The sequence below is a fragment of the Lissotriton vulgaris genome, chromosome 11 (assembly GCF_964263255.1).
Source record: "Lissotriton vulgaris chromosome 11, aLisVul1.2, whole genome shotgun sequence".
Classification (NCBI taxonomy): Eukaryota; Metazoa; Chordata; class Amphibia; order Caudata; family Salamandridae; genus Lissotriton; species Lissotriton vulgaris.
In genome coordinates this window covers 546,788,087-547,076,444 of record NC_141699.1, presented here as the reverse complement: position 1 = coordinate 547,076,444, position 288,358 = coordinate 546,788,087, and the positions used below count along the sequence as shown (strand labels likewise).

At 46.8% G+C, this 288,358-nt stretch overlaps 1 protein-coding gene and 1 long non-coding RNA gene across 5 annotated transcripts; both read left to right on the top strand.

The window, feature by feature from the left end:
* Window positions 1–91,908: 91,908 nt before the first annotated feature.
* On the top strand, window positions 91,909–204,493 carry CHMP7 (charged multivesicular body protein 7). Of its 4 annotated transcripts, none has more exons than XM_086943606.1 (11): window positions 91,909–92,007; window positions 99,889–100,175; window positions 105,010–105,181; window positions 115,564–115,749; window positions 117,874–118,007; window positions 159,362–159,410; window positions 163,246–163,365; window positions 168,297–168,395; window positions 168,709–168,769; window positions 170,019–170,204; window positions 202,026–204,493. In XM_086943606.1, the coding sequence occupies exons 2-11, from the start codon at window positions 99,919–99,921 to the stop codon at window positions 202,085–202,087; spliced, it is 1,326 nt and encodes a 441-aa protein (XP_086799732.1). In that variant the 5' UTR covers window positions 91,909–92,007; window positions 99,889–99,918; the 3' UTR covers window positions 202,088–204,493. The 4 variants fall into 4 exon arrangements, with proteins under 4 accessions (XP_086799732.1, XP_086799731.1, XP_086799733.1 ...); XM_086943605.1 differs by having other exon boundaries at window positions 99,861–100,175; XM_086943607.1 differs by having other exon boundaries at window positions 170,019–170,159; window positions 202,026–202,921.
* A 4,360-nt stretch (window positions 204,494–208,853) lies between these two features.
* Window positions 208,854–210,360, top strand: LOC147683124 (uncharacterized). The gene is made up of 2 exons (XR_015300926.1): window positions 208,854–210,137; window positions 210,272–210,360. It is a non-coding gene; the product is annotated as an uncharacterized LOC147683124 (long non-coding RNA).
* The last annotated feature ends 77,998 nt before the right edge of the window (window positions 210,361–288,358 follow it).

Genomic DNA, 288,358 nt, shown 5'->3' with positions numbered 1-288,358 from the left:
GCTGCACAGACTGAGAAGTAGGGATTTGAAGGGGCCATGCTGAGTGGGGAGAGAGACGTTCGACTGGACATGACCAGGAGCACCGGATTTTAAGCAATTCCAATAGATAGGTGCAAAAACAATGCCTGGGAGGTATCAATCATAACCTCTGACCCAGCAGAAAACTGAGCTCATTGCAGCCTGTCCAAGGTGTGGAGAGGAACATAAATTGTGTTAGTGTAGAGGCTGAATTCCTGTGACCGCTGATAGCTTGAACATATATTGGCCACTTCTACGTGCACACAATCAGCCTTCAGCTCTTGATATTTTGCATTTTATTCTAAAACATTTACCAGTGCTAAAAAAGTGGTTACATTTCTTAAATATGCACACAGCTAGTACAAAATCAAAACATGTACTTTCAGGGGCCTATAGGCAGGAAAAGCGTACCGTAGGGTTGAAATGCAGGTGCATGCTCAGTGAGGATAGTGACTGCGTAGCTCTTCCGCTCGCTGCAGTTTTTACCACCATCCGAAGCAGGTCTCCTGATAGTACGTATCCTTTTATAACTCTATTCAAGTCTTGTGGGTCGTGGCCATCCTGCATTGCTCATGAATTGAAACGGTGCCTGAATCATAAAACAAACCTGCAAGGAAGGTCAGGTGCGGCCTGGGATCATGCACATCCGAGCTGCAGCTCGAGGACGACCATGAGGCCCGAGAGTGTCAGTGTCTCTCAGCCACGGCCACGACGGGTCTCCGACATCAGGTGCAATCACGGGGATCAATGAGAGGCACTGGTGCCCATTTGCAGAGGCAGGATTTAAGTTACTAGTGGGCAAGCAGGCGGCAGTTATGTTTGCCAGCCCGCCTCTGCTCGCACCTCGGCAAATACATGTTCCTGTCACGTGAGGCCAAGTCGCTATCATGCCGCCACGATGCTGAAATCACCGAGCGCAGCTGAGCCCAGACCTTCATTTGAAGATTTCATGTAAACTTTGTCCTTAAACGAGCTCGGGTCTACAGCTGTCGGGAGGCGGGGCCAAAGGTCTCCTTGAAGGTGGGACATATGAAGGAAAGGTAAGAGAGCAGATCCATGGGATTGCCACTTTCAGCCTCCGCCCAGCCGCGCGCAGTCAATCTGTGCGACGCCACAGGCCTACGCAAGGTGGTGGTGGTGTGCGTGCTTGCACACTGCAGGCAGCAGCTGCAAGCAGCAGGTGGCGGTGCGCTTGCACTGCAAACGGGGACGCGCGCAGCACTGGTGGCCCTTTGCTGCGGCCTGTATAATTTATTTCGAGACACTGACACTACTGTAATGACTGACAGTAGTGTCAGTGAGTGTCCCCAAATAAATTATAAAGGCCGCCGCAACGGGCCACCAGTGCCGAGCATCCGCCGCCCCAAAAATAGTGCCGCCTTCGGCCGACCGCCCCCACCTAGCTACGCCCCTGAACCTGCCCCATCTCAGTGTTTATATTAGGGGATTGTGATCCAAAAGATCTTCCCTAAGTACTAGGCTCCTATAATGCAGCGTTGAATGCCTTGTGTGCAATAGATTCTGTCCAGTCGAACATGAACATCATAAACCCACAAGTAGAAGTCTTTTGCGTTTGGATGTAGTGGCTGCCAAGAGTCAACTAGATTGCAATGTAATATCCAGGTTGCAAATACTTGCGCTGCTCTTTTTGTCATGGCCCCTGAGAGTAAAGGGTGCGATTGATCCAGAGTGATGCTAAGGATACTATTAAAATTCCCATCGGACCAGAGGTGTTAAGGCTTGGCTTGATTTCATACATTCACTACCTAATATTACATCAGACCGTCCTGGCATCTGCTGCGCCAATGCATAACGACCCTCTGAATCTACGCAGGTTTCATATTTCTTGAGTGGATACAGTTCCTAACCAATATTAATGCTTCCCTGGCATTGGATAAATATCCGTAGCTATGATTTGCCCTCCTGACCTGCACTGAAGTTTAAGTAGTTCATGCTTCTTAAGGTTGGTCTCTTGAAGAAATGTGTGCGGCTCTATTTTTTATAAAATAGTGTATTTTATAGAAGGTGCTTAGCGCTAGTGCTCATTCCTCTGTTTCAGGTAGTCAAAGTGTATTCGTTAAGTTGTGGCATTCAAGTTTAGTGGATTTGAAGTCAATGTTCCATTTTATTTGAGGTTCCTGCGTTCCCTTTGTAGACCCTCCCGAGTCCTGGTTTTAATCTTGGTCTTCACCCACCTCTGTGCAGGTCTGCAGCCCGTACCATGTTTGTAGTTGTGATACTATTAACTATAACCCCAATTTCTATTCCCCAAAACAGTGATAATAAAACTTCACACCCAGTAAACAACAGTCAACTTTTGTAATGGAAGTTCATTTGCACCTGTACTGCAAGAACTTTAGGGGGCAACTTTGTTCATGTCATGCCCCTGCTTCATAGTATCAAAGTATCTTTTGTGCTGTTATAGTTGCAGATGAGAAGTATTCAAAGTCATCCAGTCAATTTTTAAGAAACCAATTATATCATCCTCTGATGTGCATAGCTGCTGGTCAAACATAGCGCTTTTGGTTGTCTCATTAGTCGCCTGCCATTCTCGGAGTGTACGTCTGTAGGCCTTTACCTACACTCAGTGAATGTTCCATACGATTAGCAAATCAAAAGGAAGAGAGAGGACTGGGTAAGCCAGTCCGGATCCCCTGGTTAATATGTAATTATCAATAAAGGACTAGCTTCGTTGTGTTTTTAGGGAGACTCAGTACGTACGTATGATGGCAAACCACTTGGTTTGGTTGTTAAGCCCTCACCCACCAACCTAGTTGGTGGCATGCTTCATCATCGGGCCCACCACAGTGACACCGAATGTGTCCCGGGTGTGCTTCGACTCCAGATTACTGAGGAGCTGGTATACTTCTCTGAGTGTGCTGTGAGGGGTGTGTGTAAGAAAGTGATTTAAAAGCTATGCAATGGGTCCCAGTTCCCGAGGGTAAATAGGTAACTTTAATATCTGGGCTCACGCTAGCGAATAAAAAGGCAGTCGGACGCAATGGAGTGAATTATGAGCTCCCACGTCCTATGTGGTCTACATGTTTCAGCCAGGCCTTTTATATTTACATCTGGCTTTCCCCAGGACCAATGAGTGTGTGGGTGAAAAAACTATAAATTATATAAAGTGATATGTGTTGTTAAAAAGTGTCGCACACGCTAAGGTGCTATACGTGTATGGAGGGGGATTCCCTCCGCTTTACTGTACACATAACATAAAGACACAAACAGACGTACAGGGTAGAGTCAATAAGTATGGTATACTTAATAACACAACATAGTGCCGGCAGTTTAAGGTGGTGGACGACCTTTACCGGCGGATGGAACGTGGCCATGAGAGTTTCATGGCGGTTGTGACTATAAGGCGGTTTAAAAACGGGGTGTAAGTGGTGGGCTAAACAGCGAGATAGACAGAGGGTGAGAAACAGGCAAGAAAATTTCTTTTTCCTCACACTTGCTATTTGCTGTTAAAGCCTCCTGGGTCACCTGGCAGGGGGAGAGGACCCTAGGTATTGTAGAAGGCAAAGATTAGAGCCGGTCCTGTTGGGAGAGAAAGCTGCTGCTTACCTAGGCAGTCGCAGTGAGGTTGTCTCTATACTCACGAAATTGTCGGTCTGAGAGCTCCATGAACCTGTAGTCCTGCTGCGGTGTCCCGAATGACTGAGTGGTTTTCACGGTCGGGTATTTATAGCCCTTCGGAGTAGCAGCACCTGTGGAGGGTTGTGGAGCAGTGGGCGCGGCCAAATAGAATGCGCCTATTCGTTTAGTCTACTGCGCATGTATGCGTGATTAGAGAAAGTACAGCGTCACATTGTGCACAGTGTGTTTCTGGAAAGAGCATGCGCATTAGTGCTGGTAGCGCATTATGGTTTCGCAAGCTGTTTTCTAATTTACAGGTTTAAAATAAAGAGTTAAAATATGAAGCCATAGCACTTATGGGAGGTACAGACTGGGATCAGGCCACAAGTCCAAACGGGGGAAGGGATTCAAGCGAAATGAGATCAGTTTTTCTGGCTGACTAGATAGTCAGTGAGTTCCATGGTATGGAATCGTTGAGTCCCGTTAAGTGAGTGGAAAGGCGGTTAATCCACCGTTGTTCCCTTGTGAGAAGGGTTTTCTCATCACAATTTTCGAATTGTTCAATCACAGTCCATGTGAAATCGTTAGGAGTGTGATTGTGGGTCAGAAAATGTTCTGTCAGTTTACTTATGTTTTTGCCACATCGCATGGTGCTCCTGTGCTCGGTCATTCTAGTTCTTACTTTCCTGGTGGTCATGCCGATATATCTGAGGCCGCAACGGCATGTGATCAAATATACCAGGTTGGAGGAGTTACAATTTGTAAACTGACGTTGTGTCCAGGTTTTTCCATTTTCCAGATTCAGTGTCTTTGAGGGGGAGGTAAGATGGCAGACACTGCAATTGTTGCATGGTTGGTGTCCAGTGAGTTTAGGTAGACCCCATGCGTTAAGGTTAGTATTGTCTGTGGGTCGAGGGTTTGTTCTTGGCCTTGTAGACACCAGTTGATCTTTCAAGTTTTTTGCTCTTTTGTAGGCAAAACGTGGAAGCTCCCACTTTCTCGATCCTGAATTGATAATCTTCCAGTTTTTTCTGATTATGTTGGACACCTGATTAGATGCAGTATTATAAGTTGTTACGCAAGTCATAATGGGTGACTCAGATGGTTTAGTAACGGTGTCAAGGAGTGCCTCTCTGTTCTGATTGCGTGCCCTTTTGCAGGTCTTGGAGATGATTCTGGTTGGGTAACCGCGCTCCTCGAGCTTGTGAACCAGTGCTTTTGACTGTGATTTGTAGTCTTGAATCTTACTGCAATTCCTTCTTATGCGTAAGAACTGGCCAAAGGGAAGATTTTCCCTAAGAGGCCTAGGATGGAAACTGTCAAAGTGCAACAAGGAGTTACGTGCGGTAGGTTTGTAGTGTGTAGTGGTAATCAAACCGTTTCGTTCTGCTTTAATGTTGAGGTCCAGAAATGCTAGTTCTGTTGGGCTGCTCGTACAGGTGAACCGGAGATAGGTGTCACGGTCATTAATCCATGTCAGGAATTGTTTCAGAGTGTCCTCGTTACCCTCCCAGATAATGAAGATGTCGTCGATATAACGACGCCAGGTTATGATGTTGACTGAGTAGGGGTTAGTGGGGGCCTCGATGTGAGTACGTTCAAAATGATGAACGTACAACCCAGCCACGCTCGGGGCGAAAACACTCCCCATCGATGTTCCATTTGTCTGGAGGTAGAATTTTCCCTCGTACTCAAAGTAGTTATCTTTCAGCGCTAAGGCAGCACAGTCAAGGATGAAGTGTTGAGGGGTTCGATGTTGCCAAGTGTTTTCCATCAGTACATCGTGTAGTACACGTAGGGTTGCATCCTGAGGTAGGCTTGTATATAAGCTCTCTATGTCTAATCCGACAAGGAGTTGTGTCTCAGGGTTGAAGCTGATGTCTTTAATGATGTTCAACAGGTGTTTCGTGTCCTGAATGTAGGACGATGTCTTCTGCACTAGCGGGTTCATGAAGAAATCACAGAAGCGTGAAAGTGGTTCAAGCAGAGATTGGATGCCCGACACGATGGGTCTTCCTGGTGATGGAGTTATTCCTTTATGCACCTTGGGCAATGTGTAAAAGTAAGGTACTTTCGCATTTTGTGTGCAGAGGTAGTCAGCCTCCTGTTTGGAGATATATTCTGCATCACTGGCCTCCTTGACGAGACGGTTTATTCTCAGTTGGAGTTCTTCAGTTGGATCTCTTTTCAGAAGTTTGTAATTGCGAGTGTCGCTCAGCAGTCGGCGACATTCCTTGTCATAATCGCATTTGTTCATAACCACGATACCTCCTCCTTTGTCCGCAGGTTTTATAATGCGGGTAGGGTCATTCTGTAAGCGTTTGATGATTTCCCGGTCCTGGTAGGAAAGGTTGTTGAATGTGTTTTTGGGTTGCAGTTTTTCGATTTCCGAGTACACTGCAATCTCAAATGTGGTGATTTCCACTGGTACGCTAGCTGGCGGGGGAGTGAAATTGGACTTCAGTTTCAATCCAGTTTCATTGGTGTTTTCTCGGTTGTCATCAGATTTCTCCTGTTTTTCAAAAAAAGCTTTTAATTTCAGTTTTCTGAAGAACTCAGCGAGTTCCACATGGAGTTTGAATGTGTCTAATCTGGTGGTAGGGACGAAGGAAAGGACTTTGTTGAGGACTGCAGTTTCTTCGTTGGTTAAGGGCACATCTGAAATATTGAATACCAAGGGGTTGTCAGTATGTGGTGTTGCTATTTGCTGGGCCCTGCTTGTTCCCGAGTCTTGTTCCGTGTGTTGGAACTCACAGGATCCTCTTCTGTTTCCCAGTGTACTCGTTGAGCGGGATTTCTTCTCTTGCCACGTGATCTGCGGCCTTGGCCTAAAAAAAGATATCGCTGGTTCTGGTTATTTTGGTAGTACGGCATCTGTCCTGGGGCATATAGTGGAGGGTATCCGAAGTATGGTGGCGGTATTGGGCCAAAGGGCGGAGGGCCAAAGTTGTGGTGTTGTGGGGGCCCTTGCCAGGGTTGTTGCCAGTGTTGGCCTCTGCGTCCCCTCCCTCTTGTGTTGGTAGAGCCTTTACTGCACCCGCTTGAAACAGAGCTGCTATCCTCTGAGTTGTCTTGGCCTTTTGCCGGTGCCGTATAGTCATCATCGGCATACGGGTACGTTTTGGAGTAACTGAATTTTTTGAGGTCCTTCTCTAATTTTTTTATTTTGGTTTGTGTGAGGTATTCATTGTATTCAGCCATCTCACGGTTCTGGTCCTCTAGTTTCTTCTTGTAGCCTGTGAGTGTGGTCTTAAAATGGGTCTCTGACACCTGAATTTCTATGACTATGGCATCGGAGAGACGTTTGGCTGTCTTAATAATGAGTACCAGCCAATCTCTGGTACAGTGCCAGGCTATTTGTGCCCAGTCCTTTCTGAAGGTGACATCATCAAGAAAGATCCTGGGAGCGTTGGTGACCAGGAGTCCATTGGGGGCTGTATTGGTGCGGAGGTATTGTGCGAGGACGAAACCATGTAAGATCGTTCGAATCCTGTTCCGTTTTTTCTCAGTGAGAGTGTCCCAATCTGTAGTCTGTGCTATGGTCGATGCTGTGTTGAAATCTGCCAGGAGAGAGGGGTCAGCGAGGATTTCACTGACATCATCCTCTGTGAAAGTTAGGCCAAAGTTTTGCGCCATGTTGCAAGGTGTATGTATATCTCTCACAGCTGCACGCTGCCAAGTATTAGCAAATCAAAAGGGAGAGAGAGGACTGGGTAAGCCAGTCCGGATCCCCTGGTTAATATGTAATTATCAATAACGGACTAGCTTCGTTGTGTTTTTAGGGAGACTCAGTACGTACGTATGATGGCAAACCACTTGGTTTGGTTGTTAAGCCCTCACCCACCAACCTAGTTGGTGGCATGCTTCATCATCGGGCCCACCACAGTGACACCGAATGTGTCCCGGGTGTGCTTCGACTCCAGATTACTGAGGAGCTGGTATACTTCTTTAAGTGTGCTGTGAGGGGGGTGTGTAAGAAAGTGATTTAAAAGCTATGCAATGGGTCCCAGTTCCCGAGGGTAAATAGGTAACTTTAATATCTGGGCCCACGCTAGCGAATAAAAAGGCAGTCGGACGCAGTGGAGTGAATTATGAGCTCCCACGTCCTATGTGGTCTACATGTTTCAGCCAGGCCTTTTATATTTACATCTGGCTTTCCTCAGGACCAATGAGTGTGTGGGTGAAAAAACTATAAATTATATAAAGTGATATGTGTTGTTAAAAAGTGTCGCACATGCTAAGGTGCTATACGTGTATGGAGGGGGATTCCCTCCGCTTTACTGTACACATAACATAAAGACACAACCAGACGTACAGGGTAGAGTCAATAAGTATGGTATACTTGATAACACAACATAGTGCCGGCAGTTTAAGGTGGTGGACGACCTTTACCGGCAGATGGAACGTGGCCATGAGAGTTGCATGGCGGTTGTGAGTATAAGGCGGTTTAAAAACAGGGTGTAAGTGGTGGGCTAAACAGCGAGATAGACAGAGGGTGAGAAACAGGCAAGAAAATTTCTTTTTCCTCACACTTGCTATTTGCTGTTAAAGCCTCCTGGGTCACCTGGCAGGGGGAGAGGACCCTAGGTATTGTAGAAGGCAAAGATTAGAGCCGGTCCTGTTGGGAGAGAAAGCTGCTGCTTACCTAGGCAGTCGCGGTGAGGTTGTCTCTATACTCACGAAATTGTCGGTCTGAGAGCTCCATGAACCTGTAGTCCTGCTGCGGTGTCCCGAGTGACTGAGTGGTTTTCACGGTCGGGTATTTATAGCCCTTCGGAGTAGCAGCACCTGTGGAGGGGTGTGGAGCAGTGGGCGCGGCCAAATAGAATGCGCCTATTCGTTTAGTCTACTGCGCATGTATGCGTGATTAGAGAAAGTACAGCGTCACATTGTGCACAGTATGTTTCTGGAAAGAGCATGCGCATTAGTGCTGGTAGCGCATTATGGTTTCGCAAGCTGTTTTCTAATTTACAGGTTTAAAATAAAGAGTTAAAATATGAAGCCATAGCACTTATGGGAGGTACAGACTGGGATCAGGCCACGAGTCCAAACGGGGGAAGGGATTCAAGCGAAAGGAGATCAGTTTTTCTGGCTGACTAGATAGTCAGTGAGTTCCATGGTATGGAATCGTTGAGTCCCGTTAAGTGAGTGGAAAGGCGGTAAATCCACCGTTGTTCCCTTGTGAGAAGGGTTTTCTCATCACAATTTTCGAATTGTTCAATCACAGTCCATGTGAAATCGTTAGGAGTGTGATTGTGGGTCAGAAAATGTTCTGTCAGTTTACTTATGTTTTTGCCACATCGCATGGTGCTCCTGTGCTCGGTCATTCTAGTTCTTACTTTCCTGGTGTCCATGCCGATATATCTGAGGCCGCAACGGCATGTGATCAAATATACCAGGTTGGAGGAGTTACAATTTGTAAACTGACGTTGTGTCCAGGTTTTTCCATTTTCCAGATTCAGTGTCTTTGAGGGGGAGGTAAGATGTCAGACACTGCAATTGTTGCATGGTTGGTGTCCAGTGAGTTAGGTAGACCCCATGCGTTAAGGATAGTATTGTCTGTGGGTCGAGGGTTTGTTCTTGGCCTTGTAGACACCAGTTGATCTTTCAAGTTTTTTGCTCTTTTGTAGGCAAAACGTGGAAGCTCCCACTTTCTCGATCCTGAATTGATAATCTTCCAGTTTTTTCTGATTATGTTGGACACCTGATTAGATGCAGTGTTATAGGTTCTAAACAAGGATTGGTAACGGCTATCAGGAGCGCACAGCTAATGTCAAGGTATATGTAACAGGTCAAATTATCAAATAGGTGCTCTGGAAGAGGTGGGGGGCTGGTTACCACAGTCCCCAAGGCAAACCTAGGTCCAAACAGTATTTATGGTCCTCCGAGCACTCAATATTATCACAAAAGAGAGTCTTTATGCAATTTTCTTTCTTTTAATGTTCACTTTGCATCCATATCAAATCCAATTCTTCATCAAACGATTGCCTGCAGCCAACGCGCGTTTCGTCAAGTCCGTGTAGGACAATTTGACTTCCTCAGCCCTGAGGAAGTCAAATTGTCCTACACGGACTTGACGAAACGCGCGTTGGCTGCAGGCAATCGTTTGATGAAGAATTGGATTTGATATGGATGCAAAGTGAACATTAAAAGAAAGAAAATTGCATAAAGACTCTCTTTTGTGATAATATTGAGTGCTCGGAGGACCATAAATACAGTGTTATAGGTTGTTACGCAAGTCATAATGGGTGACTCAGATGGTTTAGTAACGGTGTCAAGGAGTGCCTCTCTGTTCTGATTGCGTGCCCTTTTGCAGGTCTTGGAGATGATTCTGGTTGGGTAACCGCGCTCCTCGAGCTTGTGAACCAGTGCTTTTGAATGTGATTTGTAGTCTTGAATCTTACTGCAATTCCTTCTTATGCGTAAGAACTGGCCAAAGGGAAGATTTTCCTTAAGAGGCCTAGGATGGAAACTGTCAAAGCGCAACAAGGAGTTACGTGCGGTAGGTTTGTAGTGTGTAGTGGTAATCAAACCGTTTCGTTCTGCTTTAATGTTGAGGTCCAGAAATGCTAGTTCTGTTGGGCTGCTCGTACAGGTGAACCGGAGATAGGTGTCAGGGTCATTAATCCATGTCAGGAATTGTTTCAGAGTGTCCTCGTTACCCTCCCAGATAATGAAGATGTCGTCGATATAACGACGCCAGGTTATGATGTTGACCGAGTAGGGGTTAGTGGGGGCTTCGATGTGAGTACGTTCAAAATGATGAACGTACAACCCAGCCTCGGGAACTGGGACCCATTGCATAGCTTTTAAATCACTTTCTTACACACCCCCTCACAGCACACTCAGAGAAGTATACCAGCTCCTCAGTAATCTGGAGTCGAAGCACACCCGGGGACACATTCGGTGTCACTGTGGTGGGCCCGATGAAGAAGCATGCCACCAACTAGGTTGGTGGGTGAGGGCTTAACAACCAAACCAAGTGGTTTGCCATCATACGTGCGTACTATGTTTCATACGATTGCCAGTTCCAGGGGAGTTGGATGCCAGAGCCTCTGGGCTTCGGTGCTGCCGTTCCTAGGTGTGGGTGCTCATTGAGCAGATTGGTGCTTCTCTCTGTTTCTCGGCTGAACATCTGAAGGGGTAAGTCTTGGCTAGTTTTGTTTTAGTTTTTCCATTGTAGTACATTGACAAGGTCTTCAGTAGTTCTCTCCATAGGATCCTGAACCATTTCTTTTAATCGGTCTCTTTCTTTTGAAGGCTCAGTAAAGAATAACTATTTGCCATCTCTGATTACTTGTAGTTTTGTTGGAAAGAACCGCATATACCATGAGTTCTGGAATCTGAGACGCTTCTTGACTTCCATGAAGGATTCTCATCTTTGTTGCACAACTACTGTGCCGTCAGGATATATATCCATAGTTCTGTCTTCAAACGTCAGGAGACCATGCTCACTTGCTTTTTGAAGGGCTGTTTTTCTGTCCCTGTAGTGCAGGAATCTTGAAGCTACCTGTCTAGGTGGTTCACCCACAAGCGGCCTCCCCGCTGTGACTCTACATGCTCTGTGTAATACATAATACTTTATCAGTGCCTGTGGTGCCACCTCTCTCTCCCCAGCCAAGTTTGAAAAAAGGTCACCATGTTTCTGCCCTCCACAACCTCCACAATGCCAATTATTCTGATGTTTATTCCTCCTGGATCTTCCTTCAGCATCTTCATTTTACCCCTGCAGTTATAACACACATTCAGTGTTAATATTTATCTTTTACTTTATATTGTAAAAATGTATATAAATTTGCACATCTAGATTTGGATGGAAATATCCCAGCTTTCCTAAAAAACATAAACATACTGTGAAGAGTATGGGTCACGCCCTCAAGGGAATGCTTACACACGCTCTAATATCTAATATGACATTAGTAGAATATAGGGTCGAAAGACTGCTTTTCCTTTCATTTTATTACTTTTGCCATTGTGCTGTGTCCTTCATTTCATTCTGTGCTCTCTGTGCCAGGACGTTGCCCACTTGGTCTTTATTGGGTTTCTGTCTCTCCACATTGAGTACGTTAGGGAAGCTTGAGATACACTGAATGGCTATATGGGCTCCAATGTGATCTGGCTAGCTTCTAGCAGAGAACTAGAGTTCTTGGCCTGCCGTCAGTGGTAAGCACTCTTCACATTTCTTAGATGCCTGAGCTGCTAAGAGTGTGATTTTTTTCACCATGAATTTGGGCGCAGCTTTGAACTCTGTTAGATACAATTAAAATTCTTGATCATATCTTCAGTAAAAGTAATTATGCCCAATGATTGCCACGCGCATTCACAGGAGGAGTCCACAAAGCTTTTTTGACCTTTTACCTTTGCAAAGTACTGTGGTGTTTATGTTGTGAGTCTGTGGATTTGGCTTCCGTAGGACCCCACTTATAATGCCACGGGTGCTGCATGCTGCAACCACTTACATGCCTGAGTTTTGAGGCTTGTCTCCATCTCTACTACATCCTTTCTAAAGAGTGCATAACACACCCTTGCAGCCTAAAAAAACAGCAACACAGGGTAAACGAAGCAATGTTTTTTAATTCCTAGAGTTATCCATTTTTTTTTACGAACTTGTTGCTACTGCAAAGATCATACAGGAAGAAAGGAGAACAAGAGGGGACTGAAGATGTTCCCGTAGGAAGCATTGATGCTTCGAAACATGTTGACATATCTAGGAGTATCAGCACATAAAAGGCGTGATATGTCCGAACTATCTTTCTTTTTTAACAGTACCAGCCTATGACCGAATAAAATTCCTTTACTCTATAAAGCCAGGTACTTTTTAAGCCACACATCTCATCCACCCCTGACCCTTTCTCTCACTACATATACACCACACATAGCACTACAATAACAGTGCTCCAGGGTAGTCGCTAGTCGTAGCACGCCCCGTCCCGCAGCAGGCGGGAAGACTCCTATGATGAAGCATGACACCAAGGGCCCTATTAGTGTGTGAGGGGTATTTTACCAAACACAGTGTATGCCCTTCCAAGTTTCTGGGCACACTTTCCTTTCGACCTCTTTGAGGTGGATCCTTTTGTTTCTTAAAAAAAGGATGATGGGGGTGTGCCCAAGATGGCGGACGAGTAGGACGTTTCTGCTCGCCGCTCCTGCCCGTGACCGAGGCCTTCCCTGCATAGCACTGCATAGGGAGCCCCTTTCAGCAGATATTGCCTCAAGACTACCTCGCAATTCCTACCTGGTCCCTGGAACTACTGGCAGACGAGTGGACGCCTGGTTTTGGCGCCCGAGTTCCGAGGCGGCCACGCTGAGGCTGTCCGGGTGCTTCTGGCGGTGAGGAGTGACTGTCACAGCGTTTGGCGGCGGACGGGAGCGGAAGGCACCACAGCGGCTCCTGGCTGCCCTTGTGAGCTGTGGCGCGGGTGCCGGTTCTTGGCTGCGGAGACCTCCAGGTGGGGATCTTGCCGCATCGGTGAGCCGACAGAGGGTCCTGGCGGCCGAGACAAAATGGCTGCCGCGGCCCGCGCCTGAAGACCTGCGGAGTCGGATAAGGCAGACAGTGGAGGGCTGCGGGAGGCAGCAGGCGCTGCCGAGATCGACGCTGGTCCCGGTGTGTCTCGGTGGTCCGGAGAGGGTCGCCGCTGCCTGAGGTCGGAGCCCGAGCTGCCGAGGGGACGAGCACCCGGTTCCACTAAAATGGCAGCCTGACTGTGACCTGCTGGAGCACTGAGGTGCCTGCTTGAAGCCAGCGCGAGTGGGACGTGCCGGTCTTCTGCTGAGCTGCGAGGGTTGCTGCTAATGCTCTGAATTGAGTGATCCGACGGAGTGCGGGAGACGGACCCGGCCTGCCCAAGGAGGTGGGTGGAGGAGCGGAAGGCCTGAAGCAACCGGAGCGGAGGGGGAAGTCTGGTGGTGACTGAGTGGCCTGTCATCATGGGAGCGGCCCATCTGTGGCACTAGGTGGCCTTTGCAAGACTCGTCTGCCGTAGCCACTAGGCACAGCAACAAGGTGAAAGCGCTCCCACGTGACAGGCCTGGCTTGTGGCTACAGGAGGCGGCGAGGACGGGTGTGGAGTGCCTAGCGGAGGTGTGAAGAGCCGGGTGAGACCTATAACGAAGATCCGCGGCGCGGGAGGGGCAGAGCGTCGACCCCACATCCTTCCAAGGGGGCCGGCTGGCTTCTCATCCTGCCTGATAGCACAACTGACTTGTGGCAGAACAGCTGGAGTGACGGTGCCGAGCGGGGAGCTTTCCTGGGCCGGGGGTTGAGGTACGACTGGTGAGGACACAGCAGGCTTCTGGCTGCCCTTCTTGAGCACCCAAGATGGATTTTTGAGCCCCTGACACTGGACTGGGGTCCTAGCTGCATCCCGGCCGGCAGGTATTGGCTCGGGCTGTATGTCCTGCACCCTCAGCTTGCTCTGTGACTTGCCAACACTGGGAGAGCTCCTTTTTTGTCTTCTGGGGACTGCCACCAAGAACGGCGACACGGCTGGCCATCGGTGCGTAGGCGAGAACACAGGTACTCTTTCCAAGACTTTGGCTTAGTACGGTGCTGGGGTAGCGGCCACGTGTGCCTGGAGCTACTCTGTCCCCTGTCGGCTGTTGCTCCCGCATGGCGACCTCCAGGAATCGGAAGGACAGAACTGTCAAAGACTTATTTCTTAAATCTGGCATGGGAGGTGCAGACGCCCTGCCGCGGTCTGGCGAAGTAACTGACAAGGAGGCTCCGACGGAGACTGAAGGCCCTGTCACGTTTTCTGTCTTGGAGTCACTCTTCGCAGGCCTCTCCAAGGAGTTCCATACCATGAAAAGGGACGTAAAGTCTGAGATCCGAGAGATGCGCAGGGATCTGGATTCTGTGGGTGGAAGGGTGGACGACCTAGAGAACCAGACCGCAGCCAGGGATGAAGAACTATCCCAGCTTCAGCAAGAGGTGCTGCGCCTCCGTGAGCAACACCTAGATCTTCAGACCCACACAGACGACCTAGAGAACCGCTCACGTCGAAACAACATCAGGATCCGAGCGGTCCCGCAGGGTCTGGAAGCTCCGGACATAGAAGCTTTTGTGATAGACCTGTTTCGACATGTTCTGGGAGGTCCTCCCGACTTGGAAATACGGCTGGATAGCACGCACTGAGTGGGCCTCAGGAGGTCGGCGACGGCACCCCCACCTGATATCCTGACATACGTTCATGACTTTAAGCTTAAGGAAAGTATCCTGCGAGAGGCGAGGACAAAGCATCCTATTGAGTTCTGCTCCTGTAAACCGCTCCTCTATCAAGACCTGGCTGCCTCCACACTTCAGAAGAGACGCGACTTCCGGCCTGTCACCGCATTTCTCCGCTCCTAAGACGTTGCCTACTCCTGGGGGCACCTATTTAGGCTCATTTTCAAATGGGAGGGTAAGCTCCATCAAGTCTGCACTGTGGAAGAAGCATCTTTGCTCCTTCGCATCCCGGGGTCGACCGGTGGTAATACTGAGAAGCCCGTAAGCCCTGCTCCACGGGAGGACAGTGGCCGCTGGCGGAAAGTGGAAAGCTCGAGGCCGATACTTCGCCCGGATACCGAGACTATGGCAAGGAACGATCATCGGTTCTTCGCTCCTTGTCGGAGGACTCTACACTTACTTCGCTGACTGATACAGATGGGCTCTACTGTCCTGCCGCCCACCTATACCTTCTTAGTTTAAATTAAGTGAGGCTGCTCTAGCACCTTGGGATGGGCCCGGGTTTGGGGTGAGCGGCGGGCACCCCTGCTATCCATCTCGCGTCTCACCACAGGCGGTTGCCTGGGACTTTTGTCAAATCCACACATGATTGTTCTTCTGCGTTTGTTGGTTTTGGGTAGTTTCTTAATGGGGTTTTTTCCTTTTTCTTTATGGGATACTCTCCTCCTCTGTTGCCACGCCATACTCCTAGCTTGGGGCCCTGTCCCTGCCCGGGTACCTCCGCTGAGGGGGATTCACTGCTATGGTCGTACCCTGCCATCCTTATGGTTTTTGAGGTTCGTATTTTGTCCTTGAATGTGAAAGGCCTTAACAGCCCCACTAAACGGAGAATGCTGCTGTCTTATTTGGAGAATACTGATGCCCATATATGCTTACTTCAAGAGACACACCTCCTCTCGGCTGATACCCATCGTCTTAGATCACGGGCGTTCCCGATTCAATTGTTCTTATCAGCTACAACCAAAACTGCAGGGGTGGCCCTCTTGGTCTCCTCCCGTTTCCCGGGCCGGGTGGGGGGCAAGCAAGCTGAAATAAAGAGGAGGCTCCTGGCCCATGCTTTTACACTAGACACTCACACGTTTGTGCTGGCCTCAGTTTACTCCCCCAACACTGGTCAGGAGAGTTTTCTTAAAACGGTCATACAGGACATTGCAGGGCTGCCAGACCGGACTGTCTTGCTGGGAGGGGACATTAACTTGGTCTTAGATGGGGACATGGACCGCTCGGGTCAGCACTGGGGTCAAAGGGGGACGTTATCCAATGCTGGGAAACGCCTTCTGACTAACGCCAGACTCACTGACCTTTGGAGACATAAACATCCAAACACAAGGGCCTACACATTTTATTCGCACCCTCACAAAACAGAACCGCATTGACTACATTTTTACCTCTGACTTACTCACACAGGGCGCTCGCGAGATTGAGATTCTTCCCTGCCTATTATCCGACCATTCCGCGCTGCGACTCTCTCTGTCCTTTCCCCCTAGGCGAGCTAATCGACGATTTTGGCGCTTGCGGGAGAGCATTCTCCAGCGCTCCTCAGTGGTGTCACAGATTGAGGAGAACATAGCAGATTACCTGACTTTGAATGATACGCTGGACGTTTCTACGACGACCCTCTTGGAGGCGATGATGGCGGTCCTTGGAGGGGTCTTTATTGGCATTGCTTCTGCGGACAATAAAGACAGGAGGGAGAAACGCGCACACTTGACAGCCAAAGTAGAGGAGTTAGAGCGCATTCACCAGCGCACGGGAGCGCCGAGAGTATGCCGACATTTGAAAGCCGCTCGAGCATAACTTGATGGGCTAGATATTGACCGGGCGGATTATGCCACTTTACGCCTTAAGCATTCTTTATATGTTGGGGGCGATTAATGTGGTCGTCTACTTGCCAACCGACTCCGTGCCCAGAGACAAGCACAAAAGGTGACATTGATACAAGATGCTGGAGGGCTGGAATGTAAGGAGGACGAGACGATTGTCGAAGCATTTCGACAATTCTATGCATCATTGTATTCGGCTCAAGCGTTGCCTGACGCTGCCCCGTCTCAGTATCTCCAGAAAGCGACCACCTCCGCGTTACTGCCGTCCCAGGCGGAGGAATTGGGAGCCCCAGTCCGAGTGGAGGAGGTTATCTCCGCGATTGCCCGTCTTAAGCATAACAAATCTCCTGGCCCGATGCGTTCTCTTCTGGTTTTTATAAGAAATTTTGTGGGAAACTGGCTCCTATTCTCGCGTGTGTTTTTAATTCTATTTGGGGGACTGAGTCTTCTCCCCTCCCTTCCTCTAATCTGGAAGCTTTAATAAGTGTTATACCCAAGCTGGGTAAAGATCCCCGTCTTTGTGGCTCATACCGCCCTATTTCGTTTCTCAATGTGGACTTAAAGATTTTTACAAGCATCTTGGCGTCGCTGCTCTCTAAATACCTTCCTGGTTTGATAGACCCAGACCAATCCGGTTTTGTCCCCGGGCGGCAGTGCTCGGATAATACTAAACGCCTTCTCCATCTTATTGACCATTCCGAGAGATTCCCAGCTGAACCCATGGTCCTCTCTGTCGACGCCGAGAAGGCGTTCGATCGGGTTCATTGGTCGTATCTCTGAGCAACTCTGATTCATTTTGGCCTTCCAGAGCGTTTCATAGCCTGGATCTTCCAGTGCTATGCGAATCCCACAGCCACAGTGCGGGTGAATGGGGTGGCGTCAGCGTTCTTTCCGATACGAAGGGGGACTAGGCAAGGGTGTCCGCTGTCGCCACTACTTTTTGCCTTGTACATGGAGCCCTTGGCACAACGGATCCGAGATGACCCATCGATCCGAGGCATATTCTTCGGGAGGTCTAAGCATAAACTGTGTCTTTATGCTGATGATGTGGTGGCAACCCTGGAGCGTCCTCGTGATTCCCTCCTGGCTTTTTTGGACGAATTAGCTCACTTCGCCCTAGCCTCGGGTTTTCAGATCAACGTGCATAAGTCACAAGCTCTTAGCCTATCCCTGGAGCCTGAGACGCTGGCGTTCCTCCGACAGAACTTTCGGGTTCAGTGGGCCCAGGATACCATTTCATACTTGGGGCTCCGAGTGGAACACACAGTTTCTCTTACCGACAAGTGAACTACTCGTTCCTACTGAGACAAGTAAGCACTTCACTCCGTGAGTGGAGGCCTCACTCCCTCTCATGAATTGGCCGCATAGCGACGGTGAAGATGGTGTTGTTGCCTCAAATTCTTTACCTTTTTCATACTCTTCCGCTGATGTCCCCCGCCGGGGTTCTGCAGGCCTTGCAAAGGGATATAGAGCAATTTATCTGGCGGGACCAAAGATCCAGGATGCACCGCGTTCTCACCTATAGGGCTCCATTGGAAGGAGGACTAGGTATCCCAGATCTTTAGACATATTAGCGGGCGGCTCAGTTGCGGGCTTTGATGGAGTGAGCCCGGCCAGAGTCCAAGAAGCATTGGTTGTTTATGGATAGGGCCCTTGCAGCTCGCACTCTTTGGGGAGTCCCCTTTTTGCCCCGTCATCATCGCCATCGTAGTCTATATTTATCTGAAGTGACCCGTCTCATTATGGAAGCTTGGGATCGGACTGCATTTGCGAGAGGGCTAACAGCGCTCCCTTCCCCCATTACGCCTATTGTGAAGAACCCGGACTTCACACCCGGCCTTGACTATAGAGAATTCCAACAGTGGACGACCGAGGCTACCCGCTCCATCGGGCATTTATTTGATCTTCCTGGCTTGCGCCCGTTTGAGGAATTTCGTAATGATCTCGGGCTTCCAGAAACAGAGCGGTTCCATTATTTTCAAATCAGACATTCGGTGCTCCAAGAGGTAGTGCGGGAGGGGGCGGGGTGGTTGCTAACGCCATTTGAGAAGTGGCTGATTACGAGACATAGTGATGCACGCCTGACGTCGGACTAATTCCTGAGGGTTCCCCCCGGACACTGCAAAGACTGCGGGGCAATTGCGGTGGGAGGGTGAGCTGGGATGGGGACTTTCCCTAAAAGAGTGGAAGGACATTCACTATCGGGCCCGCCGCACGGCTCGTACTGTGGCATCTATTGAAACGGCCACTAAATTGACCACCTACTGGTACTTGACGCCTGTAAGGCTCCATAGAAGTAAACCCTTGCGCAGCCCACTGTGCTGGAGAGGTTGCGGCGCGCAAGGCACTCTCACTCACTTACTCTGGGATTGCCCCTCCTTAGGGACATACTGGTCACAAATACTGGATGAGATCGATTCCTATTTTGAGACTCAGATCCCGAGATTCCCAGCTCATATCCTTCTTGGTCTTCCCAACGCCATCACCTTCCCGCTTCATTCTCGGAGAGGTAAACAGATCGCACTGACGGTGGGATCAGCAGTACAGAGCGTCCTGACTCACTGGGGGTCTGCGGTACTTCCTACTAGGTTGGGCTGGCTCCACAAACTGTGGTTTATTTTAGGGATGGAAAAAATGTCTCTTTCTTTGACTAACCCCGAGGCTTCCTTTCATGAACTCTGGGCCCCTCTGGTAACGTTGCTGACGTCTGAATTCACTGAGCTTACATGTCCCAAATATCTCAGGCTACTGCACTTGGCGCATACTCCTGCCACATCTGCTCCTTAGCTGGTTGGGCCTCCTTGCTGGTTTACACTATCTCTACTGCGTGATTTTCTTTTTCTTTGGAGGAGGAGAGGGGAGAGGGAGGGGGGCTCTGTTTTTGTATTTGCATTTACTGTTCCTTTGCCAGATGCATAATCCCACTATGCCGGTTTTGTTCCCGATGTTTGTGGAGCACACAGGCTCTTGTTTCTCTTGTGAAAACTAATAAAGATATCTTAAACAAAAAAAGGATGATGATCCCCAGCAGTACTGGTCAGCTGTCTATATGGCCTACACAATTTCGCAGCATGATCAGCTAAAATCTAAGCTGTCCTCTCCCTTGCTAGTGTCAATAGAGAAAGAGTATGTAGCACAGCAACCAATTGGGTTTGATTACTTCAGAAAGCACACCATGATGAATGTCAATAAACTGTCTAATAAAACACCACACAAGAGAAGCCTATAGCAACAAATACACACACTCTCAGAGTGCTAATGCCTCCTCGTAGAGGATGACTTGCTTTCCAGCGCAAGTAGTTCTGTCACCATTGGTGGCAATGGACCCTGGTAGGAACTACACTGGCAACAGTAAAGAATAAAATGATACAGGATAGGTGTAGCCACTAAAGCAATGTATGTGTTTTGGTGCCAAGGATAGGCCTTTACATAAATGAGCCACATCTCTAATTTTACCAGCTTCCCAAAGAGAGCCACATGTACCATTTTGTTGGCTTTCAACCGAGGACCACCAGATCTTCGATTTTAATGGCTCAACATCGGTGGACAGAAAATAAACTTTTAAAGGCTGCTCCCGGGGCGTGATCAAGATGGCGGCGTGAGTGGACGTGTTGCTCCCGAGCTCCCGCCGACGGCCTTGTATAGCGCTGGCCTAGAGCCTGTTTTAGCTCTGTCGGCTCCTGTTTGGGGATCGGAAGGGTCCCAGCAGCATTTGGGCTCGATTTAGGCTCAATCCTGGTGGTGACTGTGCTCGTAGGAGCAAGAACGCGAGATCTGCAATGGGGTCGAAAGAGCCGGACGGTGCCGCCTGGGAACTGCGGACGACGCCAGGCTGACCCGTAGCCAAGGCCCCGATTTGCCCGGAGGGAGTTGTGACTCACGTGGCAGGCCCGGCGTGCCGGCCCAAGCGAGAGGGAGACGACGTGAAGAGGCCGCTGCAGTGCAGGACCGGTGGGACTCGACCCTCGTGTGGCCTGCGCGGATGCCTGGTCATCGGGCCCGAGCGGAAGCTGCTGTAGACCCGCCAGCGTTTGTGGTCGCTCCCCCGCTGGGCGGCTGAGGGGAGAGTGCGGCAGCCTTGCGGACCCTAACGGAGCCGTACGAGGAGGAGGGAGCCCGCTTGGAAGATATTGAGGCGTGGTGGGGCCGCGGCGGAGTGCCATCGGAGTGGAGCAGGATGTGCAGCCTGGCCCGCGGACATCTACAGGACTGGGCCCGCGAGTAGGCGGTTGCGGGCCCACCAGCGGCTTTTGACTTTCTGCTGCCGACCGGCAGCCGGGGGGAGAGTACGGCAGGACCAGTGACAGCAGCAGATTGGGCCTCGTGTGGCCTTGGACAGGGCGTGGTGCCCCCTTTTCCCCCTCGATCAGACTTTGTATGGACAGCATGGACCGGGGGGGCCCAGAGCAGACCGGGCCTAGCACCGCGCCAGAGAGCCTGAGGTGCAAGGGTCCCCATAGAGACAACCTGCTGAGACGCTGCTGGCGGTTCTCTGGAGCGAAACCTGAGGGGGCTGGAACCAGGAGCTCATGAGACTAGACGGTCAGGTAAGCCGGCTCTTTGGCTGGTACAGGGGACCCTGGCGACCTTGGCTGGCACCACAGGGGAGGTATCGGGCACGCCACGTCGCGGGGAACCATCACGCCCGCAGGGCCCGGAGAGGAGGGGCCCAACCGCCATTTTGAGACAGGGATCTGGCAGTTTTCAGGCCTGAGGCCAGCAGTGGTAGTGGCGCCCCCTACAGATGAGCGCTGGACAAGGTACAGACCTGAGAGCTGAGTGTGGGAGCAAGAGTGTGGCGGAGCAGTCTGGGGACACGGCGGTGCGGAGGTGGAAGCTCAGGCTTGATGGGGCCACCGCAAGAGTGAAAGACTGCACTGCAACAGTACTAGTGAGTGGCCTCCCTGGGGTATTGGCCTACTAGGCTCATCAGCGCCCCCTTCGAGGACTGACCCTAGAGGGGCATGAGCATAAGCTGACTGGAGACACAGTGGTTGGCATAGCTTTGAGGAGCCCGGGAGCTGAGTGGCCCACGCCGGACGGTAGTGCGGGTTCTGGTGGCGAGGGCCCCCCGACATTCCAGAGTGCGAGCGTGAGGCCCCTTGGACTAAATGGATTGCTGGAGCCCTAATCGATACCCCTGGGACTGTTCACTCAATTGGAATCATTGGGAGGAAACGCGCCCCATCTGCGAATCCTGTGGTGTCTGGTACGCGCAATGTCCACCTCCAGGAGGCGTAAGGACAAGACTTTGAAGGACTTGTTTGGAGAGGCAGTCGAGTCAACAACTCGACTCCATGGCTACGGGTGTTACCCAACCCACCTCTGGTCGGGAGGATGGATCGGAACCCATCACCAAGTCCTTCTTGGAGTCACTGTTTAACAACCCTGTGAGAAGATATCCATACATTGAAACGGGAATTCACAGAGGAGATCAAAGAGGTTCGCAGAGACATAGACGGCATTGGAGAGCGTGTGGCAGACCTCGAGGGCAAAAGCGAGGGAAAGGACACCGAAATAAAGGCACTGCAGCAGGAAATTATACGGATCCATGACCAACAAGTAGATCTACAGACCCACCTGGAGAATCGCTCCCGGTGGCATAACCTTAGGATCCGGGGAGTGAAGTTGACTGAAGACACGAAGGATCTGTTCCGCTTTGCACGAGAACTCTTCAACCACATACTGGGGCTCCCTCTGGATGCGGAGCTTCGCCGGGACAGGGCGCACCGGGTGGGTCCCCCGCGCTCTGCCTCGGCCCCACCCCCGGACATCTTAGTTTGTGTGCAGGACTACCGAACCAAAGAGGAGATCCTTCAAAAGGCCCGCCAGATGCACCCCCTCTCCTGTAGAGATCTGTCACCAGTCCTGTTCCAGGATCTGTCTGCCCTCACTCTGCAGAAACACAGAACCTTTAAACCAGTTACGACATTCCTGCAACAACGCAACATCTCCTACAGTTGGGGCCATCCATTCCGCCTGGTGTTCAAGTGGGACAATAAACTCTATCACCTACGCTCCCTGTCAGAAGCCTACCGGTTACTGGGCATTGACCCACCAGCCGAAGAGAGTGACTCGACCAGCCAAGCCATGGAATGAGACGATTCTAGGCCTCAGTGGCGCCAACAGAGGTGGCGACGTCGAGTGAAAAAGCCTCCTGTAGCGGAGGGCCAGCGTGCTGCAGTGGAGGCGGTTGCATCGGATTTAGCTTCGACCCAACCTGGCTGACTTTTCTAATTTTTTATAGCCAATAGTTTGCTTGTTTTCGGCCTTGGGCTGTTGGCGGGAGGGAGTGCATCGGAAATCAACGAATTACCTGTTTTGTTGTATCACCAAGCATCTGCGGATGATGGACAATAGGTTTGAATGTATTTTTCTTATTTTTCTGGGGCTCTTTGGGGTGGGGTTTGAATTGGGAGGGAGTTTAATGTTCTTTGTCCACCAAGCGCTTAAGATTGCGTCGGGCACCCGAGGATGGCAATCTTTGGGGAATGGCACTAATTGGGCTCTTAGATCCTTTCCTGTTAGCATACTTTGACAAATGCTCACACACACCATAGGTTAGATGCCGGTTACGGAGCTTAAAATACTCACACTTAATGTGAGAGGGTTAAATAACCCAGTTAAGCGCAGGGCCGTACTGTTATGCTTAGAACAAGCCCACGCCGACATCTGCCTCCTACAGGAGACGCATCTTTTACAACGAGACTGCCATCGTCTCAGATCTCGGAAATTTCCCCTCCAGTTTTTTTCTTCTAGCTCCACCAAGACGGCGGGGGTCGCTATACTTGTGTCCCAGAGATTCAAGGGTAAAGTCCTACACAAGTCGGCGGAGATTAAGGGTAGATTGTTGACCTATAGGTTTTCTTTAGGCTCCACTATGTTTACCATTGGCTCCATCTATGCACCCAATGAGGGTCAGGAGAGGCTCTTTCACACTGTGCTTACAGAGGCCACATCTACACCAGACCGCCACAAAATGCTAGGGGGTGACCTCAATTTGGTTTTCGACAACATTTTGGATAGGGCGTGTCAGCGCACCACCCAAGCAGGAGCCCTCTCTGCAGAGGGATTGTCTCGTTTGAGCGAGTTAGGATTCAGGGACCTATGGCACAGCTTCCACCCCCAGGAGAGGGAATATTCTTATTATTCTAATGGGCATAAAACATATGCTCGTCTAGATTATCTGCTCGCGACCTCGCCTACACATGCACTAGCTACTAAGGTGGAGATAGGAGTTGCCTCCCTTTCTGACCATGCCCCAGTGACTATTGTCCTTTCCCTCCCCCCGGCTCAGCGTGCGCAGCGGACATGGCGCCTTAGAGAGACATTATTGCATCGCAAGGAAGGGGTCACACGAATACAGCGCGCTATCACAGACTATCTTTCCCACAATAGTAACACAGATACCACGATCGCGACACAGTGGGCAGCCTTGAAGGTCGTTATAAGGAGAGAGTTTATAGCGATCTCTGCCGCAGATAATGCTGAAAGGCATCGCAAGTAAGATGACCTCACCCAGCAAGCCAGGGAGCTGGAACAAATGCATCAGAGAACGGGGCGCCTAGGGTCTGGAGGCAGCTGAACGTGGTTAGGCAGCAGTTAGCGGCTATCGATCAAGATAGGGCGGAGTTTGCAGCCTTGCGACAACGCCACGCATATTATACTGGAGGGGATAGATGCGAGCGGTTATTAGCACACAAATTGCGTGAAGCTAGACAACAGCAGACAGTACAGGAAATCGCTAGGGGAGACGGTCAGCGTGTCACGGAGGATCATAATATTGCCGAAGCCTTCAGAGATTTTTATTCCGGTGATACCACTGACGACCTAGAGGAGGATGCGTTTTTAGACTCCATTCCCCTTCCAACCCTTTCTAAAGATCTGGCGGACCATCGAGAGCGTGACATCCGACCGGAGGAGGTCATTGCTGCCATCTCCCGCCTAAAAGTGGCAAAGACTCCGGGGCCTGACGGTTTCCCTGTGAGTTTTTATAAAACATTCTGCGCGCAGATCGCCCCTCTTCTCGTATTCCTTTTTAACTCCTTCTCGGCGCCAGGAGCGATTCCGAGTGATCTCTTGGAGGCCTCCATTGCGGTCATACTGAAGCCGGGAAAGGACCGGTCACAGTGCGGGGCGTACCGCCCTATTTCTCTTCTCAATGTCGACCTCAAATTATACATGGGAATTTCGGCTGCCCAGCTTGGTCCTCACATGGGAGGCTTAATTGACCCGGACCAGGCGGGCTTCATCCCGGAACGCCAAACCTCTGACAATACTAAACTGGGCCCTACATCTTATTGAGAAAGCAACACGAACAGCTGGGGAGTACATAATATTGGCTATCGACGCCGAGAAGGTGTTCAATAGGGTCCATTGGCCTTATTTACCGAAAGTACTTGAGAAGGCAGGACTGGGCCCGAGGTTCTGTACTTATGTCCTGAACTGTTATAAATTCCCGGCGGCCACGCTACGAGTCAACGGCTATACATTTCCTCGGTTTGCCATCGGGAGGGGAACGAGGCAGGGGTGCCCATTGTCGCCCCTCCTTTACGCCCTTTACATGGAGCCGCTAGCGCAGAATTTGAGACTTAATCAAGGAGTAATAGGGATCGAGTTTGGGGGCTATGTCCACATGATTAGCTTATATGCGGACAATGTCCTAATCTCATTGTCCCACCCGAAGGAAGCATTGCCTGCGTGTCTTGAAGACCTGGAGGTGTTTGGTCGGATTTCCTGGTTCAAGGTCAATATGGGTAAGTCAGTGGCCCTTGACCTGTCTTTAGAGAAACCCACCCGGGATCTGTTGAAAGGCTTGTTCCCCATTCAGTGTGCGACAGAGGCTGTTCCCTATCTGGGGATTCGGTTGACCCCCTCCCTGAGGGACAAAGTTAATATCAACTACGCTCTGCTGAGAACTAAGATTCGAAGGGAGTTGGGGCGATGGAAACACTACCCATTGTCTTGGTTAGGCAAAGTCGCGGCAATCAAGATGACTGTCCCCCCTCAGATCTTATATTTATTTTGCACTATTCCTCTACGGCCCCCTCTAGGTTGGATAAAGCAAACACAGTCGGAGTTGGCTCAGTTCATATGGAACGATCGAAAACTGCACCAGAAGCTACAACTAGCGATGCTCCCACCGGAGGGAGGAGGAATTGGGCTTCCAGATTTTACGTTCTACTTTCAGGCGGCTCAGCTACGTCTTTTGGTGGAGTGGAGAAGATGGGGAGAAGATGGGGAGTCTGAAAAGCACTGGCTGTTCCAGGACCAGGCAGTGCAAGAAATTCCTTTCCTTCGTAAACAGCACAGACCCCCCAAACCTCTATGCCTCATATATTACCAGGGTTCCACTAGAAGTCTGGGATCAGACAAACGTTATGGTTGCAACAAGGGGGGTACTGGACTGTTCCTGAGCGTGACTAGAGGGAAGATTAGTTGGCGTGACCAAAGGTGTGGATTTGACACCCAAGGGCATCCATTTTGTTGGATGGATTGGCCTCACACACCCCGAAGGATGTCATGCTTCATCATCGGCGGTTGCTCCTCGTCGGGGAGGCGGTGCAATCCCCGACGGGCTCACCTCAAAGAGGGGCTCTTTGGCGGAGATCTTTTTCCAACTGCCTTATGGTGAGGTGCGGGTGTGTGGGCAGGGTGGTGTGTGGTAGTGAAAAAGGGATATTAAAATGTAGCTAAGGGTACCTGGAACGAACTTTATTCAGGGGGTCCCTCGCTGCAGTTAAAAACAGGGGGCTAGCTCACTAGGAGTCAACGAGTAAATTCAGGTGAACCTAGATGGGGCTAGTAGTGTACAACGGTCGACATGTTTCTCGCGGTGGGCTGTAGTAACCCGCGATTCATCAGGACCTAAAAAAGGTGATTAAACCACATGCTAGTGTCATGTGTGGGTTTGTGTTTGTATTACCTCTGTGTTGGTTGTCCTATGCCTAAGTATAGAAGGGAGATAAAACAACAATAGTTAAAACAATATGCGTCATTTATACAATATGGTCACGCCAATGGGAAAGAAAAGTGAGCAAGCGTGGCATGCTATAGGTGTACTTGTGTTCAAAGTCACAGTCGACACATGCCTGAGTGGTTAAGTATGCCACCTATCTATAGTATGGCGTTCTCAACAACCGCAAAGTGAGTGAAGTGGGTATTTCTGTGAAGTATGAGGAAGTGAATTTAAAACAAGGGATTTGTAATATACAAATGAGTCACATGCAGTAGCTAGCCAGGCTCTATAGTGTAACTGGGTTCATACCCATGATGATTATAACCTTAGCAAATGCACTGCCCCTACAACTTTAATGGATTCAAAGTTCAACAGACATTCCCTTTATCTACTCACCTAATAGTTAAGAACTAACTGCCACATGAGGGGTCGGCGGGGTGAGGCATCAGGGATGAGTCAAATAGTCAAAACTGGGTTTTGGATTAAAACACAACAGAACAAAACAGCCAGGAGAGCGTTAGTTAACTAGCTAGCAGTGTACACTACTGCGAGTGGTTCCCATTATCAGTGAAGCCTTTCGTCACCTATGAGCACTCACCTCCAGTCTCCTGCGCCCCAGCTGCTTGACCTACCCTTCACCGCCGAGCTCGAGTAGATGTGGGAGCTCGGCGGGAAGGGTTATTTACATTACTTGCAGCGAATCACTACGGAGCGAGTGTCCCCGCCCATTAACGGGTCAGACAAACGTTAGCCATGAACTTACCACCTTCCCGTCCCCCCTTACCCCTACCATGGATAATCCCGATTTCACTACGAGTTTGGATTCAGTGGTATATGCGAAATGGAGGCCAGCAGGATGCTGGTCCCTCTATCATATGTACACGACGGAGGGGATAATTCCCTTCTTTCATTTTAGGCAGGAATACGGGCTGCCAGAAGAGGAGAGGCTTCGATACCTACAGGCTCGGCATTGGGCGCTTAGTGAGCAAGTGCGCTCCGGGGCAGATAGACGTCTTACACCCTACGAGTATTGGTTGCTCACATGCAAGACAGATAAAAATGTAATATCCGATCTATACAAGATGCTACAAGTTAAATACACACACGTTTATAGCACCGGTAGGGTGCGCTGGGAGAGGGAATTAGGCAGGACAATTAGTCGTAAGGAGTGAGAGGGTATTTATTATAGAGCGCAACACTCTGCATACCACATGGGGCTCATGGACACCCTTACTAAAATTACGATTTACTGGTATTACACCCCCAAACGTCTCCATGAAATGGATCATAATAGGGATGCATTGTGCTGGCGGGCTGTTGGTGGGTGGGTACACTAGGGCATTTGCTTTGGGACTGCACGCAACTCCAGAGGTACTAGAAGCAGATTCTAGACGAGGTAGATGCGCACTTTGATACAGAGATTCCCCGTCTCCCATCATACGTTCTCCTGGGACTGGCAAACTCCTTGACGTACCCGCTGCACTCCCGCAGAGGTTGCCTGATTGCGATCGCGCTGGACTCAGCGATGCAAAACATTCTCACACACTGGCAGACTGTGCATGTTCCTACACTTAACGGGTGGCTCCACAGCCTCTGGCTAGTGCTTGGCATGGAAAAGCTTTCGCTGATAGTAGCTGGGGAGGGAGCCAAATATGCAGAGCTGTGGCAGCTCTTCTTGTCCTTGCTGTCTTCGAAGTTCCGTGAGGTCACCTGTCCCCGATACCTTAGGTTACTGCGTCTCTCGGAGACAGAGGGTTGAGGGCCCAGTTAGGTGCGATGTGGACCTGGGTGCAATAGGCAGTGGACATTGAACATGGGTGGTGGGTGGGTTGGGTAGGGTAGTGGATTAGAGGAGAGGGGTTAGTTATGTGTTCTTTTCTCTGTTTTTTCTTATTACGGGATTGCATGCCTTAGCTCTCTTTGCCAGTCTACTTTCACACTAGCATGGTTGGACTCATTGACACCTTGATTCTTAAATTCTCGTTACACCAACTAATGTAATGGCTATACTAGTCAATGTATGATCATTTGTGTGGCAATCCTTCAATAAAAATGATTTAATACTAAAGGCTGCTCCCATAGTGGTGAGTCACACTCCCATAGTTACTAAATACTTCAGATGGGAGAGGCACACCTCTGGATTTTACTAGCTCTCCAGCAGAGGACAGCCAGTGTCCTATAGGTTTCTCTGTGTACCCGATGAAACAAAATGCAGGATGCTCTCATTGTTCACACAATACGGATCTTCGCTTGCTGGCATAACGTAGCCCTGGGAATTTCCTCTTGCATCCAGCCCAATACACTGGCGGCTATACTTTGGATTTTTAACACACAAGTGTTGAGCTTTCGTGTTACTAAGCCCTGATGATGTTCTCCATGTGAGAACGAAACGCGTTGGCTGAGCTGTATGTTCTATTAAAACGATGAAGTTGAAACAAAGGCGTTTGATACTAGAAACGTGACTTGGACTTCATTGCCTGGTGCACCCCCGCTTGTAGCTGCAGTCACTTTCAAGTCTGAAATTAGTACCTTCATGTACCGGGACTCATTGTACATCTATATCAAATCCTGCCAAGCGGTACATAGAAGCACCCTGCAATAACATCACATCCAATAGGAAGGTTTTCCTGACACCAAACTCATATATGTTCAGACCAATTGAAATTGCTTTCCAATGACCCCTTTTTGTCACTAAGGTTTTGAGGAACATGGAGAAAGACTCTAGAAACTAGGTGGGGCTGTTCCATGGAGTGAACAGGACTTGCTTAGAGCAGGAGGAAGGCTCACCGATCACAGTGGATAGAATGGCACTGTCCCCACTGTCAAATCTGGCAGCAAGTGACGTCAGTATGCAGAGCCCAGAAGGAGAAGATGGCAGAGAATAGAGGCTTGCTGGACATTCGGCAAGTGCCCTATTGTGTCCCTCTGGGCACGTCTCCCCTCTCAGGCAAACTCTCTGCCTATTCTTGTAGCCAGCAACAATCCCAAAAAAAAGTCAAATGAATCTTTCCTGTCTGCCTGCAGCAGCTCCCTATCCAGATAGTCCAGGAAGGGCAGTCGGTGGCCTCACAGGTGTGGGGAGGCAGCGTGAATGGGCAAATGGACTTTGTATCTTCAAAACCTGTGAAGTCAGGGAACTGCTGTTTCATGTAGGTCCAGATTTCTCAACTTTGCAAGTCCTCACACACAAAGTAAAAATGCTCCCACCCTTAATAGTGTTACATAGTGGCGATTGTATGGAGATGTGAACAGCATAGGACTACGCCTTTCCTCTTATCTAATTTTTCCTTTCTTTTATGTCTTGATTATGCTTTTGCAACCCAAATAGTGAGTCAGTACACATTACACCTTTGACAACAGGATCCTGATATACATCACTCATGTTATTTACCCAAGTAGGGCGTGCTCACATACCGCACACATGCTTATACGTATTTACAGTGAGGGAGGAAAGACAAGGACAAACTGAAGGGAAAAAAAAACAGATATAAACAACGTATGAAGAACAGGCAAGCCCCGAGCCTCCCATGGCGACAAGCACCCAAAAACATTTCAACTGTACAGAGAATAGTGAGAGCGACACTTAAACTGTAAGATCCTTAACTATAAACCGACCAACAGTGTGTCTGGCCATTAGTGTCATATTGGAGTTCTCAAATGGGAAATGGCTCGCTCCCGGGTAGACCTGTGCCTACCACGGGAAATATTGTGTCTACAATTCCAAGTTCACTGGGGCCTCATTTCATTTTTGGCTCCCACTCTCACCTATGTATCTCACACCATGGTGTTCACCTCTCCGCCAGCCCTTCCTCTGTCCAGTGTGAGCCGTTCACCTTCAGCTAAAGCCCATTTGTTCAAGACATTTAACCACTGTCAAATATCAGGGCAGACATAGCCGCCCATGACATTGCCATACAGCGTTTAAACAGTATAAGTGCTAAGTCTACAAACGTACACATATATTTAGTGTTTTCTGTGCTTTTTATTATGCCCAATAGGCAGAAACCTGGTGTTGGCAACAAATCCTGTCCCGTTAACTCAGCCACCATTTCAAACACCCCACGTCCGCTGTATCACCAGGTACTTCCGCCCCATGTGGTACAACTCAGCATCCTCCTGTTTACATATGGGGTTTGATGGAGGATGCACTTGTGAACATCTGAGACACATGTCTAGGTGCAAGGTAGGTCTGGTGGAGGTAGTTAACCTGGCTGTAATTGAATCTGAGATTTCTGGACCCTCTCTTGACAAACTCTAGGGCAGTCCCCTTCGTTTCCTGTGTCTCTCACCCACCTGCTCCTGTCTTCAAGGCCCTGGCTATTGTGTTGTATAAACAATGCATTGTATAGTGTGCTGAGTGCTCTCTTTCCATCTCCCTGCAACAGTGGGCACTGTGGAGGGCCAGAGACTCTTGATTCCGAACTCACCGGCCCCATCTCTGAAGAAGGTGAGCGCTTTATAAATGAATAATAACATAACATAACATAACATAAGGTGGCATACTAGACCTGTGTACGGAAGAAATAGTCTCGTTTTTATTAAATGTGTAGTCTGCTCTTCTAATTTCCCTTTCTCTCAATCAATACTTTATTCAATTTTTGTTAAAATCATAAAAGTAAAATCACAGAAAAAACATCAAAAACAAAAATACATATTCCTGAGTAAAAATGGTACCTACCACATAATTAAAAGAAAGAGGTAATCGGTTGAGACAGTGCATACAGTACTAGATGCATGATCAGCAGTAAGCAAAATATAATGAGCCAACATATCCTCACACCATTACAATAAGCACATCAAATGGCCTTCTGAGTCTTGGAAAGGAAGAATAAGGCTTTATATGATGAAAGAACCACCTGTAGATATATACAGGGGAGGTCTCAGAAGAAGAAATTAGGGTATTGCAATCAGATGCTCCTTAATTCAGACAATATTTTTTAATCTAAACAGCCAGTGGCTGAGGACAGGGTAAAACAAACTATATACATTGAATCGTTAAGAGCTATCGTCATATAAAATCGTATAAGATCACAATGGATAAGAACAAGAATTAAGCCTAGCAGCCCTTTCTCTCATCTGCCAATGCCCACCATGACCCTCAGTTCTGTCCCAACCCACTCTGTTGTCATGGAAAGCCTCTCCTATCACTCCTTATATCTCCCATCTGTGGCCCCTCCCCCTTCTCATCACTACTACTCTTCACTGTCCACCAGCCAGCGTCCGGTTGATAACACGGCTCCTATGTTTTGTTTCCTGATTGTTATTAGTGTGTATACTCGTATGCGATTGCTACCCTACCTTGCAACCCTCTCACTACCGAATATTATAATGTCTCCAAGAGTTTGTCTACCCCACCTCCTGTTTCTGTAAAGCGCTCTGATATCTCCAAGGATCTTGTTCGCGCTATATAAAACTTTAAAAATAAATAAATAAATAAATGCGGGCATTTGAGCAATGCCCTAGGGGCCGGTATCCTAATTCCAGCTGTGGGCTGCTTTTTTAGCAGCCTGGGGGGTCGATTTGGGCGGTTTCTGCGTTGTTCGATGCCGCCAGCGGCCCAGTGGGTGCCTGAGTGGCCTTTCTGGAGGCAAATGGGCGTTCATTTTCTCCCTTTTATCAACGGCAGAGGTGTCCCTTTCTATCGCTGGGCCAGACCATTAATTTATGCATATTGAGGGGTGGGGCAGGGGGCCTTAGCGAAAGTGGCCTCACTTATTTTCAGGTGTGTTTCACCAGAGTGCACTAATCTGGGCACTTTTTTAAACACCCCCACCCCCTCGTTTATAAAATTTTGCCGAAGCAGTGTTTTGTGGAAAGGCAATATGCAAATGTGGGCCACTTTTTTTAGTGTGCCTGGGCCGATTTTTAACCCCAATCCAACCCTGCCACCAGCCACACAGCCAACCTATAGTATCTGCTCCCTGATCTCATCATTACACTGCTTTGGTGTCAGTGCCCCTTCTCTCAACACTGCCTCCCTCCCTGTCTCTGTCCCTCTTTCAAGGGCCAAGTCTCTCGACATTGGCCGCCTCAGCTGTCGCTATCCACCTCTTCCTTCTCTTGTGTCTACCTCGGTCACCACTGGCCCTCTTGCACATACATCACTTCTTCTTACAAACCTGTGCCATCCCTGCCTCTCTGCAGTGACCAAACTCCTCTCCCATCAATGCATTTTTTCTTAACCATTGGTGCCCACCTCCCCCGTATAGGTCCATCTCTCTCAGCAATGTCCATTTCTCTCATCAATGCCTCACACCCAAGCACTGCCCTATTTTTGTGATTGTCTACCTCATCAGCTGTCACTCCCCACTCTCCTGTCACTGTTCTCTGCTCCAGTGAGAGCCTACCTCTACCTCTGCTACATCTTTCTCCAGTGACTGGTCCCTTCTCCCATCCCTGCCTAAAGGAGAAAGATTATGTTGCCTCACGCAAACTAGAAGGAGCAAGGGTCTCTGGTATCAAAACAAAGATTTGGCCTTGCATGGATGGGTGGAAACAGGGTGGGTAGCACATAGCAATTTGGTCTCTTTTTGCCGAGGAGTAGGTGAAATCTGGGCCTATGAAGGTTATGTAGTTTCAAGTAAGGAAGACAACTTTTACTGTTCTTCCAATGGTTATGTCGCTGCTGAGGTGCACATGTACTGGTGTAGGCACTATATCTGCTTTTAAATAGATACATGGGTTTTGCTCATGTCGCAAACTTTGATAGCTGTCCCGACCTTAATTTTGCTCATCTGGCATCATATTAAGGATTTGGGTGTATCCCTGACTTGAGTAGGCAACCTTCTAGATTACTAGGCCTTCTGCAATTACCCCAATTTTCGACGTAAAGGCACAGAGCGCCTCTCTGCCCAAATAGGAGTGTGCTGTGTAGATGGCTATATATTTTCTCTCCAGTCCACATGGCTCACCGTATACAGCAGATCTTAACAGGCAGAATATCTGGACAATCGGTATCAGCAACCAAAAAGAAACTGAAGACAGAACACCTCTCACACATGCAACATCCTGTTCTTACTGGCAGGGCTGAACAAGACTTCCTACCTTAAAACGTTGATTGAAAACATGTTGCAGGATATGTATATACAACTGTAAAGGTGGGCAGGGTAGGACCATGTTGTTTGACCTTTCTAAAAATGTCAAAGGTCGGCCCAAAGCCATAGTTCTTAGATGAAAAGTGCCCAAGGATGCAGACCTAGGGTCATTTACAGTATTCTTACATTCCCTAGTAGTTTAACTGGACTGCAACTCACTCCTGGGTAGATCCCACATGGTATATATCCTAATAATGTGTATATATATATATATATATATATATTCAAAGCTCTAACTTGCCCTCTGGCACGGCAGCACCCCCCAACAACAACTCCGGGTACAAGCTTACTGCTCACTTTGTCCTTTCAGTCCTCATGTCGACACTTATTTGCCTGACGCGTTTCTGGGCATCCGCCCTCATCAGAGGCTTCGATGTAGAGATTGTGCTCAGTTAACACACCCACGTTTTTTTGTATAAATACACGCCCATGAATGTCTTGCTCAGGTGAGTGAAACGCATTGCATTCTGGATTTTGTGGTGCGTAACTGCATTAATCCCATGATGGTTGCACAAATTTCGACTTGTCAAGGGTCTTTGATGGGCCCCCAAAGTGTTCATGAGCTTTCAATCCCTGTTGTTGGTCCGTATGAGGCCCAGAGGTATTCTGGTCCCGTGGCCCCTCTTTTTTTTCGATTTGCGCGGGGGAGCGCCCGGTACGCGTACCGGGGAGCGTACCATGGGGGAAAAAGAATGACAGAGTTTTTAAAAAATGTAGCCTTTTTTATAAATTGGAGGTAGTTCTAAAAAAACTGTTTTTTTTCTTGTTTTTGTTGTTTTATATTTTTTAAAATGTTTTTTGAACATTTTGTACTTTTTTGGCTTTTATGAACAATTTTATATTTTTTTGTTATTTTTATGGGGAGAAACAAAAAACAGGGAATTGTAAACGGCTCAACTGGAGCAAAAAAAAATCAGGGAAAAATTATTGTTTTTTGGTGCAATTGTGGTTGTCACCAGCACAGTTGATGAGCTTTATGCTTTGCTCACCATAGGTGATGGTCTTACCACAAAATATACAAGTGATCTTGTATTGCCCAAACTGGGGTTGTATGTTTGGGACCATCTCCCTTGTCTCTGGTCCCGATGGCGTGGGTTGCTTTCTTTTGAAGGTGCTGGGTGAAGATTCGGGAGGGTTTGTGGCCAGTTCACGGACCTCTGCCGCAGCATAGTTGTTGGGATGCCTGCGCTGCATGTGGCGAATCATGGTGTTATTGCCAAATGAGTATTTCTTGTTAGGGTTCCCCCTTGAAAGTTCAGTGCCACAGATGAGGCAAGTCACCTTTGGCGCATTCACCTTTTTGAGGCCACTTGGGATGGAAAAAAACTCCCATACAATGTGCTGCTTTGGCCTATATGTGGTATTGTCTTCTGGCAGGAATGTCCTCCTTCCCTCCTCCTCCTCCTCCTCCTCCTCCTCCTCTTCTTCATCTCCACCACTGTGGTGTTGTGGTGGTCCTCTTGGTGGTGGTGGTGGCTGAGATGCTCCTGCTGCTGCTGCTACTGAAGCCATTTTTCAGTCCAAAAAAGTACAGAGAGGTCTTTCAACAGGTCTTCTTCACTCAAAGTACAAAGTGAGAATGAGGAAAAAGGTGGGGGCTTTCATCATTAGGAAAAAAAACATTCCTGAACCAATGAAAAGTGTTAATTTCAGGTCACATGACCAGGGCTTTCATCATTTGGAAACCAAAACTGTCCTGCACCAATAAAAAGTGTTATTTTTAGGTCACATGACCCGACGCTCTTACGCTATGTTGCGCGATCATATGCGCTTGAGTGCTTCCGGGTGCGTTACGCGATACGTCACAATGATATTTTCGTTCGCGGCAAAAGCGCTAATGGGACGCTAACGGGACGCTCACCGGTAAGCGCCCTAGGGCGGGCCGCAAGACTGCGCTTTCCGGTGCGCTCACCGGGACGCGCACCGGGAGCGCTCCAGGGCAAAAAACCATGAACAATATACATTAAAAAAATAGTATTACATAAATATACATTATAGGATTCATTATAAAAAATATTACATTTCATAGCTATAGAAATTTGCTATTAAAAAACCTTTGAAATGCACTGAAAAAACCAAAGGTTTCACACCAGTTATAGTTAGGAATTAGCATTTAAAAATCTATGAAATTGGAGGAGGATCTTCGCGGGCAAGCAAGATGGCCGCGTAAGCTCGGAGCTCCGCAGACCCTCCGACCCTCCGCACATATCCTGGAAGAAATCCTGATCCACGGTGGTGGATTCCAATTGGCGAGTAGTCATAGACACGGGATCCGCTTTTCGTTCCCGAATCCGACATTCCTTGGCGAAGTTATGTCGTGTTGAACTTTGTGCCAGGGATGCACCATTGTCCCAGAGATGGCCGACGGTCGAGACGACGCAGAGCATGATTGATATGCTGAGTGAGCTCCTTCTGATCCTGCTGGCGGAGGGAACGTTGCAGCGGAGTTGCCGGCTGTTGACTAGACATTCGGGGAGGCTCCGCTCCGCGCCCGTTTGAGTGCTTACAGCGACATCGGACTGCTACCCTTTGTTCTGCCCGGACCCAACATGGCTGGCAGGGGCGATCCCGACAGGACGGCGAACCGGGCCAGCAGGAAGACGGTCCAGCCCCAGACCAACAAGATCGACCGGTACGCCGAGCAAAGGACCTCGCCCACTGTTGTCGCTCAATCTAAGGACTCCCTACGGGCGGGCTCGCCCGAAGGGTCGGAGCCCACTCTCCGCGACATCATGGGGGCTATCGCTGGCATCAGGACTGAGATGCACAAACAACACGAGGTCCTGGCACATAAGGTGGACACCCTGGCTATCGATCTCAATTTGATCAGGGCCGACCTGGGCAAAACGAACGATCGAGTGAAATCTCTTGATATCAAAACTTCCAGCCTCACGACCGATGTCTCGGACCTGCAAGCGGAGGTCCATAACTTGCGGTCGGTTAATGACCTGTTCTCGAGGCGGCTGGAGGATTTCGAGGGACGTGCCAGGCGGCAGAATGTGCGCATTATTGGTGTACCGGAGGGTGCGGAGGAAGCGGCTGTTGACCTCTTTGTCGAGGACTTGGTTAAGACTCATCTGGCTCCGGCAGGCCTCAGCCACTTCTTCTCGGTTGAGCGGGCCAATAGACTACCGGGCGGCCCTCCGAAGACTGGCGTAGCACCGAGACCCATCATCGCCCGTTTATTCAACTTCAGAGATCGAGATGTGATCCTTCAGGCTTCGAGGCGTCATGGGCCTTTCAAGTTCCAAAACGCAGATGTGAACTTCTACCCGGACTTCACCAGGGCTGTTCAGAGACAGCGCCTAAGTTTTGCGGGGTTGAAGCGGCGCCTCAGAGACTTGGGGCTGAAATACTCTATGTTGTTCCCCGCTAAACTGCGCATTGAACGCGATGGCCGTGCCCTGTTTTTTGATATGCCTGAGTCTGCGAGTGACTGGCTGGACACTTTGCCGCACCGGCGCGAGGAGCAGGAGGAACAATCTGAAGGTGCCTCTGGTGGCCCTGATCCTCAGGAATAGTACTTCTTGCACTACCCTTGTCGGTTGGTGTGACCGTTGACTATGACCTATAATGCCAAGCTGTTGCACTTTACTGGGTATATCCTATTCTCTCATGGAGGGTGGCAGGGGGGGACTGCGAGGGTTCCTTACTTCTCTAGGGTCTTTTTGTAGCTTAGTTTATGGGGCGACAGGCACACTGCTGGTTGGGGGGGGCTTTTTAGTCTGCTGCAGGGGTGCAGGGTGGGGGGTGGTGTGGGGGTTGGTTCTGTGTGTTTTCTTTGTTTCCTTCTTCTTTCTCTTAGGCAATGGGTCGTATGCTTTGCTTTGTTTCATGCATCGGTGGGGCCGGGCGAAGGTTTGGGATACGACGATGGGGGGTAGGAAATTGAAAGTTCTTTGTTGGAATGTCAATGGCTTGGGTGATCGTATTAAGAGAGGGGTGGTATTGCAACTGTTCAAAAGACATATGCCTGATGTTATTCTTTTGCAGGAGACACACTTGGTGGGGAATACGTGCCGAGCGCTCAACAGGAAGGGTTTCAAGATGGTGGCACATTCGGGGTTTTCTTCGGGGTCCCGGGGGGCGGGTGTTATGGTGCGCACATCTCTCCCTTTTGAGATTGACTCCACTATGGTGGACGAGAGGGGGCGGTATGCAGCCGTCGCAGGGCGGTGGGAAGGGCGTGTTTTGACTCTGGTTTCGGTTTATGTTCCCCCGGGGCTGCAAAACAACACTTTTCAGGACCTTGGAAGCGCCATTTTGAATCTGCCAGCTGGGTTGCTTATTGTAGGGGGTGACTTTAATTCGGTTTGCTCCGGGTCCTTGGACAGACATCCGCCTAGAGACCTCCGTAGCTCGCAATTGTGGCTGCCCACTTTCCTTGACACTATGGGGTTGGTCGACTGCTGGAGACTCCTACATCCCACCCAAAGCCAATACTCTTTTCATTCTGGCGCACATGGTAGCCTCTCGAGGATTGATTATGTTCTTGCCTTGGCTGCTCATGCACCGGCGATCTCTGAGGCCCGCTACTTGGCGAGGGGCACTCGGACCACTCCCCGTTGTGGGTTTCATTCGATTTTAACATTGTTGTTACGGAACGACCGGTGGTGGTCAATCCGTGGTATTTTCGAAACCCAAAGACGCGTGGTCTCTTGGCCAAGGCTATCGAGCTCTATTTTACCGAGAATGTGGGATCGGTTGCATCGTCTGCCACCTTATGGGAGGCGTTTAAAACGGTCTTGCGGGGTGAGGCATTTGCCCTCATAGCGGAAGCTCGCAGGGACAGAGACGCCGACATGGTGCGCATTGAGGCGGAGATTATGGAGTTGGACTCTCAATTGGGGGCGGGCCCCGTGCCCGAGCTGATACATAATCTCTCCCTTAAGCAATCGGAGTATCGAGACCTTGCCACCGACGCTGCTCTTGTTATGGGTAGGGAACAGCAGGGTCGGATTTACGACGTTGGTGACAAGGCGGGCAAGCTATTAGCTTGGCTCGATAAGAAAGAGAGGGCCAGCCGAGTCGTCCCGGAGATACTGGGAGACGACGGTTTGTTGGTTACTGACCCGAGCGCAATCGCTGAGTCATTCTCGGAATACTTTCAGGGCCTTTACTCCTCTGTCTCGGACCGATCTGAGGCCGACTCGGGCGCTCTCCTGTCGGAGATCGATCTCCCGTGCCTGTCGGAGGCGGATCGAGATGATCTGGACAGGGACATAACTGCGGACGAGGTTGCGCTCGCAATTCGCTCTCTGAGGTCTGGCCCTAACGGTATTCCGGTAGAGCTGTACAAAATCAAACCGGACGTGGTTTCCCCGCACCTGCGGAGCATGTTCTTGGAGGCGCGGGAGGCTGGCATGCTTCACCACGACCAGAGGTTGGCCACCATTGTGGTTATCCATAAGGAAGGGAAGCCAAGAGATTTGTGCCGATCATATCGCCCCATTTCTCTGTTAAACGCGGAGCCTAAGATTCTAGCCAAAATGCTCGCTAATCGTCTGATTGGCGTCATCGGCGACTTAGTGCACCTGGACCAGTCGGGCTTTATTCCACACCGCAACACTGCCCTTAACCTTCGTAGACTTCACGGTGCCCTGGCCAGGGCCCATACACTTGAGGAGCCGGCTGTCCTGGCATCGTTGGACACCACAATGGCTTTCGACTCCCTTGGGTGGAGTTACCTGTGTGCAGTGTTGGCGAAACTTGTTTTTGGCCCGGAATTTGTAGGGTGGGTCAAACTCCTATATGCTGGCCCACTGGCTAACGAGGCGGTCAATGGTCGAGTTTCAGCACCCTTTGTTCTTCAGAGGGGCACCAGGCAGGGCTGCCCTTTGTTGCCCCTCCTGTTTGCACTTGCGCTCGAACCGTTGGCGGCCTGGTTACGCAGCCACCCCGACCTACATGGTATCCGGTGGTCCCCTGACTTCGAGGACGGAGTGTCACTGTATGCAGATGACATTCTTTTGTACCTCACTTCCCCTGCAAGTCCCTCATTGTGGCCTGCGACGTGTTGCGAATTTTTGGTCAGTACTCCGGCCTAGTTATTAACTGGTGCAAGTTACATTTGTATATCCTAAAAGGGGGAACGCCTCGCCTTCCGAGAGGTTGCGGCATACAGGTGGCGAGCCAAGGGTTCAAATATTTAGGGATCTACATCTCCACTAACTCCAAAGTGCGCTATGAGCATAACTTGCTTCCCCCTCTTCTCCGCCTTCGGCGAGATGTGGAGGGGTGGCGTAAACTCCTGCTCTCTCTGCTCGGGCGCGCGGCGTTATTCAAAATGATGTCCTTGCCCAGGTTACTTTACGCCCTACAAAACACTCAAGACCCAGTCCCAGCCCGATACTTCGGTGAGATCGAGAGCCTACAACGCGCCCTACTTTGGGATGGTCGCCCTCGCATCGCTATCACGAAGCTTACGCTACCGTGGTACGATGGGGGGATAGCGTTACCTGATGTGCGGAGGTATTACTGGGCCTCCCAGTTAGCAGCTATTAATCATGGCCTCTATGGTCCAGTGGACAATCCGGGGTATGCCATGTATCGGTGGCTTCTGGGTGGCAGGAAATATCATAGGGCACTCTACACGAGGTCTCTCGACAAGCAGATGTCTGGTCCAACGAAAACCGCTGTACATATTTGGAGGGCTATTACAAAGGCACAGGGATGGAAAGGTAGGCTAACGAAGGTGACCCCACTTTATGACTCGGACATACTGGGTAGACTGTGGCATACTAAAGGCTTTGATAAGTGGGACCTGATTGGCATCTCTAGGGTGGAGGACATGTTGCTGCGTGGCGAGGTAAAATCTTTCGCCCAGTTACAGGTAGAGTTTTAGCTGGGTGGAACGGAATTTTTCCGGTATGCTCAGCTGAGACACGCACTATTGTCCGTCATGCCGGAGGGTGAGGCGATTCCCGACAGTTCTCCCTTAGAGGACAGGGTACTGGACGGCCACATGCTAGACAGTGCCATTTCATTGACATATAAGAAGCTTATCAATGCCCGTACAGACCTCCTCCTGGGAGTGAGGGATCAGTGGGTGCGGGACGGGATAGAGATTGATGACGAGGATTGGCAGAGTGCGGTTTCTTCCCCTATGGAGGTCGCTATCTCTTCCCGTCTTCGGCTGGTGCAGCTAAAAAATCTTGCACAGAGTCTACGTCACTGGCCCCAGACTTGTACATATGGGACACTCTGTTGATGGCCTCTGTAGGCGCGGCTGTGGTGCCCTCGCCACGTTTATGCATATTATATGGGAATGTGCTGCAATAGCTTCTTACTGGCAACACGTGCACTCGATTATGAGCGAGGTGACTGGGGTGGAAGTGCATGCAGAGGCCAGAAGATGCCTCCTGAATATATGGGGTCCGACAGACCATAACGTGGCCCAGACCCACTGGGTGACCCTGGGTAATATGGTTGCGAAACGGGACATCGCACAGATGTGGGGAGCCACGACGGCTCCGACGGTTGTGCAGTGGAAGGCCAACATGGATTGGTGTATGTTCCGGGAAAAGACTGTGTATGTTGCCAGGGGTAAGCCTAAAAAGTGGCAGAAAATGTGGGGGGCTTGGAACGAATATAGGGGTGACATTTGCGTACCTCCAGAATCTGCTCCACAGGAAGAACACTTGTCACCATAGCCTATGGTCCCAACTGGAGACTTTATACTCTGCTATCCTGTGTTTCCCTCCCCCTGCATTCCTAGTATCCCTATTATACTGGTTATTACTGTGTTCACTGTGCTTGACCGCCCCCCTCATTACGCCTCACTGTACCTTAAATTTCATTGCCTTCTTCATTGCGCCAGTTTCGGCACTCCTTTCTTTTCCTTTTTAGGTCTCGCTATTCGATGCGCATGCGCATCGAGCTTGCGAGGATATAGGGCTTTAACCAGAGTTAAACTAACTGGGCGATTTGGTGCTGTGCCCGTGGCTTTTAGGTCAATGCGCAAGCGCATTGACCTAAAATGCGCGTGCACAGCACCAAATCGCCAGCCATCTGTTCCCCAGCTTGGATCTCCTGGCTTCTCCTCCCCTAATTATCCGCACATCAAAGGCTGCTCCCGCCCCCTGCTTCACACTTCAAACGAATGCTACCGAGAGCATTTCCCGCCCGGCCGCTTTTAATTTCATTTCGCAAGCAGTTCCCCCTCCTCCCTCTCCTCCCTCTCCTGACTTTCTCCTGCCTTCCACACCAATCCAAACTGAGGCGCTGCTGCTCCAGTCCCTGTATTACTCCTACTCATCTATGATTAGGAATAAAAGACTGTCGGTTAAAAACAGTTTCAAGATAAAAATGGTTTCCCATTACTTTTGCAGAATGTTCTGCATTTCCTTAACCACCTCCAACTCTCCGACTTTCACATGCACATACCACTTTGCTGATACTGACCGAGACATGCGCTTTATAAGCAGGAAATAGAATTCTACAGGAAACAATACTACCGAAGACCATTCGAGGGTGTGAGCTCAATGCCACCGAAGAGTACGTACAATTATTATACTTAAAGTTCAGTCAACTACCCTTGATGCACGGACAACCTTTGAAGAAAGTGAAAAGCATGTACCCTCACCCTCACCCTCACTCACCCTCAACCCCTCACCCTCAACCCCTCACCCTCACTCACCCTCACCCTCACTCACCTCAACCCCTCACCCTCACCCTCACTCACCCTCACCCTCACTCACCCTCACCCTCACTCACCCTCATCCTCACTCACCCTCACTCACCCTCAACCCCTCATCCTCACTCACCCTCACTCACCCTCAACCCCTCACCCTCACCCACCCTCACCCTCACCCTCACTCACCCTCAACCCCTCACTCACCCTCACTTTCACTCACCCTCAACCCCTCACCCTCACCCTCACTCACCCTCGCCCTCATTCACCCTCAACCCCTCACCCTCACTCACCCTCAACCCCTCACCCTCACTCACCCTCAACCCCTCACCCTCACTCACCCTCAACCCCTCACCCTCACTCACCCTCAACCCCTCACCCTCACTCACCCTCACCCACCCTCAACCCCTCAACCTCACTCACCCTCACCCTCACTCACCCCCTCACTCACCCTCAACCCCTCACCCTCACTCACCCTCACTCACCCTCACCCTCACTCACCCTCACTCACTCACCCTCACTCACCCTCAACCCCTCACCCTCACTCACCCTCACTCACCCTCACTCACCCTCACTCACCCTCACTCACCCTCAACCCCTCACCCTCACTCACCCTCAACCCCTCACTCACCCTCAACCCCTCACCCTCAACCCCTCACTCACCCTCACCCTCACTCACCCTCACTCACCCTCAACCCCTCACCCTCACTCACCCTCAACCCCTCACCCTCACTCACCCTCAACCCCTCACCCTCACTCACCCTCAACCCCTCACCCTCAACCCCTCACCCTCACTCACCCTCAACCACTCACCCTAACTCACCCTCACTCACCCTCAACCCCTCACCCTCAAACCCTCACCCTCACTCACCCTCACTCACCCTCAACCCCTCACCCTCACCCCCTCACCCTCACTCACCCTCACCCTCACTCACCCTCACCCTCACTCACCCTCAACCCCTCACCCTCACTCACCCTCAACCCCTCACTCACCCTCACCCGTACTCACCCTCAACCCCTCACCCTCACTCACCCTCAACCCCTCACCCTCACTCACCCTCAACCCCTCACCCTCACTCACCCTCACTCCCTCACTCACCCTCACCCTCAACCCCTGACCCTCACTCACCCTCACCCTCACTCACCCTCAACCCCTCACCCTCACTCACCCTCACTCACCCTCACTCACCCTCAACCCCTCACCCTCACTCACCCTCACCCTCACTCACCCTCACCCTCACTCACCCTCATCCCCCTCACCCTCACTCACCCTCACTCACCCTCACCCTCACTCACCCTCACTCACCCTCAACCCCTCACCCCCTCACTCACCCTCACTCTCACTCATCCTCACTCACCCTCAACCCCTCACCCTCACTCACCCTCACCCACCCTCAACCCCTCACCCTAACTCACCCTCACCCTCACTCACCCTCAACCCCTCACCCTCACTCACCCTCACCCTCAACCCCTCACCCTCACTCACCCTCAACCCCTCACCCTCACCCTCACTCACCCTCACTCACACTCACCCTCACTCACCCTCACCCTCACCCTCACTCACCCTCACCCACCCTCACCCACCCTCAACCCCTCATCCTCACTCACCCTCACCCAACCTCAACCCCTCACCCTCACTCACCCTCAACCCCTCACCCTCAACCCCTCACCCTCAATCCCTCACCCTCACTCACCCTCAACCCCTCACCCCCTCACCCTCACTCACCCTCACCCACCCTCACTCTCACTCACCCTCAACCCCTCACCCTCACTCACCCTCACTCGCCCTCACTTGCCCTCAACCCCTCACTCACCCTCACCCTCACTCACCCTCACCCTCACTCGCCCTCACTCACCCTCACCCTCACTCACCCTCACTCACCCTCACCCTCACTCACCCTCAACCCCTCACCCTCAACCCCTCACCCTCACTCACCCTCAACCCCTCACTCACCCTCACTCACCCTCAACCCCTCACCCTCGTCCCCTCCCCCTCAACCCCTCACCCTCACTCACCCTCACTCACCCTCACTCACCCTCAACCCCTCACCCTCACTCACCCTCAACCCCTCACCCTCACTCACCCTCACAACACATATTGTGTTACAATAGGTGTCACATTTGCGAAAGATGAAACTATTGGCATTGTAAATAACAAAGCTATTAATTTGCTATTTTCAAAACAAGCACATAAATAAAAAATGTGTCCTTTACAATACCAATAGCTCAAACTTTCCTAATGCGAGACCTATTGCATTGCTGTGCTTCTCTCCCCTGCTGCACTCTCCTGCTCTCTAGAGATGTGGCCTAACGACCAGAGCTGCCATCTAAGTCACGTAAATACAAAACATGTTGCATTCCAAATGCTATAGGTGTCACATTCGCGAAAGTTATAACTATTGGCATTGTAAATGACAAAGCCATCAATTTAGCAATTTTAAAAACCAACAAATAAATAAAATATGTCATTTACAAGACCAATAACTCCAACTTTTCTAATGCGAGACCTATTGCATTTCCAATGCTTGTTCTCTTTCTTACATTTGTTATAAAAATTTGAAAAATTAACCTTCATTCGTTCTGAAGTACTGATTCTTGCACTTTGATCTACTGTGGTCCGCTCTGCTGCCTCGCCTCCGGGATGTAAGGCTGAATAGCTGTGTGCCCTGTTTTAAAATAAAGGTTTTAAAAATTAAAAAAAAAAAAAATCTATGAAATTCACTGAAAAAAACATAGGTTTCACACCAGTTATAGTTAGGAATTAGCATTTAAAAAACCTATTAAATTCACTGAAAAAACCATAGGTTTCTCACCTGTTTTAGTTAGCTGGAAATTTTACTGACATAAAACCATTGAAATTCCCACGTTAGTGTTAGTTGAACTCACTATAACTTGCGCGCCTGCAATGCACTGCTGATGACGTCACATATTACATCACTCATGACATGACCAGTGACATCACTCATGTCTTTAATTACTCAAAACAGCTCCAGTGGCGGCGAATGCATTTCGGCTTTCGCCTTCTTCAGCACCCAACACCAGAATGGAAAAATTGCTGTGATGGATCCTTGTGACACACTGACAGACCTCCTTTCAGTGTAATGTAACTCTTGAAACACATATTCTAAAATAGAAACTAACATTTTCAAAAAAATGGAGACACCCATACCAGTTACAACAACCAATTCAGTAATTCCACCATCTATATACACATCTACTCATTGAGCAACAGTTCTATATAGTCACTCACAAATATACTCACTCATCATATGTAGTGATACACATATACATCCTGTTACACACCGACAGTCTTCCAAAAGTTACTCACACACATACTCACACATGCAAATAAACTATTGAACATCCATTTATTTGCATATACAGCTATACACACACTACCACCTTACTTCTAAGGAAACGTACATATACGTACTCTCTTAAACAATCACTTATAGAAACACATACTTATTTAAACAGGAACTCTTTCAATCTCTCAATCTCACATATACTTACTTATATACATCAATACTCACATTTACTAGATTAAAACATATGTGGTTACTCATAAAGACACTAGTGAGGCAGGCATTCACTCACTAACACACATATATACACATTCATCCACCCATACAGTCCTGCAAATATGCTGTCTTCAAAACACATACAAACAGTGAGTCAGTCACTAACCCATGCAGCAACTTATACACAAAGTGAAACACTGATACATATATTTAAATATTTAAAAATTACTCACTAATATATGTATTCACTAAGATACACTTAATAAGCCAGTTAACCAATCAATATTTTATTTAAAAAACATCCATTTACACACTTATTTAAACATTTATTCTTCCATCGACCTTTACAAATACATATATAAAACTTATTTATTTTTCAGAAAGACACACATTCACTAGATGGTGTCATCAGTGATGTCATGAGTGATGTCACTGACCATGTCATGAGTGATGTAATATGTGACGTCATCAGCAGTGCATTGCAGGCGCGCAGGTTATAGTGAGTCCAACTAACTATAACATGGGAATTTCAATGGTTTTATGTCAGTAAAATTTCCAGCTAACTAGAACTGGTGTGAAACCTATGGTTTTTTCAGTGAATATATATATATATATATATATATATATATATATATATATATATATATATATATATATATATATATATATATATATATATATATATATATATATATATACAGTTTGTTGAACAGTGTATCCAGGGTTTATGGTATCTATGCATGTGCTCTCCTCTCTATGATGGTCTTAGCCTTAGAATAATAAGTACTTCAAGGGATAGCAGTACATATTCTCATACTGGCAACATGTGAAACACATCTTTGAACCTCACTCAGCACCTCCCATATGGGTCAAACTACATCCAAGAATCATTCAAGCATGGACTCTGAAAGGGTGCGAGGAATCCGATACAAATCAGAGCGCTTCGTGGAACGGTCAGGAGTATAAGGTGTTAAACAAAAAATATTGGTGACACATCTGTTTCCATCTATGCTACTTTATAATGGAACTCTCTTTCAGCAAGAATACGCGCCACTGTCTACAGCTTGAATTCAGGAGGAGGTTGAAGACTTGGGGCCTAATTACGACTTTGGCGGTGTGGGAGCAAGCCGACACGCCAGCGCCCCACTCCCACACTGCCAAAGCTGTACTGACACCGCCCACCAGATCACAAATGTCCTTGTGTCTGGCAAGCGGTGCTTTGGCAGTCCCAAGGTGGAGCCCTTTAAAAAGGCACTACAATGGGAGCGCCAAAGGCCGTTCCTGCACGGCATTGACTGTACAGTCCATGTGGTGCAGGTAAGGGGGTGCCCCCTACATGCACCCCATGGCCCTGAGAAACGTTGTTTTCGCACCACCACAGTTTTCATGGTCCCACCGCCGTAATGGTAATATGGCGGGTGGACCGCCAGTCTGGCAGTTCAGGGTCTGCCGAACTCGTAATTACCCCCTTGGTTTTTATACACCTGAATCTACTGAAGACAGCAGCCCACTAATGCTTTCCTACCCCATCTTCAAGATCGGCAACGCAGAATACTAATAACTACAAGGAATTTATCCAACATGTACAGCTGAGTCCAAATGATAACCCTAAAGCATAAAACACACAAGACAAAAAAGGACGTCATTCCCAATGTCAATACTAACCACAGAAACAACTGAAATAACTCTAATTATTCAATAATAAAAACAAGTAAATAAGAAAAGTATATTCATTCATCATTCAGGAGTTTGATACTGTTCAATTCCAATAAAAAGTTCTTATAACTATCTAAAAAAAAATTAAATCAATATTGCATAATTTTAAACTCTGTACGTCAGCTGTAAATGAGGTGTAGCTAGAATAAACTTGAACTACAAAATATGCATTCATGTTTTTTCCCTAATCACGAAATTGCTGTACAGCCAAATTCAATTTTTATTACAGCTTTAAATGCCCATACTCATCAGACTAAAATTACATTATATATAACAAATCCTAATGAAAAAATAATGGCAAGAAAATACATTGTCATGCCTTACATGCACAGGTTATCTATATGTAAATACACAGAATTTCTTTTTCTGACCTACTTCACCCTGCGCCTTTCTTCTCAACCCAAGGACACCACACATCCAACTGGTATACACATTAATTACAAAGTGGAGGTGCGTAACCTGCACACCAGATCTATACTATATATACTATAGTATTCAATCAAGTTAACAATACGTAAACTAAAGTTATGCAATGGTGCTGCCCTTGGTAGAGCCTGCCTAGCCCGTGCCAGGAAACAGAAAATGCAACAGATGTCAAACAGAACCTGTTTGAGCCCAGGGGCGCACTGTTCACTATTCCTATAAGGTATAAATGTGATTTGACACGCGTATACAATGAACAATAATCAAATGAAGTGAATCAATTGTCTCCACCCAACATATTTATCAAAATTGTTTTGATATTTTAACAATATGTATAAATTATACAGGAATCCATATAAATCATAACTGAACATTTAAATCCATAAACAACGATATGAACAGTTCCAGGCACTGTTTCCAGATTTATTTTCTTTTTAGACTTTCATTTCTTGTTGCGCCACAAAAATGGTAATTCACACTTCCCAATGCATTTCGGTGCGAACACCTTCGTCAGGGGAATACTGCAAAAAACATACATACAAGGCATATATTTGTAATGCACTCATACTTTCACTTGTTCCAAATAAAAGTAAATGCAAATTAAAAAATGGACAAAGATATTTCAAATCACTGGCGATCTACAGCCCAAAGCCACTAGTCAAGTGCATATGAAACTTTTAAATAATGAACTTTTAAATGATAACAGCTGTGCTCATAGGAATGCTGTGTGCATTGTTAAATCTCATAATGTGCACAAGTGTACAAAACACGCAAAGATAAACGGTGTGACATCACCCTGTGCAACACCAAAGCAACTCAAAAAGAAATTCCGAAAGAGATTGCACCCAGAGACTCAGCACTGGCTCACCTATGGAAACATTGTGCACCGAGTAAAGATGTCTACTGAGGTGTACCCAAATGACGAGTACACGTTGCTGCAAAGAAAATAAATATTGACAAACTATCGTGAGTGTTACTTTGCCCCTCGCAAAAAGATACCCCTGCCCAGACCAACAATCAATCATGGTCTCATACCTCTGAATTCTAAGCGGTGCATCTGTTGTTTACGTGAAACCCAAGTCTTCAAGTACGTACAACAGGCTGTGAACGAAAATGTAAAATTAACAGGTCCGCAAATGATTTCAAACATATTACGATGTGCTCTTAAAAAAGCAAAACATTAATTATACATAATTTTTTTTCTTAGGAAAATTAAATTATTACTCGTACCCAGAACTATCAATACTAATACAATATTTTCTTCAGTTATCAGAAATAAATGTATGTATACAACTTTCAACTGAATTTCGTAGGTTGACAGTCTACATTGTTTTACTGTCTTGAATATGCTCTTCATTTGAAATTAAATAAAGAAACATTCATCATCAGTACAACTACCTTACTATTACAATGATGTTTTGTTTTTCCTGATCAGCTGCAGACAGTTACAGCCAACATGTTTTGCGTTTAAACCACTTATTTAAGGCTTGTGATCTAGGCAAGTGTCTCCCAAAGTGTGGGTCAGGACCCACTGCTGGGTTGTGAGCCGATTTGTTGTGGGTCACTAAAGTCCAGGCAATAAATTAGGATGCATTTAAATTCTGTATTTATTATATCACATTTGCTGTGCATCAAAGACAGAGAACAAATGTCAGGCTATGTCTTCTGCTGCTTGTTTTTTTAACTGGGAGACTGGTGTTTACCAGCTCCTCTCACTTTGCAGGGAGAAAGAAAAATTAAGTGAATTATGTGACAGTCCTGCTGGGATTCATGAAGTGCAAACGGAAATCTGGAACGTCATTTTTCCTAACACACAACAGAATGCAAATACCTGTAAATGAACTGTACGCATAGTATTGTAAATCCTCAGGCAACTATATTCTTTACTATAGACATAATAATTCAAACGTATCCACAATTCATTAACGATTTAAACATACAAAAGGACAGTAAAACAATTATATTCCAGATCTTGTTCCTGTTTTGTGCTTTGTTTGTACACAGTTCATCCTAAACATAAAGCATTACTTGTGAAAATATACATTTTATCAATGATATTCCAAAGTTAATCTAAAGACACAATATTAAACAGATTCAATGATCCAAAAACATGTAAATATCCGTTAGCTCAAGTGTTTACAACACTCCAATACTCTCTACGCACGTTTTGGCACTAGGCTTTTCTCAGGAGAGTCATGCTGCTTTAGGACGGGAGATGCATAATATTTGATACCGAATAATCGATGCAACCCATCCGGCTGTGATGTAAAAAGTATATATCCTCAATATATACAAATTTCGTATAAAGCAGGGGGTGGGCGTGCACTGGGGAATGAAGTCCAGAGAATGATAGTAAATTTTCCAAAAAGTCTATGTTCTCATCTCAGGTCAGAATGAGGGTAATAACCTGCACTCCTGTAGTGATTACTTGTGTTATCCTAAGGTGCTAATATAAACAATTGATTCAAAGTGTGCTGTTGAGTGCTTAAGGTCCAGCCTAAAGACATGTTACAAAATTATGAGAATGAGGTGCGGAGAAAGTCTGAGCCTATCACTCAACTCACTGTTGTAGAGTCCCTAAGGTTTCTACCTGATTATGTTTCAGTATAAACAGTAAACAAAAACATGTTTTCCCTTATTTAATCCCAATCAAAAACATTTAGTAAATCATATCATTTGATGAATAACATATTCATTATTCAATATCACTATATATGTTGATACATCCAAGATTAAACTGAATGCAATACATATATGAAATGTATCAAATGCAGTTCATTTTTTTAAAACGGATTTTATTGAAGGTTTATTAGCATACAGCATCATTATGAAACACAACACCCTCATTCGCCAAAAATATCTTCATTTATACCACAACATATACAAGTACTTTCCCCCCACGCTCTCCAAATGGTGCGGGCATGTAACGACCAAGAGGATGCATCGTATAATGTGCAGTTGTCAGTGACGGGTGCTCAACATAGTGTAAACTCTAGCTATTATTTGTGCATTTCCAGTGCTCTAGCTTCCCTCATCTGTCCGTAGGTCTGACAAGGCCTGTACTAAGGTTTCCCATGCTCTTGCGTGTTCCAGGGCCTTTTCCTGTTGGGAGCGTTGGGCCTGTCGCAGCCGAATGGTGCTCTCGCTCCTTGACCATTTACAAAGCTCTGCCCTCCAGCGCTTATAAGATGGCCCTTCCTTTGATTTCCAGTGCAGGGTGATTTCCCTCTTCGCTAATATGAGCCCTAAATATATACATTTACTCGTTACTTTTGTTTTGGGTGTATGGGGGAGCCAAAGCAGCACACATGTGGCCATATCATAGGTCAGATCTCTGCTCGTGACTTCATTCAAAAGTGCTCCCACTTCTAACCAATAGTTCCCTATTCTTGGGCAGTCCCAAAGCATGTGCTCCAGTTCCGCTCCTCACTCCAAACATCTGGGGCACGCAGCATCTTGTGCCTGGAAGTACTTCCAAATCTTCCCCGGCGTCAAATAAGCCCGGTGTACTATGAAAAACTGTATCAGTTGAAGTCTCGCATTGCGAGTGCCCTTACACGCCCTTCTGAGGACATGCCCCCATGTTGTGTCTAGTATCGGCCGACCTATCCCTGCCTCCCATTTGGATTTCAGATCAGCCAATGGTTGCAACCCTTTGTGTAGCATCCCGGAGTGAAGGCACGTAACCGCTTTAAAGGTCCCCGCTACCATTACCACGTACTGGCACGCCATTGTAGTCTTAGGTTCTGCCTGCCCTTCTTTCCAATGCCTCCGAATCGCTGCCACCACCGCAGCATGGATCAAGAAATCACCTTTCGGGAGGTCATATCTCTCCTGTAATGCCTGAAAAGACAGTAATTTTCCCTCCTCGTATAGGTCACCTACCATCTGGATTCCCATTTGCTTCCACCCCTCGAGAGCGGACCAGTCGCTCCCACGAGGAAGTGCCGTCAGCATCCCTAACTGGATCTCTGGAGCATAGGGATTCAGGACTCCCGCCCTACGCTGGCTATGATTCCAACATGACCTCAGAGTGCTCTCCTCTAGTAACAAATCCCTGGGGAGAAGTGCCTGTAGTTGGACTATATATGTGAGGATATGCCTTTGCATCCCTGTACCTCTCATATGGTCAGGGCCCAGAAACTCTACTACAATCGCCTGTGTGAGTACCTGTAGCTGTGCCGCTAAATAATAAAGTTCAAAGTCCGGAACTGCCAGTCCCCCTTCCAGCTTTGGGCGCATCAGTTTGTCCAATGCTATTCGCTTCCTACCAGTTCCCCACAAAAAGCCGATAACCATTGTCCTTAGTTCCTTGAACATCCCCGGCGGGATCCAAACAGGGAGCGTCCGGAAGTAATAAAGCAGGCTCGGCAATGCCACCATTTTAAGTAAGGCTATCCTCCCCATTACTGATAACGGGAGCGTGGACCAGAATGCCAGGCTCCCCTTCAAGGCCCTTATACAGCGCCCTATGTTCCCTTCCAGGACGTCCGTGGCGTCGTGATAAATTCAGACCCCGAGATAAGTGAGGCACCTCGGTTCCCATTTTATCTCCTGGGGAAGGGCTGGAGCCACCTCGCATGGTCGTACTGGAAGCAAGCATGTCTTACTCCAGTTCACTCTGAGTCCTGACAAATCTCCAAATCTAGTCAACAAAGTGACTGCCCCCCGCAGTGCCCTTTCCGTATTCTCTAGGTATAAGAGTAGGTCATCTGCATACAACGATATACGGTGTAGTATCGCATTCTGCCATAGCACGTCAAAACTCAATCCTAGTCTTGCCTGCACAGCTAGGGGTTCTATTGCCAGTGCAAACAGCAGTGGGGACAGGGAACATCCATGTCTCGTTCCTCTCAGCACCGGGTATTGGGTGGATATCAGTTTCCCTAGTCTCACTCTCGCTACTGCCGAAGAGTATAAAACTTTGACCCAGTTCCCAAATAGCGAACCCAGAGAAAACCGCTCCATGTACTTTATAGAGGTACGTCCATTCTAGGCTATCAAAAGCTTTTTCTATGTCCACTGAAAGAACCGCCGGCGCGCCGAGATCACGATGATCAGTCCCCATGATCCGTCGTATATTTGAGGAAGTGTTTCTAGTTGGAGTAAATTGTAGAAGCAAACAAGGACCCCCTGAGTGGGATAAGATATCTGGGTCAGGGTAAAGCAATATAAAGCAAAGGTAAAAACCCAGGCAAATTATAATAAGATATCTGGAAAAGTAAGATACAATAGGAGAAAAAACACAAGGAGAAAAGACCCGAAACTAGTCTGCATAGCCAAACATTCTACCCTAGATGCCACCATCCGACAGGTAATTAACTCCTATTGGCATCTCCTTAATGTAAATCAGACTCAAAATAAACTTGCTAAACCTATGTTTGCTCACCGCCGAAACAAAAACCTAAAAGATCTCATAGTACGACCACGCTTTACTAAGCCTACAAACAATCCCCCATATGTGCAGAAATCCATTGATGGCACTAATTGGGTCAGAGGCACTTCTCGCTGTGGTTCTTGCCAATCCTGTAATCAGATCATCACTGGCGAGACAATGGTATTTAACAACAGCACCATTCATGCGAAGGAACTCTGGACCTGCAATACGCGGAATGTGGTATACCTTATCGTATGCCCCTGCAATCTGGGCTACGTAGGGGAAACTTCACGAGCAATGAAGACCCGCATGACAGAGCATAGGTCTGCAATTAAAACAATGAAACATACAGCTCCTCTGGTGAGCCACTTTGTAGAACATAAACACTCCCCTACAGATGCAAAAGGGCGCATTTTGGAAACAATCCACACACCCAACGATAAAGGGGAAGAAAAGATTAGAAAGAAAAAGGAAGTTTATTGGATATTTACCCTTGGCACTTTCAATCGGGGGTTAAATAATGAACTCCCGTGGGAAAATGCAATCATATAAAATCCCCCCAGAAGTAGATCTCAATGACCCGTTTGACAACTTTGTTTAGCCTGTTCTACCTCTTTCGCAGACATTGTATCATTTAGGATTACATAGCGACAATTACTGAGGTTTATACATGCATGTGGTCCAGACCTCTATTTTCTCATTGTCTGCAATGCCAAAGAAAAACATGATCGTCTTTGGTGTAACTACCGCTGGCGTCATTAGTTTTTCAAATTCCTGTTAGAACCATCCGTAGTGGACGACTGCCTTTCCCTTTAAGAGAGGGAGTTCCCACATCTGTCAGCCATTTGGGAGGCCACATAGATAAATAAATCTGGTTCGAGTTTACGAACCTTTCTGCACAGACGAGCTACCGGACGCCAGATACATCGCCATCGTATAGCTTCGAAAAGGTACGTGCGCTATGAACGAACCCGATATCCCCCGAAAACACTCTGCCATTAGAGCAACTCTTAAAAACCCTATTATTATCTTTTGGCAGATTAAGGAAAACGCACATGTGTGTGGAATCTTGCTGAACCTTTTTAATAAAACAACGTAAAGCCTTGAGCGGACAGCGTATTCAATCTGCCTCGCTATCAGGTAAAATTTTGCTGTTTTTCGTTAGATGTTAGCATGGCCTGTACCTTTATCTTTGCCATGTAATATCTGATAATTGTTACCTCTTAGGTCAACAGAAGCACGGACTCTGTTCCCTGACCTGCCTTATATGGTGAAGGTAGCCAGGAGCCGTATTGTGTTTTTCGAATGTGTGGCTCTCATTTGCAGGTAATATTCTTCACTTTGACAGTAACACATAGCTAGCCTCGTCATGTCGACGAATATTGATATACGATATCTTTTTTATGCATTTCCTTTCAGATTGCTGTAAGTGAGATGTGTTTTTAAGGGCTAAATATAACTTGTAAAGATCTCCGCATCACAAAGGGGACGCCACGAACGCTTTTCTTGGACTAAAGGTAAATCTCGCGATAATATGTAGACGCCCAAACAGGGAACTTGTATTGACATTGCAAACCATTTATGATACTACTATCTCCCTCACAACAGAGTTCAAGACTGCAAGCCGCTCTATCTGGAAGGTGTCCCTTACAGATACTTCATGTTTTAAAAGACGCGCCATGAAGCATACGTAAGACAAGAGCAGGTACGCCTTAATATATGAACCGCTAAAGTGAAACGAAGTAGGTCATACATTTACAGAATTTTCTGATGATAAATCTTGTTATTAACAGGACTTTGTACGAGTTTTTGAATGTTCGTGACGCCACAATCTCCTCTCTAGCGCGCAGACCTACTTTTGCTTTTTATAATCAAGGTAATTACAGCAAGGAAATAGAATGAAATGTTTAAACCGAATGTTTTTTAACATCGTGGTTCTGTTTGGGGCCTGATAAACACGCATATGCAAAGATATCTAGGAGTAATCCCCCAAGATATAGATGACATAAATAAACAGCCATGTTGGCTTTCAACAAGAGAATATTATGATGATATTCCCGTTCCCACGCACAAATATAATTATTGCTTTTGTTTCTGTATCCCCTGTTTTATTTTGTAGCTATAAAGGCAAATCCCACATCCATGAATATGAATTTTAAATCCCCGAAAACCTTTTTTCAAGTCTAAGGTAAGCGATTTCGCCCTCGACAGTATTTTGCTTGTAATTAAGTAATAAGATCCCAGTATGACCTGAGACAACCATTAGATGGTGCTACCCAGGAACTCTTCAACTGGCAGCATCCTAACATATGTAATGTGGAATCTACATAAGAAATTAGAAGCTTGGTCCAAAAATTAGCCAGGATAATAGCACCAGTAACCTCCTATCTTAATTCTTTTCATTCTTGTTTCTATTTTAAATCTTATCTTTTCTCACTTTATGAGTTCCTGAATATTCTATATCGGTTTACAGAATGTATATGATCATTTTGTCTAGTGTAAATATTTCATTAAATCACAACATATGTCCCTTTCTAGCGGTGTATCATGTTGAATTATCAATTATCTGGCAATAGATTATAACACCATTATGATGAACTATAATGACTGTATTGTACTCAACACAAGGATAGCTCTCTAAAACACTATTTGTTTAAATTTTAGAACTTTTCTGAAATTGTCCTGATAAAGACACATTGTATGTGTCGAAACGCGTTGACAGACATCAGCTTCTTCTACCAATTCTGGCAACTACCAATGCTTTAACATTTCCCTGAATATTGTACATCAATTTGACTGAACAATTGTTCTTTTTTTAAAGAATTTTAGAAAAATCTGTATCATTGAATATGTTCATATCAATTTTTATAAGTATAATTAAATTCCTCATGCTATCATAGTACGTTGTGTTTCTTCTCCTTGTGTTTTTTCTCCTATTGTATCTTACTTTGCCAGATATCTTATTATAATTTGCCTGGGTTTTTACCTTTGCTTCATCTAGTTGGAATAAATCCAGCCTGGTCGGGGTGCACTAAGGTGGTCATGTGAGGTAATAATCGAGTTGCCAGTATCCTACTCAGGATCTTATAATCCGTCGTCAACATGGATAACAGTCTATAGGATGTTACCTCCTCCCCATTCCGACCCGGTTTCAAAAGGGGAATAATCAACGCCTCACGCATGGAAGACGGCAACTGGCCCAACTCCCTGGCCTCCTTGTATACTTCGAGGAGACGAGGAGCCAGCAGATCAATATATTGTGCATAGAATTCAACCGGTAAGCCGTCTACTCCTGGAGTTTTGTTCCTAGCCCTGTGCTTGATTGCGCTTCGGATCTCATCTAACGTGACATCTCGTCCCAATATTTTAGCCTGTTCCTCTTGAATGAAATGAAAAGATAATTTATAAAGCGCGATGGCTACCCTGGGGCGTCCCAGCGCTGCAGAGGTTGGGCTAGGCGGAGTACGCTAGACTTAAATGAATTATTGAGATGATTTATTAAAAACATGATTTATTAAAAAGCCAGGTTTTAAGGAGCTTTCGGAAGGTGAGTAGTTTAGGTTCTGATCTGATTGAGAGGGGGAGAGTGTTCCAGATCTTGGCTAGGTTGTAGGAGAGCGACCGGCCTCCACACCTGGCTCTCTTGATTCGGGGCACTGGCGTGAGATAAGATGTCCCGGATCTGAGGAGACGATTGGGATGATAGGCAGTTACCAGGGGGCGGTTGATAGCAGGGCCTGTTCCCCAGTAGGAGCGATGGGCAATACACATGGCCTTGAATTCAATCCTTGATTTCACAGGAAGCCAGTGGACATCTTTCAGTCGAGCTTTGACTGAGACTCGTCGCGGGATATCGAGGAGGGTCCTGGCGGCACAGTTTTGGACAATCTGAAGTCTATTGAGCGTGGACTGTGGGGCCCCAAGGTATAGGGCATTTCCGCAGTCAAGGCGTGATAGAATCAGCCCTTCGACCATGATCCGTCTTGAGTGGAACGGGAGAAGGGGGAGGATTTTGCGAAGTAGCCTCAGGAGCCCGAAACATGTGGCAGCAAGCTTAGTTGCCTGGTAGTTAAAATTGAGTGTTCTACCTGGTTCGGGGGGACAGCCTAGGCAAAGGGGCCAGATGGAGTCGATAGATTTGGTGATGGTATTTCCCAAGAGCATAATCTCTGTTTTCTACCCGTTTACTTTTAAGCAAGGGCCGACATCCAGGCGGCGACTGCTTCCAAACATTTGTATAGGCTATGGTGGGAATTGAGAGGGGGGTCCATCGCCACCACCAGCTGTGTGTTGTCCGCATAGGTGGTAATTTTCACTCCAAAGGGGCGGACAACATCAGCCAAAGGGCTAAGGTAAACATTAAAAAGGGTGGGGCTCAGGGAGGAGCCCTGGGGCACCCCACAGTTCAGGGGTTTGCTGGAGGAGGTGAAATCTTTCGCAAATACCTGAAAAGATCGATCTGTGAGAAAGGATCTCAGCCAGGTGAGCGCCGTTCCCGAGATTCCTATCCTACTGAGACGGTGGAGAAGAATGTTGTGGTTTACAGTATCGAAGGCGGCACTAAGGTCGAGTAGAACGATGGCCGATGACCCACCGCTGTCTAAGATCCTTCTTGCCTCCTCCGTCACTGCGACCAAGGCTGTTTCGGTTCCGTGAAGGGGCCGAAAGCCCGTCTGTGAGGAATCAAGTATGTCGTTTGATTCCAAGAAGTGTGTCAGGACTGAGTTGACATATTTCTCTAGTAGTTTGCTGAGCCAGGGTAGCAGAGAGATAGCTCTATAGTTGGAGGGATTGTTTTGATCAAGGCTAGGTTTCTTTAATAAAGCCTTGACCATTGCTCTCTTCCATAAAGGCGGGACGATGCCAGCGTGGAAAGAGGAGTTAAGCAGGTCCCAAATGGTGGGTGATATCTGACTGGTGATCTGGGTGAGAACTCGCAGAGGGGCCGGGTCAGTAGGTGATCCTGATTTGACCTGTTGCATAATACTCCCTAAATGGCTGAAATCTAAGGGCGGGATATATGTGAGGGAGACGGGTGGTGCTGCCGCAGAACCTGGGTCTACAAGGCAGCTGGGCAGATGGATATTTTGAGAGAAAAAGGAATTAATGATTTCTATTTTGCGGTAAAAGAAGTCCGCTAGCTCATCACAGTGGGCGTGGGTGTTGATGTGCTCCTTTGGTGTCTCGTGTAGTTGAGGAGGGATTTTGCTATCCGATAGATCTCCTTGGGCTTGGAGGCTGCCTTGTCAATTTTTTCCTCAAAATATTTTGCCTGCGCTAGTTTGATGCTGGATGTGTAGCTTTTGATAGCTGCTTTGTAAGCTGTTTTGTCCGTTGGTAAGTAATCGAGACGCCATTTTCTCTCAATTCTTTTACAGTTACGTTTTGCGTCTCCGAGGTCAGTAGTGTACCACGGGGCGGTCGGGTTCCCCCGCTTGGGGTGGGTACGTTTAAATGGAAGTACCAGATCTAGAGAATTGGTAATCCAGATGTTGTAGTTCTCGTTGCCCTCTATAGGGTTGGAAGTTTTGGTGGGTACGGTTAGATCAAAGTTCTCCCGCCATTCTGGCTGGGGAAGTTTGGACCAATTACGTGACTTTTGGACAGTCATAGGTTTAGGTAAGGGGTGGTTGGGGAGGGTCCATGTGAAAGGGATAAGGAAGTGATCAGTCGAGGGAATGGGGGGAAGGGTTTCCAATTTGTAGGTTCGGGCAGTTGCTGAATATGGGGTCCAAGAGATGGCCCTTTAGGTGAGTGGGCCCGAGGACTAGTTGCTGTAGTTCGAGGGCACCTAGACTGGAGGATAGTTCTCTGGCGTTTGAGTCGTTAGGGTCATCAAGGTGAGTGTTGAGGTCACCCAGGAGCGTGAAGTTAGCGGAGCTAAGTGCGAGGTTTGCAGCCGTTGGGGCAACGGCCCCAACGGCCGTTGCCCCAAGTGTGGAAGCTGGAGTCCCTCCAAATAGTCATCTATTGCCTCCTCCTCTACCCCCAAGCCACATCTGTATAATAGCCAAGCCACATCTGTATAATAGCTCATAGTAGCCCAAGAACCGTGCCATGATCTCGTATTGGGTGTACACTATGGTGCCTGTACTTGTTCCCATAGCTAGAACTGGGCAACCTCTCGGCGCCGGATCGGCCAGCCACGCCAGCAGCGATCCAGCCCTATCCCCCTCCTCATGTACCCTTGCCGTATAATTCTTGTAATCGAAGCTGCGCAATCTCTCTACCTCTGTCGCTGCTGGTTCCTTTGCCTCTAGTAGTTGCGTGTGTAAAGCTGGCTGCTCTGGCCGCTGTTGCTCTAGCCCCCTCAGTTTCTCCTCAGCTTTATCTACATCAGTTAACAACACTTTCCTCATTCCTGTATAGTTACTGATACATAGCCCACGTACCACCACCTTGAAGGCGTCCCACTCCACTGCTCTAGAAGATGCCGTTCCCTAATTTTCTGCGAAATATTGTTCTATACCTTCCTTTATCGCTGTCTGGTAGACCTGGTCTTCCAGCGTTTCCGGGCGTAAGCGCCACGTAGGAATGGACGATCTAGCCATCTCCCAATTAATAGACATCAACAACGGGTTGTGATCAGATATAGTCATGGCCAAATATTCCGATCGTCTCACCATTCAGGCCATCGACCATGAGCACAGAATCGCATCCATTCGAACGTGGAGTTCATGCAGGGCTGAAAAAAAGGAGTAGTCTCTATCCCTCTGGTGTTGAGTACGCCAGATATCTACCAAGCCCCATCTTTCCTGCCAGTTCAATCTACTCTGTGTTAGCCGGCGCACCGGTGAGTCCGCCAGCGGAGGGTGTGACCTATCCAGCTCAATATCCGTAAGTGAATTAAAATCTCCCCCTGCTAGTATCAGATTAGTCAAATAATGTGCTAGGGCACCCGACATGTGCTCGAAGAAGTGTGCCTGATCTGTGTTAGGGGCAAATATATTGCAGAGAGTGATGTCCCTCCCATGTAATCGTCCCTCAACCGCCACATACCTGCCCCCTGGATCCACCACATGTTGTGTAGCTTGAAAAGGAACCCCAGCCCTCACCCAAATCAGTGCACCTCTAGCAAATGCAGAGTACGACGTACAGAATACCTGACCCCTCCATCTACGCTGCAATGCTTGTCCCTCTGCTTTAGTGAGATGAGTCTCCTGTAGGAAGGCTATCTGGACTCCCCTCCTGACTAAATACGCATGGACTTTGTGACGTCTTGTCATTGTGTGTAGGCCTCACACGTTCCAGGAAATGCAAATCAATTCAGGTAACGTTCCCATCGTTAACGAGCCACCTCCCCCTGACTGTTTCCAAGCATCTGCCCACACCAAAGGAGCCCGACTTCAGAACAACATCCCCAACTTTCTTCCCCATCCACCCCCCCAGAACAGGACCCAATATCAGTCTATCAGCCCCCATCCAAACTCAAAAGAAACAGCCAAAACACTCAACTATATCCCGCAGTAGTCGCTGCAGGTTCGCCTTATGGGCTAGTGGGTTGTGACTCTGGCCCGGCAGGCAGCTACGCCAGCCCACAGCCCCTGTGCGCCACAATCCTGTGTAGGAAGACCTCAACATTCGGACCCTTCGCGGATAATCATAAGGTCACCATTTCCCTGCTCTTTTTAGCTTCAATGACCCATCAGCCATTGCACCCTCCCCCGCTTCATGCATCTAATACTCCATCAGCAGTCCCCGGTGTGATCTTCAGGCCTCGAAAGCTGACCATTTCTGACAATTCAGTTTCTGAGCATGTTTTATGACCTTCCGATTCAGTTCCTAGTGTCGATTGATTTTTTTGCGTCCCGGAGAGCGCCAACACCGCCTGTAGGGCCGCCTGCCGCTCCTCGCCTGTCTGAGATGACGATGGTTTCTGCGACCCCTGTCGCCTCCGATGTATTCGCTGAGATTTACGCACTTGGGGAGCCCTTTGAAGAACTGACTCGCGGCGCTCTTTGCGGTCTGTGCCCACTCTATAGGTTTCCAGCCATGCCCAGGTCTCATCAGGCGTATTGAAGAACTGCGTAGTGCCATCTACTACGACCCTCAGCTTTATTTTAATTTAATTGCGGGTTTCTAACGTGCTAGAATCGACTCCCGAAGAAGTATCTCTGTGCAATAGACCGCTGGAGAACCCGTCCTGGCTTTCCCTGTGAGATGGTCCCTACTGGGTATCTCCAAGGTGAAACCAGGCATCCCCGGCGCATGTGGGGGGCCGTTGTGGAGATGAGGCAAGCTAATGCCCAGAGTTGCAGAGTTGCCAGGAAAAGCAAGGAGTACTGAATTCCTCCGGCCCGGAGTTTCCGCTTGACCGATAGAAAAGATGCTCGGAGCCTCTGGGTCTCAAACGTGTAATCCGGGAATAAAGTCACCTTGCTATTATCTACTGAGAAAGGCCCAGCGTGGTTTTTGGAGTAACAAATCCCTGTCTTTATAATGGAGTAGCCTTGCAACCACTGGTCTCGGCGGGCGGCCTGGCTGCGGGGGGCGTGCCGGGACACGATGCGCCCGTTCGAGCGTGAAGAACGTGGATAGGCCCTCCGGGGCCACTGTCGTTTGTAACCAGGACTCAAGATATCCGATCATATCCACCCCCTCAACTTTCTCCGGGAAACCTACGACGCGTATATTATTGCACCTGTTTCTGCCTTCGGGATCTTCGGCTCTCTTTTCTAGGACTTGTATGCGTTTCAGAGCATTCGCCATCTTACCTTAAAGGCCCGCGTGGGCCGGAGTCAGTTCTTGGAGCGTGTCTTCAGTTGTCTTCACTCTGTCTGTCAGCTTGGAGTGATCTGCACGTAGAAATCCTAGTCACGTCGCCACCTGAGCAATGTCCTGTTGTAGGGCCTCGCGCGTCGCCGCAATAGCCTCCAGAATGCGGTCCAACTGCTGCTGTAAGTCTGCGGTACCCTGCTTCATCAGGTCCTGCGCATCCGAATCCATGGCCCCTTACGTTTTCCCCTTGGGTTTAACCATACTCAAGAAGTCGCTATTATGTCCCAGCCAGGGCTATGAGTTCCCGCACAGGCAGTAGCGTGTAAGGTACGTTCTGTTATACTGGTCGTAAATTGGAGGCCCACGAATCATGCACCAATGCGTGTCAGGTAAGCAGATCTCCGTTACTGCCAAAGCATGTCCACTGCAGTCGCTCCATCCTTGACAGTCAGCCTCATGCGCTTAATTTGTCAAGCCACTTTCCAGCACCGCGGCTCATTAGTTTAAACTCCAGCCCTCTCCAATCAGTGCGCCGTAAATACACAGAGCCCTGTTAGGGCCAGAGCAACTCCTTTGTGGCCCCCTCCGCTCTCACAGTTATACGCACAAGTTCGGGTCCATCAGTAGTGTCTCGCTAGCCCCCTCCGTTCATTCACACAGCCAGGGAAGTAGCATCTTTTATATTTCCCTTCCCAGCAGCCTGCTCTGCTCCCGGGTCAGTTCGGCCTCTCTTGGTGCCTTGTTTTCCCTGGTGACACAATACAGAAGCACCTGCCCAAGTTCACTCTGTTGTTTAAAGGCTAGTAGCAAAAGTCACCGCCCCAGATGCACTCTGCTGTCGAGGCGCTCTGCCAGCTCCTCCGCCGGCCTTGCCCCTCCTCAAACTGACACTAATTACACCACTGTTATTAAGGGGCCCTCAGTTGACCCTCGCCAGCACTGCCTTTCTCCGCCGTGGGCCTGGTTATGTTTTATGCGGCCTCCTAACCGCTGGGTAGCATTCCCTCATAACATCACTACTCCTGGTCCCAGTGCAAGTGTCTCACGCTGTCCCCAGCTCGCAGGACGCAACTAGCCTGCGCCCCGCTACTACCTCCGCAGTGTACCAGGTCCCAGGCTCACCGCGCCTCACATACCTGGGTTCCTGTCGTTAAGCAATGCAGCAATCGTCTCCGCTGTGCTACGATCACCTCCTCCGCTTCGCCCCCAATGTGTCAGCGGCGCTCTGGGACTCGGGTGCCTTGCGGTGCCAATTTCGAAGTCTCTTCCTCTTGCCGCTAGTCGCCCATGCACAGCTCATCCAGGGGTCGTCACGCTCCTCCTCCGCCGACTCAGGCAGCGTTCTCCAGGATTAAGCAATGCGCGCCTCTCACCCGAGTGATAGCTCTCCTCCGCACCAGGTCGTCTCGCTCTTTGCTGCTTGTCCGCCTATACTGTGGATCCGCCGCCATTTTGATGTCGCAGCACCTGCTACTGTTGGCGAGCTCAGGTCCGGTAGGGGCAGCCCCCCCTCTGCCAGCCACAGCACCACCGGCCGAGCACACCTTTCCTCAGCTGCGGTTGCGCTCTATGGAATGCAGCTCCCACAGTGTCTCCTTTCCGTAATCGCGACCCTGCATCTTCGGGGAGCCAGGGATGGTCGCCATTTTCGCTCGCCTCACTGCGGGAATTCCGTCGTGCTTTATGTGCTGCTGCACAGCTCGGGGAAGGTCTGCGGCCGCTCACAGGTCTACCGCCTCCTTCCCCTACTATTCCGACGTCTAGTTAGTCGGATCGTCGGGTCCGATCGTCGGTGTTTTACAGGATAATAGAGGGATCAAGCGCGGAGCTCCGAGCTCACGCCGCCATTCCCATCGGCGCCCAAGCCACGCCCCTCAAATGCAGTTCATATGCTCTCTTAAGTCATAACATAAATGAAAGCCCAATGCATTTCAGGTGTGACCCTTCCTCAGGGGAATGATTTTCCTTTTTATTTTTTTTTTCAAAACATAGTTTATCGGTTTTTGCACACAAAAACATGCTTGATTATTACAAAACACGCATTCCTTTCATCTCCTAGAGGCATATCATGAAATACAGCAATTCTGACATTCAGCATTCTATTGAAACAAAGTTTCGATTATTATCCCCCAACACATTTCTAACTAAAATCTACCCTCCTCCCCTCATCCCGAAGCCCGTCACAGACGCCTGCAGATGAATTGTGCCCTCCACACAGGTGTGCGCAGGAAAATATATGAGTTCTCACTCTTGATGCCCCGTCATGGTTTAGGGTCATACCTCATACTATGATCTAAGTCACGTTCTCATCTTGCGTCTCATGTTCCCCTAAAGCCTGAACTAGCGCTTCCCATGCTGTCGCTGTTTCTAGCATTTTATCATTCTTGAGCCTGCGCGCCTGTTGATACTTTAGTGTGCTTTCGCTACTGGCCCACTTGAGAAATTCGTTCTTCCACCTATGTCTGCTGGGACCTACTGTTGCTTTCCAGTGTCTTGTAATCTCATGCTTTGCCAGTATGAGTCCCATGTCTACAAATTTGCTAGTGTTCTTATTCTTAGGTGTGTGAGGCAATCAGTGTAGGATACTGACGGCCATGTCAAACTCAAGCCGCCTTTCTGTTATCGCGTTTAGTGTGTCACCCACCTCCTTCCAGTATTTATTCACTGCGGGGCAGGACCATAGCATGTGTGCCAATTCCATTTCCGGTCTCATACATCTGGGGCATGCTGCGTCTTCCACTTTAAAGAATTTCTTCACCCTCCCTGGTGTTAAGTACGCTCTGTGCAGGATATAGAAGTGCACTAGTTGAAACCTAGCGTTTCTTGTGCTTTTCCAGGCCCTTCGCACTATCTGCACACATGTCGCTTCAGGGATGGCTTTCTCCAAGTCCTCCTCCCACTTCCCCTTCAAAGTGTCTAATGGTAATATCGTTTCATTAAGCATTCTAGAATATAAGCAAGTAACCGCCTTGAAGGTACAGGCTGCCATCATAACATATTGGCAAGCCCTCGTTGTACCAGGTTCCCTTAGCCCTTCTCGCCAGTGTGCCTGTATCGCTCTTATCACTGCTGTGTGCAGCAGAAAGTCACCTCTGGGATATTCAAAATCTGTCTTGAAGTGTTTGATAGGGCAGCACTATTCCATCTTCGAATAAGTCTCTCAGCATTTGGATTCCTGCTTCCTCCCAATCTTGTAAGTGTGACCAGTCGGCTCCGTGTGGCAATGCCGTCACCATTCGTAGGGGAATTTCGGGCGCATATGGATGAAGCACCCCTGCCCTACGTTGAGATTGATTCCAGCACAGTCTGAGTGGGTTCTCTTCTACTGTCAAGTCCCTGAGGTTCAGTCTCTGTTGTAGAGCTATAAATGACTAGCAGCCCGTCCCGACGTTGTCCGGGAGCAATTAGGCTTCAGGGCCCCTGCCCGCCCCGACGTTGTCCGTTGGTCCCCCGGAGCCTTCCTCCATATATTGCAGTTTTATACCTCTATGTTTACTTTGTACGCTTTTGTAACCTGCACACGTAACTTTTTCCTCCTGTATTGCACCGTTTGGCTCACTTTTTTAATGCTCTGTTTGCTTCCTCTTGCTACCTGCACATGTCACTTTTTACTCCTATACCTCTATGTTTACTTTCTACGCTTTTGTAACCTGCACACGTAACTTTGTCCTCATGTAATGCACCACTTGGCTCACTTTTTTAATGCTCCGTTTGCTTCCTCTTGCTACCTGCACATGTCACTTTTTTCTCCTATACCTCTATGTTTACTTTCTGCGCTTTTGTAACCTGCACACGTAACTTTTTCCTACTATAATGCACCGTTTGGCTCACTTTTGTAATGCTCCGTTTGCTTCCTCTTGCTCACGATGTACGCTTTTGTAACCTGCACACGTAACTTTTTCCTCCTGTAATGCACCGCTTGGCTCACTTTTGAAATGCTCCGTTTGCTTCCTCTTGCTCACGATTTTCATTTTTGCTCATTTTTCACCGCTCCTAAATAAATAAATAAATACCCTACCTCATCCGCCGCTCAACGCTCCTCCCCGTCTGTCCACCGCTCCTCACCGCCTGTCCGCCGCACCTCACTGCTCCTCCCCGCACCATGTCCGCCGGTCCTCCTCGCGCTCCTGGACGCCGCTCCTCCCCACGCTCCTCATGTCGGGCATGCACGTCGCGGCCGGCGCTTCTTCCAAGGGACTACTTTTTTTTCGGTAAATTTTTTAAATAACGTATATTTATTACGTTTATATAGCCTATGTCCATCTGCACACCCTGACGATTACAACGATGTATCGGGTGTGTGGATTGGCGCTGTGGTTCCTGAGCTTACCCGCCTCAAAGTTTCAAAGTTCTTCCTTTATAATAGTAGTATAGATAAAACATGGCATGGGGTTCCACCCCCCTCGCTTGTGTTCTGGCTCCCTGAACACTCTTGCTACCTCTTGTGTAAAAACCTGCAGTTGGGCCGCCAAGTAGTATATTTCAAAATCTGGGACCGCTAGTCCTCCCTCTGCCTTAGGTCTCATGAGCGTTGAGTGCGCTACTCTACGTCTCCCCGAGCCCCATAGAAAGGATACTACCATAGATTTCAACAGCCTAAAGATAGAGTTAGGTATCCACACTGGCAGTGTTCTGAATTAATATAGAAACGTGGGAAGCGCTATCATTTTTAACTGCGATATACGGCCTGTCATTGATAATGGGAGAGTGGACCAGAAGGACATGCTGCTTTTCAAGGCCCTTACTTCTCGTCCTATATTTCCTTCCAGCAGGCCCGCCGCCTCGTGGTATATGTGTACCCCCAGGTATTTCAGGCAGTTAGGTTCCCATCGCACCGCCCGTGGTGTGTTGGGCCGTTGCTCCCCCTGCCGCATTGGGAACAAACATGTTTTGGACCAGTTAACTCTCAGTCCCGAAAGTTCCCCAAAGTTAGAAAGCAATCGTTCAGCTCCTGCCATCGCCTCACCAGCATCTTCGAGGAAAAGTAACAGATCGTCTGCGTATAGAGATATATACTGCTGTCCGTTTTTACTACTCAGTCCCTTGTAGTGGTCCCCCGTTCCGATCGTGATCGCCAGCGGCTCTACTGCTGAGGCGAATAGTAACGGGGACAACAAGCACCCCTGTCTCGTCCCTCTTTCTACTGGATACTGTGAGGACACTAGCGCTCCCACCTTTACTCTTGCCATCGCAGATGTGTATAGTACTTTTGTCCATTGTAAATACCCGTCTTCCAGGCCGAATCGTCCCAACACCTTGTATAAATATTCCCATTCCAAACTGTCGACGGCCTTTTCAATATCTACCGACAATATCATCGGTTGCTGCGCCTCCGGGCAATCGTCTCCCAGTAGGCGTACCAATCGCCTGACATTCGCAGTTGTATTTCGCGTCAGTATGAAACCTGCCTGGTCCTCGTGCACTAGTGTGGTCATATGTGGTAGCAACCGGGTCGCTGGGATACTACTCAAGATTTTGTAATCAGTAGTTAACATTGATAGCGGTCTGTAAGAGGCTGTGTTCTTACGTTCCCTCTCTGGTTTCAGTAGCGGTATTACTAGCGCTTCTCGCATCGAGTGCGGCAATCGCCCTAACGTCTTCGCCTCTTTGTAGACTTCGTGGAGTCTGGGTGCGAGTAGGTCTACATATTTCGCGTAAAATTCAATGGGCAGGCCGTCCAGTCCCGGGGTTTTATCGCGGGCCATATATTTTATGGTGCTTCGTATCTCCCCATTTCAATATCTTTCCCCAGCTCCTCTGCCTGTTCCTGTTCTAATTCTGGCAGTTGTAGGTCTCTGAGGAATATATCTACGGACGGGTCTCCAGTCTCTAACCTACTTTTGTAAAGATTTCCATAATAGTGCTCGAAGCATTGCAGTATTTTGTTTTGGGTGTGGACTTCCGGTCCTTCTGCCGTATCTATAGATACAATAGTGGAGCTCCTTTTCATAGGATTGGCCAGCCATGCCAACAGAGTTCCTGCTTTGTCACCCTCTGCATGGGTCCTCGCTGTATATGCTTTGTAGTCAAAACTACGTAAGCGTTCTACTTCCACTGCCACTGCTTCTCTTGCCATTCCAACTTGCTCTTGTAGCTCCGGTCGGCCAGGTTGTAGGAGCTCTATCTTCCGAAGCGCACTATCAGCCCTGTCCAAATCTCCCAGCAGAGTCTTCCTCATTCCGCATACTTCCCTATGCAAAATGCCCCGATAACTACATTGAAGGCATCCCATTGTAACGCCCGCGTCTCAGTTGTCTCAGCGTTCTCTGCAAAGGACTGAGTAATCCCTACTTCTAGTGCGGCCTGAAAGAGCAGGTCTTCCAGTGTCTCAGGGTGTAATTTCCAGGTGGGGACGCATGTGACGCCAGGCACCCATTGCATTGTGATCAGTAAAGGGTTATGATCCGATATTATTCTGGTGAGGTATTCAGAGTGGGCTACAGTGGACAACACTCCTGGGGAGCATAAAACTGCGTCCAGGTGCATGTGAAGTTCATGCATGCCCGAGAAGTAAGAGTAATCTCGGTCTGTGGATGTTGTGCACGCCAGGCATCAATCAGTCCCCATCGCGTCTGCCAGTCCAATCGCCCTTTTGTTAAGCTGTGTATCGGGGAATCAGCTAAGGGTGGGTGTGATCTATCTAATGAGATGTCCGTTACAGAGTTAAAGTTGCCTCCCATCACCAATGGGCCTGCTAAATAGCGTGACAGTGACCCCGACATCCTTGTCAGAAAGCTCAGTTGATCAGTGTTAGGTGCATACATGCTGCAGAAGGCAATCTCCCTACCCCTTAGTCTCCCCTCAATGGCCACAAACCTGCCGGCTGGGTCTATTGTCTGCTTAATTAGCTGGAAAGGGACCCCTGCTGTTACTGTTGTTGTTGTTCCCTTGAGCCCGCCACGCCTCCCAGCTGAGCCGCCCTCCCACTAACAATATAGAGCGCCCTCTGACCTCTCTACGACGTGATCCACTCCTTGCTCCTGCCTCGAGTGGTCGCTCCCCTGCCTGCTTGCTGCTGAAAGGCGGTATTGTGCTGCAAAGCTGAGTGATTCATTTATTTTAATAGCGCCATATCGTTTCAGCGTTTCAGAGTTGCTTTACTTTCTATTTGCATAGCGCAAAGATTCTATAGCGTGTGAGCATTTAATTATTTATTTAAACAGCGCCAGGACTCATTAGCATTTCCCACCGCCTGGTCACTGCTTCACCGGATGCTTGCTTGGTCGCTCCATTACTTTCCTGCATTGTGTAATTGACATCGTGTGTTATCGGCGCCCTGCTCTGCCCTCCCCTCCATTTTGGCTCTGTTACTGTTGTTGTTGTTCCCTTGAGCCCGCCACGCCTCCCAGCTGAGCCGCCCTCCCACTAACAATATAGAGCGCCCTCTGACCTCTCTACGACGTGATCCACTCCTTGCTCCTGCCTCGAGTGGTCGCTCCCCTGCCTGCTTGCTGCTGAAAGGCGGTATTGTGCTGCAAAGCTGAGTGATTCATTTATTTTAATAGCGCCATATCGTTTCAGCGTTTCAGAGTTGCTTTACTTTCTATTTGCATAGCGCAAAGATTCTATAGCGTGTGAGCATTTAATTATTTATTTAAACAGCGTCAGGACTCATTAGCATTTCCCACCTTGCTTGGTCGCTCCATTACTTTCCTGCATTGTGTAATTGACATCGTGTGTTATCGGCGCCCTGCTCTGCCCTCCCCTCCATTTTGGCTCTGTTACTGTTGTTGTTGTTCCCTTGAGCCCGCCACGCCTCCCAGCTGAGCCGCCCTCCCACTAACAATATAGAGCGCCCTCTGACCTCTCTACGACGTGATCCACTCCTTGCTCCTGCCTCGAGTGGTCGCTCCCCTGCCTGCTTGCTGCTGAAAGGCGGTATTGTGCTGCAAAGCTGAGTGATTCATTTATTTTAATAGCGCCATATCGTTTCAGCGTTTCAGAGTTGCTTTACTTTCTATTTGCATAGCGCAAAGATTCTATAGCGTGTGAGCATTTAATTATTTATTTAAACAGCGCCAGGACTCATTAGCATTTCCCACCGCCTGGTCACTGCTTCACCGGATGCTTGCTTGGACGCTCCATTACTTTCCTGCATTGTGTAATTGACATCGTGTGTTATCGGCGCCCTGCTCTGCCCTCCCCTCCATTTTGGCTCTGTTACTGTTGTTGTTGTTCCCTTGAGCCCGCCACGCCTCCCAGCTGAGCCGCCCTCGCCCCTCCCCCCCTCCACTACCCATATATGACAGTAGTTCCCGCGCGCAGCGTTCACGCGCAGCGACCGCGCCCAATCCGCGCCGAAGGTGCGCCAAAGGTAAGCCCGTCTACGCCCGTCCGCGCCTGGACCGCGCCCAGCGCCAGACCCCCTGCCCCTCGCGCTGCCCATCCCTCCCGCATTACCTACGATGCTGCCACCCTCCTAGCCCTTAACCCCGGTCGCGCCCCCAACTGCGTCCAAGCCGCTCCTGGACGCTCCCATGGCCCGTTCTCCTGCCTCTCCTGCAGATTCATCGGCACCAACAACATCTCCGCTGCGACCACAACACTGACTCCCGACCCCAACCACCTAGAATGCATCCTTCTCAACACCCGCTCGGTCCACAGGCACGCCATTGACCTTTGGAACCTACTAGACACCATCTCCCCTGACGTCGCCTTCCTAACGGAAACATGGATGAACGCTTCCTCCGCCCCTGACATCGCCATTGCCATACCTGATGGCTATAAGATCACACACAAGGACCGCACTGACCATACAGGAGGTGGAATCGCTATCGTCCATAAGAAATCAATCCGCATCTCAACCAGCTCTGACGCCAACCTCGCCAACTCCGAACACCTTCACTTCCAGATCCACATCGACCCCAAGACCACACTCAGAGGCACCCTCCTCTACAGACCACCAGGACCCCGCGCAAAATTCAGTGAAGACATCACGGACTTCATCACCCCACACGCGCTCCCCTCCAAAGACTACATCCTTCTGGGAGACCTCAACTTCCACCTTGAAAAGAGCAACGACCGCAACACCGCCACCCTCCTGGACAACCTAGCCAACCTCGGACTTAAACAATTGGTCACTTCCCCCACCCACATCGCAGGTCACACACTCGACCCTATCTTCAGCTCCAGCAATCATGTCTCCTTCAGCCACACTACGGATCTCCTCTGGACCGACCACAGCTGCGTTCACTTCACCTACAACAAACCGAAACCCATCGTCCACCTCCAACCAACTCTACAAAGAAACTGGAACAAAATCACCACGGAGCAGATCTCCACATCGCTCCTTCAAACCTCCCCAGCCCTCTCTTCTAACGCCAACGAAGCCGCATCTAACCTCACCCTCTGGCTATCCAACACCGCCGACACCTTAGCACCCATGAAAAAACGTCAACACACACTTGGCATCAAGAAGGCCTCATGGTTCAACGATGACCTCAAGAAGTCCAAGAAACTGTGCCGCTCCCTTGAAAAGGCCTGGAAAAAAGACCCATCCACCAGCAACAAGGACGCCTTCAAAAGAGCCATCCGTACTCACCACCAACTGATCCGAAAAGCCAAGAAAACAGCATTCAAAGATCGACTTGACAACAACGCCCACAACAGCAAGGAACTTTTCAACATCGTCAAGGAATTTTCCAACCCCTCGGCCAACGCCAACGACATCTCCCCCTCTCAAACCCTCTGCGATTCCCTAGCCTCTTTCTTCCACAACAAGATTGCTGACATCCACAACAGCTTTGACAACCAACCCGGAAGCCAACCCACCCTACCTTCAGCTGACCATCTTCCCCCCGTTAACACCCTTAACGCCTGGAACCCTATCTCCACTGAGGACACCATCCGCCTGATGAATTCCATCCACTCTGGATCCCCCACAGACCCATGCCCTCACCACATCTTCAACAAAGCAGACTCCGTCATAGCTCCTCACCTCCGAGACGTCATCAATTGCTCCTTCAACTCCGCTACCTTCCCAGAAAACTGGAAACACGCTGAACTCACCGCCCTTCTGAAAAAACCAACAGCAGACCCCACCGAACTCAAAAACTACCGCCCCATCTCGCTTCTTCCGTTCCCGGCCAAAGTCATCGAGAAAGCTGTCAACAACCAGCTCGCCGCCTTCCTCGAAGCCAACAATTCACTCGACCCCTCACAATCTGGCTTCCGAGCCAAACACAGTACTGAGACCGCCCTCATCGCAGCAACAGACGACATCCGAACTCTACTGGACAATGGAGACACAGTCGCCCTCATCCTCCTCGACCTTTCTGCAGCCTTCGACACAGTCTGCCACAGCACCCTTCTACACCGCCTCAGAAACATCGGAATCCAAGGAAAGGCACTGGAATGGATCACCTCGTTCCTCACCGGAAGAACCCAGAGAGTCCGCCTCCCACCATTCAAGTCCGAGGCCTCTGAAATCATCTGCGGCGTACCACAAGGATCCTCACTCAGTCCCACCCTCTTCAACGTATACATGAGCCCCCTCGCGGCCATCGCCCGCCAACACAACCTCAACATCATCTCTTACGCGGATGACACTCAACTGATCCTATCTCTCACCAACCGCCAAAACTAACCTTCACGAAGGAATGAAAGAAGTCGCCGAATGGATGAAACAAAGCCGACTGAAACTGAATTCAGACAAAACAGAAGTCCTCATCTTAGGTAAATCCCCCTCTGCATGGGACAACTCCTGGTGGCCGGAAGCCCTCGGAAATGTACCCATCCCGACAGACCATGCACGGAACCTTGGCGTCATCCTGGATGCCTCACTATCAATGAACAGACAAGTCAGCGCCGTATCCTCTTCCTGCTTTAACATTCTTCGCATGCTCAGAAAAACATTTCGCTGGATCCCCACCGAAACAAGGAAAACAGTCACCCATGCTCTGGTCACGAGCCGACTGGACTACGGAAACACCCTCTACGCAGGTACCACCGCTAAACTCCAGAAGAAACTACAACGAATCCAAAACGCCTCAGCCAGGCTCATATTAGACATCCCACGCAACGAACACATCTCTGGTCACCTTAAAGACCTCCACTGGCTACCCGTCAATAAGAGGATCACTTTCCGACTGCTCACCCACGCACACAAATCACTCTACGACATCGGACCAGATTGCCTCAACTCTCGACTGTCCTTCTACTCCCCCTCCCGCCAACTCCGCTCTTCCAGCCAAGCCCTCGCCACTGTACCTCGCATCAACAAGACCACCATGGGAGGCAGATCCTTCTCTTACCTGGCTGCCAAAACATGGAACTCACTCCCCGCCTACCTTCGCCTAACCCAGAATCACCTAGCGTTCAGAAAGCAGCTTAAAACGTGGATATTTGACAAATAATCCTCCTCCCCTTCCTAAGCGCCTTGAAACCCTCTGGGTATGTAGTGCGCTATATAAATTTCATGACTTGACTTGACTTGACTCTGATCCATATCAGCGCACCCCTAGCATACGCCGAATACGTGGTATTATAAACATGGCCTCTCCACCTACGCTGCAGCGCTGTCCCTTCTGACTTCGTTAAGTGTGTTTCCTGTAGCATTGCAATATGCACTACCCTCCTAACCAAATAGGCATGAACTTTGTGTCTTCTTGTCATGGTGTGTAGACCCCCCACATTCCAGATTATGCATCTTAAGTTGGTAAAATCACCCATAGTCCCACAGTTTCCCGAGCCATTCTCCTAGCATCTCTCCGAATCTCTTCTGTGTACCAGCATCAGTGACAATCCCTCTCGCCCCCTTACTCGACCTAGCAACAAACAACTAGTACCCATCCAAACTATCACAACCTTCAACAAATCACTAAGCCCGTCAGTGGCGACTGCGGGCATGCCTTAAGGGCAAGGAGAGAGAGCCAGCAGCCGCCCGGTGGACACACGCCCCAAGAGATCACTCCGGCCCGAGCCCTATTGAGAAATACTCCCCTGTATTCACTCCCCTACCCCACCAATGCTCAGCAAACAACCAGCCCCCGTCAATAAGCCATCATTGGAAGTCCTCACAGGTTTGAGTTCACAGCTCTGAGTTCACAGCTGAGTAGCTTCCCTCTTCCGCCTATCCCTCATCTAGCATACCTTCTGCCGTCTCTGCCTGTTTTGAAGTCATCCAGGCGCAGGCACCATCCAGGGTGTCAAAGAACCAAGTCTTGCAGTCAACGATAACCCTCAGTTTGGCCAGGAATTAGAGTGAGTACTGCAGACCCTCGTTACGCAGCTCTCTCTTTACCGTTAAAAAGGAAGTCCGGCGGCGCTGGGTTTCGTACGTGTAGTCAGGGAAAATATTGACCTTACTACTCTCCACCTGAAAGGGGCCGTCCACTCTCGCTTTCTGAAGGAGCAGGTCCCGGTCACGGAAATGCAGCAATCGGTCCACCACCGGTCTCGGGGGCCGGCCCTGTTGGGGCGGTCGGGCCGGTACTCCGTGCGCCCGCTCCAGCATGTAAAACGTTGACAAACACTCCGGCGCTACCACGGTTTGGAGCCAGGTTTCTAGGTAGCCTACCATATCCGTTCCCTCAATTTTCTCCGGTAGGCCTACCACCCGAATGTTGTTCCGTCTATTGCGGCCTTCGGTATCCTCAGCTCTTTTTTCCAGGGCCCCTACTCGTTCTAATACGTTGTCCAGGGCGGCTCTAAGGCTCTGTTGTGCCGGCGCTATGGTCTGGAGCGTGCTCTCCACCTCTGTTACTCTGTCGGTCAGTTTTCCGTGGTCGGCACGGAGCAATCCCAATCCCGTGGCCACTTGCACTATATCCTGTTGGAGCGCTGCGCAAGAGTCTGATATTGCTAATAGGTGTTTGTCCAACTGTTGTTGCAATTGGGGATCCCGCTCCGGTTCGCCCTCTCCCTGGTCTTCTCTGTCAGGCGGCTCATCATCCGCTGGTTGTTGCGATCCGCTCTTCGAACCTTTTAATTTCCCCATCTTCGAAAGACCCCGTAGTGGCCTGGGTCTCTCCACTCGGCTTAATGGGTTCCGCAAAGGAAGGTTCTTAGTAGTCCCACTTTAAGTTTTTCCCCCCTCAAGCCTCCAGTCCAAAGGCAGTCCCCCTCTTTCTCTCCCTTGCGGCAGGCCCCCTTTGCGTGGGATCCCCAAGTCTGCCCAGGCTCCAACGGGGTCTCCAGACTTCCCAGGGCCGACCCCAGCCTACTTCAAGAGCTGCTTGTCCCCGCCATAGCAGTCACAGCTCAGTTACACCACTGAATTTAATTAGTGCAGATGACGACTCCCATAGCTCTCCAGATCTTCCCAGCAATTCTCGCCATGTGCCAGTTCATTAGTCCCACTAATAGGTCTTGGGGTGTTTCTAAGCCGACCACGTCGTTCTCTCTCTTATGGGGGGAAGAAAGAAGAGGGTGCCCCAGGAGCATCCACCAATCTGCGCCCCCGCGGCCTTACCGCCGCCCCCCGGTTCTCAATACGCTCGTGGGCATCAGGGAATCACTGCGGGGGTTTCCGTAGTTTACAGCCGTGCACGCCTCGGGCGATGTTATGTGCGGGATAAGGGAGGTGTTTCGGGCCTCCTCTAGACCATCCGTCATTTTCAGCCTGGCCGGGCGCCCCACCGTCACACACCGCAGCCCGCCGTGTCCTCGACACTGGTTTCAGCCTCCGCTTCTTAATTTGGTGCTCCGGACGCTCCCCGTATGCTATCATCGCTCCGACAGTGGCGCAGACCGTTCACTGCTCGCGCCGCCAGACATGGCTCACCTCCGCTGTGCGGTCTCGTTCCGCTGATGGTGGCGCACCGCAGGTCCCTGGCACACCGAGCCCGGCGACCTCCTGTAGACAAGCCGTCCGCTTGTGTCGCCTCCGCGCTTCCCCTACGTTCCTTTCAGGATCGGGATGATCCGTCCTCTCAGCGAAGTGAAGAAATAGGTGAAAAAAAACGTTCACATCCTGCCAGCTAACTTAACTAATACCAATGTAAAGCATCAACAATGTGGAGAAAATGTGAAGAAGACGAGTGTCAAACCACAGTTACAATCAAGGCTGTTGCAACAACGTGCCAAACCGAGTCATGTGGTGAAACTCTATGAAGAATCCTACCTCGTGTAATTACACTGAGATAGCACGTTGTAAATGTATTCTCCTGAGGGCGTGTTCGAGCCTGATTAAATGCAAACAGTGTTTTTCTGTTCAAAAGACCTATCTTAACTCGTGCTGAAAGGGTAGAACAATCTGAAAAAGTGACTCCCAGTTACCTGTGCCGCTATTACTGCCATGATTTTTACTGAAGACAACCAAAATGAGCAACAATGTAATCTGTAGCAATAAATGCCAGCCATCAAAAAATGACCCAGAATGAAACAGAAAGCTAAAATTACAGCAAAATGTGTGATTCACGCTTACCAAAAGAACAGGCAGCTCAGAGTCAATGTTTTTCTAAACAAGCTTGAAAGTCGAGTTTGATCTGGAGATAAAAAGATTCTATGTAAAGAATATGCCAACCACAAACTGCAATAATCCAACTCTGTAAATCTACAACTATGCCTCACTTACAGGTAATCAAAGGTTCTCCGATCCTGAGCGCTGAACATCCGTGTAGCCGTATACATTAACGCTGAGAAGCCATTTATTTAAGTGCGCGTGTTCCGTTGCCGCGCGTCTCATATTTGTGACGCTTATCCTTTGGGAAAAAACTTTATTGACTTCCATGCTAACGCTCAAAATGGTTCTCAAGTCTAAATGCGTGTCTTCAGTTATATGGACCACAGCCTAATAACATAGTCTTAATTGATCCCCTGCTGGGAATGTTAACTAGGATCCACCATTTATAGAAAACTAATGCTATTAGTCCGAAAATAGTACATCTCTAATGCAGAAAGAATTTACTCGCTCATACAGGAAGCAAGAACATTCCGTACCTTCCCTGGAACAGTTCAACAATTGTTACGGCAATTGGAGTACACCATGCGGAAAGAAATCAACGCTTACACGCCACAACACTGATAGAATATCATAAAGTTAAAAGGATACCCAGGGGACTTCGAATCGCCCTTAAACCAATGCTTTTCAAATGTAACAAATCATTCATAGCACGCTGGTATGCTATTTTGAACAAGTGTTCATTGGATCTCATCCTTTTAATCATAGAGGAGCTGTCAACCATTTTGGGAGAATTATCTACAGAGATTGAAACTCTCCAAGAAGAAATTTCAAAACAAATGATTACTGAAGATTGGACTAAAACCCTCAATGACATTGAGGGAACTTGATCAGCGTGCGAAGGAGGTACATGACCACAAGTTACGTAAATTTAAGCGTGATACCATCGATTACAAACTCGATGAGGTATACACGTGGGCAGAAGCATACGCCCAAAAGAGATTCTTCAGAAAACCAGGGGTAACCTCCTCGGAAGAAAGTATTGCTAATGACCAGGACTTATCTCTTCAGAGACCTCCTGCACCTGATACGCAATCAAAATCGAAACTCATGCCTAGCTGCACATTGGATTGATAGGAGACACAGCATACCACAACTTAGATTTACCATTTCGAAGCACATCACACATATTGGCAGCATTGATATAACCACGAGGTTAGCTCAAAGAGAACCTTTTTGAACACCATCTTTCCCAAAGGTTTAAATGATCATTATGAGATGTTTGCTTTTTGTAATTTGGGGATGTTTACACTGTTAAGGCAGTCAGTTCTGTGATATTCTATTGTGACTTTGTGGCCTTTCTTCCGTTTATATTGTAAGTTTGTACTTGTGCCCACTATCATCTCTATTTATTTTCCTTCCATTCTATAGACTTCGGCACGTTTTGTTTTCTAGCTCGTTTTCCCCACTTCATCACGCCCATGTTTCACTGGTTTTATCTCGTATTCGAGATGTACTATTTTCGGACTAATAGCATTAGTTTTCTAGAATTGTGGATCCTAGTTAACATTCCCAGCAGGGGATCAATTAAGACTATGTTATTAGGCTGTGGGCCATATAACTGGAGACAAGCATTTGGACTTGAGAACAATTTTGAGCATTAGCATGGAAGTCAATAAAGTTTTTCCCAAAGGATATGCGTCACACACATGAGACGCGCGGCGACGGAACACGCGCATTTAAATAATTAGCTTCTCGGCGTTCATGTATTCAGCTACACAGATGTTCAGTGCTCAGGATCGGAGAACCTTTGATTACCCGTAAGTGAGGCACAGTTGCAGATTTACAGAGTTGGATTATTGCAGTTCTTGGTTGGCATATTCTTTGCGTAGAATCTTTTTATCTCCAGATCAAACGCGACTTTCAAGAGTGGTGATCTGGCTGCATTACATCATTACTCCCTGTCATTGGAATCTAGAATGTTTCATGTGATTGCTGTTATTGGGGGTTCTATGTTTCACAGTTACTTGGGACTGCTACAGCTGTGACCAATAAATCTCAATCCTGAAGTATACATGTCTTGTGATTTCATACCTCATTACAATTTGGCGATGTCTTGGTCACAGCAAAGAATCCACGCATCAAAAAGTGGATTTCTAACTGTCAAGCAACAATTTTCACAGAAGAAAATTATCTTATTTGAACAAAACCTGGAACAAGCTTGTTTAGAAAAACATCGACTCTGAGCTGCCTGCTCTTTTGATAAGCGTGAATCACGAATTGTGCCGTAATTTTATCTTTCTATTACATTCTGGGTCGTTTTTTTATGGCTGGCATTTATTGTTACAGATTACGTTGTTGCTCGTTTTGGTTGTCTTCAGTAAAAATCACGGTAGTAATAGCGGCACAGGTAATTGGGAGTCACTTTTTCAGATTGGTCTACCCTTTCAGCACGAGTTAAGATGGTTCTTTTGAACAGAGTTATCACTGTTTGCATTTAATCAGGCTCGACACGCCGCCCTCAGGAGAATACTTAAAAATTTGCAAACATTCGTGACAAGAATTTTCAATTCTATTAAGGACTAGGAGGCGAGGATTATGCTTTTCTCATTTCTTTAATGAAATGCTCAGCAGCCAATAAATTAACAAAAAACTACATCTCCCATGAACACCAGGGAGTAACCATAGAGTACAGCGTATAAAAGGTCCACACACTAGTCTGTCTTCCTCTTTCTTTGTGGGAAAATGTCCAAGTTAAAGTAAAACCCTAAATACAACAGGAACAACAATTCCAAACAGGCCGCTGTCATCCAGAGGAACTTGAAAAAGGCAGCCGAAGAACCATGGGTCCAGAAACCAGGAGGAGCAACAGATTCCGCCGAGGAACAAACATCATCACTTCTGGTCTGAACCTGGAAAGAAGATACGAAGCCATAATATCCAAAGTAATATTACTGAACAACAAGTCAGGGAGGGAGAACAAGGAATGAAATATTTGTAACTGCGTATATACAGTCATAATACATTAGCATACAAATATGAAACACGGGTGGGATAATCCTCGCCTCCTAGTCCTTAATAGAATTGAAAATTCTTGTCACGAATGTTTGCAAATTTTTAATTCTATGTCAGGACAGGAGGCTCTGATTATGCTTTTTTAAAGCTGATCCACCACCACAGAAGCAACACTATCGATAGGCTTAAAGTAAAAAGTCTTAAACACAGAAGCAGATGACCAATCTGCAGCCTTCATGATATCAAACAGAGTAACACCCATGGAATAAGCTTTGGACGCCATCGCTCCACGTGCAGAGTGTGCGCCAAACACAGAAACATCAATTCCAGCTTCAGACATAAGCCCCCGCACCCAGCGCGCCAAGGTAGCTGGAGAGACAGGGCGAAAAGGCTTTTGTAATGCAATCAGCAGCTGACCCTGCATGTCTGAGCGCAAAGAAGCTGTACTCACCTCATAATCCTTCAGGCATTGAACCACACAAAGGTTGGGGTGAGAAGGAAAAGAAGGATAAGAAATAGAAGGCGTATTAGATTTGGTACGTCTGGAGAGACGAAAGGAAACTCCTTCAGGAGTGAAGCTGCGACCCGCCAGATCCAAAGCGTGTACGTCCGACACGCGCTTACATGAGACCAAACATAGCAACATAGTCAGTTTTGCAGATAGTTGCTTGCGAGATAAGGAAGCATTGGAAGGCCAGGCCTCCAAAAATCTGAGGACAACTGAAACATCCCACAAGGTAACATACTTGGGAGTGGGAGGTTTTGCAAAACGAACTCCTTTAAGTAACCTGGAAACAAAAGGATGTTCACCCGCGGGTTTCCCATCTATGTGGGCATGACCCGCCGAGATAGCCGACCGGAAACCGTTGATAGTCGAATAAGCCAGACCAGAGGTGGCTAAGGAGGCCAAGAAATTAACAATCATGCTGATATCTGCTGAAACGGGATCAACTTGTTGTTGTGAACACCAATCACACCAACGCTTCCAAGACCCCTTATACCGTTTGTGAGTATTGGGAGCCCATGCTTCACTAAGGAGTTTGGAAGCGTCGCTTGAAAGGCCTGGGAGCGACCAGCGATCCCCGAGATCCTCCACGCGAGAAGGGGGAGGGAGCCTGAGAGGATCAGGGGATGAGGATCTCCGAGCGGGTCCAACAGGAGATTCCACAATGGGGGAAGGAGAAACGGTGGAGCCGAACACATTTCTAGAAGGACCGGAAACCACGCTTGAGCCCTCCAGAGAGGGGCAATCAGAATCAGATCCGTCTGAAATCGTTTGGAGTAGGCCAATACCCTGGGAATCATTAGAAATGGAGGGAAGGCATAGCAGAGGGTCGATGGCCACTGCTGGAGAAAGGCATCCGTGGCCAGAGCCTGAGGGTCCGGCCTCCAACTGTAAAAATGCGGAAGTTGCGCATTGAGGCGTGAGGCAAAGAGATCTAGTTGACAAGGACCCCAACGCCGATGGAGAGCACGGAAGACCCGAGGATGCAGCCTCCAATCGCTGTAATCCCGGAGATGCCTGGAGTGCCAGTCCGCTATCTGATTGTGGCATCCCGGAAGGTATTCCGCAATAACAGTGATCTTCTTCTGCAGACAGAAGTGCCAAAAATCTTTGGCTATCTCCGCCAGGATTCTGGACCTGGTCCCGCCTAGTTTGTTTACATAGCGGACTGCTGATATATTGTCCATCCGGAGAAGGACACAACAACTGGTCTGCAGGGGGGAAAAACATTTGATTGCAAAGGAACCCGTCAGAAGTTCCAGACAGTTGATATGTAGTGTCAATTCCTGAGGGGACCAACGACCCCCGGTCGAGACCGAGCCGCAACGGGCTCCCCAGCCCCACCGACTGGCATCGGATTCTATCACCAGATCCGGAGACACACCGAAGAGGGCTCGGCCGTTCCAGGCCTCCATGTGGTCCAACCACCACTGCATCTCCCACCGGACCTCCTCCGTAAGAGGAATCTGATCGGAATATCCGAGGCCTTTCCGGAGATGAAGAATTTTCAGGCGTTGCATTGCCCTGTAATGCAGGGGACCCGGAAAAATCGCCTGAATGGAAGACGCCAGCAGACCGACTACACGTGCCAACGACCTCAACGACACAGTCGGTCTGGAAATAACAGATGTCAACTCTCTCTTGATATAACGCATCTTTTGGTTGGGCAAGAGAAGTTGACAAGTTACCGAGTCGATCTGGAAGCCCAGGAAATCGATACGCTGGGCTGGAATCAAAACCGATTTCTGAACATTGATTAGAAAACCCAGAGACTGTAAAAGAGTGATGGACAATTCCAGATGTTGAAGAAGTTTGAGTGGACAATCCGCCATAAGGAGAATATCGTCCAGATAAATAATCAACCTGACACCCAGAGACCGAAGATGTTCCACAACTGGTCTCAACAGCTTCGTGAAGCACCATGGTGCCGACGAAAGACCGAACGGGAGAACCTGATACTCGTACCAGACTCCCTGCCAGAGAAACTGGAGAAAACGGCGATGTGGTTTGTAAATCGGAACCGAGAGATATGCATCTTTGAGGTCCAGCCTGACCATCCAATCCCCTTCTCGAAGGAGATCCCTCAAGAGATGGATTCCCTCCATCTTGAAATGTCGATAGACGACTCCGCCGTTGAAGTCTTTCAGGTTGAGAACAAGGCGAGCACCGCCCCCTTTTTTCTCGACCAGAAAGACAGAACTGGCAAACCCCTTTGGATGACGGGTGGTTGGAATCACCGCCCCCTTCTTGAGAAGAGAGTCTATCTCCTCGGAGAGACAAACCTGATCTTGAAGAGAAAAACGCAGACAAGGAGGGGGACAAGTCTGATGCATCGGGTGATAGAATTCTATTCTGAACCCCTGAACAGTTTGTAGCACCCAAGCATCGCCGGAGAGCATGCGCCAATTCTGCAGGAAAAACTGAATGCGACCCCCCAACATCACATCGCATGCATGAATCAGGCTCACCTGCAGAGTGGGAATCCTGGTATTGTCCCTGATGACCACCGGAACGTCCTTTGCCGTACTGGCCTTTTCCTTTTCTGGAAGGATAAAAGTTGGCTCTCGATGAATAACCTGCGTCGTAGGAGCCTCTGTGCTGAGAGGAATTGCCTCTCTGGGACTGATTGGCAGAACCACGGCCGAACGAGCGTCCCCTACCTCGTCCGGCCTTTCCAAAAACCGGACGCATGGCTCGCCGCAAGGAGGCCTGCGCCTTGTCGATGCCACTGAAGGTGGATACAAAGCGCGTGAGTTCCTTAAGGAATGGCTGACCAAACAGGAGGCCGTCCGCCTCAGGGCCCGACTCAGAAGTGGCTAATTCAGAGAGTCTAGGGTCAAGCTTTAACAAGATGGACCTGCGACGTTCCGCAGACATTGCACAATTCGCATTACCCAATTGGCAAATCGCCCGTTGCGCCCATTCGATCATCTCCTTTGGGTTCACAAGGGCAGAAGCTTCCTGTGCTCTGTAACCTAGGTCCAAAATCTTAGTGAGAGGCCCAAGCAGGTCCAACATCTTATCCTGACAGGACCGCCAAGATCTATCCAGGCCCTTCTTGGGGTCCTTGGCATATTTTTTCAAATACGTGACCATCATGGGGTCAACGTCTGGGGTCTCAGCCAAATGGGCAGACAAATCAGGCCTCGGACATTCTGAGCGCAACCGGGCACGAACCGAAGCCTCAAATGGCTGACGGATATGTGCCTCAATGTAGGCAGCTACAGCCGGAGAAGGCACCCATGAAGAAGAGTTCGGATGAACGATGTCTGCAGGCTCGAAATTGAGCACCGGAGGACGCTCGGGAGCGTCAACAAAATGCTCCTTACAGACCCGTTTTTTAGGTGGAGGAGAAACATGGTCTGAAGATGCGGAAGATAACACATTGTCCGAATCAGCCTCGTGAAGACAAGCAGTTGAGGATGGCGCAGATGCTAAACTTTTCGCCAGACGCTGAAAGTCAGTTTTGTGAGGGTTAACAGGCGACTTCGCCGTTTTCTTGGCAGCAGGCAACCAGCCCTGCTGCTGTGCATAAAGATTGAGATGACGCTTCAAAGGATTAATAGCACGTACAAGTGCTTTGTTAACGGACTGTTGAACACCCTTGTCCAACTGTTCAACCAAATCCTGTTCCAAGGAGCCTTCCTCCTCATCAGCATAATAATAATAGTCGTCTTCAGCGTCATCATAATAATCAGCCATTCTACAGCAAAGTAGAGGTAAGTGCCCACAAGACGACTTGAACAATATGGAGTGTTGACAAAAAACACAAGTCAAGGGGGAGTGTTGAGACCCCAAAGCAGGCTTGGAAGAAGCAGGAATAAACCGGACTCGAAAAAGTATTAGAATGTGGAGGGAGCCAAAGCCTGCACCAAATAGAACACTCTAGGCAGAGCCTATGCCACGAAATAAACAACCAAAGCCCTCAAAAGACCTCGGTGTCTGACGGGGTTAACTCCGGTGACAGGCCGTGGGCAAAACGTCAATACGCCGTCACTCAACCAGCTGAGGAAACACCAACAACCGGAAATGGGACAGCGCGCATGCGCGACTGTCGCCTGCCCCCGAAGACCGTCGCAAGAGCGCTCGCGCTCCAAAGCAAAACGGAACCCCTGCTCCCGCTCCACTAACAGCGCGCGAGCAGCTAGAAAGCGCTCGTGCAAGGATAAACGGAGGTGAGGCACACGCTCCGACAACAAAGGAAACTGCACGCCGGCAGCGGAAACAACACGCGCGAAGAGTGAACGGAGACAAAGCCCCAGACGCGCGACCACAAAGCGCAAAGGCAAGCACAAAGCAGATAGCAAGTAACAATGCGCAAAGTCAATAAACAGTAAGAGAGTAAATATAATGCACTTAACTGGCTGCGGAGCAGCAAAGAAAGAGGAAGACAGACTAGTGTGTGGACCTTTTATACGCTGTACTCTATGGTTACTCCCTGGTGTTCATGGGAGATGTAGTTTTTTGTTCATTTATTGGCTGCTGAGCATTTCATTAAAGAAATGAGAAAAGCATAATCAGAGCCTCCTGTCCTGACATAGAATTTTACAATGTGCTATCCCAGCGTAATAACACGAGGTAGGATTCTTCATAGCGTTTCACCACGTGACTCGGTTTGGCACGTTGTTGCAACAGCCTTGATTGTAACTGTGGTTTGACCCTCGACTTCTTCACATTTTCTTCACATTGTTTATGCTTTACATTGGCATTAGTTAAGTTAGCTGGCAGGATGCCTTCACTGTGTCTACTTTTTGTCACCTATTTCTTCACTTTTCAAACACCTTGGGTTCTACAGTTTTTTCACAATTGCATGCTTTCTTTTGCTGTATAAAAAATGTTATTTGCATCTAGAGTCTGCTTGGGGTTTAAGGTTTATTGTCACCTACTATTGATAGTGGCTGCAAGCACAAATATTGCATTAGCTTGTATTTACACACATTGCGTTGCTTTTTATTCATATCCCGTATCCATTTTTTCTTTGTTGTTCCAGTTGGTGGTTACAAGGATTTCAAACAAGTATTATGAAAATCATTTCCCTGAGGAAGGGTCACACCCGAAATGCATTGGGCTTTCATTTATGTTATGACTTTAAATAATTCAAAAAATTGAGCATATCAACTGCATATGATACATTTCATATATGCATTGCATTCAGTTTAATCTTGGATGTATTATCATATATAGTGATATTGGATAATGATAATGTTATTCATCAAATGATATGATTTACTAAATGTTTTTCATTGTGATTAAATAAGGAAAACAATGTTTTTGTTTACTGTTTATACTGAAACATAATCAGGTAGAAACCTTAGGGACTCTACAACAGTGCGTTGAGTGATAGGCTCAGACTTTCTCCTCACCTCATTCTCATAATCTCATCTCATGTCAACCATGTTTAACTTGCGACAGAAAGGTGACGATTCATCCAAACCATATTGTGTCCCATTAATTCTCTGGGAGTACAAGAGTTACTGAGATTTTTATCAGCGACTCCATGTATAGTTACAACCTCATAAGTTCCCAGGCACGTGTCAGCCGCTAAAGGTTTTTAGAGGTCTTAGAACGTCAGAGTCCGCCAGATTACATCGATCTGTACGCATTCAGCAGTTCGGAAAACAAAATGAAGAACATTTTGGGCAATTATGAAGTGTGAAGGAAACAAAGATTTTAGTAGGGTCAGAACAAATCAAGACACTTCACTTTGTGATGCACAATTAATAAATATTCATTGATAACTGATTTCCAAACATTACTTGTGTGCTATGTAGATTTATCATAAAACTGTAAGTCGGTGCAAAAATAGTGACCATTTTAATGGAAAATGAGCTGTCTGCAAAAAACAATGCGCTACACCTGCCTCCTGTACATTAAAGCTAGGCGGATCACAAACGTTTGTCGCACTAAAAAGTGGGTCGTGGTCCTGAAAAGTTTAGGAAACACTGATCTAGACTTCTGGTCATGCGCTAAATGCGGGTACCAAAACCATTTAAACTTGGGACAATAAAATATCTACTTCATCCCAGTCTCTGTCCACCTCTACATCACTCCTCCTTTCTCCTGTCAATGTACCACTTTTATTACTAACAATCCCTGCACCTGAGAAGGGGTCATCGGCACGATATATTACTGCCTTCTCCTGCACGACTGCACTTTCAAAGGCTTGACCAGGATTAACGCCTCTCTGTGGTGTGCGCTCTAGCCTATCGGCGCATACGGGATGACGCGTGCGCCGTAGGCTAGAGCGTCATTGGCGCGCACGCGCAGGAAAGAGAAAGAAACGGCGCGAAGCGAGGAAAACGGGAGCTGGCGACCGGAGCAGTCGGATGTTAGACGCTCGGCGCCCTTAGCTTGTACCTTGATGTTATAACTAAATAAACGTGGACCTGTTCACCCACTACCAGTGTCAGAGCATCGTGTTGGGAAATTTGCATACATTACAGTGGCGACGAGGCTGGGACCCGGACTCCATCGGGCACAAGACGACAGCAAGGGAATTAACCCCCACACCCACGAGCCAGTAAAGGCACAGGAACGACAAGGAGAGCAAGGGCGTGGCAGCAGCGCAACAGCACGACCAGAGTCAAGCCAAAAAAAAAAAAAAAAAAAAAAAAAAAACAGGTCAGTGTGGCCCAAGACTCCAAAAGCCCCCAGGCAGCAACCTGGCAACCAAGGGAGATACCCCCGAGCCAGAGGAAGGGGGGAGGACTGCGCAGACAGCGCACTCTTCGAGGGACAATACCCCAGGTAGCCCAAGGGGCCAAGGAGACACGGCAGGCAGCGCAGGAGTGCCCGGGGTACCCACCAATAGGACCCAGGAAGAAGGTGTAGCCAGAATGGCAAATCAGGCATCGGCCCTAATGGCACCAGTCCCATTCCTAACCAGGCCAGGGGAACCCCAACTAAAATGGGAAGACTGGAAGGAATATTTCCTAAACTACATCGAAGCCCTAGAAGACGAGAGTGAAGGGGAATACAAGCCGGAAAGGAAGAAGAGGCTTCTGCTCCACAACTTAGGCCCAGAGGGGGTCAGAGTGTTCAAGAACCTAGTGCCCAAAGAGAGGGGCGCGGAGGAGACGGACGTCTTTGTGAACGCATTGGACGACCTGGACAGCCATTACCGCCCAGCAGTCTGCGTCTCAATAGACCGCTATAACTTCCAACAGAGGAAACAAGAGGCGGGAGAATCCATCGACGACTATGTAGCAGCCCTCCGCAGGTTGGCCATCACGTGTAGATATGGAAATCTACAGGATGAATACATAAAAGACCAAATAGTGATGCACACCACCAGCAGAGCAGTCCAAGATAAGCTATGGGCAATGAATGAAACCACATTGAAAGAAGTAGTGGCGATGGTCAAAAAGGCGGAAATGTCGAAGAGAGGCGCGGACGCGGCGAAAAGAGAAAGCGGGCCCAGACAGATGATCAACAAGATAGATGAAGCGCCGCAATCCAGTAAACCCAAAAGCACGCACGGAGATTCGAAGAAGGACACAAGAGGACAGGTGAAGCAGATGCCTCGCCCCAGCCCGGGAGCGAAATTTGCGTGCTACAGATGCGGCAGTGCAGCGCACGCTGCCCAGGATAGGCGCTGCCCTGCGTTTCGCGCCAGGTGCTCATTCTGCGGGTTGACTGGGCACTTTGAGAAGGTCTGTCGAAAGAAAGGATCGAAATCCACGGTCAAGTGCATCGACTCGGCCACGGCCAACGTCAGTGAAGAGGATGAGCAGGAAGAGGATGACCTAGTGTTATGCATTGAGGATCAAGTGCTGGACGTATCCGGGAAGCGCAGGGACAAACCCCGCACCCACATGCACATAGGAGGCATCAAGGTATATGTGGCTGTAGATTCGGGATCCCCATGGACCATAATACAAAGATCGATATGGGAAGAGGACTTCGCGCCAGTGCTAGGTCCCGACCTGGAGCCGCCGGACATCAGACCCATCTCGTACACGGAAAATTCCATTCCATTGGTAGGATGCAAGGACTTGGTGTTTGAATTTAGAGGACGGTCAGCCACATGCACCCTGTACGTAGCGGAAAAGGGCCCATCCGTGCTAGGATTTAGAGACGCAGGTGCCCTAGGCATCGTTCTCAACCCCGGAGGGAAAGAACAGATCCTGCTGACAGACGAATGGCCCCTCTCGAGGGAGGAGGATTGGAAAGCAGCATACCCTAAGGTATTTGAGGGTACGGTTGGAAAACTGGATAAATTCGTGCATAAGATGATCCTGAAGGAGGGAGCAGTTCCGGTAGTACACAAAGTACGGAACATACCGATCTCCACAAGTGAGGCAGTGCGCCAGGAACTACAGAAGCTAGAAGAGCTGGAGATCATCGAGCCAGTCGACAGTGCGGAATGGCTATCGCCCTTGGTGGTAGTTAAAAAGCCTAATGGGAAGGTCCGGCTCTGTGTGGACCTGAGGGAGCTCAACAAAAACCTCATAGTGGAGAGGTTCCCGCTCCCCAGAATTGAAGAGATGCTAGCCAGGACAAAAGGCATTACTCACTTTTCCACCATAGACCTCACGTCTGCATACTACCAGATAGAACTCCACCCGTCGAGCAGGAAGTACACAGCGTTCATAACGCCCTTTGGATGCTACCAATTCAAAAGAATGCCCTTCGGCCTGGCATCCGCTGCGGCCGTTTTCCAGAAGTTGATGCACAGGTTGTTTAAGGACATCGCGGGGGTGCAATACTTCCAAGATGACATCTTAGTGATGGGCTCCGACAAAAGTGACCACGACGAGAAACTACATAAAGTTCTGAAGGTGCTGCAAGGCAAAGGAATGACGGCGGAGTGGAGCAAGTGCAGAATCGGATCACGCACGGTGACCTACCTAGGGCACGAGATAGGAACACGAGGAATCTCGCCGAAGGAGCAGAACGTGAAGGCGATAAAGGATGCCAAGGCCCCATCCACCAAAGAGGAAGTGCGGTCATTCCTAGGAATGGCCGAGTATTACAGCAGGTTTGTTAGACATTTTGCCACAAGAACACACAGGATGAGGCAACTGACCAGGCACAATACAAAATTCGAATGGGATAAGGAAGCCCAGGCCGAATTCGAAGCCATTAAAGACTGTATCAGCCATGCCATTCCCCTGCAGGGATTCGCCCCCACAGAAAAGTCCATAGTTACAACGGACGCCAGTGACAAGGGCTTGGGGGCTGTCTTGGCGCAGGAGAGGGAAGACGGAACAAGAGAAACCATCAGTTTTGCATCCCGGGCGCTGTCCCCGACGGAGCAGAGGTACAGCGTGATCGAAAAGGAGATGCTGGCGGTCACGTGGGCGTTGAGCAAATTTCGCCAGTTCATATGGGGCACGAGATTCAGGCTCCAGACGGACCACAAGCCACTCATCAAAGTATTGACGTCATCAGGTCATGACACAGCCACTCCGAGAATAGCAAAAATGACCCTGAAATTGCTGGATTTCACATACGATGTGGAATATCTCCCAGGTACGCAGAACAGGGTGGCTGATTACCTCAGCCGGGCAGCGGCCATGGAGGAAGCACCGGGAGAGTCTTTGGACACAGAGGAGATGGTCGCCAGCATGGAGGATCATGAGTCGTCCATCAGTGCGCAGGAATGGCAAGCAGCATATGAACTCGACGAGGAGAAGATGGAGATTAAGAAACATCTCACGTCGGGGTGGCCGGATAAGAAGAAGCTAACAGAGGGGGTCCGCCGCTTCTACGAGATGAGAGAAGAGTTGTCCCTGAGTGACTCGGGAATCTTCTTGTACAGAGGAGAGAGAGTTGTGCCCCCAGTGACGCTGATACCCCGACTCCTGAAGGTGCTCCACGAGGGGCATCTGGGCATTGTGAAAACTAAGGCTTTGGTCAAGCAAATGTATTGGTGGCCAGGAATGGATGCCCACATCGAGAGACAGGTGCGGGAATGTGAACAATGCCAAGGTGCGGACAAAGTGCTACGCCCACTCCGACCTGCATTAGGGAAATTCGACACCCCACATGGCCCATGGGAAGAAGTGGCCATAGATATCCTTGGGCCCATCCTGGACAACAGAGGCGTCAATAAGTACATATGTGTGGTAATAGACAAGTATTCCAAGTGGCCAGAAGCTGACATACAAGAGTCGATGGACACAGACACGATCTTGAAGTTTCTGACAGGGCTCTTCCTCAGGGAAGGAATACCCAAAACCATCCTCAGTGACAACGGACCGCAATTCGTGTCAGATAAGTGGGAGAAATACATGAAGAGGAACGGAATCGAAGTGAGACACACGGCCGTATACCATCCAGCGTGCAATGGCCAGGTCGAAAGGTTCAATAGAGTGCTCATGGGCTCCATTCAGGCAGCTATATCGCAAGGAAAGGACTGGGAAGTAGAAATGATGAACATGATATGGGCCTACAGGATAACGCCCTCAGTAGTGGGGTACAGTCCGTTCCAAGTGTTAAGAGGACGGCATCCCTTCACACGGGACAACGTGGCATGGAGGGAGAAGACCATCACCAGCAAGTGGTCCCCGGCCGTGGTGCAACACAATCTGGAAAAGGCCCAGAAGATCTATGCAGCACACTATAACAAACGTCGTGGCACTAAGGACACAGAGCTAGAAGAAGGGGAGTGGGTGAGGATCAAACTCCCTACTTTACAGAGGAAGGGCGAAAGCAAATTCAGCCCGCCGCTACAAGTCAAGGAGGTGCGGGGCAGGGCGGCCCTCCTCAGTGATGGCAGAGTCTGGTCGCAGGATCGAATGGCCAGGGTCAACAAAATCCTAGTCTGGCCCAAGACTGAGAAAATCGAGAGAAGCTTGGATCACCAGGAAGCTTTCCCGCTCCCGGAGTGCGGCGCAGACGACCGAGAGGAAGACGTAAGGGAGGACCATGAAGAAGCAGTATTGAGAGCCAGGCCTAATGACGGAGAAGCAAGACAAGTGAGTGCGGAGCCGAGAACAGGCGGGAGAGAAACTGAGGTGTTCCAAGGAGAGACAGCGGTGAGAGAGAACATGCCGGTAAGACACACCCGCAGCGGAAGGGCAGTTGTAGTGCCCTCCCGTTATAATGACTTTGTGATGAATGGACACTAGATTGGTGCCAGCCCCCCGGGCGCCCCACATAGACAATGGACACTGTTGGAGGACACTCACCCTGGGGAGGAAAAGTTATGTTTAGTATTGTGTAAAGGGGGGAGATATGTGGTGTGCGCTCTAGCCTATCGGCGCATACGGGATGACGCGTGCGCCGTAGGCTAGAGCGTCATTGGCGCGCACGCGCAGGAAAGAGAAAGAAACGGCGCGAAGCGAGGAAAACGGGAGCTGGCGACCGGAGCAGTCGGATGTTAGACGCTCGGCGCCCTTAGCTTGTACCTTGATGTTATAACTAAATAAACGTGGACCTGTTCACCCACTACCAGTGTCAGAGCATCGTGTTGGGAAATTTGCATACATTACACTCTCCTATGTTAGGCTCCGGTTTCTTCTCTGCCCTGCTACACTATGCAACTGCAAGTGTACAAAGGATGTTCTCAGGGGACAAGCGCCACCGACTACGAAAAGAAATCGTAAACAAGCTCAGCCCACACAACGGCGATAATACTGTAATCAAGTCACTTATTTTTAATACAGGCAACTGTAGTTGCTCGCATAAATCAATGTACAAAAAACGCCAAAGAGTTTCTTAGTTACGCGACCCTCTTCCCAGCTCTTCACGGGTCTGAGACCACACTCCCAAAGGATTATAGCTAGCCTTATTACCCTTAAGGGAGAGCCAGGGCACAGAACTCCATAAATGAGGCGGCTGATGTGATACGCACGAACAGACACCAAAGGGTGATTCCGAAAAACACAAATTGAGGAAGATACACAAATCTAGGGTTACTCGTCGCTGTCTTCGGGGCACTGTACAGTTTCAGGCTCCCAGCTCCCAGCTCCAGGAGAAGGTGGCCAATGAGAGGCTCCCTCGCTGCGCATGCGCAGTGGCGCCCCCAGTTAACAATGTGTACAACGCTTCCGGGAGGGGAGCTGGGTATACAAAGCAATAGTCCTGGACAGCGAGCTTCCCAGACACCTACAGGTACAGGGTTGGTTTAATTCCGAGGCGTATTTGGGAAAAGCGAGAGAATGGGCTGTTAGTACGGGAGGACAGTTTGGTCGCATAGCTCAGTGCGTGGAACTTAGCCACTGAGAGTCCGTGGGGGCACTTGAAAATGGTCCAGTTTGCTATTGGGGGTGCAGTTGCCTCAAGTATCACTAATTGCTAGTGATTTACACACTTGGAGGTCTCACGCGCAAGAGGCAGAGTGTCATAGTTGTTGAGAAAAGATAGAATCTTACTCTAAAATTAGGCGCTGCTCAGGCTACTGCTGAGTGAAACACAGCTTCTGGCAGCTGTAGCAGGTGCTGGAAGCCCTCACACACCAGATGCAGCCCCCCTACAAATTCTTCATTTGATGGGAGGAGTGGTTTTGAATTACGAGCAGTGCGTCTTTTTTTCTTAGGATGATATATGTTCAACATTTAATATGGACATCAGCATATGCTGGTGTGCAATTGTAACCCCGAAACTCATTCTTTTTATTTTAGTAACGTGGTTGTACTATATTGCTTTCCTTTTTCCAATGTTTTCCTGCTCCAGTCTGAGTGTGATGTTGCATGGGTTTCTAATATGTCTCTGAAAAGTTGATCTGACAGTTACACCAGATGAGACCAGAGGCTGAGCAGGGACTTCCTATGCTCCTGGTGGGAGTACCCTATAAATATATACATGCAACCAGCAACAGATCCTGATGTTTCCTAAATGTATTCTGATCTGCGAACAAAGAAGCTACCCGTTTTCACTACACAGTCCAGGCTGATTACTGAGCGGAAGTGAATTTACAACTGTGATGGTGTCAATTCTATTCATTTTACATTTATTTTATCATCTTACCGATGTAACTTTCCGTGTTTTCATTCAAGTCAAATCTTGTGTGATATTTCATCCTGTGGTAGCATCGCCAATGCTAATTATTGTTCACTCCTAACAATTTAAAATCTTGGAAGCTCTGTACATGTGCGTCTCATCCTTGACTTGGTACTTATCGGTCTTACTCATGCACATGGTTCTTCGGGCCCAGTGGTATTTTCAGAGGCAGGTTGCCCCCCGTCTTTGGCTGCATCATTCTTCCGTGCCACAGCTTTGGGGCGAGTAGGGAGCTAAAGTTATGGATACTTGACTTTTGGGAACATTAAAGTGTTTGGGTGAAAGGGGGTCTTGGGACTACCATAATATTCAATTAGCAGTTTACTTTATTCAGGGGGATACTCTGTTTTAGTGCACGCTGGTGTTGTATGCTTTTGGGGATTAGAATACTAAGGTCTATGTTTATTTGGGGCAGTTGTTGTAGGGGTGATCCTTGAATCAATAAAATGTCCTTATAATTCAAAAATAAAGGAAGAAGTTGTGTCTTGATTTTCTATATCATATATTGTTGCAAGCTGAGATAATAGTTAGTTATCATGTTTGCGGTGAAGGGTCATGTTCTGATGATAAAAGTGCTTCATGCCAAAGTCATAAAAGTGCTTCATGCCAAAGTAATTAAAGGGCAACTCCTTGTGAGGATAAGCAGCTGCTCCCAGATGCAAGCACTTCCCTTTACTCAATTGAGCAAAGGCAATACAGAACTCGGAAGAGAGGCCAGATGCAATTAGAAGAGAAACCCTGTATTTGTAGCTGCCTGTGTGGTAACAGTAACAGTAACAGTATGAGCTATGTAAGGGTTCAGATCGCCTGTGCTCCAAAGGGCAGTTTATTAGAGCAAGGAATAAAAAGCTAGTACTTGGTTAGCCTTTTTTGATGACTCGTGTGCTTGCATTTGGGTCTTTGCCTGAGGAGTGGGATCAAGGGCCCTCTCCTCCCGCCTGTGGACTTGGAAGGATCTAGGAATTTGTGAACCATGGGTTCATCATTTCCCACAGCACTGTTATGTAATGTTAATGAATATTTAGTTTAGCGCACAACTCTTCCCCGAAGGGGCATCTTGGCGCTGAGGTAACAGAAAAGTTAGGAGCAGTCATTAGAGCAGCCAGGTTTTTGAAGCCTGTGAAGCCAGTACAAGCCCTAATGACAAAGGGGAGGTTATTCCAGTGGTGAGAGGCCAGGTATGTAAAAGCCTGTCCACAGTACTTAGATGTGCAAATGCGTTGAGGGCAAAGAAGGAGCTGATTTCTTGATCTAAGGTTTCTATCTGGATGATAAGGAACAAATTTGTCCTGTAGGATTTGGGTCCCTTACCTGCCAGAGCTTTATGCGTCAGGCAGCAGAGTTTGAAAATTGCTCTTTTCTGAGTCTGAAGAGTGTCTAGGGCTGTTGCAAGGGATAATAGACTCAGAACAGTGAGCAGGCACTGGAGCCAGAACCGGAGCCAGGGTCTTTTTGAACAACCACTGAAGAAGATATTCATTATGGGGATTTTCATGACTGGCTTGAAAGAAATTGAGTATGGCATCTTTCTACAGATGTGGTAGGCTGCTGCTTGCCCAATGTCCTCTGGTGTGAGGGTGATCACTCCCCTGTGACTGCCACTGGAAAGGTAGAAGTATTTCCCAAGACATTTATCTTGAACCAAACTGTTAGCATCAAACCAAGGTGCTTGTCTGCAGGCAAGTTGGAGTAAGCTTTTTTTTAAGACTGCTAGTCGTCCATGGGACTCACAGAAGAAGCTATGACTCCTTGAATGAAGGGTTAGTTCCATTGGCAGCAGTTTCCCCACACTGGCAGATGTGCTTCCTTTTTGGGGGAGCCCTCCAACTATGCAGAAGGTAATTTATTCTGTTTGAACTTCTGTGGACATTCTTAGAGAACAATGGGTGGCCTTTTGCATGACATGCATGTACAGTAAAGGGTTTTGGGTCTGACTTACAGTGGGAGTGCTTGTGACCATGGTGCAGGTACTGCTTGAGAATACTTATAGATGCAGTATGTGGGAACATTTTCATGAGTTCCAGGGCAGACACGAGTTACAATCGGAGCCTTTCACACCTGGTGTCCTGGGACTTAACCGTACCTTAGGTTTGAGTTCAAAACTGAGCAGCAAGTATACTTTGGGGATTGCTGTACTCACACTCAGTCTTGTAGCTCGAGTTCTTCCCGAAGACATTCACAAAACGCACCACCATAATAAGCTGAGCTATAGCAATGATACTCAGAAATTGGCACAGGTCTTAACATCGATGTGGGGTTTTCTGCGTCTCAACATTTCATTTTTCATGTGGAATGTGGGTAGTGGTCTGGATTCTTTTAGAGTCCTGATGCTCTTGGCTTCTTCAGTAGATATTGAAAAGAATCAAACTCCATCGCACCCTCGGAACCCCGTGTGAACTGTTCAGTTCATGCTGCCCCTCCTGGCAGTAGGGTTCGAAGTCCACAGGATTCTGCTCCTGAACCTAGGGGAGTTGGTGGGAGTTTTGCCAACCCTGGAGCAAAGAGAGATTCTCGTTCACCACAGGTGTAGTGGCCCAGGATTCTAGTAGAGAAATGTTGGCCCACCAACTGGAAGTTTGTGTCCCATCTGTATACCAAAGTTGACAGTCTTTGTGTTTTCCAGCAGTCAGCTCTGAGATTAGTTCTGGACAGTTCATGTTCTTTTGCTTATTCCGCTCAGACTGGACCAGCCATGGTCTTAGTTGTCAAGTTTTAGCAGGAAGATTGGGCTGGGGCGCCGTGTTGGGGGTCTCCTATCAGGGGAGAAACAAAAAAATAGAAAGAGGCTGTCCCATTTAACTGTTAACCTGTGTTTGAACTTCTTATGAATCAAATTGTCCCGCTGTCTCTGCCCCACTTCCAAAAGTCTAACCCACTACTACAAAGAAGCCCTTGAATGTCGGAGACAAGTTCTCCAATGCACATCTGCTGTGCTCTCTACAAAACCCTCGTTAGGTATCACTTGGATGTAGGAAAACAAAATGGATTCCACTGTGGATACATCCATACATTTTAAACACCCATAATGACCATCCTTTACACACAAAAGTAATGTGTACACAGTCAACATCCATGTCCTGCTTGGATGGTTGAAGAACCCAATTGCAGGGGGCTGACAGACCAATTTAAAAATGCTGGAGAGGCCAGGAAGCGACTCTCCATGGCACAGGCAGATAAAATGACCTGTCCTGCCTCTAAAATCTTACCATTGTCCGTCATCTACCTGCCTCTAAAATCTTACTGTTGTCAGTCATCTACAGCTCACTGAGCTGTTGATATTCATACTCGATAGGGACGTTACACTTAGTGTGACTTTCCAGACCACAGAGCCTCGCTCTGAGTCACAATTTATGTCACAAAAAGTCTTCCACCTCACACACGTATGTTTGTGCTGAGGTGGGAGTCAAAGGTCTACAGAACTAGCAATGATGAACTCAAGGTGGGATGCATGCTCACGTTTCTCGACCCCATCACTTCTCAGTGAAACAGCCAATTAAGCCTTCCAGACTGCAACAAAACACCTCATTTAGGACTATGGTGTACGGCTGTGGTGTTGTAGAGTAGGCTACAATATAGTACAGATCACTTGGTACTTTGCTTTTAGCCCCACTGTAAAGTAGTTGGGCACCTCAGGACGGTGCCGTTGTACAGTTTTCATAGCATGTCAGGATTAACATTACTGAAGTGTGATATGGAATGCATCACTCAAAGGCTCTGGTGGTGTAATGAACTGAAGGTAACTAGTTTCTTTGCATAGGGATCTGTGTGACAAGTAATCTACTCAGCTTGCTTCTCCATAATTGAAAATTCAAGATCCCTGAAGGGTGTGCAGGTGTGAATTGTCATGAGGAAACACTGGTGTGAAATTCATGTAAATGAGCAAATGGTCCCCTGCATTAGTGATTACTCTTAAAAATATTTCCTTGTTCTTTGATGTGTTAGTTCTCACATTAGTGTAGCCATCTTAGTCTCAAAAGCAATCAAACCGATTCCTTGGGCTTTCTAATTATCCAAAGGCATAGAGTGGATCTACACACATTCCATCTCTAGGAGGAGTGGCAAATCTGAATGTTCTCAGGGTCTCCAAGTTGGACTAGCGTGAGATGTATTTAAGATCAGATCTTCCATACTTTGGTTACTCTGGTTATTAACACATCAATTCCCGAGCTCCAGTCAATTAATAATTAAATGCAATGAATTGATCCACGCAGGGGTCTTGTCAATATATTTTCTTCTTGGTACTTTATTCGATGTTTGGTACATAGAGAATCTTCTATTCTTCAGCAACAGAACAGATAGCCACAGATTATGCCAACACGTGTTTCATCCAGGATTAACCTAGGACTTTCTCAGGGCTTAAACAAACAAATACATATTGTAATTTTAATCTAAAAACACCCTAAATCTTCTCACATAAGAGAAGAAAACCTCCACCGAAAAATCTCAAAGCAAAAGGAGAGGAAAAAATGTTTAAGGAAAAAAGAGAGAGAAAATGCAGAAAAAGGCCAATGTGCTGTACATAATTTCGAATCCATAATGTCCAATCATATATACGTGAAAAGTAAGAAACATGAGAACGTAGAGCAAGGAAAACAAAAAATAAAACAAGAAAACAAATGTGGAAAGGGAAAAGAGAGACAACGAAAAAGAATAAAGAGATGCACTAAAAGCCAAAAACCTTTAAATTCATATCCAACTTTGTGTGACAACCATTGGACCTAGAACTTTGCAGATTGTCAGTGTTGATAGTGGTGTAAAACCAAAGTCACGATGGACACCTCAATTGATGAGTGGCAAAAATATTGAGGTTTTCCATAGAATTATCAGTAAAGAACTAGACCAATATGAGGACACCATGACACATAAGAGACTACCACCACATACTTACAATCTCACAATAAATGAACAAATTGCCCTGACTCAGCTAAGTTCAAATGATGGGATCATCATTAGGGAGGCGGACAAAGGCAGCAACATTATTGTAATGGATAGGTCCATGTACGAGACAGAAATATTGGGCAATTAGCATATGTTGCCTGCTATAAAAAATGATCTTGTAATCCGATCTTTGAGATAACTAGAACCATCAATGCAGAGTTAAAGAAATGGAACAGCAAAGGTTTACTGAATGACAATGAGTACAGATATCTTATGATTGATAAACCAAGATATCCGTGCTTATATACTCTTCCAAAATGTCATTAAAATGCCACTACACCGCTAGGGAGGCCAATTGTGTCAGGCATAGGGGGACCAACCGAGAAGATCTCGGAATGTGTTGAAATTTTTTTGCAGCCCTATGTCACCAATCTGGCTTCTAATATAAAATACACTAAACACATTCTTATTATTCTTATGGATATAAACTGGGATGCATCCATGACTTTGTGGACAATGGACGTAGTCTCATTGTACACCAATATTAAGCATGAACAGTGTTTGCAAGCATTGGAATATTTTTGGATTGGAAATTATGTACAGCACACTGGTCTTTTTCTGCATTTTTTTCTCTTCTTTTGCTTTTAGATTTTTCGGAGGAGGTTTTCTTCTCTTATGTGAGAAGATTTAGGGTGTTTTTAGATTTAAATTATAACGTGTGCTTGTTGGTTTTAGCCCTGAGGAAGTCCTAGGTTAATCCTGGATGAAACACGTGTTGGCATAATCTGTGGCTATCTGTTCTGTTGCTGAAGAATAGAAGATTCTCTATGTACCAAACATCGAATACAGTACCAAGAAGAGAATACATTGACAAGCCCCCTGTGTGGATCAATTGATTGCATTTGATTATTAAGTGACTGGACTCGGGAATTGATGTGTTATTGTTCTAATCAAGTAGACATTGTCTGCGCTATTGACAGTGGAGGGTGGTCACTGTACAATCTCCCTTAAGCTTTGTCATTTTTTATATTGTTTCATTTGACGTGTTCACTTAACCTTGAGCAGTCTATACCCGTCTACTCTTTTGTGTGTGCTTACTCTGGTTATTGTTTGAGGATTTGTGATTTATTTCAGAGTATTAACCCCTCCCCTGCTGATGACGGAACCGCTCCGTCATCCGCTGCGGTGGCGCTGTGCTGATGGCGGAGCGGTTCTGTCATGGCCCTGCCTGCGCGATGCGTTCTATTGAGTGGGCGGGGCCATGACGGAACCGCTCCATCATGAGCACAGCGCAACCGACGCTGGTGACGGAGCGGTTCCGTCACCAGCATGCGCCCGCCGCTCTGCCGCCCTCCCCCCTTAGCACTGAAGCGGAATAGCTGCCGCAGTGAAGGGGTTAACTAAGGTTTCTCCTATATTGTTTCATTTGTCGTGTTCACTTAACCTTGCGCAGTCTATTCCCCACTACCCTTTTTGTGTGTGCTTACTCTGGTCATTGTTTGAGGATTTGTGATTTATTTCAGAGCATTAACTAAGGTTTATCCTATTTTTAAAAAAAATCTTAAGCAGGAAAGCATTTTGAGAGAACATTTTGTACTAATAAGAACACTAAAGGGTCTTTTTTACAGAGCTTTGGAAAAGTGTACCTCTTTCTAGCACTGGGTTGTCTGTTTACCTGAATGCTTATGTTTGTTCTTTGGCTTAAGGTATTTTACCTGGATTGATTGTCATACGGTGGAATATAGCAATGAACAATAGAAAGGTTAAGGCAAGTGAGGCCACAGTCAGGTGCGAGACAGGACATCTGCCATCCTAACCAATGTAGATTATTTGATTAGGCCTCCCTTACACTTTGTGCCTTTGGTTTTTTAAGAATCGTACTATACATGGATGAGATGGATGATCTTCGTGGTGGTCTTTGCATGTATGTGGGCTAGATTTAAGTCCTTCATTTAAAGGGGTTGCGTGTATCTGGGTCAAGATTGAGGGCCTTTGTGTAAATGCAAAGGTTTGGAACCCTCTGCATGTGAACAAAGTTTCTGCATGATTTCTTGCGATTGCTTAATTCTTCCTGTGCTTCTAATCAGCATCACCCTCAACATCCTCCTTCCACAGTGTGGGGTTCTGCAGCTCCTGAAGGCAACAATGTCAGTCCCAGTGGACCTGCCCCCAGAGTGGGAGGATGATGAGCGGATGGCCTTCCTCTTCTCGGCTTTCAAGCAGAGCCGGGATGTAAACACCACTGAATGGGACAGTAAGATGGCATTCTGGGTGCCACTGGTGATCAGCTCCCTACGCCGCAATGGAGCAGTGTCCCTGACCCTGAAAGAGCTGCAGGAAATATTCAAACGCAAGGGCAGCGCCCCCCTGGGGCTGAGTGCGGTGCTGGAGGAGATGATTAGGTGAGGGTGCTATAGTAATGGGTTTTTCATTTGTTAATGTATGATGTTTCTTTAGGTTTTTGTATTTTTTTACTGATATTTAGACGTTTTCTGAAAAGAAACCCTATGTAATAAATATATTGCTATGTGTAGGTTAATGATAAAGCATATCTTATCATGAGCATGTAAGTAAGGACACGAATAAACATCAATACCACGACCTAGTACTACAGTATTATGCTCAATTTCTACAGAGAATGGGACAAATGATGCTTGCTTCAAAAGAACAATGCATAATTGGAAAATTCATCACATCAGAATAAACATAAATAAAAATGGAATATATTGTATTCAGTCATGCAACAAGTACCTATTGCATCTTACTGATCTTATTGCTAATCAGAATAGGCTCATCTCTGGCCTCGAACACAAAGACGACATCACTCCTGCCGTGATCCTTTCTTTGGCTGCTCTCCAGAATGATGTCCCAGTTTCAGACACTGTGAATGGTTAACTAAATCAGTTATTGTGGTGCACCTCACTACTTGTCTAGATCTTTTTAGCTTTATCATGCGACAAGTAATCCACAATCCTCCCCGTCACCCTCTTGGTTGCCCATTCCCCTAAGCTACAAATATTTGCAGTGCAATTGTTTCACTTGTATGGCACTTCACTTGGGACTGCCTTATTAAGCCATTGAGATCAGGAAAACACTTCCTAAAATGTAGAAAAAGCGTAAAGATTCCCCTGTTCCACTTCTCCTATGGCCTGGGCTCAGCTGTCATCTGCAGACTTTAACCTTATTGTCATAGAACTACTACTTTTACAGCCAATCAGACTCTCAAGACTGATTATTGATTGCTCCATCCTCATTGTCAAGCATTTCCATCTTCTGAGTCATTAGTCTTTCCTTTTGCAGAATTGAATCCTTGCTATGATGTTTCTGTATCACCTGAATGTTATTCTATTAATGTGTTTCCTTTGTCAGCCGCCGCTCTGAGACTGCAATTTGTGGTTTGAGCACTCTACAAAATCTCTTCCTGAATAAATAATCAGAAACAACATAAAGTCTTCTCAAATAACTGTAATAGTCTGACTTGGATGGAACAAGGCTCGGCTCCCTTCCTCAAGCCACTGTAAAATATCATGTCACTAAACCACTGTTGTGGCACAGACCGGAGTGAAATGATTCATGACACAGCAATTCTGCACTTAGTGGAAGCCATAGTAAAAGTCACAAATGTCATAGATATATCTATCAAACCTCCATGAAGGGGGCCTCCATCCTTGCAGGGCGGCCTCTGCTGACGGAAATGGAGAGACCCATTAAAGCACAGCAGTGCACAAAAGACAGAAGCGCAGAAGCCCAATTCTGGATAAAATCCAAGTGTTTTATTTTTTCGTGGAGGTGGCTGCAAATTTCGGCAATAGTGCCTTGTTCACAGGTGAGTAGGATTGCAGTCTGTAGAATCCAGGTGCTTAAATCCGTGATGTCACATGGCTTGTGACATTCTCCTACAAATACTAGAATGCACCATTGTTGTTAATTATGGTGTAAACTGTGGTGCAATACTTGCTAATGCTTGGGTAGCATCACGACATAATAGTTTAAAATTCATATTGTTTTCTTTTTACTATCAGTGCAATCCACTCTTAAAAAATTATTGAATAGCCACGTGCATATCACATAAAACTATATGCTCTAGCAACCCTTGCTCTTCATTGTTGCTGTCACACTGTAGTCCCTCTCTCGCACGGAGTCAGGAATTTCCAAAGACAGGTGAATTCCTCCCTCATCTGCCTTTCTCACCTCCGTCGCCAATAATTACAGGGCAAATCCAATCTCTGGAATGTAGGCAAACGGTCATGCCCCCTAGTCAGTGTCCACAAATCAAACCTCCATGAAGTTGGGACTAGGTTTCCATTAAAAAAATAGATATTTGGGTTTATTAATAATTTTGGTGCCGTTTGATGGATCTTTATAAAACTTTCCAAAAAAGGTGCATCCACCCCAGCTTCTTCCTGGAAAGTTACAGGGTGATCCGTCAAGGGCAGATCGATAAAAAGGAAGGGCCCAAAACTTGTTTACCCCCATGCAATTTCCCCTAGGAACTTTAATCAGTGGAAAAGAGGATGTAATTTAAGGCGCTGTGCTTAATCCTTAACCCGTTTACTGCGGCCCCGATTTTACCGCAGTGCGGCACTTCCGCAAAACGGGCGGGGCCGCGTCGGCCATTGGCCAACGGCAGCACTGGGGAGGTAGTGCTGCCGTCGGCCAATGGCCGACGGCAGCAAGGAAGGGGTTAAGGCCCTATATAAAGTTAGCCCGACCTTCCTCCAAAATCAGCTCTCCTGGTACACTCCTAGTAGGAAACTTAGATCGAGTTCTGCACAAATGATCACTGTCCCAAGAATTAAGAAAGTAAAATGGGGCGGAAGAATGCTCTTGTAATGTGAGGGGAAACTATGGAATTCCTTGCCTCTTGCCTTACGCTCGCATTCCATCTTACAGCAATTCAGAAAACAATTGAAAACCTGGTTGTTTGCTCAATAGGCTATAGAGCTACAGCAATGGTGTGTCCCTAGTCAGACGTTTTCCTGGTTTCATCCGTATAGCGCTAAAACACCTTCTGGTATTGCGTGCTCTATAAAACTATTTCATTAATTCCATTCATTCATTCATTCATTCATTCTCACAGATGCACCCCAAATGGCTGAGTGGAATTAGACCAAATCTGTCAGAAAGCTAGTTCTTCACTCAGAAAACATGATAAATGTGATTTGGTGCAAATCTGTTTAGTGGTTTTAGAGAAATGAAGGGTAAAAATGCATAGATAACTAGAGATGCGTAAATACTGTGGGACCGGCAGATCAAAAGATAAGATCTGATTGACTGCCTTACATCAACAAAGCTGCTTGGCAATCATTTTAGGACTCAAGGACTCAGTCCCTGTGTCTTGCAAAGTAAAATAACATAAAGGGATGCAGGGTAATAGTAACCACACCCATTTGGTCGTTGTCTAGTTGTTCCAGAAGGACACCACCTGGGGGTCCAAACAGTATTTTTTTCTTTAGCAGTACCGTGGCAAAAAGAAATAAATGAGTCCCTGCCTTTTTCAATTAGAATCCTTCAGGGGTGGGGGCACACTATCTTTTTTACATATCTGGGAATTGTGTATGTGCCAGGGGAGCCACCAAAACAAAACTGAATGGAAAGACAGCATGAAAGTGGGTTCCCTGGGATGCCATAAAAAAAAAGATAGGCTGAGGGTGACCCGGGCATCCAGAAAGTAAAACAAATAAATTTAAAAATAGTCGCGCTTCACCATGTATCGCTTAGGACCTCACTTGACATTGCATTTTCACCTAACTGTAACGTCACTTTAACCTTTTTCAGTAAATTTCTGAGGGTTTTTAATGTAAAGTAAGATATTATTACAAGCTCTATCTATAACTTTCTCTTTAACCTTTGTGTTTTTTAGAGGACATTTATATATATATAATATATGTTGCAATGCCACACTCCTTGTTTCAGAAACTGTAACATGTATATAGATTGTACGTAAATTAAGAAGCCCACTCTCAGAATAAGGCACACTCGGCAGCTAATACTACCAACCTCTTTTAAATAAGAAGGTCTCAAGGAAGACATCTATGATTAATATTTCTGAAGCATATCAGGCCTAATTCAGTAAAAGTAGAGATAGCATTAGAAAAAGAACAAGTAATTTGCTATTGATTAACAGGTGTATGTATGTGTGTGTGTGTGTATATATAAAATCAGAATATACAGGGTAGTTATAGTTATGCTGACTTTTTACCCATACTGAACCAAAGAAATTCAGCAGTTATAGTTATACTTATGTTAAGAAACTATGACTTGTTGCTGCAAGTTACTTAATGGCACGAGTTATAGTTACTTCAGATAAGTATAACTTTACTGCTGAATTTCTATGGTATGTATGGCTAAAAAGTCAGCGTGACTATAACTACCCTGTACTCTCTAGTTTTATCAGTGAATTTCAATGTTTTTTTTTTTGTTGCTGGGGGAAAGTTCACATAGGATCTGTGGATAGTAAATTTCAGCGAGGAATAACAAACTACATTTTACGGTCATAAGTGGTCCCTCAGGGACCCCTCTATGCGCCCTCTGGAGTCAGGATACCTACATCCTGCCCCTTCTGTCTGTTTTACAGTGTATTTTCCCCTCACCTAGCCTATGCAAGGAAGCAGAATTGCGGCCACAACTTTTCTTTCAAGCTGGGACCTGGCAATCAGGGGCATTCTTTCACCTCCAAATTTGCGGACAATTCGCAGGTAGAACAGCGAATTATCTACATCCCCAGATATACTAACGTGTTTTCCATTTACTATCTCCCAAACTACTGAATGGATTTATACCAAAATACACAAAGCACAATCTGTGTACCAGGATCTAGCTTCCTGACAAATTCGGTGTAATTCCGTCCAACGGTTCATGCTGTAAGCTCGTTCAAAACTCCTATGGGAATGAACATGGAAAAAAAAAGTTTTGGGACCCCACTTTTTTCTCTGCCCCTGCTTGATGATCCACCCCAAAACTTACCAGAACAGCGCCTCAAGTACCGGCACATTTTTGGGGAAAATTTCATGATGATTCATCAACCCCCACCAAAGAGGTAAACAACTGAAAATCACCTTTTTGATAGTAACTAGGCTGTAACTATACCTACTGGCAACCTCATGTCGTGACGCTGGCGTTACACTGAGCTTCCACAGCAGCAGATGCTTTGGTTCTCCAGGCTTAGTTTGTCCAAAATCTTTCCTTTTGCTTTGTTTCTCATGCCATTGCTTTTCCATTTTTCACTTGTTCCAGGCGTGGCGAGCTGCAGAAGGAAACGCAGTTTGTGGCTGGAGTGGAAAGTGGCTGGATCTCATGGGGAGTGGGGCTGCTCGTGGTTAAGCCCTTGAAATGGACATTATCAGCGGTGCTAAGTGGGAGCAAGGTCCCTGCAGATGAGCCCTTTGTAGTTCTTGAACTCATAAAGGTGGGTGCTAATGACATCTGTTGGTATGTGTCTGGTTTCTTCTCACCCAGTGAGTCCACTAATTTAGTATTTCTTTGCAGGGTGAAACACATGCATTGCCTTATAAAGAAGGTACTTAGCAAGTCTTCAATTCTACCAATTTGCTCTGCATGGCTTAAAAAACGTACGGTAGCCCCTCAAACGTTGATTGCCCACCTTCCTCGTATAGTGGTAGGCTACACAATCTGCTAACCTTGACTTTTCTGTTGCTTGAATAGGGGAGAGATCTAGGTCAGGTAGATGGGGGTTTTGCAGAGTTGTGTGTTTGGTCTCCGTTTTTCAGGAACAGGTGGTCCTGCAGGCCAGTACTAAGTTAGACTGACAAAAGCTTGATAAAGGTCTTGGCCAGAATAAGTGGCTGCTTCAAGGCAGGGTCCCTTCCCTTTTTATTTTAATTTTAATTTTTTTATTGAACCAGATTCCTACAGACAGTATAAGCAGGAAAAAGATGAAATACAATAACTTAATTACAAATAATACAAATATAGTTGATACATCCATCCTAAATAGCTATGGCTATTAAAAGAAGCGACATGAAGTTATAAATCATAATATACATACCAAAAAATACAAATATATCAAGTACAGTTTTCCAATTTAGTATTGGGTGCCATATTGAGTCACCACGATTCTTTGCTCTAATTCCTCTTGTAGCATAAATAGCTGTCCCATAGCTAAAAACTGCTAAGAATCTGGCTAACCACATGTGGAAGCTAGGGGGTTCAAGTTCTTTCCAACGAGATGACAAAATAATTCTAAGGACAGCCGTTCCAATAAAAAGCAATTTTTCCTCTTGTTTTGAGAGTACTACGGAGGAGTCGTAACCAAACATAAACAAAGTATCGGATTCTGGGAGTTTACGCCCAAATATCACCAGCCAAAATTCATTAATCGCTATTTTAATATGATCAAGCTTTGGACAATTACTAAACATATGTATTAGTGTCGCTGGGCCCTGCGAACATCTAGGACATAGATCGTTTTCCCTTTTACCCCAGTTAAATAGTTTAGCAGGAGTATAGTAGAGGTTAAATACAGTTTTATACGTCTGAGCTTTAAGATTACTAGCCATAAACAAAGAATCACTTAGTTCCAACACTTTATAAATATCAAAATTAGGATTACTAATTTTTCTTACCCAGTTTGCTTCAGTTTTCTCCAAATCATCTTGGATGTAAGTTATTAAAATGTCATACAGTAATCCTATTTTAATATTTGGTCTATTAACAGCTTCTATAATATCCACTCTTAGACTTATGGCTGTTCCTTTAGCTTTGAGATAAGCATAAATTTGTACATATTTAATATAATCACCATTAGATAAATTATATTTATTCTTTAAATCTATAAACTTAGTTTCAATTTTTTTTAACAGAAATTCCTTTATTCTGCGGATTCCAAGTCTTTGCCATTTCCTGGTTTAACATCATGAGAAAAACCATGAGTGGTCCTTGGTTGCCATAATGAAGTGTATCTATTAAATTTCGTAATTTTCATGTGTTTAGCAATCCTAGCCCAAACCTTCCAGGCACTATTTACAATTTCAAATGTACATATTTCCCTAAAATGTTTGGTTTCTGTTTGTTGTAGAAATAGCCCATTTACATTTCTTCCAAGAACCAAATCATAAATTGATGGTGTTATATTGATGTCCACAGTAGCTATCTCAGGGCTGTAGTTAAACATGGGTGACATTAATTAAAAAAGTGCTGCCCAATGATATAGACTTGTATTGGGAATGGCAAGCCCACCTCTATCTCTCGGTAGTGATAATAGCTTATGGGATCTCCTGATCTTTCCTTGTTGCCATAAAAATTTACTCATCAGAGAATTGCAATTCCCTTTGCAGTAGAATCCAAAACTTTAAAAACACTTGACTCTCAGGCAGGGTCCCTTCCCATGTCTTTTATGTGAATTTCGTCCCCTGGCTGCCTTTGTCTTGTTCTTTTCCCCATTACCACTCTTCTCTTGGTCCCTGTTCCCATTTCTGAATTCCTTACCATATCTTATTGACTTCCTTTTCTATTGCCTTTGTCTTTACCTTGTTATCTGGTCTCCCTTTCCCTTGTGTTTATATTCTGGCCTCATCTCTCTCCTAGTGATCTCGCTCCACCTTGTATCCCTTCCGCAATCTCTTTTGTGGCCTTTCTTTACATCGGCACCCTAGTTCTCACTTTCATTTCCCATTGTCACGGTTTCCCTTATTTTTTTGCCACCTCTTCCTATTTCCTAATTTCCTTTCCACATCTTTTCCTGAGCACTTTTGCCTGGTTTCCTTTCTCCTCTACCTGGATTTCAACTAGCACTTTCTTTGTCTCCTACTATTTTGCTTTCTTCCCTTCCTAATTTCAATGGTTTCATCACCTTTTTGTGCCTTCCTTGTTCCCTTTACCTGGTTTACCTTAGCTTTGTTTCTCTCCCTATTTTTCCGACCTTCCTCTGCCTTTTTCCTGATTTAATTCCCCTTTTTTCTCCGACTTCATCTCTCACCCATTCCCTCATTCACACACCTCTTTTGCCAGGTTTAATTCCCTCTCCTGCATCTGTTTTCACCCTCTTTCTCTGGTTTCATCCCCCCCTACTTCTCCGTAGTTTCAGTCTCTCTCCATACCCTGGTTTATTCCCCTTCTTTCCTTTTGCCCTTTTCTCTGATTTCACCCTGCCACGTTCTCTGGTTCTGTTGTCTCCTCCTAATTCATTCCCAACCTGCCCTTTCCCTTGTTCGATTCCCCATTTCCTATATTTCCCTCCCGACCCGTTTCTTTCACCCCCAATTCCTTCACCCTCCCATCACCACTCTTTTGAAATGTGCCACTGTCCATGTGCCACCTCCTTGTCTTAACCCCCTTCCCATTCGCCTAGTTTCCAACCCTGTTTCTCTAGACCATCTCTCCTTTCATCCACTGCTTTTTCTACATCCTAATTTATACAAGAGTGAGGACGGGCAGTATGAAAATGAATGTTCCTTGCACCCTCTGTGGGCGAGATACAACCTCAGCATTATTGTAGCTTTCCCGTTTCGAGGCACACCATGTGATAAAATGGAGCCTTTTCGATGTCGTTAAATATATTAAATCCTACAATAAGTGCCTGGACATGCTTTAGCGAGGGGTTTGCTGAAAACTAGGGAAAGTATATTTAGATGATCACATGTATCTTTAAATCACCTTAAATTACTGAAAACGCAGCTTGTATCAAATTCTCTTTAATGTGCAGTTACTTTAAACTACCCATTCTGAGACCTGTGTCTCAGTTTCTACGTTGGTTGCGTACACCACCGCCCCTCTGTCAAGCTTTCGGCTAGAACCCTAGCATGGCCCTCAGGCCTTAATGGTTTCTTCAGGGGTGAATCTAAGAACTGATGAAAAAGAAACTATCAAAATAAGACAAAAGAATAGGCCTTAAAAGGTCAAAATAATTTGCTGTTTGTTACTTAAAAAGAGCCAGTATCGTTTTTGCTGGAATTACACACTAAAGGGTCCTGTAACACCCTAGGTCACTGGGAACGGCGTTCACCCAGGGCTTTGGGGTAGAATAGGATGAAATAGGGTTAAAGTTTGCAAACACCTTGCAGTAGCTGTGGAAATGTTGGAGTAAAAGACCGTATTCCAATGATACAAGAATCTACTTTTCCAACCTACAGAAAGGTTGACCCCATAAACAGATATTGTGCAAGCGGATTAACCTTGCTTTTATTCGGAAGTGATGAAAAACAGATAGAGGGCGCCATGGCAGCCAGGGTGGTCTTCATCACTAAGAGTAGACTGAGTGATAGTAAAGAAAGTGTCGCTGTTGAGACGGAAAAGTCCTCTGCATGGTAAAAAATGTCTACCTTTGTCCTGAGTGTCCAACTATACCAGAGGTATACAAACTTTTCCATGTTTAGCCCCCCCAGCTGAATTCCCCCAGATGTTGGGCCCCCCCACCACCCGATTGAAACCTTGGGAATCTGGCACACCACATGATCGACTGCAACGCGCACACCACGGGCCATATCCGGCAAACAATGCTCAACACAACAAGAGTGCCTAGCAAACTGCAGGCCTGTGAGTGGGTGTGGCGAAACGACAGAGGCGTACCACACAGCTCAAAACACAATCCTAAAAGGCAAAGGAAGTCATCACAACCCTCCCCATCCATCATGTACACCTTGTCATCCACCAACTCCCCCACCATTCATTCCGTCCCTCCATCTGTGCCCCATCCGCATCCAAACCCATTCAACCACTTGCAAACCCATCCACCATCCATCCCTCCATCCATCATCTCACCCATCCATCCCTCCATCCACCCCCTCACCCATCCATCCATCATCCATCCATCCCTTCACCCAATCCATCCCCACACCAATCCATCCACTCTTCCACCCATCCATCCACCCACTCACTCATCCAGCCAACCACTCACCCCTTCACCCAAGCTATCCTCCCACTCATCCATCCACTCCTCCATCCATCCATCCACTCCTCCATCCATCCATCCACTCACTCATCCATCCAACCACCCACCCTCTCACCCAGCCAGCCATCCCCCCACCCACTCATCCATCCACCCAGTCACTCATTCGTCCACCCACTTATCCATCCCTCCCGCTCTCCACCCTCCCCCTACTCATGCATGCACTCTCTGACCCATCCATCTCCATGCTCCTCTCCTCACCCATCCATGCACACACCTACCCATCCACTCTGCCAATCAATCATCCATGTCCTCACTCATCCATCCATCCATCCTCCCCCTCTCTCTCCATTCCCCCCTCACCCATCCACCCTTCACCCATCCACCCACTCATCCATCCACTCATCCACTCATGAATCCATCCATTGACCTCTCACCCACCCCTTCACTCCTCCATTCATCCCCCATCCATCCACCCTCCCATCCCCACATCCACCCCTTCACTCATCCATCCATTCATTCATTCACTCTTTCACCCATCAATACATCAATCCATCCATCACCTCTCTCATCCATCCACCCACGGACTCGTCCACCATCCACCCCCCATCGATCCATCCACCATTTCACTGATCCATCCATTCCTCCACCCATCCATCTACCCTTCCAACCATACACACATCCATCCACTCCCATCCATCCCTCCACTCATGCATCCATCCTCTCTCCCACCACCCATCCACCCCTTCACCCATCCATCCACCCCCTCACTCATCCATCCACCCCCCCCCCACCCATACATCCACCATGTCACCCACACATCCACCATTCCACCCATACATCCACCACTCCACCCATACATCTATTTACCGACATGGCAACATAACGGACGTCTGGTGGCCGGCTCTACCCGACATCCCTCACACATTTGATGATTCAAATTCGAATCTGCAGACCAACATCAATGAACACAGACACTTCGGTGCCCCACACAAAGATCCTCATGAGTTGATGACCGCAGACCAGAGCCCACCGTCCCGATTCATGGCCCAAACCCGATTGCAACCTCTCCCTCCCTTCCCAAAATAACTGAAGTACTCCCGCGCCCCCCCCCCCTCCCCCTCACTGCCACCCCCCTTGAAAGGCTGGGCCCTGGGCCAGAGCGCACCCCGCCCGTGCCTCAAACCCTCTCCGGAAACCTTCTCTCCCTTCTGGGAAGAGCTAACTCTCCCAGGAGGGGGCCAATTCACAGAGTCGACAGCTTCAGCTGCAGTGGGAGGCAAGGGGTCTCCTCTGCTAAAGCTGAAAGCGTGTCTGTTTGTTTGCTTTCGTTTTTAGCAGATGAGACTCCTTGCCTGCACTGCAGCCGAAGCTGTTGACTCCATGAATTGCCCCCTCCTGGGAGAATCACCCAGACAAAGGAACGGGCACAAAGGGAAGATCGGAGTGGAGCGCACGCCCCCCCGGGGATGGTGCCGCGCCCCCCCCCCCCCCCCCCCCCCACAGTTTGAAGAACCCTGAACTATACTGTTGTCTTGTTCGCTAATGCTTATTTGTGTTGTCATCGGCAAACACAGATTATGCGTGTGTGCCATGACATAGGCCTGTCTTGCAGAGTGCAGTTTTGTTGGAAAGCGCTACCCTCATAGTGTTAGAACGCTACCAGCGTCACCAGGAGTTAAGCAGCATGAGCGCGGCAGCATACGGTGTAGTGATCCATAGAAGTGAACAGGTGTTTTTTATCCCGTGCCACTGTAGTGACGCCTACACGCTCACTCAACTTTTTAAAGTTCCACTGTTGTACTCTTAACTTCTACTTGGCCTACATCAGGTTGATGTAGAGTACTGCGTAGCGCAGGAGTAGTGACTGCGCTGGGCCTGGGAAGAGTTAAACACAGGGTAAAAGCAGCACTGTGCAGTATAAGTGTGGTTACTGCATGTACTGGATTTATGTATGCCAGTGAGTAATACGTTACATGAGCGATGTAGTGCTGTGCAGTGCATGCATAATAATATGTATGCTTGAGGGAAGTACAATACATGAAGGGTGAATGTTGTGCAGCGCACACATAGTGAGTGTGTGTTGGCAGTGTGTGTGTTTGCAAATAGCACACCCATGGTAAAATACAGAAAAACTATGGTACTGAGCAATGCACGCAGACTGAATGTGTGTGCTGAATGTATGTGTCTGTAGTGGCACAATGAATGGAGTTTACGGTACTAGAGAGTATGTGTGCTGTGAAAGCACACGGAGTGCAAGTGTGCCTGCAGTGGCACATTACATAGAGAACCTTGGGTTCCATTGTGGGAATCCCAGGCTTTCCTGTTGAAAACATGAGGAGTAGAAGAAGACCCCCAGACAGATGTGTTTTTCTGCATTCCTGTGAGCGGGGTTAATCTTTTGATGCACGGGTCACTGGATGAAATCCAGATGTGAATTCTGGTCACTCCCTTCAAAAGAAGCAGAACCTCAACATAAAACGTCAAAAACTCCGTCCATAAATCACATTTGGTGTCTGGAAAAGGACTATAAAAAGGGGGAGATTTAGACCCCAAGCTTACTCATCTGCCTAGCAGCGAGATGGGCTGTGTGAGAAGGGAAAGCTTTGCAAGACTTCTGCTTGTGACCAGGACTGAGGCCCAAGACCTTATAGTTTCCCTGCTTTGAGAGGGGACATCACTGCAGAAAATAAAAAGCACCTACCCTGGAACACCTGCACCTCCCCGCTTGCCAAGACCAGTGTGCCCTGTGAAGAAGAGGAGAGCATTGGAGGGAGCATAGATAAGTGGGAAAGCCCGTATCTTGAGAAATCACTGTGTGAGGATTTGACTGTGCACTAATACGGTTTTTGCCAATGTGCAAGATTGTTTTTGGCAAACCCCGTATGACAAGAGAAGGCTGCCATGGACTGATCTTTCATCGAGGGCTTTTCAGGAAGCACTAACCCAGTACTGCCTCGTTGCAGTAACCCCATATTCCAGAAGTGGCCACCATTGAAGTATTTGTGTGACCAGCATGCCGGGGCCCGTGAACACCTTAGCAGCAATCCCTGTGTGCCAGGAAGGGCCGCCATGTTATGTTAGATGCATTTCTAAAGCACAGCGGTTACCCAAAGGTCTACTGGCACTAGCGACTATCCTCTGAGCACAGAGCGCTGTAGAGATGTTACATGTTAAAAAGCCACTTTTTTAGTCCTTTCCATTGTGTGGGCTATTGCATCAGAGGAGTCTTTTGTGTCCGAAGGTACAGCTGCAACCCCTTATGCCAGAAGGGGCTGCCGGTACTAAGTTGCCAAACATTTTGGGCCGTCACCCGGGACTGGGGAGGCTTTGATGGACAGGTCGAACCCATACAACGAGATCTGCTGTGACTGACCCCTAGTACCAGGAGGACATCGAGGAGGTTGTTGCACCCTCTCTGGGCTCCAGTCGGGAGCCAAAGGATTGCATTAACGCTGGGGAGAAAGTGACTCGCTGCATCTTCGCAAGCTGGAAGCTGCTCTGATTACTGAAGTGAGCGAGCAATCCCGCTCATGAGAGGAAGAGTCTGCACCTGCCGCATGCCAAATCCTCCTAGCAGGATCCGAACTCATTAGTGCCCATGCTCAATGGACCGGCTACAACATCAAACTCTTCTGTGCTGCAGAAGCTGGTAAGACCCCCCCTTTTGTACCGCTGTTGGCCGCCATAAGTGTGGCAGGGTATGCTCAGACGTGAGTCCCTTGCTCACTTTGCCACTGGATTCAAGCAAGCCGGGCTGAAGACGGCTGGAATGCCAGAAACCGGTCCTCGGAAGCTTGTTTCCGGTCCAGGGAAGGCATGGCTTGGCAGTTCGGGCTGGACTGTTCCCATGAGGCACAGGGTCAGACTGATGTGCATATAGCCATGTCTGAACTGGGGTGGCAGAGTGGGCTAAAGAACGGTGATGGATTAAACCCAGATCTTTTGACTGGGTGTGAGTGTTTGATTGTTTCAGATGCTCCGTCCATTGCCACCCCCTTTTGTACCAAGACTTGAACTGGGCCTGTGGGGCCCTGGGGAATTTGCTGCTGTAGGTGCTGTGGCACCATAGACATTTTTGACTAATTCCCAATAGTGAAAGGGGAACTCTGAATATGGCCTACTAGTGTACATTCCCTGGATGCAGTAACAAGTGAATGGGGAATAATCACAACCACAATACACGGAAGAGGGTGAGACAGGTATTAGCCTGACAAACCGTCCCAGCCTCGAGGGGACTGTGTTATTGCTTGCTAATGTCTTTATACCTCTGCATGTGTAGAGTTAGGAATTAAAAAAAAATGTTATATAAAATAAAAGCAGGTATTTGACTGGACATTGATTTATCGACGGTACTATGTGTACTTCTGAGTTAGGGGTTGTGTTCACTTACCTGCATTCACTCTATTACCGCCGCCCCTTCCCCACCATCTTGAGAACCTTTGACTTCCAGTCCAGAGCTAGCATTGAGAATCAAGTGGAGAAGGGGTACTTGGCACAGTTGCTCAGGTTCCATACTAGGTCAGACCCAGGGACATCAGGAATAAGAGGCCTCAACCACGACAGTTGGGCCTTGTAGCCCCTGCACGCATCATGGCCTTCCGATGGGGGTTCTGACAGTCACTAACCCTGTCAGGCCATACACCGTTACACTGATGAGTCATGGGACAAGTTGTTCTGCTAAACTCCTGTGACTGGTGCACACTGGGGGCATCACGTAGAACTGACTCAACATATTGGTCTCCATTCATTTTAGGTCTTTACACCAGAGTCATGTTTCCCAATCTGTGTGCAAGACGATTTTAGGTGGGTCGCGAATGTTCAAGCAATTCTGTATTTATCCGTCACGTTTGCTGTGCTTTAAAGACAGAGGTCAAATGTCATTCTGTCTTATGACATATTGCTGCTCATATTTTTGTAATAGGGGATTGGTATTTACAAACTCTTCTCACTTTGCAGTCAGAGAAAGTAAAGTGTATTATGTGACAATCTTGCTGGTGTACAGGGAGTGTGAAAGACAAGGCTGTAGGATGTAATTGTTTGTAACACAACCACATGTAATTACCTGTAAATGAAATGCACACCTTCAGTAGTTAAGAAAGCAAACATGAAGCACTTTTTTGTTATTCTTGAGTGTGAGAAAAACAAATATTTTAATAGGATCAAAACATATCAAGACACTTTACTTGGTGATGCACAAATGATAAATAATTTCTGAAACACAATTTCCACACATTTTTGTGCATGATATTTTTAGCAGTAAAGCTGAACATCTGTGATATTTATTGGTAATTACAATGGAAAATATGCTGTCTGTAAATGGCAATGCGCTACCACATGCTGCTTTAGTTACATTTAAAAATCGTCTGTCCATTTAAGCTAGGTGGGTTGCGAAAGGTTGTTCCTAAAATTGTGTTGTGGTTGTAAAAGGTTTAGGAAGCACAGCTATAGAGGTTGGTAAGGCAGCTGCATGTGATCTGCTAAAGTCAAAAGTAAAACTGAAATATTGGTTCGGTATAAGAGTGTGTAACTCAAAGTTGGGACCGCAGAGGGAACCCATTGCCTAATCGCACTGGCTACCACCTTTTTAAATCAATTGGTGGCTCAGTAGATAGAAATATCCTCATTCCAGTCTTTCTCCATAGCAGACAATGATGGAGAGAGTGAGAACATCAAATGTGATAAAGGTAGAGTAAAATGCTGAGTGTATTTTCAGATGCAGTGTAACTACCTTGTACTTTTGTTTGATTTTTATCCTGGGCCCATACCTAAGGCCTTTAGAAGACTGATCTTCACCTGGTCCAAGACCATGGTATCAATCCCTCCTCAATTTCCTCTCAATCGACGTTTCTATTCCTTTGATTTCCTAGTTCAGATATCCATACCCTCTTAACACTCTCACACCTTGTCTGACTGGCACTAATCATAGACTGTGTCTTCTGCAGGAGAAGGCTGCTGCTTTATTTCACACCTACCAAGAGTCTCCATTGTCTTCCCACCCTATCATATCCCTCGCTGAACTGCGCTTACTCTGCTCCGAAGTCTGCAAGGATGAAACGGTCTTCTGCCTGGCGCTAGTCCAGCTACAAAAGGAGAAAAAGGCATTAGTGGTGGACAAGAATGGAGAAAAGGTAAGAGGAGAAGCTCTGTACTGATATTTTGGGAATTTTCTATAAGTTTTTGGAGCCACATCAAGAAATTGCGTTGAGCCCCAATGGTGGGAGTGACAAATCTATCAAGGGCTGACTTTCCAATTCCTTGAGTCTGCGTTTATTGCCTCCTTCGGGTTTGTCTACTCTATATTAAGATAGTAGGTAGATTGATGGCCTTTACGTTTGACTGACCTTGCCCAAGCTTTACGGGCTTTTCAGAGCCCAAGCCTTATGTGGTAAGTCACAAACTTCTCTATAAAGCAGCCCACCGCTGCCTAAGCTTTCACATGTTTCCAAAAGGTGTGCATGAAAATGGAGTGAAGGTCGTGTGCTTAGTTTCCTCATTGATGAGTGTAAGATCTAAAGGCCTTAATTAAGGTTCAGAAGATGCTGGATATCTGCCAAAAAAGTAGTGGTTATCCAGTGTGCCTATTAAGAATGCATTGAAGTCAAATGCACTCTAAATGTGGTAGGTGGGATGTTCCCCACGATTGGCAGATTTCACAGTCTGTCAAAACTCTAAAGAAGGTCCAACATTTCTAATGTTTTAGATTCCCAGAAATGATATTTGGTCTGGCTTAGCTGGCAGGATGACTTGCTGAGTTAAGTGCTTCTTGTTAACTTCTCTTGTGATTTACAGGTCCTGCGGTTAAGTCTCTCCAACCCAAATACAGCCTTTCATCATCATGAGACTGACGACGCGGGTCGCCATTAAATTGGTTAATAGTAACACAACTCTTATTTACAGTGTTTATAAACAAACCAAAACCGTAGTATGTGTGGTATGTAAAAATAAGTTCATCTTAAATTGATTGCGGTTCCTGTTAAGATATCACCCTAGGAAAGTATGCGGTCTCCAGTCGAAAATACTCTGGGTTTCTGTGTACACCACAAGTGCATGAAAATGTCCAGCCTCTTGCACATTACCTCTTCCTCTATGGCAACACTTTGTTCTAAATAGTTCTGTGAAGAAATATATTTTCATTTAAGAATTACTGGTTGTCCTTAAAGATTTAGGAGGTAATTTATGTTTTTGGAAAAGTAGGACATCAATTGAAGTCCTGCTCCACCATGCCTGCAGTTTACCTGCGTGTCCTGGGATTAGACAAAATCCTCCAAATTCTGCCGCCCCCCTCCCCCATAAGCCACCTACACTTTAAACTGTTTCTACTGACGTCTGCTCACTGTACTGTACCCTCTCATATTACTCAACATATCTGTGCATATCTCCACTACCTACATTGTGAAAATAAATTGCAGATTAAGCTGCCGTCAGAAATCCAAGTATGCACAACAACACATCATCTTTTGAAGCAAACACACTTATTCTGGAATGTTGAAGTCTCCAGGGAGTAGCGGCTAAAGCATTTCAATAATAGCGTCTTCTAAATATTCTTTGACTCGTTCTTCCCGAAAGTGAAAATGTGAGAGCCTGAGACTGCTGGTGAGAAATCCACCCCACCCCCTCCCCAATTTCATTTGCATCCATATCCTTACAAGCGTTGTAGTGAATGTCTCCTCGCATGTTACATCAGCATAAGGAGTAGGGATACTGATCCAGCATCATACTCTCATTTGCATCCTGTTGCTAACATGGGGTGTTGGGAATTCAACTTTTAAATAATAAGAGCTTGACGTGAAATGTTGAGAGAGTCGAGCTTTTGATTACATTAGGATTATCAAAAGAGGAAAGCTTATGCGTAGGCATCCAGTGTAGGAATTAAACTCCCAGTGCTACGCCCTGCCCTGGGGAAAAAATCTTCTCCTGGGCATGTTCAGTTTGGGGGTTTGTCCTTTGCCAGATCATCTGCTGTACTACGAAGCTGTAAGGTTAGCTTGCATGTACGTTCCTATGGGCTTAGGTCATACTGGTAGGTGGAGACAATGGATGGTAACCATGGAAGGTTGGGGTATGAGGTATTAGGATGGTTCAATTTTGCTTTGACTTCTATCCTGAAAGATCATAATTTAGGACGAGAGCCTTCAGATTAGGGAGTACCCACCATGCCACTGGTGTGGGCAGCATGGCGGTTGATGGGGAAAGTAATGTTCCTGTGCTGTTAAAATATGTCGATTTGTTTGTATTCCTTCTCTCCCACTTAGATTGTGAAGTTTGCCCGTGGTCTCAAAGATAAAGTGTCTCCTGTGAGTGATGTGGACATGGGGATCTATCAGCTGGTTCAGAGCGAGAAGATGCTTTCTCTCAAAGTGGAGACCCTGTCCGAAGAAGCTGAGAGGTAAAACTTATGTCTTCAGTATTGTCACTGGTGTACAATATATTCTAACCAGGGATCCATGCCAAGGTCTCAGGTGGGTCTTTTAACCTCAGCGCAACCTTCCAGTCCACCACTGCTTATTCCTGGTGTGGTTTGTATGCCACTACCATGTAGATAAGTGTCACTATAATGAAACCTCTATATTGAGAGTCACTACATCGAAAGTACCAGTAGTGTTTAATATATTTATGATGCCATTGTGTAGCTCTAGTTGGGTCAGAGTTTCTATAGGAAAAGTGTTTTTTGCTAATAACTTTGGCGCCTTTGCCAAATCTTCACAAAAATTTAAAAAAAAACAAAAGGCCATTCCACTGTAGCTCCTTACTGGAAAATTTCAGGGTGTTCCTTCTACCAGGAGTCAAGAAAAAGGAGGGGAATCCCAAAACATGAATTTCCCATGTTAAATCCAATAGGAAAATTTTAAGAAACGATCTAGAAACTGAATTACTGAAAATCTGGCAAAAAGTTAGACCTTTACTCAAAATGCCTGCTTTTCATTAATTGGTGTAAACCGGTACAGGCGTTTTCACATTTAAAGCGGTGTTTTGGGTTGTTAAGGGCAACCTCTCCGTTACTCAAGTCACCTCACCTTCCCTCTCCTCCTGTGAACTCCTCTGCCTAGACATCATCAGTGAGGGCAAACAAGTATGTACTCTACATCTCATTTATCACCCGCCTGGTGACAATCTCATATTCTCCCAACAAGTCATGGACCTGATCACTTCCAACGCCGGTCGGCAGACCACTCAAGTCTATCTGGGTGACTTCAATCTCCGCTGGAACGATCAGAAAGACACTTCAGTGAATAGTCTAAAAACTTTCCTCAATGCGCTTGACCTCACCCAATTATGTGATAAACCAACACACGACAAAGGAGCAATACTCGATCTCATCATTGCCAAAGAGAACGCTATTCAATTGGAAGCGATTCTACCCTGCGATTGGTCAGATCACCACATTATCACCTTCTTTATCAACGAAAAAGTTAAACCTAACCCTATTCAACCAATCAAATCCAAAACATGGAAAAGGGATTTGAAGAATCTTAACCCCTCCACCATACCTCCCCACATCGGCAACCTCCTCCTTCCCCCTTCAGGGGCCTCAGATGTTCAATCACTGACTGACCACTACCTTGACTCTATGAATACAATAGTCAATGAAGTCGCCCCTCTGCAACTGAAGAGAGTCTCCACCAAAATCTCTAACCCCTGGTATGATGACAGTCTCAATGACGAAAGGCGTAATATGCGAATGGCAGAGCGCACCTGGAGATCGGACCCTTCAGCACTGCATCTCAAAAAGCTCAAGAACAAGAGAAATGCCTACTTTAGGAAAATAAAGCGCACAAAGTCGGACTTCTTCAGCCGCCAGTTGGACCAAGCGAAGAATAGGCCAAGAAAACTGTTCGAGCTAATTAAGACCCAAACAAAGGCACAACCCACACAATCAAATAACACAACAAATGACACTCCACACTGTGAAGCCCTCTCTGCTTTCTTTAAACATAAGACTGACAACATAAGAAATGACCTCATCATGGATGTAAATCGATACTCCAACTACACCGGAATGGCTGACACTCAACCTAAAAACAATGCATCCTGGCAGTACTTCGACACCTACTCGGAAGAAGCTATACACAAACTGCTCTGCACTCTGAAGCCCTCTAATCACCTCACAGACCCTCTACCTGCTAATGCTGTAAAAGACTTTATCCCCTTGCTCCTCCCTCTCTGGACCAAGATCATTAACAGCTCTTTGCAACAAGGACACATTCCAGACTCCCTTAAGGTGGGGCAAGTCACGCCTATACTCAAGAAACCTACAGCTGATCCGTCTGACCTAAACAATTATCGGCCCATCACCAATATCCCCACCCTGGCCAAACTGCTGGAGAAATGTGTCCAACTCCAACTAACAAAACACATTGACCATTTTGACCTCCTCAACCCTCATCAATCAGGTTTCAGAGCGAAACATAGCACGGAAACAGCAATGACACACATAATTGATGACGCCCTCCAAATTCTGGATCGTAATGAGTCCTGCCTCCTCATCCTTCTTGATCTCTCGTCAGCATTTGACACGGTCAAACATGAGAACTTGTTGGGGCTACTAAGTACTAGGATGGGGCTATCAGGAACTGTTCTCAAATGGTTTTCGTCTTTCCTTCACAACCGGTCTCAGAGGTTCAAGATTGACAATGTACTATCTACACCTGTGCCTGCAGATCTAGGGGTTCCACAAGGATCCACCCTCTCTCCTACACTGTTCAACTTCGTTATGGAACCCCTCGCCACCTTGCTTCAAGCATCCAATGTTCAATTCCATATGTACGCTGATGACACACAACTCTACCTAAAGTTACAGTCCCCGGAAGATATCAAACAGCTGAATTCCACGCTTATTAACACCCAATCCTGGCTGGCCAATAATCACCTCAAACTGAATGCTCTAAAAACTGAGTTCCTACTCATCTCACCTCCGGCGAAAATCTCCACCACCCAAACCTGGCTCAACAACCTAACAGCACTCAATGTCCAACCTACCATCGTGGACTCGGCGAAATCCCTAGGCATCACACTCGATGCCAAGCTCGACATGCAGCAGCACGTCAGCAAAGCCACAAAAGCAGCTAATTTCCAAATTAACACGCTGAGGAAAATTAAGCCCTTCCTCCCGGCCAAAGACTTCCAAACTGCTGTACAAGCTCTAGTCATCCCTCGAATAGACTACGGAATTGCGACCCTCAGCGGTCTCCCACTATCCACAACAGCACCCTTAAGAGCCTCCCTGAACGCTGCCGCGAGACTCATTACTGGCTCTAGAAAGCACTCGCACATATCCCCAGACCTAAAGTCTCTAAAATGGCTGCCTTTTGAAGCCAGAATACAGCTAAAAATTGCAACTATGACACACGCGGCCGTGCACCACAAGGCACCCAACTACCTCGCTCAAAAGCTGTCTATATCAGGAGGTTCGAGATCCAATAGGAGTACTAAAAATCTACTCTTGAAACCTCGTAGATTTCGGAAAGCGAAAACTTACAAACGCTCCTTCTCTGGAATGGCACCCAGGATCTGGAATGCGCTCCCTCCTGAAACAAGGCTAATCACCTCCACTGCACTCTTCAAGAAAGAGGTGAAAACAATGCTTCTGGCCAAGATCTCCTGATCGCTACAGATGTTGGGTCAGAGACTCTGCATTGCTTGTACCGCTGCTCTGCCTTTCCCCTGGCACTATACTTGACTTGTTGGGGGCACTATTACGCTACTCTCTTACTACCGACCAAGATATGATACACGTTGGTTTACTGATCCACCTGTACGCCAGTGTAGTCGGACCAATGACCTGTGCTGCTCTATACTACTCCCTTACCTTATCATATATGGATTGGTTTTATGTTTGTTTTTATCATCCATGTTATTACCATGTTACTTACCATGTTATTACCATGTTATTATCATGTTATTACCATGTTACCATGTTATTTACCTGATCATATATGGATTGGTTTTATGTTTGTTTTTATTATCCATGTTATTACCATGCCACTGACTATTATACTGTTCCCATTATCTCTGTTTACTCCTTTTGCCCCCCCCTGTCTTTGTGAAGCGCTCTGATATCTGTAAGGATCCTGTTCGCGCTATATAAAACTTTGAATAAATAAATAAATAAATAAATGAATGATTTCGTGACTATTGATCCTGCGGAACCATATTAAAAAAAATATATATATATGTATGTATGTATGTATGTATATATGTATGTATATATATATATATATATATATATATATATATATATATATATATATATATTTTGCCTTTGGGAGACCCTCGAGAACCAGGCCTCTCATGTGGGAGTCTGTCTGCTACTGAGGCCTACCTCCCAGAAAGTCAACGACACCCCCTCTTCCCCCCTCCCGGTAGTATGGCCCAGGTGGGAGAAGGCTGCGCCGACATCCCGGGAGGGAGGCAGACAATCGTCGTGACGGGCCCCGGCAAGAGGTACCCCAAGGACACACTATTCTAGACCAGTGGGCGGCCCAGTCCGCATATCTCAAGCGCGGATGGGCAGGGCCTTCTCAGCGGTCACTATTTAAGCCCTACAAAGCCCTAAGATAGGCTGCCTGGAGTTCATACCGCATCCGGATAGCAACTTCCTACTCCACAGGCTCAGCCTCACATAGGATAAAATGCAACCCAAAAGAAGGACTCCCCTTTTACATTCAATCACGCCAGACAGAAACCGGGACAAGGCCCGGGAAGTGCGGCCTCGGACGGAAAAACTGGGGCAGGACTGGCCTTGAGCAAGTAAACTAGGGTGAATGAACACTTCACTTTAAATCCACGAAAACCCTGATGTAATCCAGTAAAGGGTGCGGCAACCCGGAACTATAAAGCGAGCAACTCTGACCGTGATGACCTCTCCGCTCTCGGTAGCCGAATTTGCAACGATCATGACGACGGATAGGGTTATAAGGACCGAACAGTAAAAGGTAGGCTGATGAAGCAATCTATAACAGGCGCCCACTCTGGTGGGCGAACCGTAGAAGAAGGTCACAGAGAGGAGATACAAGCCTCCGATGCCCAGGCAACCAAAGCCTTCATGACCTCGCTCTTCACCCCTGTTCATGAAGAGTTGCACTCTATGCGGTCCCAACTCTCACCAGAGTTAAAGGAAGTGGAAGATCTGAATGAGGTGGGGCATAGAGTCACATCTCTGGAAGAAAGTGAAACCGGCAGAGATGAGGAACTGGAGATGATGCAGAAGGAGATCCAGCGGCTACGGGAACAACATATCGAGCTACAAGCAACCGCTGAAGACCTGGAAAATTGTTCGCGGAGGAATAACGTTCGCATCAGAGGAGTACCACCGCAGGAGGAAGGGGAGGACATCCGCGCGTATGCTCGAGTGCTCTTCAAACACGTATTCGGTGATGAGAGCCCCGCAGACATACAAATTGACAGAGATCATAGAGTCGGTCTCCCCAAAAGCAACAAAGCCCCACCGCCTGACATCCTTGTGTGTCCCCTCAATTTTCAGACCAAAGAAGCCATCCTCCGCCAGGCAACAAAAGCTCACCCAGTACAAATCCGGGGACACACGCTGCTCTTCTTCCAGGATCTCTCTCTGACTACACTTTTTAAGTGTAAGGAATTTCGGTTCATCACCGCTCCCTTCAGAGAGAAAGGTATCTCGTAATCTTGGAGCCATCCATTTTGCACATATTCCGATATGAAGGCAAGCTGTGGCAGATCAAATCTCTGAAAGAAGCGCAAGAGGTTCTGGGTCTTACAGCAGATTCCCACCAGGAGGACCTCTGTAGACATTTTAAAACGCCTAGAACCAAAGACTCCCAGTGGCGTAAAGTAGGAAGGCCATCTGCTAGTCATAAACCAGACTTGGAAACGATAACCAACGAGAGGGAAGGCAGTGATCAATGCTCTGACCAAGTTGCTGGCCCATCCGGAGTCCCCCTAAATAATGCATCATTGGCACCAGGAAATGGTAGAACAGTAGGCGCCGGCGGGCGCCCAACGATCAACGTAGACCTCCTTCACAGGTCCATCGAACGGCTCGGGTGAGAACACTCCACTCCAGACACCACCGGTGGCCAGCGCACACCCGAGCGATTTCTTCCTGTGACAAAGTGATGTCCTCTTGTGAGATACAGATGTTTATTTTCTTTTGTTTGGGGAGGATTTATTGGGGGCAGTTCTGGGGTAGTTTTCATCTTTCTTTGATTCCTCCTTCACATCACGATTCGACAGATCAGGGCAGCTATCAGGGCGAAAATGATCATAGACCAAATGGACCCTGCACTCCACAGCGCATACACACAGTAGCGCACATATCCTGCTTCACGCGCCCTCCATGGGTAGAACCCTGAAAATCGTAAGCCTCAATGTCCGAGGCCTCATCCAGCCAGTGAAGCAAGCAGCTATTCTGTCCTCTTGGAAAACTCTGGGGAGACATCTGCCTCCTCCAGGAAACCCCCCTCCTGCAGTGTGGTACCCACCACATGCGCTCGCGAGGTTCCTCCTCCTGCTCTGGTCCTCTAACATATCCCTAAAAACTAATGGTGTTGCCATTCTCTTTAGAGCAAAGTTCGGTGGCAAGCTGACTGCTACGATAGCGGACATCATGGGTCGACTATTAGCAGTTAAGGTAAGTGGGAAGCCTATCAATTCACTCTTGCTAACATATTCGCTCCAAACACACAACAAGAATCTTTCGTACTCCAACCACTGGGAGAGGTTATAACATCTGCTGATGCAGCTTTCTTAGTAGGCAGAGATTTCAATTTGGTTATGGACGTGGTTCCTGACCGCTCGGGAAGAGATCCGCGCAGGCGGGATCTTTCGCTGCAGAGGGCTTGCACTGGCTTGCAGAACAGGGTTTCCAGGACAACTGGCTTAGACAACACCCAGATGCACGAAATTACACATATTACTCGGCAGCACACAAGACCAAGGCCCATATAGACCATTTCTTAGCCTCTGCAGCGCTGCCCCGCACCTGCATGATCTCACTATTGAGCTACGATCTCGGTCTGACCATGCCATGATCACGGTCTCTCTGGTCATGACTGCACCTCCCTCCAGCTCGTCGGGATGGCGCCTGAGAGATAGCCTGTTACAGTCCAAGATAGTAGAAGAGAAGATCCGTGTGCGAATCCTAGACTACCTGGCCATCAACGATGGGGGGGATACGGCCTTAGCAGCAGTTTGGGAGGTTCTAAAACTAGTAATCTGAGGGTAATGTATAGCAATCTCGGCGGGGGGAAACAAACTACGTTGTGAGAAAACACAGAGCATGGAGCAAGAAGTCACAGAGTTAGAGGCAATACACAAGCGAACAGGGCCACCCAGAATATGGAGGGAGTTGGAAAAGAAAAGACTTCTCCTGAAATGCCTTGATTTGGACAGAGCTGAATAAGCTCTTCAAAGACTTTGCCACAAGTTCTTCTTAAGCAGTGACAAATGTGGAAGAATGCTGGCACAAAGGCTCAGAGCAAAGGCGATAGCGACGTCAATCCCTGCTGTAAAAAACACGGCTGGTGTCACAGTACAGGTTGATCGGGACATAGCGAAGGTGTTCCAAAACGTTTAGCAAAACCTGTACTCAGAGTCAGACATACTGCATTCTTCATCCAGCGCCTACTTACAAAACATACCAGTCACTAGATTGCTGCGGGACATAGCAGAACTATTAGATCAGCCTATTCTTATTCAGGAGGTTATCACAACCTTGGCACACCTGCATATGTCCCAAGGGCCTGATGGGTTCACGGCGCAATTCTATCAAATGTTCTGTCCAGAACTGGCACCCTTGCTGACACGACTATTCAACTCTTTTCTGGAGACCAGCTCTCTAACAGACTTAATGCTGGAAGCCTCAATATCAGGCATACTTAAACAAATGAAGGATCCTGAGGAATGCCGTTCCTACTGCGCCATATCCCTGCTGAATATTGATGCCAAAATCTTCGCTGGTATATTGGCAGCTCGATTGAACCCGCTGATGGCGGATCTGATAGATCAGGATCAGTCCAGTTTCAACCTTACCTGTCAAGGAGGAGATAACACAAAGAGGTTACTCCACATCATGGATGTGCTACATAGGTCAAATAGAGAAGCGGTATTTTCAACAATCCAAGCTGAGAAAGCGTTCGAAGGGGTGAGATGGTCCTATCTGTTTGAGACGCTGCAACACTTTGTGGAGGGCTTTATTAGATAGGTTGGCTACATATATCGTGCTCCAAGGGCCTTCGTCCGAGTCAATGGAGTGTCCTCGGATCGGTTGCCCATAGCAAGAGGTACCCGCCATGGATGCCCTCTATCACCGCTCCTTTTTGCACTGTACTTAGAGCCGTTTGCCCAGAAGGTACGTGACGACCCACAGATTAGGGGTGTCAAGTTTGGAGCAGACATGCATACTATTAGTCTGTACACAGACAACGTGATCCATTCCCTTACGCAATTACAATCATCTCTCTAGGCCCTATTAACAGAACTGAGTGACTTTGGAGAGGTCTCTGGATTTAAGGTAAACCTAAACAAATCCCAGATTCTGAACCTCTCAATAACCCCTGACCAGGAAAACCGCTTGAAGGGAATTTTCCCACTGGCATGGGCGCAACAGTCCATAACGTACTTAAGAATTAAATTGGCTACCACCATACCCAAGACTTTGACTTTAAATTACACGGTCCTCCTCGACCAGACGACGCAGGCCTTAAATAGCTGGAGCCGTCTGTGTCTAGCCTGGTTTGGGCAAAGTTTGGCAGTTAAAATGACGGTCCTGCTACGCATTCTGTACACCTTTCCGACATTGCCCTTAGTGCCTCCCCTGAAGGCAATTCGCTCATTGCAACTAGCTATCAATAGATGTGCATGGGGAGGCAAGAAACCCCGTATAGCCCTTGCACAGATTGCGTGACCCAAGCAAGAGGGCGGAGTAGGACTACCTCTGATCCACAGGTACCTGCAGGCAACGCATCTCCGCTACGAGTAGAACCGGCCACTATCAGAGAAATATTGGTCCTTCATGGAACAGACTGTTTTGGGAGTTAATGTTCGGAGAGAGATTTGGCTCCCCCGTAAGCACACAGCGTGGGGTTGTATTTCTCTCCGGTAACATCACACACAATGAAAGTGTAGGACAGGGTGGCATGCGCCAAGTCCTTGACGACATTCCCCTCCCCGATTACCCCAATCACGGGGAATCCTGACTTCCCTCCAGGACGTAACTCAACGGTATTTGATAGGTGGCGGGAACAGGGCTGCAAGCATATAGGATCTTTATACGATCCCAATGGCCTGCTCCCTTTTGATCAGTTGAAATGGGACTACGATCTCCCCAGCTCTGATGCATTTCAGTACCTCCAACTACTCTACTGGCTCACAACCCCTACATACCAGACTGCTTCTTCCAGGGAACTGACGACGTTTGAAAAATGGCTGGTGCACAAGCATGATGACAAACACCTCATATCGGAAATGTATATGATGCTGGCAGAGAGTACAGGGGGTGGTCGCCTTAAAGGCCAACAGTGATGGGAGGAGGAATTGGGGCGATAATGGGAGGACATACATTTTCGAGCCCATCACACAGCGCACATCACAGCAGGGACGGAGTCTGGGTATAAGGTGTTAACATATTGGTACCTCACTCCCGAGCGCATACACTGCTGGGACAAGATCCGATCCAAAAAATGCTGGAGAGGGCGCGGTCAGATAGGCTCCTTGGTCCACTTACTATGGCACTGCTTCAAGCTAGAACGCTTCTGGAAATTGGTCTTGGTCGATATAGATAAGGCATTTAATACTGAAATCCAGAGGTTCCCAGCATACATGCTTCTGGGGTTACTGAACCCATTGATATTTCCCCAACGCTGCTTCAGTGGTAGGCAGATGCTCCTAGCAATGCTTGCCGCAAGACAAGTACTCTTAGCCAAGTGAGGCACATCAACTGTTCCAGACCATACCATATGGCTACATAAGCTGTGGCTAACGTTGGCGATGGAGCGCATGTCAATGGTGGCGGATCACAAAGAAGGGAGCTATGCTGACCTATGGTCCCCATTCATTCTGATCCTGTAGACCGAACTTCAGGAGGCCACATGCCCCCAATATCTACGCATTTTAAGACTCCTTCCTTCTTGAGAGAGAAAGCGATAGATCCCTCCCGGGCGATATCATAGGGTTCAACCTCTACATGCTAATCCGAATAGTTTGCCCTGCCTGCCTGCCAGACTAGGGCACGATAATACTGATGTGGAGGAGATAGGGAGGAGAGGGAGGGGGTGGGCATGGGGGTTTTCTTGACAAGTTAGTTTGAGGGAATCTTTCTTTTGTTACCTTTTATTGCCTATTCTTTTCTTCTTTCTCTTTCAAAAGATCTGCAAATGCTGCCGGCCCCAGGGTTGTAGGCATCACGCTGTGTATACTTATTCCTGATGACATTGCGGCCTGCCCCAGGGTTGTTGGCACTTTGCTGTGTATATAGCATCAATTGTTGTAATAAAAAAAGAATGGTTCCATAAAAAAAGTGTATATACCCTGCTCCACAAGGGATACAACAGGTATAGAGAGAGTGTATGAATACAGTATACCAGCACATATGGATATCCACCCGGTGTCAAAAATTATATCTTAACATATGAGACTATATCTGAGCCTGGTGTAAAATGGCATCTGTGAGCAGAGTCATTGGAGATCAATAAAGCATACAGCTTTCTGTGGTCACCAGACAAGAGGTGCCAATCAGCACACATTGAAGGGCAACAGGGAATTGCACTGGGTACATGGGAGCAAGTGGTTAGGAAGTGGGGGGCTTGGTGCAGCTGCACCTTGGGCTGCACTGTAGGTCAAAGCAATCATGTATTGGTGGGGGCAACAGAAGAACCTTGATTTGAACGGTCCACTACTGCATCAGTCTCTATACTCACATAATAACCCAACTTTCCCATAACATTCTTATATTCTGTGAACTCACTTTTTTTTATTGAGGAGACATAGCAGTTAAATCACTATTCGTGAATAATAAATAATTTAATTAAAATGAATCATACAGAAAAAAACATCACGTGTTGATCTAAGCAAATCATCCAAAATACACAGTAAAACCTCCACAAATAATTCCATTCATTCTGTACATTTGCAAAAGCTCAATTCTGCCGTACATTATTTCATTACCTAGGAAAACTAGAGAAGTGTATACCAACAAGATGATGCTTCTACTGAAGTCTACTTATCCATTTCTCCACCGCCTCAGCTCTGATCTTACTCTTGATTGACTTTTACACTTCCAGTGCATTTTGATCACACTAACAACCTCTAAACACATCCCATGCACTCTGAACATACGCACACATACATTCACATCACACTGCATACATTCTCACCAAACTTTGTACACTCATTATTCCTCACACTTCCTCATCACACCAAAGAAATACTCATTACACACTATATACTGACACCTTATGCTTTTGATCACACTACATTCTCTTTAAAAGAAAACACTTGCTCACTATATTAACTCCTCATACCCTCCCATTGTACACATCACACTTTCAGAGCACCCCATAGTCTTTTCATTCTCATACATGCCAACACACCCATATTCTCTTTTCACACACGCAAACAGATAAGCAAATTCACATGCACATATCACACTCTTTCATTAAACCTGATACTCCCAAAAGTTCCCAATGTGCCACTTTAACAAATGCATTGTGCTGCCACCTCACTGCCAGTTACAAATAACGACATTTACACACTGATCCCAGTGCCACACTACACTAGTAAGAAGCAGGGAGTAACATTCTAGCCAGAACACATGTCACAAAACAGCCACAATAAGGATGGGTCAGTCAGGACCACCAATGAATCCAAAGACATCGAACCGCACACCACATTTCACAACATTCTCAGAGGCATAAGTACACTCCCTTCATCTGTCCTTTCTTGAAAATGATGGCAAAAGATTGAAGTACTAGACCTACATGATCTGTCCATTGTGCTAATCTAAGACCAAAGGGAACAGACACAGGACCGGCAGCACAAGGTGAGTAGCCTGACATTGCACTGCCATTTAGGAAAATACACCAAGGGGACCAACAACGTGCACACTTAACCTATATAAACAAAAAACTTTTATGATCAGGAAGCACAGTTAAACCAGGGGTGTGCACACACAATGAGTGGTTGAGGCTGAAAAATTAGAAACTGGATCTCCCCACAAGATTGACTACCTAATTGGACAACCCCTCATTAAGTTTTCGAATGGCGTCTGGGGCAGCAGGAAATGGTGAATGATGCACTATGTACAAACATCATTCATAAAAAAACCTAATGAGGGTGCAGTGGTGTAATAAGGCTATACCTGTGCATATATGCCTGGATTGGGCATAAGTCACTATACCCACATTCATGGGACCGGAATGAACACGTATGGTTTCCCTGGGGACTTCAGAATGCACAGGGTATTTGTGCCTATGAATGCACACATTAAAGCCTATACCTGCAATTATGAGGCTGACCCTAGCAGTTCAAGCAACATCTGGACATAGTATTATGTTTTTATGAGGTGATACTGAGCACATGAGGCAATAGATTCCTTTTTTTCGCTGCACTAGGAATGCAGTATAGCAGCAAATATGGGAATGCCCCAGATCTCTGAACATATATGTATATATAGATTAATATATGAGACAATACTTGAATACAAGAGTCTGCAGTGGGCATATTAGATTGTTTCTGTTCATATGAACTTGGAATATGAGGCTATATCTACACATGAGTCTGAACTGTGCATGGCTACAAATCATGCCCTTTATAAACTACTACTGTATCCATGATCTTTGAAGAACATAGTGACCATTGCTACAGGGCATATTTTGAATAGAACATGAACAAAACTTCTGATCTCTCTGTCCCTATGTAAGCAGCCCGTATGTGCCCGTCCGCGTCCGGATCACAGCCAGCGCCAGCCATGCTGCCGGTTTGCAGGACAACTTCACTCAGCGACTGGCATACTCTAGAGATCTTAAGAAGAAGTAGGTGGGGGGGTCAAAGGGGAATTTTTAACGACCACGGTAGCTCAAAGCCCCTATACCAATTGAAAAAACAAACAGGAGTTACCTGGTCAAAATAATGGCCTGTGTATTGTGGCGCGCCTAAAACCCGCTAGACCAACATGTCATCACAATGATAATGCTGGGTTGGAAAAATTCCCATCAGCTCACCCTTTATGGTGGAGATTCGTCATGTGGGATACATGTCATAAACCCAAATCTCTCCCAGCGCACCTGATCATGATGCGGAGATGGATTTTGAAAAATACTTTTCCAAACCTCAGTATTTCAAAGGAAGGACTGATGGAGTGCAGTGCTCGTGAAAAAGAAAAGTGAATTATACATAAAATTGGCTCCTGAGACAAAAAATATGTTTATTAGGTATTATCTCAGGGTCAAGGTTAAAAAAAGCGCCCAATAGTCTTAAAGAATGACTACATAACGGCGCAGTGCATAGAGGTCGACATGTTTCAGCTTATATGGACCAAGAGTCCAAGCTTTCTTCAGGACCAAATGATGTTAAGCATCTGCATTGTATGAAAACTAGGTGTGTAAACAATTTGGATTAATCCTACCAGAACTTTGAGCCCAAATGTTCTCAGGTAATTATCCAACTAATCGTGATACTCCCAGCGTTCTGTGGGAGAACACCTCACCTCACCCGGCACCCACTCGGGAAGAAGGAGGCCCCGCTCTGTCCGTCGGTACCTCGAGGGCCAGCGTCCGAGCAGGAGTGGAGGTCGCTGGCCCTCGAGGTACCGACGAACAGAGCGGGGCCTCCTTCTTCCCGAGTGGTTGCCGGGTGAGGTGAGGTGTTCTCCCACAGAACGCTGGGAGTATCACGATTAGTTGGATAATTACCTGAGAACATTTGGGCTCAAAGTTCTGGTAGGATTAATCCAAATTGTTTACACACCTAGTTTTCATAGAATGCAGATGCTTAACATCATTTGGTCCTGAAGAAAGCTTGGACTCTTGGTCCATATAAGCTGAAACATGTCGACCTCTATGCACTGCGCCGTTATGTAGTCATTCTTTAAGACTATTGGGCGCTATTTTTAACCTTGACCCTGAGATAATACCTAATAAACATATTTTTTGTCTCAGGAGCCAATTTTATGTATAATTCACTTTTCTTTTTCACGAGCACTGCACTCCATCAGTCCTTCCTTTGAAATACTGAGGTTTGGAAAAGTATTTTTCAAAATCCATCTCCGCATCATGATCAGGTGCGCTGGGAGAGATTTGGGTTTATGACATGTATTCCACATGACGAATCTCCACCATAAAGGGTGAGCTGATGGGAATTTTTCCAACCCAGCATTATCATTGTGATGACATGTTGGTCTAGCGGGTTTTAGGCGCGCCACAACACACAGGCCATTATTTGGACCAGGTAACTCCTGTTCATACTCTAGAGATCTTCATACAAGCTTCTCGCTTGTTGCATGCCACTGCCCACTCCTTTTTAAATGCACTGCCTGCTGCTTTGTCCTTCCCAATTGGGGGAGTTCACCCAAGCTGACTGCGTTCCCTCCTTAACTGGCCAATGAAGCCTCTACCACCTTCGGGGCTACCCTGCACTGTCTTGGCAGGTCTGCTGAATTGCAGGTTGTTTCCAAAACATGCATTCGTTATGTACTGTCTACTTGTGGAGAATAAGCTTGACCTTCTGATTTTAACAGAGACTTGGCTTATGAAAGCCTCTCTGCCTGATATCGCTTTAGCTATCCTGCAGCATTTCTCACTTCAGTTTTGCAACAGAATCGATCGTAAGATCAGGGGAATTGCGGTTGTCTGCACTGCCTCCAAACTGTCTGACTGCGATCCTATAGAAGTGCTCACATTCTCCATCTCACTTAACCTGGACGTCATCTTGACCAGCATCTTAATCTACATACACCCCAGCAGTTCTAGTGAGTCCTTGGCTCGGCTTTCGGATCTTGTGTGTCAACTCACTATACTGCACTCTAATTTCCTGGTCTTGGGAGACTTCAGGTTACACAAAGACAACCTAAATTGTCCTAGTGTATTGCAATTGGTTGACACCCCTGAGGGTTTCAACTTTGTACAACGCCTACACGGTCCACACACACAGCGGGTCTTACTCTGGGCTTGATTTTCTCTCACTACCTGGCTATCCAAGCGAGTCTGGCTGTGGAAGTACTATGATGCGATCACTTCCTACTCCCCTTCACGATTGTCACAAATCAGTCACTAGAGCAGGTGACCCACTGTAATAGAGCTTTCAGACTGTTTTTCCTTAATTTCATTGGGATATCAATTAATGATTCTAATGAAAAATATCTAAACACATGATAAGAATAACAGGGCAGAAATTAATTATAACTTACAATGATTTATTTTAGTCAAAAATAATCCATTTCCATTTAAAAAGCTTTATTTCGGCCAATATTGACCATAAAAAGTAAGTGATACAGTATATACATTGTTTTTTGTAATTTTCTCCCTGAGTGTACTTGGGTAGCTCAGACGTGGGTCCCAGAGCCTCCACACCACTGGAGTCAAGCTAGCCGGGCTGATGAGAGGTGTTACCTCGAAACCGGTCCGGTCCTTGGATGCTTGATTCCGGTCTGGGAAAGATATGGCTGTGTAGTTCGGACTGGACTGTTCCCATGGGGCACAGGGTCAGAGCTGATTTGCATAAAGCCATTATCTAACCCAGGGTGGTGTGGAGTGCAAAAAACGATGGATTTAGGCCCAGATCCTTGTACTGGGGTGAATGTAAGACATTGATCTACATTCTGTCCATCAAATTGTTTTTTGTAATTTTCTCCCTGAGTGTACTGGGGTAGCTCAGACGTGGGTCCCAGAGCCTCCACACCACTGGAGTCAAGCTAGCCGGGCTGATGAGAGGTGTTACCTCGAAACCGGTCCAGTCCTCGGATGCTTGATTCCGGTCTGGGAAAGATATGGCTGTGTAGTTCGGTCTGGACTGTTCCCATGGGGCACAGGGTCAGAGCTGATTTGCATGAAGCCATTATCTAACCCAGGGTGGTGTGGAGTGCAAAAAACGATGGATTTAGGCCCAGATCCTTGTACTGGGGTGAATGTAAGACCTTGATCTACATTCTGTCCATCAAATTGTTTTTTGTAATTTTCTCCCTGAGTGTACTGGGGTAGCTCAGACGTGGGTCCCAGAGCCTCCACACCACTGGAGTCAAGCTAGCCGGGCTGATGAGAGGTGTTACCTCGAAACCGGTCCGGTCCTCGGATGCTTGATTCCGGTCTGGGAAAGATATGGCTGTGTAGTTCGGACTGGACTGTTCCCATGGGGCACAGGGTCAGAGCTGATTTGCATAAAGCCATTATCTAACCCAGGGTGGTGTGGAGTGCAAAAAACAATGGATTTAGGCCCAGATCCTTGTACTGGGGTGAATGTAAGACATTGATCTACATTCTGTCCATCAAATTGTTTTTGTAATTTTCTCCCTGAGTGTACTGGGGTAGCTCAGACGTGGGTCCCAGAGCCTCCACACCACTGGAGTCAAGCTAGCCGGGCTGATGAGAGGTGTTACCTCGAAACCGGTCCGGTCCTCGGATGCTTGATTCCGGTCTGGGAAAGATATGGCTGTGTAGTTCGGACTGGACTGTTCCCATGGGGCACAGGGTCAGAGCTGATTTGCATAAAGCCATTATCTAACCCAGGGTGGTGTGGAGTGCAAAAAACGATGGATTTAGGCCCAGATCCTTGTACTGGGGTGAATGTAAGACATTGATCTACATTCTGTCCATCAAATAGTTTTTTGTAATTTTCTCACAGTATATACATAGCCAGATTTTAACAATAATAAAAAGAATTAGTCAAGAACAAATTATATAAACCAAAAATGGTCAAAGTATATTTGAAATTGATCATGTATCAATACAATGAGGTTTCACAAAGTTAAAATGATTATAAAGAGAGATTAAAAAGGTTTTAAAATGATTGAAATGAAGAAAGTGCAATAGGAAGCATGACTCGGGTGAGTTCAACAACACCATACGCCTATGCCACATGGCGTTAGGAAAACGGGACACTACAAAAACGATAGGGGGTGGGTGTCCTACCTCAGTATTCTATACGCCACTGAGCACTGCCCACAACCCAGATTTCTACAAAGTGGTACGAGCTATCGCCGCCTGGCGAATTTATATCCAGGACAAAAAAAGAGAACATGTAAGTCCGACTCGTCTTGCCTATCGCATGCAGGACACCCAAGGGAGCTATGTTTTGACCATTTGTTTGTAAAAGCATGGACCGGCCAGGTCCCTAATCCAAACTGAATATATAGCTTCCTTGCCATGGGGGGGGGGGCTGTATTTCGTCCAAAAAAAGCTCAAAAAGATACTGTGCTCTGATATTAAGAAAGTCAGCACTTAAGGTACCGAGTTTGATATTTCTCTGGACATCAGCTAATCTTAGGGATCTGTAAGCTCTAACCAGTTCTAATCGAGGAATAGTTGGAGACACATCCTCAGGATTACTCCAGAGACCAGGAATACCTATTCTCAAACATAGGTCTTTAATATGTACAAACCACGGTAATTCACCAACCTCTGGAAGTCGCAAAACACCCTTGAGCTCAGACTGATAAGCTGCTAGTTCGGGGGTCGCCCACAGCCTACGGCAAAAGGTCAATGGTCTCAATCCAACCTCCTCAGCAATAGGTCTAAATCCCAAGTCCAGGCGTAGGGGGATTAGAGGGGTGCTTGGCGGAAGACCAAGAAGCTGTCTCATAAATTTGTCAAAGGAAAGGTGAACCCAGAGTTCTGCCCCATACATTATTGCACTCCTGACCTGTACTTTATAGATATCGGCCACCGGGCCCGGTGCTTGTATGACGAGTTCCTAAGAGTTTTTACAATACCCTCGACCATCTGTGCTAGCTTCAGACCCGCCTTGTCTAGTTGCGCTCCCCGTTCGAAAGTCTCAGACAAAGTAACACCCAGATAGTCGAAGACAGTCACTCTCTGAAGCAAAATACCATTTAAGGAGGGGTTTGGTCGAGATGTTTTTGCTGAATTGAAGACCATAAATTTGGTCTTTGATGTATTAATCTTCAGCCCCCTATTTTTGCAGAATAGAAAGAAACTGTCAAGAATCCTTTGGATGCCCATAGGGGACTTTGATAACAACAAGGTGTAATCAGCAAACATTGCTGACACCTTACCATCCACCAATTTTTTGAGCATCGTTATCTACGACCTCATTTAACTGGGCCACCAAAACATTAATAAAAAGTCAAAAAAAGTAGGGGCAACACACACCCCTGTCTTACTCCCCTATTTACTGGGAAACGGGAAGTCAATTCCCAAAATCTCCCATACCTGACTTGGGCGAAGTTGCCCTTGTGCAGTCGTATAATCATTGACAGCAAATAGGACGGAATGTCCAGTTGCTCAAGGACCTCCCACAGTTTAACTCGAGGGACCAAATCAAAGGCCGATTTAAGATCGACAAATATCAAGTAGAGACTGCCACCCTCTACTGTCACCATCTTCCAATATAATAAATGGAGACGAAAGATGTGGTCGACGGTTGAAAGATTTTTCCGAAAGCCAGCTTGATACACACTCAGAATTTCATACTCCTCCATCCAGGAGTGTAAACGCTCTTGGAGAATCCTAGAAAACAATTTCTGGGTGACATAAATCAGGCTGATTGGCCTAAAGTTGGTAGGCAAAAGAGGAGAACCCTTCTTAAAAACTGGAAAAATTTCAGCTCCTAGCCAGGTGTCCGGGACCATCATGCCATTCAAAATGGCATTAAAGATTACCCAGGGGTATGGTCCCCATATATTTTGTTCCTCCCGGATTAGATCCCTGGGAATTTTGTCTGATCCGGGGGCCTTCCCAAGAGAGAGCTTCCTAATGGCATCGAAAACTTCTGTTAGAGTGAACCCTTGAAAATCTTCAAGACGCATCCAAGGGGTTGCCGAAGATGGTATTTCAATGGGTTCTAAAACTACCTCAGTGGAGTACAGAGCTTGAAAATGAGACTTCCAAGCGGCTCCAGCAATGTTCGGCTTTAACGCTGAGTTCTCCCGTACTGGTGCCTGTGCTAACTAGTGACCAAAACATCTTCATGTCCCTGTTGGCCAAAGCTGTTTTAATAGAACTCCATCTTTCTAGCTCCCAATCCTTCTTGGCTAGGTTTATTATGTCCCGATAGAGAGCCCTGTTGAGTTTGATTAAGGATCTATCATTACTTTTAATTGCATCAATAAGTGCACCCTTTGCCTTGTGGCAAGAGTTGTTGAACCAAATTTGTTTCACACCCTTTCTTGCCCTGGACTGCATCAAAGGATTAAAAATGTTAGTCAGTTCAGTTGTCAATTCAACATGCAGCTCCCCCACTCTACTGGCGGTTTGGGGAGAACCCAATGACATGACAGCCTCTCCCATTTCCATTAAAGGCAGGATGATTAAAGAATATAATGTGGCTGCCTTGTCTGGTGACTGTTTAAAAGCTCCCCATTTAATTCTCCTTCTTGTATTAGCAAGTGTTAAATTGCCAGCTGCAAAAGTGCTAGTGGCCATAGGTTTATTAAGGCCTGGAGGCTCCAACTCCAATATCAAGGCGTTATGATCACTGTCATGTCTCGGCATGACAGCAAAGTCAACAACCCACTACCATATGCTTGTTTCTACTAAAATATAATCCAACAGAGAGATTGACCTATGCTGTGGAAGGTTGACTTCCCTGACTGGTCTGACTTAAAATGACCATTGCACGCCCTCAATGAATGAGATAAAGTTAGGGAATTGATCTGAAAAACCTGGGGGGTTCAGGCTTTGACCGGAGGAATTTGAGTGGCAGGAATTAGCCAAAAACGATCCTCATCATTGGTAGAAACATCTATGGGATTGATAAGGGGCTCAAATTGGCAATTGAAATCTCCTATAATCAACCTTGTCTTTGGAGATACTAATTCAATAAATGCGTTCAATAGATCTATAGTCGGGGATTCACGTGCAAAAACGTACGGGATGAGAATAGATGATAATAAAGGCTACTTTGGTCCTGGAAGGAAAGGTAGGTATGATACACTGGATGTCATCAGAAGCGGTGTTTACCTGTTCTACTGTACAAGGTAGGTAGCAACCCAAGTGTATAGACCCCGATGGTCTGCCCCTTCTTGCCATCGTAGCCCACACATTAAAAGTTGCATAGTCTTTCCTCAGTATATCCTCCCTTGCCCAGGTCTCCTGAAACATACCCACATCATGGTCACCTACAAATTGACTCCAATCTGGATTTTGCTATTTATTTTTTATTCCGGCAATGTTCCACGATAGAACCTTCAGTGAGTGGCCGGATTCAAGACTACCATCGTGTGCATCAAGACCGGTAGTGATGGAACTTTGGATGGACTCTGGCTGGAACGTAGAGGGTAATTCAACTGCTTCCAATAAGGGACCCCTTCTAGCTGAAGTAGAAGTTTAAACAAGCATTTACAATGCAATGGTCTTGGCAATATTATAGGTAGAGCTATTAGAGTTGCTCATTATTTTTTTTTATCTTTTTTGTATCCCTAAATAAATGGCATTGTCATTTGTATTGGCATTAGTTTTGTTTTTTTGCATATGTGATACCTATTGCATTAGCAGAGAGAGAGTGAGGTAGTGAGATAGAGAGAGCGAGTGAGGTATTGAAATAGAGAGAGAGTGAGGTAGTGAGAGAGAGTGAGGTAGTGAGAGAGTGAGGTAGTAAAGAGTGAGGTAGTGAGGGAGAGGGATGTTGTGAGGTAGTGAGATATAAGCATAGAGTGATGTTGTGATGTAGTGAGATAGAGAAAGAGATAGTGAAAGAGAGAGTGAAAGTGAGTTAGTGAGATAGATAGAGTGAGGTAGTGAGATAGCGAGTGATTGAGGTAGTGAGTTAGTGAAAGAGAGTGAAGTTGTGAGCTAGAGAGGTGAGGTAGTGAGAGAGTGAGGTAGTGATGTTTTGAGAGAAAGAAGTTGTGAGGTAGTGAGAGTGGAGTAGTGAGGTAGAGAGTTATGTAGTGAGAGATAGGTAGATAGAGAGTGAGGTAGTGAGAGACAGAGAAAGTGAGGTAGTGAACGAGTGAGGTAGAGGGATGTTCTGAGGTAGTGAGATAGAAACAGTAAGTGAGTTTGTGAGGTAGTGAGATGGAGAGAGAGTGAGGTAGTGAAAGAGAGTGAAAGTGACTTAGTGAGATAGAAAGAGAGAGAGTGAGTTAGTGAGATACAGAGTGACGTAGTGAGTTGGAGAGGGAGAGTGAACTTGTGAGCTAGTGAGATAGAGAGTGAGTCAGCGAGAGAGTGTTGTAGTTATTTTTTGAGTGAGTGACTTGTGTTATAGTTAGGTAGTGAGAGTGATATCGAAATAGTGATGTTATGGAGAGAGTTAGTGAGAGAGAGAGTGAGATAGTGTTATAGATTTAACTTGAGTAGTGATGTAGTTATTTTTGTTTTGTGGGAGAGTGAAGTAGATATAGAGTGAGGTAGTGAGAGATAGAGAGAGTGAGGTAGTGAAAGAATGAGGTAGTGAAGGTGAGAGTTGTTGTGCTGTATTGAGATGGAAACAGAGCGATGTTGTGAAGTAGTGAGCTAGAGTGAGGTAGTGTATGAGAGAGTAAAGGTGAGTTAGTGTATTTGAGAGAGAGAGAGTGCGGCAGTGAGATAGAGAGAGAGTGAGGTTGTGGGGTAGTGAGAGAGTGATGTAGTGAACTTTAGAGAGAGTGTGTCATGATATAGTGAGAGAGAGATAGTGAGATAGAAATAGAGTGAGGTAGTATATAGAGAGAGTGTGAGATAGAGAGAGTGAAGCAGTGAGTTAGAGAGAGAGAGTGAAGTTGTGATGTAGTGAGAGAGTGTTGTGAATTTTTGAGAGAGTGTGTCGTGATATAGTGAGGCAGTGAGGATGAGATAGTGAGATAGTAATAGATAGTTAGGTAGTGATTTAGAGAGAGTGAGGTAGTGAGATAGTGAGAGTTAAGTTGTGAAGTAGTGTGTTAGAGAGATAGTTCCTGTGGTAGTGATATTGTGATGCTGTGAGAAAGAGAGAGTTGAGTAGTGAGGTAGAGAGAGAGTGAATGAGAGATAGTGTAGTAGTGTGAGAGATAGTGAGGTAGTGAGAGAGATAGTGAGTTAGTGAAAGAGAGTGAGGTAGTGATAGAGAGAGTGAGGTAGTGAGAGAGAGAGTTCGAAGGGACGGTATAGTGCAGCTGAGGAGAGAGTGAAGGGATGGTGCAGTGAGAGGCTGAGGAGAGTGCATCAGTGAAGGGACGGTACCATAAGAGGCAGAGGAGAAAGTGCAGCAGTGAGTGATGGTGCAGTGGAGGAGTGAGGGCTGCAGCCTGGATGGGGGGCGGGGCTGAGCAGAGAGTGCAGCAGTGAAGGGACGATGCAATGGGGGGCTGAGCAGAGAGTGCATCAGTGAAGGGACGGTGCAAGGAGAGGCTGAGGAGAGTGCAGCAGTGAAGGGACAGTGCAGGGAGAGGCTGAGGAGAGAGTGCATCAGTGAAGGGACAGTGCAGGGAGAGGCTGAGCAGAGAGTGCAGCAGTGAAGGGACGGTACCATAAGAGGCTGAGGAGAAAGTGCAGCAGTGAGTGATGGTGCAGCGGAGGAGTTAGGGCTGCAGTTTGGATGGGGGGCGGGGCTGAGCAGAGAGTGCAGCAATGAAGGGACGATGCAATGGGGGGCTGAGCAGAGAGTGCGTCAGTGAATGGATGGTGCAGGGAGAGGCTGAGGAGAGTGCAGCAGTGAAGGGACAGTGCAGGGAGAGACTGAGCAGAGAGTGCAGCAGTGAAGGGACGGTGCAGGGAGAAGCTGAGGAGAGTGCAGCAGTAAAAGGACGGTTCAGTGGGGGCTGAGCAGAGAGTGCAGCAGTAAAAGGACGGTGCAGTGGGGGGCTGAGCATAGAGTGCAGCAGTGAAGGGACGGTGTAGTGGGACTGAGGAGAGAGTGTAGCAGCGAAGGGATAATGCAGTGAGAGGCTGAGGAGAGTGCAGCAGTGAAGGGACGGTGCAGTGGGGAGGAGGAGTGAGTGCAGCAGTGAAGTGACGGTGCAGTGAGAGGCTGAGGAGAGTGCAGCAGTGAAGGGACGGTGCAAGGAGAGGCTAAGGAGAGAGTGCAGCAATAAAGGGACGGTGCAGGGAGAGGCTGAGGAGAGCGTGCATCAGTGAAGGGCCGGTGCAGGGAGAGGCTGAGGAGAGAGTGCATCAGTAAAGGGATGGTGCAGGGAGAGGCTGAGGAGAGAGTGCAGCAGTGAAGGGATGGTGCAGTGAGAGACTGAGGAGAGTGCACCAGTGAAGGGACGGTGCAGGGAGAGGCTGAAGAGAGTGCAGCAGTGAAGGGACGATGCAATGGGAGGCTGAGCAGAGAGTGCATCAGTGAAGGGACGGTGCAGGGAGGGGCTGTGGAGAGAGTGCATCAGTGAAGGGACGGTGCAGGGAGAGGCTGAGGAGAGAGTGCAGCAGTGAAGGGATGGTGCAGTGAGAGACTGAAGAGAGTGCAGCAGTGAAGGGATGGTGCAGTGAGAGGCTGAGGAGAGTGCAGCAGTGAAGGGACAGTACCGTGAGAGGCTGAGAGAGAGTGCAGCAGTGAGTGATAGTGCAGTGGAGGAGTGAGGGCTGCAGCCTGGATGGGGGGGCTGAGCAGAGAGTGAAGCGATGGCGCAGGGAGAGGCTGAGGAGAGATTGCTGCAGTGAAGCGATGGTGCAGTGAGAGGCTGAGGAAAGTGCAGCAGTGAAGGGACGATGCAATGGGGGGCTGAACAGAGAGTGCATCAGTGAAGAGACGGTGCAGGGAATGGCTGAGGAGAGTGCAGCAGTGAAGGGACGATGCAATGGGGAGCTGAGCAGAGAGTGCATCAGTGAAGGGACGGTGCAGGGAGAGGCTGAGGAAAGTGCATCAGTGAAGGGACAGTGCAGGGAGAGGCTGAGGAGAGAGTGCATCAGTGAAAGGATGGTGCAGGGAGAGGCTGAGGAGAGAGTGCAGCAGTGAAAGGATGGTGCAGTGAGAGACTGAGGAGAGTGCAACAGGGAAGAGACGGTATAGTGGAGCTGAGGAGAGAGTGAAGGGATGGTGCAGTAAGAGGCTGAGGAGAGTGCATCAGTGAAGCGATGGTACCGTAAGAGGCTGAGGAGAGAGTGCAGCAGTGAGTGATGGTGCAGTGGAGGAGTGAGGGCTGCAGCCTGGATGGGGGGGCTGAGCAGAGAGTGAAGCGATGGCGCAGGGAGAGGCTGAGGAGAGATTGCTGCAGTGAAGCGATGGTGCAGTGAGAGGCTGAGGAAAGTGCAGCAGTGAAGGGACGATGCAATGGGGGGCTGAACAGAGAGTGCATCAGTGAAGAGACGGTGCAGGGAATGGCTGAGGAGAGTGCAGCAGTGAAGGGACGATGCAATGGGGAGCTGAGCAGAGAGTGCATCAGTGAAGGGACGGTGCAGGGAGAGGCTGAGGAAAGTGCATCAGTGAAGGGACAGTGCAGGGAGAGGCTGAGGAGAGAGTGCATCAGTGAAAGGATGGTGCAGGGAGAGGCTGAGGAGAGAGTGCAGCAGTGAAAGGATGGTGCAGTGAGAGACTGAGGAGAGTGCAACAGGGAAGAGACGGTATAGTGGAGCTGAGGAGAGAGTGAAGGGATGGTGCAGTAAGAGGCTGAGGAGAGTGCGTCAGTGAAGCGATGGTACCGTGAGAGGCTGAGGAGAGAGTGCAGCAGTGAGTGATGGTGCAGTGGAGGAGTGAGGGCTGCAGCCTGGATGGGGGGGAGGCTGTGCAGAGAGTGCAGCAGTGAAGCGATGGCGCAGGGAGAGGCTGAGGAGAGAGTGCAGCAGTAAAAGGACAGTGCAGTGTAAAAATAAAAGTATACCTTACCTCTAACATAAACTAAAATCAACATACATACCTGTCTGAACAACTCCGTGCACAGCGGTGCACAGCGCTGAAGGGAATCGCCACGGGCCATGTTGAACCTAGAAAAGAGAGAATAAACATAAGATTAGCAAAAAAAAAGAAAAATGGCTTACCTCTGAAAGAAAACAGAGACAGAGAGTGAGGTAGTGAAAGAGAGTGAAAGTGACTTAGTGAGATAGAAATAAAGAGAGTGAGGTAGTGAGAGAGAGAGCGAGGTAGATAGAGTGAGACTGAGAGTGAGGTAGTGAAAGAGTGAGTTAGTGATGGAGAGTGATTTTTGGTGGTAGTGAGATAGAAACAATAAGTGATGTTGTGACATAGTGAGATAGAGAAGGATTGAGGTAGTGTAAGAGAGAGTGAAAGTGACTTAGTGAGATAGAAAGAGAGAGAGTGAGTTAGTGAGATAGAGAGTGACGTAGTGAGTTGGAGAGAGAGAGAGAGTGAACTTGTGAGCTAGTGAGATAGAGAGTGAGTCAGCGAGAGAGTGTTGTAGTTATTTTTTGAGTGAGTGACTTGTGTTATAGTTAGGTAGTGAGAGTGATATGGAAATAGATAGAGTGATGTTATGGAGAGAGTTAGTGAGAGAGAGAGCGAGATAGTGTTATAGATATAATTTGAGTAGTGATGTAGTTATTTTTGTTTTGTGGGAGAGTGAAGTAGATATAGAGTGAGGTAGTGAGAGAGAGTGAGGTAGTGAAAGAATGAGGTAGTGAGGGTGAGAGTTGTTGTGCTGTATTGAGATAGAAACAGAGAGATGTTGTGAAGTAGTGAGCTAGAGAGAGTGAGGTAGTGTATGAGAGAGTGAAAGTGAGTTAGTGTATTAGAGAGAGAGAGAGTGCGGTAGTGAGATAGAGAGAGAGTGAAGTAGTGAGTTAGAGAGAGAGTGAAGTTGTGTGGTAGTGAGAGAGTGATGTAGTGAACTTTAGAGAGAGTCGTGATATAGTGAGAGATAGATAGTGAGATAGAAATAGTGATGTAGTATATAGATAGTGTGAGGTAGTGAGAAAGAGCGAGAGTGAAGCAGTGAGTTAGAGAGAGAGAGAGTGAAGTTGTGAGGTAGTGAGAGTGTTGTAGTGAATTTTTGAGAGTGTCATGATATAGTGAGATAGTGAGATAGTAATAGATAGAGTGAGGTAGTGATGTAGAGAGGGTGAAGTAGTGAGATAGAGAGAGTGAAGTTGTGAAGTAGTGTGTTAGAGAGATAGTTACTGTGGTAGTGATATTGTGATGCTGTGAGAAAGAGAGAGTTGAGTAGTGAGGTAGCGATTGAGGTAGAGAGAGTGAATGAGAGATAGTGTAGTAGTGTGAGAGATAGTGAGGTAGTGAGAGAGATAGTGAGTTAGTGAAAGAGAGAGTGGGGTAGTGAGAGTGAGGTAGTGAGAGAGAGAGTTTGAAGGGAAGGTATAGTGGAGCTGAGGAGAGAGTGAAGGGACGGTACCGTAAGAGGCTGAGGAGAGAGTGCAGCAGTGAGTGATGGTGCAGTGGAGGAGTGAGGGCTGCAGCCTGGATGGGGGGCGGGGCTGAGCAGAGAGTGCAGCAATGAAGGGACAATGCAATGGGGGGCTGAGCAGAGAGTGCATCAGTGAAGGGACGGTGCAAGGAGAGGCTGAGGAGAGTGCAGCAGTGAAGGGACGGTGCAAGGAGAGGCTAAGGAGAGAGTGCAGCAATAAAGGGACGGTGCAGGGAGAGGCTGAGGAGAGAGTGCATCAGTGAAGGGCCGGTGCAGGGAGAGGCTGAGGAGAGAGTGCATCAGTGAAGGGATGGTGCAGGGAGAGGCTGAGGAGAGAGTGTAGCAGTGAAAGGATGGTGCAGTGAGAGACTGAGGAGAGTGCAACAGTGAAGAGACGGTATAGTGGAGCTGAGGAGAGAGTGAAGGGATAATGAAGTGAGAGGCTGAGGAGAGTGCACCAGTGAAGGGACGGTGCAGGGAGAGGCTGAGGAGAGTGCAGCAGTGAAGGGACGATGCAATGGGGGGCTGAGCAGAGAGTGCTTGAGTGAAGGGACGGTGCAGGGAGAGGCTGAGGAGAGTGCAGCAGTGAAGGGACTATGCAATAGGGGGCTGAGCAGAGAGTGCATCAGTGAATGGACGGTGCAGGGAGAGGCTAAGGAGAGAGTGCAGCAATAAAGGGACGGTGCAGGGAGAGGCTGAGGAGAGAGTGCATCAGTGAAGGGATGGTGCAGGGAGAGGCTGAGGAGAGAGTGCATCAGTGAAGGGATGGTGCAGGGAGAGGCTGAGGAGAGAGTGTAGCAGTGAAAGGATGGTGCAGTGAGAGACTGAGGAGAGTGCAACAGTGAAGAGACGGTATAGTGGAGCTGAGGAGAGAGTGAAGGGATAATGCAGTGAGAGGCTGAGGAGAGTGCACCAGTGAAGGGACGGTGCAGGGAGAGGCTGAGGAGAGTGCAGCAGTGAAGGGACGATGCAATGGGGGGCTGAGCAGAGAGTGCATGAGTGAAGGGACGGTGCAGGGAGAGGCTGAGGAGAGTGCAGCAGTGAAGGGACGATGCAATGGGGGGCTGAGCAGAGAGTGCATCCGTGAATGGACGGTGCAGGGAGAGGCTGTGGAGAGAGTGCATCAGTGAAGGGACGGTCCAGGGAGAGGCTGAGGAGAGAGTGCAGCAGTGAAGGGATGGTGCAGGGAGAGGCTGTGGAGAGAGTGCATCAGTGAAGGGAATGTGCAGGGTGAGGCTGAGGAGAGAGTGCAGCAGTGAAGGGATGGTGCAGGGAGAGGCTGTGGAGAGAGTGCATCAGTGAAGGGACGGTGCAGGGAGAGGTTGAGGAGAGTGCAGCAGTGAAGGGATGGTGCAGTGAGAGGCTGAGGAAAGTGCAGCAGTGAAGGGACGATGCAATGGGGGGCTGAACAGAGTGCATCAGTGAAGGGACGGTGCAGGGAGAGGCTGAGGAGAGTGCATCAGTGAAGGGAGAGTGGAGGGAGAGGCTGAGGAGAGTGCATCAGTGAAAGGATGGTGCAGTGAGAGGCTGAGGAGAGTGCAACAGTGAAGAGACGATATAGTGGAGCTGAGGAGAGAGTGAAGGGATGGTGCAGTAAGAGGCTGAGGAGAGAGTGCAGCAGTGAGTGATAGAAATAAACATAAGATTAGCAAAATAAACAAAATGCCTTACCTCCAACAGCAAAACAGCAGCATACATACCTGTCTGAACCACTTCGTGCACAGCAGTGCACACAGCTGCACGGAGACGACACGGGCCATATTGGACCTGAAAAACAAAGAAATAAACATAAGATTAGCAAAATAAACTAAATGCCTTACTGTGGAGTTGTGGGTTGGGCGGACCGGAATAACAGGCTGGGAGGCCGAATGTAGTGAGCTATGGTTAAGGTTTTATTGTTCAGTAATGTACACAAAGTCTTGTTCGACAGAGGTATAGGAAGGAATTCTGGATGGAAGCGCAGAGCCGGGTGGGTTCGGATGAAGGGGTAGATCCCGTGGATGTAGTCCTCTGCTGGGCTGGTGTCGTCAGGATAATGTCGGGTGCTGGTGCTCCTCGGAGATAAGGGAGAGAGAATACAGGGGGTTAGTCCAGTCCAGCAAGGACTATCGAGTACTTCCACCTGCACCGGGAAGTGAATGGACCGGAAAACGAACGTGGGGAAGGGCCGGTTGGGTAGGAGGGGACAAGACGAATAAGAGAAGGGAAGGGGTAGAGGGTGGTTGATGGTGTCAGGGATTAGTGCGGCGGAGTATAAACAGTGCCCGTGATACTTCACTATTTCTATGGCTAGTGCAAGGTGCTCGTGAGGGTCTATATACAATGCTTACAGGTATTTACACTAATTACACCAGGGAACACGGAGAAAGGATAGAGGGTACTCACGTGCCCCGCCGCAACTCTCATCCGAGTTGCGGCCGCTCTCCAGCCACCTCCAGAGGTCGCCACCAGTCCTCCGACCACAGGTCCTCTTCCTCGTTCTCCTATCCGCTCTCCTTCTTCTCTCCGCTCTCCTCCTTCTCTCTGCTCTCCTCCTTCTCTCCGCTCTCCGTCGGGGGTTCCACGCCGATCACTGTCTCCTGCCACGAGTCCGCTGGGCTGAACGACTCTCCGTCTGTCCTCACGGCTTTTCTCTGTTCCCGGCGGACTTCAGTGGACGCGCTTCCGGTTCCGGAAGGGTTGGGTTCCGGGTCACCTACGGGAGCGTCACTTCCGGTATCCTGTTTGACCACTTCCGGGTCGTCGGTCCGGGAGGTTGTTGTCGGATCCTGTGGGCGAAGAGAAAGAGAGGAAGTCCGATGGGTAAGGGACGCTGTACGTCCCGTTGTTGGGGGGAGGTACCCCTGTCGGGAACGCCATCCGACGAGGTAGGGATGACTGCTTCTCCACATCCCCTTTCCCTAGCTGTCTTACTAGTAGGGCTCGAAGGAGACGGATAACGTGAGAGGTAATCAGCATTGCCCTGGTCTAGTCCCTTTCGGTGTAGTGTTCTGAAACGGAAGGGCTGTAGAGAGAGAAACCACCGAAGGACCCGGTCGTTGTGGCCTCGGTTGCGGGCCATCCACTCGAGTGGAGCGTGATCCGTATACAAGAGGAACTCACGGCCCTCTAAATAGTACCGGAGACTATCCACGGCCCATTTAATCGCTAGGGCCTCCTTCTCAACAACCGCATAGTTCTGTTCACGTGGGAAGAGCTTCCGGCTGAGATACAGGATCGGTTTTTCGACCCCTCTTGAATCTTTCTGTGACAGGACTGCCCCCAAACCCTGATCGGAGGCGTCTGTCTGAAGGATGAATGGTTGTGAATAATCAGGACTGATTAACACTGGTTCGGACAGCAGGGACTGCTTGAGTAGGTCAAAGGCTTGCAACAGCAGGGGAGTGGGTTGCTGTAACTTCTCTTCGGTTCTAGTGGTTTTTTTCAACAGGTCGGTCAAGGGAGCTGCAGTTTGGGAAAAGTTGGGGATAAATCTCCTGTAATACCCCAGCAACCCGAGAAAGGCACGAAGTTCCCTCTTGGTGTGAGGGAAGGGTATGGATTGAATGGCCTTGATCTTATTGTCTTGGGGACGGATGACCCCTTCCCCCAACAGATAACCCAGATATTTCACGCTTTGGGCCGCCACGGTGGTCTTGGCGGGGTTGATGGTAAAGCCGTGGTTACCAAGTGAGTGCACTACTGATTGCAAATGGTGTAGGTGTTGTTCCCAGCTGTCGCTATAAATGAATATATTGTCTAAGTACGCCCCGGCATAGATGGAATGGGGTCGTAATACCAGGTTCATAGCCCTTTGGAAAGTTGCCGGGGCTCCATGAAGCCCGAAGGGCATCACCCTGAACTGGAACAAACCCTCAGGGGTTGAAAACGCCGTTTTTGGCTTGTCTTCGGGTTTTAAGGGGATCTGCCAGTATCCCTTGCACAAGTCAAGGGTACTGATATATTTGGCTTTGCCTATGCGCTCCACCATCTCATCTACTCGAGGTAGGGGATAGGAATCAAAGGCAGATATCTTGTTCACCTCTCTGAAATCAATGCAGAATCGAGTAGAACCATCGGGTTTGGGGACTAGAACGATTGGGGAATTCCAACTGCTGCTGGCGGGTTCGATGATACCCATCTTCAACATCTGGGTCGTCTCTTCTTTTATGACAGCTCTTCGTGCTTCAGGGATACGGTAGGGTCTTTGTCTCACTGTTTTCCCTGGTTCGGTGTGGATTTGCATGCTCCACTATGGTGGAGTGTCCCGGTAGGGAAGAAAACACTGATTGAACAGAGGATAAGACCCGTCTGAGGTCTTGTTTGTTCCTTTCAGGGAGATCTGTGTCCAAACACCCTTCAAAAGGAAGGGAGGGAGTGCTCGTCAGGACAGGGAGGGGCCCCTCCCATTTCTTTAAGAGGTTTATATGGTAGATCTGGGTGACCCCTCGGGTGGCATCCATTTCGAGTTCGTAGGTGACGGGAGACACCTGTCTTAAGATTGGGAACGGGCCCTGCCACTGCCCTAATAGCTTATGGTCGGATGAGGGTAGAAGTAATAAAACCAGGTCTCCAGGTTTAAATGAACAGGCCTTGGTTCCTTTGTCATACTGCTGTTTCTGGGTGACCTGAGATGCCACCATGTTCTGTCTCACTATCTCTCTGATTTGTGTTAAATGGGTTCGGAGATTGTCCACATACTCAGGGAGGGGACGGGTACGATCTGGCTCAGCTTCCCAGGCCTCGCGAGCCATGTCTAACAGGGTCCTGGGGGCTCATCCATATAACAATTCATATGGTGAGTACCCAGTACTACTTTGCACTTTGCAACGGATGGCGAAGAGGGCAAGGGGAAGCATCTCCTCCCACCTTTTGCTCTCAAGGCCCAGGAGCTTCTTGAGGGTGGTCTTTAGTGTAGCATTATAACGTTCCACCAACCCATCTGTCTGGGGGTGGTACGCCGAAGTTCTTATTTGTTTAATTCCCAGATGGGCGCATACTTGACGCATGAGGGAGGACACAAAAGGCGTACCTTGATCTGTTAAGATCTCCCGAGGGAACCCTACTCTACTGAAGATGGAGATGAGGGCCTTGGCGATGTTTTGGGTAGTGGGTTGTTTCAAAGGGACGGCTTCCGGGAACCGGGTAGCATAAACCACTAACACCAGAGCGTACCTACACCCCGTCCTAGAGGGTAGCAGGGGTCCTATTAGGTCCATACCCACTCGGGAGAAAGGTACATCGATAAGAGGAAGGGGCTGGAGAGGAACCCGGGGGGGACGATACCGGCTGTTTCTCTGGCAGACCGGACACTCCCTGCAGTACTGTTTTATTTGACCGTGTACGCCCGGCCAATAGAACTTCTCTAGGATTGTTTGCCCCGTGTTTTCATCGCTGAAATGCCCTCCCAACAAGTGACTGTGGGCCAGATATAGTACTTTGTCCCGAAATAATCCTGGGATAACTAGCTGGGTTGGGAGCTGTGGCCCCCCTCTTCTGTAGAGGAGTCCATTCTTTCAAAGAAGTAAGGACCTACTTTCAGTGGGTCCTCATTGTCCTGGGCACGATTCCAGGCTTCCTGCAAAACTGGATCCTCTTGCTGGGTTGCGCGGATTCCCGGTCAGTTTCCCATGGATGAACATCTATCTGAGCCGGGTACACACTGGTAAAGACCCTTTTCTCTCTTTCTTTTGCTTCTTGGTCTTCCCCGGTTTTGAAGGAGAGTCCGTGGAAGGAGACCCATGGGGAAACTGGGCTTCCGCCCACCATTTCTTTAGGGAGTCTGTAGTGTCTTGAAGGAGGTGGGGAAGACCACTATAGTCGCTACCTAAAATGGCTTGTTCAGGAAGATTGGGAACCAAACCGACAGTTAACATACTTCCCTCATCTGAGAGTTGTTGCACCCGTACTCGGGCCGTCGGATAACTCCTGGTGTCGCCGTGGACACATTTGATAGCGACCGTTCCAGTCACTGGTCCAACAGGATGGGGTAGTTCCTGGGGTCGTAGGACGCTATGTCTACAACCCATGTCTGCTAAAGCCATCATGCGGTGTCCATCAATCCTTACCGGACAGCGGAAAGGCGCCGGGGGTAACGTCGTTGGTGAGACAGACATAGTTCCTGGCCATTCCTATGTCCATGGGCTCTTCCTTTTGAAGACACACGCGAGCTATGTGTCCATACCCTCCGCAGTGATAACACTGAGGCCCAGGCGGGTTGGGTCGAGGCATAACTGGGTAGGGTATCAGGGGAACCGGATCCGGTCTTCTGACCCCCGGAGGTGGTCTTTGGGGACGGGAATGGCTGCCATGTGGGATACGTGGATGTGGTTCCTCTTTGATCCGTTGGGACTCTTGGGCTCTACTGTAGGCACTGGCAATCTCCACAGCACTATCCAGAGTCAGGCGGGCGTGTTGTCTCACCCACTTTTGGGTGGCCGGATGTAGGGACGCTAGATACTGCTCCAAGTATATTTTTGATAGGATGTCCTCCTTGGTGGCGGTGGCCGGTTTCAACCACCTATTCGCCAAGTCCTGTATACGGAACGAGAGAGCCCGTGGCGTTTCTTGGGGTCCCTCTTTGGCCTGCCTCAGACGAACCCTGTATGTTTCGTCGTCAATCCCCAGTCTCTCCAGAATGAGGTTTTAATGTCATTGTAGGGAGTCTGGCCCTGTAGATTGGCCTGATGATAGGCTGCCTGCAGTTCACCAGTCAACAGGGGACCCAGATAGTGGCCCCATCGGTCGGCAGGCCAAGCCGCAGCCTGGGCTAGGCGCTCGAAATTAGTGAAGAAATAGTCGGGATCTTCACCCGACACATACTTTTGCAAGACAACTGAGGGCAAGGAAGTTACGGGTCTTTGTTGTCCCATGACGGTGGTCAGTTTCTCGAGGGCATGGTCCTGTGCGGTCCCCTGTCCTTTTAGGACGTCGTGGAGTTGTCCTCTATCATCTTCTGCAGTTTTAAAAAAGTGTTCCATCATTTTGCCAAGCTGCTCCTGGCTCTCCGCTAGGTGTTGGACTGCGGCCTCCATGCTTCCGGTGGATCCCACTTCTGACACCACCTGTGGAGTTGTGGGTTGGGCGGACCGGAATAACAGGCTGGGAGGCCGAATGTAGTGAGCTATGGTTAAGGTTTTATTGTTCAGTAATGTACACAAAGTCTTGTTCGACAGAGGTATAGGAAGGAATTCTGGATGGAAGCGCAGAGCCGGGTGGGTTCGGATGAAGGGGTAGATCCCGTGGATGTAGTCCTCTGCTGGGCTGGTGTCGTCAGGATAATGTCGGGTGCTGGTGCTCCTCGGAGATAAGGAGAGAGAATACAGGGGGTTAGTCCAGTCCAGCAAGGACTACCGAGTACTTCCACCTGCACCGGGGAGTGAATGGACCGGAAAACGAACGTGGGGAAGGGCCGGTTGGGTTGGAGGGGATAAGACGAATAAGAGCAGGGAAGGGGTAGAGGGTGGTTGATGGTGTCAGGGATTAGTGTATAAACAGTGCCCGTGATACTTCACTATTTCTATGGCTAGTGCAAGGTGCTCGTGAGGGTCTATATACAATGCTTACAGGTATTTACACTAATTACACCAGGAACACGGAGAAAGGATAGAGGGTACTCACGTGCCCCGCCGCAACTCTCATCCGAGTTGCGGCCGCTCTCCAGCCACCTCCGGAGGTCGCCACCAGTCCTCCGACCACAGGTCCTCTTCCTCGTTCTCCTCTCCGCTCTCCTTCTTCTCTCCGCTCTCCTCCTTCTCTCCGCTCTCCGTCGGGGGTTCCACGCCGATCACTGTCTCCTGCCACGAGTCCGCTGGGCTGAACGACTCTCCGTCTGTCCTCACGGCTTTTCTCTGTTCCCGGCGGACTTCAGTGGACACGCTTCCGGTTCCGGAAGGGTTGGGTTCCGGGTCACCTACGGGAGCCTCACTTCCGGTATCCTGTTTGACCACTTCCGGGTCGTCGGTCCGGGAGGTTGTTGTCGGATCCTGTGGGCGAAGAGAAAGAGAGGAAGTCCGATGGGTAAGGGACGCTGTACGTCCGTTGTTGGGGGGAGGTACCCCTGTCGGGAACGCCATCCCGACGAGGTAGGATGACTGCTTCTCCACACTTACCTTAACTGAAAAACAGCAGCATACATACCTGTCTGAACCACTTCGTGCACAGCTGCACGGAGATGCCAGGGGCCATATTGGTCCTGAAAAACAAAGAAATAAACATAAGATTAGCAAAATAAACAAAATGCCTTACCTTAACTGAAAAACAGCAGCATACATACCTGTCTGAACCACTTCGTGCACAGCAGTGCACACAGCTGCACGGAGACACCACGGGCCATATTGGACCTGAAAAACAAAGAAATAAACATAAGATTAGCAAAATAAACAAAATGCCTTACCTTAACTGAAAAACAGCAGCATACATACCTGTCTGAACCACTTCCTGTACAGCAGTGCACACAGCTGCACGGAGACGCCGCGGGCCATATTGGACCTGAAAAAACAAAGAAATAAACATAAGATTAGCAAAATAAACAAAATGGCTTACCTCCAACAGCAAAACAGCAGCATACATACCTGTCTAAACCACTTCGTGCACAGCAGTGCACACAGCTGCACGGAGACGCCACGGGCCATATTGGACCTGAAAAACAAAGAAATAAACATAAGATTAGCAAAATAAACAAAATGGCTTACCTTAACTGAAAAACAGCAGCATACATACCTGTCTGAACCACTTCGTGCACAGCAGTGCACACAGCTGCACGGAGACGCCACGGGCCATGTTGTACCTAGAAAAGAGAGAAAAAAACCTAAGATTAGCACAATCAAAAAGATAGATTACCTCAAACAGCAAAAGAGCAGCATATCGGGACCAGTTTGTGCACAACGGTGCACACAGCTGCACGGAGACGCCACGGGCCATATTGGACCTGAAAAACAAAGAAATAAACATAAGATTAGCAAAATAAACAAAATGGCTTACCTCTAACAGCAAAACAGCAGCATACATACCCGTCGGAGCCACTTCGTGCACAGTGGAGCACACAGCTGCACGGAGACGCCACGGGCCATATTGGACCTGAAAAACAAAGAAATAAACATAATATTAGCAAAATAAACAAAATGGCTTACCTCCAACAGCAAAACACCAGCATACATACCTGTCTGAACCACTTCGTGCACAGCAGTGCACACAGCTGCACGGAGACGCCACGGGCCATATTGGACCTGAAAAACAAAGAAATAAACATAAGATTAGCAAAATAAACAAAATGCCTTACCTTAACTGAAAAACAGCAGCATACATACCTGTCTGAACCACTTCGTGCACAGCAGTGCACACAGCTGCACGGAGACGCCACGGGCCATATTGGACCTGAAAAACAAAGAAATAAACATAAGATTAGCAAAATAAACAAAATGGCTTACCTCCAACAGCAAAACAGCAGCATACATACCTGTCTAAACCACTTCGTGCACAGCAGTGCACACAGCTGCACGGAGACGCCACGGGCCATATTGGACCTGAAAAACAAAGAAATAAACATAAGATTAGCAAAATAAACAAAATGGCTTACCTTAACTGAAAAACAGCAGCATACATACCTGTCTAAACCACTTTGTGCACAGTAGTGCACACAGCTGCACGGAGACGCCACGGGGCATATTAGACCTGAAAAACAAAGAAATAAACATAAGATTAGCAAAATAAACAAAATGGCTTACCTCTAACAGCAAAACAGCAGCATACATACCTGTCTGAACCACTTCCTGCACAGCAGTGCACACAGCTGCACGGAGACGCCACGGGCCATATCGGACCTGAAAAACAAAGAAATAAACATAAGATTAGCAAAATAAACAAAATGGCTTACCTCCAACAGCAAAACAGCAGCATACATACCTGTCTGAACCACTTCGTGCACAGCAGTGCACACAGCTGCACGGAGACGCCACGGGCCATATTGGACCTGAAAAACAAAGAAATAAACATAAGATTAGCAAAATAAACAAAATGCCTTACCTTAACTGAAAAACAGCAGCATACATACCTGTCTGAACCACTTCGTGCACAGCAGTGCACACAGCTGCACAGAGACGCCACGGGCCATATTGGACCTGAAAAACAAAGAAATAAACATAAGATTAGCAAAATAAACAAAATGGCTTACCTCCAACAGAATAACAGCAGCATACATACCCGTCGGAACAACTTCGTGCACAGCGGAGCACACAGCTGCACGGAGACGACACGGGCCATATTGGACCTGAAAAACAAAGAAATAAACATAAGATTAGCAAAATAAACAAAATGGCTTGGACCTCTAAAAGACAAAAAAAACATAAGATTATTGCAAAAGAAAAGATAGCTTACCTGAAACAAAAAAAAAGCAGCGGATTGGAACCATTCCGTGCACAGCGGTGCACATCGCTGCAGGGAGACGCCACGGGCCATGTTGGACCTAGAAAAAAGAAAAGAAACATAAGATTAGCCTAAAAAAACAAACATGGCTTACTTTTAGACGAAAACAGCAACAACATACATACCCGTCTGAACAGCTTTGTGCACAGCGGTGCACACGGCTGCAGGGAGACGCCACGGGCCATGTTGGACCTACAAAAGACAAAAAAAACATAAGATTATTGCAAAAGAAAAGATAGTTTACCTCAAACTGCAAAAGAGCCTCGGATCGGAACCACTCCGTGCACAGCGGTGCACACGGCTGCAGGGAGACGCCACGGGCCATGTTGGATCTAGAAAAAAGAAAAGAAACATAAGATTAGCCTCAAAAAACAAACATGGCTTACTTTTAGACGAAAACAACAACAACATACATACCCGTCTGAACAGCTGCAGGGAGACGCCACGGGCGTCCAAATGTACATTTGTCACAGCAGATACACATTTTCTGGACCTAGAAAAAAGAAAAGAAACATAAGATTAGCCTGAAAAACAAACATGGCTTACTTCTAAATGAAAACAGCAACAACGCAAAAGAGCCGCGGATCGGAACAACTCCGTGCACAGCGGTGCACATCGCTGCAGGGAGACGCCACGGGCGTCCAAATGTACATTTGTCACAGCAGATACACATTTTCTGGACCTAGAAAAAAGAAAAGAAACATAAGATTAGCCTAAAAAAACAAACATGGCTTACATCTAAATGAAAACAACAACAACATACTTACCAGTTTCAAGAGCTTCGTAACAGCGACTTCTAGCAGAGACGATCAGGGGAAAATGGCATTTAGAATCCTACGGCCATTTTCGGACTTGGGGGCGTGGTTTTGAAGTTCTGAGTGACAGACAACGTCACTGTCTAAAGAACATCAAAAATTACGCCCCCAAATCCGAAAAGGACGGGGCTTGTTTGGAGTGACGCATCTCTCAATGAAGGAGAGACGGGGCAGGGAGGCGGGACCTTCTGCGCTACTGAGAGTCATTAAATCTCCGGCCTAAGACTGCGCAAGCGCAGCCTTTTAGGCCTCCGACCTAAAAATGGGGAGACGCGAGAGTTGGAATGTTAGGAAGATCCAGTCCGGGTCCGCCAAGTTTCAGGATGTTGGTCCACTGATCAATACTACCAAGACTGTTCTGTCTCTGGAGTTCGCTATTACTCACCCCAAATGCCCTACTATCCCCACCAGTACTTGGGCTGGCAATATAGCCAGCCTGTGACACAGGTCAGTCCACCTCCTCAAGAGCCCCATATCTATTTGCTACTGGGATGTTAAAAAAGTTCTAGGGGCTTGACAGGGCATATCAATTGTGCTATAGAGCGGTAAACTGGACTGTTGATAATCATTAGTCGATTTAAGTTTCTGGTAGGGGGGCAAGAAAGAATGATGCTTTGGGGGATAAAAGTATCCCCAGGGTAAGCTATTTATTTCTCCTTTGAGCACATGGATACTACCAAGTCTGCGTAAGAGCTCACACACCAGTTTAGGAGTTTAGATGATTTAAAGAAAAGAACAATACAGTCCCCAGGAACCTACTCTTCTTGCCATTTAAAATTCATTAAACAAGTCCTCTGATAGTCCGGTTCGAGTCCCGAGCCTCCAAAGAGCCTTGTTTCTTAATGCCTCCCAAGATTCATTTGATTTGGAATTTGGGGCCGGGACATTTGCCAAAATTATGGTTAATGGAGAAGTGTCCTCTCACTGGAGAGGACCCTTCATGGCAATGCTGACAGCGAGCCGATTACAGAGACCACGGGAAGGAACACCGGGACTCTGAGGTTACTGAATTTCTGACACAGGGCAGTTTGGAAAGCCCGATGGCTAAGCTACGAGCTAGCCGCTAAAGAGCCCACGGGGGCAAATTCCCAGGACTCAAATTAGTCTATTGGAACAGAAAAGCTCTAACGTGTCAATGAATGAGAAACCCACAGAGATACCCATGGCCCAGTGAATGCACTAAACCCACTAGATATCCCAATATTGTTGATATACGAACCTATAGGGTGAGCATCTTCAGAAGCGCTTGATTCTCAAAAAAAAAAAAACGCCAGAGCTCTTTAATAGAACCATACGTTTGGATTCCTCAGGAACCACACAGAATAGGCTACACATCATTCATTTTATCTTGTCCTGAAGAAGACTCACATTTGATGCTCAACACTAGCACAGATCTACCAGGGTCGAAACGTCAACGCTCCACTAGAAGTAGTACATTCCGCTATGACCATTACAAAGTGTTTAAAAGGAAAAATCCAGGTCACTGTGAGAGAATAGATGTGAGAGAATAGATATTTGTTTTTCACTTCGTGCCTGAATGTTTTATGTAATTTGTTTTTGTATCCAATACATTTGTTATGATGTATGTACGCTTTATACGTTACTTTATCCTTTGTCTCACATCCCTCACTAGATATTAGTGTGTGTAGCACTTGCGTTTTCATGAATATTGCTTATTTTTGACTAAAATAAATCATTGTAAGTCATAATTCATTCGTGCTCTGTCATTCATATCATGTGTTTAGATATTTTTCATTAGAATCTTTAATTGATATCCTGATACAATTAAGGGTAAATCAGTCTGAAAGTTATTTGTCTTTTTAAAGATAAACCGCGGCAGAACCACTGTTCGTTTAACATGATTGTCCCCAGGTTCTGCGCAATGCTGGGTATTCCCTTTGATTAATACCACTGTAATAGAGCGGCAGATCTTGGCGGCAAATGTCCCAGGCACGGATTGGGGAAGTCTTGTTGGAGATCCCAATAATAATTTTCCCCTATTCCACCCACAACATGCTGTCCTACAACGCAGCACGCCGCCCGCTTTTATATTTTTATTAGTAATTGGTTCCGGTCCACTGTAACTTTAGCGGTCGCTCTTCTTTATTTATTTATTTTATTTCCTAGCGCAGTCTGTTCTAACTATAGCGGCTGCACTCTGGAACCTTTTTTTTTTCTTTTTTTTTTGGGTGAAAGTGCCCCATACTATGTGCTTTAATGGTGGCCGTGCCCCTTTCTTTAGACGCTGCTGATCGTATTCAGCTTACAGTGCTCCGCGACGAAAGTAAGTGAAAGCACAGCAAGGTGCGCTTTGACAAAAAAAATCATTTGTCGTTTTTCCCCCCAAAAATTGTTTGTGAACTTCACAAACATTTTTTTGTGTAAAAGTACCCCATGCCGTGCCTTCAATTTAATGGCGTCCACTTCCCTTTCTTTAGACGCGGCTCGCTGTAAGCTGAATACGGCGAGCAGGGGCGCGGCCACCATTAAAGGAGTCTCCCATTTGCAATAGTTTGAGCTATTGCCAATATAAATGACAATGCCTTTTAATTGTGTGTTGGTTTTCAAAACACATAAATAAAAGGCATTTTCATTTACAATGCCAATAGCTTAAACTCTCGCAAATGCGAGACCTATTGCATTGCAAATGCTTGTTTGTCATTGAGATGAAAGCCAGTGAAATAGTACGTAGTTGTGTTGCAAATAATGGGAGTTCTCAAACCGAACTACATATTCCTTTTACATTATTTCAGTGGTGCATATGTATAAAATTTTATTTTTCCAGAATTATTCAGCTTTTTTTTAAATCAATTCTATGATTGTTTTTATGCACATTTATGTTCATTTGCTCAGGTGAATTATATTCATTAGAATATAAGTGCATTTGTTTGTCCAAATGTACATTTGTCACAGCAGATACACATTTTCTTGGGGTCTCTTTTAGATGTTTTGGATAGTTATCAAAATGAGGTTCGTATTGGCCTTGTAAACTATTTTACATGGAATTCTGAGTACTGCAAATCTCATGTTTTCTGGTTACTTGCTCAATTTAACTAGTCATTCTGTGCGCATTTGAATTATAGACAAAGCCAGACATCATATAAACATTTTCTCCTCAAATGTCTAGATCGTTTTTTAAGCACACACATGGTTCCCGTAGTTTCCACGTACATTCTGAAATTTGATGAAATGTGATATGAGCAGATGACAGTTTTTTCGTTTTTATGTATTCTATTGCGGATCCTTAAAAAAAAAAATCTTGCATGCAAGAAACACGTTCCAAGCAGTTATATACTTGAGCATGTTGACCAATTTTCACGTGCGAACACCTGTAAAAATTCATACAGGTATTTGACGGTTGGTGGACTTTGGGTAAATGTTTCTAAGCAGAAATATATGGTCATTGAAATCTCTATGGAAACGCTACAAATATCAAACAGTTTAACAATGTTGTTGTGAAAGGCCCCCCACCATTGCCATAGCTTTGCTTCATGGTTTTGGAAAGCTTGTTGTCTGCTTCGCCCTTCTGTATTTTGCTCTTCACACACTTGTTCAAGTGGTTTCTATCATTGGCTCCCCTGGTCTAGAGCTCATTTTGTATCTTCAGGATAGACAGGGAGGAGCAGATCCAAGGACAACGATGGTGTGAAGAGGAACATTGGGGGAGAGGGGCTGGGGGTTTGGCTGAGCACCAGCAATGGAGGGGCATGGGCCAGTCCGTAAGGCGTTGGCCCTGTCTAGGAAAGGCGCAACAGCGGGGCTGTGTATTCCTGGCTCAGAGCAGAACAGACTGTGGATTAAGAAACCGTGGGTTGTGGCACTAAGCCGTAAAAACATGAATTGTGAGACACAGAGGTATGGATACTAGCAATGGGGTAGAAGACACTGGCATATGGAGATTACAAATAGTTGATTGTAATGTTTGCCCATATCTCGCTCTCTTCTTCTTTGTTCTTGTAATAAATATGTCAATTTCTCTTGACCATGTCTCAGATCTCTCTGAGTTTGCCCTTGCTCATTAAGATTTTCCTGATCAGGCAGGGGCTTTTGCTCACTTTCAATTCCATTTCAAACATTGCTGTGCCTCTGATGTGCTGTAACAGGAATGTGCTCACTGTGACCTGCATAATGAATCTTCAGTAGACAAACGCCTCACCTATCTTTTTATTGCAGACTTAGAGGTGAAGCCAAAAGTGCCCTCAATGCTGGGAAGAAACCACTTGTGAGTATCCAGCTCAATTTCCTGTCTTCTGAGGCTGTGGTTTCTCCCTCCTCCTGCCCCCACTTTTTTGGTCCAGGCCTCACCCAAATCTGCTTACCACCACCTCCTGTGTCTTTACCACATGTCACGTCTGTCTACAAATCTCTGTTTGAGTATTTCTCACTTCATGGCCCTTTAACACATAACTGATATTTATTTATCGATCTTTACTTTTCTATTCACTTCATCTCAACTATATCAGAATCAGTAGAAATGAAGCACATTATTTTTGTAATTCTGAAGTGTGGTGGAAACAAGCAGTTGAATACGATCAAAACAAATCAATGCACTAGGTGATGCATTTGCACACATTATCGTTTGTGTGCAGTAAAATCATTTTTCCGTACAAATGTAATGGTCATTTTAATTGAAAATGTGTTATCTGTAATGGCAGTGCACTACCACACCATGCATACTCCACACTGCACCACTCCATTCACTACCACTCTGAGCCACTCCATTCTACAATACCCCACTCTACGACACCCCACTCTACGACACTCCACTGTACGACATGCCACTCCACTCTACCCAACTCACTCCACACACAACACTGCACAACACAACACTCCACTCTACGCCCCTCCACTCTCGACCACTTACTCCCCTCCAGTCAACCCCATCCCACTTAAATCTATCTCACTCCACTCCCCCCAATCTGCCTTCCACTCCACTTCGCTACAATCTACACCAATATACTCCACTCCCATCTACCCCACCCCAACTTACTGACTCCACCACAATTCACCCCAATCCAATTCAATCTACCCCACTTCAATCTACCCCACTCTTAACCCAATCTACCCCACTCCAGCCTAACCCAATCCACTCCACTAAAATCCAATCGACCCTACTCCACCACAGTCTACCCCACTCCACTCTACCACAGTCTACCCCACTCCACTCCACTCAGTCTAACCCAGTCAACCCCACTCTACTCCAGTCTACCCAATTCCAACCCAATCTACCACACACTCTTCAGATCTACCCAACTGTGCTCCAATCTATTCCAGTCTGCCTCACTCCAATCTACTCAATCCCCTCCATCCAATGTACCCAAATTCTACCCACTCCACTCTACCTCACTACACTCCAATCTACCCCACTCCACCCCAATCTACCCCAGCCCAATTTACCCTACTCATTCTAATTTACCCCACTTCACTTAAAACGTCACTGCGATCTACCCAACTCCTCTCCACTGTAATCTACCCGCACTCCACTCCAACCAACACCGCCAAAATCGATCCCACTCGTATTTACTATACTCCAACTTTATTCTACCAAAATCCACTCTATCCAAATCTACCCCACTCCACTTCACTCAAATCTACCCCACTTCAATCTTACCCACTTTTCCCCATCCTCCAAACTCCACAATCTAACTCCGTCCCACCCACTCCAATCTACTCCGCTCCAACCTACTCCAGTCTACCCCATTCCTCCCCACTGTAGTATACCCCACCCCACTCTACCCCAAATCCAATCCAACCCACTCCACTCCATTCTACCCTACCACACTCCTCCCTCTTCAACCTACCCCACTCCAGTTTCCCCACTCCAATCTACCCAATCTATTCCAATCTACCCTACTCTAATCCACCCAATCTACCCCACTCTACCATAATCACCCGATTGTGTCCACTCCAATCTACCACACTCCACTCTTTCCCAATCTGCCACTCCACTCCAGTCTACCCAACCCCCTCCAATCTACCCCACTCCAATCTACCCACTCCAATCCACACAATCTACCCCACTCAACCACAATCTGCAACACTCCATTCCACTCTACCCAATCTACCCCACTCCACTTCACTCCATCTACCTACCACATGCCACCCAAATCTACCCCTCTCCACTTCATTCTATCCCACTCCAATATACCCTACCCCACTCCACCCCAAACGACCCTACCTCAATCTACCCCGCTTCAATCCACCCCAATCTACCCCACCCGAACCCAGTCTACCCCACCTCAATCTACCACACCTCTCTATCCAACTCCACTCTAATCTACCCCACTCTACTCCACACCTATCTATCTCATTCCAATCTACCCCACCTAACCTACCATAATCCACCCTAATTTATCCCACTTATGTCTACCCCTATCCTCTCCTGTCTACCCCACTCCAGTCTACCCCACACCAATCTACCCCAATCCACTGAACTCCACTCCACCCCAATCTACCCAACTACAATCTACTCAGTCCACTCCAATCTACCCCACCCCACCCTAATCTACTTCACTCTACTCCAATCTAACCCACACAACTCTAGTCTACCCCTCTCCACCCCAGTCTATCCTACTCCAAATTACCCCAATCTACCCTTCTCCATTCCATCCTACGATAATCCACCCAGTCCCAATCCACCCTACTCCAATCTGCTCCTCTCCACTCTAATCTCCCCAACTCCGCTCCACTCCAATCTACCCCCTGCTCCACTCCACTCTAATCTCCCCAACTCCACTCCACTCCAATCTACCCCACTCGACCCCAATATATCCCACTGCACTCTACCTCAGCCTACCCCACTCCTACATACCTCACTCCATTCTACCCCTCTCTAATCTACTCCACTCCAGTCTACCCCACCCCAATCTACCCCGATTCAATCTACCCCACTCCAATCTACCACGCTAAACTACCCGACTCTCCCACTCCAATCTACCCCAATCCACCCCACTCCATTTTTCCCTACTCTAACCCACTCCACTCCAATTTACTCCAGTCTACTCCATTCCACTCTAGCCCAGTCTACTCCATTCCAATCTATCCCACCCCACACCACTAACTTTTACCCATGCTGAACAGCTTCCACACTAGTGCACATAATGGCTAAAACACATTGCCAAAGCTAATAGATCTCGCATATGCGAAAACAGTTGGCTTTGCCAGTGCTTGTCCGGTTTGCCCATCTACCTTTGCTTATATGCCCTCTGCCTTTTCCTCTTTGTCTCTCTCCCTTTGTTTGTTTGCCCCTCTCCCCTGCTTGACCTCCCTGTTTGCCCCACTCCCTCTGCCTGTTTGCCCTTCTTCCTTTTTCTACTTGCCCTACTCTGTCTTGTTGGAACTATTCCCTTTGCCTGTTTTCTTGACTGCCTTGTGTACGCTCCTCTTTCTTCATTTGCCCTTCTCCACATGTCTGTTGGTCCTCTGTCCCCTCTCCTGTAGGACCCACGTGCCCTTGTCATCTGTCCCCTTGTCCATCTGTTCCCCTCTGCCCATGTATGCCTGTCCCTCTGCCCTTGTTTGTTGGCCCCCTCTGTTCTTGTCTGCTCATCCACACTGCCCTTGCCTGCCTGTCCTCTCTGTATTTGTCTGCCCGGCCGCTTCGCACTTGTCTGGCTGTCCCTTCATCTACCCATCTCCACTGCCCTTGTCTGCCTTTGCCTGTCTGGCTTCCTCCTCACTATGTCTGCTCATCGACTCACTGTTCATCTGCCTGTCGCCTCTCCCCTCCTCTATCCCCACTCTTCTCCCCTTGTCTGCCTGCCTTTTCTGTTCTGTTCTGTTTCTGAATCCTTTATCCTCGTCTGTCTGCCTCTTCTACCCTGGTTTTCCTCCTTTCAGCTTGTTTGTCTGCCTCTCTTGATCTTTCTGCCTTCATTCCCCTTGTGTCTGCCTCTACACTCGCCTGTCGCCTCCTCTTGTCTGTAAGCGTCCCCTCTCTCCCTGCTTGTTTACACCTTGCTTTCCTTTCTTAGGTTTCGTCTAAGCCATTGCATTAGCAATGCTTGGCGAGATATTATTTTTAGTATTATTGCTTTTTTGCTTTGTTTTTAACCCAGGCATTGCGGTGCCTGAAGTCTAAGAAAAGAGCAGAACGGCGGATTTCTGAGCTGCACTCCAAGCTGGATACTGTGCAAGGGATCCTGGACCGGATCTACGCGTCACAGACTGACCGCATGGTGAGTCTTCCCGCCTCCACACACCTTGTCTCCTGCCATGTTTTCTGCTCATGAAGCTAGCTCCTCTGTCTTTCATTATGGCCATACTTTGAATGTTTAATCACTCCCTTGACCCCAGCATTGGATCTACTTTTTGTCTGCAGCTAAACCCAGTCAGTGGCATGTTGTTCTATTTAATCTTGTGTTTGTGGCTCAATCAGTCCCCATCACAGTTTTTGGGCAGCATTAGTAAGGTTATGTTTAGGCTGTCCGGAATTCGGTTAAAACCGACTCTGCCCGATATTACCCTACCAACTGCAAATCAGCTGACCCAGTTTAAAACGAGTATCTCTGAATTTTTCACATTTGATTCACCACTTGGCCATTTGCACCTTTTGGCCACTTGAGGGAGCCAAGGCAGTACAAACCCAGCATCCGAGCTAGGCATTGGTAATTCGAGGAAACATTTCACCCTCCTCCCGCTGTTCATGGCCTTCAAACACTTACTTTAGGCGCGGTGCTCTTGTAACGGGCGCTGCGCTTTGCATTCGGCGATGGTTCTGTGTCCCTCCCCGCTGTAGTGTATGTCTCCCCTGGGGCTTAAATTAAACCCCGAGCGCCAGAGACTTTTAATCTCAGTGCAGTGCCCTTGTTTTAATTGAACTAACAAGAGGAGACACGCTTCTCATCTCACCCTGCTGTTAGCCTTATTTTTTAAAAGTTATCATCCCTTTCCTGTAAATTATTTGGCACTGTTTTCCAACTCCATTGTAAGATGCTTAACCTTTAAGAAGGTGGGTCTTCTCCATAAATGTGCAACTTCCTCCAAAACCCGAAGTTTCAAGCCGGCCTAGGGTGTCCGCTCCTTCCAGTTCCACGGGGTCTGCAATTTGTATTAACTATGGGACACTGTGACTCGGCGCCAGTGTCTGTGCCCTGAGGAGGAACTGGCTACATACACCACAGGAGGTGCCGAGGTGTGCGTTACACCCCTGTTGAGACACTTAACGAGGCTTTGTTCTTTCACAGGAGATTCAATAATAACACATTGTCTGATTTTATTGCGGAGGGGGGGGGGGGGGGGGTCACACATGGCAGCGCCTGCTGAAAACATGTGCAAGAGGCCTGTCATCAGTGTTAGTATTGACAATTGCTATCGTTGCAGTTTATTGTTTGTATTTGCAGCGCGCCCACCGCTTTTAGTATAGAGCCCACAGCACTCATGGCACTATGGCAAAGCTTTTCTTTTATGGCAAAGCTTTTTTAAAATATAACTTTTTAGAAGAATGCGGCATCCGCTTCAGGGACACCGCACGTTCTTTCACCATTTTTTTTTTTTTTTTTAGCTTGCATGCTTAGCGCGGTGCACTAAACAGCCCTGCAACTCTGTGTTCGGAAGCTGTGCAAATGAGGGGTAAAGTTTCTTTTTGTAGCACCAAATCTGATGTGATTGTGTCAGATGGTGTAATGAAGGTGTTGCACTGCCACTCACCACACACTTTGACCGGGTCCTGGTGCTGCAGCTCTGGGTTTGATGGCTGTGCAAATAAGGGGGAAAGTTTATTTCTGTAGCACCAAGTCTGATGTGATTTTGACGGTCGCACCCGAGTACTTCACAGGTCTTTAAAAAGACCATTTACTTAACAAGACGTTAATAAAGGAGTGGGCGCCGGGGGACGGGCACTGGAGAAAGAGACAGCTCCTAGACAGGTATGCAGAGGTACGTGTCATGACCTGGATGCCATTTCTTTTTCTCTTATTTTACCATTACACGTTAACTGATTCAAGACTTGGAGAGGCACACAATATGTGCGAGAGCACTAAAGAGAAAGAGCAAACTGCAGCCTCCAAAAAAGAAAAACACTTTTTTTTAAGAGTGAGATTGGGCAAGAGAGAATCTGCACTGTCTATCAGTCTTGTGATCGAAATAAAAGAGGAGAGGAAAACAGCACAGATTTTAACTTTAAATAAATGAGATTGAAGCATGAGCACAAATATCCACTCCGTCTGACAGTTTGTCAGCACCTTTATAACAGCCAGTTTTCCACCAGTCACTGAAACGTGTATGCACACTGAAACATGTGTGCAGATCACATTTATAATTGTTTCACCTGATCACTGGGCATTTACAGGTTATAATCTGATGCAAGAGTTGCATTACTTACAGACAAACAAATGCAGAGCAGTATTTCCCAAAATATTGGGATAGCAGAGACACCTCGGTGATCATGATCCTGGAGCTTAAAGTGCTTGTTATCCATCACAAGCACATTTTCTTGTATAGCAGACGCCATGTTTTTTTAAACCAAATCTGTAAGTGACATGAGGGAAATAAAGATACCCAACAGCAGCCCCCCCAGGTCAGCTCGGCACCACCACATTGCAGAATATGAGACTACACAAGATAATCTGACGGGTTAAAAGTTGGAAATTACAGCTATAATGAATATTCAGTATTCTCAACAGCTTGCAAACACGTGCATGATTTTTGGCAGCAATGACAAAGGCAATGGGTGGTGCAACCTGCAGTGGCCTCCTGGTCAGTGCCCTGGCACTTAATACTGTACAAATTAGGCACTGCTAGTCATACAATCAAACACATGGTAAAGAAGCTGTGGTCCAGGGGACAAACAAAAGAAGGAGGAAAGCCATTGAACAAAAGCACACAAATGAGATTGACAAAAAAGCCAACCAATGATCAGCAAAGGGCCGCCCCAAAGCCTACTGTAAGTATTGGTATAGTACACCGGCCTTTTGACACAAACAGCTAAAGCTGTAGAACGGCAAGACCTAAGAATGACACACTATTCTGAATCCACAAACTCAGAAGTGTTTTCAAAACTAAAGAACTTCAAATCAAACGAAAACTGAATTTTCCAATGGAGCGCTTATTTCCACTTTTCCGAATGTGCATAGATAAACAAGCATCAGGCTCTGAAATTACATAATTTGGCAACTTAAAAAAAAAAAGAGTGCAGTTGTGTCATAACAGCTAAGTGAATGACGAACCTCTCAAAGTTAACCACTCCTCTTGGGGTAACAGTTCCACCTCTTGTTTACATTCGAGTGGCTCACCCACTGAAGGACACAGCCCGCCCCCTGGGTCCTACCCCAAATCCAGTCCCATGGAGCACCCCGACTCATGGCTCCACCTCCTGCTCTTTGTTCAGGCTCACTCCTTGTTCGGCTGGCTTAAATGTCCCGAGAGGCATCAGATCCGTCCTGGCTCAGACACTCCTTACCTCTCATCCATTTACTGAGGGCTCTTAGACTAGCTGCCACAGGGCAGCATGGTTCCTACAGACACCAACCTAGAAGCTACAGTATAGTCCAAAAAGGAAAAGGAAGGCAAGCACTGCAGGGTTAGGGCTGCTCCTGGTGTGAGGAGAATGACTCTGTGGGGATGGTATGGGTGAGCGTCAGGAGAGTCAGAAGAAAGAGAGGAGGGGACAAGCCCTACCCCTTCTAAATAGAACAAGAAGTGACCATGGGAGAGGGTGGACCAGCATAAATAAGGGCGAAGACTACTCGTGAGATGGAGTTGGAAGGTAAGACGAGGACAATGCCTTCGAGCACAGGATTACAAATAACAATGCCTTTTATTTTTGTTTTTCGTTTTTAAAACATAAATAAAGGCTTTGTCATTTACAATGCCAATAGCTTAAACTCGCATAAATGCGAAAACTATTGCATTGCAAATGCTTGTTAAATCTGAGCTGCAGAATCAAACAACAATGGAAAGTATGTCATGACTTTATTAAGCTTCTGAAATGTAGAGCAGCATACAATTTCTGAAGAAAAATTGAAAAAGCAATCATAAAAGCAAAGCGTTCCATAAACACCGGCAAAGCACAGTTTCAGTTGTTTTTTATGGCGCGAAAATGAGTAAACACTGAAAAGACTGTTTTTTTTTGAGGTATGGAAATCACTGGAAAACACTGAAAAAACACCACCGTAATTTACCAAAAATGGAAACTGAAAACAGGAAAGCCTAGTTATGTTATTTTATTCACATGTGGATACCACTACCCACCTTTTTCATGGCATCGTAGCACATTATTAGCTGGGCGCCTTTCGCGTGGATCCATCAATTGAACTAAAGTGTTGTTTTGGTAGCGTGTGGTAAGTAGACATTTTGTTAAGTTTCAAAATGTTGTTTGTGAGTTAGTGTTAACTAAATGATTTTAATGCAGAAAGATATTTGTGATTTGTTTTTGTGTAGGTGAGTGTGCTGAACGACTTCCAGTTTTTCTTTTAATTTTTGAGGGGCAGGAGGAATCCGTGTTCATTTCTTAACCACAGTGTAGTATTTTTTTATATATATGTATAATAAACCAGGTCGGTGTATTAGAAGCAATGTTGTCCCCGTGAGGATGTGTTCTATTTTTGCTAATCTTGTCTGTGTGTTTCTAGGGTGCGTAATGGTGTGAAGTCTGGCAGTACTGTTGATTTGATTGCAGAATGCTGAATATTTCTGTGGTGCTGTGGTGTGCACATGATGATGAGATAGCTTTCTAGCATGTGCAGGGTATGACAATTTGTAGGCACGATTGGAGCAGTGGTATGCATGGTGTTATTGTGGGTTATAAATTGCTGCTGTTCTCTGACCAGTATGTATCGCAGTCTTTGGTTTAATCTCCTTGATGGGGTGTCAGTCTAGGAGTTTTCAAAGTAACAATATAGCTGAGGTTAGGTTTACCTGGCCTAGATCCTTGTCACAAATGTGGTCCATTTCAAGTTTCCTTTGCTTTGAGTTTGCTATGCGTTTTTCATTTTGCTTGTTCTCTATTGGGTTGTCTTTCAATTAACTGTTGATGACTTTTTCTTCTTGCTCATCCATTTACCATTTTGGACATAGAGAAGATTGTTTAAGAGGATGAGAAAGGGGGTTCTAAAGCATTCTCAGTAGGATAATCTGGCACTTTTTGATGGTGTCGTCTTTTCATCTGCAGGTGATCGACGCGTATCAGGCCGGGGTGGGAGCTCTAAAGCTAGCCATGAAGGATATCACACCGGAGAAGGCAGAAAGCCTAGTGGATCAGATCCAGGAGGTAAGAGACAGTGGTGACTTTAGCTAAGAGAGCTGGTGCAACAGATCCAGCAGGTAAAAGAATTAAGAAATATTGACTCTGATTAACAGGGCAAATATAGTTTATCATAGCTAGCAGGTAATTTGTATGCCACTGTGACACAAAAGTGATGCTGTGGATCCTGCTGGGGAAGGGCACTTGATGATACTGTGTATAAGGTCTTAGTGACTGGCTGTCATTGCCCACATCTTTGCAAGGGGGCATTGATCCCTGGAGTTTAGCTAGGCTGTCTGACATTTGACCTTTTGTTTTGCTTCTCTTCTTTCTCCTCCAGTTCTGTGACACTCAAGATGAAATCAATCAGACCCTGGCTGGTGTGACACAGGACAACTTGGGTAAGTTTCTATTCCTAGGCCAAAAATACTTACTCTGGCGTTGCTTATCACTCTGGGTGGTGAAAGGCAGGCGTTTTAAAATACATTTTACATCCTGCACCTGTTAACCTAATAATCTTGATTTAATACTGTTTGGAGCCATTGTCTATGCCTACTCTGCTAAAAACAATGCTTTATCTATAACTTGATTTTCTCTTGCCCATGTGGTCTTTGTGCCTCGGTGGTGGCATGTTAGTCAGAGGTGTAGGAGGTGCCTTTTGGGGTGCAGTGCCTATCATTTTTACTGCACAGGTCTTATCTGTGGTGGTGCAGCCTGTCCTTTATCTGGTAGTGCTGAAAAATGTCTGCACCCATTGTGCAAGTGTGGTTATTTTTAATTACTTAATATTCTTCAAGCAGGTAGAGAATTTTTCAGAAAAAGTTACTGGTTACTAATTGTTATAGAGACAACCAGTTTCCTTTGAGTCACCAAGTGTAGATCTGCAACTTGCCTCAATGTCACTACATCAAGAAGGAAAAGAGCCTTACTAGTATATGCCCAAGCATCTGATGCTTAGGATATGCAGCTTGCTGTCAACCTTTATGAAAACACTGAAACAGTCCCTTTTTGAACAATTTTGTTGACACATATGTTTGAATTTGCTTCACACTAGTCCATTTTGTAACCTTTTGTACATCTTACTGCGATCTATTGTGAACACATCTGTTACACCTCAAAGTCTGGTGCTAATTTTAAAAACTTTTTCGAACTGATATTAAATCAAACTGGAGGTCTTCCCACACCCTCCCATCGTTACTTAATGTTTCCCTCCTATTTTGTACTTATATCAGTTATTCCTCAAAGTCTGGTTTACGTTTTAAAACATTGTTTAATTGAACTTAATTTCATCCCCAAATCCTCCCATCTTGCTCTCTCTAGGAGGACACTTGCCTGACATGGTTGTCTTCCCCACATTTACGTCTTTCCATATTCACTTACCCATGGTCATTCTTTTAGTTGAACAGAGTTTCCTTAGTGTGTGTGTATATACCCTGATCTCCCCTCATCCACCAAGCTCACACTTAGCAAGGTATCTTTCTAACTTGCACATGTTTCTTGATTTTGTCATGTTCAATCTTATGCCTACATTGAGCTTTCCCGACATGTTCCTCAGACTTTTCCCTCTTTAAGCTTTGTCTTGCACTCTGAGTTTCTCTGGCTTGTACATGGCCGGACATCTTCTTTTATTGCTGTTTACTCATTTTCCAGACTTTGACAGCGAGGACCTGGAGAGGGAGCTGGACCTCCTACTGCAAGATAACACTAGCGGAGGTCTGGACTTGCCAGAGGTTCCACAGAAGCCTATGCCAACCTCAATCAATCCACGCCCCACCATCGGTCAAACAGAAGGTGAGCTGGAGCTGGATCAGGAACTGGCAAGACTTTCACTGGGGGGTAAGTTATTAGGACATTAACCTCTAAAATGGGTAATGGGTCAGATTCTGGGTCTGTGGTAATATTATCTGTTGCCTTTAGGATTTTACTGACTTGACATTAATAGCTGTTAAGAGAACTGGTCACAACTTACTCAAAGATTGATGTACCAAATCTCTCTAGGTACCCATGGCTGTAGGGTAAGTTGGACAAGTTTCTCGGCTTAAATCGTGATTGAGAAGAATGTGGGATCCAATATATAGTTTACCATAATGTAAATACAGCTAGGAAATATTACACCCGTAAACAAGGATACTGGTCTTGCAGTAATTGGTGTCACAATCCTAAAAAATACAACTTTTATCCTGCACGTCCTTAAAGTCTGCTGATTGTAGAGAGAATGTTTGAAAAATGACAGTGTCTTCTTAGACAGCAAAGCTGCAAAGCTGCAGTATGGAGCCAAGAAGGGAAAGGGATGATGAAAGGGGGACAGAAGAATTATATTATGGCATTACCAACTAGAGCCCAACTATGATCCCGCTCACCAGTATTACATTTAACTTTGCTGTTTACTTGAAGGAAAGGTTCTTTAAGTAAGAGCTGGTGGTACAGGTGCATTAGATTTGGTCTTGCATTGCTCGTGCTTTTTTTTTACCCTCTGATATGGGTAGAACGATTGGGTTCTCTTGCACTCAAAGTAAAGAAGCATTAAAAGTCTCTCAAGTTGTTCTTGGAGTGGACTCTGTATCGCTGGGTCCAGGGCATTAGCGCAGGCTCCTGCAGCATAGTGGGAGCACCAACCCTTCATGGCCCCCAAACCTTCTGGGGTCCACCATTCAGCCCAATACCAATGAATATCTGTGCGATATGGAGGACTCAGGGGTCCCTCCTCACATTTTGCACGGGGGCCATCAATTTTTGTTATGCCACTGGCACTGTCTCCTACAAGGAATGATGAAACTGTAAACCAGAGCAATCACTGGCACTCGTGGGCTGGTAGAAGTGCTATTTGCTCACAGTTGCAGAGTGTCCTGGGCCTGGTGCTATTTTTTTCCTTCGCCTGACTTGGATGAAGGTTTTGTTAACAGTGAAGTTCCCAAGAACTCCCAAACACGAGTTGCTGTGTAGCTTTCAGAGTAGAACATGCTTTGCAAATTTAAAACAGAGATTGGTGGAATTTAAAATACTACATTGGTTTGGTCATGAAGCTCCCTGAAATGAGTGTGTTCTTTTGAAGGCAGTGAGGAGGACTAACATATTCTATCAATGTATAATTCCTGGTGAACTGTACTGTGGGAAATGTGGGCTCCTCCACTATAATACATCATTATTTGCTTAAGAAGTGAGTGTTTCTCTTCTAAATATTATTGCCTCTGCCCTTTTCTGTCTATTTAGATATCAAGAAATGTATGTTGCGTAAGTGCTCTTAGCTCCTGCATGTGGTCAGGACTGTTCAGTGTTTAACTTCAAATGAGGGAGGACTAGAATTACAAGTTTTATTTCACTCCATGTTCTGCTGTACAGCACACCCCTGGCATCTACTGTTGAATTTATTGTTGACTTTCTTTGAAAAAGTGCTTTCAGTTTCAAAGTGATTGGTGGTTTCTCACATGAAATCCATGATACACCAGGACACAGATTCCCCATCCGTTTTTTTTTGCCTTTGGGTTTTACATGTTTTGAGCGCCTAGTTAAAAGTTGCACCTTTAGACATTTTGCAGCAGACAGGAAGCTGAAGATGGATGCTTAGGCATCAAGCAAAGCCACTAACAGCAATTAAGAAGCAATTATGCTGAAGTGCCTGTGGCCACCGTGTATGAGAATGACTAGTTTTGAGGGAAGTCATGAAAACATTATAATTAAGTTATGTTCAGCTTGCAATAACAAGTTTCCGTGTTCTCACATACCATGTCTCCTGAGAGACCATGAAGAAATACACTTTTTGACTCTCAAAGTTTTTCATTACAGTAACTATTGTTAGGAACCATAGTGCTAGAAGATGGACGCTGAAAGCCATAAAGCAGTGCCAACACTACAGATTCACCAACCGACATAGCTGCAGTAAAATGTCAAAGTGTTCATGTCTAACAACCGTTTTGGGGGGGCAATCCCACAGCTCGTTGGCCCAACAGGAACGGAGCTCTGTAACTATCTCTTCACAGACTTAGGGGCTCATTACGATCGTGGTTTTACTGCATCCTCCGGGCCGGCGGAAGCCACCGCCGGCCCGGAGGATGCGGGAAAACCGCTGCGGACCCACCAAAGACCCACCGTCACATTAGGATGGCTGGTGGGTCTTGGTTTCAGTCCGCCGCTTTTCCGCCGTGGTCGGCTTACAACCGCGGCAGAAAAGCTCTAATATGGTGGTGGTGTCTCTCAGACACCGGCAGACATATTAGGATGTGTTTAAAAAAATGCTTTTACCGCGGCGGGTTTTCCGCCGTGGAAAACCATGTGGAACTTCACTGCGGGGGCCCGTTGCGGGCCCCCGCAGTGAAGGGGGGGGGGTGCACATGGGGGGTGGTACCCCCCCTGTATTTGTATGCAGAAATCGGCAGGCACCGCATGGTGCCTGCCGCTTTCTACATACAAATGCAATGTATGCATTTTTACCATTGCGGCGGGTGCAGCTTAAAGTCGCACCCGCTGCAATGGTAAAAATAGAGGATGTGACTGCCAGGGTGGCGGTCACATCCTAATTTCACAGGAGGGAACTCCGCAGGCCATGCGGAGGTTCCCTCCTACTCAGGGTTCGCAGACGGACTTGCGTCCGCCCGCGATCCTAATGAGCCCCTAACTTTGGAGACAATGGTTCTCCAGGTCCTCCAGTGAAGAGTGCACTAGGACTAATATAAGAACTTGGATTTCAAACCTTGACACAGAGTATCTATTTGCAACACCAGCAACCTTGAAAGGTGACCTCAAGTTCCACCTAGACGATCCTGACATCACCAACACCTCCAACCTCCTTAACAGCATGGAAAAACCTCGAAAAATCCCAGCTGGTCAGCGACACCACTCATTCCACAGGACATACGCTTGACCCGATCTTCACTTCGAGCAACAGTGTCAGGTACAGCCACATAACCGAACTCACCTGGACCGACTACTCAGTCGTCCACTTCAACATCTCCAGCCCCCGCACCTCACCAAATCCCAGTGCTGCCCACTACAGCTGGAGCAAAATGACAGAGATATATAGGGTAGACTTCCTAGAAACACCATACTAGAAAGATACTAAGGGAAGGCCTCTCCACCAGACAACAGCTAACCATATAATATTGAGGGCTGCACAAACAACATAGTGATCACTACATGTAGAAGAGTAGGATTTCCTCATTGAGAGACACTAATGCGTAGATGGATCTAATCATATCTGTCTATGCTGAGGATGATGCTCAAATGTTCAGCTGATAATTTCATGGACCATGTTAAGAGTGGTTGTGCCACAGTTTACGAAGAGGTTCAAGTCATAGCCCCAAAATTATCCGCTTATTGCTGACAAGTGCCTACAGACTCCGTCATCATCCACACAGCCAGGAGGAGGACACAGGTGATATTGCACAGAAAATAGATACTGCGGGTAAGCAAGTGGCAGTTGACGTCACAATACAGTGGCACATTGGCAAGTCATTGACACTGCTATCAAGGCATGATGGTCCCAGTGGAAGGATATCAAAGATCTCTTGCAATATCTGCCTCACTCATCACAATGAGTACAGGGAATTGTGCGAGAAGGCAACATGATTTCTAATGCCAACAGCAGATTTGAATTCGATGCTACAGACACACCCACAAGGGAGGTGAATACCAGTCTTCTCTTCCAGTGCCATGTTTGGCTGCAAATTGCAGGCTTTCCCTCTTAGGTTCAGTTGCACCTCATCGCTGTACAGTTCGATGGTGACCATCAGTTTTGGCCCAAGTAGACAAGATGCTAAAAAAAATGTAAGAAGATATGGTTGTTTTACACATTTGCCTTTTGCTGGCCACAAATGCTGTTTCCCACAAAAGGCAGCACTGGCAGTTCAACACACCCATATCAAGAGCAGTCCTTTCAGCCTCCAGGTCAGTGACAGTACAAGCAAGGTGTATGCACTCAAGGATACTACTGCAGTGATGATAAAGATACTCAAGTATCTGAAGCCACCAAACGCCACCTTGGCTTCACATCCCCTGGGCTTTCACCGGACGTCCCAGCAGAGAACAAATAGTGTTGATTTAGACCCATTTAATGGTATACCCCAAGTAATTACCAAAGGTTGTGAATATGTCCAGTATATGTTCCAGGGAGGCACAAGTGGCTGCGATGTACAACAAAATATCATCAGCAAACAGAGATATTCTATTTGCCCATTTCTCGGTCCAGCATAGGCCACATATTAAAGGGTCAGTGCAGACCCAGATCACCAGTGGCTCCAAAACTAGGGCAAACAAGAGAGGTGAATGAGGGCAGCCCTGCCAGGTCCCCCGGGGCAAGGGGAATTCTCGAGAGGTTTTTTCATTAACGACCACTCAGACCAAGGATCAGTGTTTAGTAATCGTACTAAGGACAAAAACTTGAGCCCAAAGCTTATCCGTTCTAATACTGCAAAAAGGTATGACCATTCCACCGTGTCGAATGCCATATGGGCATCGAGGAACAAAATAGTTGCATCCTCTTGTGTAGATTGGACTCGCCCTAGCATAGCATGAAGGCTTCGCAGATTTAAAGCCGTATTTCTGCCATGCATGAAACCGGTTTGGTCCGGGTGAACCAATTTGGTAATAATTTGTATTAATCTATGGGCTAATAGCTTCACCAGAATTTTGACTTCTGCTTTGAGGAGGGAGATGGGTCTGTAGGAGGAACAGTCCTCGGCTGGCCTACCCTCCTTATAAATTACTATTATGGATGCAAGCCTTTGGCCCCTGGGGAGCCTCACCTCTTCCCGACTCTCCAAGTACATTTTAAGTAAGTGCTGTGTAATAAGTGTTGCATTGGTCTTCTACAACTCTATCAGGAGCCCATTAGGTTCCATTGCCTTCCCGGACGCAATATTACATATCGTGTGGGCGATTTCGTCCTCTGTGGGGTTGCTCTCCATGAAGGCTCTATCCTCCTTGGTGAGGGAAGGAAGTCCCAAATCACTGAAAAAGTCATGGGAGTCGCACATATCTGTAGACTCGACTGGTAAGTGTAATTGCTCATAGTAATCTGCGAAAGGGTTTGTGATATCTTGGGGATCTGTGAGAGACACCCCGGCCCTCTTAGAGATCCCAGTGACCCAGCTACTTGCCTTTTCCTTTTTGCAAGCCATGCTATCAACTCTCCTGCAGTGTCACTGAGTTCATATATACGATGTTGAGTCGCGCAATAGCTAGCTGTGGCAGCCTCAGTAGTCAGGTCTCTGTATTCCTGCCGCTTAAGGTCCAGCTCATGCATTACGTCAGCTGTGGAGTCCGCACATAATTGAGCCTCTAGAGCAAGGATATCGTTCTAGAGGTTTTCAACCACCACCCTTATTTTTTGTGCCCTACCGTCAGTGAGAGTACTTCACCCTTGACAACCGTCTTAAACGCTTCCCAGAGGGTCTGAGAGGAGTCCACTAGGAGTCCATTTATTTGAAATAATTCTCTGTGGCCTTGTCCAGGCCTCTCCGAACTCTAGGGATCTTAAGATATCTTGGATTTAACATGATACCTCTGTAGGTTTCCTGTTTGCCAACGCAATATATTGCCCAGACGGGGGAGTGGTCGGATATCCCTCTGGCCAAGTTTTGCACCTCCCGAAATGAAGAGACTCTGTGGACCAAAGAAATTCTGAGCGGTGGGGTTATCAGTGCGCCATGTATCTATTATCCCCATTGCTGCGCAAATGTCTGTCAGTTGTGTGTGGGAAGGGATCATGTGGCGTGGAGGTAAACAGTCAGATAAATCACACATGGTCATATTAAAGTCCCCTCTGACCAGGAGTTTGCCCGCAGGTAGTTTAAGGAGAAGTGTATCTAAGTCTGGGATAGTGCCGTTGTGTAAGGCTGGAGGGATATACACTGAAAGGATATGAATCGTTTCCCCCTCCCATATCCCAGTGAGGACTACATATCTACCTAGGGGGACAGCCCAGGAGTGCTTCACTGTCAATGGCAATTGTTTCTTAGGTAGAATGCCTACATCTCTACAGCTTGTCGTAAAACCTGCGTGAATCATAATCTTAAAACCCCAGCGAACCACCTCAGGTGAGTGTTGTTTAATGTATTGTAGCTCTACCCCTCGCTTTATTTTGTTGCTCAGTCTGTTCACATTCCAGGACAGGACGTGGATATCAGAGACTGTTCGCACCCGCATTCCAGGAGTCTTGCATTATCAGTAACCGTGGGGGAACAAGCCAGTCCACTTCTACGTCATACAGAGTGGGTACTACATTACTATATGTGTGAAGCTCAATTAAGAACAATTGCCATTAAGAACAATAACAAAACATTCAATACAACAGATTCCCTTCCCACTACCCCCCCTCCAAACTGTAAAACCCCCCACCCTGCTTCACTGCATGACGAATTCAGAACTGTCTGCCCCCAAACTGCAGAGTCCCCATCGCCCCACCCCAACATGAGACCAGTAAAGTAACTGCGGACCACCCAGCGAACCTACCCTCGGTCTCCCCTACGGCTAATACCGAAGAGCACATCTCAATCTTACAGCAGTGCTAAACAAGTGTATAGAAATCTGAACAATTTCACTGTCTTGTGGCATTTGTATATGTAGCCCATGTCTATAGGTTGGCTAGTACTAGTGATCTGTGCCATATGCAGCACCAAATCACCATATGCAATGTCCCATATTTCCCAAATATCTCCAAACAGTGTTTAGGAGACTGTTCATGGATTGCGTTCAGGGTATGCTCTTGCCTCCTCTTGATGTGTGTCCCGGGTCTGTTGCTCCGATTAATCTTTTGAGCGGTGGCACCGTCTTTCACGCCGGTTCACAGCTCCCTGCCTGCTGATGGTTCTCCAGCCGTCCAACCACTCCCACCACCTTCTCCAGTGTGGAACCTAAACGTTGTTCTTCCAAGACTCATGGGACCTCCTTTTGAGCCTTTACACAAATGTGAATTGCAATTCCTCATGTGGAAAACAGCTTTCCTTATTGCTATTACCTCTCTTAGAAGAGTACGTGAGATAAAAGCTTTCACAATACAAGAACCATTTTTACAACTACATCGTAACAAAGTGGCTCTAAGAACTAATCCTAAATTCCTTCCAATAGTCATTACTCCTTTTCATTTAAACCAATCTGTAGAGTTACCTGTGTTTGTCTAAATCCCTGACTCTTTAGCAGAAAGAGCTTTACACACACTAGATGTTAAAAGAGCTCTTCTCTACTATATAGATAGAACTAAATCTTTTCGAAAAACAAAAACAATTGTTTGTGTCTTTCTCTCCACCTCATAAAGGCAACCCCATCTCTAAGGGTGGAATTGCAAGGTGGATTGTAAAATGTATACAAATATGCTATCAAAAAGCAAAACGTGCGGGAGGAGCCAAGCCAGCAACCGAAATGGCCGCATAGCCGCTCGGCTCCGTGAGCCCTATCTCCCTGCACGCCCATCCTGCGATTCGTTCTGAACTACAAAGGTGTATTTGGATAATAGAAGGAGAGTGTTCACTTACCACCTGCTCCTGAGACTCCTGCGTGCTGTGAATCCGGAGAATTTCTCACCCATTGCTCAGCGGCCCGTGCGGTGACGAAGCTGGGGTGTCGATTGCAGCGGGCAGCCGGCCGCGACTGCAACAACAGCGGCCGCCTCTGGTGGTGAGGAGTCGGTCGGAGGGTGCCATTGTCTTGAAGTGCCGCTGAAGGCAGCATCAGCCTGGTCCCTTGTCGAAGAGCCCTGGGGGCCTGAGAGGCATACTGGAGTCGAGGGGGGTGTGTGGCTCCTGGCCCCCCTCTTCGGACTCCGCGCCCGGACATAACCAAGGATCGCCCCCGAGACAGGCGGGCAGCCCCCAGGGAGTGGTAGGGTCTTTTGCTTAGCCTTTTGGTGACTCCCCCTGGGGAACCCGCCTCATAACTTTGTGTTCCGGGCGTACATTTAGCGGCGCCCTGTGCTGGGGCCGGTCCCTACAGCGAGGTACAGAGGGACGGGGCCGAATTGACAAAGATGGCGGCCGACATTCCTCATCACGGACCATGTCCCGATTGGACGGCTGCCGTAGACACGGAGCTGAGATGCTGGCGGCGCACAATGGATCCCACACCCAAAGACGTCTTGGCCGCCCTAACGGATTTACGCGAGTCCCTGATTTGCAATGCCTGTGACCTGGATCGAAGAATGGCTGCCATTGCTGTTTCACCGCTCTGCATGGACGTAGTCCGATTTCAATGGAGTGCCGCTGTGCCTGTGTCTACTTCCTTGGGGAGGACTCTGGGCCCGCCTGTGTTTTGGGAACTGCCGAGAGACCTGGGTGCTTCGTCCTCCCTGAACAGTGCGGATGTACACGTGAGTGCCTCTTTGGGACACGTGCCTAACTTGAGCTTAGGGACGCGCTGCTGTTCTTCTTTTCGGGCCGCCCCAACAACACCGCGTCATTTGCCGGACAGTGAGTTTTCCTTTTCATGGATGGTAGTACTGTGCTTGGACTTTGTGGCACCCGCGGGCTTGGTACTGCCGCCCTTGGACTTCAGCCGTACACGTCTGGATGGACTCGAGTTGCTGAACCTTTTTTTGTTACTACTCGGGCCTGATCCGCTCGGTTCCTCCGGTTCCTCCAAAAAGTACTGTATATCGATTGACAAGGGATCATTGGGTGGTTCTGTTGCTAGACGAGGCCAGGGGTGATGCATTTTAGGTTTCGGTGGCCCTCACATTAACTGACGGTGCTTTGGGTGTGTTGTACTGGGATTGTATTATTGACGTACTTGGTACTTGACATTCTCCGTGATACTCCATTTTGCTTTTGGAATTTCCCCACGTGCAGGGGTGATGGGCGGGGCCGGGCGGCGACTTTGAGGGCCCTCCTCCATCTATGCTTCTTGTTTTTTCTCTTTTTCTTTTCTAAATTTCGGGTTCCATTAGGGCGACAGGCAGGCCTTGGTGGGGTAGGCATTGGTCTTCCGCGGGTGTGCAGGGTGGGGGTAGGGGGGAGGGGTTTGTCCGTTCTTTGTTTCCATGGCCCTTTAGTCTTTTGTTTTTTTCTATAGTGTTGTCTTCATTCGTGGTTCCTGTAACGTGTATTGCTTTGAGGGGTGGGGTTGGGGTTTGCTCTCCACCGGATTTGTGCCAACGTCTCTCCTGATTTGTATGCTTTAACCCCACTACTTCGTCTGTATTTCTAGTAATTGTGGATATCCTGATTTGCGCACTGTGTTGTAGGACCACGTGTGATTGTATGGCACTTTTTCAGTTCTCTATATTAAAAACGAATCTCTGTAATCCTGACTTCGGACCTGACCGTATGCCCACGTGTTGTCTCCTGATATACATATCATTCCGGCTTTTGAACTGTTCTGATTCTCCGTATTGATTACTATACTTTTACCCTGTTTCACGGCCGGCCGAGAAGGTTGCAGGCCCGTACCTGTACTTGATTGCAAGACTAATAAAGGTTCAATAAAAAATTTAAAAAAAAAAAAGCAAAACGTGATTAACAGTTCCTCCTAAATCGCACTCCACATGCAAACTAGGAGCCTCTATGGCTTTCTTAGGGAACATTTTCCTAGAGGACATATGCAAGGCAGCAACATGGTCTACAACACACACCTTCACTAAATACTACTGTGTTGATGTGCAAGGCAAGCAGCAAGCTGCAGTAGGCCAAGCTGTCCTTAAAACTCTCTTTCAAACTACTGCAACAGATACAAGTGACCACCGCTAGGGGAGACACTGCTGCACAATCAATGCTAAGTGTAGTATCTGCAGCTCATATGCCTCGAACGGAAAATGCTACTTACTAGTTTCATCTGTTCTTGGCATGTAGAGCTGCAGATTACTACACGCCCTCCCGCCTCCCCGGGACCTGTCTCTGTTCCAGTTTTATCTTACTTAGATGCACACGCATGGACATCCTTTTCTTTACTTCTACTAACTCCATCATTTCCCATCATGGCAAAAAACAATCTAAGGATGGAGCCGATGCCCATGCGCACTATCGTCCAAGGGAGTCCCCTATCTCGTGACTACAAAAGACTTCTTCCAAGACGACAACAACATGCCCAACACCAGGTGGCGATCTAATGGTAAGTGTAGTAATCTGCAGCTCTGCATACCAAGAACAGATGCATACTGGTAAGTAGCATTTTCCTTTTCTCCTCCGCTTTCTCTCATAATTTAGCCAGGATGAGCATTGTATATTAAATGGCCTTGTCACTCGAACACATTTTTGACCTCGAGAATGCTGCGTCGCTGTCTTTGCGCCTTAAGCGTAAAGTCCGGTAAAAATGTTATTCGCATATTTTCATAAGTCACTGTAGGTGCACTGCGAGCTGTCTGTAGTATCATGCCCCGGTCTCTTGAAATTGAAAGTTCATCCAATTATAGGTCATGGGGCTGCCCCCGGGCGTCATCCCGGGATCCGGTGGGCCTGTTCCTCAGGAAAAAAAATAGAAAGGTCAGAAGGCTGTAGCTCCTTGTTTACTAAATCTTCAACAAAGAGGTCTAGCTCAAGCCCTTTGTGCTTTCCGGGAGCCCCAGTGTGCGTATGTTGCTGCACCGTGCACTACCTTCAAAGACTTCCAGTCAGGTCTCCATTGCAGCATTGGCCTCTCGTAGATCATTTACTTGGCTTTGGAGGGTCTTAGTGTCAAAGTCCACAGAGTTGATAGTGTCTTCGATCACCTTCACTCAGGAGTTCACATTATGTAGATCCACCCTTATCAGAGACACCTCAGTCGTGACTGAATCCATTCATGTTTTCAATGAAGACTTAATTCTCTGGATCACTGCAATTATAACCTGTAGCGTCAAGGATTCCCCTCCCGACTGAGGAGGCCCCATAGGCGACATCTGGTCACGAGCCTTACCACCAGGCCCCCCCAACCTCAGTTAAGACGAAGTGGTCCAGTTTGGTTTGATAGGTGCCTCTCTGGCCCTTACCACCCATCATGGTGTCTCCTTGTTAGGGGCGGAGAATTGTCTCCTCGTAAGGTGGAGGAGAATAGGCCCTGTATAATATGACGGGACAGGGGAGGAGTAGGGTATTCACTGTCGCCTGCCTGTGGGGCAAAGGTACACCACGCGGCCTGTCGGTTTTCCCACCCTGCCAAAGTCAGGCTTCTGCCCACACATAAAGGCGCCTCCACTATAGAATCAGGAGCTTCTTCTTCCAACACTCAACATCCACCAGGAGGCAGGGGGAGGCATTCCAGGAGGGCCCAGGTGCAGGCGCTCAATCCAAGGCCAGCGTTATTGGTTGAAGCTACCCAGGCACTCAGTCAGTATTATGGGGCAGAGGCTTCAATAGAAACAGTGTCTTGTGGGTGAGTGGCACTGTGTTGCACTTACTAGTGCTTTCTGGAATCTTGGCAGACCGATCCAGTCCCCCCCCCCCAGTGAAGTCCAAGAGTGACCAGGAGCCCTGGAATCGCCAGTTTTTTAGGCCTCAATCGCCCCAGATTGCTGCAGTCCCACCTGGGCCCGAAGGCAGTGTTCGAGGCATATGAGCTGCAGATTGTACACTTAGCATTAGATCGCCACCTGGTGTTGGGCTCAAATGATTGCATGTTGTTGTCGTCTTGGAAGAAGTCTTTGTAGTCACGAGATAGGTGACTCCTCCCTTGGACGATAGTGTGCATGGGCATCGGCTCCATCCTTAGATTGTTTTTTTCCGCCACTGGGTTCGGATGCAAATTTTCCTCTCCGGTTCGAAAACCTACTTTTCAAAGACTTCGACGTGCAAAACTTTCTGAAAACAGACTTTAACTTCAATATACATAGACTCGATCTCATCACTTCGATTCCGGTCGTCTACGCGGGCCGTTGGGCCTACCCACGTGGTGAGGCCTACACCTCATGGAAAGGACGCCATTCCAAAAATGCCCCGGGTGTGGAGCAAAATTTCCACACAGCGACCATCACGAGGTGTGTAACCTGTGTTTATCACCTGAACATGACGAGTCGAGCTGCACAGCTTGTGCGTCCTTTCGACCCAAGAAGACCATTCGAGATCGGAGGGCCTGTCGACGCGACATGCAGAGATCAGCTCCGGAACCAGTGGATATCTTCGCCGAAGGTCCATGTGTCCCTGAGGAAGATTCCGGTGATCTCTAGATCGTATCTGAGGCAGACGACTCCAATGACTCCATACCATCAGGTCTACGCATGAGTACGACTGCCCCTACCCCGGCCCCAACACCTAAACCAAAGGCTAAGGTCAAAACTCCGCCTTCGGGCCCAGTCGAGACCAAGACATTGCTTCGAAAGCCCCGCCATCGTGCCCGGCTCCGAAGAAAATATTAAAGCTCCATATCGAGCAAACCGCACGTTCCGATACTTCCAGCTCCCTCGACACCGAAACCAAAAGAAGTCCCGGTTCTGAAAAAGATTCAGAAACCGTCGACTCCTAAAGACAAGACGGCACCGAAACCAATGAAGCCTGATTCCACCCCAAAATCTTTGGTGCCGAAATCAACAAAACCTGTTTCCGATGCCTCCAAGTCCTCGAACCAGGCCTCGACTCCGAAAACAGTGCCTTTGGTACTGAAAAGTACGCCACAGGACTATACCACAACTCCTAAGGCTAAAGACCAGCAGAAACCAGGCCCGGAGCCGAAAAAATCGGTGCCGAAAGCAATTTCTCAAGAAGAAGAGCTTTTTAGACCTGATACTTTGCAAAAAAGGATATACATAGACCCAGAAACAGGACATGTTTCCACCACACCACACAAGAAGAGGAAGTCAGATACAGCATCTACACCTCCAGTGCCTGTCAAGAAGAAGGACTCTGCCACATCTCCTATGCACCCTTCTTCTCCTGTATCTCCTTCTCCTGCTCTCCCTTTAAACATTTCACCTCAAAATTCTCCTTCTCATTCTCCACAACATACACCTCCTCAGGATGCTGATGATGATCAGTATCGCATGAGGGGAGCGAAAGACCCAGATGACCCTTTTCCCTACCCAACAGGTTCACCAGACTGGGAGTAACCAAACCCACAGGATATACCAGATATTCCTGACCCACATATATATCCATCTTAACCTTCTCCTTTAGAAGACAATATTGGTTTGGACACTTAATTAATAGGGCTGCCATCTATCACAATGTCACCATGCATTCAGATGAGGCAGAAGAGGACTTTTTACTAGACACTTTTGAACAATCCCAAAAATCTGTGCAAATACTGCCAATGGTTAAAGGAGTCATTAAACGTGCCCCAGAAGTGTTTAAAGATCCTCTACAGGCTAGAATCATAAACCCAAGGATAGAGAAAAAGTACAGAGCAGCTCCTGGGGATCCTGCTTACATTAAAGGACAGATACCCTTAGACTCCCTAGTAGTTTCAAACGCTAGGAAAAGAGCAAATTCACAAACATCAGGCGAAGCACCACCTCCTAATAAAGAATCAAAGATCATAGATGCTTCAGGAAAAAGAATAGCTGCCCAAGCTAGTAATGCATGGCGCATTGCTAACACACAGGCCCTCCTCACAAGATACAACAAGGCTCACTATGATCAGCTAGAGAAGCTCTTACAACATCTACCTGATCAATATAAGGCACAAGCATATGACCTCATACAAGAGGGTAAGCTTATATCTAATGCCTCCATTAAATGTGCACTAGATGTAGCAGACACTGCATCCAGGGCAATAAACATCAGTGTCCTCCTTAGACGTCACGCGTGGCTACGCATTTCAGGATTTAAGCAAGAGGTACAGACTACTATCTTAAATCAACCATTCAACCAACAACAATTGTTTGTTCCAGAAGTAGACACAGCTCTTGAAAAAATGAAAAAAGACACTTACACACCCAAGTCTATGGGAGCTCTGAAGTCCACCCAAGCAAGAGGCTCCTTTTGTCGCTCCTTCTACCGAGGAGGCTCCAAAAAAGCTGGAGCAGGCAATTCAGCTTCCTTTAAAACAAATACACAAGCATCCTCTAATAAAGGATACTTTAGAGGGGGCTTCAGAGGTAATAACAATAAGGGAAGAGGTTGAGGTAACCACAACAATCGATCCTCTTCCACCACTAAACAGTGACTTCATTCAGCTCTCCCAACAGCATACCACTCCTGTAGGGGGGAGATTAACACAATTCCTACCTGTCTGGAATTCCATCGCAACAGACAAGTGGGTAAGACAGATTATCCAGTATGGTTACTGCCTAGAGCTTACAGCTACCCCTCCAAATATACCACCCAGACAGCGTCCAATGTCCACAGAACATCTAACGCTTCTCCAACAAGAGGTTCTCTCATTGCTACAAAAAGATGCAATAGAGCTAGTTCTATTGCAACATCAAGGAACAGGGGTCTACTCACTCTACTTCCTAATACCCAAAAAGTATGGGACACTAAGACCAATTCTAGATTTAAGGCCTCTCAATCAGTATATACACTCAGATCCTTTTCACATGGTCACTTTACAACGAGGCGATTTCCTCACGACACTAGACCTCAAAGACGCCTACTGTCACATTCCCATACAGCCTTCTCACAGGAAGTATCTCAGGTTTGTGCTAGAGGGACAACACTGTCAATTCAAAGTCCGTCCATGCGGGGTTACAACTGCACCAAGAGTGTTCACAAAGTGCCTAGCAGTAGTAGCATGCAGTCAAAAAACAGTGTCCCAATAGGTAATAATGAACAGTCAATTAAATATGCATGCACATCGCATTGCTAGCAAGGAAAAAGGAGAACACTCTTTGAATTTTAAGACAAGGTAGTAAATCATCTTGTTTTATAATGTAAATTCATGGTCGGTATTATACAGTTATCAGCATCACTGCATAAACTCAATTAGGTGACAACCAAAGAAAAGGTGCTCTACAAAAAGTGACTGTGGTGAAAGTGGCGACGCAAGTGGGGGAGTGAACAGCAGAAACGGCGCACTGTGAAGAGGTGCAAGTAATCTACAGTGGGTGGTTCAGATCATGCGACAAAGTGGGATCACAGATACAAAATTTCATTTCCATTATTTGAACCACATTAGAAAAGTACACCTATTAATAAGCTTCTTCACAGTGCGCCGTTTCTGCTGTTCACTCCCCCACTTGCGTCGCCACTTTCACCACAGTCACTTTTTGTAGAGCACCAAGTTTTCTATGGCTGTCACCTAATTGAGTTTATGCAGTGCTGCTTATAACTGTATAATACCGACCATGAATTTACATTCTAAAACAAGATGATTTACTACCTTGTCTTAAAATTCAATAAGTGCGATGTGCATGCATATTTAATTGACTGTTCATTATTACCTATTGGGACACTATTTTTTGACTTCATCGTCATTACCCAGTCCTAATTAGGTATATGGGTCACACTCCTGTATCGTGTACTAGCAGTAGTAGCAGCACATCTCAGAAGACAACATATCCATATCTTCTCATACTTAGACGATTGGCTCATAAAGGCCAAGTCATTCAACCAGTGTGTTCAACACACACCTAACACAATTCAGACACTGCACAACTTGGGGTTTACAATAAAGCACACCAAGTCACATCTGCAGCCCTCTCATGTATGTCAATACCTAGGGGCTACCATAAATACCAATACAGCTCTAGCTTATCCCAGTCCAGCCAGGATACAGAGCATTCAAGCCTTAGTTGCAAGGTTTCAAAACCAGCACTCTCTCCCAGCCAAAGTGTTCATGCAACTAATAGGCATGATGGCATCTTGCTTTTTTATTGTACCATATGCAAGACTGCAAATGCGCCCATTGCAGGAATGTCTAGCTCATCAGTGGAATCAGGCACAAGGACAACTGACAGACCTGGTGTTGGTGGACAGCAGCACACATCACTCTCTGCAGTGGTGGAACACCAAAAACTTGTCCAGAGGGCGGCCGTTCCTCGAGCCTGTTCCACAAATAGTACTGACAACAGACGCATCCCTGACAGGATGGGGAGCACATCTGCTCCACCACACAACTCAGGGAAGATGGACCACTCAACAAAAATTGCTTTACATCAATCACCTAGAGTTGCTGGCGATTTTCCTGGCACTAAAGTCCTTCCAAGTACACATACAGAACAAAGCTGTCTTAATCCGGACGGGCAACATGACAGCCATGTACTACATACAGACACAAGGAGGCACACATTCCCTGCAACTGTCCCTGCTCGCACAGAACATTTGGAGATGGGCCATTCCACAAAAGATATATCTGCTTGCAGAACACCTTCCAGGAGTTCACAATCAGATAGCCTTTCTGTTAAGTCGTCAGACACAACAGATTCACGAATGGGAACTACATCTGCAAGTTCTTCAACCATTCTTTCACAAGTGGGTTCATCCAGGCATAGACCTGTTTGCCACACACGAAAACGCAATATGCCCAACCTTCGCCACCAGGTTTCCACACTCGTTGTCCAAGGGCAATGCGATATAGATGAACTGGTCAGGCAGATTTGCGAACGCTTTTCCATCCAACCCCACTAATACCACTAGTGGTACGCAAGCTCAGACAACAGTCTCTCAAACTGATCCTGGTAGCTCCCACATGGGCACGCCAACAGTGGTTCACCACACTGCTGGAACTCTCTCTAGTTCCACACCACAAACTGTCTCTGACACATCAATGCTAAGGCAGAACCATGGAGACATCGGGCATCCAGATCCAAGTCAACTGAATCTGGCGATCTGGCTCCTGAAGTCCTAGAGTTTGATTACCTTAACCTGCCACCAGACTGTATGAATATCATTAAAGAAGCCAGAAGACCTACTACTAGAGCTTGCTATTCTGCTATATGGAAAAGATTTGCCATTTACTGCAATAATATTCAATTTGATCCTTTAGATGCTTGCATCCAAAATATTATCTGTTACCTTCTCCATTTACAAAGATGTAATCTAGCTTATTCATCTATACCTTTGCATTTTGCAGCCATTGCCGCATATCTACAAAACAGTATCAGCAATAAACGCTTTTATGGAAGGATTAAAAAGAATTATTCCTCCTAGGTTACCACCCTCTCCAGTGTGGAACCTAAACATTGTTCTTACCAGGCTCATGGGACCCCCTTTTGAACCTTTACTCTAATATGAACTACAATTTCTCACATGGAAAACAGCTTTCCTCGTTGCTATTACCTCTCTTAGAAGAGTTAGTGAGATCCAAGCTTTCACTATACAAGAACCTTTCTTACAATTACACCGTAACAAAGTGGTTCTAAGAACTAATCCTACATTCCTTCCTAAAGTAATTACTCCTTTTCATCTAAACCAATCTGCTGAGTTACCAGTGTTTTTTCAAAACCCAGACTCGGTGGCAGAAAGAGCTTTACACACACTAGACGACAAAAGAGCTCTTCTCTATTACATAGATAGGACCAAGTCCTTTCACAAAACAAAGCAACTATGTGTAGCCTTCTCTCCACCCCATAAAGGCAATCCCATTTCTAAATCAGGAATTGCAAGGTGGATTGTTAAATGTATACAAATATGCTATCACAAAGCAAAACGCACATTAACAATTCATCCAAGTGCGCACTCCACACGCAAACTAGGAGCCTCCATGGCTTTCTTAGGAAACATTCCCTTAGAAGACATCTGCAAGGCAGCAACATGGTCTACAACACACACCTTCACTAAACACTACTGTGTTGATGTGCAAGCCAAGCTGTCCTTAAAACTCTCTTTCAAACTACTGCAACAGTCACAGGTGACCACCGCTAGGGGAGACACTGCTGCACAATGGATGCTAAGTGTACAATCTGCAGCTCATATGCCTCGAACGGAAAATGCTACTTACTAGTTTCATCTGTTCTTGGCATGTAGAGCTGCTGATTTATACATGCCCTCCCGCCTCCCCGGGACCTGTGTCTGTTACAGTTTTATCTTAATTAGATATTCACGCATGGACATCCTTTCTTCTTTCTACTAACTCCATCATTTCCCATCATGGCGAAAAACAATCTAAGGTTGGAGCCGATGCCCATGCGTACTATCGTCCAAGGGAGGAGTCGCCTATTTCGTGACTACAAAGACTTCTTCCAAGACGACAACAACATGCAATCATCAGAGCCCAACACCAGGTGGCGATCTAATGCTAAGTGTACAAATCTGCAGCTCTACATGCCAAGAACAGATGCATACTGGTAAGTAGCATTTTCCTTCTGCTCTTCCGTCAGCCCGCAGCTGTCACCTGATCGACAGCGGGTATTGCAGGGGTGGAGGACACACCTTGGGAGCACTGCTCTGCTCTGTCGAGACCCACTCGCCGCTCCGGCTGCACAGCCCAGGGCCATTAGAGCGAAGACACGATCGCCGCTGCCTCGCCTGCAGTGTCCCAGCAGCCGCAAGCAATGTGAGGGCAGAGCCGCATGCTACAGGCCAGGCCGCAATGGATCCAAGCCCTTAGCTGCCATTTCTTCCTGCACTGCTGGGCTCATTCTGTTCCCCTCTGCAACGCTATCAAGCCACCATCATTCGATCGCTGCGAGGGGATGGATCAATGACAGATTAGTCGTGGAGATTCCAACCGGGTATTGGAGCCGTTCACCAAGTGACCTTCTTCATTGCTGGCTGACTACATGATTTTTGTTACAGCAGCTGTGAGAAGCTGTGTCTGGTCCCGCCAGGTTGGTGGGTGCCAAAGGTTGGGAATGTGTGGGCCGACAGACAATGAGTAACAGAGTATCTAAATTCATCATTTTCCCCTCCTATTCGCTGTTTACATGGGGCCCTTTGCGCAGTGAGTGAGAGATCACCATAGAATCAGGGGAATTCCCCTAAGCGGAGAGGTGCACCAGATTAGCTTATATGCAGAGGACATAATGGTCATGCAGGACAACCCCTGTGAGAGCTTGGCCCATTTTGTAAAAGAACTAGAAGAGTTTGGGGAGGTATCTGGATTCCGAATGAACCTCTACAAGTCCCAGGGCCTCTACATCTCGGTTCCCACTCCTAAAGTCGAGGTTTTGAAACAGACCTATACAATCTGCTGGGCGACGGAGTCCATCCCATAACTGGGAGTTCAACTATGCCCGACGCTGGAGAGAACAAACATCCTAAATTACAGAGAGCTGACGAAACGAGTACGCAGCGAGCTGGACCAATGGTGGTATTATTCGCTATCCCAGCTAGGCCGCACCGCAGCCTTAAAGATGGCCAACCTGCCTAGAATACTCTTCCTATTCCAGGCTTTGTCCTTGATTTCCCCGGCGGGCATGATCTCGACCATGAAGGCCGCGCTCCATTACTTTATCTGGGCGTGCAAACGGTCCAGGATGAACAAAGCTGGCTTCCCCAAGCGGAGGGTGGACTCAGATGCCTTGCACACTGTCTGTTCCTGGATAGGGCTTGAGCAGGGACCACGTTGGAGAAGGTTCCTTTCCTCCTGTGGTCACATCGGGCACCCAGCCTCTATATCTCTCCCGTCATGAGCTCCCTGCTGAAGGTGTGAGGCTGGTGCACTCGCAAAGGAAGATTGATCACCTTTCCTTTCCTTCTAACCCCGGTCGTCGACAATCCTGCTTTCACGCCCGGCACTGGTTCATCCTTCCGGGTGTGGCGAGAAGCAATTTGCAGAGCGGCAGAGCACTTCTTTGACCTGGAGGGCCCCATTCCCTTTAGCACTCTGAAGAAGGACTACTCTTTCTCTGAGGATAAACAGTTCCGATACCTCCTGATTAGACACTAGCTACTGCACCCACCAGTTTGAGTGGGATCAGAGCGACCACTGACGCCATACAAGAAGTGTCTCCTAGACCAACGCCTCATCTCTGAACTATACGCCCTCCTCCGACCCTCACTGACTGAGGACAAATGCCCAGCCCAGAGTCGGTGGGAAGCAGAATTAGGACGCCAACTCTCACAGAAGAAGTGGCATAGCATATTCCAAGGAGCGAGGCATACCACCTTGAACTCATCGAGCACCGAAACAGCTATAAAAATCACCTCATATTGGTACCTAACCCCAGTAAGGCTTCACCGGGGGAACCCAGCTCGCAGGAACAACTGTTGGTGTCAGTGTGGGGCAAAGAGCATGCTCACCCACATACTCTGAGACTGCCCAAAGATACTATTGCTCTGGAACTCGGTCCTCGACGATATTGATACCCACTTCTCCACTCAGCCTCTTAGATTTCCATTGTAATGTAATGTAATGTAATGTAAAAGAGCATTTGTACCGCGCAGCAGCCACTCCAAGGAGCATCAAGGCGCCAGATACTGATCCAGAGATGTAGGGAACAGGTTGGGCGTAGATGGAAGCTCACCCAACTGTTACACTAGGGCTCTAACACAGGTGTCCTGTAGCTTGAAAACCCAGGTTTTCAGTCCCTTTCTGAATTCTTTTTCATTGTCTAGGGCACGTAGAGAGGGTGGAAGAGTGTTCCAGGCTTTTGCTCCGAGTACTGGGAGGGATTTGCCACCTCTTGTGCTAAGCCTGAACCTAGGTACTGACAGGAAATTTGAGCTGGATGATCGGAGATTGCGTGAAGGGTGGTATCTGGCAAATCTCTGCTGTAGGTATTTTGGTCCAAGGGCATGGGCAGCTCTAAAGGTAATAATCAATATTTTAAAAAGGACTCTTTTATTTATTGGGAGCCAATGCAGTGTATTTAGTGCTGATGATGCGGAGGATTTCCTCGGCCATTTGAGGACTAACCTAGCTGCGGCATTTTGTACCATTTGAAGTTTGTGTGGTGGTTTTAGTAGTACCTGCATATAGACTGTTACAATAGTCTATCCTCGACGTCACTAAAGCAACTGTTACCGTCTTCCTAGCCTCTAGTGGGAGAAGGTCGAAAAACTTCCTGAGTCCTTTAATGATGGCAAAGCAGTTCCCTGCGACCTTCAGGGCTTGCTACTTGAAAGATAGGTTGCTGTCAAATGTGATCCCTAAGTTTCGTGCCGATTGAGTTGTATTTGGTGGGATTTCTGCCTTTTCCGGCCACCAGGTTTTGGGCGTGAAGTTGTTATTTGAGCCCATAGGCACGATTTCTGTCTTGCCTGTATTGCATTTTAGATGATTGGCTTTCATCCAGTTGAATGTAGCAGTGAGGCAGCCTTTAAGTTTTTCTTCCCATTCCTGTGTGTCTTTGTCCAGGACCAATATCAATTGAGTGTCGTCGGCATAGGCCACAACATCAATTCCAAATGACGATATTAGTTTAATTAAAGGGGCAGTGTAAACATTAAACAGTGTTGGGCTAAGGCTCGAGCCCTGTGGAACGCCCATCTTTATTAGTTTTTCCTTAGAGCGAAATTCGCCAAGGGTGACTACTTGTCTCCTGTCACTCAGGAAGTTTTTGATCCATTCCAACACTGTACCAGAGATGCCAGATGTTTCAAGTCTATTAATCAGGATGGCATACGACACGGTGTCGAAGGCCGCCGACAGGTCTAATAAAATCAGGACGGCCTTCTTACCCTGGTCTAGTGCCATACGGATGGTATCTGAGGTGAGCAGGAGGGCAGTTTCCGTGGAGTGGAGTACACTCTCTTAGTCTCCCTAACTCGCTCACTTATCCCCATACATCACATAGGGGACGCCATATAGTTATAGTGCTGGGGTACGTTCATCAGACCATTATATCACTTTGGGGGTCCACCACCACACCGACACACCTGGGGTGGCTACAATGCCTCTGGGGCATGCTGGGGATGGAAAAACTCACCTTTACGCCCACATCCTGGGGCGGTACATTCAAAATTACCTGGCAACCTTTTATAGCCCTGTTATCCCAGGAATTTAGAGAGCTGTCCTGACCGCACTACTTGGGATTACTAGGACTCATTGATCCAGACTCAGACGAACCAGTGGATGGCATTGAAGGAGCGACTCATAATCAGAATCCTCAACACCGCACATCACACAGCTTTTGGTACTGGGGAAGGGTGGGAGGGAGTTCTTAGGGAGGGGGGTTCTCTTTTTCCCTTCTTTTCTTTTGATTTAAAAGTTGCACTCTGCACTGGCGATGCCGAGGGGCTACCTCTATCACCAAGAATTGTTACTATTTTGAGCACAGCTGTGGCAATAAACAGATTTAAACCATAAATACATTGTTACAAAGTTGTTTGATGTTAATAAGGTTTTTTTGCCACTACATTTTTAACAGAAGTGTGCCTTTGGCGTTCAGCTCCCAAAGAAAGAAGGAAGGCATATTATTCAGTGACATGCTGTCAGTCTTTTCATTAGATTTGTACATAAAATAAAAAGGTATGATGTAGGCATAATGCTTTGGAATAGAGGATCCTTCCTCACTTTTTTCACCCCTGTTTTCACTTCCTATTTTCTTTCTCCTACTCTTAGCCTGCCCCTTATAGCCCATCTCTTAAGCATCCTTGTTTCGTTCATCCCCAGTTTCTGTAATTTTGTGCCCCAATTCTCATCCTTTCTTCACACCCTCAATGATTTCTTATATTCCCTCCACTTATGTGCAGCAAACTGCCCCCCCCCCCCCCCCAACCTCTCTCCTCCCTGTGTATTGTCCTCCTCAAAGGGCCCAGTCTTGTCCTCTGCATGCAAGGCTCTCCTATCAGGCCCCCTCTGAGTTTCTTCTGTACAGTTCTTCCCCCACAGAGCTCCCAATGCAGTTTGGAATCTCCAGAATGATGGCCTGACCTTCTTAAAGCACCTAGAATGTAAAACCGATGAAGGGGGTGGACGTTTAGGGGGATGCACTAGTTTAAATATGGATGTTGGAAAATTAACCTTTCTGCAGGGTCAACCCAGATTGTTTTTTTTCCTTTGTGGTTGCTATAGAACTGTGTACACGTTACCCCTGCTAACCAGTTGTAAAGTACGGTTGCTTCTCCTTTCAACATGGTAAACATTGGCATACCCCTAATTGGCATATTTAACTTAACTATAAGTCTCTCTAGTACATAGTACAAAGGGTTACGCAGGGCCTGGAAGTTAAATGTCATAAGTGGACTGCAGCAGTCATTGTACCATCCAGTACAGTAACAATGTAAACATGACTGCTCGCCTTCCACTAGTAGCGTGGCTTTGCAGTCTTTATCTGCAAATTCGACCAACCAAAATAACCCCTGTTGACAGGCTTAAACCTTCCCTATAAATATGTATAAGTCACCGCTAAGTAGACCTTTTTCGCCATTAGGCAGGGTGCAAGGCATTTAAATGTTGGATAAGTAAATGTTTAATGTTAAACATGTTCTTAAATGTAAAGTGCCCTAAAAGCTGTTTCACTGGAACAGGGTTGGCTGTTCCGTAGGAAAGCATTTAGACAAAATATTCAGTTTAATAAATGTTATCTCCATCCAGAAAACGTCTATAAATTAGGTTTTTGGACTTTTTGAAATACTTATTTTCAAGTTCAATTCACTGGTGAAGTCTAGTTAGTAATACATATTTTGAAATGACTTTTAAAAAGTTACCTTGGCCCTGCCTGAAGTTCCTGGAAAATACATCAACATTTTGCTCTCCTGCTTATGACATTGGGTGATTACCATTTGAAAAGGCATGAATGTCGTGTGAACTTGCTTCCAGGAGCTAATAGGCTGACCTGAATGGGCAGAGATGAAGCACCCGAACCAGACAAAATATATGAGGTGGGGCGGGGAGGATCCTTTCTACATTAAAGTGTCGAATCCTGCTTGCATTTAACATCCTGCCTAATAACTCTGCTGGGCTTTGCTATATGACACTTGGAACGCCCCTCATAGAGGCCTCCCCTGTCACAGGCAAATGTTAGCTGACAGGTGGGCAGGGCTCTTTTTGTGTCCCACTGACTAGACCTGCCCCAATCATAGTGGGCCTCTTTATGACATTGCAGTGCGACCGGCTATTTGACAGGTCGGATGGGTTTACATATAACATTTGAGGCTCACTTCAAAGGAGGGAAATGGAATGCCCAAACAGTTTGTGTGTATCTGTCTGGTTGCTGAAAGCTCAGCTTTGTTCAACCAGTCTTCTGTCATTGAGTGTTCTGGGATTGCAAGGACCTTCTCAAACTGGATTTTAGAATTAGATGTGGGAGGGCACTAGGATTACTTACCATAGTACACTCCACCCTCATACATACACACACCCAGTCCCCAGAGCTTACGTTTAGTGTGGCTGTAGACTTCACCCATCTTGAAAATCCCAGAGTGGGTAGGGTTAGCCTTGGGAATCTTTACCCCATTGGTTAGGGTGTGCCCTGGGGTAATTCCCACAGACTAGCTCGCACCAGGCATTATTTGGACATCTCCAGGCACCCACTTCAGGACACTCCTGGACCTGGGAAAAACAGAAGAAGACTGGACCTTCTGTCTGAGAAATTAGATGGGCCTAAAAAACTGGACTACACTTCCTCATGTACCCAGGACAAATGAGAGGCCTCCAAGGGTCATAAGGTTGACCGATGTTTAAAACCAGAGGGACACAACAAGCTACAAGAGTCCGTTTCCTGTAACTGCCCAGCTGACCAGTGGTAACTAGACCTGGAATTGGACTTCCTTAATGCCTGTTCCTGCCACCCCATGAGCCGCTAAGTACCTCCCCATAGGTTCTGGGGTGGGGTTTGCTTTAGAATAGTAGTCTTGTGAGGAAAGGGCCCTAAAGTCACATGGTAAAATCTTTTTCCAGAAAAGACCTTTTATTTAATGTATACAGCCAGCACTCCATCACAGTCGTCATCAAATTCAGTGGCACCTTTGTGCTTCTTAGCACTTTTTCTGTTTAACGCTTTAAAAATTGCTTGTATTGGATGTTTGTCATTTTGGCTTCATTTTGTTTATTACATGTTACTATATTTTTCTTTTTTAGATTTTGCATTTTTATTTTATTACTGTTTTAGTACTGCATAAATACATTACACGTTGCCTCTAAGGTAAGTCTGTCCACTCTGTGCCACAGCTGTCAGGTGGTCAGATTAATTCAATGACTTTAAGGGTTCATCCCGAAAAGGATTGTGATTATTATTCAAGGTGGGTAGTCATTCACCCCAAATAATAATCCCATTTCTTGCAGTTATCACTTGGCCTCTAATAACCCAGTTTCTTACATCCCCCCTTAATGGCAGTTCAATCAATCAATCAAGAAATTTGTATAACGCGCTACTCACCCGGCGGGTCTCAAGGCGCTTGGGGGAGAGGGGTCCGCTACTGCTCGAACAGCCAGGTCTTGAGTTGCTTCCTTAAGGAGAGGTGGTCTTGGGTCAGACGGAGGTGGATGGGGAGGGAGTTCCAAGTCTTGGCCGCCAGGTCGGAGAAGGATCTTCCTCCCAGTTGTCCCTTTGGAGAATTTTACAGTTGAAATCTTGGCCTCTGTTGACTTTTACTGAAAGTCTCAGTAAGGTATGATCAACTCCTCATCCTTTTCTCCCTCTTTTCCCCTCCACAAATGCCCATCCTCCCCAACACTCGCACACCAACCACCTAAAGTTCCTTGTTATCCTCTGCCTACTTTACTAAAACTGTTTCTAGACGTTCCTTACTGGTTCTAGATGCTGTGCTGTATGGGAATATTTTGATGGATACTTCTGCCTGTGGATTCCTCACCTTTTGAATACCCCCTGCGCCAGCATTCCGCTGGAAAATTCTTTCCTAGCTCTCCCACGTCGACTAGGACATCACAATGGACAGGCTCCCCTCACAGCACCATATAACGTAATCGGAGCCACAAAAGGCCCTCGTCAGCGTGCTGACGCTAGTTCCCTGTTTTCCGCGCCGTCGATGCTTAACGGTTTTTCAAGGGTCTCTCCATTTTCTTCTAAAGAAAACTTTGTACCTCTTGATTGTTCCTGATGGCTACTTATAGGAAGACAGGATTTAAACCCTGCAGAGAGTGTGGCAGGCATATGTCTATCACAGACCCGCACAATGACTGCCTTTGGGGCCTATCTTCGGACCACGACGTCGAGGAATGCCGAAGCTGCAGGAAGATGAATCCAAATCGACTAAAGAGCGTGAAGCCAAGTTGTTTATGGCCTAAGCCAAGAAGGTGAAGAGAGGTAGGAAGAGGGCGAAGTCTTCATCTTCTCACACTTCGAGGTCGAAGAAGCATAAGATATCCAAGAGAAGACATGCCTCTCGATATCGTTCTTCGATGTCGAGGTCACCAACTCTGGCTGAGCGTCCTCGGAGGAAGGACTTTATTTCTCCATCTCCTTCTCCTCAAGAGACCCCGGTACCATCTCCGGCTACGGCGTCGCCGGCTTCGGATGCTTCTTTGCAGCATGAAGTTTCAGCGGCGTAACCGGCGCCTGGTGAGTCCTCTCCAGTCCGTGAGACATCACCTGTGCAGGCGCCATCCCCGTCTCCGCAGGCTCCAGTTCGACCTCAGGTGACTCCTCTTCAGGAAGGTACGGATCCATATCCTCCTTTTCCTGCTCCTGGGTCTGATTCTTTGCATTTCCTTAATGTGATGTTTGGAATGTTTGCCAGAGCCTCGTCTCCATCCGGCGCGCCTTCGGGCACCGTGGGTCCTTTGGCTTTCAACCTGGGTGTTCCTCAGCTCTATTCCCAGGCTCCTTTCATGCCATTCTTGCAGTCGACTCCGACTTGGCATTTCCCGGTGCCGAGATCCACCACTGCGGCTCCTCGGACTCCTTCGGCTGCTGAGTTGGCTCCACCTCGAGTTCGATCGACTTCAAGGCCGAGGCTCGTCCATCGACGCCGTTGATGTCATCAATGGCGCCGCCTGTGGCTCCACCATTGCCGTTACCTAAGCAACACTCCAGGAGAGAGGCGCAGAGGCTCCTCGAAGAGGAGGAATATTTACAAATCAGGAGGAAGGGGAAATTGTGGACTCTATGGACAAGTTTGAAGGCCTTCATGAAGCCTTGTGTCCTCGATACTTCCCCTGAATATAATCTTCCTTCTGCAAGTGGAGGTATTGTATAGGACATTGCTCCATACCATGTGGTTATAAGGAAGGCGGCTGATTTATTGGGTTTATTATTTATTTATTAGAGGAGATAAAGTCCAACATTCTTACAGAAGTTTTAAACCCATCTTCATCAACCACTGAGCTGTTGCTTCCTTTTACGGATGCTTTAACTGAACCAATCCTGGAGGTGTGGCAGAAACCTTTATCAGCTCTGGCTATCTCTCGTTCCACTTCGAGAAGGTACAGGTCTGCCCCAGTGATCCAGCTTTTTTGTCATCGCATCCTATGAAGGAAAGTTTGGTTGTCCAAGCTTTTTGTTCGAAGCCGTCTTCTGGCTCCTTCCCTACTATTCTGGGTGATGGGGATTCTAAGAGGATGGAGCAAGCGGCAAAGAAGGTGTTTTCTTCTGCTAGTATGGCTCTTAAGTCCACTAATGCATCTTGCCTTCTTGGACGATATATCCATGCCTTGATGGACTCAGTTGTACAATTGGCCCCAAAATTGCCTGAATAAGATCGTGCTAATTTCTTGGAAGTCCTTACGGTTTTGCAGGATGCAATACGTCGGGTGATTCAATCAGGCATGGACACTGCAGACTCTGTGGCTCCTGTGATTGGGTCTTCTGTGGCTGCAAGGAGACAAGCATGGCTTAGATCATCTGATTTCCCAGCTGATGTTCAGGCGACTTTGCTGGATTTGCCCTTTGATGGGTCAAAGCTCTTTGGTTCAAAGGCGGACTCAGCTTTAGTACGTTTTAAAGGCAGCAGGGCTACTGCAAGATCTCTAGGCCTCCAGGTGCAGTCCAGAGGATATGGTTACAAACGGTATCGTGGTTTTAGGAGATCTGCTTCCTTTCGTGGCCGCCAGCAATCTCACCTGGGCCAGCAACAACAAAATCCCTTGTCCAAATCATACAGAGGGAAGAATAAAAGAGGCCTTAGGGGTGCAAATCGACAACAATCCTCCTCTTCTTCCTCTACCACCCCTCCCCCCACCGTTGGTACAACAGGAAAGCAGTGCTAGATCCCCCATCTTAGAACATGTTGGTCCGGTTGGAGGTCGGGTGTCGCACTTTCTACAAGATTGGAGACTGATCACTTCTGATCGTTGGGTGTTGAATCTTGTAGAGAATGGGTGCACCCTCCCCTTTTTGGAGTTTCCTCCTCCTTACCCTCCTCGCCAGGGTGGGTGTTCAGAGGACCACTTACTACTTTTACAGCAGGAGATTCTTACATTGCTTCAAAAGGGTGCGATAGAGGTGGTTCTGGAGCAGGAAAGGGGTCAGGGTTGCTACTCCCGGTATTTCCTGATTCCCAAAAAGGACGGTCGATTGAGACCAATCTTGGACCTCAGGATTTTGAACCTTTACCTCAGGCAGGAGAAGTTCAAAATGTTGACCTTGGCACAAGTTCTTCTTGCGCTGCAACAGGAAGATTGGATGGTGTCCATCGATCTGCAGGATGCGTATTTTCATCTTCCCATCCTAAGGTCGCATTGGAAGTATCTCCGGTTCACCGTTGGATCGCAACACTACCAGTTTGCAGTGCTTCTGTTCGATCTTACTTCCGCCCCTCGAGTCTTTACAAAGGTGATGGCGGTGGTTGCAGCTCATCTCAGAAGGTCAGGGGTTCCTGTTTTCCCCTATTTGGACGACTGGCTGTTGAAAGCGGAGTCTCCGGAGTTGGTTTCGCGCCACTTGCAAGTGACAACTCATCTGTTGTTTAAATTGGGTTTTTCGATAAATGTACCCAAATCTCACCTGGTGCCTTTTCAGAGTAGCCTGTTCATAGGGGCAATACTGGACACTTCTGTGTCGAGCATACCCGCCTCCGCAGAGGATTCTCGACATACAGGAGAGGATTCCTTTATTTCACTATGGAGCAGTTGTTTCAGTCCTGCAGGATCTTCGCCTGCTCGGTCTGTTTGCTTCCTGCATTCTGTTGGTCAACCATGCACGCTGGCAAATGAGGGCACTCCAGTGGTGCCTCAGCAGGCAGTGGTATCAGCACAACGGAGCTCTTGGGTAGACTATTAGAATCTCCAGAGAAGCTGCAGCAGAGCTGTCTTGGTGGAGTGTGCAGGGCAACCTGTCGCAATGAAAGCCCTTTAAGTCTCCTCTGCCGGTGGCCACAGTGATCACAGATGCCTCCACTCTAGGGTGGGGTGCTCATCTGGGGGATCTGGCGGTCAAAGGTCTTTGGTGTCCAGAGGAAAGTTGCTTCACATCAACCTGTTGGAATTGCGGGCGATACTTTTGGCACTAAAGGCTTTCCTTCCTTCCCTTCGCGGTCAGTCGGTTCAGATCCTGACGGACAACACTACCGCATTGTGGTACATCAACAAGCAGGGAGGTGTAGGGTCATATCGTCTCTGCCGAGAGGCTCTGCGACTCTGGTCCTGAGCTTAGGGCCAACGGATTTGTGTGTTTCCAAATCATCTGGCCGGTGTGCTGAATATTCGCGTGGACAGTCTGTCGGCGATACTCGGCCGATCAGGAGTGGCGGCTTCATCCGGAGGTGGTCCATCGCATCTTACAGATGTGGTGTTCTCCTCGGTTGGACCTGTTTGCCACTCACGAGAACGAGCACTGCCCGTTGTTCTGCAATCTCCTGTATCCGATCCAGGGGGCGCCGGGGGCGCGTTTCAGATACATTGGAGCTCACAACTCCTTTACGCGTTTCCCCCCCATACCCTTGATTCCTCAGGTTCTGTGGAAGATTCGCCAAGACCGGGCCCAAGTTATACTGATCGCCCGGATTGGCCAAGAAGGGTGTTGTACACAGAACTACTTTGCCTCTCGTCGCACCCTCCGCTCCTTCTCCTTCTCAGGGCAGACCTCCTCTCGCAGTTGCAGGGGCAGGTTCTACACCCCCACTTCCAGAGCCTGCACCTTCATACATGGAGATTGAACGAGGTAACCTGAGTTATTTCTCTCTCCCTCCAGAGATAGTGGATGTTATTTTATCATCAAGGCGACACTCCACTAAGTCTATTTACTTTTCCAGATGGTCCAGATTTGTAAAGTGGTGCGGAGAGAGAGACATTGACCCTTTGAAGGCCCGCTTGTCTAATATTTTGGAGTTTTCACTTTCTTTAGCACAGCAAGGTTGTGCTGTGACCACTGTTAAGGGCTATTTATCGGCTTTGTCAGCTTTTTTATTTTTGCCTGACCAGCCGTCTTCATTCAAGTCCCCCATTGTCATGAGGTTCATTAAAGGCCTAACAAATAAGTTTTCTCCCACACCTTTCATTATGCCTCAGTGGGATTTGAATCTCGTACTTACTTTTTTAATGGGTTCTCCGTTTGAGCCTCTTCACTCTTGCCCGTTTAGGCTTCTTTCTTTTAAAACGGTTTTCTTGATGGCCATTACCTCGGCTAGGAGGGTAAGTGAGCTTCAGGCTCCTAGTTCGAAACCTCCTTTCCTGACCATTCATGCGGCTAAGGTGGTTCTAAGGACCAGGATTGCTTTCCTTCCCAATTTGGTTACCCCTTTTCATTCTGGACAATCCATTACTTTACCCACCTTCTATCCTCCCCCTCACCCTTCCAAGGAGGAAGAGAGACTGCATCGGTTGGACCCTAAGAGGGCTGTCCGCTTTTATTTGGATCGCATTAGAGATCTGAGGCTGGACGATCAGCTCTTCGTGGGCTATGTTGGAAAGATGAAAGGCAAGACAGTGCACAAGAGGACTCTCTCCAGGTGGATTATCTTGTTCATCAAGATTTGCTACGCCCTGGCCAAGAAGGATCCTCCTGAAGGTATCAGAGCTCATTCCACCAGAGCTAAATCTACTTCTTCTGCTTTGGCTAGAGGTGTTCCTGTTCTTAATATCTGTAAAGCAGCAACTTGGGACTCCCTACACAATTTTGCAAAGCATTACTGCTTGGACTCTGAGGTTAGGAGGGATGGCCATTTTGCTTGCTCTGTTTTGAAGAATTTTTGGGTCTAGTCAGGTGGACACCCTCCTCCGGTAGAGGTACGGCTTTGAGAGTCTATTCAAAAGGTGAGGAATCCACAGGCAGAAGTATCCATCAGAAGAACAAGTTACTTACCTTCGGTAAAGCTTTTTCTGGTGGATACAATATCTCCCTGTGGATTCCTCCGGCTCCCACCCGCCTCCCCGTTGTCCACCTGTATCTACCACATTTTTTTTTTAATCATGTTTATATCTTAATAATGAGAAATGCTTTTCCTTTGCTATTTCGCTTTACTTTTATTGATTATGCATTTGTGATTTGGCATATGAGCATATATTTGATATGCCATATGTATATTTGAAAATGTGTTGGTCCGCCCGTTTGCCTTGGTGGCATGGAAAAAATGGGTGGAACTGACGTCAGCACGCCAACGAGGTCCTTTTGTGGCTCCGATGACGTCATACGGTGCAGCTGGCGGAGCCTGTCCATTGTGACGTCCTCGTCGGCGTGGGATAGCTAGGAAAGAATTCTCCCGCGAAATGTTGGTGCAGCGGGTATTCAAAAGGTGAGGAATCCACAGGCAGATATTGTATCCACCAGAAAAAGCGTTACCGAAGGGAAGTAACCTTTTCTTATGTGCCTATCGAAGTATATTTAATGATGTCTTGCAAAGATTATCCAACCTCTGTATATTCTCACTGAATGTGTGACGTCTCGCCTACTTCCAGGCCCCATAAGTGAAAGATTTTGATACTGTGTGTTTGTTGCAATGGGATGTTTAAAGGGTCATGTCACTTTCAAAATATGGCACTTTTGAGCTTGTGCCTACAAATGAGATTTAAAAGCAATCAGGCCTCAAAATGAGCTACAAAGAACCACAGTTTCTCCTCCACAGGTTCTTCCTATCCCTCTTCTCTTCCATAGCAGTGTCTCACATCTCTATTGGTTGCCCGCCAGCACAGATCAGCATTTCTCAATGTTCTCTGTTAATTTCCTTTCAGATTCGATGTCAAGAACAAGGACTCCACTCTCGGGGCCAAAAGTGATGGAGCCTGCGCAGTGATCCATGTGCCCTGATCCAGCTGGCCATGCACCCTCAACCAGTAACTGCAGTGACCCTGTGTCTGGAGTCACCAAATGCCCTGGCCCAGTGCCTGGAATGCCAGATGACATGAATCAGTGTCTAGGGGATACCGCATGACCTGGTTGAAAAGCTGCAGCGATGCTTCATGATGTTTCAGTGGCTCGAGGTATTCTGCCCTGATTTGCGGATGGAGTTGGCATGTACCCGTGTCCAGTTCTTGAATTGCCTTGTGGCCTAGCCAGTACCTAAAATGGCCATGAGCCATCGTCCAGTGGCTGCACCGAACCTGTGCTTCTGGACTAGTGTTGGAGTATTGACATGCCTGGACTACATTTCCCAAGGACAGAGGTTCCATGTCCCTGTAGGATAAGGCTGCCGGGTCCCAAAGACCCCTAATTTGATGCCTGAAGCTGAACTGTACCACAGAACCCCAAAAAACATCCTGTCTAGTCTTACTGGAGGGACGTTCTCACAGTGTCCTTCGCACACATGCCCCAACTGTGGCGGCAAGTTGCAGTGGCCCATAACAGTTTGGGGGTACAGCAGAGACTGGTTCAGTGCAATTTGCTCTGCGTTGTGCTTACAGAAGTTGAAGGGCAGGTCTGTTTGTACGACCAAACATATTGTTCCACTACATACTCAGCAGTCTGTGATCTGTATTAAACTTAAAACTGCTTTGAATTAATGTCTGTTTAAACACAAACTAAGACACTGGGGAAGGCGACGAGTTGATACAAAAGTTACAAGGAGTGTCTTTAGGAGTCGGGAAGTTCCCTTGAATTACTGACTTTAAAATCAGTGCCTTATTCATGAGTTGTTTTCCTTTGTATTGTCTTATTTATGGTTGCTTCCAAGGTGATCCTGTTGTCACCAGGTACTTCTCTCTGCTCTCTGATTTGTGTGTGATGTGGCAGGACCCAACGCCAGTTTCACATATGGCAGGTGGTGTATCTGGGTGACTGCTGTCTATGTGCCTTTGCCTGCTGCCCAGGATCATTGTGATGTCACAGAGGGCCATGCCTGCTGCACGTGGTAGCTGTGGGCTTACTGGGTGTTTGAGCCTGCCCTGTGGATAACCATGATATCTCAGTCTGTAAATGCCTGCGACAGACATTGGTGGTGAGGTCTCTGGGTATGGTTATCTGTTCCTGATGCATATGGTACACGTGATGCCACTGGCTGCTATAGTTGTTGTTGGGGCCCAAACCTTCCATACAGGGAAGTTGTAAAGTCATTGGGTGCCTTCGCCTGCTATTGAGGGTCCTTTTGATCTTTCTGGATGCACATGCTTGCTGCAGAGGCTGTTAGTGGTCTATCTGGAAGTACCTCTGATGCACATGCTTAGGAAAACATTAGGTACTGGAGTCTCATGTGCATCCTCCTGCTTCGAGTAAGTGGGTGCCTCCTCCTGGTGGTGCATGCAAGGTGACCAGGGTGCTAGAGATGTCATTGGGTGCTCACGATAAGAACTGATGTGCTCGATGTCCGCGAGGCTTGTACCTGAAGCTTAGGATTTATGTGATGTCAGTCTGTGCCCATTCCTTTTGCCTCAGATGCTTGTGATGTTACTGGGTGCGTGACGCATGTGTCAATGTGCAGCGTGCATTGGCGATGTCCAAAGTGGTCGGTGGTTGGTGCAGTGTATACTGGACATCCGCCAGGGCGCCTGCTGCTTAGAGAGCCAGTGAAGTTGAGGTACAGAGGAGGTAGACCCATGCAGATCTGGTCTGTCCACCTCTGCTAACAGTTTGGTTGCTGGGAGCTACAGTGGACCTGGGTGACCTTATTCATCTGTCAGGCTCCACTCACAATACAAACGAGCTCTTTTCCCAGGACACTGCAATAAAAGAAGCAACGACATAAACATTCAAAACAGTTATTCCACCTTTTCCTTTGTTTTTCGAAACTAGACAGCATTATTTGATTATATAGATTACTGTAATTGAGTCGGTAGCATCCATCTTTCATCCTGCATTACAGCATTCGTGTTTTCTTTACAAAATTGACCTGGTAGATAATTGCAACTGTTCATTTCAAGGAATAAAACACCTGGGATGGTGTGCATGGCCTTACTGCAAGGACTGCTTCAAAACATAATTCAGCTAGGATGGTACAATCGTCTAGCTATTTCTCATTTGATTTTTCTCAACACTTTTGGTAATGGTTTTCTCATTGGTATGTAAACTGTATGTTCTCAGAGATACTGTTGACATTTTGTGCATGGTATAATTTAAGCAATACACTGTTTTTCTTAAGTACAAAATGTTTTTTGGGCTACATAAATCGCCTTAATTCACAGATAGCGGCTTAGCTCATGTGCTACATATCATTTAAAAGTTGGAATCTTGGATGCAACAGAAAATATAATTTTTACATGGAACAAAAGTCTTTGTATTAATTTACCTCTAAAAGTCCATCATTTTAATGGTGTGGTCTACACAGTCCTATTGGTAACGTTTGCTGTATTCTGGAAGTGTGATGGCACAGAGCGCGCTGGCAAAGTCAAATGCTTCAATACTGAAGGAAATTCATTCCAGGTCTTATTCTAGTGGTAGTCGCACTCTGCACCAATATATCCCAAAATAATAACATCCTTAGACTTTGATCCATTTGTGTAAGATATTAACAACAAATGCTTCAGGTGACATTAGAATTCAGATCTATATAACATGTTTATTCTTTCTATGTCACATGGGGATATTTGTATAGACACTCGCATGTAGCTTGTTGTTGGCTACCCATCGGCAACCTGTCACAGTTTTATATCCACCAGTAAACTGTTTATCCTGAAAATGTCCAAGGCAAAAATGATACCCTATGTCAACAGTATTCTCCTTGAAAAGACAACATCGCCACCAACGAGAAAACTTTTAGGAAACAGGTAAAAATGTATCTATATGAGCAATAGACAGACCCTATTAACTCTTAAATTGAAATCTACTATGAAGTGCTGTCTATGGATTCAGCTACAACCACCTTTTTACCAATTTCACACACGCTATTTAGTTTTATAGACAAAATAATAACTGTGATTAGGTACCATCTTGAATATCATTAATGCTGGATGAGGGTGGTTGCTAGACATGAAAACATTACACACAGCACCAATTAGACATTTGTAAATGTATTAACATAAATTCTGTAAATAAATAATGCTAAATATTCTTCATGGCTAAAGGTGAAATAACCGTACCTGATATGTATACAATCCATTCACATGCTTGTGACATGAGATTTCCAAGTGGAAGCTGCAGCAGCAGGTCCTCCACTCAGCACCTTGGTGAGGGCCTTCCAACAAAGGCTTTACTCCCACACATTTTCTATCTCCTCTACAGACGTTAGCTTAGAGCTATTGCTACACATGCATTCAGGCCACAGAGACCTGGCAACACACAAAAAAAGAAAAAAGACCAGAACTGCATTTGCGTCTTCTCATTAAGATGTTGCTCAAACTCAAGGAATGTTTAGGATTCAGATGTTTTTTTTTTTTTTTTTTTGTTTTTTTTATAAATTTATTGAGCGCGATTGCTGCCCGGGGGCGTCCAAGCGCTGAGTTGTGCTGAGGCGGAGTGACCAAGAACGGAAGAATTAAGACACGAAGGATTTAGCGAACAGTAGTGTCTTCAAGTTTTTCCGGAATGAAAGCAGATTTGGATTAGATCGGAGTGAGAGGGGAAGGGCGTTCCAGAGTTTGGCAGTGTTTAGAGAGAACAGCCTGCCACCCGACCTGGCTCTCTTCACTCTGGGAACAACAGCAAGGAAGGCTTCCATCGACCTAAGATTCCTGTTTGGGTGATAGGGGATGACAAGGTCGTTGTTAATGGGTGGGCCTGTTTTCCAAAAGGCGTGATGTGCCATGCATAACGCCTTGAATGCTACTCTCTGCCTCACTGGCAGCCAGTGGAGACTCTTCAGGGCAGGTCTGGCTGATTGGGATCGTGGAATCTGTAGCAGGGTGCGTGCTGCACAGTTTTGCACGATCTGTAATTTCCGGAGGGTCATTTCGGGAGCCCCAACATACAGGGCATTGTTCGAGTCCAGACGAGACTGAATGAGGCCTTGTACCGCCACCTTTCTAGCTTCTAACGGTAGAAGTGGAAGGATCTTTCCAAGAATTCTTAGTAGGCCAAAGCATGTGGCGGACAACTTCGTGGCCTGGGTGGTAAACGAGAGTTTGTTATCCAGCCACACTCCTAGGCTCTTAACACTTTCCTTGGGGGTGGGAGGGAGACCCAGAGTACAGGGCCATAGAGAGGTGAAAGGTACTGGGGAGGTTGGGCCTAGGAGCATTAGCTCCGTCTTGTCCCCATTCAGTTTTAGGGAGGAGGAGGTCATCCATCCCTTGACATCCTCTAAGCATTTTAGTAGATCTGCCGGGCATTGCCTGTTATTACCAGCGGCCAATGAGACCACTAGTTGCGTGTCGTCGGCGTATGACACAATTTTGATGCCATACGGTTCGACGACACCCGCCAGCGGCCTCATGTATACGTTGAACAGCACAGGGCTCAGGGAAGAGCCCTGTGGTACTCCGCAGCTGAGGGTTTTCCTAGAGGACATTGTCTCGCCATCAAAGATCCGAAAGGATCTCTCAGACAGGAAAGACTCAAACCACCTTAGCGCGTCGCCAGATACTCCGATGTCATGGAGACGGTTCAGCAAGGTGTTATGGCTGACCGTATCGAATGCGGCACTTAGATCAAGGAGGATCACTGCCACTGATCCTCCCTGATCCAGTACCCTTCGAGATTCTTCTGTGACTGCTAGCAAGGCGGTTTCAGTACCGTGCTTCGGTCTGAAGCCTGTCTGCGATGTGTGTAGCAGAGAATGGTTCCCTAGGAACTGAACGAGTTGGGCATTTATAAACTTCTCCAGAACCTTGCTGACCCAAGGAAGAAGTGAGATGGGGCGGTAACTAGCATGATCATCGGGATCTAGGCTAGGTTTTTTTAGCAGCGCCCGCACCATGGCTTGCTTCCATGTCGTGGGGACTACGCATGCAGAGATGGACGAGTTGAGAAGTTCCAGCATTATTGGCAAGGTGGTTTTAGATGCCTGCAGCAGGACATCTGGAGGGGCAGGGTCACATGGGGAGCCTGATTTAACTTGGCGTGCCACCTTGTCTAAGGTGTCGAGATCCAAAAGAGGGAAGTGCTCAAGGGAGGGCTGCTCGGGGTGAAGGTGCGATCTAGGAAGAGGTGAGGCAGTCGCGTCCCGGTTTGTGGCTACTGTTGGGAATGTAGAGTAGATTTTTACGACTTTATCATGGAAAAAGTTTGCAAGCTCATTACATTGGTCCTGGGTTTTATTAGGCGGGGTTGCCGTATTGGGGCTGGTGCATAGCTTTATTATACTAAAGATTTCCTTCGGCTTAGATTTAGCTTCAAGAATTTTATCTGAGTAGTAGGTTGCCTGGGCGAGCCTAATTCCTTTTTTGTAAGCTTTAATCGCCTCTTTGTAGGCGGCCTTTTTGTCTGGAAGGAAATCTAGTCGCCAGGCTCTCTCTTGTTGCCTGCAACGGCGTTTTAGTTCCCTCAGGGAGTCGGAGAACCAGGGTGCAGATTTGTGTATTTTCTTTGAGGAAGATCTGCGAAGAGGGAGGATCGGATCCAATGAATTTGTAATCCAGTCTACAAAATTTCTATTTGCCACATTAGGGTCTGGGCAGGATAGTGGACGAGTAGCGTCCAGATTGTGTGACCATGCATCCAAGGGGAGCTTTTTCCAATTTCTTCTAGTAGTGGCTTGGGGTGGTAACTGGGGGACTTTTTGTGTGGTCCAAGTAAACGGGACCAGAAAGTGGTCTGACCATGGGATGGGGATAGGTAGGTCGGCCGTCAGACCCGGGCAGTTGCTGAATATGGGGTCCAGTAAATTGCCCTTTTCGTGAGTTGGAGCTAACACCAGCTGGGACATTTGAAGAGCTCCAAGGTCCTCTATTAGTTCTTTAGCGAATTGGTCTGAGGGGGAGTTGAAGTGGAAATTAAGGTCCCCTAGGACCGTGTGGTTGGCCGAAGCCATAATTCTTTCTGCTATAATCTCTGGAAGAGATCTGTGGAACATTTTTGGTTGTTCTGGGGGGCGATAAATCAGGGTGCCGGAAAAAGAGCTATTAGCATTCATCTCAATGCAGAATGCTATGCTCTCACACTCAGGAATGGTTTCTGTTGAGGTGCGGCATTGGTACTGGGTCTTCAATATGATCGCCAGACCTCCCCCTCTCCCTTCCGATCTGTCTAACCGGACAATATGATACCCTGTAGGTAGAGCTGATACTACGTCTGGCTCAGAGTGCACAGTAAGCCACGTCTCCGTCAGGAAAAGTGCGTCTGGTTTTTGTTCCTCTAGCAGCATAGCAATCTGCGTGCTATGCTTGGGTAGGGAGCGGCAATTTAGGGCAAACATGCGGTATGTTTGTGCTAAAATAGACGTAGAGGGGTGGCCGAAGGAATACATATAGAACAGGCATTGAGTAGGAAGCTCTGTAGGGGCGTAGATATGGGTACAGTGAGCACCAACTCCACTACCTATGCTACGAAGGGCCGCCGAGGAATAAGTCCTGACCAGAAGAGTGTGGGGATCAGGGTTTATGGCCCCTGGCCCCGTCTGGTCGCGGACGGGCGCAGACGGGCTTGCCTTAGGCGCGCCTTCGGCGCGCAAACGTCGCGCCCGCTGCACTCGTCCGCTGCGCTTCCGACCGAGACACATGATATATAGCGGTTCTGCTAATGAACAGTTATGTCCTGACACAAGCTGCAGCTCATGTGTTGTTTCCAGAATTTATCTTACTATAATACTAAAATTAGTACTAAAAGTAAGGGACCATTGGAAGTTAAAGTATTTTTGTACTGCACATCAATCCCAAAATTGCTTGAAAGACCAGAGCAGAGCAGGAGAAGGCAGTCCTGCTCCCCAAATGCTTCATAAGGCAGCACCACTTCCCAAATCACTGCAGAGAGATGCACCACTCGCACGTGCAGCAGAAAGCTGGCCCACTCACAGAATAACAATCTGCTCACAAGATCACACAAGAGAGTTCTACTCACCAGATAACACAAGACAACCTCCACTGAGCAAACACCATTAAAGAGCCCTAGATACCAGTTAACACAATAGAGTTGCCCCACTCATCAAATAATACAAAAGACTGGTCCCACACACCACATATCACTTCAAAGGAGCCTGCTCACCAATTACCACAAGAGTACACCATTGTTCAACAAATCACACCTGGCAGCTGCAGAGCTCACCAAAAACCAACCCAAAGCCGAAGCGCTCACAAATGCCACGAGGACCGCGTCATGCTCTAGATATCATTGCATTCCTTGCCATATTAAACCAGAATAGCACTGTTCACCAAATAACACCATAAAGCAGCACTGCTCACTAAATAACACTAAAGTGCAGGACCGCTCACAGTGCATGGCCTTCATGCAGTAGTACTTGCTAAAGCAGACTTGTGCATCAAAGATCAGTGAATCACACCCTAGAGCAGAAGCTGAACAAATCACAGAAGAGAGGCAGGCCATCTCATCAAGTCACGTGCAATAGCAGCACCACTCATAAAATCACAGTCCCGGTTACCCTTGCCAAGTGACACACACAGCAACACCAGTGACTAACCGCACAACTGACCAAAAACCCTAAGAGACCAGCACTGTTAGCCAACTGGTACAGGAAGAGCAATGCTCCCCAAATCACAAAAAAGAAGCACAGCAAACCAGATCTCATCGGAAAGCCTAATTGTTGACACACCAGACTAGAAAAAAACATCAAAACAACAAACAAGTCATATGAGAGCAGCTCCACTGACAGAAATATCAGAGCCACACTGTTCAGAAAATCACATGAGAAAGTACCCCAAGGCACTAAAACTAGTGGTTGAAAAGTATATCAGCCTGGCACTGCAATCCAGTGATGGGTTTTGTTCAGTCGAGGTGACTGATTCTATATTCTTGTGCCATTTCTTTTTGGTGGATGTCTAGCTTTAACATGGTTATCACATTGGAGAAAGCTCTCATCTTTAAATGTTTTTCCATCTTTGCCTAAGATGAACCTTACTGAGCAGACAATGGAACTTCCAGAAAATAAAAACCCAGTGCATTCTGGGGGGTATATCCCATTAAAAACTTTATGCTGATATATACGTAAAGTGGTGAAAAGGCTCAGATATAATAATGTTGTCTTGTATTGCACTACAAATCTTTTAAATTCACTGCGTTGCTTGAAATAAACGCGTTTACCTAATTTCATTAAGGTTAATTGTTTTTCCTGCTTGACACATGGGCCCAGGGAAGGTGGAAGCACAGATGCACCTATGCAAATTCATGCGAAAACTGGAACTTTTTCACTGTTTTAGACATATACTGTACCAGGCAAAATGGACAACTTTTCAATCGTTGCCTAGGCATGAGTGATGATGGGAACCCTTACTGACTCCTGCAGTGATTGTGAATGATTGAATGGGTGCTACTTGTAAAGCACAACAGTTACCTATGAAGTTGTTCTTGTGCTGGAAGACCATCACCCAGATTATAAAGGACAACACCTTACTACTGACATAGCTAGATCTTTACAGAGAGAAGAGCTGTGTTCTTGAGTAGCTTTCTGAATTTTAGGTAAGGTATGGGATGACACAAGGATGGTTGTAATGTGTTCAAGGCCTTAGCAGTGAGATGACTGAAAACTCAACCCACTAATCTCTGTCGCTGTGGATTACTAGTGGTGACCAAATTGGCTGAAGTGGACTGTAGAAAGTGTGGCGGACAGGAACATATAAACCTCTGTTGAAGATAATTGCTAACACTCACAAACATAGGCAAAGAACTTTGAAAAGACTTCTCTTGTCAATAGGCAACCTGTTCAGTTTCTTAAGGTGCTGAGATGCATGGCAGAATTTACTAAGCCTAACAGCCCGCTGCCGTTTGGACTATCTATAAATGCGGGATCTGAGCTTTAGGTAAACCAAGAACTAAGAATTTACAGTAGCCCAGTCTGGATCCAATGGAGGCTTGGGTAACAGTTTTCCGTAACCCTTCTGAAATAAGAGCGAAGATCATTTTCCAACCTTTAAAGAAACCATGTACAGGCAGAACATATTTTTTTGTGTTGTGTGTAATGTTCCACAGTAACGAATATTATAAATCATTCAGCAGTAGTCGATACCCCTAAAGGTTTATTAGCTGCTGTGTCCTGGAAAACATGGGTCCAACAGCTGCAGTGTTCCTGAGGAAGTGGATCTAACAGTTCTTGTGTCTGAGGAAGTGGGTCTTACAGCTGCTGTGCCCCTTAAGAGGTCATCTAATAGCTGCTGTGTCCTAGAGGATGTGGGTTTAACCACTGTTGTGTCTCAAAGAAGGTGGGTTTAACAGCCGTTGTGTCCCTGAAAAAGAGGGTTTAACACCTGTGTCTATGAGGATAGGTTCTCAAAAGGGACTGACTGTTGCGGACTCTGAAGTGACACTTTCCAGATTTTGTATGATGAAATAGTGGTACCGAAAATTGTAAGACAATACTTCCCTCTGTCACATATTGTGTAAATATCTCTTTTGACTGCAAGTTTTTCGACTGTGTTTTGGTTGGAAATTGATAGTCCCTCTTTGATTTCAATGCACAAGCGCTTTAAAAAGGGCAAACAAACTTTTGTAAAAACTAAGTGAACGAGGCCCACAGAGAGCCGAAATAGGTTTTCTGTATCGATAAATATAAAGAACACCAATTTCGCCGGAGTATGTACTTTTGGCATGACGGTTTTGTTGTGCATGGGTTGTGAAAATTTACACAGGGGCTCGCACCCATTTGCACTGCACCAATCCTTACAGGGCACTTGTATAGCTGTGAGACAGTGTGTGTGTGTATATATGTGTTTGTGTGTGTGTATATATATATATATATATATATATAATGTGTGTGTATATATATATATATATATATATATATATATATATATATATATATATATATATATATATCAAAGGTTAAATGGACTCTATGGTTATTCCAAGTAATTATAACTCGTTCCTTAAAGTAACTGTAACTTGCAATCCCACTATGCATAGTGTTATCAATTATGACTTCAAATGTTGCAATGATGTTATCAAGATTGTCATAAAATATGTCATCAGTGATGTAAAATCGGAGTTATTTAGCAGTGCATTGCAAGGGTTAGAGTTAAAGTTAGTTTCGGGCATGAGTTATAGTTACTTGAGATAACTATAAATGGTGAATTTTTATGTTGTTGTTTGTTTAAAATGATATGTTTTAACTAACATTTTTACTCAACTTTAACGTCTTTTTAACCTTTATTTTTTTCAGATAATTTCCAAGGATATCTTTTTAATGTAAACTAAGATATTATCACAATACCTAACTATAACATCACTTTAACCTTTGGTTTTTCCGTGCAGTACTATTTTTTCTTTAAAAAAAGTAAGATGTCTATTGCCGTGCACGGTGTTGGGTTCTGAGCATGGCCTGTGGCGAAGGCCTGCACCCAAGCCCCCCACGTGAACCCACCAAACTGCAAGCACCCCCGCCACACACAGCTGTTATTGTCATGTAACAATATAACGTGTGTAATCTTAAGTAAGGCAGATCTACTGGCTTTGTCAAAGGGTCATAATAGCAAAATATAAAAAAAGCAGTGGGCCTATTGGCCTAATCAAATGGTCAGCCCATCAAGATGTAAAGTGGGCCTAATGGTTTTGAGAAAAAGTTGCCAATAACTATAATCAAATGTGTATTTCATACATTCACACATTGTAATGTTTAATAATAGGGATTGTCACAAAATATTTTCAATAAAGCATTATTTAAAAGAAAACATAAAAAATGTCTGAGTTTTTTTTGAAAAACATTTCAGGCCACAAAGTCCAGCAATAGAACCAACCACAATGGGTCCCTGCAGTCCAGCTGAAGAGCATACTACTCCAGCTTCGAGTGCCTTAAAAAACATATGGTAAGCTCTCCTGGGGTCATGAATGTAATGACCCTGGAGACTTTCTGTGTTTTTCTTTTAATGCTGCTGGGGGCTGCAGTGCTCCTTGCAGCCCTTCATATTATTATAAAAAATGCTTAAGGGTGCTCCTGCTCCTTCTAGGTCAGAAAAAATACCTCACGTGCAACACATTCAAATATATTGTTACATAAAAATGACTAAAAGTTTAGTTAGTTGATCATTTTAGTTTCTTTCAAATCATTAGATTCAGAGGATCCTCCCACTCATTTATTGTTTTTAAAACAAAGTTTGGGTGTCCCAGTCCCACCTGGAGCACTCAAATGTTGTATTTTTTATACTTTAGGGCCCTAAGCCCACCTGCATGCCCTGTCTCCTCAGCGAGCACCTGGCGGGAGCAGACCATTTACTTTTTTTTACCATGGGTGCCCACCTGTGGCATACACATCTTTTGTTTTTTTTTTAAAGATGGGGGCTGCGGGTAGAGCCCCAAGACCTCTGCTGGCTTCTCAGCCAGCACTCATCGTGGGTTCGGTGGGAGCTGGCAGTCACTTTGCTTCTGCCCAGGTGGGAGTAGCATTTTGCTGTGCTCCTGTCGGGCGAGAGCAAAGTTGCATGGGCAAGGAATATAGTTTACATGGGATGAGTCTCAGGACACTGCTTAGATTGGGCCATGTGGATGGGGTCTCCACTGCCATTCTTTGGCTTGGGGAGGGGGCCCGATGCCCACTCCCTCCCCACCTACAAAAAAATGTCTCTGGAGGAGGGGATCCCTGGGCTCCCTGAGGCACGTGAAGGTGGGCCTCACGGCCTCATCCCAATAATTACTGATTCGCCCTGGAGGACGGGGTCTCTGGGGCCTTACATGGGCTCAAGGAGGGAGGCAGATGCCCCATTCTCCAAAATATAATTTTGACTCCGGGATGGGGTCCCAGGCCCTTTGTAAGGTTTGGAGAGGGGAGCCTTATGGCCCCCTCTGCATTCATTGGCCCTGGGGGATGAGGCCTCCAGACATCTCGGGAAAAAGAAAATTGCACTAACCACCTAAACCAGGCTTTGGCACACCCTGCGGAGCTTACTTTTGAAAAGGGCGGAAGCCTGGCCATTTTTTATTAGCTACGCAGATCCTCTGTGATCCAATAAAAATAATTACTTTTTGGCCCACGTGTTATATTTGGCCCCTCCCCACCAGGCCACGGGTGGCATGGTATCCCTACCCTGCCCCTATTTGTTTCTTATAACCTTTTTGTAGGACAGGGCACTAAATCCAGGGTCCTAAAATGGCTGCCGTCCCATCTTTGTTAATGAGGTGTCGGTCAATCAGATCATATCTTTTGATCTGTTAGGTCCTGGGATCCTCCACTGCGTGAAATATTCAAATATTTTAACCTTAATTTCTTAACACCTAATGAATGGATTTACATCAAATCACAAAACGCAGGCTTTCTGGATCAAGAGCTAGCTTTCTGCCAAATGTATTGTAATTGCATTTATGTAGCGCTTTCTACCCTTGATGAGGCGTCAAATCGCTTTTCGGCGAGTAGCACGCTACTCAGAACCCATAAAGGATTAGTAGTGAATTAATATAGTGAAATATGAAAGTAATATGAGTGGTGAATATGTTAGTCAGTTATTTGGATTGAGAAGGATGGTGGAGAGATAGAAGAGGGAAAAGGGTTTGCATTTATATAGGACTTGCTACCCCTGATGAGGTGTTGAAGCACTTTATCGGCGAGTAGCACGCTACTCTGGAACCCATAAAGGATTATGTATGAAGCTAATGGGCAAAAAAGCCTCAGAACCACCGTCACCAGGATCAAGCCTGAACGTGGCGATTATAGCCCAAGTATCCCAGACTCGTTGCTGCAGAGGAAAAGCCTTGAATTTTACTGTGACCAATATTGCCTCAATGAACGAAAGTCTCTATGAAGGAATTAGGTGTAACTTAAACTCGTTTATGGTAAACCCCAAGATGTTAAGAGATCCACCATCATCCATAGGGATCCATAACTGCTAGCGGCTACCCTGATTTCAGCACGTAATCATAGAGATACAGGAACTTCATACCTGTGAGGATGGTCAATGACCATTGCCATCACTTTTAAAACACCCGAGTAGTGGAGGTGAGACCAAAGTGGGACACAGCAAACTGACTATTTTCTTGGCTAACCTGGAACCCCCATAACTCCTGGACTGCTGGAACGGTATATGAAAATACATACTTTGCATTATCATACATGTCATGGATCTCCATGACTAAAGAGGCCCTGTGGTCCTCTGGAAGAGCCAGCAAGGTCTCACTGACCAAACCCCATAGGGCAAGTGTATGATGTCCAAACAGACAGACTGTGTTTACAGATGTTAGTCCCAGGCAGAAGCAAACATTTATTTACCAAAGTCATCAAGCCTTTTGGATTCTCTAACTGGGGGATTTGACAGAAATGAAATAGAATTCACTTAATTTGTTAAAGTCTGAACAATGTGTCTTACCAGAGTGGGGTGCTTGGTGAGAAAATATGGGTGAATGGGTGCAGTTCTAGGCCACCTGGCCACAAGCTGGCTTAGAGGTGGGCAAAAACATGATTTCGACTAGTAGCCATCAATATATCTGTGACGGCGTCATGAATTGAACAAAGGGCTCCGACATTTCCACCCAAAAATTCATCTTAATCCGAATGGAGAACTGCTTCAATTCTAGTAACTCAACTGCCATTAGAACTTTCACCAGGTGGGGGTCCATATGGTGAGTCAAGCTCAGCTTCAGGGGAGGTGCAAGTTCATTAATGTTTCGTACATCAAGGTACAAGGCATCATTTGTACAATGAGTGGTGAGCAAGTCATCCCTCTCACCAACATCAGCAGTATCCAGGGGTGCACCCTTTTTTTTCTAGCACAGGATCACAGTCGGAATCAAAAAGAAAAAACATTTGCAATGCAATCGGTCTCGCCTTTGGGACCTTATATGTATTTCGCTACGCAGCACATTAGCCTGGATGCTGAAACATCTACTGGAGGGAACGTAAGCACCAAAATGCGTGACACGCCATGTAGGGGAACACATGGAGAGAAATATTACTTTCAGCGGGAAATGGTGTTGTCCAAAGCTCTGTTTTTAATATAAAATCAGAGCCTTTGGTGGTCACATCACTGAAAATACAAGATTTGAAAAAAATATTGTCTGAGTTCTCGGGGAAGATCATTTCTACGGACTGGAATCTAGAGAATGCTAAAGTGATTCTGCTATTTTACCGACCTCTGCTGGTCGTTTTCTATGAAGAAAGTTAAATAGAGGCAGTTGACCAAAAAAAAAGTCCCTAAGCGGAAGGTGACAAGTCCTAGGGTAAGATCTCCAGAGCTCACAAAGTACATACACATATAAGTAGTATATACAAGAGGTCTTGAATGCTCAACCTAAAAATGGAGCCTCTGCTTATATTTGCGTCGTATTAAGGCATCAAATGAGAGTCGGGCTTCATGACAACAGGGGGCACTTTTGTAATTTCATAGCGTGACATCAGTTGAGCTCAGGCAGTCACTGGTTTAAGTTCTGACATGGGCATTGGCACCAGATCATCAGCTTATACCAATGGTGTTAGCACTGGCATCAGAGTGATGAGGAGCAGTGTAGAACTTAGGTATGAAATGGGAAGGTCTACCAGAGTAGGCACAGCCTAGTAACTGGTCCCACTGAGACCGATGGCATAGAGCAAGGACCCACCAGCGGTAACCTGACTGGAGACCTCTGGCTCGAATCGAAGAGGTGCCCTTGAGAGCAGGAAGTGTACTTAAGACTAGCAGCATGGCTTACTTGAAGTAAGCCTGGGCGAATTTTGCGAATCTCGCGTTCGCGAATTTTGCGGATTTGCGAACTCGCAATCCGCAAAATCCGCGAATTCTCGCGAATTTGCGGATTTTTTTTTTTTGTGTTTGCGCGGGTTTCTGCCAGTTCGCGAGGGTTTTTTACAATGTCGCAAATTGCGAACTTACCTGTCGGGTCGCAAGTTTCGCGAACTTGTTGTTTCTACGTGTCCAGCCTGTTTGGGACACTCTTCTTCATCACTGCCACTCTCTGCCACCACTGCCACTCTCTGACTACTCATGCCACCCTCTGGCCCACCCATGCCACCCTCTGTTTCATCACAGCACCCTCTGGTTGTCCAGTCAGTGTACATTATTGTGGCAACGCAAGCACACCTTCCCTGCCTCAAGTGACCTGAATTAATTTGGGGCTGATTAATGTGTCACAGAATATTTTTTTAGCTGGCACCTGCTTCCTTAGTGCTTCCTGATTAGTGATCTTTTGCACTTGCTAAGTGCTATCATTGTTGCAAAATTAGTTACAACACCTGCCCTGCCCCAACTGACAATAATGAATTAGGGGCTGATTAATGGATTTGAACTTCCAGCCTGGCTCCTGCTTGTCTCCCTTAGCTGTAATTCAGGACCTTTGTGGCATATGTGTAACTATTCTGAGGTTCAGAGCAGGGTCACATAATAGTTTCAACTGGCAACTGAACTCTGGAGGGGCCCCTCAGGAAGCACTACAGGAAATGGCTACTAATGATGAGCCTGAACTTTTGAACCTGGTAAGTAGTTACTTTCAGTTTTGCTAAGATCGTATTTCTGCAATTTTGCACTTATTCGCGGGGTGCGAACTCAGGCGAACAGTGCGAGCAAAATCCGCTGCTCGCGGATTTGCGGATTTTGCGGGAGATTCGCAAATCTCGCGGATTGCGAATTTACAGAAAATCCGCAAAATCCGCGAGCGAAACGGATTTTCCGCCCATGCTTAACTTGAAGGCCTTGATCTGCTAGGGAGAGGGTGATCGGGGACACCAAAACCTGGGGTAATCAGGGCGTGATGGAACCAACTTAGGAACTGGTTCTGCAGCAAGTGACCTCAAGTGAGTGCGACTGAAATCTTGATGTCCTCTCGCCTTCCCTCTGATGTCAGAGTTGCAGAATATGGTTAAGTCCAGCTTCACTTGATGCAGCCTCATTCAAGGAAAGGCTCAAGACATAGCTCTTTACGCAGTAGCTGCCTTCACCTTTCTCTCTCTAACATAACTTTTTATGCAGCAGTGTCTCTCTACCTTTCTTTTCTCTGACTAGACCGTATAGCGCCTGGACACTCCGTTGACTAGCCACGCGCTCTAAAAATCTCTGTACATTAACTTTCTTATGCTTTCGTTTGGACTTCGGCTTACCTAAAGGCATCTAGTGGGAATAGGAGCAGCTGCAGGAAAAGGCCCGGGACCAGGGCTTGGAGTAGGACATGGATGAAGACCGAGACTTTTCTGCGTGGCAATGTACCTAACCTCCTAGTTTTAACCCGCTTTTGGATGTAATAGGGCACATTTGTCACATGACTGAGTCATGGCTGAAGCCCATGCTCCCCTTCAGCGGTCTGTGACAGACATCTGCTTCCTGAAATCACAGCACAGCTTGATCCTGTCATAATTGGTAGGAACATCATTCCCAATCACACTATTCACAAAGTTGTTTGGAGTCATTGAAACACTGGCAAGGTTGGAGAGCAATCACTGGATCTGCTTCAGAAGACATAGAGGGAAAGAAACTGACGTCAGCATGCAGGAGTGGCGCTTATAAGAGACTCTCTTCCATTACTTATGGGATGGGATGGTGTCAGCTTGGAGCAGCACGATACTGGGCCACTGCTGGAAAAGGCTCTGGATTGAGTCTCGCCAATGGGGGATATTCTGAGGGAGGAATCTGTGGTTAGAAGTATGCATCAGAAATATCATTTTGGGGGTACATTTGATAGTAAATGGATTTCCAGGCAGTAATGCAATTAACACTGCAGGCAATGCATTAACCACTGGCGGTATTGGATCGAGTGAAGAAGGCCCATAATACACATGATAGCACAGGAAGAACATAGTAGGCACAAGTACAACCAGTGGCCTTGCCAAACACATATACAGTATGTCACATACAGGAATTGATCACTAGACAATATTTGTTTTCCTTTCTGTGCTGCGGGTAATTGACGAGTGGCACAAGTGCTATTCGCACACTGTTTCTTTAATGAGGTCCCAGGCCTCTTCTAAGGCTTCCACTAATCTTGCTGCAGCATACTAAAAAGCACCCTTAAAATAACACTCTAACATAAGTAGCCAGCATTACAAGTGCCCAGGCAATAAAGTAACATGATATTAATCAGTTCATGAAAACTTTATTTCAGTCAATAAAAATATGATCTAAAAAGTACAAGCAGATACATACAATAATTTATAAAATTACATCAGAGCATACAAGCATCAAATTTAGAGCGCTATAAGAAAATCATTATAAACATAATTGGCATACATGAGTAACTCTATACATATTTTAAAAGAACAACAGTCTAGGGGAGTGTTACTAGGCAGGAGACATAATTTTAGTTTCGTAAGTGCATAGAGCAAAATAAATAAATAAATAAGTTAGATGAAAAGAGATTCGTAAAAGGGATGACCCATAACTATAAAACAATAAAATGAGCCATGGAGGAAGGTTATACCAGGTTATGATGTTATTATTTTTGATTCCCTAGGAAGAGGTCCAGTGTGTCTTTGGTTGATTTCAAAAAGACCCTTCTGGTACACCACATAGAAAATAGGAATCCTGCAACTGAGTAGACAATTGGGATACTGAGGTCATGCTTCAGAATCCTAAACACCTCAAAACAATGGCTATTTCCAAGGTTCCTACAAATCTGCACCAACCAACGTTTCCTTGCTTTGTGGTAGCCAGGGCAGCTAAAGAAAACGTGAAATACTGTTTCTTCTGGGTGATCACATGCCGCTTGCAAACCTCTCCATTTGGATGTAAACCAGCGGAGCGGAAGAACCCCATGCCGCTACTGGTTTGATGACATCTAAGGCCATCTCAAAGCGGAAACTATCTTTTATTTCTAAGAAAGCTATGGTTAATTTGCCTATTTGAGAACAACAATGGAGTTGAGCCATTCTGTACTCCTCATAATGGACCTTCATTTGTTTCCTTGATCTTAATGAGCAGGCAGACTCTGGATCAACCCAGCAATCCCCCAGGCCCAAACTGGTTAACAAATGTTTAATATGAGCAAACCAAGGCAATTTAGCAGCACCCTGTGCAATCATTACTTCTAACAGTTCCTCCCTGTATGGAAAAAGTTCGGGAGTAGTCCACAGGCAACACGGGTACAATAGCGGTTTAAGATTAGACACTTCTGCAATCGCCATTAGCCCCGTATCTAATCGGAGCGGGATTAACGGGGTACTCTGTGGTAGTCTAAAAAGCTGTCTGAGATACTGATTCTCCACCTGTGATAGGGTCTCAAGCTTGGAGTGTCCCCATAACTCTGCGCCAGATAGCGCACCACCTCAAACTTGTGCCTTGTGGATTTCTATTGCCGGGCTAACTGCTCTCTTGCTAGACTTGCAGAACACCTTCATGATGCCACCTGTCGATTGCGCTAATTTAAGTGTCGATTTAATAATATGAGCCCCCCAGTCCATAGTTTCTGTGATGGTAATGCCTAGACAAATAAAAGAAGAAACTCTTTTGAGGGGTTTGCTGTTTAGTAAAGGATTAGGGCGTGTACTTTTGGACTGTTAAAACGCCTTCAATGTGGTTTTCTGTAGATTTATTTCTAGTCCTCTTTCCCTACAGAAAACTTCAAATTTATTGAGAACCCTTTGCATCCCCATAGGTGATTGTGGAGCGGGGGTTAGGGCGGGCCGGAATAACAGGCGTGGAGGCCGTATGAAGTGCGCTATGATTAGCGAGAACTTTATTGTTCATACAAAAGAAACTCAGTTCAGAAGGTAAAGCGGTCCGGGTGGAAATCCAGGTGGGGTTGTAGGGACGAGGTTCCGGGAAGATGTCGTCGGGGTGTCCGCTGCTGGGCTGCGGTCGTCTTTCTGTGGTGTAGGTACGGTGAGCCCCTCGGAGGGAAAAGAGAACGAAACAGGGCGATTAGTCCAAGGACAACAAAAATGTCGTAACACTGACACCAGCACCTGGGAGTGAGAGGGGTTGAACTGGACGTGAAGGGGGTGGGGTTGTAGGTAGAGAGGAGGGAAGACGGGTAGCGGGAAGAGAGTGCTTGGGGGGGGGGGGGGGGGGAAGAGTGCGCAATTCCATACAGTGTCGGTGCACGTTTTTACCGTGAGGGTGGTTCGGAGGGCTATTTATACTATGTACACTGCTACAAGGGGAAAACACGGAGAAAGGTAACAAGGTACTCACGTGCCCCGCCGTAACTCTCCTCCGAGTTACGGCCGCTCTCCAGCCACCTCCTGAGGACGCCACCAGTCCTCACACCAAACGTCTTCTTCGTCTGCTTCTTCTTTCCGGTCCTTCGGTTCTTCACTGCTTTCTGCTGCTGGTTCTCCGCGTTCTGCTAACTCCTGCCACGAGTCCGCTGTTGGGAACTCCGAGTCATCCGAGTCGCCAGCTTTTCTACCTTCCAGCCGGTTTCCGGTAGAACAACTTCCGGGGTTAGGGGTGGTCACTTCCGGTCCTTCATTACCGTCCCCGCTTCCGGGGTCACGAAAGGTTGCTTCCGGTCCGCCATGTACCGGTGTTACCGATGGTGCCTGTGGGAAGACAGAGAGAGGAGTAGTTCCGGAGGCATGAGAGTCCATATCGCTCCGCTGTCCCCTTGAGGTAAGGGTCGACCCTTCACATTCCCTTTCCCTAGGAGTGTTTCTTGTAGGGTTTGTGGGTGGCGGATACCGGGAGAGGTAATCCGCATTGCCCTGTTCTAGTCCTTTTCGATGTAATGTTCGGAAGCGAAAGGGTTGGAGGGAAAGGAACCATCGAAGCACCCGATCATTGTGTCCTCTGTTGCGAGCCATCCATTCAAGTGGAGCGTGATCGGTATACAAAAGGAATTCCCGACCCTCAAGGTAGTAACGAAGACTTTCCACCGCCCATTTGATAGCGAGTGCTTCCTTTTCAACAACAGAATAGTTGGTCTCTCTGGGAAAAAGTTTTCTGCTAAGGTACAGAATGGGCTTTTCTGCTCCTTCTGAATCTTTTTGAGACAGAACTGCCCCCAAGCCTTGATCCGACGCGTCGGTTTGTAGAATGAAAGGCTGGGTATAATCAGGACTCATTAATACTGGTTCAGAAGTCAGGGCGTTTTTGAGGAGATTAAAGGCAAGCAGGAGTGTAGGAGACGGTTGTTTGAGGATCTCCTCTGTTTTTGCTGTCTTCTTTAGGAGGTCAGTTAGGGGAGCTGCAACATGTGAAAAGTTGGGGACGAACCTCCTGTAATAACCCAACATACCCAGAAAGGCACAGAGATCTTTTCGTGTTTGGGGGAAGGGTATTGCCTGTATTGTCTTTACCTTGCTCTCTTGAGGACGAATGTGTCCCTCCCCCAACAAGTAGCCGAGATATTTTACGCTCTGAGCCGCTAAAGTGGTCTTGGACAGGTTTATGGTAAAACCATATTTGCCCAGGGAGGAGACCACAGACCTCAAATGGGAAAGGTGTTGTTCCCAGGTGTCACTGTATATGACTATGTCATCAAGATAAGCGCCTGAGTACTGTGCATGAGGTCGTAGAACCTCGTTCATGGCCCTCTGAAAGGTTGCAGGAGCCCCATGTAGCCCGAAGGGCATCACTTTAAATTGGAACAAGCCTTCGGGGGTGGAGAAGGCGGTCTTATGTTTGTCTTCGGCTTTCAATGGGATCTGCCAATAGCCCTTACACAGATCAAGGGTGCTGATGTACCGCGCCTTGCCTATGCGCTCTACCATCTCGTCTACACGAGGTAGGGGATATGAATCAAAGGCTGAGATCTTGTTCACCTCCCTAAAATCGATGCAAAACCTGGTAGAGCCATCGGGCTTAGGGACTAAAACAATGGGCGAATTCCAGCTACTGCTGGAGGGTTCTATGATGCCCATTTTTAACATCTGGTTCGTTTCTTCTTTGATGACAGCTCTACGGGCTTCAGGGATACGGTACGGGCGTTGCCTTACCGTCTTTCCGGGTTCAGTGTGAATGGCATATTCCACCACAGTGGTATGTCCCGGTAAAGAGGAGAATACGGCTTGTAGGGATGACAAAGAGCGGCAGAGATCCTTTCTCTTGCACTCTGGCAGATCCGTATCGAAACATCCCTCAAACAAGAAGGGTTTGCTACCGGATAGGACAGGACGCGGACCCTCCCATTTCTTGAGGAGGTTGATGTGGTAAATTTGATTACTTCCCCTGTTGGCATCCGTTTCAATTTCGTATGTGACCGGAGTCACTTGCCTTACAACAGTAAATGGACCCTGCCATTGTCCTAGCAGCTTATGGTCCGAAGATGGGATGAGTAGTAGTACCTGGTCTCCTGGAACAAAGGACCTCACTTTGGTTCCTTTATCATATTGGGTTTTCTGGGTAGACTGGGCTGCCACGAGATTCTGCTTCACGATCTCTCTGATTTCTCCTAAGTGGGTCTTGAGATTATCTATGTATTCGGGAAGAGGACGGGTTCGGTCAGGCTCTGCTTGCCAAGCCTCGCGAGCCATGTCCAACAGGGTCCTGGGTGCTCGGCCATACAATAGTTCATATGGTGAGTAGCCCGTACTGCTTTGTACTTTGCAGCGGATGGCAAAAAGGGCGAGGGGAAGCATTTCCTCCCAACGTTTACTCTCCAGTCCCAACAGTTTTTTTAGAGTAGCTTTAAGGGTTGCATTATAGCGTTCTACTAAACCGTCTGTTTGGGGGTGGTAAGCGGAGGTTCTTATTTGTTTGATCCCCAGAGTAGAACAAACCTGACGCATGAGAGAGGAGACAAAGTGAGTACCCTGATCAGTTAATATCTCCCTGGGAAAACCTACTCTAGAAAAGATGGAAATGAGGGCTTTGGCTATGTTCTGTGTCGTGGGTTGACGGAGAGGGACTGCTTCAGGGAAGCGGGTGGCATAGTCCACTAACACTAGGGCATATCTACATCCACTCTTGGACGGTAAGAGAGGACCTATAAGGTCCATTCCTACTCTAGAAAAGGGGATGTCTATTAGTGGGAGAGGTTGGAGGGGAACCCTTGGAGGCCTATATCGACTGTTTTTCTGGCACACCGGGCACTCCCGGCAGTAACGTTTAATCTCTGCGTACACTCCTGGCCAGTAAAACTTCTCTAATATTGCTTCACCAGTCTTCTCGTCGCTGAAATGTCCATCCAGTAGGTGACTGTGGGCCAGAAAGAGTACCTTCTCTCAAAATAGTCCAGGAATAACTAATTGGGCATTTGTCTGGGGTACCCCCTTCCTATATAGGAGTCCGTTCTTTATGAAGAAATAAGGACCTACTTGCAATGGGTCCTCATTGGGAAGAGCACGCCCCCATGCATCTTGGAGAACCGGGTCTTCTTGCTGTGCGGCTTGAAACTCTCGGTCTGTTTCCCATGGGTGTGTGTCTATCTGTGCAGGGCAGGCCAGTGAGAAGTCCCTCTTTTCCTTTTTCTTTTGAGTTTTGGACTTCAAGGGTTTGGGCGAAGTCTCTGAAGCAGGGGAGTCACTTGAAAAAGGTGCTTCAGCCCACCAATTCTTCAGTGAATCAGTAGTGTCCTGTAGGAGGTGGGGAAGACCGTTATAATCGCTACCAAGAATAGCCTGTTCGGGCAGATTGGGAACCAGTCCAACTGTTAGGGAACTCCCGTTATTGCTGGGGTGTTGGACATATACTCTGGCAGTCGGATAACATTTCGTATCCCCGTGGACGCACTTGATGGCCACTGTTCCTGGTACAGGTTCCAAAGAGCGAGGGAGATCTTGTGGACGTAATACACTATGTCGGCATCCTGTGTCGGCAAGAGCCATCATTTGGTGTCCATCGATCTGTACTGGACAGCGGAAGGGTGGAGGGGTTGACTCGGCAGTGAGACACACATAGTTTTTAGCCACACCTATTTCCATTGGCTCTTCCTTCTGGGGGCAAATGCGTGCTATGTGTCCATATCCCCCACAATGATAACACTGTGGACCGGGTTGTGGCGGTCTAGGCATGACCGGATACGGCATTAAGGGTAGCGTGTCCGGTTTGCGGAGCACTGGAGGAGGTCTTGGTGGCCGCACATGACTGCCATGGGGTGAGCGTGTGGAGTGTTCTTCTTTTCCACGTTGGGACTCATGTGCTCGGTTATAGGCGCTAGCGATTTCTACCGCACTATCGAGAGTAAGTCGGGCGTGTTGACGCACCCACTTCTGTGTGGCAGGATGCAGAGAGGTTAGGAACTGTTCTAAGTAGATCTTGGCTAGTATCTCCTCTTTGCTGGATGTTGCCGGTTTTAGCCACCGGTTGGCCAGGTCTTTTATCCGAAAAGACAACTCTCTGGGGTTCTCTTGGGGACCTTCCTTAGCCTGACGAAGGCGAACCCTGTACGTTTCATCGTCGATCCCGAGACGTTCCAAAATACAAGTCTTGATATCCTCGTATGGGGTCTGTCCCTGTATGTTCGCCTGTTGGTAACCCTTTTGTAGTTCCCCTGTTAACAGGGGACCGAGGTAATGACCCCAACGATCGGCTGGCCATGCTGCGTCCTGAGCCAGGCGCTCAAAGTTTGTGAAGAAAAAATTGGGATCCTCACCAGCTACATATTTCTGCAGTACTACAGAGGGAAGAGAGGCCATCGGTTTTTGTTGCCCCATGACTGTTGCAAGTTTCTCAAGAGTTTTATCCTGAGCCGTGCCCTGACCCTTTAGGACGTCATACAGTTGTCCCCGGTCATCTTCTGCAGTTTTAAGGAACTGTTCCATTAATTTTCCGAGGTGTTCCTGGCCTTCTGCGAGTTGTTTGACAGCGGCCTCCATGCTTCCGGGCAATCCCACTTCTGACACCAACTGTGGAGCGGGGGTTAGGGCGGGCCGGAATAACAGGCGTGGAGGCCGTATGAAGTGCGCTATGATTAGCGAGAACTTTATTGTTCATACAAAAGAAACTCAGTTCAGAAGGTAAAGCGGTCCGGGTGGAAATCCAGGTGGGGTTGTAGGGACGAGGTTCCGGGAAGATGTCGTCGGGGTGTCCGCTGCTGGGCTGCGGTCGTCTTTCCGTGGTGTAGGTACGGTGAGCCCCTCGGAGGGAAAAGAGAACGAAACAGGGCGATTAGTCCAAGGACAACAAAAATGTCGTAACACTGACACCAGCACCTGGGAGTGAGAGGGGTTGAACTGGACGTGAAGGGGGTGGGGTTGTAGGTAGAGAGGAGGGAAGACGGGTAGCGGGAAGAGAGTGCTTGGGGGGGAAAGAGTGCGCAATTCTATACAGTGTCGGTGCACGTTTTTACAGTGAGGGTGGTTCGGAGGGCTATTTATACTATGTACACTGCTACAAGGGGAAAACACGGAGAAAGGTAACAAGGTACTCACGTGCCCCGCCGTAACTCTCCTCCGAGTTACGGCCGCTCTCCAGCCACCTCCTGAGGACGCCACCAGTCCTCACACCAAACGTCTTCTTCGTCTGCTTCTTCTTTCCGGTCCTTCGGTTCTTCACTGCTTTCTGCTGCTGGTTCTCCGCGTTCTGCTAACTCCTGCCACGAGTCCGCTGTTGGGAACTCCGAGTCGTCCGAGTCGCCAGCTTTTCTACCTTCCAGCCGGTTTCCGGTAGAACGACTTCCGGGGTTAGGGCTGGTCACTTCCGGTCCTTCATTACCATCGCCGCTTCCGGGGTCACGAAAGGTTGCTTCCGGTCCGCCATGTACCGGTGTTACCGATGGTGCCTGTGGGAAGACAGAGAGAGGAGTAGTTCCGGAGGCATGAGAGTCCATATCCCTCCGCTGTCCCCTCGAGGTAAGGGCCGACCCTTCACAGTGATTTAGCCACCTAAAGAGTATCGTCTGCAAACATCATTGCGGGAATTTTACGGGAGGCTAACTTAGGGTCATCTAGGTCTTTTTCTGCTAACAGGGAACCAGTCAAGCCATTAATATACAATATAAATAAAGTTGGCGCAAGCACACAACCCTGGCGTACGCCACATTTGATAGGAATGTGGGCAGTTAGTTTTCCATCCTTGCCATACCTAATTTGCGCATAATTTTCCTTGTGGAGTCGTTTAATGAGTTGGATTAGATATACAGGAACCCCCATCTCACAAAGGACTGACCACAATTTTTCCGTAGGGACCAGATCAAAAGCTGACCTCTACAAATATTAAGTAGAGACTGCCCCTCTCCAGGCAGACGGTCTTCCAATACAACAGTTGTAATCTTAGCCCTTGGTCTAGGGTCGACAGTTATTCCCTGAACCCCGCCTGTAAGGAGGACAGTATCCCCTTTTCTTCCATCCAGGATTGGAGCCTGAGCAGCAAAATACGCGCAAACTGTAGTTGGTTGTTAGGAGCGGTGAACCTTTTTTAAAGATCGGAATTATTTCCGCACTGAGCCAACTAGAAGGAATCTTCATGCCCAGCAGTATGGCATTAAATAGCACCCAGAAATACGGGGCCCAGATGGATGGTTAACTCCGAAAAAGATCCCCAGGAATCTAATCCAGGCCTGGTGCTTTACCCGGGGCTATTGGATGAGGGTTAGATTCGCCTTGGTTTGGGGAGCAATCTACCTCCAGGTGACAACCTTCGGACAACACGTCCTTGAGCGTCTTTTCCTTAGCATAGAGGGATTCAAAATGCTCCCGCCAGACCTCTTCATCAAGGTTCGGATCAACCAATAATTTTGGGGTCGAAAAACCAGTATTACCCACACCCCAAAAGGTCCTCATGTCTCTTTCCCCTAATGCGGTTTTCAGTGTGTCCCAGTTTTTCCTTTCCCACCCTTGTTTAGCTTCTAAGATGACCGCTTTGTAAACCTTCCTTGCAATTTTGATTTGTGGGCGATCATTTGCTTTAATCGATGTTACTAGATATAAATAAAATAAAATAAAACCACCATGGGAGGTAGATCCTTCTCCTACCTCGCAGCTAAAACCTGGAACTCACTCCCCACCCACCTTCGTCTCACACAGAACCACCTAGCATTCAGAAAGCAACTTAAAACCTGGATATTCGACAAATAACTCCCCTCCCCTCCTCAAGCGCCTTGAGACCCTCTGGGTATGTAGCGCGCTATATAAATCTCTGACTTGACTTGACTAGTGCTCTTTTAGCCTTACGGCAATAAACATTGTACCAGGGGTGGGGTGGGGGCCTACCCGGCCTAATAGCTTTGTTGGGGTAGAAGAAGTTCAATGTAACTTCTCCTAGTCTAACATGATTCGACTCAACCATCTCTAGGTCTAAACCGTCCCTGTTTTGAATATTTAAAGTGGAAACTGATACAAGTACAGGGAGTAAGGCATCATATAGACTACCCAGATTATCCTGGGATTGGCTAAAATCAGTCCATCGCACTCTCCGCCTGCAGTTCGAGACAATCAACCTGGGATCAATAGTATTATCCAAAGTGTGCGCACTCCCAGAACTTAGTGCGTTTTGTTCTACTACTAGCGCATAGTGATCACTGTCTAGACGTGGGATAATTTTAAAATCAATCATCCTATCCCAGGATTTGGAATCAATTAAAATATAATGTAATAAAAACCCACGATCTTTACTATGGAACGTGTAACCATTAGATGTATCAGACAGTGATCTCCCATTGCACGCTCTTAAGGAGTGTTTCAGAACGAGGCAAATCATCTAGATCACCAGGGGAGACCATTTTTTAACTTTTGGGCATCTAGACTCTGGAATTTCCCAGAAGTTATCCTCATCAAGTAAGCTGTCAAGAAACAAACCCTCTAGCGGCTCGAACTGGCAGTTAAAATCCCCTCCTACGATCATCATTTGTTTTGCAGCAATAGAACCTAAAAATATAGATAATTTCTCGAATGTAGTAGACTCTTTGCCCATAGGGGTAGGTCTCGAATATACATTTATAAGGGCAACCGGAGACTTGGATGGAAACTGCAATAGGACACATAAAATGTCCTTAGAACCTGTGTCAATATGCTCTGCCATACAACCCAGGTGGGCGCCTACCCATATGGTAAGGCCTCCAGATGGTCTCCCTTTTCCGCCCCCGATGTTGCGGGAATACTAAAAGAAGCATGCTCTGATTTAGGGACCTCCCCTCTTGCCCAAGTTTCCTGGAACATGCAGGTCTCGAATTGACTAGTAAAAGATACCCAGTCAGGATCATCTAACTTATTATATTTACCTTCAAAATTCCATGATAGGACCCTTGTTACCGGGCAATTGGATGAATTCAGTTTAAGAGACATTAAGGGAGGCAGCTGCATTGACACCTTTGTTAATCCAATATCATCCAACACATTGGACCCTGCAGATATAGGGTGTTTAGAATTTTCAGTCAGGGCTGGATCACCATTATGATGGGTCCTGCTTCGGAAGCCGCTCATGCTCCCTCCGGCGGAACCCTCCCCACTCCGGAGATGTGGCCCTGCAGGATTACCCTGGATCAGATTGTCTACAAGTGAGATGCATGTTTCCACTTTATTAGTTGGGGGGGGATTTCCATTAGTCAATCTACTCCATCTAAGGGACTAAACCTGTTCCCAATAGGAATGTTAAAAATAGATTGATTGTGCCAATGCTGACCTGGATGTGGTAATAGAGGATTATTAAGGATAGGCCTCCTTCCCGTCTCCTGGTGCCAACCATGCTGATAGGGCCTATTGGGGGGATAAAAGTAGCCTAAGGAAAATAATAAAATACTACCCTTATTCCTCCCATGCTCACTAGCTAGAACTCTTTGGGTTGATCCAGCGTGGCTATAGAAATTCTGTCTCTACAGCATCACCATTCACTACCTAATGCTCACCTTACTATATATTTAACAAGGTCCATAAATCTAAGACAGAAATTCGAGAAGCTGAATCATGTGGCCTAATTAATCACACTATCAAACTCATATGTACAAAATATACAACTGCAGTATAACATTTTCTTCATAAGTAAAGAAATAGCATTTAACTAGACCACTATGGCCAATGAATCAGCTAATGGTAACGACTAAAATAATCAAGCCCAGCTTGACGTTTTAAGTCTTTTATTTTAAAGTTTCAAAGTTTCAAAATCTTTATTAACTCATTTATTAATTTCAAACATTTTTATTAAATCAGTTTTATCCATTAGTTTATTGGCACAAAAGTCTGGCACAGAATAAAGTAATCAAACCCTAATTCCCTAAATTAAGCTTTCTAAACCTGAAAAAGAAAAGCATTTATTATGCATTCAGAATCCTTACGTGTCCAATGGGAAAATCGGACAGCACCTCGCCCTCAGGAACAGTCAGCCCCGCTCCCCTCAAAAGGCTTAGTTCTTATACCTTTTCTGACTCACTAATCTAGCTAAATGATATACTTTTAATAATTTGCAGCACCCAGATTGGTTGCTGTCTGTCAGACCACCAAAAGCCATCGCTTCCAAAGTGAAAACGTCATTTCAACATTGTTCATTGACATGAAGCGACACCGGCTTCCGAAGGTTTGATACAGTATCCAAAGTCATTTTACTGTTTCCTCCAAAGCTCGGCCAAACCATTCCTTGTCACTTCCTTGGCCTTGTGGAAATAACATCCAGAGCACGTTACGCACAAGTCTCTTTGTTTAGACTTCAGTTTATTCCAACAAATAGATTTTGTGGAAAAACTCCAACACGACTGTGCTTGGCTCTGCTCACACACAGGCTAACCATCATTTTCCAGAACTAGGCCTCAAGCCTTTCTCTCGAGCTAGTATTTAAACAAACACAAAAGAATGATTAATTCAAGCAAAATAGACCCTTCTGTTACCCACCCTCCATTGCTAATATTTAACCCATTAATATATGTCACCTAGCAGAAGCGCACAAATAAAGTAGCACATTTAATATCTACCATTCTTCATAAAGTCCAGCTGGATTCTTCATATATCTGAAAGAGTAAAAAGATAGACAAACACAACATAGATAAACAGGCACAACATAGACAAACACATAAGCACACACAATAAGCACATGCCATCCGATAATCATCCGCATTAATGTTGACAAAGACAATAGGTCGAACAAAACAATATTAGTTATGAGTTACAAAACAGACTCGCAAATGCAACATGAGCACATTTATATTAATCCCGCGTGTGATGTAATGTAAAACTTTTAATCTAGATTGATTAGTACAACAAATCATGCAACAATTCATTAATATATTAGTTCATGTTACAGAGAATTAATTTCACGAGCCAGAATAAAATAATTTCTGAAACTCGCTCCATCAACTCCCTCATCTGGTGATTTCAAAATCACCAAACACCCAAAATTTAGAAAATTTTGAACCCAATTTAGAGACATCACATTTTGAGTTCTTTCAGTATTAGTCTCCCTAAACCCCTGTTTCTGCTGTTTGCTCAATTCTTTCAAACTGAGCCCTTCGCATCTCTTCTAACTCATATTCCTTCTCCTGTTCCTTTCTGAGTTTAAAAATCCTCCTTTTTCCTTCTGATGCTTCTTTCTCTTGTGAATCATGCAACTTATTTTTAGCAGCAATATCACTATAATAATGACAATTACTGGACAGAGCACTTTGCCAATGATTGAGCCACCAATTTCTGAAAACCATTCTTTAATTGCTTCAATTCTTTTGCCTAAACGTTCAGTGAAATTCTCTTCCTCCAGGGGTTCTATCTCTTCATGAAACTCTGTAATGTTCTTAATAAGCGACTCTATATTCCGACTCTTGTCAGGAATGTAAGTACAACAATGCTGGACATGTAAAACCCCACCCCTCTTTTGCGAGCAGAATGTCTAATGCAAGACGATTCTGCATAACCATACTCCTGGTAGCAACAAGTTCTGTGTTTACTAATTGAAAACCACTTGCAGTATCTGTTGACAATCTATCTACAATTGTAGAAACTTTTCTGATCTTGATTGAGTTCATTGTTATTCCAACCATAGGAATGACTGCACCAAAGATGTCTCCCAAAACTTCTGTAAAACTTTCCCTTTTGAACCTGTTCAGGTGTTCACCAAATTCGAAGGTACCCTTCTCATTTCTGTCAACATGAAAAACTTTTGGAAAAACTAATCCAAGATAGCACGTCCCATACCAATGGTCTGGGAGGCTAAAGTATGCTTTGTTACGACAGATAAAATAAATTCCTGGGAAAATTGGATCTTTTCCACCTTTAAATCCCCATCCCCCTATGATACGATATGTATCCTCACATTGACGTGCACCAACAAAAAAGTTATCATAAAGAGTATTATCTCTTCTAATGCAAAATTTACTACTAACTGGTTCATCTATATGTATAGCTGCATTTGTGTTAACGCCATTAAGCTTAGCGTCCTCCATTTGCCAAAACTTTGACTTGGCATGCTTAAGGACTTCATTTCTTTTATAAACAGCCCTTCTCTCTTCAACCATATTCAGGAAAGTCTTTTCCTCAGCTCTCATTTTGCATGTTAAATTGTTTCTATAAGCGTATTCATAGTTAAGTTCATTAGTTACTAAAAAGAATTCCCTCATCTGCTTCGCAGGCTTAACTTTGTTTAAGCTATTTACAACTTTGAGGTTTGCAAAAATCTCATCAAAGTCTGAATAATAATACTCCAGACGTCCAGTTTGATAAAACAAGCTAGCAATTACACTGCAAGTGATACCATACGTGAGAGGTAACATATTATAAGTAACCCCCTCTGAAACAGAAGCAGGCAGCTTCACACAGACATAACAATCTTTTACATTCATTACCTTAACATATTCAGATAAAAGCCTAGAAAATGAATTGCTAGAAAAATCTCCAACAGATTTATCTTGATGAATCTCTGGATTATGCTCAATAACTCTGCTGGGCTTGCCAGCATGTTTCTCATGTTTAGTCTCTACCTTACTCGTTTTATTAGCCTTAAGTTTCTGTTTGTCAATACCAAAAGGGTAGACTACAGCTAATATTAACCAAACCAAAATTAATAAAACCACACAAATTGAAGACATTTTGCAACATCTTCTAATGATTGAACACCTTGAAGTATCTGAACTAGGCATCTTAAAGAATGAAAAATAAAATTTTTAAAATAATGTGAATTATAACAAACTAACAGAACTAAAACTAAACTAAATATTCCACCATTTTAAAATGTTTTTTTAAAAGAACCCTAAACAGTTTTTCTTCGACCTTGCGTCACATGAATATGTGTTTTCCAGCTAACAAGTTTTCTTCAACCTTGTGTCACCTAACAAGTTTTCTTCAGCCTTATGCCAGGAACTTAAATCCTTATCTAAAAATTATACATCATTAATCATTATCACTAGCTTCTTCTAAATCCTCTTGACTGCTGCTCCCTACCTCAACAATTGGCGGGATAATAATATAAGTCCACTCTGGGGACTTATACTTTTGATTCGGCCTTATCACTCTTTTTGTCTTACGAGTAATCACTTCAATTTTCTTATTATTTTCGTTTTTCTTATCAGAGTCTCCTCCCTGACTAGACACTTTGTTAATCTGTTCTTTAGATTTCTTGACTAATTTGAATTTCAGATTATCTTCTGGCCAAATGTCTCCTTTTCTCAAGACCTTTTTCTTTGGCACAGTTTCATTAGACTCACTTTTCCAAGATCTTTTTCTGAATTTTCTTATTTCAGATTCTTCATCACTTCCATCCGTATCTGTATCTGAGACTTCAAATCTGTACCTAGGAACTTCTTTACTCGGCAGCTTCACTCCATTAGGAACATCATCCTTACAGCTGGTACTTGGTAATTCTTCCTCTTCTTCCTCAGGGATCACCTTTAGCTTCCCAGTTTCAGGTTTCCTGCTCCTACACACAGAGCTACTTCTTTGCCTTTCAATACTCTCCTGGATTAGATTTCTGTCTTGCTCAGAATCTTCTGCTTCTGAATCTTCTTTTTCTTTTTGAGATTCTTTTTCTAACAGGTCTTCATCAACATCTTGATCTCCAGTACCGATTTCCAGATCTTCTTCATTCAAGTTCTGATTCGCATTTATATTCTCCAGATGTTGACTTTCTTGCTGATCATCAGACTCTGGATCCTCAGGGTCTCCTTCTGAATCTGAATCAGTTGTTGTCTCACTTTCTTCATCAGAATTTTCAGGAGGTGGTACACGAATAGTATGGCTCGCATGCACCCACCTTTTCAAACCCCTACATTTAATAGCATTTGTTGTGACAAGAATGACTTGTCTTGCTTTTTGCCACCTTGGTACTAAACAGTTTCTTCTTCCATGAACTTTGGTCCTCACCCAATCTCCAGGCAACAAATCATGAGCTTGTTCTTTCTCCTTTGTTATTACATCTGTTCCCACCTGATGAAATACAGAATTAACTACATCAGAAAGATTCTGACAGTATTCAATGATTGCACTATCATTAATACTCAATAGCTTGCCAACTGGAACAAATGCTTGCCTCATTACTCTACCCATTAAGATATCATGAGGACTAAGGCCTGTCTTTTTCTCTGGAGTGCTTCTCAATGACATTAGAACAAGTGGAAGAGCATCTGTCCACTTCACTCCTGTGGCTAGACACATTTTTGAGATCCTGTTTTTGATAGTTCCATTTATCTGCTCAACAACACTTGATGCCTCTGGCCTGTATGCACAGTGTAGTTTCTGCTCAATGTTTAAAGCCTCACAAATCAGTTTTAGCAATCTGTTTTCAAAATGCGTTCCGTGATCACTTTCAATAGTTACTGGAAATCCGTACCTAGGTATGATCTCCCTCAGAAGCAATTTTGCCACAGTGACTGAGTCATTATGACGTGTTGGGAAAGCTTCCACCCATCTCGAAAACAGACAAACAAACACAAGCACATATTTAAGCTTATTGTGCTTCGGCATGTCTATGAAATCCATTTGTAATCTGGTAAACGGACCACCCTCCCGTCCTATGGTTCCCAAACTTACAACAGTTTTCCTATTCGGATTCATTTGTTGATAGGTCAAACATCTTTGGCAAAGTGACTCTGCTATGATTCTGAATTTTGGACTGAACCATGTTTCTCTGAATAGTCTGATCATTGAATCTCTCCCTAAATGCCCTGGACCATGGTACATCCGTACCATGTCATCTAACATACAGTTCGGCATTACTGGTCTGCCATCTTTATAGACCCAAACTCCATCTTCCTCTCTTTGTCTGCAGTCTGCTTTTAACCATGTGTTTTTCTCTTCATCATCTGCCTCATCTTGTAATTCTTTTACTCCCTGCCATGTTTCAACTACAGAAATTAGCATGAGAGAATTCAACATGTGACTTTTGTCTTTTTCCCGATTGATTGAATAATTGTTCTTTGCGCAGTACCTTGCGATCTCATCCGCATAAGCGTTGCCTTTAGTAATGCAATCTTCTCCCTTTTTATGGGCTGCACATTTTACGACAGCAATTTGTTCTGGTAACTGAATGCCATCAATCTTTTGATCAATTTTGCATTTCTGATTGGCGTACCCGCAGAGGTCAAATAACCTCTTTGAGACCAAAGCTGTCCATAATCATGAACTACGCCATATCCATACTGACTATCAGTCACTATTGTTACCTTTTTACCAGCTGCTTTTTCACAAGCTCAAATTAAACCAATTAGCTCTGCAATTTGGGCTGAACGAATTCCATCAAGAGGTGAACCCTCTACAACATCCGAAACTGTACATACTGAGTATGCTGCTCTCAAAATTCCCTCATCAGTTCATAAACAGGAACCATCAACAAAATAAACTACATCAGATTCAGGTAATGGTACATCTTTTATATCCTGTCGAGATTTGGTGCAATAATCTACAACATCCAGGCATTCATGGTCAATGTCATTTTCATTATTTACCTCAGTAACAACTCCATCTGGCAATAATGTGGAAGGATTTAAATTCACACATCTTGCAATAGAAAATTATCTGATCCCAGAATAGTTTTCTCATATTTTGTCAGTCTGTTACTCGTTAGATGCTGAGTTTTGCTTCTGGTAAGAAGAATTTCAACTGAATGAGGTACATATACTTTTACAGGAAATCCCATAATGATACCCTCACTCTGCTCAAGACTTACACTTGTTGCAGCCACTGCTTTTAAGCAACCTGGCAAAGCTTTTGCAACAGGATCCAAAACAGCCGAGAAATAAGCAATTGGCTTTCTCAGTTTTCCATGTCTCTGGATCAGGACTGATAATGCACATCCTTCCCTTTCGCTGCAGTACAACTCAAATTTCTTTTCATAATCTGGCATACCCAAAGCTGGAGCTTCACATAAGCTTCTTTTTAATTGTTCAAAAGCTTCTAGCTCAATTTTTGACAATCTGATTGGATCTTTTATGTCTGCTTTTGTTAGTCTTTGCAGTGGTTTCGCAATTACCGAAAATCCACTAATCCATTGTCGACAGTATCCAACCATACCCAGAAACATTCTGACCTGTCTTTGTGTTGTCGGAGGCTGTATTGCTCGAATCATTTTAATTCTTTCAATTGTCACTTGTCTGATTCCCTTTGCAATTCTGTGACCAAGATACTTTACTTCTTGTTTACAAAACTGCAATTTCGCAGGTGACACCTTATGTCCTTCATCTGCCAAACGATTTAAAAGTGTAATGGTATCAGTTACACAATTTTCTCTTGTCTTTGCTGCCACAAGCAAGTCATCAATATACTGCACCAATGTCGAATTTCCAGGCAACATCAAATCTTCCAGGGATTTCTTTAATAACTGATTAAAAATAGATGGACTCTCAGTATACCCCTGTGGGATACAACACCATGCTAAAATACAGTTCTGGAACCTAAATGCAAAAATTTGTTGGCTCTCTGGATGCAGTGGAACGGTAAAGAAGGCATTACAAAGGTCAATGACCGTATACCATTCTGCATCATGCGGAATCTGATAAAGAATTACCGCAGGGTTTGGAACAATTGGGCAACATGGAACAACAATTTGGTTAATTTTTCTTAAATCTTGAACAATTCTGTAAGTTCCATTTGACTTTTTGATACCCATAATCGGTGAATTACATGGGCTGCTCTCAATCTCTTTTAGCACACCTTGACTTATGAACTTTTCAATCACTGGAATGACACCTTCAATTGTCTCAGCTTTCATTTTATATTGAGGAACATTAGGGAAATCTATTCCTTGCTTTACAGTAATTTTTACTGGATCTACATTTTTCATAAGACCCATATCATTTCCAGTTAGGTCCCAAATCTCTGGTTTGACTGGCTTTTTGAGCTCTTCTGGTAAATCATTTTTATCAAAGACAGGAAATAATAATTTTCTTTCCTCTTCAATCATCAACATCGTTAATTTATAAAGCCCATCTTCTTCTGAAGTTTGTATCTCAATGCTATCTGGTGAGCAATATATCTTGCAATTCATTTTGCATAATATATCCCGACCCAACAGATTTACAGGACTGCTGTCACAAACTAGAAATCTGTGTTTATCTATGTAATTTCCAATCTCAACTTTAACTGGTTCTGTCAGATTTGTTTTAATTTGCTGATTAGCTACACCTACAACTTGGATGGACTCACCAGAGAGAGGAAGATTTTCTATTTCTGTTGATCTAACAGTAGAACGGGTAGCACCTGTGTCCACAAGAAAAGTGATATCTACATCGTTCACTTTACCATTAACAAATGGACCAGACTGATCTACCTCAAGAGTGGGTCCAAGCACACACTCTTCTTCCTCTCTCAGGCACCGTCATGAGTAATCTTCAGATGAATCACTCTCTTCCTTATTTTTCAGCCAGAACTGTTGGGGAGCACTTGACATATTCACTCTTGGCACATTATTTACCTGATTCCCTCCACCGAAACCTGTTTCAGGTGTGAACCTCTGAGCATTTGCACAGTTAGGTAATGGTGCTTGTGGTACCTGGCTCTGCTGAATTTGGCTCTGCTGTATCTGGCTCTGCTGATTCGTTACCTGTCGCTGTAGCTGTCGCTGCTGACTTAACTCGTTTAACTGTTGCTGTAGCTGTTGCTGCTGATTTAACTCACACTGCACCTGTGGATTCAATGAATTATTTAAAAAATTTCTGGGCGGGTTTTTACACTCGCGTTTCCAGTGTCCAATTTCGCCGCAATTAAAACATGGGAGCTTTTGTTTTAGCTCTTCAACATTTACATTAAATTTAGGTTTATTATTAAAATTATTCTTAAATTTGCCTTGATTCTGCTGCATATTTTTATTCTCAAAAGCTATCTGCTGTTGCTCTGCTACTTTACTTTTTCCTTAAGATTCTTCTGCTTGGCATCTATCTCATCACTGCAATATTTTGCCTTTCGCAGGATGTCATCAACTGAAAGTGATTGCCAGCACACAATTCCATTTTTAATCATATCACCAATTTCAGGTCTCAGGCCGTAAATGAATATGTAAATAAAGTGGCTCATGTCCTTTTCACTTAATTTTTCATAGCCACTGTACTGTTTGAAAACTAACAGTAACCTTTCATAAAATGAATGTACTGACTCTTTTGGCTCTTGATTTGTTCTGTCTTTCTTAACCCAGTCCACTTCTTTCGGGGGAATTTTTCCTTTCAGCCAATAAATTACTTTATTATAAATGTCCATGACATCTTTTGATGGGGCACCTGTAATTGTGTCTCGGGCAGGTTCTTCTTTTGGCCAGTCCACAGAAATTTTACATTCTGTCCAAAGATCCGATGGGACAACAATGTCAAAACATCCATCCAGATCAATCCACAGAACTTTTGACACCTTAATAAATCTGTCTACCTGTCGATACCATTCAACTGGCTTCTCTCTCAGACGAGGAAAGTCATTGGTAAACAACTGAATATCCTGTCTTGACCAAGAAACATGCACATACCCTCCTCCTGCCATTTCCCTCATTGGAAATTCTGAGACTACTTCACCTCTGACCCTTTTGTCCTGTTCTTTATTATTTGACCATTTTATTCTCCACTTACCTATTTCACCTAATTTCCTGAGAAAACTTATTAATTCTTTAATATAGGTCATCCTTCCAGCAACATTGACATTATCAATATCCTTCTCAGAAAAATCCACTCTGTAATGTTTCTGTAAATGTTTCCGTTTACTCAAATCAATTTCTAATTCAGCAGCCATTTCTTCCAGTTGCTCATACCTGTTTTTCGTTTTCCACTGGATGCTCTTGCAAATGAAAAGTAATTCATCATCCTGATACAATTTCAAACTGTCAGTACCAATTGTGCCAATAATTAGTTCTTCTAAATCAGCCTTTAAGTTTGCAACATCAAGCTTTTTATATTCAGGAGCTTCTGGAGACAATGCTATTTGTGTTAAATCTATTCTATTTAGGCTTCTCTCTGACGGACCTGGATCTGATTCAACAACAGATGGTGTCTGGGAACCTGTCAAACTCCCATTTAAAGTTAGATTTGGCATAATAGATTTTTCTCTATGAATTTCTGAAAGTTCTGAATAAAATCTTTCAGCCACTTTTTGAATTTCTGCATTTAATGGAATTGTCAAAGCAGAATGTCTATTCTCTCCTTGATCAAAAACTGGTACAACAGGACCAATTGTTACTGGTACTGTCACTGCTTCCATGCTTTTCGTTAATTGTTGAATTAAATCTTCCCTCGCTTTATTATAACTGGACGTTGCTGGCATATCAGCAAGTATTCTTTCCTGACTTCTCGGAAAATTATTTCCCTGTTCAGGAATTCTATTTTCTCTGGGTGTGCTACAATTATTCATTGAACCTACTCTTTCAGGTAATTTTAAAAATCTGGGTGAACCTTCCTCAACTTCTCTAGGAGGTGCACTTGGAGAAGTTCCTGTAGAAACTCTCGGGGTAGATTGGGAATCTATTTGATAAGGTGGCGGTTTGCGTTTAGTAGCATAAATGTCTTCTAAAACTGCATCATCTAATTCTCTATCAAGTCTTTTCTGAGCCCTCTTTTGTTATGGATCATCAGTAACCATTATTCTCACTGGATACAGACCATCATACATGTCTGCTTTTCTCCAGCGTCTCACTTTGTCATCATGTGTTTCTCTATTTAGAATCTGCTTTGAATTTCTAGGTGTTAAGCATTTGCTTTCACGTTCAAGTTCCATCATCTCAACTTCCCATTCAACTAAAGCCTCAAATTGTGTAGGTCTAGGCTTCGGCACAAGATCCATCATCTTTTCTCTCTAGTTCCTCAAAACTTTCATATTAAATGACCCATCTTCCGGCCATGCTAATACGCCATCCTTTTGTGTATAATGCATCCAATTTTCAAACCAAATTACAGTATGATAACCATATTCGCCTTCCATATAGGCTGCGGGTGTTTTGTACTTATGAAGTAATTTACCACCACGCGTTTTAACTTTCTTGTCAGGTTTAAATAAATTTTTCATTTTCTGAAACCATGAAGGCTTCTTTTTCTCTCCACTATACCAATAACTCATATTTTAAATCAAAATTGCCTAATCCAAAACGTTCAAAATGTTTTCTCGGTATTCCGCTACTTCAGCTAATCCGTGCGCGAAAGACACCAACAAGCCAATCGGGTTAAGCCACGTCACCACCTTGCTCAACCAATAGAAATACAGTATTCAGAACTGACCAATCTGGTATCAGCTCGTCACTGTCACGTGAACCAATCAGTGTACTTGCTGTGACGTATGTTAGCCAATCACAGCACGGACCGAAATGACATACACTACCGCTGCAGCTTCTCTGCGTATTACTCCGTAAACTCACCCCTCCTTCACAAAAAATTTTCACAGTGCCATTTTAAACAATACTTTTCCAATGTATTTCAACTAGTAACCACAATTAAACAAACCGCTTGTCTGTTTCGCTAATAAAGTGATAGTTTTACAAACATTCAGAATTCTTTTCACATATAATAGACAACGCTATTTTCGCAAATCATCCACGCATTCAAACGGAAACACTGAACACGTACACACGAAATCTTGGCAGGACTTGAACCAACCACAGAAATCGACAAACGTTAATAAGAATAGACAACACTATCTTACCCTTCACTCAAGCTCGGATAAATCCTATTACTCTTTTCACAAAAAGTTTTAAAACGGGCTCACCAGGTCCCTTTGCTTAATGCTACGATTTCATAGTCAATCCTCGATATTACATTTAACCAGTCACATCTAAGGTCCCTAAACTTGCGTCGTACGTCCACAACACCTTGTGATATATTCTATACCACAATTTTTGAAACATAACAAATTCACTGTGTAACTTTTCTAGTCACACTACTCTTTTGCCGGCAAACAACCAGGAATTTTTCACACTGCAGGAAAAATCATTTCGACTACATATAACAAGTAAACAAACCTTAACATATTTTAGAAATGTATCCTATGTAATTAACATGTCAGTTACCATAGCAACCGAAGTCTGCTACCAAATGAATTGATCCAGCGTGGCTATAGAAATTCTGTCTCTACAGCATCCCCATTCACTACCTAATACTCACCTTACTATATATTTAACAAGGCCCATAAATCTGAGACAGAAATTCGAGAAGCTGAATCATGTGGCCTAATTAATCACACTATCAAACTCATATGTACAAAATATACAACTGCAGTATAACATTTTATTCATAAGTAAAGAAATAACATTTAACTAGACCACTATGGCCAATGAATCAGCTAATGGTAACGACTAAAATAATCAAGTCCAGCTTGACGTTTTAAGTCTTTTATTTTAAAGTTTCAAAGTTTCAAAATCTTTATTAACTCATTTATTAATTTCAAATATTTTTATTAAATCAGTTTTATCCATTTGTTTATTGGCACAAAAGTGTGACACAGAATAAAGTAATCAAACCCTAATTCCCTAAATTAAGCTTTCTAAACATGAAAAAGAAAAGCATTTATTATGCATTCAGAATCCTTACGTGTCCAAGGGAAAATCGGACAGCACCTCGCCCTCAGGAACAGTCAGCCCCGCTCCCCTCAAAAGGCTTAGTTCTTATACCTTTTCCGACTCACTAATCTAGCTTAATGATATACTTTTAATAATTTGCAGCACCCTGATTAGTTGCTGTCTGTCAGAGCCACCGCTTCCAAAGTGAAAACGTCATTTCAACATTGTTCATTGACATGAAGCGACACCGGCTTCCGAAGGTTTGATACAGTATCCAAAGTCATTTTACTGTTTCCTCCAAAGCTCGGCCAAACCATCCCTTGTCACTTCCTTTGTCTTGTGGAAATAACATCCAGAGCACGTTACGCACAAGTCTCTTTGTTTAGACTTCAGTTTATTCCAACAAATAGTTTTTGTGGAAAAACTCCAACACAACTGTGCTTGGCTCTGCTCACACACAGGCTAACCATCATTTTCCAGAACTAGGCCTCAAGCCTTTCTCTCGAGCTAGTATTAAAACAAACACAAAAGAATGATTAATTCAAGCAAAATAGACCCTTCTGTTACCCACCCTCCATTGCTAATATTTAACCCATTAATATATATCACCTAGCAGAAGCGCACAAATAAACCAGCGCATTTAATATCTACCATTCTTCATAAAGTCCAGCTGGATTCTTCATATATCTGAAAGAGTAAAAAGATAGACAAAGACAACATAAACAAACACATAACCACACACAATAAGCACATGCCATCAGATAATCAGCCGCATTAATGTTGACAAAGACAATAGGTTGAACAAAACAATATTAGTTATGAGTTACAAAACAGACTCGCAAATGCAACATGAGCACATTTATATTAATGCCGCGTGTGATGTAATGTAAAACTTTTAATCTAGATTGATTAGTACAACAAATCATGCAACAATTCATTAATATATTAGTTCATGTTACAGAGAATTATTTTCACGAGCCAGAATAAAATAATTTCGGAAACTCGCTCCATCAGGGTCACCCATGGATTTCTAAAATTGATTACTATGCATTCACCTTGTCTATCCTTATGTCCTCTGCCTATCCAGCCCACCCTTCGTGTGGGTAAAATCTCTTCAGCATTCTCATAGCCAAAATTGCTATGGTTCACTAACCAATGGACACATTTGTTCTTTAATTCTTGATGAGATTCTAATTGACCCTTTCTTAGTTCGGGTACACCTGCGAGAATCAGTGCATATGGGGTTGAAGCAGGTGGTAAATTTATGATTGGAGGGGAATAAGCATGATTATTACCTCCTATATTTGGAGGGATTCCTTCCTCCACCGGTCTAGAATTGTTTTGTATTTCCCCTGTACTTCAGGGCAGTGGTGGAGTATAATTTACTAAGCTTATTGGCGCCGGGGGTGGCCTTGCCACACTAGCTTCATTTTGCTTCATAACCTGCTTCTCCCTATCTGAATTTATTGGTAGGACTTTTTCGTTAGGGATTGGGCGGGGATGGACCAAAAGAATGCTCATAGTAGCCTGGTCTCATATTGTACTATCAGGGCTAGTAATATCCTTGGTTAATTCCCTAGATTGTATCCATTCATTAAGATTTACAGTCAGCCCATCTATCCTTGCTAGTAGGGGTCTGAGCTCTTCCTTGACTATGGCTTTCATTTGCATCTGGAGGTTCGTCACCAGCGATGTGACCCACACAGGCTGATCATTTATATATCCTGTGCAATGCTCTGGATTTTCACTCCCTGCGTTTAGTTTTTCGGGGGTGGATCCCAGCGTTTTTTTCCTTCTTACAGGCGGTTTTGCTTTGGCTTTTGGTCTGGCTTTGCCTTTTCTACCCGGATGATTTGTGATATAAACCTTAGGTGACTCTGAGCTCACTACGTCAGTGTTTACTGGTTGGTCATTGGATAGCTCTGTTGCTGAGACCCCTATATCACGTGTAGGACTGAGATCCATCGATTCTATTTCTAGGTTTGGGGTGAGGGATAAACGTCTCTCAGTCCGTTCTATTTCTATAGCCACAGCTCCCAGAGCTTTCTCCAACATCCTGTCTATGGGTGTGGGTTTAGAGCTTGGTTTGGGCAAAGCTGAGATTTGTTTCTTCTCTACACAAGCCTGTTTCCTCATCTTACAAACTCTTGGGTACAGAGCAATCAAAGAGAAAAATTAATATTATAAGGGATTGTCTCATGCACCCCACTGCACTGAGGCAATCTACACACACAGAATTCCCCTGTATCCTTAATGCACAAGTATATATACTGCACAATACGCCAATTCAGTACCACTTAATAGAGATGAACAGATCTAAATATCTATCAGTTTTGGTAGTTCCTCAACAGTACCTCAAGTTCAGGTCCCTCTTTGAAAATATTAGGGGGGTGGCCCAGCCCAGCCTCTTTCGGCCTCTGACAGGCGCGGATGGGCCCGCCCTTGGCCCGGTCTTCTCCCGCGCAGCGGGAGGGCCGGGCTGGTTAAGAGGGCCTCTTTCACCCTCCAGCTGCATCACCAGCCTGCGCCTCGCAAGGCCCCCTGGGCGATGTGGTCCAGACGTATTGCAGTGATATATCCCCTCATTAGAAAGAAAGTATATATGGGAAGATAGCAGCTATCAGGACTCAGAGACTGTTCTGTTATTCAAGTAACTGACACAATCTACGTCATTTGGATAGGGCTTTTGTTGATGACCTGATGTGGTCCTGAGTCAGGCCGTTTCCCTCACGGCAGTCCTGGTGGCGCTGTGCTGCGTCGAAGGCCCAGGAGCGATGAAAAACAGGGCGGGCTAGAGCAGGGGCAGGTAAGCGTTGGCTGTTCCCCTCACCGCAGGGTCCAACACTCGAAAAGCTTGTCCCGCGCTGCGGGAGGGCCAGGTCGGTTAAGAGGGCCTCTGCCGCCATCCAGCTGCGTCACCAGCTTGCGCCTCGCAAGGCTCCCTGGGCGATGTGGTCCTGAGTCAGGCTGTTTCCCTCACGGCAGTCCCGGTGGTGCTGTGCTGCGTCGAAGGCCCAGGAGCGTTGAAAAACAGGGTGGGTTGGAGCAAGGGCAGGTAAGCGTTGGCCATTCCCCTCACGGCAGGCTCTGACACTCGAAAAGCTTTGAATCATTCCAAAAGAAGATAAATGATACAACTGGGCTGATCAAACAACAGATTTCTTCTGTTGTGCATGGCTCTTGCTCTGAAGGGAAAAGGTAGAGATAATCTTACTTTACATATTTCACTCATGCACACACATAATATTCACTTGGTTCTATCCTCAAACAACAAAATGAAAGTTTCCACATGTAAAGGATTTTCAGTCACTTACCTTTCGGCTCCCTGGATTGGGACAGCTGAAATTAGTCACATCTGTGTCAGGAAAACTGCACAATGGACACCATGATGGAAGTCTGTGATGTAATTCCATTCACCCATTTTGGCTGTAGCAGTGTCCAAATTTCTTTCGGGTGCCATTTGACGAATCTTCATAAAACCTTCCCAGAAATCGTTAATTCACCTCAGCTCCTTCCTGGAAACTTTTGTGGTGATCTGTCAAGGGGAGGCCAAGAACAAGGGTGGGGGGGACAAAATGCTCTTTCCCCATGTAATTTCCATTGAGATAATTGGGTAACTCACAAGTCTTAGAGACACAAGTCCATCGACTCCTCACCAACCACCAGTTCCTCAATGCTACGCTGTCCTGATTGAGGCCCAACAACAGTACAGAAACAGCACTCGTCTTGCCCCAGATGACATCCACATGATCCTTGACAGAGGAGGCGCAGCAGCCCTTATTCTCCAGGACATCTTTGCACCATTTGATACGGTCTTACACCACATTCTTATTAGGCGCCTGCACAAGCTTGGCATCATGGGCATGCTCTCCACTGGATCTGCTCTTTCTTAATGGATAGAACACAAGATGTCAGCGTGGCACCATAATAACGAATAAAAAGAAGGCGAACACGGAGGGTCTCAAGATCAGACACCGGGGACGTAAAAAAATGAGTGAGCCTTACTCCTTTGCCACCACATAAATATAATGAACAAAGACAGACCAGATTTGAGGTCTAAAAGATCAAACATTCAGTTTAGTGAGAATTCATTATTTAAATCTTTTATTCTTTTTTAAAGTTACAAGCTGGCCGACACGTGTTTCACGACAACACCGTCACTTTATCGGCACCTCTACTGTAACTTCAAAATGCAAACAATCGGAAAAAAATTACATTAACTATCAAAACAAACAGTGAAAACAACCAGATTAAATAGAAGAGAATCAAATAGAAATAGCTTAATGCACCTCATACTCACTGAATCTGTTGATCTGTTTCTTAAACATGTTATGGGGTTGAAATAATATTCCACTCTATTATTTTCTTTCTTCAATTTCACAACTGAAATGTAAGTAAATCATCATTTATTAGAGGCTTACGTTTAAGTAAGGAGCCAAGATAATATTGAACTAGCAAGAATCTTAAGGTAGGCCAAACTGATCAAGATTCTGCATAGTATTTTAAAGTTAACCTAAATTACTATTTAGAATTTTACTGGCTGAAATGCCACTACAAATAATTATGCTCCCTTTCAAAAAAAATATAAATGACCATTATAGGTTCTTCGCTAGTTGTCAGCTCAGGCCGCTAATTAAATGGACATCTCTTAAACAAGGAAGGAAGGGCAGCACCTTAAGCTTAAGCAGGACAGTGCATGAAAGAGAAGAAGCATCTTACCTGCATGATAACCAACATGGACATGCCGTGATCTGGCCCATTTCAGGCTGGCGTGCAAGCACTTGAGTTGCAGGGTTTAAGACTTCCCTATTTTTGGTCACTCACTGATCACGTGCTGAGAAAGCTAGAGTGCTCATTTTAACCTCTGATGCTCCTTAATTGCCACAATTTTTACCTGATGATCACGTGATTATAACTAATACTTATTGCTAAAATTGATGCCCAATAGTCATAAATTCGTAACTGTTGATGGGTGATTATAGTTTCCGCCTGAGTTAGCATGTATTTGTGTTATTTAATATTAAAGATGATGTAATCACCACTTTACTGTCCCCCTCGGATATGACCTCCAACACTAAAAGCAAGTTCACTGCCTGCATGATCAAAGTCGCTAACTGGATGAAAACAAACTGCCTCAAACTCTACAGCGAAAATACAGAAATAGTGATCTTTGACAAGAACACCTCCCCATTGGACTCCAGCTGGTGGTTGGCGAACTCAGACCCACTCCCAACACCAACGCCAGGAACCAAAATAATCGTTGTCAAGTCAACGCTGTCACTGCATTCTGCTTTCTCACCCTGAAGATGCTGAGGAAGAGCTTTCAATGGCTCCCAAGCAACACTAGAAAAACTATCCCTCGTGTGTGTCCTAGTCACCAGAAAGTTGGACTACGGGAACAGCCTTTACGCTGGGATCACCAAGCAGCTCACTCGAAGAGTACAAACCATTCAGAACTCAACAGCCAGACTCATCCTTAACCTCCCACACATAACTCGCGTAACACTGCACCTCAGGGTGCTCCACTGCTGCCAATACACAAACACGCTCATTTCCTAATCTTCATACACACATTTGAAGCAACTACACAACTTAGCCCCCTCCTACCTGAACAATCTCATCTCCTTCCACCAGACACCTCCACTCCACGGGACTCCTACTCGCACACATCCTACGCATACTCAGAACCAGATAAGGAGGACGAATATATGACGATATTCCTCAAACAAAAATCCCGCATACCATCACTCCGCATTTTTTACAAGACGGGACAATTACTCCGCAAAGCCATCATTACTCAAACTTTTACCCCGCATATGACTTTATCACGCATGCCATTACAACGCAAATGCATGTGTGTTGAAGTCATATACTTTGTAAAAGTATTTTATAAATATATATAAATATATATATATATATATATATATATATCACATGATATATATATATATATTTTTATTTAAGGACGCTCGCGTGTAGAGACACAGCCACACTCGCGGGGAGAAACTTGAACTCGCCTATCTTGCCACAGCATGCTTGAATAGCTGAGGAGCTCAAGAGAAAGTGATTCAATCCCATTTCGCCGTGGAATTCCTGACGCGTTTCGAAGGCTCCCGCCTTCTCTTCAGAGGATTTGGCGAACTGATGATGGGAATGCAGGTACCAGCCCTGATAATAATCATGGCACGCCCCTAGTGGGCAGTCCAAATGTCCCAGTGCCTGATGGGACTGGTAGTCCTGTTTTAGTCTTGGCGCCCCATCTGTGGATCAAGGCGGACGAGTGGTCTCCCCTCGCCAACCAGGCAACCTCACGATAGCGGAGTAGCAGACGGATATATGCCCGTCAAATACAACATTTTTTCTTTTAAAATGTATTATTTATTTATATATTTATATTAATATTTAATATATATTTGTAACTTTTTTTTTAAAACAGATTTTTATTGACAGATCACATATACAGCCGCAGATCTCTGTACCCCAGAGGTATCTGCCAAGTATCAATACACATGAAAAGAATAACGCAATCCATCATTACTTTTGTAATCAGAACAACGGGATCAATGCAGTGAACAAGTCCCCCACCCTTCCCCCCGAGCCCCCCCAACTAGCCCCAATCCCATCCCACCCGGATCCCTCCCCCCCTGCACGGCATTTGATCGATCCAGCCACCTCACGCACACACAGCATACAGCATAGCTCACTCATACTTCCAATTCCGAGTCTTGCTCCGACGGGGGCTCTAGCCAGAGACCCCTGTAGTCAGCCCACCTTTTCCAAATCTTGTAATGTTTACTGGGGCAACCTCGGGCAAGAAAGATAGGCCTCTTCATCCCCATACAGAAATCCAGGCCTCTCTTCCAAGCGATAAGTGACGGGGCTTGCGGGTCCTTCCAGGCCCTGGCTATGTCTCGCTTGGCAATCGTAAGTCCCAATAATAACAAATGCCTCTTGTACAGGTTGCCTCCCACTCCCTCCAGCACATGCAACAGGCCCAAGCGCGGCGTGGGCGGGAGCACCCAGCCCAACTTTTTTAATTACCCTTTACACCCTAAAAACTAATCTCACCCTGGTCCCTTTAAATACCCATGCATCCCATAATCATAACCCACCCTTACTCCTTAAAATATCCCAGCACCCTTAAACACTAACCCATCCTGACCCTAAAAATACACCATGCACCCCAAAACCCAAAACTATCCCTGAACCCTAAAAATGCCTCTGTACCCCAAAACTTTAATACCCTCTAAACCCTCAATAAACCTTATTACCCAAAAACCCAAACCTAGCCCTGAACCCTAAAAATACCCCTGTAGCCCAAAACCCAAACCTATCCCTGAACCCTAAAAATACCCCTGTACCCCAAAACCCAAACCTAGCCCTGACCCCTAAAACTACCCCTGTACCCCAAAACCCAAACCTATCCCTGAACCTTAAAAATACCCCTGTACCCCAAACCTATCCCTGAACCCTAAAAATACCCCTGTACCCCAAACCCCAAACCTAGCTCTGAACCCTAAAAATATCCATGTACCCCAAAACCTAAACCTATCCCTGAACCCTAAAAATGCCCCTGTACCCCAAAACCCACACTAAACCCTGAAAAAATGCCCATGTACCCCAAAACTTTAAAACCCCCAATAAACCTTATCACCCCAAAACCTAAACCTATCCCTGAACCCTAAAAATACTCCTGTACCTCAAAACCCAAACCTATCCCTGAACCCTAAAAATACCCCTGTGCCCCAAAACCCAAACCTAGCCCTGAACCCTAAAACTACCCCTGTACCCCAAAACCCAAACCTATCCCTGAACCTTAAAAATACCCCTGTACCCCAAACTTATCCCTGAACCCTAAAAATACCCCTGTACCCCAAAACCCAAACCTAGCTCTGAACCCTAAAAATACCCCTGTACCCCAAAACCTAAACCTATCCCAGAACCCTAAAAATGCCCCTGTATCCCAAAACCCACACTAAACCCTGAAAAAATGCCCATGTACCCCAAAACTTTAAAACCCTCAATAAACCTCATCACCCCAAAACCTAAACCTATCCCATAACCCTAAAAATACCCCTGTACCCCAAAACCTAGCCCTGAACCCTAAATATACCCCTGTACCTCAAAACCCAAACCTATCCCTGAACCCTAAAAATACACCTGTACCCCAAAACCCAATCCTATCCCTGAACCCTAAAATACCCCTGTAACCCAAAACACAAACCTAACCCTGAACCCTAAAAATACCTCTGTACCCCAAAACCCAAACCTATCCCTGAACCCTAAAAATACCCCTGTGCCCCAAAACCCAAACCTATCCCTGAACCCTAAAAATACCCCGTGTCCCAAAACCCCAAACTATCCCTGAGGCCTTAAAATACCCAATCACCCCAAACCATATACCTCAGAACCCCAAAACATATACCCCTATACCCATACTTACCTTATCCTAACATATTAAAATTTTTTACCATTCATGCATTTACAACGAATTTCGTTGTAAATGTATACATGGTAAAAGCATAAAAAATGTAATGCCATGTGTTATTATGGCATTGCGGAATCATGGTAGATTCGTAATAATAGTATGCGGAATGATGGTATGCGGGAGGAAAGATTTGTGATAATGGGTGTTTACCGAGCTAGACAGCAGCAGTAATGGAGTGCATGGATTCTTCCCTAGTACAATCGGCAGATTATTCAGCATCTCTAAGCCCTGCCTTGATTTGTTTTGTCTGAGCACTCTTTTTCCCTGCAATTATGGAGATAGTCTGACTCTGTAAGACTGTCTTGTAAGCCTCCCATATATTTCATGATTGGATCGATCCTAAATCTTCTTTAAAGTAGGCACTAGTGGTGGAGGACAGAATCTGCATTCTCTTCCTATCTTTCAGGTCCCACATACATAATTTCTATTCTCCTCTCATGCAAGATGATTTGGGGATACAGGTTGTAATTAGTAGGGAGTGGTCAGAGATATATCTAGCAAGGTAGGTCGTGTCTGTAAATCTTGAGCTATTGGGCTCTGGAAGAAGGAAATAGTGTAGCCGTGAGAGGGAATTTCATGCATGTGAGCAACACAAGAATTGTAAAAGGTGAGTGTTTACCCCTGGACAAATATCGAGCAGACCTAAGGCTTTAGCAAAGTTCTCCACGTTCACCCTCCCAGTTCAGCTACAGAGATAGTGGTGGTGTGGACACGCTGTTTGGAATGTACAGGAACTCACGATGGAACGTATCATGGTTCTACAAATGCAATAGACTTGGAAAGGATGACGCATATCACACACGGAGTGCGTGGGTTTTAACTTTGGCATCAAAGACGTTAAAAAGAAGATTATGAGATTGTAACATTTTTGGTCAGTGTGACTGTAATTTGGAATTTTTACAACATTATAAGTAAATTGGAGGCATAACTATAAAACTACTACATTAGTGAGCTTTGAGGAAGCCCAGGAGGGCGAAACGTGCGTCGGCTGCTGCGTTATATAAAGAAATAAAATTTGAATTTGGAATTGATCTACAGCTACGGTGACAATTAATTTTGTGGGACTCTTTAGTGTGTAATGACGACGGTGCATAATGCACGCAGGATGAAACTATTGTGTGGGGTGCTCGGGTGTCTTTAATCTAAGCGGGCTCTAACTGTATCCCCCATCCTATCCTATCTCGCCCTCATCTCTAGATTAAAGTCCCCACCCAAGATTAGGATTGTCTCTGAAATCTGTGGCAGCAATCTTCTTAGCCTCACTAGTACCAGCACTTGAAGTCTCGGTGGTGAGCATACTGACCAGATCTTCCCACCCTAGTCTCCTAAAACTGCTGTGTAGCACCTCTTGGAATCGGTGAAGGACTGTTTTACCTTGACCAGGAATGACTTCTTAGCTAATATAGTCACCATGATCCAGTGACATATCTGGAGTATATCTACCCTTACCCATGAATCAGCAATTATTACCCACCACGTGAGTCTCTTGAAGTAACATTAGATTTGGCTTATGTTTATTGATAAATTAAAATATCACAATACAGATTACAGAACAATATATTCAAATCACACAGTTAAATTGATTCATGTGTCATCTAGTCTTTCTCTAAGTAGTACGTTTCAAGCTGATCATAGTTTAGATCTGCAGGAAAGAACAATCATGAACTAGAGTCTAACTATTAAATAATAAACTTATATTGTCCCCCCCTACTCGTTTGCCCCATAGGCTTTGAATTGTTCATTGCCACCATGCCCCAGGGTTCCTTTGAACCATTATAGTCAAACCTCTCAAATCAGTTTCCTAGGTACTTGGGACAAATGCATACAAATAAGGGGGAGCCTTTCTTTGGGTTATAATTAGGGCTCCCGTTTTTATGGTATGTATTTTTTTAACATTTCCGTCTGTACATGTGCATATTTTTTTTTGGATCATTTTATCCACATTTAATTTTTCCGCAAGAAAAAACATAAGATGCAGCTAGCATTTTTCCACATTTATTTCAATAGGCAATGCACGCTTGGTTGTTATAGGTTTAGATAGATTTATGTAGATGGTAAATGGGTAACTGCTTTTAACAAAGAACCTTTTGTTACTTGCAGTTAGTAAATTGCAGTCATCCTAATGTAACCCGCACTGTCTTATGCAACACATCATATATATTGATTTACACACATATGATTTATTTCCAAGCGCTCTGAAACCTTGCATTATGATGAGTAGGGCTATAGCGCAATAAAAGAAATAAATCCAATATCAGAATTTAAATTGTTATTTGTGTAAATACTGGGATAAACCAACACATCTAACATTCCTACAGTGCGTTTATATCTCTTTGCTCCAGTCACTGAACTAAGTTAAATGCAGGCTTTTCTTAGGTACCTGTGAAGCAACAAGCTGTGCGCATTTGTTTTCCCCCAATTGCTTTTAGGGATGCATCTTCCTCCTCACCGGCCCCCACCCCCCATAGCTTCCAGCCAGGATACTGAACCAAAAAGAGGTATTGATGGCCCCTTAATGTCGACCTTTGTTATGGACTCAGCTGAAATTTGATATGCCCTCTCCTGCACTGGGACAGACTGTCTTCTTCAGGCACACATATTTACAACAAGGGGTGGTGAGGGACAGAGTCTCTGAATTAAGCAGAAAGCTCTCACCCAGTCAAGAGATCAGGGCTAGATCCAACACCGTTTTTTAGCTCACTGCACCATCCCAGTTTCAGAACCTGGCTGTATGCAAATTAGTCTGTTCCTGTCCCAGTGCATGATGGGAACAGGGCAAACCAAACTACAAAAGCCAATTCTTACACTGGGAAGGAAACAAGCTCCTGGGGACCGGTTTCTGGCATTACAGCCGTCTTCGGCCCGGTTTGCTTGAATCCTGATGGTGCAATGAGCAAGGGTCTCACATCTGAGAATACCCTTCCACGCTTAGGGTGGACAAAAATATTTACAACAAGGGGTGGTGAGGGACAGAGTCTCTGAATTAAGCAGAAAGCTCTCACCCAGTCAAGAGATCAGGGCTAGATCCAACACCGTTTTTTAGCTTACTGCACCATCCCAGTTTCAGAACCTGGCTGTATGCAAATTAGTCTGTTCCTGTCCCAGTGCATGATGGGAACAGGGCAAACCAAACTACAAAAGCCAATTCTTACACTGGGAAGGAAACAAGCTCCCGGGGACCGGTTTCTGGCATTACAGCCGTCTTCGGCCCGGTTTGCTTGAATCCTGATGGTGCAATGAGCAAGGGTCTCACATCTGAGAATACCCTTCCACGCTTAGGGTGGATAAAAATATTTACAACAAGGGGTGGTGAGGGACAGAGTCTCTGAATTAAGCAGAAAGCTCTCACCCAGTCAAGAGATCAGGGCTAGATCCAACACCGTTTTTTAGCTCACTGCACCATCCCAGTTTCAGAACCTGGCTGTATGCAAATTAGTCTGTTCCTGTCCCAGTGCATGATGGGAACAGGGCAAACCAAACTACAAAAGCCAATTCTTACACTGGGAAGGAAACAAGCTCCCGGGGACCGGTTTCTGGCATTACAGCCGTCTTCGGCCCGGTTTGCTTGAATCCTGATGGTGCAATGAGCAAGGGTCTCACATCTGAGAATACCCTTCCACGCTTAGGGTGGACAAAAATATTTACAACAAGGGGTGGTGAGGGACAGAGTCTCTGAATTAAGCAGAAAGCTCTCACCCAGTCAAGAGATCAGGGCTAGATCCAACACCGTTTTTTAGCTCACTGCACCATCCCAGTTTCAGAACCTGGCTGTATGCAAATTAGTCTGTTCCTGTCCCAGTGCATGATGGGAACAGGGCAAACCAAACTACAAAAGCCAATTCTTACACTGGGAAGGAAACAAGCCGGGCCGAAGAAGGCTGAAATGCCAGAAACCGGTCCCCGGTAGCTTGTCTCCTTTCTGGTGAAGAATTGGCTTGGTAGTTTAGTCTGCCCTGTTCCCATGATGCACTGGGCCAGGGACAGACTGATTTGCATATAGCCAGGTTCTGAGCTGGGATGGGGCAGTGAGATAAATAACGGTGATGGATCAAGCCCTGATCTTTGGACTGGGTAAGAGTGGTCTGTTTTACTCAGACACTCTGTTCATCACCACCCCCTTTTTTTAAATCGTTTTTGGCCACTATAGGTGTGGCAGGGTATACTCAGACATGAGTCCCTTTCTCACTGCTCCATCAGGATTCAAGCAAGCCGGGCCGAAGAAGGCTGAAATGCCAGAAACCGGTCCCCGGTAGCTTGTCTCCTTTCTGGTGAAGAATTGGCTTGGTAGTTTAGTCTGCCCTGTTCCCATGATGCACTGGGCCAGGGACAGACTGATTTGCATATAGCCAGGTTCTGAGCTGGGATGGGGCAGTGAGATAAATAACGGTGATGGATCAAGCCCTGATCTTTGGACTGGGTAAGAGTGGTCTGTTTTACTCAGACACTCTGTTCATCACCACCCCCCTTTTTGTAAATCGTTTTTGGCCACTATAGGTGTGGCAGGGTATACTCAGACATGAGTCCCTTTCTCACTGCTCCATCAGGATTCAAGCAAGCCGGGCCGAAGAAGGCTGAAATGCCAGAAACCGGTCCCCGGTAGCTTGTCTCCTTTCTGGTGAAGAATTGGCTTGGTAGTTTAGTCTGCCCTGTTCCCATGATGCACTGTGCCAGGGACAGACTGATTTGCATATAGCCAGGTTCTGAGCTGGGATGGGGCAGTGAGATAAATAACGGTGATGGATCAAGCCCTGATCTTTGGACTGGGTAAGAGTGGTCTGTTTTACTCAGACACTCTGTTCATCACCACCCCCTTTTTGTAAATCGTTTTTGGCCACTATAGGTGTGGCAGGGTATACTCAGACATGAGTCCCTTTCTCACTGCTCCATCAGGATTCAAGCAAGCCGGGCCGAAGAAGGCTGAAATGCCAGAAACCGGTCCCCGGTAGCTTGTCTCCTTTCTGGTGAAGAATTGGCTTGGTAGTTTAGTCTGCCCTGTTCCCATGATGCACTGGGCCAGGGACAGACTGATTTGCATATAGCCAGGTTCTGAGCTGGGATGGGGCAGTGAGATAAATAACGGTGATGGATCAAGCCCTGATCTTTGGACTGGGTAAGAGTGGTCTGTTTTACTCAGACACTCTGTTCATCACCACCCCCTTTTTGTAAATCGTTTTTGGCCACTATAGGTGTGGCAGGGTATACTCAGACATGAGTCCCTTTCTCACTGCTCCATCAGGATTCAAGCAAGCCGGGCCGAAGAAGGCTGAAATGCCAGAAACCGGTCCCCGGTAGCTTGTCTCCTTTCTGGTGAAGAATTGGCTTGGTAGTTTAGTCTGCCCTGTTCCCATGATGCACTGGGCCAGGGACAGACTGATTTGCATATAGCCAGGTTCTGAGCTGGGATGGGGCAGTGAGATAAATAACGGTGATGGATCAAGCCCTGATCTTTGGACTGGGTAAGAGTGGTCTGTTTTACTCAGACACTCTGTTCATCACCACCCCCTTTTTGTAAATCGTTCTTCAGGCACACAGCAGCAAAGGTAAACATATGTACTGGTATTTTTCCGTTTCTATTTCATAAATACAGACAAAAGAAAAAAAAATGTGTCTGTATTTATATGCAAAAATCCGTTTAAACGGAAAAACCGGAGCCTTAGTTATAATACTTCGTTCTAATCCCATCATTGAGGTACTACCAAATCCCAGCCCTCTTAAAACTCAGCACGAGTTACTGCTCAGCCCGGGAGCCCCTACCAGGGACACAAGATGTAAAGTATGTGTTTTCGTGTATCTCTCAATACATACCTCCCATCAAACAGAGCCTCAGCCTCTGCAGCAGTCATTCAGGATTTGGGTGGTCATGGTCACTCTGATGAGGCTGCTTGCATGTGTCACAATCAATCTTGGGGGCAACCACCACCCAGCCAACCCCAGGGCATTTAGAGTCTTCTTCCCCTACTGTCTCTGGAGAAGGAACAACACCACAGCAGATGTCTGAGCCATTCCAGTATCACTAACACCGGCAATTAGGTGTAGGTTGGGTAAATTTTAGTGGGTTATGGGGTTCGAACTACCAGTAGGGCACTCTCTCTCCAGCCATTACCAGGCCTTGTCTGGATTGAGGAAATGCCAGGTTTTTCCTTCTGCCACAATATGCAGTCTGGCTGGGAACAGCATCATGTATTTGCATCTCCTCTTCTGCTGAATTGCTTGAGAGAAGATAAAATGTTGGCGTTTGAAAGCGAAAGTGGGCCACATGATCTGGTCACCTGTAAAACTGCATCTCTTAAATGAAGGGTTGAATGAATGAATATAGGCTTTCTAAAGCGCAAACTTAGCCCAGGGGCATCAAGGCGCTGCATATAGGGATCAGAGTTGTCCATATTTAAGGGCTTAAAGATTCGAGCTGGTGAAGAGCCAGGTCTTCAAGGCCTTACGGAACAAGGAATGCATTTCCAGAGTCAAAATTGAAGGAGGAAGGGAGTTCCACAGATTGGCTGCAGCCAACGAAAAGGCCCTCCTCCCCAACTGGATTTCCTAAACCTAGGAACTGTCACCAAATTCTTGCTGCCAGATCTTAGCTGCTGGCCGGGGACATATCTTTAAAAGAGTTTTTTAATGCCTTCTGACCCCATATTGTTAAAGGCCTTGTGCACCAGGCACAGGGCTTTAAACACAATTCTCTTACCCAATGGAAGCGAGTGCAGGCTGCTTATGGTAGCCGATACAGAGTGGAATATAGGAAGGCCCATCCCCAATCAGGCAGCAACATTCTGCACAAGTTGAAGTCGGTATTTATCCCTAAATAAAGGGCTTTGCAGTTATCTAATCTAGACCGCACAAGGGCCAGCACTGCCTGTTTCCTTGAGGGGAGGGAGAGAAATTGAAAGATCTTTTTAAGGGTCCTTATCATCCCGAAGCAAGTAGAGACTGTTGTATTTATTTGAGGGCCCAGGGAGAGGGAGGTATCCACTATGATGCCTAGATTTTTGGCACTGAGGCCAGAGCGACAGCAAGATCCAAGCGCATATGGCCACCAGGCCTTGGACCAAATCTCCTGATTGTCTCCGAAAATTAAGATCTCAGTTTTATCCCCATCGAGTCTTATTTAGTTCTCTACCATCCATGAAGCCATCGCCTGCATGCAGTTTTTAAAGTTTGCAGCTGATGCTTCGACACTCTCAGTGATGGTAATCATGATTTGAGTGTCATCAGCGTAGGGTAACACTTCTAGGCCGAAAGATCTTACAACCCTGGCAAGCGGGGCTACATAAATATTAAAAAGGGTAGGACTCAATGAGGATCCCTGGAGAACTCCACAGAACAACTGTTTAGTATCGGAGAAGAATTGGCCCATCTTAACTCTTTGTGACCGTTCCATAAGGAAAGATGTAAGCAGATAAGCCTCCCAGCCAATCTAAGGGGAGAGATGGTATCGAAGCCTGCCGTTAGGTCCAGTATCAGTAAGGTGGTGTGACCAGCATCGACCTGTTGTCGAATGTTGTTAAAAACAACAGTTAACGCCGTCTTTGTACTGTGCTCACTTCTGAACCCATGCTGTGAGCCATCGAGCAACTGATGATCCTCCAGATAAGTGCTAAGATGAAGGTTCAGATGTTTCTCCAAGATTTTAGCTGGGACAGGCACAGGGAAATAGTCCGGTAGTTCTTTAGTTCCGTAGGGTTCAGAGAGTGCTTCTTTAAGAGAGGGTTAACCACTGCAGTTTTCCACGTGGTGGGATACTGGCCAAAGGTAATGACAGCATTAAGAATTGAAGTCAAAGGTGGGGCAAAAGCCTCCATTCCCAGTTTCAAGATCTTCAGGGGACAGGGCTCCAGGGGGGAGCCAACCCTAATTCCCCTTAACATCCGCTCAGTGTCCTCTTGAAGTATAGGAGGAAAGGAGCACAAGCGGCAGTCCTTTGGAGGAGCTCCCAGAGAATCCTATGGGAGATCTGACTGACCCTCCAGGAGTTTATGTCCTTAATTTTGGCATTAAAAAAAAGACATTTTATCACACAGATCATGGGAGACCTCGGTGTTAGCAGTGGTCATGGGGACTAGGAGGGAATTGATCACAATGAAAAGTTCCCTTGGGGATTTAATGGATTCCGCAATCTTGGAATAATAAGTGACCTTTTCCTCATTTTGTGCAGGTCCCTTTTGACTGAGGTAAGGTTGCTGCACCATTTTCTTTCCTGGTGTCGGCATACCTGTCTAAGCTTTCTCAACCTTTCAGAAAACCAGGGGGCCGACGGGCATTTTCTGGCTTCTTCCTTAACACCTTGGCTGCTAGAGGTTTTCCCCCCGGTGCTGAACTCACAGAGTTCCCATTGTTCATGACGAGCTAAGCTCATCATCAGCACAGCTCAACCGTGCCTCATGACGAGCTGAGCTCGTCATGAGCATCGAAGGGGTTAGGGGCAAGAGAGTCCAAGGCCACTGAGAGCTAGTTGGAAAAATCATCATAGATTGAGTTAACATCCAAGTAAGCGAGGCAGCAATAATTGCTACGCTTATTAAGAAGGTCCTCCTTATTTATGCTGCTAAAGTTTCTCTTCATTTCCACCCTGTTCTTAAAATTAGGATCTGGGTGAGATACTGCAATTTTCAGAAGGAATGGGATGGCATAATTATCAGACCAGGAGAGTGGGATAGGATCATTCACCTCTATCCTAGGATCATTAGAGAAGATCCCATCCAAAATGTGTCCTGCCGTATGAGAGGGGCTCCTCACCAACTAAGGAAGACCACAAGAGTCCATAGTTTCCAAGAAAACCGGTGTTTCAGAACACAGAGTTTTCTCCAAATGAAAGTGAAAATCACCCAAGTGAGTGACATTAGATCTAGCCAGATAGGGCTCTTTTCGATTACTGAAGTCCTGATTGAACATTGCTATGGGTCCAGGATACCGGTAAGTTACCACTCTAACAAAACCTTTGGTGGGTAGGACCTTCAAAGAGAAATATAGGGTCTGATAGGGATCCGAGGGAGTGGTGAGGGCCTCAGTAAAGCACAAGTAGATGTCTTTATAGAGTATCCCTAAACCCCCCCTATCCTCCCTTCCCTATCAAGTCTGGACAGGGCATACCCGGAGGGGATGGCCTCCACCAAATCAGGCCCTGAGCAAACTCTAGCCCAGGTTTTGGTAATGAATACCCAATCGGGCTTGCGAAGGGATTCAAAATCGTTAAATTCTGCCCTGTATTTGATCAAAGATCTGGCGTTCAGGAGATATCCCATAAAGGATTGTTTCAAAGACAATGGATAGGGTTGACAAATATCCTCATGGGGTTTCTTGGCGGCACCCAACTTAATAACTGCCTTGCAGTTAGCACACTCGTACACCTGACAGCCGACCAAAGGTTCAAGGATCATGGACCTGCAATGCGAGCTTTTCTGTCCTTGAAGCTCCAAGAGCTGTCCTTTAGAGTAAACAAGGGGCTTACGGGGGTCTAAAATGAAATGGCCAGAGTCCCTGTCACAAGACGCAAACTTGGCGTGGACGGGCTTGCCTTTGGCGTGCCCGCAGCGCGCGTCTGGCCTAGCATGCAGATTAAATAGCTGGGCCGGGAACAACTAGAGCGCTGCCCGTAGAGCTGCGACAGGAAGTGGAAATGAGGGGCTAGAATGAAATACTCACTTCGCTCCACACAATCGGCGAGCCGTGGTGGACCAGGGAAGGAGCAAGAAACCCCCACAAACTCCCAAAGCCAATTAATAAAAACGGAAGAGTGCCCAGACAAAATGCGGTGCTGACAGAGAAGTAAGCAATTTTTAAAAATTCTCCTGTTATAAAAGCACACACAATAGTTCTATTCTATTTTAAAAGTTACAAGCAGTTTTATAACAAAATGCAGCAGCGCAACAGCGTGGCACCTCTAACCAGGGTGATCCACTATCCGCCTCAAGCTATAATCTCACTGGGTGGGACTCATTGGTGTGGCAATGGTGCCAAACCCTGGTCGACTCTCTGCATCAAGGAGACACTGGAAAAGTCCTTTGGCTGCAGTCGTTTGAGGATTAAGTCCTACACTAAAGTTCAGCGCATTGTCCCTCTCCTCTTTCTGGAATCTCATGAATATAGACATTGCTGTACCTTAATATTTCCCCTGCGTCGTCTTCCTTCGCTGCCGGCTTGAGCTCTGGACTGGACTTTTCCATAAATATGTATCTCCCGGACAAAAGGAGAGGTTAGAAAAAATGCTGGGGATTGGCTACTGTGACCATCAGTTTTCTGACTTTGCCTGCTATAGCATGTTTTTTCCACTGCCCTCAGTGTTTCCACAGTTCAGGTGAGGAAAGAGCTTGGAATCGATGGCCACCGTGTCCACTATTTGTTCTAGTGCAATTCTTTTCCCATGCTCTGCTGGCAGCACATAGCAGGTTGTAAGTTCAGGGGTCTCACTGGCATTCTCACCTTGCTCCGGAGTCCATCTAGGTTCTTTGTTAAGGACAAACGTATTGTTTCACCTTGTTTTGATATTGAGAGTGTGTTGAGCGATCCACACCCTTGTTGTCCCTCATTCTAGTGGACAGCTAGCAATGTCTGATTACTGACTGGTGTTCAAAAGAGTCCTACTTAAGAACTTTGATCCCAGATTTGTACCTCTGACTATCATGGTGTCAATAACAGGTGACCGAATTAGATCTTTGATGTGATCCTCTGTCATCCAATCTCTTATTTTGGCTCTTCTGACGTGGGATGAATGCACCCAGGCCTGTTCCCATGCAGCCATCCCCAAGACCCTGCATCAATGTTTTAATCAGAACTATTGTGACACTTTATCATCTTGAGAAGGCCAAAGGCCTTTATAGCATATGTATTCCTGGAGGACTTTCTTTTCGTTTTAACAGGGGCTTGCAGCCATTGAGGTCAGCTCTCATCTCAGTGCAGCAGGATATAGATATCTACTATATCGCCTTGGTGTGTTGGAAAGGGCAGTTCATGAAAACACTATTTGTCTATTGTTGCAAGGGATCTACTGCTGGCTTTTCTAGTTTAATGTGTGTTCAGGAGAACTGTTTTAATCACACTTTTTCAGTGTCCAGAGACCTTTTTTTCACAAAACTTGGATCTCCAGATGGCTGCCAGTTGAGATGAAAATGTCCCCCACAGGGTAATGGGGTGTGTATCCCTGCCCCAAGTGCCCGAATGTATTTGAAACTGGTATCCCAACTTTTTATTTTGGTCCTGACATTGGGCTAATATAGCATGTGTACAGAGGCCTAGGCATGCACTTACAAAGCAAGGCCCAGAACCTATTTTGTGACCTGGAAGTGAGCACAAAGTGCACCCTCATCATGGACGTAGAATTATTGTCTATATGTGTATGCCCTTGGTAAAGTGGTGGCAGCAGCATACCAAGTTTTTATGAATATGAAGTGTGACCAGATTTTTTTTCTCTTTCAAAGAGAGGAGAGTCTACTGACCCCTCTGGTGTAAAGTTTTACTGTTATGTGTGTAGAACATACATACATATAGAACATGTATGGTTTTAGGTATGTTCTGGTTCAGGGAGAACCTGGCCTGGCAGTTCGGGATGAACCGCTCCAATGAGGAAAAGATTCTAGACTGATTTGCATATGGCTGGGCCCAAACGGAGGAGATATGGTAGTCAAAAAACAATGGATAGGATGCGGCCTGAGGGAATGGCAGTACTGAGATTAATTCAAGCATTCCATGCATCACCTTGTTATTTGTGCCTATGATTCAGCATAGCACAAGGTGGAGGGTGATCCAGCTTCCCTAGAAAGGGAAAGTGTATTGTCTCCATTCCTGTGACTAGTGGGTGGGGATTCAGACACTGAAGTAAGGGAGTATTGATAGAGGCCTGACTTTAGAAATTCAAAGAGGATCTGGTTAGCAAAAAGCAGCTGATTACTTGTTACTGAGCATTGCCATGTGCTACATGGTATGCATGAGTGATGGGTCTGCAGTTTCTGTTCAAGGTGAGAGTGTCGTGCACAAAGGATGTGCCCAATGGCAGTCTGAAAATGGCTTTTGAGAGACAAACAGCCCAAACTGGCACTGAAAACTTGAACAATAGATCCACGCCCTTAGACTAGAAATTGAGTATAAAAGTTGCATCTAAATCATCCAAAAAGTTGTTTGAATTCCAAGTACTTCATGGCCAAGAAAGGGAGTGTGATGTAGCATTTTGATGTTATGTGCAGTAGGGCCATTATGGCTCTGGGTGGACTCTAAAGAGGAATTACGTAATATGCAGGAGGTATTAGGGTGTGGTTAATTGGGAAATATGATGTAATGCCCAGGGCACGAGTGTATGCTGAATAAAGTAATGCATAACCACTGCTCCCATATGGCGTATTTCACCTGCATGCTCCTGGGCTGGGGAAGGCGCTACAAATGGTGATGAGGATGGGATACGTGCCCGAGAAGACAAGACTGCTCTCTGTGAGAGTTTGCAACGATACAGCAAACTACTTGTGCGTGCCACATGTGCTGAGAATTGATGCAGAGTGATCTGTGAGCAGTAGGTGGAGTCAAAGCCCTGCTCCAGCCTGTACATGGCCACAGAAGAGATCGATGGCCCTGCAGAGGAGCATATTCAAAACAATCACCAAAACTGTCAACATAGACGCTGTGCCGTGCCCCAAATACAGAACAATTATTCAGACGATGCAAAAGTTAACAACAGCAACAACAAGGTATGAGAAATAGAGAATTTACTTACTGTCAAGGGCTATTGAAGCTTTCTGCAACCTCTGTTCAAGCACAAGGCTAGTGCTTGCAGAAGTTGTTGGCACTGGCAAAAGCCGTCTGAACAGCGTGTGTTTTGAATGGTGGCAGAAAAGAGCACAAAATACAATGCAGCCTTGTTCCTGAAGCCCTCACTGCCTTTCGACAATTATGAGAATCAGAAAATTGGTGCCAGGTGGGCTGCATGGATCAAAACATTTGATGACATCATAGGTTGCCCTAGAGGAAGAAGATGACAAGAAGATCATCAAATATTTGAAAAGTCTTGTAGTACTAAAGAAAATCTCACAGTTCAATGTGAAATCCTACTAAAAGGTAAAAGATACGTTGGAGGCCAAGTTCAATCCAATGATGAATGTCGACTATGAAAGGTATTTCCCCAACCAAGCACGACAACAGGTAGGCTCAACAATGGACGAGTTTGTTGAAAGACTTGATGCATTGCAAGTTCAGTTACTTTATTGACAAAGAAGCCATGAGCTGTAGACTCATTGATGGCTGCCTTTCAGATTCGTTTAGAAGGCGCAAACAGAGAGGAACACACAGTCTAGAGAAAAGGCTCATGGCTGCAAGAGCAGAAGAACTAGTAGACTGTCAAGCTGCTTACATGGAAGCAGGAACAGCACACAATGAATTGGCATTGACAGTGAAAAGCAAACACAAGCATAATTAAGCTACACGTAAGTCAATGTCTTCAAAGAAAACAAAGCTATGCTTCCGAAGTGGATTTTCATTTTCCCATGAAGGTAAATGTCCAGCCATCAGACAAGTCTGCAAAGGTCGTGGGAAAGAGACCCATTTCCTAACTGTGTGCCGAACCAAAGAAAAATCAAGGGCATCACAACGGCAAGAAAAGATGGGAGCAAGAACGTTCCAGAAGCATACTCGCCACTCCCCTACAACCAAAAAGCAACATCAGCTTCAACAAGTAGAAGCCAGACAATATCAATCGTCATTAAGCTCATCGTACAAAGGTTCATTGACATCACTATTGAGTATCAATGAAAATGGGTGTGCGTTGATGATATCTACCAAAGGACATTGTGCACATGTGGGGTTAGCTGACTGTAAAGAAGATCACAGTTCAAAGAAAGTTCACCAAAGAAAGTGACAAACTTCATTTGGACACTGTCCCAGAATCACACTGAAAGTGAACAATCACCCAATAACTTTTACCATAGACAGTGGTGTGTCAATTTAATAATATATATATTTTTTAAACGTTATTTAATTTGTTGTCATGTTGTATACTTTATAAACATTGGGTGCATAACATAGTAGTCTCACACTGATATCGTAAACCCCTTCACCACTGTGCATCGTAAATGCAGGGATATTGAACAGTTTGACCGTTTGTTTCTTTTATGGCAGGGCACAAAATTAGGGACTGTTTCGTGAAGAGGGAGCTGAGTCTTGGCGGCGCATATAGCTTTGAAAGGGATCCCAAAAGTCCTGTGGTCTGGACCTCAGGGGCATCAACTCCCAGTAGTTTAACAACTGTTCATGAAAAAAAACGATGTCCCATTACCGGTCTTCCAACTTGGGTGTCAGAGTGCCACCCCAGCACACTGCAATCCGTTGTTTGGTGAGGAGCAACAGCAAAGCAACAAGTCTGCGAGAAGGTTTTTTGTATGTTGGCCACGTGCCCTAACAGGCCCACCAGCAGGGAGAGCATCAACTGTAGCTGTGTGATGTCCCCTACTGTCTGGATACCTCTGCCCAGTATGATGCAACCGCTGGGCAGTGCCAATTGAGATGAAGAAAGTCTGCTCAGTCAGCGTGACAGCATGTACATTGTGAATCTGGAGACAGGCCCATTTTATGCAGCAGAATTAGGGTGCGATAGGTGCGGTTTAAAAATTTTTAATTGAAGAGACGTTGACGCTAGTTTGGAGAGAGTAGTTCGAGTTGGCCACAGCAGAATGACCAGTGCGCATTTGTGAGTGGAAAAGCAAGATCGTCCTCCTAGGCCTTCCGGGCTGGCAGGAGTTCAGCAGATGGGAGCCATTGCATAGCGCGATAAATTGCTGTGATGAGTTTCCACAGTGAGGTGGTGGTGTAAGTGTGTTCTAGCACGGGGAGCATTACAGGTGGCGCTGGGAATGATGGAAAAAGCCTGCGGCAAGCTGCCCGCAGTTGATAGAATAAAAAGGTGTCTAGCGAGCTGCTGGATGCCAACGGCGGGTAGCAAGAGTGATTGCCCAGAAAGAGATCAGCGAAGGTGTGCATGTCGAGCCTGGCCGTTCGGGCGCAAGGCCCACTATCCTGTAGGGGAGGCAGTAAGGGGTGTTTCACCAGCAGGACCGAGGGGGCATATAGGAGAGGAGTACCCGCTCGTCACGCCAGTCCAATCCATGCCCACCGCAGACATTGTGAAGTGTCAATTTCAGCAATGGACTTTTGTAGAGAGCGAACGGGGTCATAGACAAGGTCCATGGTGGTACTGCGTCAATCTCCACTGCAACATGTGGCTGAAAGGGCGTGGGATGTGTCCAGTAGTGCAGAAAGTGTGCCTGAGTGCAAAGCGCATAAAGCTGAAGGTCTGGAGCACCTAGCCCTCCCTTCAGTTGTGGTCTGGTCAGTATTTCATACTTGACCCGGACCTGTTTCCCAGCCCACACCAGCGCGATAAGGTTTGATCGAAATCAGTGGAAGAAAGCTTGTGTTAGTGGAGTGGGAATATTGATGAATAAATAGAGAAACTTGGGAATAACGACGTCTTCGCAATGGTGATACAACCAGCCAGATATAAAGAGTCATCACTCAGACAAGTCCCTGCTAAGATATATACCCTTGATAGGCCCGCTGCCCACTGAAGTGGGTATTCTGTGGGAAACTGAGCTGTAGTGTCTGTCAATGGGAAAAGTATTGAATTGTTCCAGTTAATCTGGACACCGGAGAGACCACCGAAATTAATGAGCCCGCAAATTAAAGGGGATAAGTTCTGCTCGGGATGGATCACATAAAGTGTGACGCCATCTGCATATAGGGATATGGTCAGGCTGTGTGTTGTGAATCCTATCCCCGAGCTGCGTGATGCTGGTGGATGTGTGCAGCAAGGAGGTCCATCGCAATTGCTAAAAGCCAAGGCGAGAGGGGGCATCCCTGACGTGTGCCTCTCCCGACTGGGAAAGGGTCTGATATTTGTCCATTTAACCATATTCGAGCAGTGGGCAACGTGTATAGAAGGCGCATTTGTGCGAGGAAAATAGAGTCAAGGCCCATTCGTGCCAAGAGGGGGAATAGAAAACCCCATTCCAGGGTATCGAACGCCTTGGTGGCATCGAGTACAGCGGCCAGCAAAGTGGTTTGTGGGTAGATAGTGCATTACTTTAAGCATGTTCCGGAGGTTATGGGCTGTGGAGTGGCCCGGTATGAACCCAGACTGATCCGGTCTGAACATTACTAGTAGCAGTAGTTGTAGTCTGTTTGCAAGGATTTTTGCGAAAATCTTGTTATGTATGACAGTGGCGTGTCAATTAATATCATGCCAGGGGAAACGTTTAACAGCGTATGCCCTGTGCCTCGCTTCACTCTGTCAGGCACAAAGGTATATACCTGGGCTGCTTTTGAGCCATTGCCAAGCCAAGGGTCGTTCATTCCAACAATGAGACACAAAAAGACATTGGTGTAGGCCACCATTCATGCTCTACAAGGGACTTCGTCAAGGGCCTGTTTTGCTGACATGGCGTTGATATCCCTTAACTACAATCTCTGTGCTTAGTCTGAGATCACAAACCAATTCCCAACATTGTTCCATGGTCTCAGAAAACTCAAGAAAATGAAAGTACAGCTTCATATCAATGAAGACATTCGCCCTGTTGCTCAGCGGCACAGTAGAGTTGCTTTTCACAAGAAGCTGTAGAGAAAGAATTGGAAGTAGTCTTAAAACATAACATCATTGAACGCTCCACAAGCCCCATACCATGGATTTCACCCACAGTAGCAGTACCAAAAAAGGACAGTGGGGAGCAGTGCATATTTGCGTTGATATGCATCAGGCAAACAAAGCAATTGAGAGGGAAAGACACCCTGGTCCACACATAGGGGGTATGATCATGGAATCGAACTGTGCCAAAGTATTTTTCAGTCTTGACCTGAATAAAGGATACCATCAACTCCAACTGGAGGAGAACTGCAGGTGCATTACTACCTTTTCGTCGCTTGTTGGTTTGTTTAGCTATAAGAGACGGAGTTTTGGAGTATCTTCGGCTGCTGAGATATTTCAGGCTGTCATTTGCTGAGTTATTCAGCCTGTTACACAGGGTTTCAATTACATAGATGACATACTCGTTATAGGGAGAACATAGAAAGAACATGACAAAGCCCTTACCCAAGTGTGTCAGTTATTTGCTGATGCAGGTCTCACTCTGAAAGCCGCAAAGTGTGAGTTTCACAAAACCAAACTCACGTTTTTGGGGATTATTTTCTCTGATTGGGGAATGACTGCAGACCCACATGGTGCAAGCACTGTCATCCATTTCCCTCCCCCCCCAACCCCCAACCAGGATGTTACCATGCTGCAATGCTTTATAGGCCAGTTATTGCTCAAGATACATTTGCAACTCTGCTACAGTGAGTGCCCCATTAAGAGACTTGGCAAAGTGAAACATACCTTTCCAGTGGTCTCCGGAATGTGACCAAAGTTTCAGACATTAAACATATGATTGAGAATGCAAATGAAATGGCCTACTTTGATGCCAAGTCAAATACTGAAATAACGGTTGATGTGAGGCCAGTAGGGCTAGGGGCAATCCTTGCTCAACACAATGGCCATCCGAATGCTCATAGACACATCATGGCCTATGCCAGTCGAAGCTTGTCGAAAACAGAATGTGCCTACTCTCAGCTGAAGAAGGACAGTCTGGCTGTGGTGTGGGCCTGCGAACATTTTCATGTGTTCCTCTATGGAAAGCGATTTACTTTCCTCAAGGATCACCAGGCGTTACGTACAATTTTTGGAAACCCATAAGGCTAAGATGTCACCTCGCATTGAGAGGTGGAGTTTAAGACTGCAAGAGAATGACTATGAGATTGTACACAAACCAGGGAAAGATCAAAAGCAGGCAGATTACTTTTCACGAGTGCCTCAATCTCGTCACAGTTCGACCTCAAGGACAGAGAAGCATATCTCAATTTTATTGTGAGATCCAGTATCCCAGCAGCTCGATCTGTGGAACAAATCCTTCCTGCCACCAATGCAGATAAAGACATGACCATAACAAAATAACTTATTACCACACAATCATGGAAGAGAAGTCCCCGGCCCCTTGCCGATGATATTGAATTTTAAAAGTCCATAAATGTAGAGGATGAGCTATCAGTCACCCAAGAAGACATAATGTTGCGAGGCTTCAAAATCGTCATATTTGGAAGCCTACAACAGTGGGTCATTGAGCTGGCCAAAGAAGGACACCATGGTATCATAGCCACCAAGAGAGTCTTAAGAGATCGAGTGTGGTTCCCTCGGCTAGATGAGCGAGTCGAGAATGAGCTGAAAGCATACCATATTTGCAATTGTTTGTCCCCCAAGGCGATGCAGCACCCAGTGACAGTGACTGCCCTTCCTGCCCATGTATAGGAGAGAGTTGCAGTTCACTTTTTTGGGTCTTTAGGAGATGGACACCATGTCATGGTAGTCATAGACAAATAGCATTGTTTTCCTTTGGTGGAAGACCTATCTTTGACAACCCACGACAAAGTCAAAGAATGGCTTGATGACCTCTTTGCAACATGGGATATCCCCAAAATCCTCAAATCTAATAATGACCTGCCCTTTAACAGCAAATAGTTCAAAAGTGTCTGGTCCAACTCAATGTCAAACACCAAAGGAGGAGACCCCTCTGGCTTCAAGCCAATGGCGTAGTTAAACGACACATGGGCACCCTCAAAAGGGTCATTCATCGAGCGTCCATGAAGGGAATATATCTGAATGAAGCCCTGTGCCAATCCATTCGGTCATCTCTTAACTCAACAACAGGTGAGAGTCCAGCCACCTTGCTATTTGGGAAAGCCATCAGATCAAAACTACCTCAATGGACCCTGGATCAATCAATGAACTCTGACAAGGTTTGAGAGATCGACGCGAATCGGTAAAGGAAGACTTATGCAGATCAGCTTCGCCATGCATAGAAGACAGTTCTTGAAAAAGGAGACTGGGTACTTATGTATTGCGCTTTTAATATTTTATATTGAATGTATTAATTGCTTTGCATTGCACTTTTATGGATACAATCTATATTCGAATAACAGCAAGGAACTTTTCAACATCGTCAAGGAATTTTCCAATCCCTCGGCCAACTCCAACGACATCACCCCCTCTCAAACCCTCTGCGACTCCCTAGCCTCATTTTTCCACAACAAGATTGCAGACATCCACAACAGCTTTGACAACCAACCCGAAAACCATCCCACCCTACCATCTGCTGATCATCTTCCCCCCGCGAACACCCTTAACGACTGGAACCCAATCTCCACTGAGAACACCATCCGCCTGATGAACTCCATCCACTCAGGATCCCCCACAGACCCATGTCCTCACCACATCTTCAACAAAGCAGACTCCGCCATAGCACCGCACCTCCGAGACGTCATCAACTGCTCCTTCAACTCCGCCACCTTCCCGGAAGACTGGAAACACGCTGAACTCACCGCCCTTCTGAAAAAACCCACAGCGGACCCCACCGAACTCAAAAACTACCGCCCCATCTCGCTTCTTCCATTCCCGGCCAAAGTCATCGAGAAAGCTGTCAACAACCAGCTCGCCGCCTTCCTCGAAGTCAACAAATCCCTCGACCCCTCACAATCTGGCTTTCGAGCAAAACACAGCACTGAAACCGCCCTCATCGCAGCAACAGACGACATTCGAACTCTACTGGACAATGGAGACACAGTCGCCCTCATCCTCCTCGACCTCTCTGCAGCATTCGACACAGTCTGCCACAGCACCCTCCTACAACGCCTCAATAACATCGGAATCTAAGGAAAAGCACTTGAATGGATCACCTCGTTCCTCACCGGAAGAACCCAGAGAGTCCGCCTTCCACCATTCAAGTCCGAGGCCTCTGAAGTCATCTGCGGCGTACCACAAGGATCCTCACTCAGTCCCACCCTCTTCAACGTATACATGAGCCCCCTCGTGGCCATCGCACGCCAACACAACCTCAACATCATCTCGTACGCGGATGACACTCAACTGATCCTTTCTCTCACCAATGACCCCAGCACCGCCAAAACCAACCTACACGAAGGAATGAAAGAAGTTGCCGAATGGATGAAACAAAGCCGTCTGAAACTGAACTCAGACAAAACAGAAGTCCTCATCTTAGGTACATCCCCCTCTGCATGGGACGACTCATGGTGGCCGGAAGCCCTCGGAAAAGCACCCATCCCGACCGACCACGCACGGAACCTAGGCGTCATCTTGGATTCTTCACTCTGAATGAACAGACAAGTCAGCGCTGTATCCTCTTCCTGCTTCAACATTCTCCGCATGCTCAGAAAAACATTTCGCTGGATCCCCTCCGAAACAAGGAAAACAGTCACCCACGCTCTGGTCACGAGCCGACTGGACTACGGAAACACCCTCTACGCAGGTACTACCGCAAAACTCCAGAAGAAACTCCAACAAATCCAAAACGCCTCAGCCAGACTCATATTAGACATCCCACGCAACGATCACATCTCTGGTCACCTTAAAGACCTCCACTGGCTACCCGTCAATAAGAGGATCACTTTCCGACTGCTTACCCACGCACACAAATCACTCTACGACATCGGTCCAGAATGCCTCAACTCACGACTGTCCTTCTACACCCCCTCCCGCCAACTACGTTCTTCCAGCCAAGCCCTCGCCACTGTACCTCGCATCAACAAGACCACCATGGGAGGCAGATCCTTTTCATACCTGGCTGCTAAAACATGGAACTCTCTCCCCGCTTACCTTCGCCTTACCCAGAACCACCTAGCATTCAGAAAACAACTTAAAACGTGGATATTTGACAAGTAATTCTCCTCCCCTTCCTAAGCGCCTTGAAACCCTCCGGGTATGTAGTGCGCTATATAAATCCTCTGACTTGACTTGACTTGACTACTGGTTAAATAGAAACTAAATGGACACTCCTTTTGCCGCTGATCCTTTACAGGTTGTGACATGCAAAAGACATATGGTAACAGTACTTAGCCCTGAACAATCCATTGGATACATCAGCATTTCAACACCTACCGCAACACTTGTTGAGTCCTGAAACTACTCGTGAGGCGACCCCCACAGCAGGTCTGGCTCAAGCACCTGAGCCTATGTCGCAGTTGCCCAATCAGGGAGGACCCCGATCACCCAAGCTGGCAGACAATTGCGAGCGCCGGACTTTTAATTAAAAAAACATGAATATAGTGATGTCTGCCACTTTTTATTTAACAAAGGGGGAGATCTAGCATATTGCTGTTATACGCACTAGGCCCCTTTGGTTCTGGGCAGACTCTGAAGACGAATTACATAATATGTGGGGAAGGGTTAAGGTGTGGTCAATTGGAAAGTATAATGTAATCCACAGTGTGTGAGTGTATGCTAAAGAATACAGTAATGTTTAATCGCAGTTCCTGGGTGGTGTAATTCATCTGCATGCTCCTGGGCTGGGGAAAACGCTACATGTTCTACAAAGTACTCAAAGATCTGCTCTATGACTAAGGCTGGTTTGTACATGACAATCAGTTTACCCGCGGCGGCGGTGCAAAAATATAACCTGAAGTATGGACAACTTGCTGATGGTCTGCCTAGTAAATTCAGTGAAGGAGCTGTGGTGTTGCGCTCTAGTTTACCAACGTGTACGCGATGACGCGTCACGTGGTAAACGAGAGCGTAGGACGCGCGCAGGCGCAGTTGAGGGAAAACTAAGAGCGCGAAAGGGAGAACGGCAGTTGGCGACTGGAGCGGAGGCATAGTTATACGCTTGGCGCTCTATTAGCGTTTCACTTGTGTTAAAGCTGAATAAATATGTTATCATACTCCAGCTGACTCAGAGTGCTGTGTGTAGGACTTACCAACATCATTACAGTGGCGACGAGGATGGGATCCCCCCACTGTCCACACACAGCCAGTGGAGAGCGGAGCCTGAACTCGAGAGCCCATCCAGGCCCAGAGAGCAGTGAATACAGCAGCACATCGTGGAAGCATAGAGCGTGGCAGCAGCACGACCACCTCCACCCGGCAGAGGCGCAGTCACAGATAATCCCCAGGTCAGTGCAGCCCCGCAAGAGGGAGGTTCCTCAGCCAGCACACTGGCAACCAAAAGCGACGACCAAGAGCCAGAGAAGGGCGAGCAATTGACCAATCCATAACGAGAGACAGGGGACAACACCCCGGGCAGTCCCCGAAACCAAGGAGACACCGCAAGTGTAGCGGAGACCCCCAGCGCGCCCAGCAGCCCCAGGGCCCAAGCAGAAGCACCCAGAGGCGAACCAAAGATGGCGAACCAGTCCTCCGCATTGATGGCCCCTATCCCTTTCCTACCCCGACCAGGGGAACCACAAATGAAATGGGAAGACTGGAGGGAGTACTTCAGGAACTACATTGAGGCGTTAGAGGACGAGAATGGGGAACCGTATGCTCCAGCAAGGAAGAAGAGGTTGTTGCTCCACAACCTAGGTCCCGAAGGGGTGAGAGTCTTTGCCAACATAGTGCCCAAGGAGCGGGAAGCAACAGAGGACGACGTTTTCAAGAACGCACTAGAAGATCTAGACAACCACTTCCGACCAGCAGTGTGTGTGTCCATAGACCGCTACAATTTCCAGCAAAGGAAACAAGAGGCTGGTGAGTTGAAGGACTGGGTTCTTTAAGACCCAGCGGTGCCAGGGCACAACACCTGAAACCTTCGTGGGTAACCTGCTCCGGCGTACGAATGACAGAGACACGGGACACTTCCTTCGGCGTCAAAGATTCAAGGTTTATTTACTGCAGGGAACACAGAAGTCACGACAAGTACAATACGTGCAACTTGGGGAGACTGCTTCAAATTGGTTCTGTGGATCGCTCCTTTTATACAGATTTTACCCATAGGACAACATGGTACACAAAGGTTTACAACCCGGTTCCCACAATTATCCCCCAGAGGGGTCGTTTTGGTCACTTTGATACACACAAGGTCCGGAACATAAGTGCGGAAACATTTTGGCGGTTCCCAACTGTAAAAACCCATCTTCCCAACATCAGTGCATTCCAATCGGCAGTAAAACAGATCGAAATAGGAACAAAGACAGGTGCAGAGGAAGACGGAGACAGTGGGGAGATCGGAAGGGGTGTAAAAGGGGAGGTATCGGGAAACACGAGATACAGGCATCAAAAGGACGTGCCTAATGAGATGCACGGCTGAGACAATAAACCGGCACGGCAAGATGAGCCTCGAGCGGGCCATCTGCCTTACAGTATCATCCCCCTTGTCATAAAGACACTTACACAGAACATGTGTCTTCCGTAAATATCTTGAGAGTCCCAGGGTCGCGAAGCGGACATCGTCCGTTCGCTGGCTACTTGAGGGCAAGAGACAAAATGGATGCCGTATTTAAGATGGAACCCGTGGGTACAGACGAAAAACCCACATAACAAACGAACGGTTTAAGTTAGCACAGCGAAACTGCGCACACTTACTAAACTCGTCATTTGCGGTTCATAGATACCAGACTCGACCATATTCGTGCGAGTCGAAAACATCACTTACAATTGTCACGGAACCTCAGACGCTCCTTTTGCCCTCATGTAGGCAAGCACTAGTCGGAATCATATTCGATATTCATCAGACCATCTAGATGTTGCTGTAGCATAGCTCTGTCCAACCGAGTCCCCTTGGTAACAGGTGGCTGTCTCATACACGTTGTAGCACAGAGGCCACATAAGGCAGGACCGCACTGCACACAAAGGCAACACGTGAACAGGAACACCACAACGACTCCGATGATCATCAGAATCTTCCAACCCCAAGTCGACATTAGGCCCCAAAACCACCCAAGTAGCGTCCAATCCCCTACATCCACGTGTATGGATTCAGAGATTTTATGCAACTTTGAGATGGCTTGATAGACAGTCGGAGCGTTATCAGGAATGAAAATACAGCAGCTCGAATGGATCACCTTACATACCCCACCACGATCTGCTAAGATCACGTCTAAAACCATACGGTTTTGTAACGTCATAAGCCTATCCGCCTGAAGTTCAGTGGTGATGTTACCAAGGGCACTGGCAGTAATATTAGCTGTCGATTCTACCACTCGAGTCAACTGTCTCAGGTTCCTACTATTAACCATAGGTCCCCAAAACGGGAGGAAACCCTTGAAAAAGTCTCCTGCCTCTTGACCAGCAGTATCCTTTTCGCTAATTACGCCTCTCACAACTCTAGTCTGGTGATAATCTGCATCTACAGTGAACGTCGGAGGCAACAAGTTTGCGATGAAGCATGAGCCCATGAAGTCAGAGGGCAACCATGCATATGCACGATCATGACAGATAAAGTAGGTACCCTTGGCGGCCAGGAACACAGGGGACGAGACCATCGGCAGAATGTAATTTTCAGTGCAAGCGCTCTCTCCAAGTCGGGCTTTCGATCTTCGGCCACGACCTATGAGACAAAAATTACCAATGTGGGGTACGACCCATATCGGAGGCGAGCTTTTAAGCTGTTTTTCACTAGTGAACACACTATATTCGCCTCTACTTAGGACCCTATAGGCTTGTACCTCTTCTTCAGGAATAAGCGAGGGATCATAGATATCGCTGTCTAAGTCCTCTATTGCTATCGACAAAGGTTTTTGATACGAGGTAGGACCAGAGTAGGGGGAACGTGGTTCTCGAATGGGGTGGAAACCCAGTGCGCTTCGAAACATTGTCTGAAATGCTCGAGCAGACCCTTGGGAACTATACGGTAACACCAGATATGGAATTCCCTTATCCGTAGTATGTGGCATCAACCCACACACCCAACAATTAGTAGTGTTAACCACTAACTGATGCTGATGGAGGAGCTGAATAAAGGAATTATTGCGGAATTCTGCACGTCTAGCCTGCTCGTGTTCAGGTAAGATGTGAAAAGAATGAGGAGAAGCAGTGGAGGTAAGTTTAGGGTCAGGGGCAGGAGTAGGTATAGCAGAAGGTAAGAAGTAAAACATCGTGTAATACACCCCACCCGCCAATAATGCAGAAACAGTCAAAAACAATACGAATATTTGGAATATAAAACATTTGGTACGACTGAGTTGCTGCAGCTTGAATCTATGAGCCTGAGCTCCTTCCAAATCCGTCAGCTTCGAAAATGCCATTCCCTATGACCGTCCGCAACGTTTCTTGACGCACTTCGTTCTGTGTAGTAATAGTCAATCCCTAGGAGTTCCCAGGGACCGACGGTCTTTAACCTAGCGTCAAGACCTACTAACCAGAAGGAAGTACGCGCGCGGCCCTACGGCCTTTATTTCACAAGTGTATATATGCGAAAACAATGTTTCTCAGCTGTGGAAGCAAAAAGTATAAGGAACGAAACTCAATGAATATGTACAAAATAATTACAATGATACGAATGTTCAGACTGATCGTGGAAAACGGGATAATGCAATTATCAAGAGACAGAACAGGATCTTTTATTAGTCTTTAGTGCTGGATCGCAAAAAGTATCGGGTTTTCCCAGGACGTGTCTGTTCATCAAACAAGGGATCCGTTGAAGGGGCAACGTCCTGTTGATCAGCTGAATGTTCTGGTCTTGAGTCTTTTGCTGACAAATGTTCAACAGTGTCTCTCTGCTGCACTGAGGATTCTCCGACAGGTTGTGCGTCGCTGAAAGGTACAAACGCCGGCAATCCTTCGGTTTCAGTTGATGCAATGCCTTTCCTCACCCACGAGTCTGCTGGCAACGGGATAGGGACTTTCTTGGTATGGGTGGCGTGCACCCAATTCTTCCGCCCCTCAAGACGAACTGCAGTTCTCGTGGCAAGGAGGACCTGGTAGGGTCCAGTCAACCTAGGATCCAAATTGTTCTTGCGCGAGAAGTTGCGCGTCACCACCCAATCTCCGGGCTGGAGCTGGTGCCCTGGACCCTCCGTCTGCGTCGGCAATGCTTCGTGAACCTGTTGGTGAATTAACCTCAGTTTAGCAGTCAAGTCATGAAGATAATCGATCAACATTGGATACTCAAGATCACAGAAAGTACCTGGCCTAGGAACCCCCCAAACATTCGCAGGACGACCGAACACTATTTCATAGGGACTAAGCCCTACTCGGGAGTGTACAGTCGCCCTAGTTGACAGTAATGCTAAGGGTAAGGCGTCAGGCCACGAAAGACCAGTCGTAGCCTGAATCTTTGCTAGCTTTAGCTTAAGGGTGCCGTTATACCCCTCAACCAAACCAGCTGACTGGGGATGGTTGGCACTATGGAATTTCTGATTAATTCCAAGGCCCTTGCATACACTCTTCATCACACTCCCCACAAACTCACTTCCGTTATCTGACCACACGACTCTAGGCATTCCGTACCGAGGAAAGTATTCCTTCAGTAGGATTTTCGCAGTAGACAAAGCAGTATTGTCTTTGAGAGGATAGGCCTCGATCCATCGGGAGAATGCGCAAACCACAACTAAAACGTATTTCAGGTTATTGCATCGCTCCATATGGATGAAGTCCAATTGAATCACCTCAAAGGGACATGAAGGGGGAGCAAAACTGCCAGGAGGAGTTGGGGTTCCCTTGCCAGGATTGTACATCATACACACCATACAGTTCTTAACCAAGCGTTCAGCACATTTCGTAATACCATCATTCTTCCACACAGGGGACAGCAACTTACAAATACCTTTCGCGCTAATATGTGCTAACCCATGCGCCATTGTCACAACGGCCAGCACATACGCATCCGGTAACATCCATCTTTTCTGTTCCGACAAATCAATCCAACAACCATTCGCATCCAACTTTCCCGTGCTTTCCTTCCACTTCTCCTTTTCAGTCTCGGTGGCCTCGTTCTGAATTGCCTTTACACTCTCGATAGTGTCCTCACACATACTCGACTCTGTAGGCCACCTAACCGAACTCGTCACATACATTCGAGTGCTAAGGTTCCGGGCAGTCTCCTTAGCAGTCTCATCCGCAAACGCATTACCTCGACCAACATCATCCGTCACCTTACGATGCGCACTACATTTGACAATCGCCACTTGCTTAGGCAACGTAAGTGCATCCAAAAGATCATTCACAAGCTGGCCATGCTGAATCTTCGTACCATGCGATGTTAGAAAACCTCTCTCTCTCCACAAACGTCCAAAACTATGGGCGACGCCAAATGCATATTGGCTGTCGGTAAACACATTCACACGTTTCCCTTTCGCTAACATACACGCTCTAGTGAGAGCGATCAGCTCTGCAGCTTGGGCAGAATTCTGATTTAGTCGTGCAGTCTCAACAACAGTATGCAACGTTACAACAGCATAAGCAGTAGTCACATCACCATTCGGCAACTTGAAACATGAACCATCCACATACAGTGTACCATCTGGGTCTTCCAATGGGGTGTTTTTAAGGTCCACTCGACCTTTCGTTTCCTCCTCTGTCCTCAAATAACAATCGTGTTCTGTTATTTCATCTGACTCTGAGCTAATTGGTAACAAAGTCGCCGGGTTCAGAACATTGCAACGTTTTATTTGAATGTGGCTTGCCAACAGCGTCAACTCGTACCCAGACAACCTCGCACTCGTCAAGTGCTGAGTTTTCGTACGATTCAAAAGAGTATCGACTGCATGCGGAACCATCACCGTAAGCATATTATCCATGACCAATCCTGCTGATTGTCGGATGGAGACCGCGGCTGCCGCTGTTGCTCTCAAACAACTCGGCAATGCTCTAGCTACCGGGTCCAAGGTCGAGGAAAAATATGCACATGGACGTTGCTTACCCCCAAAAGGTTGCGTTAAGACACTCAACGCACAACCTTCTCTCTCGTGAACATATAATGTAAACGGCTTGCTATAGTCAGGAGTACCTAACACAGGAGCCGAACACAATGAATCACGTAATTCAGAAAAACTTTTCTGACATTCTTCCGTCCATGGTAAAGGAGTCGAAACATCCTTGCACGTAAGAGCCACTAATGGTTTCGCCAGCAATGAAAAATTAGGAATCCATTGCCTGCAGTACGACGTAATACCTAAAAAGGCACGTCTCTGGGGTCAACCGCCTTCCCTCCTTTGACAATAAGTGACCTAGATAGGTTACTTCTTGACAACAATATTGGAGTTTAGAAGGGGACACCTTGTGATTCAACTCGCAGAGATGTTGCAGCAACGATACCGTAGCAATTTTGCAAATGTCCTGAGTATCTGCAGCCACCAATAGGTCATCGACGTATTGGATTAAGGCCGCACCAGCCGGCAACCTAAACGCATCCAGTTGACCCTTCAAGGCTTGACTGTAAATCGATGGACTTTCACAGTAGCCCTGAGGAGCGCGTTTAAACCGGAAGCTGCGTCCACCAAGAGAGAAACCGAAAAGGTCTCTGCTCTCTTCTGCAATCGGGATGCTGAAGAACGCATTCTTCAAGTCAATCACCGAAAACCACGATGCAGAAGCTGGAATCAGAGTCAGTAGCGCCGTGATGTCAGGCACAACGGGGAACTGAGGAATCACAATTTTATTCACCTCCCGTAAATCGATAACAAAACGATAAACAGGTGGTTTCGAAGGATCAGTACGTTTTAGAATGGGTAGTACAGGGCTGTTGCACACGTTTCCCCGAGTCTCTTCAATAACATCTTTCTCGATCAAATCATAGATGATCGCTAACAATGCTCGTTCACCATCGAGGGAGATACGATATTGGGGAATACGTGGCAACCGCACATTGGATTTCAGCTGAACAACATAAGGTGAGATATCAAGTAGGCCCACATCATTGGGACCGGTTGCCCACAAAGACGCAGGAAGAGAACTCAATTCCGGTGGAAGCTTATCGAGAGACAAGTACATGGGAGAGACAACCCTCTCTCCCAGCGTAAGCTTTACCCCCGCAGGAGAACAATACAAAGTCGCATACAAACGTTTAAGCAGATCCAGGCCCAAAAGATTTTCACCACAACCCGTGGTTAAAATCAACGGAGCTTCTAGCTCACGAGGCCCAATTGTAAGGGGCAAAGGGCGCGAAACTGGATTGCTAACGAGGGCGCCAGAGAATCCAACGGAAACATTTGTCAAGCCAGACAAAGGTGCGCCAGGGAGTTTCGAATGTTTAATGGAACTTTTCGCTGCACCAGTGTCCAACAGAAAAGGCTCAACGACGCCCGATGTAACAACTGCGACGTAAGGCCCTCTCTGATCAACCGGAACTGATACCACTCCCTCTCCTTGTCTATGGCTGTCCTAGTAATGACTGTCGTCAGTTCCCTGATCGACGTAATAATCGTCTACATTGTACTGCGCAGATCGTCCTTGCGACGATCCACGTTGATCAAAACAATTATCGAAATTTGATGAGTTATCTGAGCGATCATTCTGAGCTCCACGACCTCTACCACGTGGTGCCTGCTGCGAACCACCACGACCTCCTCTAGATGAGTTACCACCATTACGTTCGTTTAGAACAGGACAATTGAATTTGATATGACCTTCCTGTCTACAATAAGCACATTGATTGTACCCCAACGATGATCTTTGGGAGGAGGAGTCATTACGCGGCTGCGATCGATTTGATTGTGACTGCGATCTATTCTGTTGGGACGCATTCTGATTTGAACGCGGAGGATACGCTTGTTGCAGCAGCACTTTAGTTTTTAGCTCTTTCGTCTTTTTATCAGCACGGTCGTTCTCCTCTTTCTCTCTATTCTCATAATATTGCGCTATAGCCAATATCTGAGCTGAGGTAGAAACGGCCCATGCACTTTACGAATTCTTTAATTTGTTGCTCAAATCGGGCAATAAGTTCGAAACAAATTTATCCACAAACAATCGCTGTCCACCCTCGGTACCCATATCCTGTCCACTATGGTCAATGAATGCTTCCTCGAACCTCGTAAAGAAGTCAGAAACACTCTCGTCCTTCTTTTGCTTACAAGCTGACAATTTGTCCCAGTTCACTCTCATAGCTGGCATAAGAGTTTTCATTAACGTGATTATTCTTTGAGGGAGAGCAGTAATCAGCTGGTCGGGTTTAGCACCACCAGTTTGCAACCCATCCGCCGCTATAATGGCCGCCCAATCACCACCTAATTCATTTGCATGATTTTCCTGACGAATCTTAGCCCATACCGGTTGCGGTACAACATTACCAAATAGCATATCGATATCAGCAAGATTCATTATCGTAGCGTCTACGAGCTGCGATAATTCTTTGTAATACCCTGTAGGATTTTTGCGAGGGTCAGGCAAAGATTGCTTCACCTGTAACACTTCCGAGCGTTTCCATGGGAGATGTATCCATACTCTCTGGAAATGCCCCAGTGTCGGAGGAGCAGCATTAGGATTAGGTGGCATCCAAACCGGTGGAACTTCGCGCATAGGAAATTGACCAGACTCATCTGGCTGTCTTTCAACATCCTCAACAAACAAGGCTTGGGGTATCGGAGCGGGACGGAGAGATAGCAATCGCTCAACAGCACGTCGAACGTTGGTATCCACTATCAGTCCATTCGAGAACTGAAGCTGAAGATCAGACAAAGCGGTCAGCACCTCGTCAGGTGCATCAGCAGATATCTGATCGCGAAGGACCTTACACATTTCCTCGAACACAAATCTCTGGGTTGGTATATTAAATTGACAAAATGTGTCGAGTACAATACGTGGTGGATTTCTAAGGGGGTGCGTCATCCAACCCATCGCCATATTATATAGCGAAGCACGTTCCCTGTTACCAGGAAGCTGACTACGTCTCTGAGGACCATCTGAACCAGCGGACCCAAGAACAGGCCCGAGCGAATGAAAGAAACTAGCCGCAAGAGGAGAATTACGACTACGAGTAGAGGGAGAAGTATAGGACACAGGACTAACAAGTGAAGGAGTAGAGACAGAAACAACAGCAGGGGTTAACAGAGCAGGAGCAGTAGCGTGAGCAGGAGTATGTGGAAGCGGAGGAGCAGTAGGAATAGCAACAGCCAAAGGAGCAGGAACAGTCGGAAGAACGGGTGGAGGTTGAGGAACAGGCAAAGGAAGAATAGGTGCAGGAACAGGTACAGGGGGAATCACAGGGGCTGTGGTACCCTGTACGTACGGAGGTGGCGATTTCATTAGATAGGACATTAAAGGATCCTCAACTGACTCATCCTTCTTTTCCGACTCCGTAGGCAAAGCAGGATAGCACTTTTCTATAGTCATACGCTGTAATCTGTCAAACACTTCCTTATCCTTAACCTCCTTATCGTGCTGAAATTGCTCTGCTTTCTTCACTATGGTAGCAACATTATCTCGCTGATTTCGTTTAGTCTGTCTGATTTCTTTCTGTCGGGCTTCTTTACGCCACAACCGAAAGGCATCAAACATGGCCGGCCTTGACTTTCTTTCGAACAATTTAACCTCTAGATTATCTAAAATCGGGGCCTCGAAGCTACCATGTGGTGGCCAGCGAAGGTCACCATCTTTCTTCGTGTATTTGATCCAGTATTCATTAAAAGTAATCGGGCCTAGGCCATGTTTACTATACAGTTCATAAGTCGGAGTTCCAACCGGAGGTATCGGACACGAGTCCTCCAGTCGGGAATCCACACCACAAGGTCTGAAACAACTAAACAAAGTACTACGACCAGGCATCATGCACACTAGCCGAGTTTCACAAACTTCAAGGGTTACGGGATTTACCAAGTCCCAGCAAAGAGCAAAAACCCTCGGTTTTTGGCGGCTGCAGTCGTCAAATAACACAACAAAGTACGCTAGCAAAGTGTCACCGACAAAAACACTCACACAGCGTCAACAACAAAAACACTCGCTAAAGTGTCAACAACCAAGAACTCTGGGAGCGACCCACAAATACTTAACTCAAAGATCGATGGCGTCTCCAGGAAGGCCCGTCAATCGTCTCGCTATACCAAGGTCTACGCCAGGCGCCAAAAACAGGTCTACAGTCAGGGCAGCAGTCCGTCGCAGCCGTCAGGAGGCGGGAATCTTCGCGGGAAAAGTCTTCGGGCCACTTGTTTCGACAACAGGATCGATGAAGCGGAGTGCACCTTCCCTTGGAGATTTCACACGAAGTTCCTCACGATCGTCGGGCTTGGACCGGTACCACTGATGCAGCCCCACGTTGGGCGCCAACTGAAGGACTGGGTTCTTTAAGACCCAGCGGTGCCAGGGCACAACACCTGAAACCTTCGTGGGTAACCTGCTCCGGCGTACGAATGACAGAGACACGGGACACTTCCTTCGGCGTCAAAGATTCAAGGTTTATTTACTGCAGGGAACACAGAAGTCACGACAAGTACAATACGTGCAACTTGGGGAGACTGCTTCAAATTGGTTCTGTGGATCGCTCCTTTTATACAGATTTTACCCATAGGACAACATGGTACACAAAGGTTTACAACCCGGTTCCCACAATTATCCCCCAGAGGGGTCGTTTTGGTCACTTTGATACACACAAGGTCCGGAACATAAGTGCGGAAACATTTTGGCGGTTCCCAACTGTAAAAACCCATCTTCCCAACATCAGTGCATTCCAATCGGCAGTAAAACAGATCGAAATAGGAACAAAGACAGGTGCAGAGGAAGACGGAGACAGTGGGGAGATCGGAAGGGGTGTAAAAGGGGAGGTATCGGGAAACACGAGATACAGGCATCAAAAGGACGTGCCTAATGAGATGCACGGCTGAGACAATAAACCGGCACGGCAAGATGAGCCTCGAGCGGGGCCATCTGCCTTACAGTATCATCCCCCTTGTCATAAAGACACTTACACAGAACATGTGTCTTCCGTAAATATCTTGAGAGTCCCAGGGTCGCGAAGCGGACATCGTCCGTTCGCTGGCTACTTGAGGGCAAGAGACAAAATGGATGCCGTATTTAAGATGGAACCCGTGGGTACAGACGAAAAACCCACATAACAAACGAACGGTTTAAGTTAGCACAGCGAAACTGCGCACACTTACTAAACTCGTCATTTGCGGTTCATAGATACCAGACTCGACCATATTCGTGCGAGTCGAAAACATCACTTACAATTGTCACGGAACCTCAGAGTCGATAGATGATTATGTGGCCGCACTGCGACGTCTGGCCATCACGTGCAAGTACGGAACACTGCAAGATGAGTATATAAAGGATCAGATTGTCATGCATACTGTTGGACAGGCCACATGAAGGGCCGCTCTCCCCCGGCCCAACCAGGCCTGAGACCAGTCCCGCAAGTACCACACACCACCATTGCACGTCCTCCGTCCCCTCAGGGACCCCTGCCCTCGAGCCTGCCGACCTCGTGGGTCCGATCCACTGCCGGCCCACGCGCCCAGCCTGGGGCGCCATCTTGGACACTCCACCACGAGGCCGCCTGGCCCCCGATCGACCTCAACCCTGGGCCTGGCCCGGCCTCAGACATTCCGGCACCACCCTCCACCCAGGAGGTGAGCGGGCTACTTGGCAAGTCAATGGGAGAAAGAGGTGCTGATGGCTCTCCCCCACCAAGTGCCGCTCGCCCATCGCCTCCCCGGGCGCTGGCTCCACCCCCCTGCTGGGTGTCTGGACTCCCCCATCCCGGACCTCCCGACCTCCAAGTGCGAGGGTCCGGACATCAAAGCACGCCAGCCCTATAACTGGGGCAGCTCCAGAGCAGGAAGGCAGTTGTATCTTGGAGTCGAGAGACGTAAAGAGGAACTCATCCTGGACGGACTACTGGCGCTGCCGTAGCTCTGTCCTGTGCACCATCGTCCTGCCTGTTGGCGCTGCCACAGCCGTCGTAACCTTCATCCTTCATCGTCGTCGGGATCTGCTGGCGTAGCCGCGGACCGTTGTAACCGTCATCTTCCACCGGGACCTGCAGGCTCCGCCGCGGACCGTCGTCCTTCCTTCATCCATCTCGGGACCTGCTTGGCTCCTCCACGGCCCGATCATCTAGAACGCCGAGCTCGAGGATTGAGAGCTATTTTGTACTCATTGGTAACTAAGACTGTCCCGCTACCCCTTTCCTAAACCAGAGACTAGAACCGAGGGGACCCCTGAGTCCAGACCTCCTTGTATCCATCATCGTAACCTAAGAATTGCATATAAAGTCTCGTTAACCTTCAACCTTGTGTGGTGTCCGTCTGTGGGGGGGAAGTTACTTATCTGTACAGTCGTTGGAGACGGCTCTCCCTGGAGACCTCTCCCCGTAACCTCGGCCGACCCTCCCGGTCCGTCTAACATTGGTGGCCAGCGGCGCGATCCGAATCACCGCATAAACGTACAGAGAGTAGCTCACCCCACGACGAAGTCACAATGACCACGAAAGAGAGCGGATCAACCGAGAAATTCCAAATGGAGAAATTGGAGGAGTACAACCATCGTGAACTTAAACAATTCTGCATCGAACTGGGTATCGCTACCACCGGACTGAGTACCAAGGACGATTTTAAGCATGCCCTAGAATCTTGGGCAGAAACCGGGGCTGCCGGAACCCCTGATCAAAGCACCGTAGAAAAAACGACCACGGCCCCGGAAGAGCAAAGAACGGGTCTCTCGCAAGGCGAGATCCAGGAAAGAGAAAGGACCCGACTACACGAACTAGAAATGGCCCGACTTAAAATGGACGTTGAACTTAAGTTGGCCGAACAAAAAATCAACTTAGAGCACCTGCGTCTCCGAGAAGAAAGAGAGGAGAAACAGAGACAAAGGGAGCTCGAGGAAAAAAAACTAGCGTACGAACACGAACGAAACCTAGCCGAGATCAACCTACGCAAGCAGAATAAAGAAGCAGGGGTGCCCGAGCGACCCCCCACCCCAGGGGCCACAGACAAAAAGGTACACATCCCCAAGGATGTTGTCCGAGAATACTTCAGAGAGGACGACATCCAGCAATGGTTTAAAGCCTATGAAATCGCTATGACTGCACACCGGATCGATAGAAGCGACTGGGGAGCCGGTCTCTGGGGAAGATTCCTCAATGAGGGCCGCGACACCCTACTACAGCTCCCGGACCACCAGATGACCTCCTACGACCATATGAAAGCGGCCCTCCTCACCCGCTATGGTCTCACACCCGAGATGTACCGTCAGAGGTTCCGAGACTGCACCCGCATCCCGGGTACAACTTGGGTGGACTATGTAACATACTTTAGCCGAGCCTTCGAGGGCTGGATCCGAGGAAGCAACGTCACGACCTACGAGCAACTATTTAACCTGATGGTATGGGAGCATCTGTCGAACAATTGCTTCATTGAACTCCGCCAACACCTCCTCGACAGCAAGTTAGCGGATCCCCGGCAGCTCGCAGCCGAAGCTGACCGGTGGGAGATCACCAGAGTGGGCCGGAATGGGTCCTACGAACAGAACCGGAACAACAATGGTCAGCACCGACCCAGAGGAGGAGGAGGGGGCCAAGGGCGAGGAAGAGACAACGCCCCGGTCGCCCCCGCTACCAACACCACCCCCCCGGCCAACCGGGGCAGCACCCCAGCGCGACCGGGGTACAGAGCCAATGTCACGTGTCACCGATGTCAACGAGTCGGCCACTATGCGAACGACCCAAACTGCCCGCAGTACCAGAGCCCAAGACCCCGCCAAGTGGCCGCTGCAGCCCTAGGGGAAGAACAGATCTCCGAGGAACAGGAAGAGTACGAACAAGAGCATCAAGAGTGGGAGCCAGCCGCCATGACTCTAGCCTGCTTAGGGGGGAAAGACATGGTCCCGCGGGTCCCCCTACCCGCTAACACCCAGAAGTACAGCCAATGGGTGAGCATCAATGGACGCCAGGCCGAAGCCCTTCGTGACACCGGGGCCAGTGTAACAGCCGTCCGCTGTCACCTGGTGGCCCCAGAACAGTACCTACCGAACATTCTCTGCCCTGTACGATCCGCCGATAACTCGGAGAGCCTGTGTCGGATGGCCTGCGTCCCCTTCGAATGGGGGGGGGTCTCCGGCATGTTGAAAGTGACGGTCCGAGACGATGCCCCCGTAGACTGCCTCCTGGGCAATGACCTGGAAAGTTCTCCGTGGGCCGCCGTGGAGCGAAAGGAACACCTGGGGATGTTGGGCGTCCCAGACTGGGCGTGCGTCACCACCCGTTCCATGGCCGCCCGTGCCAACCCCCAGCCAGAAGAACCCGAATGGCCGGCGCCACCGCCTCCGGTCGCCCCGGCCGAAAACACCGACCATAACATTCCCGCCGAACCAGCTCAACCTACCGACCTCGCTAACCTCGACCAGTGGCCTCAAGAAGGGGGGCCCACGCAAGAACAATTTCGCAAAGAACAGAAGACCTGTCCCTCCCTCGAGGGACTCCGCCAGCAAGCGCTCGCCCAAAGCGCAGGGGATACCCCCGGAACTCATTGGGTCTACTGGGACAATGATCTGCTGTACAGCGAGCAAAGAATCGCCGAGCTGGGGAGCAATCGAGTACTAGTGGTACCCCTCCGTTTCAGAGACTTCCTGTTAAACCTGGCCCACGACGTCCCCCTGGCAGGACATCTGGGACAAGATAAAACCTACAGTCGCCTAGTGACCCACTTCTTCTGGCCCAAAATGAGAAACGATGTGCACCAGCATTGCCGATCTTGCCCCACGTGCCAAGCCAGTGGGAAGAGCGGCCGCAAACTAAAGGCTCCCCTGCAACCTTTTCCCGTGGTCACTACCCCGTTTGAGAGAGTCGGAATAGACATTGTGGGGCCCTTGGACCCACGCACAAAACAAGGCCATCGATTCATCCTGGTGCTAGTGGACCACGCCACCCGCTACCCTGAGGCTGTTCCTCTGCGAACTGTGACAGCCCCGGTGGTCGGCCGGGCCCTGATGGGGATCTTCTCCCGTGTGGGCTTCCCCCGAGAAGTCGTCAGCGACAGAGGCACGAACTTTATTTCCAAATACATGAAGTCCCTCTGGCAACAGTGCGGGGTCACCTACAGATTCACAACCCCCTATCACCCTCAAGGGAACGGACTCGTTGAGCGGTTCAACCGCACGCTAAAGGGAATGATCGGGGGGTTGGAAGAGCCCCTCCGTCGCCAGTGGGATGTGCTGCTGCCGTGCCTCCTCTTCGCGTATCGAGAAGTCCCCCAGAAATCCCTGGGCTTCAGCCCATTTGAACTGCTATATGGACACCCAGTGCGAGGGCCGCTCAGTCTCGTCAAAGAAGGCTGGGAGATGCCTCCGCTAAAGAACCCTCCAGATGTCTTCCGGTACCTCCTCACCCTCCGCAACCAGACCCGGCGGTTCAGAGAACTAGCGAAGGCCAACCTAGAGGCCAGTCAAGAGGACATGAAAAAATGGTATGACCAGAACGCCTCATCCATTGAATTCGAACCTGGCCAACAGGTATGGGTGATGTCCCCCACTGAGCCATGCGCCCTGCAAGACAAATGGACGGGGCCCTTCAAAGTAATAGAGCGCAAGGGTCCTGCCACTTATCTCATCGACATGGAATCCTCCCGGAACCCTCTCCGGGTCCTCCACGCTAACAGACTAAAGCCCCACTTTGTGCGAACAGAGCTCAGCCTCCTGATGGCCACAGACACTGGGGTTGAAGAAGACTCCGAGCCTCTCCCTGACCTCCTACGGACTCAAGAGCAAGACGGCTCCGTGGATGGGGTCCGGCTCTCAGAGGCCCTCACCAGAGAACAACGCCAGGAGTGTCAAGCCCTCCTATCACAGTTCGCCAGCCTGTTCTCCCTCACCCCGGGTGTCACTTCCTGGTGTGTGCACGATGTGGATACCGGGGACAGCCCCCCTATCCGCCACCGGGCCTACCGCGTGCCAGACCGGGTACGGGCCTGCATCCAGGAAGAAATAACCAAGATGCTCACGATCGGGGTCATCGAGCCCTCAGACAGTCCCTGGGCCAGCCCTGTCGTACTGGTCCCCAAAGCAGCTGCCCCCGGCACCACACCAGAACTCCGGTTCTGCGTCGACTACCGGGGCTTGAATGCGGTCACCAGAACAGACGCGCACCCCATCCCCCGGGCAGATGAACTAGTCGACCGAATGGGAGCTGCCCGCTACCTCAGCATCTTCGACCTGACAGCAGGCTATTGGCAGATCGGCCTCACACCCCGGGCGCAAGAACGTTCTGCCTTCTCCACCCCCGATGGCCATTACCATTTCACGGTCATGCCCTTCGGCATGAAGAATGCCCCAGCAACATTCCAACGGCTCGTCAATCAGGTCCTAGCGGGGCTCGAAGGA

Coding starts and splice junctions, on each gene's coding strand:
- CHMP7 (XM_086943606.1), top strand. CDS start 99,919: ATGTCAGTCCCAGTGGACCTGCCCCCAGAGTGGGAGGATGATGAGCGG. Junction 118,008..159,361: donor CTGTCCGAAGAAGCTGAGAG/GTAAAACTTATG, acceptor TTTTTATTGCAG/ACTTAGAGGTGAAGCCAAAA. Junction 168,396..168,708: donor TAGTGGATCAGATCCAGGAG/GTAAGAGACAGT, acceptor TTTCTCCTCCAG/TTCTGTGACACTCAAGATGA.